This window comes from Simochromis diagramma, unplaced genomic scaffold (assembly GCF_900408965.1).
Source record: "Simochromis diagramma unplaced genomic scaffold, fSimDia1.1 OVJJ01000421.1, whole genome shotgun sequence".
NCBI lineage: Eukaryota > Metazoa > Chordata > Actinopteri > Cichliformes > Cichlidae > Simochromis > Simochromis diagramma.
In genome coordinates, this window is record NW_024387250.1 from 6,526,986 (window position 1) to 6,815,343 (window position 288,358).

Consider the following 288,358-nt stretch of genomic DNA (forward strand, 5'->3'; position numbering starts at 1 on the left):
GAGCTGTGTGCTTCCTGAAGTCCACAATAATCTCCACTGTCTTCTGGGCATTCAGCACCAGGTTGTTGTGGCTGCACCAGGACGCCAGACGATCAACCTCCCTCCTGTAGGCAGACTCATCCCCGTCCGAGATGAGTCCAATAACGGTGGTGTCATCTGCAAACTTGATTAGCTTGACAGACTGGTGGGTGGAGGTGCAGCAGTTGGTGTACAGGGAGAAGAGCAGAGGAGAAAGAACACAGCCCTGAGGGGAGCCGGTGCTGATGGTCCAGGGAGTCCGAGACATTCTTTCCCAGCCTCACATGCTGCTTCCTGTCCGTCAGGAAGTCAGTGATCCACCGGCAGATGGGATCAGGCACATTCATCTGGGAAAGCTTGCCTTGGAGATGGTCTGGAAGGATGGTGTTGAAGGCAGAGCTGAAGTCCACAAACAGGATCCTGGCGTAGGTTCCTGGGGAGTCCAGATGCTGCAGGATGAAGTGTAGAGCCAAACTAGGACAACAAAAATAGTAAACATTAAGCCTACATGTTAAATATACTAACAATATGATAGTGGACACGTTATTTTAACATAGCAGCTAAGTCATGTCTATCTCACAGATTTAAATTATGTGTGTTTTGTCAGCTTATCTGCGAATTAACATCCCTAGTTAGCTAAGGGCAGTAGTTAGCTATCAGTAGTTAGCCATCAGAAGTAGCTGTGGCATTGTGCTTTCATTCTAGAATATAATTACTACACATGAATTATTGACATAATGTGTTCTGTCTTTTCATGCAGACATTGATCTCAACAAAAAACAAATCATCACATTAGTACAGGTATAGTTTCTAATTAGTAAAATTTGTTAAATGGATTGATCTCTGGTTGCTGTAATGCTGCTAGCCTGTTATTGTGTGGATATGTTTTTGTACATTCTTTTTGATTTATTTTAAAAATGTTTAGATTACCAAAATTAAATTTAACCCCTCCTTAAATGATTTATTTGATTTGACTAAATCTCTCAGTATTATTAGGATTTGGTTAGTTTGTAGTTTGGTATATTCAACCGTTTTAGCATTTTTATCACTGTTCTTTAAATGCGCTTTAAAAAATAAAATTCATTAAATTAACTTATTAGAAATGGTTAGTTGAAATAAAATATTAATAAAAACAAAATAAATAAATAGAAATCTACATATTGGCAATCCCAAAAGAAGAAAAAGAAAAACATGGGCTACTTAAAACCTGAGCTCCCAGCTACTGACCACCATTATTGTTTCCATAAAAGCAAGACTGGCTGCAGTAAATAGTGCCTCACCTCCAGAGTATTCATGATTCAAGGATTTCATTTGTGCTACGCCATACCCCAAGGAGGCTGGCTGGATCTCCATGTCTTTAAGACTCACCCACAAACGGATTTCCCTCACCTTTTCCTCACAATTACTCACAGCCGTGTGTCAAAATTCGACTGCCTCTGTATGTCACTGTCACCGGCCAAGGCCAAGTCGAGCCATTTTAGAGGCTGCCCTCCAGAGGACCCCAGAGATGGGCTCAGAGTGCCGCAGGAAATACCACAGAGTCTGACATACAGCACGGCACACTTGTCCCTCAGGTCACACCACCGTGGGTCCCATAATATGTGTATTCATATGTAATGTATGAGCATTGTTTACAGTTCAAAACACGTTCATGGGAAATAACCCTCCCCCCAAAAAATCAAAATCTGAGAGAATAATTCCTGCATCCATCCGAAGGAGTCATTTGAGTGAAAGAGCATGATGCCACGGATACTGTAGGTACACATCACTTCATTGTACAGTACACTGCTTGTTTAAGTATTCTCTTGTGCCTCAATGGAGTCATACAGAATTGGCCATGTGAGAAAACCAGCCATTTCTCCTGGGGGCTTTTTTTTTTCCTGGTTCCTTTTCACGTCCACTTGTTAGATAAACACAGACGCAATTCAACACAATCAGCACTTCCACCCTTGGGACCTGATAGAAGAAGTAAATGCCAATATTTCCAGGAATTTCTTTTGCAATGTTTGATTGTTCTATTCAAGCATGTAAGGTCTAGCATCTCAAATGAGCATAGGCGCAGAACTCTAGACACATTGAAGTGATTGTTGTCTGCCAAAAAGATTGTTATTGGCCAGTTCATGTGCATATCATACTCATTTTATCTCAATCAAACAGCCATAACATGTAGGGGAAAATACTTTTATTCCCATCTGTTATAATAGCAAAGATGTGTCTTTGTGACATTTTAATATTATTTGTAATTGCATATAATAAACCAAAAAGCATCTTTCTTCTAAAGTATAATTATCAATGACAATAATGTAACTATTGGGGATACTATATGTAATACTACTTATTTCTTGATGTTAGACAGTATCTGTTTATGTCTTTATTTGGGCTGCCAGTCTGTGGAAACTAGGTTGTAATAACCATATAAAACAAGGTTATTACACTCTGGTTTCCAAATAATTTGGAACTCCCATTTATTATTCAAATTTCAAGTGAGGATGTAATGCATTGAACCAAGCCTGCAAGCATGTAAAATCAATGGCAATGATGCTTTGTGTCATACAATGTACAGCTGTAGAGCCCTGGGGTGTGAACATTAAAATGCAAACTTTACATGCCCCTCTGCCATACTAGTGTGTATAATTACTGTATGTTTTCTGCCAAATCAATGTGTTTTTTTGTTTTTGTTTTAATGATGCAGAAAAAAAAGTGAAAGTGTCTGATCAAATATTTATCTGATTACATGTGGCTGATTGTATTAAATGTGTTATTGTTAATCAAAAAAACCAAACAAATAGAGCGCCTAAGAACGAGGAACAAAGACTCCAAATTTTGCTCCAAAAATTGCATCAAACGATGAATCACTTCAAAACAAACACGAAACAGAAACACGTTGCGTTGTTGTCGTACAATATTTAGCACGACACTGACAGCGATTAATATTCATGAGGCTGCGACTTTGCAGACCCTCAGGATAGTTAAATTAATTATGCTAACAGGGTCATTTAACTGCTTTATTCAAAGCAAAGCAATTCTCGTGCAATAAGTGACACAATAATTACACACAATCTAACGAGAGGACAGTGACAAGTGGAGGAGCGACACGCTCATCTTCATAAAGTACAAAGAAGACATTTACACAGCAGCGCAAAACAAACACAAAACAGAAGTAAAATCCATACAGGCGAGATGAAAGAATAACCAAAGCCGGCTAACAGTTTTACATCCACGGCAGCACTTTCTCTCTCTCAGAGTAGTAAATTTGATTTGTTACTATGTGTTATTATTTGGAATTATTCATTTTCTCTGTCAGTGCACATTGAGGGGTAATAGAAATGCCAGCAAGGTGGCTGATTTACTTATTAAAATTTTCATCTCAAGGCTTGAGAGGCATGATTGGAGTCTGTAAGAGTAACGGGAAATCATGCATTATGTAGGCGAATTTGACACGACCTTGAGACTTCTGAGCGCAGACCATATATTACCATCAGAGCGACCTTCCCATCCCGAAGATACATCTGATGTGTTTAAGGCTGTTTTACAATGCATTAGGAGGGCTTTACATGTGCTGAGCTCACTTTATTTGCTCATACATTTCACAGGAAGAGTTTAGTGTCAGGCTGATGGGGACCGTTCACAGTGACTGAGTCACTTGTCGAGACAAATGAGCCCGCGGAAACAGGCCGAGGCGCTGGATAATAAGCATTTCAAAGCAAATTCCCGCTTTCCCACTTTTACTTCCCTCCAATATACAGCACATTTACTATTCAGTGAACCCATGTGGATTCCAGCTCATCAAGTATTCACGCTTACTGCGATTGATTGACCTGCATCTTGAAGACAGAATAGATATGATTTTTCCCACCAAGCTATGGGGCGTCAAGATCAATATTCTCACTGTTGGTTAAGCTTTTGCAACCTTTAAAATATCAACTCCAATCGATCTCTCTCACATAATTGCCTACATTTTCAAATCAAGTCTCCCACCCCCCACGCCCCGTTTTGTACATGCCAGTGACATTTGAAATGCCTCACAGTCCTGCCACACGACCTGTCGGAGTACCTAAGCTAAAGGGCACAAAACACATTTATTAGCATATTACATTTATTGCTCTGTCCACCTTGTTCTACTTTTCACCCCTGTGCTATAAACATGTGAGAGAGCAAGGCCATGTTATATTTCCATATAAAAAGCCCCATAATTATGGGGGGATGGTTGTTCCCCTTATCAGAGGGAATGATAAGGGAGTACCAGGCCCTTTGAAAGAACGGGGTCCATTTTGATATAATTGGCAGTGGAATTATTTATGACATTAATTGCCACATTATCGACTGGCTGTCAGCTCCTGTGTCAGTCTGTCCATCTTTCTTAGCAGAAAGAGCCAGCTCAGCCTGGTGCCCACTGACAAGCTAATTACTACAGCACAACCCTGAGTGACAAATGTTACTCATCTAAGACCGGCCCGGAAATAAGGGCCACTCTCCCGGCCCCCCCTTTCAGCTCCTCTGGCTCAAGTGAGACAGCAGTGTGCTGCCAGATGTCTTCAGTAGCAGGAGGGAAGGGGTTTGCATGTCAGACACAGACAGAGAAAAAGTGGGGTAGGAAAGGAAAAAGGGGGGAAAGAGATTTCTAGAGCCAGGAGGACAGTTAAATCTAAATCTCGCCCCATCCTGTCTGCTGCTCTATCAGTGGCCACTTGTCACTCATACAGACAAGTCCTTTTTCCTTTCTCCGCCTCCTTGTAAATTTGCATTACCTCATGCCAATCAGTCATCAGGCTGTGAGCTGATATCTAGTGATGGGGCGATTGGTCCTTAGTTTTCTTGACAGCAAGTCACACACTCGTGTGCCTTTGGGGAGGAGAATTGCGCTGTGCCAACAATGTAGGAAAAATCTGAGCTCATACAATATGCAAATACATTTTAATATACCTACAGTCTGAAAGCCTTCCAATATTGTGCAACAGTTGCTGTGAAAGTATGCACAGTATTATTGAAGACTGTGCAAAAGGATGAACTTAAATTAAACTTTCTCATATTAAATATGGATACAGGAAGAGCTATCACATCGTCATCTGTATTTTGTGGCTATTAAGGGCACATCAAAACTCAAGCAAAAAGAGCAGTTACTTAGAATACTTATAATAGGCCCAAATCAAGTTTTATTTATTTTTTTTACAAAATGCATGTGCCGTATTGTTAGTATTAAGGTTTCATTGTGTAACGTTTCCTTTCTAGTACAAAAACAGCAAAAATTGTCTACGCAAACTGTGCACAAAGACCCAGATGATGCTCACGCAGATATGGATTCACATAAAAATATGCACATTCAGAGTTACACTTCCTATGCGTGTGCCTACGCACAGACACACACATGCACACTGCGGCTAGTAGAGGAGCCTGCAGGGCCACTATAGCAGAATGTCACTGATCTGCTGTGATGAAGTGGCGTGCCATTTGTTCAGCCAAGAAGTTCCCAAGGAGCAGCCTCAGTGACAGAGCCGAGGGTCAAGGAGGGCACCGCCTACAGGTAGATCTGTGCCTCATACCTTAATTAATCTACTGTCCGTGATGCCAAGCATCCCATTCATCCCACCGCATGCACAAAGGCACACGTCAAGCATATGTCAACCCAATCTGGCACTCCCTGCCCACCCCATAATGCAGTTTGTGTTGGTGTGGCAGCTCGGGATGCATCCCTGACGAGGATGGGAAGTGACACGCACCAAACTCGGTGTGTCCCCCAGCCAGCTCCGGTGGCTCGGGGCCTGTCAATTCCAGCTCCGTCAGTGGCACTGGCTCAATGGCAGTGCCTGTGACACATGTCACAAAGTTTTAAATGTCTGCTCTTTTCAGCAGGATGGCTGGGCGTGCGCCGCAGCCAGGGGAAGGATGACATTTTGTGTCGTGCGGGGGGAACTTGTTGTGGCTCCCCTCTTCCTGCCTCCTCCGGCTGTCAGCCCCAGTTTCCTCTGAACATATCAAAACACAGACAAATAAACCTTGTCATTTTGAAACGCCAGCACTAGTGACCAGGCTCCTGAACGGCATGTCATCTGGAATATGGTCACACAGTCCTGTTGAAAGTTGTGAAGTGAACGAGCACATACAAGCAAGCAGACACACAACACACACACACACACACACACACTATAGTATACTAGTGCAAATGTTTAAGCTAATAGAAATATGAGACGAACTGAAAGAGACACAGTGAACAAACATTGCATCAGGCTATCTCTGACCTTTTCTTCATCCGTTTGTGGATGAGTGACACACTGTACTGAAGCTCAACATGGTTTCTTTCAAGTCCCAAATAAATAAAGCCTCTGTCTCATCACTGTGGTTTATTCACCTCCATCACTTCTAAAGTGTAAGTAATCAAGCCTTATGATTTGATGACAGATGAGTTTTGTCAGTCACTGACATCTTTAATAAGCTTTATGCAGGAAAAAAATATCTATGTGATGGACATTTCCTCATTAGGAAACAGTTTAAAGTGCCGGCAGAGGGAACTAAATGCGAAAGCATCATAGTACCTTAAACTCCACATCAAATTGACAAGAGACATGTGTTAGTTCAACCCATTTAATTAAATCCTGTTAATACAATTTCACATCAGATCAGATTTATCACATCCTTTACATTAAAATTTCAATTTGTTGCCTCAGAAATTTGACCTGCTGCTGTGAGAGGGCATTAAACGGATCAATACAACAATGGTAAGCCACAACAATTATAAAGAGAATAACAAAATGTAAACATTTCTCATGCAGCAACACTGGTTATTACATTGGCTTGGATATTCTGAAAATTGTAAAGCAATAAAAGAGAGCAACATTTCAGACATGAACCTGGAAAGAGAAATTAAAGCTGGTGCTGGAATGTTTTATTTTTATGATTAAGCTGCATTTCGTTCGGCTTCTTTTGCTTCAAACAAACAAAAATGTGCACACTGTAGAAGAAACTCACCGAATCTTCTCAGTTATCCGATTTTCGACTTTCAAGAAGAAATTTTCTCTTTTTTAGACACCAAAAGATCCAAAAGATAAAAATAACCAAATAAAAATCACATGAGCACAAAAAACCCTACTCCCCTGAAAAAAATAAAATTCTGCCTCAAACTAAACAAGACACATTGATCATGCCTTGGGTGTCGACTGAAAATCACAGCAATGTTTAATGAAGCTGTAGAAACGCTGTTCTGTCAAAGCCTTGTCTTAATGTTTTAGAGAAGATGTGAGTGTGTGTGAGCGAATGATACACACGGTGAAAGAGATGAGTCCGTGTCAGGCCCCAGGTGTGTGACCATAACCTCTTCACCCTTGATTAGTGGTGGTAGTGGACAAGTGATCCATCATGGCTGTCAAGGAAGAGGACGCAATTGGCTGGGTATGTTTGTCACTGTGTGTGTGAGTGTGTGTGTGTGAGTGTGTGTGTGAGAGAGAGAGGCTTGTGCTCTTGTGTTTGTGCTTTGAGTCTCGAGTTTTGCAGTTGCAAATGCTTAGAGGCAATCATGTCATTCAGAGTGTCATCTCCGGCTGAGCTGCATGCAGGGAAGCAGAAGCAAAAGAGGCTCTAACTATGGGGCTGCAATATGATCTTTAAAAACACAAGAATTTTTTTTTTTTAAAAAGGAAACCTTCCTCTTATATAGGAACATATTTTCCAGGAATTTAAATCTTTTCTTTTCCAGATCAGGTGATCAGGTGAACCAAATATCACCACTGGATTCAATAAATAAGACTGACTTGATCCTCCCGTCCTTCTGTTAGCATCTGCTGTCTTCCATGTCCGTCTCTTAGTCTACGGTTCAGCGGCTGTCCATCAGAGCTGATCGTTTCTGATGAATCTGTTGCCCTCTGAGTGCTTGCCATAGTAGATGTAGCGACACTTGGCGAACACTCCTAAAAACAGAAAGAGGAGAGTTCAGTCAGTTTGCTTTAGTACCTGTATATACTTTTCACATTGAAATGCAACCACTGTTTCTAACTGGACTGCATTTCCGTAAACATTTTAGTGTCAAAACTAAACAATCAGCAGTTTCTAGGTTGTAGTATAATAACTGCGGTGCATTTGCAGTGTCATTCGCAGATTAACAACAGCAGCTTTCAACCTGTTGGCAAGACCCTCAGAACACGTCTCTGATGTGGTTTGTTTATAAGAATGACAGGAAACCAAGAAATAGCAAACTTGTAAGTTCATTTTTAATTACATTTAATTCAATTCAATTTGATTTATATTGCACCAAATCACAAAGCAGTCACCTCAAGGTGCACGAAAACCCTAACTATAAAACGATCCCATCTGAACGAGCACTTGGCAACAGTGGGAAGGAAAAACTCCCTTTAAACAGGAAGAAACCTCTGGCAGAACCAGGGGTTCTGCTGAATCCAAACTAGGAGCTGGTTCCGCAGAAAAGGGGCCTGAAAGCTGAAGGCTCTGCCTCCCATTCTACTTTGAAACTATGCAGATGTATTAATATTATTGAAGGCATCTTCAGGCATCTTCAAAATCTAGGTAATAAATTCAGTTTATCTGTTTGACTTTAAAGACACACAAAATAAGCCTGGCTGAGTTTCTAAATGAGAAACACTGAAAGTACACGAAACTGTTTTGTTTACTGTAGTCGTGCAGTTTTAAATGGCAGGACTGAACTGGGTGTGTGTCTCTGCTTCTTGCAGGCGGGTGAAAGAGGCAGTTTCAGAGAGAGACCTGAATATTTGCATTTGCTTCCAATAGATGCAGCATGCAAGTTTAATCAGGAAGGTGTATTTACTGCATTACAGGAACATATTTAAATAACTCAATGCAACACAAGATTATTTACTTTATCCTAAGGTTACTTTACTAATTATGGATTAAATTAACTGCAGGATTTAATGATTATTTTCATTACAAATTAAACTTTCTGGCATAAAATGTGAAACATTTCCAAATATTCTTTACATGGGTCTTCCAAATAAGAGGACATCCTGCTTTTCATAATCTCTACCGCATTTATGTGCATATATTACTTTTCATTAAGGTATCATATTTATACTTAATCAGCAGTTCTTGTGGATGGAACTGCTTAAACTACAGTACTAGTCAAAACAAGCTGAACTTCTGTGCTATTATTTCATAGAAGATAGGCAGAATTACTTTATCAAAGAGGTTTATATATATACCTATACATATATCTGTCTATTCTATATTATTAAAACAGTTAATTTAGATATTAGCTATTTAAAAAAACAAACAAACAAAAAAAAAAAAAACGGAGAGAAACGTAATCTACCGGAATAACAATCAGGAAAATCAGTAAAACCAAGTATTAAAATTAAAGCCACATCAAAGGGGGATGATGGTCTGCAGTGCTATCCTTGCTTTATTGCGAGGCGGTGCTGTCCATGCAGAGAGCTGCCCCGAGCTCCGTATTTGGTTTGCAGACATTGATGTCACATCGCTTCCACTGCCACTTGATGAATGTGGCGGGCTGTACCTAGGTGTCACCTCTCGCCAAATGAGGCAAGGACAAGTGGCATTAGCGCTGTCAATGATCATCTGACAGGAGAACAGATAAAGCTTTCACCATTTTTTTTTCTAAATAGACATCAAGTGCATTACGGGAGGAGGGAGGGGCAGGCCAGATGCAAGGCAGGAAAGGAGAGACTCATTGGAGAGGCAGTGTCGCAGAGGGATGAGGGGTGCTCCAAGTGGTAAGTCCAATCACATAATCCAAAGAGACATTGTCAAGGGCGAGGAGAGAATGGCAACTAAGTGACAGAAAGCAGAGACGGGGACAGAGATACTGGTGCCATATTAGTGCCAAGCATATTCTGATGCCACCCTCAATTCTAACCAAACCTGACACATCGCTCTCTTTCCCCCACTCTCTCCGACTCTTCAAAGTAGGCTCTACCGAGTGACACACACATATGCACACATATAGAGCACGGAGAGACAAACACACACACACACACACACACAGTCCCTGGCAGCAGTAGTGGGTGTTCTGTCAGGCGGCGGAGCTGTACAGCAGCAGCAGAAGCCCACAGGCCCGAGGACAAGCTCAGTCAATCTAAATCTGGACTTTGTAGTGGAGCAGTGCTCATTTCCCCTCATAGCCCAGCTACTTGAGGTGATCCAAACACTGAAGTGTGAGAAGCTGTCACCTCCGATAAAATCCAGGACCAGCTCCGTGCCTGCCTGCTCCCCCGGTGTACGGGGGGTACATACACACGTGTGTTTGTACGTGTGTGTGCATGTGCTTGTCTGACAGTCAGGAGGCTGGGGCGGGGGGGATGAATTCCAGCTGCCGTGATTTGCCTGGGGATATAGGTGCCACGGCTGGAGAGTGGGCTTGACACCACTGGAATCGGGGTGTCTCACAGTGCTCTGATCACATGGGTACCGGGGCCTTTCACATATTCACAGCTTACCCAGCGAGATAGCTCGCGCTCTCCAGGAGTAGGGCGATGGGGAGAAATTACCCACTGCGGTACCAGAACCAAGGCTCCCAATAAGAGCTTACCTAGAGGGGATATATTTGTAGGTTGCAACCAAAGCCTTTCAGAGATAACCTTCACAGATGAAGGAACTAAAGCCAAAGGCCCCTCGAACCTTCACACTCCGCTGAGCTCGTCACTAGCCTGTGGGGACTGAGAAGGATTGGAGGGACCACATTCTGTGATTCTCCAGTACCAATCAGAAAGCGCTGGAAAATGTGTGACCTGTAACTCCACAACAGCGCTAATATATACACTTGTGTGCGATCATAGGAGAAGTGGGAGTTTAAATTAAGGAAAAAAGGGAAGAACAAAGAACAGGCAAGAGGTCCGTCTCCCAGTGGGTGAAAAAGTGCATGAACGTTGAAAGCTCTACATTTCAGCACTACATTAAGCGGTGTGTTTGGTGCATAAACACATTCCAGTTCACTGCATTCCCTTCACAGCAAGTGTTTGCTCTTATTACAAGAGAAACCAGGAGAAAGATGGGGTGGCTGGAGACAGGAAAGGGAATAACTAAGCCAAACTTGGTCTTACATAATGCCCTCTGAGGCCACAGTCACGCCGGTGGGGCTCTGCCTGATGAACTGATACTTAATAAAAAGTGTTACAGTGCCAAACGTGCTAGTGTACAATATCCTCTGTGTACCCTGAGACATGGATGAGCACACTCGAATCAACACCCACACTCTCAACCATGTACACATTATCACAAACTCATACCCCCTTTCATCTCGAGCACACGGGGAGAACGGTGGGAGCAGCCATTAAAGTGACAGATTAACAAAGTGACGGGGAGGCTAACGTTTCCATCATGCCCTGGTGGAGCAACAGTCAGCCCTTTGTACTACATACTGTATGTCACACAGCCCCAAGTTAGACGCAAACCCTCTTGTCTTTATTAAAAGCTTGCACAATTGGTTTTTTGCATCTCCTGCTTGGTGATTGCTGCAGTGTGGGTTCATCGTCAGAAAAGTCTGGTCTTTTGCGAGCTGATTACCCAAAGCATGTGTCCTCCCCACAGGGGCTTGATGGGCCATTCTCCCACAGTGTGAGTAAGCTAACTGTGCAAGCGTCATGTTTACAGTGCTCTAACACCAAATCAACACATACAGCATCAACAGTTGCTGTTGAACACAGAATTTCTTAGTAATAATAAAGTACGGTATAACCAACCACAGAACTGACAAAGTAATCAAGGGTGTTTTATTGTTTTGCTGCATAAGATTAACACAACAAAAAGTCATCAATAAACATTTGAATAGAATAATAATGTATTCCTAATCAAGTTTCATTGTCCTTTGTAGTTCAGAGTATGTTTTTATGTTTCTTTCAGATCATTTTCTGGTATAACCTGCAGAGATGAATGTCATTCTTTTTTTATGTGGATATTTAGGAGAGCATTAGCTACTCCTTTGTTTGAGATTTATGCTGTAATTATTAAATTGTAATACCGAAGAGGCGCCGCCTAAGAGTATTAACTTGGCAAGATAGCGGTAATACATGAAATATGATTGTACAGCAAGTAATAAAATGCATCAATCTGAAGTGTGGTTTTAGATTATACCTGAACAGTCATTGTCTTCTGTTGGTAATGCCTGAAAAGTGGGCTAATCTCCAGCAATTTTACTACATTAACTCCTCACCTGTTAAAGATGCTGTGACCTAACAAGAGACATGAAGAGAAATGTGGAACCAAATCTGATGTAAAATAATATTAGTAATAGTATTAACAGAGAGGTAGTAGACATAGCTTTCGGGTGTCTCAAAACTTAACAGATGGAAGAAGGCAGATCGTGTAAGAGACATAGTTTGTGTAAGAAATAAGGACTTGGACTAATTTTTTAGCTCATAGCATGTGTGGGTCTTGTAGCATTTCATCAGCGCACACTTATAAGAGGAAGACAGAGGGAGTCAGAGAGGGGAGGGAGATGGAGTGGGTTTAATGATTGTTCCCTGCATACAATCAGCTTGACTCTTTTCAAGGGCCATCAATATGTCACAGAAAGACACATCCAACGGATGTAGCTTTTAACATCAAGGTTATCTATTCTTGGCATGAATTCACTCCCTCCACTCCTAGTTTCTTGCCCTGTCCCCTCTCCACATCTATTCTCCCCTCTTGTCTTAACTGCTTCCACTTTGTCTTTCTCCTCCTCTATGCACTCTTCTGCTTTCTGATTATTCACTGATTTTTTTTTGTAACCACACTCTCCTTTTTAGCGACTTAGCCAACAATTTGTGCGTTTCAATCCATCAGGGGGAAAAAATATAACTTGAAGAATCCAATTAACAACACAATTACACTCTCCGTATTATCTCCAAGGGCTGAAATAACACTGGGCAGGTGGGGGATGGGGTCAGATGTTGTTCATCGCTGGCTTCTATAAGAATTGGTGCAAGTGACTTATGGGCTTGGGGCGGAGGCTGCTGTGAGCCAGGGCTATTATTGTGGACACAATCCATCTCCGGCTGTCCTTTTATCAGTTCAGCCCAACGTCATGAGATGGAGTCGCCACCTTCTCTCTATAGGGAAGCCGGTAGATAGATAACCCCTCTGCGTCCCATAAACTAACAGGCAGTAGACTGTGATTCAGCCCACTGAGAGGTCAGCTGGCACACACAGCACATTGCCATGGAGAGAAATTGAATTGTTTCACTTAGTACTGGTGTGCTGGCTATGTGTGGCAGTATGAACTAAGTATATTTTTCTTTTGAGTGCCACTTAAATATTGCCAGAGATAAACAGCAGCAGCAGCAAGCAACTCGAAAGCCAGCACAGTACTGAATGTGGAAATGCAGCACATACTTTCTCTTTCTTGATTTCATATAAATAAGATGAATGAGTGAATAAGATGAAATGAACGACGTAACAGAAGCAGGATCCAGTTAAAAAAAAAAAAAAAAGATGCCATATAGAATAAAATGACATTTCCACACAGTGGTTGCTTCTTAACAGTATTAAGTAGTTGTAAGTAGAGCTACCCCTTAGACAGACTTCCGGTACGTCACAGGGTTAAATCAAAGACACAGAAAACCACTAATACGTCCACACCATGACCAATTTGGAATCACACTTAAGCCAATCTATATATTTAAACACTCATCGTTTAGGTAAAACCTCTCCTTTTTTATTTTTGATGTGCGTTTCTCAGAAAAGCTTTAAAATGGCATGTTCGAACAAAATCCATTGCTATTCAGTCTTAACTAATAGACTCTTATGTCCATTAGTTAGCCTTTTTAAACAGCTGAGGTGTCACCCATCTTTCCCCAGTCCCAAACAAATCTCCTGCTTGTAACTTTAAGAATTAAAGTGACATTTGTCCTCCATCAGTAAAAAATATTTAGTCCATTAAACATAAATAGCTGTCATCATGATGCATGCCCTGGGCTTATGCCTTCCCTGTTCCCCTCCTGGCCGTTTACTGCGGCCAAACAACTGCAGCGCCTGCATGTTCTCAACTTCAGCGTATTGATTAAACTTTTAAATAGCTGCCATATAACCCTGGGACATCAGGAAGATTAATTTGCGTCAATGTTCATCTGTAATTCATTAGCCATTTATACTCTCCACATTCACACAGGCTATCAGGGAAATGCGCCCCATTTTTCACCAAGGCAGAGGCTGGGGAGAAGGGAGAGTGTGTAGGGGAGACAGGAAGGAGGGGATTAAAAAGCCTACAACATAACAGTGAATAGCAAGCCATGTAGGATGCTAAGACATGGCACATGGTGCCGTTTCATAATATTATATAAAATACGGTGATGTATTATACTTTTACTTTTATTGTTGCTGCACAAGCTTTCATTAGGGCCTTATTTCTTTTTCTTTGGGTGTGAGGTATTAAACAGAGACCCTGACCAACACAGAGACAGATGTAGAAACTTTCGACATGATTCAGATGCTATAACAACACACACCGAAGGCCAGCAAAGAATTAAAAAAAAAATGGCTGGCGCAAGTGTGACAGATGGAGAGTTGAAATATTTGCTACTGCCACATCCTGATGGGCTTTCAGAGGAAAGTTGCTGGGTCATGGCTCAAACAGCGCTGATCAATACCAGGTAGCTTTTTCTACATGATTCTCCTTGAGGTAGACAAATAGCACATTCAGACGCTGAAGGCTGGCTGTGTGACTGAAGGATTATGATTTACAATAGCATATATGCAAACAAAAGGTAGGATAACACCCTCTCCTAAAACGACATGCAGTGCACATAACTCAGGATTGTCAAACTCATTTTATATAGTGTGTTTCAAAGAATAAGGCTTCTGTGATCTTAGGTGTGTAGAATAAAAGTTCTGGCAGTTCACTGCTCAAACTGTTCTGTAATTATAAAATCTAAAGTTTTCATAAATTTAAAGAAAATTACATGAAAAAACAGGAACGTCTTTGTCATTTTATTGTATTTATATTACTTAATTATGTTGTAGTATGTGTAATATGAATTGGGGGGGGGGGGGGGATCTTTATCAATAGGAAAAGGTGTAAAACTTCAAAGTGCAAAAATCTATGCACTTGCTCACATTTTTTCAAAGCTGTCCAGTTCCGGCCCTGGGGACATATGTTTAAAACCCCTGGCATAACCTGTGCATTAGCAGGCATGACTGAACCCTTACAGCTGACAAACACTTTAAATTAAAGACTCTAATTGAACACTTTAAATTTATAATCATATATACAGGTAAATGCCTGTCAGTTATCCATCTTTGCACCTTCAACTTATGAGGACGAGAAGGAAATTGAATTCGGGGGCACATAAATTTTGACTGAAGACGAGATTACCATTCTGAGGGGTCTAGTAAAAAAAAAAAAAAAAGAAGAAGAAGAAAAAAGGAAATTAATTTCAGTGACGTTTATTCCATATAGAGCCAGAAGAGAAAAGTAGTTACAGTAGCTCTGGAGGCTGCAGATAACAGGAAGGTTGTTTAAGGTGGAGGACAGAAGGTCTCACTTCCCCCTTTTGAGGGTCTTTTGCAAAGCATACATTGTCATGTAACCAACAGAAACCCAACTGCAAGCACATTAATGACAGGCTGGTTATTTACTCCTAGAGTTCATCTGCTCTTAAAGGCACGTGAAAGTACTAATGACGCAAGTAATCATAAGCGCTCATTTTCTGCACACCACATAGCCTGACACTGATCGATTGCGTTCTTCATTACGCTCGGGACTTCTAATTAAAAGAAAAGCCCAGATAAGTGGTTCAAACCTTTGACCAAAAACACGAAAGAAAAAGCGAAAATCACAATTAGAGATTTGACTGTGTTTGTTAATGACGCCGTTAATAAGAGCGGCTGGTGAGTCGCTCAATGAAGGTTTAATCACTGGGACAGGATTCAATAACAAAAGAGCATAATATTAATCACCAGAGAGTGATAACTTCACTGTTCATCTCTTTGACATTGGAGGAAGGGATGAATTAATGATGCACTCCATCCGAACACATTAAATAATAATTATCAGGCAAAACAGCATGAAAGGGACTGCATAATGAACCCCATTGTCAGGTCAATTACAACCACATAAAACTGTTCAAAGGGAAGTAGCTTGTTACTAGATGGCCATACTTGAAAGGACAGCTGTGGCTTTATCAGTGCAAGGTGCTGGGCAAGCCATTCGCTCCCATATCAGGGCCTAAAATGTGCGGAGGGGGTTGACATACAGTTTATTCTTAGAGGGCACCGAAACTCTGTCTGGCTGCACATGCCTACTGTAAAAAGCTAGAAGCATCAGTGAGGCGTTCAGTGAAGACCACATCGAAAATTGTCTAGCAAGAGATAAATGACATGACAATGACAATGTTTTGCTGGCTCTAAAGCAATGTCAGTCGCTAAGTGCCATGTTAACTAAACTCAACTACACAGACAATGATGGACTTCACGCATCAGTGGACAAAATGGCACCTCACTGCCTGTCAGTGGTAATTTCCATCAAATCAAGGATGGCCAGCAAATTTAGCCATGAGTGTAACTGCTGCCGGAGTTTTACACATGCACTGATAATTTAGGTACACATTGTGCAGTATTTTCCTTCTTCGCCGCGCTATAAAAATCGACAAATTTGGTTTCACTGAGCATTAGGCGCATCAGCTTGTCCTCTAGCTCCACTTTTGATCTAGACATCAATTACTGCATGGCTGCTAGTACTACTCTGAGACACTCTCTTAAACAAACAGCGTGGCAACCTCCAGCGTGACACATATCAATACTGATCTGACGTCTTGTTCCACAGTCGTCCCCCTCAGTTCCTGCCTGGCTGCACCTGCCTGACTGGAGTGTCCAGGGTTGGCTGTACTCCTTCACACTTCCTTCCCCTGCAGACATCAAACACTTATTAGTCCCCATCCTAGGCCTGCTAACTGACTGGCCAGTCTGGGCCACACGGGGACCCCATTATTAGAGTCATTTCAGTGCCCATCCTGACGCCTGTTAGGCAGCTCTCTACCTGGGGCTCCCTGCTCCCTGCCTGCCCGACTGAGTGCCTGGCCAGCCAAACAGTGATTGAACATGACATGGTGACAGAAAACAGGGGAGAAGGGCAATGGAAATAAAAGAACAGAGATGGCAGAGTGAGGCAGACAGAGATGGGAAAGAGGAAGGTGGGTATGCTAGCCAGAGCCCTTGTGGCGTAGGGTGTGCCCATCAACACGGATGAGCGTTAGCCAAGAGCCGCATGTCACAATGATGGAAGAGCTGGATCACTCACATCAGAGCTTCATCTGACTGGAAGATATCAATCTCCAGGCCTAATCCAAAAGGACATGGTAAAATATCCTTTAACATTGCTCTTCCACCCTGTCTTTGTGTGTCCCCTGCTTCTGTAGCAGATGAAAATGTGTGTAACCTTCGTCGTTGGACCTCAATCGACCACACTCATTTTCACATCCCATTTCCTCTGTCTCTAGCACTGACAGTCAAATTATGAGGGGCAAAATGATGAGCAAAATGGTACCTTGACAAATGGCATTTAGCCACTAAATACAGAGAGAAAAAAAGAGAAAAGATTACTTACATATGTGAACTGCTGAGATGTTTTAAATCAGAGAGTTGAGGAAAACCAACATTTTTCTAGTGATGGCGTGGTTAAACTTTGGTGACATCATAGGTTTTTAGCTAAGCATGCATGTTACTCATGCGAAAAGGTAGAAATGTTGTCAAGATAAGAGTGAAACCCCAGTACTTAAGATTTGCTGTTCAGAATTGAATTATTCAGAAATAATTGCAAAAAGTGACACACATGTAGAGTATCTAATATTAGTTAATGCACTTGCAATTGTGCATATGCAATCTGTGCCATTTACCTTGAAGAGGTATGCTATTCACGTCAAAGAACTGACAAGCATATATGATATGTCCTCCTATTTATTCATTTAGTTTGGTATCCCCATCAATTCAAAAAGTTGAGTTTGCTAATCTGATTTGCAACTTTTCACCACTGTAATGTATACAGTTTAGATCTACTCACTAAAGAACTAAAGTTGAAAATCAGGTGGCTGGCTGAACAAAGTCATTGACAGCATTATTGAAACTTATTATATCTACTGAAATAGAAAATGATGCACATATATACACACACATCCATCCATCCATCCTAAAGCTCAAATCATCTCAAACTGATTTCTTGAACATAACAATGAGTTCACTGTACCGAAATGCCCTCATTTCAATTCAATAGAGCACCTTTGGGATGTGGAGCAACATGAGATTCACATCATGGATGAAAGCCTACAAATCTACAGCAAATGTGTGATGTTATCATCTCAATATGGACCAAAAGCTCAGAGGAATGTTTCCAATACCTCGCTAAATCTGTATCATTAAAAATGAAGAGTTGTTGAAGGCAAAAAGGATCCAATACAGTACTTGCAAGGTCTGCCTAACAGAATTGTACATGCATATAGTATGTATTAGATCTGCACAATTAATCAAATTTTAATTTCAATTACAATCCTGGCTTTCTACAATTAAATGTATATGATCGAAGAATATTGAAAATGTCTGTTCCTAAAATATAGTTAGGTCCATATATATTTGGACACTGAGACAAACCTGTTTACTAAAAAATATTTTAATTAGATACATAATGGGGATGGAAATAATGTGTAGATTCTCAGTTTTTATTTGAGAGCATCCGCATTCAAATTGGATGAAGGGTTTAGGAGTTTCAGCTCCTTAACATGTGCCCCTCTTTTTAAAGGCACCAAAAGCTATTTTACGGGCAGCTGTGGGCAATTCCTTTGTAATGTCATTATCAATTAAGCAGATAAAAGGCCTGGAATTGATTTAAGGTGCGGTGTTGCATTTGGAAGATTTTGCTGTGAACAGGCAACATGTGGTCAAAGCAGCTGAAACAAGCCATCCTTAAGCCCATCAGAGAAACTGGTACAATAGTGGGAGTGGCAAAATTTTGGTACATCCTAAGAAAGAAAGAAAGCACTGGTGAAATCGGCAACGCAAAAACACCTGGATGTCCACGGAAGACAAAAGTGGTGTATGATCGCAGAATCATCTCCATGGTGAAGAGAAACACCTTCACAACAGCCAACCAAATGAACAACACTCTTAAGGAGGTAGGCGTATCAATATCCAAGTCTACCATAAAGAGAAAAATGCATCCAAGTAAATACAGAGGGTTCGCTGCAAAGTGCAAGCCACTCAAAAGCCTCAAGAATAGAAAGGCTAGATTGGACTTTGCTAAAAAACATCTAAAAAACTCCAGCACAGTTCTGGCAAAAACATTCTTTGGACAGATAAATCCAAGATCAACCTCTACCAGAATGACGGCAAGAAAAAAGTATGGAACAGCTAATGATCCAAAGCATACCACATCATCTGTAAAACACGGCGGAGGTAGTGTGATGGCTTGGGCAGGCATGGCTGCCAGTGGCACTGGGACACTAGTGTTTATTGACGATGTGACACAGGACAGAAACAGCTGAATGAACTCTGAGGCGTTCAGAGATATACTGTCTGATCAAATCCAGCTAAATGCAGTCAAATTGTTTGAGCAGTGTTTCATAATACAGATGGACAATGACCCAAAACATACAGCCAAAGCAATCCAGAAGTTTATTAAAGAAAAGAAGAGGAATACTCTAAGTGGAATACTCTAAGTCATCCACCCGATCTTAACCACGTTGAGCATGCATTTCATTTGAAGGCTAAACTTCACACAGAAAGGTCCACAAACAAACAGCAACTGAAAGCTGCTGCAGTAAAAGCCTGGCAGAGCATTAAAAAGGTGGAAACCCAGCATCTGGTGATGTCCATGAGTTCAAGACTTCAGGCTGCCATTGCCAGCAAAGGATTAAGTATTAGAAATGAACATTTTATTTTCAGTTATTTAATTTGTCCAATTACTTTTGATACTCCTGATATGAAGGGATTGTGTTTAAAAAAGTTTTAGTTCCTCAAACTTTTATGCAATCTTTTTGAACTACAGAACTAAAACTAGAAAAGAGTTTCTGTCCAAATATTTATAGACCTAATTGTAGAACGCAAAGCAAAAGCAAATTTAGTGCCCCCTAAAGTAGTGCCTGACCGTGTCAGGAATGTAGCACAGTGTAAGTTTTGTACATTATCAGGATAGAAGCACAGCACGGACGTTAAATCGGTGTTTCGTTTACATGAGGTGAAATAAAACCATTTTTGTCACTAAAATCAATGAATAATTGTGACAGGTTGTGATGGGAGTATTGATCAGAATTATCGCTTTAATCATTTTCGCTCTGATATGTATTTAAGAGTATTTTAGAGCCAGACATTGTGTGAGTTATAGGAGTGATTATGTGAGTACAAAATGTGAGTACAAAGAAAAGCAGCCAACAGATACTGTAAATTTAAGGTTAAAAGGATGAAAAATGTGCACTTGGTGACATCACATTCAGCTTATAGCAGTGTCAAATTACATGCCGTCATTTCCTGCCAGAATTACAACTGATGAACCCAGGGTAGCCAATCAGATTTGAGGCTGTGGTGATGATACGTTTGTGTTTTGTGAGATTCTTCATGCCCCTCTGGCCTCCCTATGCCTTATGCAGATGGATGGCTCCACTGCAACTCTATTTCTTTTAATTAATATGACATATCCCCTGCTCATATGCAGAGAGTGAGGCAGGGGGACAGAGAGATGAAGGTATGAGGGAATGATTAACTGTGGATCTGTCCGTCCTTTTGAGAAATGATCTCGCCTCTTCTGCTCTCCCCAGTCTTCCCTCCTCCTCTCTTCATTTCTGTCTTCCTTACGCTGCCTTGTCCGTGCTCCTCTTTGGCTCACTTCATTTCTTTCTGCACCCTCCCCTCTCTTTCTGTTTCCTCTTATCTGTGTCTCTCTGTCTCCCCTCTCTCTCTCTCTCTGTCTCCCTCCTCACCTCTCCTTCCCCCCTGACACCCTCGGACTGTCCTCAGCCCCTGCACATCTCCTGACAGGTAAAATAATAACGCTCGTACATCACTGCCCCGAAAAAGTCCTATAACCTAAATCTTCACTTGCCACACACCCCGGGACTCAATTACTTTATTGACATGTAATCTTCATAAGGGGAGAAATATTGAGCATGTAAGGTCAGCTGGTTATGAAGACATATTATCATATTATCTGCATGAGGGTTGTAGGGGCTAGGACCTGACAAAGCTAATTATAATGGTACATGTTTCAGAGCTCAGAGCGTATTATCTGCTTGGCTGCTTGGTTGAGCCACAGCTGAGGTATAGAGGAGAAGGGGATGAGATTTCAAACCTAATAGGAGTGGGATGTCATCTCAGGGCATAGGAATTAATGAAGCCAAATATTATCGACTGCACATCACGGCACTAATGTCCTTGATTTGTTCACTGTATTTGTCAGGATTACCTCGCCATACACTAATGGGTAACAACACATCACAATAGAATCAGACTGTGGAAGCGATCCCTACAACAGTACAATAATAACAATAATAAAAAGCTATACTGCACCCCTTCAACTATTGTATACAAAGTGCAAATAAACTGCTGTTGCTCGAGCTGCTCCTGAGCCAAAATGTCACCGTGGGTTAGTGACGGCAGGAAGGACAGATGCTGATGGCTGTGCTATCGCTTCTCTCCCAAGGTTATCTTAATATCATCTTTTCAGCTCTCTTATTACAATCTACTGCCTGCTATATAACAGAAAAACACTAATCTGGGTGATGGTTCAAAATGTTCTCTTTTCACTTGAAAATAGTGGCCACTATTATTTACAGGGAGATTATAATTTAAGGAGAACAAGGGGGGAGGGGCTAGTTATTTCAGTAAAACATAGACCAAAGGGCAAAAAACAAACAGTTGGCTAGCTCTGAGACACTGCATGTCAGGGTCACAGTGGAAACATGCAAACATAGAATCAGACCGCCAGATATGTTTGTTTCACTTTATCCAGCAGCATGCCCTCCACCCCATCTCAGTTATCCAGCTGTCCAAGTCCTTAGCTCAGAACCGCTCCTGCAGAAGATGCCTAAAATGGTACGGAGCGGCTGGCCAGTGTTGCCAAAGGTTATGCGTTAACACTTGCTAATGGTGTCAAATTATGAGACATATTTTTGCTTTCTTTAGAAGCTCTCTAGGCACTAAACACTCACATGCACAAAAAATAGCTCCTGTGTATTCATCCTTTCAGTGTTTTCAATCAGCTTATTGACATTCTGCTGCATTATAGCAGTTCATAATTTCAGCAAATACACAAAACCAAAAATATTTTTTTCATCATATTCGGTGTGGTTTGAAGGTTTAGGTTTGAGTACATGTTTATCCTTTACGATAGGGATGAAGCTGTGCAACAATCTGGGATAAATGTATGTGTCTGAAAAAAAAAAAACAGTCAATCCAATCATCTTGCAATGCAGCGACGTAACATGCCAGAAACTATCGACAAATCAAATTATGATGGTGAAATAACTTGTCCGCTCATATTACAATGACAGGGAAACCTGCTCTGTCTGTTTAAAGGGACCTAATAAGAAAATGAATGTGACAGATTAAAAGGTTGTTTTGGACTTCCTAGCATTTCAGTGACCCTGCTCTTTTCATTCTGGTTGAGCTGAGATGTTGAAGCCTGTGCAAACCATAAAACCCACTACTTCCTGTAACCTAGGGCCCTTTTTATATTTTAAAAGAGATAAAATGCATGTCAGTTCTACAAAATAGCACTGACATTCATATCCAGTTGACCTTATGGACTTCAAGGCGGGGCACAAAATCTGTGCCTGTTTTCGGCTCAGCCTTGACACAGTTCATTCAGTTGGCGAGTGAATCTGAAGTAAACAGAAGCTTAGATCCATAGCACAGGAATCCCAGCATATGGGATAATGGCCTTCTCTTCTCTTTACAAGCAGTTTTCACACAGCCCAGTGCAATGAATAATCTAAATGGCACTTAATGTGAGCTATGCTGATACTCTGACAATAGTTTGTGTTCAGACATCACAGCTTAGTGTCTCCCAATTGTGTATTGATGCTTAGGCAGTTGAAAATAAATCACAGGATTCAGCAGAGTGAATCCAGAGAGTGAGAAAACAGTTTAGACAATCGCCCAATGGAGCTTACCATAATTGACAGATGAGTTCAGCTCTTTTCACGACAATAGCTCAGAGCATAGAGGGTACCTGGGAATGACATTGTGTGTGTGTATGACGCTTCAGGACAAATAATGCTCCAGAGGAAAAAGAAAAGTGCATCCATGCAGACCTGGAGTTGTTGTATTATACAGGGTGGGCCATTTATATGGATACACCGTAATAACATGGGAATGGTTGGTGATATTAAAGACCTGTTTGTGGCACATTAGTATATGTGAGGGGGCAAACTCCTCAAGATGGTTGGTGACCATGGTGGCCATTTAGAAGTCGGCCATCTTGGATACAACTTTTGTTTTTTCAATAGGAAGAGGGCCATGTGACACATCAAACTTATTGGTAATGTCACAAGAAAGCACAGTGGTGTGCTTGGTTTCAACGTAACTTTATTCTTTCATGAGTTATTTACAAGTTTCTCTTTGTTCACAGCCATTGACATGTCGAAGAGGTTAACACGTGAGGAGCGGATCGAAATTGTGTTGATATCTGGTGAACGCAGTAACCGGGTCATTGCAAGACACCCTACGAGACCACCCATCTCCCATGCTACAGTTAGCAAACTGCTTGCTAAGTTTCGTGAAACTGGTTCAGTGTTGGATTTGCCAAAATGTGGACGCAAGAAAACTGTCACTAATGAAGAAACATCAGTGGCTGTCCTAGCTCCATTCAGCAAGAGCCCACAGCGTAGCACTCGCCGCATGTCACTGGAGAGTGGCATTAGTTGAACATCCCTTTGGCGGATATTAGCTACTCACAAATGGCATCCTTACAAACTCCAGCTACTGCAGCATCTCAACGAGGATGACCCAGATGGGCGCACAGAATTTGCAGAATGGGCAAAACAAAAATTGGAACAGGACCCTCAGTTCACGCAGAAGATTTTGTTCAGTGATGAGGCAAACTTTTATGTGAATGGTGAAGTTAACAAACAAAACCATTGCTATTGGTCTGACACTAACCCACATTGGATGGATCCCTCCAAGACTGTTAAAACAACAAAAGTGATGGTTTGGTGTGGTATATGGGGTACAACGATAGTGGGTCCATTCTTCATCAATGGAAACCTCAAGGCCACTGGATATTTGAAATTGCTACATGATGACGTGTTTCCCACTTTATGCACTGAAGCTGGCACGTTCCCTGAGTTTTTTCAGCAAGATGGTGCACCACCACATTATGGGTGCCAGGTCGGAGCATTCCTAGATGAACAGTTTCCTGGAAAGTGGATTGGTCGTGGTGGGCCAGTTGAATGGCCCCCATGGTCTCCCGATCTGACCCCCTTAGACTTTTATCTTTGGGGTCATCTGAAGGCAATTGTCTATGGTGTGAAGATACGAGATGTGCAGCACCTGAAACTACGGATACTGGATGCCTGTGCTGGTATTTCTCCTGCGGTGTTGCTATCAGTGTGTAAAGAGTGGGAGAAGAGGGTTGCATTGACAATCCAACACAATGGGCAGCACATTGAACACATTTTATAAGTGGTCAGAAACTTGTAAATAACTCATGAAAGAATAAAGTTACATTGAAACCAAGCACACCATTGTTTTTCTTGTGACATTACCGATAAGTCTGATGTGTCACATGGCCCTCTTCCTGTTGAAAAAACAAAAGTTGTGACCAAGATGGCCGACTTCTAAATGGCCACCATGGTCACCACCCATCTTGAGGAGTTTGCCCCCTCACATATACTAATGTGCCACAAACAGGACTTTAATATCACCAACCATTCCCATTTTATTATGGTGTATCCATATAAACGGCCCACCCTGTACTATTATCACTTTAATATATCAGCAATGTAAATATTGCAGTCTTTTAGTAATTCTGTTAGTGCTTCAATGAATTGACTATAAAAAAAATCCCTTGAAGATCTTCATGGAGACTATGAAGAGATTTCAATGTGTCTTAATTGTGTCAATTAAGACACATGGAAATCTCTTCATAGTGTTGTTGTGCCAACAGCACTAAAGTAATCTACCCTGTAGTTTCATTCCTGTAAAACGGTAAGGACTCCTTTTCTAAAAATGATGGCCTCTATTATTAACAAATATCAAGTGTTCGTAAAGTTTTAAAGAAGAATTGACTTTTATTACAATTTGAGAATTATTTTTGTAGTTTTGTAGTTTCATGTCGGTGAATAAGAGTGCCACTCTAATCACTACACTGCTAGGATCTGGTTATGCATTGGTTAAAATGAAAAGAAGGGAGAAATTCCCTACGCCATATTTCTTTATATTTTGCTTCAAAGGAGCATGAGGTCATTTTTTAAAAGTAGTTTTGACCAACAGTTCTTCAGGCTTTCTGAAGATCGTTGAAAGTTTGTGTTTGCACCTCATCATGTTCAGGTTCTTGTGTGTTGATGCACCTAACGCTGACCTAAAAAAGCACCTATCTCAAAGGGTTTGTTGTGTCTATACATAACAGATTTACCAAGGACCCAAATTGAAATTGTATCTTTAGAAACTTTGTTCCAAGCATTTTGATAGAGAAACACACATTTTTTTTCCATATCTTTAGTTGGATCTATGAGAAAACATGCTGTATCTTGGTATGGTGTGCAGTGTGTCTGGACAGATCTTATGGAGTGATGAATTCAAATTTGAAATATGTCAAAATGTACAGAGGAGGTCAAGAGAGAGGTACAATAGTATGTCTCTAAAGCCAACTTTGAAACGTGGTAGAGGCTTTCTCATGCTTTGGGGCTACATTTCAGCCAGTGATGTTGTCAAAATTTATCATTGCAATAACATCTGGAGATACCAAGTGGATGACTGGGAAAAGCTTCATTTTTCACATAATGCACATTATAAGTACCAGCATGATAGAGAATGGAACAGAAGGCAGCCAACATCCAAAGAAGAGCTTTGAATGTCCTTCAAGGAGCCTGGAGAACTCATTCTGAAGAAATGAAAAGAACTTTCCATCACCTGCCTGAGAGAGTTAACCCTTTAAAACCTCAACCATGAAATAACTGCCAGAAATCTTTACTTTTTTGATAATGAAGTGTTTGTTTAACCTTAAAATATGCAAAAATATATCAGATTTTAATCTGCATGAGTTTTAATTTGTATCACATTTTCTACATAAGCCATATTTTTGCAATTTAGTCATTAGAAATGTGTCACATCATTTTTTGAGGGTAAAAAAAAGTCACACTGATGATGTAGAAATCTCAAAAACTCACAAAAACACGTGTATCAAATACGATCGATGGGCTTTAGAGGGTTAAGGCTGTGAAGAATAAAGGTAGCCATACCAAATATTGACTTTCAAGCTCATTAGAGTTGTACAAACTCTGTTTTTGCCTTAGATACTGTATTTCCTTGTATACATCTTTCAATAAAGTGATGGCTTTTGCACAGTACTATATGGAACACTCTGTGGAAGTCTTGTTTTTATTACTTGAAATTGTGCTGAGTTTTGTTGTATACTTAATATGATAAATTTTAAAAAAGATCATTAGCCGTATCAATGTTTTATTGCACTTCAGAACCTATTCTCAAGCCAGAGTTCACCTTATGCTGCTGTGTGGCCTCTTCTTTCACCAAATATTAGCATTTCCATGTTGTGTATAGCTATGTTAAGATTCCTGACAGAAAGCTTCACTGATGTAGCACAGCTGTTAAGCCATACAGCATGATAAACTAGCTGCTGAGTGAATTGAAATCTAATTTGTTTGAGCCATTAACCAGAGTTGCATTAAAGCATGTTTTGATCTTGAATGATTACCGTGCGCGATCAGTTACCCTAGAATTAGCATCTACAGCCGACTTAAAATATAATTTATTAAAAAACACCCTGATTAAGATATATGACGCCACATAAACTGAGAAGGTAAGTGTACTTAACAAATACTGTATTGTTTTATATTAGCTGATACAAACTATGAGACGTTTTGTGTCTCTGTTTAGACATCCCAGGTAACGTGCAATAATTACAAGGCTACAAGGCATTGTTCTGGTCTGATCCTGTCCCTTTTAGAATGACAAGTTGTCGGCCATCTGCTTGAATGTTAGTAGCTATTCATCAGAATGAAGGGTAGCGAGCCCCCCTCAAGTAGACAGACTCAGCCTGCTCACTGAGCAATTTGTTTCACGGGGTACTGACACAGAAGAAAGCTTGTGGACCCAACATCCATCCTGCTGCAAAAATATCCAAAACCATCTGGCAGCTAACCCCCATCCTAAATTACCATGATGGACTCCCACCTTTGGAAACCATGAAGGCTCCAGAAACCCGCTCCAACTTCTGACTGAAAGTACGACTTGGAAGCACTGACCACATCTCAGTTGTCCCCAACCACAGCTACAAATCATGGTGGAAAATGAATAGTGTAGTTGCATTAGAATCAGAGTTGATTGTTGCAGGCCTATCCACTTTGGATGATTTATGTTCAGCTACCTTCCTGAGAATGACCAGTGCAACTGGGAAGTAAACCAAGGTCCAGAGGACTTGCAGTATATTTTTCCACAAGGGCTGGGTCTGCTTGGCAGAAACTCATGTCCTTGTCTATTCTTCTGACACATTAAGGGAAGCAGCCAAGAAACATACGTCTGTTTGTGCTTAAGAAAGTTTTAACGGGTAAGTCCAGTTGGGTTTCTATCATCATAAATAACAAAGGTTTGTCTGCAATAGTCACGGACTATAAAGATTTAGGAGACTCCATATTTTCCCGCTGCTGAGAAAGTGGCTCAAAGCTTGTAATAATCATATTTCAATAGTGATGGGTGGAAGAGTTGAAAGTATGACTTAGCTTTTTTACTCATTAAAAAGTAAAACAGGTGCTTTAAAAAATTGCAGATTAATTTGTATTAATTTGTGACATTAATTGTCTAACATTAGTGAACTCTTGGTGACATCATAATGAAACCACTTCAATCGCTTCAGACAAACCAAATCCAGAACACTTTAACTTGACTGAAACAACCCTTATTAAGGCAGAATATCAGAGAGGAAAATGTGTACTTTTATACCAATAGTAAAAGGAACTAACAAACAAATATCTTGGAATAGTTCAGAAGCTGACAGTACTATCTTTCCACTTTAAGTTTCTCCTGTATACACCCAACATCAGTTTAAGAACTCAAGACACTCGGGAGACTCTCCCAGCTACATCAAACGGCAAGGTAAAAACAATAGTGTCACTGACATTTCCCCAAACCCTGCACAAACAGAATTATTCACACACTGAGAGGAGTGCCATCAGATAACGGAGAGATAATGACACTTGGTGGAAGGCAGCTTTCTCAAAGCAGTTTAGAGCTGGCGTGTCACAGTTTGGCAGTTAAGCCTGTCATGGAAGTTGAGGAGGTTATCCTGGCATTTTAATCTAGCCTGCTTCTAAGGGAGAAAATGTAGAGGTGATTTCCAGGGCTAGTAATAACAAGGACAGGCCTGCCTCCAAAAATGAGCTCTCATCACTTTGGATGCGGACAGCGCTGTGCTATGCGAAGCCGCGATGAGGGATTGCAGGCCCAGTTTGCCTCGTCCCCTCTCGCCTCATCCATCTCCATAGGCTGGCTTAAATGGATATTCATGTTGCTGAGCCAATCCACTCCTGGGAGGAATAATATCACATCATCTGACTCAGATAAAGGAAATAGAGCCTGTCCTATTCAGGGGGAGTATATAGTACTGTGATATGCTGTGATATACACCAGGAGCCTCGCTGCCAAAAAGTAGACTGATGTGACCGCGATGGAATTTTCAGAATCTTGTACATTTGATACGCGTTTAGAAGCAAAAAGAGAAATATTGAGCATCTACGACACATTTTTCTACTTACTTTTTGTTTCCAACTACAAGTAAAGAGCCATTTTTAACAGGAAAATGTATTAAAGGTATTTATTTTGTTAAATTACAACATTCAAAGGGGTACACGTAATGTTGTGCCTTATAGAATAGAATAGAATATTATTACTGATAAATACACATGTACTTTTTCCTTTTGTCTTTTAATATCGTAAGATAAATTTTAGCCTAATAAGTAGAGAACACTGTATTACATTGTGAGCTAATTATAAGCGTTACTATGTAATGTATAAATCGAAGGCTAGTTTTAGCTGTTTAGCTATATTTGAGATGAAATATAGCAAGTACTCAGGGGCGTAATTTCCAGGGGTGTTAAGGGGGTTATGACCCCCCCAATAATCAGATCCAACCAATATAACCCCCTAATGAAATTAAGAATTAGCTTGCATAAATAGGCTGTTGATTTTCTTTACTCATTTCAGGTATTGCCAGCAAAATAGTTGCATGTTTAATCATCTGGGAATTTACCCAGATTTATTTATTTATTTAGACAGAGATCTTGACCCCCCCAATTTTCAGCACAAAGTTACTTCTAGAAAATTTGCATCGCAGCACCACGGTACAATATCTTACATTTCAACATTATCTGTCCAAGTAGCTCCCGAGGCTAACACTGTGCATGGTCATTTAAACAAAGGGGAACATCTGTTCGACTGTGTCAGTTTTGTAGCTGGATTTTGATTTACATGACAACTTCCGAGATGGCAACAGGACACCCAGTCATTACACACTAAACTTAAGACACCTCATCAGCTCACCAACTGGCAGACGCTGCAGAGAAATAAAACCTTCATGAAGTGACGAGTGCTTGGGAAACACTTTTATGAAGTCAGTACCCGGGAAGAAGGCCATGTCTTTACTTTGTTAATTTACTTTTTAGAGTTTGGTGCAGAGGCTCGGTATATAGCTGCCAGCTCACTGTGTGTATATATATCACTCTCTGTAACAGCATTTCATCATCTGTCCCTTCTCATTGATGTTGAATGCACACTTCAAATTTTGTTTGGTTTATTACAAAAGTTTATAGAAAGCAAGCTCTGCAAAGGACTCTCTGGGACAGTCTTGAGGAAAAGATTACACTTTTCCCTTTCCATGTGGCTCATTTTAGTTGTGTGGGGGCCAAAGCAAGTCTTTGTGTTTAAGAGTGATGTTTATCAGGGGACAGATTGTCCTGGTATAATCATTACGGGACTGAGTGAAATGTCTTGCAGAGCACGTATGTCTAATGGGAAACGTCAAAGCTTTGCTCTGTGTTTTCTCACTAAGTTCCAGAGAGGATGTTTCCATACTTTCGGAACATGTGGCCCAAACCAGAATGGAAGGACTGTCAGCTGAAAGAGCAGAGTCGTCATTCTATCTACAGATTGACATCGACCAGAACTAAGTTATCACTCAAGATAAGCACGGAAAAAACAGCTCGGTGCAGAAAAACCTACGGGGTTAAGAAACAGATGTCTGATGTAATGCCAGTTAATTTAGGAAGCAATTTCATAATCAGCGGAACATGTTTTCAAAACAGATTTGCATTCACAACAGCATCTAATCTAAGCACTTATAGAAGATACAATCAGCTCTGGTTATTACACAAACAACGATAAACAGACATCGGGGTATATCTATTTTTTTCATTTTAAAGCCGTCAAACTGATTTTTACTTTTACCAAGTGTGTTGTACAGAGGACATTAAGTCATCAGTCAAACAAACAACCTTTTCCTTCATAATGACAACAGCTAAGTTTCAACACTAGCAGTTTAGTCATCCATTAGTCATGTATCCCATCCAGATGTCTGGTGGAGGAGAGGAGGGGAGGAGGAGATAGCAGCAGGTGTAGATCTCTCTGAGCCCAGCTGAGCTCTAAAAGGCAGTGCTTAGCACCCACAGCTCTGTCATCTGGCCTCTCCCCTGTCTCCACCAGCCTCTCGACAGCCCATTCCTCATCATTTACCCCTTTTTGGCAAAGCCCAGAGCCCTTCTAATGGGCCACTCTGAATGCTTCCAGATGTTTGTTTATTTGTTGTGCAGCAACTGTAAAACAGTTTACTCTTAGCTTGGATCTGTTCCCGTTGCTCCATTTCGGGGAGGAGTGCCGAGGGAGCTGTGGGGATTGTAGCAGGAGCTGCAGTGCAGATCACCTCGACATGTAACAAAAGCGAACTTCTAAACAAATGCGAGGTGCCCCATGGGTATCATCAGAAAGGAGGTTTTTTTTTTCTTCTTTGAAGGCTGCTTTCCTCTGGGGATTTTAATAACAGTTGTGCACCATTTAAGTTACATACATACAAAGTAGCTGGAAGCAGGCCCAGAAAAGCGAGATTAAAAGGGCCCAGGGCTCATACTGTAAGGCAGATACCAGGTGGGGCTTTTTTTCTTGATCTATTTACTCGGCTTGTACAGAGATATCCCCTTCATTTACAGCTGTCACTGCTGAAGGATGGCCCAATCAGATTTAATCTGATACATGTGAAAAAGCAGCTTCTAGTGTCTGGCATATTTATTGAATTATACAAAGGAAATGAAAGGCAGTTCATTAAAATTTCTTCTGTGCACACGGATACATCAATCAAGTCTCAAGCCTTACTTTTTTTTTTTAAATACATACCTCTTAACTACAGCTATAATTAGATCTATGAAATCAACATGTAAATCTGACTTCAAAATGTGCCACCTCAAGAAAAAGACAAGGTGGTAATAAATAACTCAGCACATTTTTTTTTCTTCTCCAGGCTGAAATGATACATACATCTTCACAGTAAGACACAAGACTGCATCGTGTAATTGGCTGTGTAATAGTGTAGTATAGACCAGTCTTCATGAAGGCAAACTATACTTTACACTGAGACTCCATCTTGGACTGTTAGATTCAGAGTCGAGCTGACAGTTGGACCAGCACTGAGAGTTAGAGCTAAGGTGACAGTAGTGGACGATCCTCGGGCCCCTCTGCCAGACTATGTACTCCACTCTGTGTCACGCCTTCGCCAAGACACACTAGAGCCGCGCACTATCCTCCTTCACTTTGCCTTTTGTCTAGTTTCCTCTCATTCTGAAGTCTCATCTCCTTTCACTGTTTAAAGCTGCCCTTCTTCCTGATTTCCCCGTCCTTTCCCCCCTACTTTCCTCTCCGTCTGCTGTCATATGTCTATGAAATTACGATTTAGATTTCACTACCACAGCAGCAAATGTTTTTTCACTACTCTCCCCTGCTCGTCTCTCTGCTACCTTGTTTTACTCCGTGTCCTTCACCAACCAAGACAGGAGCACAGTTTCCACCCCTCTGTCCCTGGGCAGTGACCTGACAGTGCTGCCTTCCATTGGGAGCTCCTAGCTGCTGTAATTACCTCTGCCAACTAGACTCTGGGGCTTTCAAACAGGTAACACGGTGGAGTAGTTAGGTGCAGGGGGTTCAAGGGAGGTAAGGCGGAGTGTTTCTGAGACACCGTCGGAGCGATCTCAGATACGCTGCTGATATGGCCGCTATTTCTGGAGTCCGGATAAAACCAAACAGCCTCCCGTTTGCCTCTCTATTAAAAAGACCACACCATTAACCCAAACAACTACTGTCACAATCGCATACCGCATAATGTGTACTTTAAAAACCAAAAGCTGTTGAAGTGCATTTTTTTATTCAAGTATTGATTGTGATTCTCAAGATTAAAGCATAAAGCAAACAGGATAATTACATGGCACAAGAAGCAGCAGTTGCGGTGGGAAAAGCACGATACAGAGTAAGACCAGAGTGGCTTACTTTTGCAACAAATTTTGAACAAACATGTAGCGATTTGTTTAATTTACCGTGTGTGTTGAAACAAGAGTTCTGCAGTGATTTGCACAAAATTATGCAGCGCATTGTTTCAGCGCTTTTGTTCATATACTGAATTTACCTCAGCACGCATTTGTGTGGAATTACTGTCTCAACCATTCTGTTTGTTGTAGCGCTGCTTTGTCACCACTTTGTTCTCTTTGAATGAGGAGTTACTGTGACCGTTTCCCACACATAGAGAAAACTCAACTGTGTTTGAGAAGAGCAAATAAACGGGGGGAAAGAAAAAAATAAGAGCGGGGGTAGGGGCTCGACGAGGCAGGGACACGAAGAGGAGGTGAAGGGCGAAGACGAGGGCTGTGTTATCTAAGGCTGCAGCGCCGCATCATAAAAATAACAAATGGAGACTGTCACTGTTACTCTGATCTCAGTCAGAGGGGAGAAATATTTCATGTGGCAGGTCCCCTCACCTTTAAATGAGTTGTTCTTAGCCAGGTCTGATTTTGACAAAGCACAAGGCTCTCTCTGTCCTTACTTCCGATGAGAGCTGCCACCATCCTGGCTTTCATGACATAGATCTGTCCTTGGCACCATTAATGTGGATGGAGGTCTACTCTACTGTATATTAGCCTAGAAGCACTCGCAACTGATAAGTAATGCTACTATAGTGGTTGTCAGCTCATCACAAATATCTTGCAATGTGACATCATTGATAAATCTCTCAAGCATGAAGTAATAGTTAACTACCCTGAACCCTGAAATAGGGTACTTATTAAGCCAAATGAGTTATTAAGCCAAACTTATCTGTTAATTCTGCTTTAAACAACTCCACAAAGCCAAGTCCAAGAGTCAGGCTTACTTAAATCTGGGTTTCCATGAAGTCTATATATAAACATGAATTTGGAAAATAGAAGACACTGCTTCGCATGTTTATTTTCTTTTGCAAGACATGGAAAAACTGGTGGCTGACTGTGAAATTTTATGTTTAAAATGATCTTTATTATTAAACTATCAGCACGTGTCCTCTTATTGCATCATATGAAGGCCCACTGTCTGCATCTTGGATATAGAAACATCCCACAGTTTTTACAGTCAAATGAATCCAAAACAGAAGCCGTATCGTTAGGCCCTCCACTATGAACTAGGTTGACACATAACCTGGGCTCCTTACCCACTTTAAAACACAGGTTTAAAATCCTTGACACAAATTTGACACGGACTAAAATTTTGTCTAAAACCATCAGCTCTGAAGTTTTCTGCATGCTTTTGTTACATGTAGACTGGACTATTGTTACGCACAGTATACTGGAGTTAGTAAATCATTTCTTGCTTGTTTAAAATTAGTCCAAAAATGCAGCAGAAAATTACTGACTGAAAGAAAAAAGAGAGAGACTGCATTACTGACACTGGCTTCCTTTGCACTACAGAATCCAGTATACAGTGATACTGTTTGCATTTAAAGCCTTAAATGGTTTTGCACCTCCATATGTTGTACATATGCTGGATCCATAAGAGACTGCTCATCTCTGGAACTGTGGCTGAAGCATAGGTTGTGTTTATGTTACTTTATGTTAATAGCTGGAATGTGTGTATAGGGGGCATTTTACTTTTGTTTCTGGTGGTATTAAAATAAAATATATTCACTTCCTTTATTTAATTCAGTTTAATTATTAAGAAAACCACTAAATTGTCAAACGAACTGACTAAAATGCACATTTGGTTTTCCTCACTTTACCTTCAACCGGTCACGGCAGATGGGTGACCCTCCCTGAGGCTGGTTCTGCTGAAGGTTTGTTCCTGTTAAAAGGGAGTTTTTCCTTCCCACTGTCACCAAGTGCTTGCTCATAGGGTGTCATTGTTGGGTTATTTCTGTATTACTGTAGGGTCTTTACCTTACAATATAAAACACCTTGATGTGACTTTTGTTGTGAATTCATGCAAAAAAAAAAAAAAAAAAAAAAATGCAAGTGGAATGAATTGAATTAGTTAATTTTGGTTGCAGTAAATCATTTCAGCTGATTACGGGATAATGACCTGTGGGTATGATACGTATAATAATATTGAACTTGACTTGTTTTTTCTCAAAGTCTCAGCTGAGTATCTGGTACAAAAGCAGTAGGTGGCCTTCTCCATTAATTTAGAGCAGTGTATCGTTTTAATGAATGTGTTGTATTCTTTCTAGAGTGCAGTGTTTGATGTTAAGAAGTTGCTACATAATTACATCAACATACTACACTGGGTCAATATGAGGCCTAATCAATGTCTAGTATCAACAGATCAAGGATGCTTCAGTCTGTGTATGTACTGCATGCTCCCACGCTTACACTCAGATCAGAGTTAGCTGAGATTACTCAGATTTATTCCCACTATCAACACATCACACAGATGAGAAGAGATCAATAAGAATAGATAACTTCAACTCAGTTTCAAGTTCAATAGATTCCCACTCTCTGCTGCTGTTAGCGTTATGACTCATTTACATAATCTATAGAACCAGGATCTCAATGTTTCTTCTTAATTTTGAAGAAAATAAATATTTTTCTTACCTTTGTGGGTCATGGGATCTCTGGATCCTCGCGGTAGAGGCGAATAGGGCAGTGGATGGCTCTCTGATCCAGCCTCATTAAGTGACTAGCAGAAAAGGAATGTAGAAAAAGAATTAGCTATAAAGTTATAGCAAGCAAGCAGCAAACCACTGCCACATGGTTAAAAAAATAATGCCATGTGGCAGTCTTTGTTCTAAAGTTCATTTTATTTTATTTACATTTAATGACAAAAAAAATCTTCTCATACGGACAAGGTTTAACAGCATGGATTAATCACCTTCAGTGGTGTTTTCCTAATTTAACTTATCCGTTTATATTATAGTAAGATTAAGGGCTTGCTTTGAGTGTTAGTCATTTCTCTATAGCTGCTAGTTGACCTCTGGGTGAGATTGCTGCTAATTTGAATCCCCAAACTGGACCTTTAAACCCTGTTTATGGAGTCGACTCATTTATAATGGAATTATCTGACAAATCAAATAGATTGCTATGTGGTATATTATGCTAACAGATCTCTGTGTCTGTCTTACACCTGTACTGATACACCTGTACAGAAAGCGATTCAATCTTTGTAAAATCACAATTTGTTGATGTGACACGTTTAAATGCAACAAACACATTAGGCTTCATAAATATAATCTTCAAACCAGAGACCAAAACAACTTTTCTAATGAAGTCTATGAGATGACCTGATGACACCTGATTTATAGCATAACCTAATAGGGAGGTTTTAACATTCACCCAGATATGACCTCTGAACATGCGAAGTACAACAGTAACATGAGGGTAATATAAAATCAGACGAAATAACCTTTCTACACTAGAAAGTGTGAATGCAAATTACATGATACATACTTCTCTTTGTTTAACTTCTTTATCTTATTTATTGTCCTACAACTGAAATGTGATTTTTTTCATACATTCTTAGCTGCAAAACTGGACTGAACCTCTGACTGTGAGCACAGTCAGAGGTTCAGGCTAAACGCGTGTGATGAATGCGGGTTTGGGACAAAGAGAAAACAGTGGCCTCTATGTCATGAGACGGTATTCCCCACACGGGTCAACAGTTTGTGTGTTGTTATTCTTTTGGTGCACTTTCAAGGTCCAAAACATTCTCTTTTTTTCCACCTTAGCCTTTTAGCTAGCGGAGCAGGCAGTTTATCATGACACAGCGATATCTGATGCCTTTGCAGAAATACTTTCCTTTCTTGCAGGAAGGAATTCACTAGGCCTTTAATCATAGCAAGAGACTCAACTGACAAATACATATTAGAGATGGTTTGGAGCTGCATTTTTCCCACTTTTATTGTTGTTCCTCTACATGCCCATGCATAACCTTGAGAAATGGAATGGTCTGCACTGTTAAATGGAACCATATTCTTCATCGGCAAAGAGAGCAATGTGAACTGAAAACGATCACATAATGTGCTTTCAGATAGCATCTCTGAAAGGCATTAAGGTCTGGCCAGCATGTGTCTCATATTATACCAAGGAAAAAAAAAAGAAGACAAAATGCGCCTATTTTAAAGGCCTTGCTTCATGTATGCTGGAGAGTCAGCTTTTGAAAAAAAAAAAAAAAGTGCTTAAAAGAAGAATATAGTTTTGACAGCAGACCTGCTGCTAAAACCTCCTAAGAAATGTCACAGATCACTCCCCTGCTTCTGCGATGTACATTTATGAAGTAAAAGAACTAAAAATATGAACACATTGTACTCAGTAACTACTGTCACCTGACATGTAAGGAAAATAGTTGGGTATTTATAGCATTGCGCTAGCAAAACAAATATTGGACTGAGACAAAAGATCCTACAGCAAAATGATCACCACCCATCTCATTTTTGAGACATGTATCAAGGTTTATTTAGCGTTTTCCTATCTTTGAATTTTGCCATTTTGGTTTGCAACTCATATTACCGATCAGTACAAACACACTCAGTGTTCGTCTATGTCACTTCATAGGAAAAGAAACAAGCGACTCAGGCATTAAGACGGGAATTGTGAGCTGTCTGATCTACCTTTGTGCATGTCTGGGCCACCATAGAGTTGCGCCCCCTGCTTGCCTCATTTCCTGGTCTGCATGAAAGATCACAAGCCTGGGCCCCTTTAGGCCTGCTTGGCCCACAAAAATCCCCTCCTAATCCTGATGCTCGGCCACAATTAATCTTCCGGGTTGCCACATTATTAACAGCACCACCCGCAGATGATATAGGGGGTGCTGGATGAGAACAAGGGAGCACTACTTAGGTGTGGTGAATACTAGATGGAGCTTAGCACTCTGGCTGTGGTCCTATGGGACATTAGTCACCTTGTTTTCAGTGCTGAAACCAACTCCACCCCAGTGATATGACACCACTACTTTACCTCCTCGCTCTAATGCCTGCTGATCACACAGCTGACCCATAGGTGGCTGTTGCAACTCCAACTTCCACTTGTCTCGATCTTCCCCTTTAAACCCTCAGATCTTCATCATTAGCCCTTGACATTTGCACTCAAGCATGCATGTGAAACAAATGGAGGACGATTTTTCTGTACTTGCTACGAGAGGATTAATAGCTTTATGTTTTAGCACTTTTAACAAGTGTTTTTTTCCACCAGTATTTCTAAACTGGCTACTCATAAAGCATGGTCCATTACAAAGAAAATCCGAAAACAAAGAAACTCTGATTAAACTAATAATAGAAAACTTTTGGTGCCTTTATTAAACATATTTAGAAAGTAGGTTGGAGAAACTAAGTGAACCCCTATTCTAATGCTGCTCAGAGTTTGGTGCTCCAATTACTGTAAGGAGCTGTTTGTTATAAGGTCACACAATGTCTGTACTGACAAAGTCTGCTCCTCCTAAAAAGACTGACGTGAATCATACCTCAAGGAAAACACATTTAAAGCATTTTATTGATGCACAAAGCTGGAATGGGTTGCTCATCAAGAAACAATAAACAAGCTGGCTACGATTGGAGATTATTCAGGATTGTTGCTTACTCTCTATGCAAGTATGTGTCCCACAGTGTTCAGACCAAGAGCACGATATGCAATCCTGGAAAAGGTGAAAAAGGACCACCAGGAGGTATCTCTACAATTTGTTAAATTTCTAAGATAAGCACTGAGTAAGACAGGTGGCTATTAAAGGAAGCTATTAAGCAACCTACCATTTTGCAGACACATATAAACAAAACAAAGCTCAACACTGTGTGTTTCACAAATGAAGCAAAAACACTTCAGGGTCAATGTAAAGTGGACTGTTGAGACACAAAATGCTATGTTTAGAGGGAAGGGGGTGTCGCACATTACCACCAAAGCATTCAAATGCGAAGTCTGGTGAAGTGAGCGTCGCTGTTCTGCAGCTACTGAGAGAACAATACAGAAAACACAGGGCAGCAGTCCAGGGAGCTTAGAAGAGGTCGGACTCAGGTGAAGGTCCTACAAGTTTCTAATTTCTAATTTTTCATCCCTGCGCTGTGAGTGGTCAAATCAAAACAAATGAAAATTAAAAGAATCCAAATGTCATTTAAGTTTGAAATTATGACTGCGATGTAGACAATGATGTAGGCACCATTTTCTGATTAATTAATGCAGGAATCCTTTATATTACAAAGGGTTTGCAAACTTTCTGTCAAATCAGAAACCTCCTATGTACTAAACATGCGACCTGTCCCATCGTGTCCTTTTCACATTTTCAAAACAAGGACTTCATTTACACTCCATCTCCCACTGTTCCCTCTTTCCTGTATCATTTCTTTCACTCCCTCTGGCTCTTTGGCTTGATTTCTCCAGCTGTACCTACACTGAACAGAGGGAGGTGCTGCTGTGTTGTCTATGTAAGATGCTCCTGGACGCCCTTCTTCTCTCTCCTCTCTCTGCTGTCCAGATTAGTCTGCTCATCAAGCTGAGCATTGTTTTAATTTGCTGGGCCCGGGGCATATGCTGAGTGTTCACATCATTATTGTCTCTGTGCAATGTGAGTTATCACCACAGCTTATGATAATGTGGCACAAATTTACAGGCTTGGGAGCACCACGGATTCCGTGATAATAAAGGGTGGACAGAGGGGAGTGCAAAGAGGGAGAGAGAAATGAAGAAAGTGTGTGTAGATGTGTGCGAGCGGGAGAGTGGAATAGGTAGAGAGAGGAAGCTCCGTTGGATGTCATTATGAAAGATGATTCCCATACTAGATAATACATCACACCAGTGCTGTCTGTCTTCTCCTTTTCAGTGTTGTTATGTGAATAAATGCTGATAAACCCAGAGGCAATAGTGATTATTACTTCCAACATATCATCATGAGAGAGAGGGGAGGAGGAAGACAGGGGAGGGATGGAAAAAGAAGAAAAGCAAGTCACAAAGAGAGCCACATGGAGCACATAACCACCTCCACGGTGGGGATCTTCAAAATGTAAGACACTGAAAAAGTGAGTCAGGGAAGCCTGACGCAAATCTAGTTGTTTTTCACATGCAACTGCCACAAAGTTTACAAAGTTTCGCAAGCTTGGCTGCGGATTAGAGATCTTGATGGGCGTTACGTTACAGTACATTATGAAGATATTAGTTCATCTAGAAGATTTCTCTCAAATCTGACGCCGGCCATCGCGGTGAGCACATAAAGCAACCGTGTTGCACCATGTCTTACACACTGTTTTCCTTTCTGGCGATCTGTCTCTGAAGTCTCCCTTTGACCAGCTCATCCTGACACAGCTGGTTCCTGCCTCGCCTCACCTCACCTCTCTTCTTAAGACTGACCAGCAATACAATCTAATTACAGCCGCGCTACAGAGGGAGACCAGTGTAAACACCAGCCCTTTTTATCTCCTTATACATCTGGACAAGTAGACAAAGTGCTAAAAGGAAATAAATGTGGCCTGACAGCCACATCAAAGAGTTCAGCCAGAGGCTTACTGCTACTTAGGGCACAGGAATGTTGTTGCTAAGCATCAGCCCGCAACCTATCAGGGTGCAAAGAGGGCCCTGTCCTGCCTTACAGAGGGAAAAGGGGAAAAGAGAGAAATGAAGAGGAGAGAGGGGAAGGGAGGGCGAGGGGAGGGGAGGGGGCTGACATTGAGGGGAGGCTAGGGACTCAAGGAGATTTTTGTAGCTTAAAGCAATTGTTGGAAGAAACAAGCCTTCTGTTTTGTTTTCTCTTGACACCATTTCTGCTTTTTGTGCTTGCAAAAGACATGTATAAAAATGTCTTTTGATATGTTTTCTCTTTGGGTCTATATCAAAATATTTCTTTTGTGTCTGTGCATGGAACTTTTTTCACATCTTGTCTCTATAAACTGGTGCAGCTTTCTGATCATGTTGGAGATCAGAGGAGACACAACTTGTGAACTTATTTGAGTCAACATTTAATGCTGGCATGACACGTTTATTTCTTCACTAGATGGAATTTTTTATGATTCGTGTTTCGCACTTCTAAAGTTTTTTTTTTTTTGAGAGGGGAGGTTACAAACAATGCAACACTTTTAGAAATAAACAATGAAAAATGAATAAGCAGCAACGGCTCGGAGCATCTCTCAGCATGTAATGGCACTGATGAAATGGAAAATGCTCTAATTCGCTACCAGAGATCGAGCAGAGGCATTTGTACGCTCTCAAAGAAAAGTCTAATCTAATGGAATATCACACTGGTGCACAAGATATTATTTTGGATGCCAGAGCAGCACTTTGCATGAGGTCAAATAATTAAAATGGGTACTTTGGCATCAAAATATGGCGAAGACTGCAATAGAAGTGTATTAATTAAGATGTTTTCATGTCATGTTACACGAGACCTCAGTGATTCTGAGCGTGCGTAGTGAAAAGAAAAAATAAAATGAGTGTGCATGAAAAGAATGAATTCAGTTTTCTTGGGTGATGGCAGGGGGAAGAAAATTTGATGTAACGGTGCCTGCACTTGTGAGCAGAACGGCAGTGTTTTCCCCAGCAGGAAGACTACTGAGCGTGCGTTTAATGATTAGCCAGTTCTACTCCAATGAACTTGTTCTGAGTAAACGTATCATATGATCACTGATCACAAGAGGAACTGATGTTTCGCTCGGGGCACGAGACACACGGAGTGAACCGGCAACAGTAAAACCTGCAGTTCTGTGTACGGCTAAGCGTCAGACAGGCAAAGGTTGAGTGCCGCTGAACGTTAATCACCCACAGCTATGACTCACAGATGGTAATAAGGCTGTGTTTGTTTTTAAGTTGAAATTTAAAGAGTCGTCGACCTTTTGGGCGAGCGTCTTGCTGGATAAGTACAGGTGATTTAAAGGAGAAAGTCTTCATTGCAGGTATGCAGCACAATTGGCTTAAAGCTATTTTTTATTTTGGTTTAGTTTGACCTTTCCACAGGCGCAGATGCTAATGCTACAAAGTTGCAAAGACAGACAGACACACACGCAAAAAAAGCATCATGAAATCTTTCAAGTATTAGTCGAAACTGTAATTTGTTACCTTGGTCAAACTTTTAAGCAAAACCTAACCAGTTGTCTCTCACATTTCCACAGGCGCCATTTCTTTTATCACTAAACAAGAGGGAAAAAAGTAAGGTTTGAGCTTTCTGATCTACCTGTGACAAAAATTATTTTTGTCATAGTTTTGCCTTATTTAACTGGTGTGAAAAGAAATATTTTCATCTTTCCTTGTTTTAAGGCAAACTACACAAACACACACACACGCACAAAACCACAGCAACTCAGGAGTGTGACATATCATGAGGCTTTCTGTTCCGATTAGGGGCTGTATCTAACGTCAAGGCTGTTTTCTAGAGTGTAGGATGTTTAATAATTGAAGACTCTGGGAGCGGGCCTGTCACACCGGCTTGTCTAGAATGTTTCCTATGCAATTAGATGCCGAGAGACATTTGAAGAGGACCCACAAAAAGAGCTACAAAAAGTGACATGTGAACTTAAAGGAAATTAGCTCTTCACACGAGTGAAATGTGAAGGTTACTTAGCAATGCTTAACTCAGACTGTGGCTGTGTGAAGTGTGTGTTTGACTCAGCCCTGCTACGAAGACTGCGATTTTCTTTACTTTGAGCCGGCTTCAGTCAGTAAGATCACAGAGGGAACGAAAACTAATTTTGACTCAAGGCACACGGAGAGAAAAAAGAGGGAAAAAAAACCTGAGATGTGTCAAAATAATGAGATCTCTTGATGTTTTCTGGGAAGATACGGGATGATGCAGACAGATGCACAACTCACATCTTCACCCAAGGACACAGACACACAAACACCCGTTGAACATTTAACCGCAACTTCAAAACACACACATTTGCATGTGTGCAGGAACTCACATTAAAAACCTCAAACACAAACACACACACACACACAATATTTTTTTAATGCACGAAACACTAATGCACATCTATTTCAGTGTTCACTTACATTCAGGCCAAAACTCAAAACTGATTAGTTGATTAATACAGATTTTGAGTTGTGTGATGTAAATACAGTTCAAGCTCTGGCGTCTAAATTAAAGAAATCTGACCTGAACTCCAAGCAAAACATTCAGTAGCACGACTTCTTTTCTTAATTAAACAAAAAAAAAAAATGGTGCCTTATTGTCGTCGTGGTTTTGTGATTTGTTTTTCAGCACACAAACACAATTTTGCCTGTGATTGTGACAAATCAGACCACCACATAATTAGGCTGGCCTTTATTTTCATTTGAAAATATTAGACACATCCTGTAAAAACAGATGATTAAAACACTCTGTATCCATCTCCCGCTTGCCTCCAATCTCTGACAACCTTTCACAGGAAGTTCCCCCACATCCGCATCTCGGAATCGCTACGTCGCAACGATAACGCTGTCATCCTCCACACCTATCGTAAGTCACGAGCAAACCACCGAGATGCTCCGTCGCAAGACAGAACCCTCTGCGGGCCTGTAAGCTGTATCATTACAGCATGTCATCTTTATGGCAAAGGAGCGGAGCAGAGCTCTCTAATTACACTCTGCTTACTCCATTTACCCAGACTGGGACAGAGCAGCAGGCAAACAAAGCATTAAAAATGGAGTGCTTTCCCCTGTTCTGTGCCCGTGTCTTTCTTCTGGTGCCTGTTGTCCTCCCCTGGTTGTTGTTGTTGCTGTAAAAGCTGCCGAGGAGAGATAGCAGAGGGCACATGCCACTGCACCGTCCTCTCCAACCCTCCTTGACTTTCCCACCCTCCCAATCTTTTTCAGCCCTTCCTTCAAAAGGACTTATGAAGGTGAGTGGCTATGTGACAGGCCAGGAATAAAAGAGACAAACCAGGGATAAAAATTAAATAAAAAGTAGCTGTCTGAAATAGTAATTGCACTCCTTTGCTGAGCATGCTTTCAGATATATAAACCTGATTTACTGTCGGTGTTGCTGCCACAAATCAGAAGGCCCTCTGAGAAACACTCGTGCTATGAAATTGTTTAATCTCATCAAGTTCTGCTTTCACAGCAGGCCATAAATCACATAGTCTTTGTTATCATAGACCTCCATGAGCGCCTCTGAGGCAGGCAATGGATCGTGGGTATATATAATCTTGACTGCGCAAACAGCAGGGTCTGAGCAGCCTGAAATACTTTCATATTAGCCGCGGTGCAGCTGGCGGAACACAAGCGCCCTGATGGATATCTCATTTCCTGCGCTCTGCATCTATTTCGAGCAAATTATTACTGCATAAATTTCTTGTCAACAGAAACGGCCAATTAATTAAGTTAAAATGCACTCGTGATCACATCTACACACCAGCGAGGGCAATTTTCCGCTAAGCAAATTTATTGCAGGGGTCACTGTAATGAATGACTCTAAACTTTGTGATAAAGTGGCAGACAGGCCAATATCTACACAGGAACCGTGGTAGGGACATATTTGCATAAGGCAAATTTACGTGAAAACGCTCGAGGACGACAGCTGGAGATGGGTGAGGATTTTTTTTCTTTTTTTACAACTACAAAACAAAATGTCGGTCAATCTCTGGCTCGTCACTATTTCATCAAAGATGTGCACCGAGGATTGGATAGAGATCGTGGATGCACCTTTGCCATTTAACATAGAAAATATACACATTTAACAGAGCTCGCAACCTGAATGAATTATTCATAATGTATGAGGGCTTGGGAGTTTGTGGAGGGGGGGGGGGGGGGGTTTGGCGGTTGTTTATTCAGCTTGGGCCGTTTATCAGACAGTGAGGATCCCACGGCGGGGATGAGCTCGGAGATTTATCTGTGCTAGGGCTCCAAAGCAGATAAATCAAGGGGTGTAATCATGCTCTGAGTGGCCCAGCTGTGACCCCGTAGTGAACTAATGACACAGGGATATCTAAGCCCCTTTTCCTCTTCCTGGGTTAGGCCCTTAGGTTAGTCCCCTGTCAGACACAAAGCTAAAGAAAGACACTGCTTCACAGAAAAACTGAGGGGGAAACATAAGGCCCTTCATGTCCTTTTGTCCTGTTTACACAACACCAGCGAGCAGGATTGTTCGCCCGCGCCTAAAAATAACAGCGCTGGAGCGATGTAACAGCCGACAACTACTGTACAACAATGTTTGTTCAAACAATAGCAACGAGTATCGATTGCACGTATACACCATCGCAGGTTCACGAGCCGCTATTCACAACAGCCCATGTAAAAGATACTGCTGTTTGGCTGAGGATGTCTCCCATTCCCTCCCAGAGCAAAGGCTTTCTCCAGGACCGAGCCTGCTCTGATTTATCATGTCTTCTGCTAGCAGGCTGTCCGCTGATTAAGCCAGTGGAACTTTGTTTCACTCTCCTCTCTCTTTAATCTGTCTCTCAGCGAGATAAATTAGCCAGTGCCGTGCCAGCTCCTGCTCTCTTTACCTCCCTCCCTCCGTCTCTTCCTCCCTCTCAGCCTTTCTCTCTGTTTATCTTTTCTGTCTGTCACACATTGAGAAGAGAGCAGACACATCTGCTCCTGCACTGCTGCAGGAGATAGGGCTGGGCTACATCCTTGGTCAGATTTAGCTAAGAGTGTCTGCGAGTGAGAATGAGAGAACGAGTGTGTTTTTCCTCTCTTTTTCTCCCCTTGACAAGACTCTGTCAAACAATCTCCCTCTCCTTGGCTGGGCTTATGTTCTTTGTTGTCAGCTAATAAATCAGAGAGTATTTATGATCTGCAATCCCTATTCTTAGGCTTTTAATGGCGACACGTTTGTGGTTGAATTAAAGCAGGGTTTTATTCACTAGGCTGTGGGCCAAAGTGAGAGGCCTAGGTGCCTCTGCCTGTGAATGTTTCTCCTCTCTCCGCTCTTGCTCGGGTGTTAAATCATACTCATTGTCAGGCAGCGCTAAGTTAGTGTGCGTCATTGGGGAGAGCAGGAAGCACTGGGCATAATTCTGTCCATCAGTTTAATTTATTGTATCGGTAGCTTTGTAATCTCTGCCCCATAAACTACAGGAGCTGACAGACAAGAATTTGGTTTTAAAGGCGACGCTCATCCGCATTTTGGCTGGCGATGGGCCTTATTTTTGCCTCAGCTTTCTGATTTCATATCCAGCCACAGGAGAAAAAATGTAAAGGTTGTTGCAAAATGCTTTTTTCTCTGCTATTAACCACTGCAGACATAATGGTTTTTTGGTCAGGTTATCGTATACATGAAAGATTACTAAAAGTAAATGTTAGAAGAAGAAGACGAGAGCCAATAAAAGATGGGGGAAAAAAAGAGAAAGAAGAGGCGGTTCGAGGACACAACCTTGCTCAGAGGTTTTATTTCAGGTGAAATATAAGTCCTAATACCAAGGTACTGCTGCAGCATCTGCTTTGCAGATAGTGCACTTGGCTCTCCTTCCAGTGCCAGCGAATATAAATCAGGTGAGGCACCTCAATGCTAGGCCTGACTCCTAGAGGCCAACAAATCTTTAACATGAGATTAGGGCCTCAGTGGAGTCATCCATCTTTGGGTGATGGAGGAAAATATCACAACACTCTATGGGCAATATGGTTTCACAGAGTCAAGACCGATGTCTATTAGAATGTCTATTAGGATAAAAAGTCCAACAACTCACTGTTTGCACACACTGTGAATTAATTCCTACAGTGTGGATGACAAACACAAGTCTTTTCTAAATACAACTACAAGCCCGATTACATAAAATAACAAGAAGAAGAAAAGAATAAGTATCAGTATAAAATATATAATACATTTTCCTGGAAGAAATAATCTGAAGATAATACTCGGAGGAATAATTACCCTCTTCTTTTGTCAACACATGCTTTATGGGCATTTTCTTTTAATTGTAATAAACGTAAATGGTGCCATGTGTCAACTACAAAGAACGCAGAGCAAAGCAACGCTGCCAATTACCCTATAAAACATGCATATCTTCCAAAGCATGGGTCTCCTCTGTGGGTTTAACTCACCAAAGGCAACGGGTGTTTTACAAGATGCTCGCTCAGTGGATACAATTGTGCTTAGCATAAAAGGAAAAGCAGGCTGCGAGGACCCAACAATGAACCATATCTCCCTGTAGCCTTTTCAGCGAGCTGCATTTACATATCAAGCCACTAGCCTGATGTGTAAACACATTCCATCAGATGCCGCCATCGTAGCCAATGAGAGCCATTTCATTCCAGCTATACCTCACACACTGTGCAGCATTAGACAAAGGGAGAGAGGCCTGAAAGAGACATCTCATGTCATCACCCGAGAGATAATGGAATTGTTATACATCCTTGATCACAGACACTCTCACGGCATCTTGCTCTCTTTTTCACTCATTCTTTGTCTCGGTGCTCTTGGTCTCTCTATCGCTCTCTCCCTCTCTCACAAATGTGCGCACAGACACACAAGCGCACGAGTAAAAATTCCAGCACACTTCAGTGCGATAGCTCCTCTTCTCTTTCAGGGTTTCATCTCAATAGCTTTTTTATCTGAGCACTTCAATTTGCAAGCCTAGCTGGAAGGCAGCTCCTCCTGATATGTTAATTGCAGGGTACTTAAGCACTAAAAGATTAACATAAAACCCTTTGGAAACAAGCTAATAGTTTATGATAATTCGTGCATGGCCTTTGTCTGTCTATCATTACATTGCCTCTAGCGATAATTTTATCAAGGGGCTGTAAAATATCATTTTAACAAGTTCACTTTCAGATAATTAATAGTAGAAACTGTATTATTCAATTGAGCCACACTGGCACCATTAACAATATGGCAAGTAAGCTATAATTAAAGTATTTCATTTTATTAACCTATTCATAACGCTGTGCAAATGATGACACAGAGACACAGAAAGGCTTTTCTTTTTTTTTTTCTTGGTGAAGCACTGTCACCAGAGCAATTACAGGAACCCAGGGTTGTCTCCTCAGTTAGCCGAGCTGATTGAAGCTTTTCAATTAGCAGGTGGGTGTATGCATCGCTCCCACAAAGAGAGGCGGCACACATGCACGAGACCTGCAAACCTGCTGACACACTCATGGAATTTGTGTTCTTTCCCAGAACCAAAGTATTAAGACTGAGAGCTTAGACTGAACCTACACTGGGTAAGAGGAAATGAGTAAGGTGGATGAGGGAGAGAAGGCCATAGCAGATCCACCTAATTTATAAAAATCAAGCTGCTTAGAGCAGAGTTTGTGCATTGACAGCTGGTAAAAAAAATAAATAAAAAAATAAATTGAATTAATATTTAATAGTAGCCTCAAACTGAGTATTCAAGAAAGCCAACAACCATTCAGAATACATGGCATCCCTACTAGAAGACAAGCATATAGTTCACATGGAAGCTTGTTTCTGCCAGGCAGAGCCAAGTTGAACTTTTGAGTTATCTTAAAAAGTTGAGTAAAGTAAATTTTGACCCAAAAGGAAGTAACTTGAAAATATTGAGTCACTAAGTCAAATTTTTGAGATACTAACCTGAAATTTTGAGTTACAGATGACATTTTTTTGTTTTTTTATTTCCAGTGGCAGAAACAAACTTCCATAATTTTTATCTGCAATTTTGAGGCATGGCTGTCTTAGAGTTAGTGCGATAGTCAATGCATGTACACTGTACCTGAGAGTGAATGCATGCGTGTCTGATAGCCCAACTGGCCCCTAATACAGACACACGCACGCACGCACGCACACACACACACACACACACACACACCTTCTCCTTCAGACACACCACCCCTCTCATGAATAATACAAAAACTCCCTTTCACCAAACAGCTCAAATAGCTACTCATTCATCTGCATACCTGGAGCCTCGCAAAATGATTGGCCCGCCATTACCGCTGGAAAAAAAAGGAGAGAGAGACAGAGCGAGAGATAGACAGAGAGAGAGAGAGAGAGAGAAATGTTCCCCAAACAATTTGCTTCAAAATAAGACAGGAATAATTCTGTCCTTTTCAGCGACACAGACAGGCCCCTGTGCATAATGATGTTAGCGTAATGGGGTGACAGATAGACTGTGAGACCATGACATTAGCATGAGAAACGCACCAGTGAGCAACCGCTCAACTGTGGTCTCAGAGGGCCCTCAGAAATACACTCTGAACATCGTTTGTCTCACAGCTCTATGAGCCTGACAAATGAAGACATGCCGCGTTTTATGTCGAGCAATATACCATTCCACTTTAGCAAACACACGACTAAATGACAAAGGGAAACCCGGCTCTGCATTATACAAACACACTATCTCCTGTCCTATTAGTGAGGTATAACCTCATTCAAGGTCGGATGGAAAACAGGGACACCTTAGCGTTTCTCCTTCTTAATAAGGTAAGAAGACTTACAGCAAAGAACACGGTCAATCAAACGGAACCCCCAAACTAATTAAGCAATTTTGCTTTCCAAGGAGATATTTCAACAGGTTACATGCTGAGAGTACACTGAAGCCAAGACTTAAAATCTGACCTACAGTAAAAGCTATTTCCAAGTTTATTAAAATAAATGCTAGGCATAGTAACATCACTTTAAGACTAGAAATTGAAATTATTAAGACTGCACTTTTGTTTTATTAAGTGTGAAAAGACACTGGACGGCCAACTGGCAGTGCACAGTGACCAAATCAAATCTCAGAAAGCAGAATAGACCCTTTCCCCTTCCCATGTCCTTTTAGAGAGTAACTAGCAGTCAGTGTTTGTTAAGGCTAATTATATATTTAAAACTAGAGCGCTATCTCAAAGTTAGGGAAATATAATCATGTGTTTATAAAAAGGGATATACAGGATGTAAGCCAATGTCAAAATGTAGATGCTGCAGACATGAGCCGCAGCCTAAAAATGGTCGAGCTATGACAGCCCTGACGTTCACAGCACGACACTGTCGAAGGGTGAATGCTTCCTGTAAACGTTTATCTTCGCTGTGAGTGTGTGTCTGTGTGTGGTACAGCTTGGCGACAGGAGCTTCTCTGAGGCTTTATCTGTGGCATGACAAGACAACCTGTAATATACGAGCATCTGGAGCTCCTCTTCAAACACAGCCTTATCTCACGCCAAACATTCCCCGAGGCCAGAGCAGAGCAAGAGTTGCTCGGACCAGACAAGACCTCACACCGTCTCTCCGCATCCCACCCAACCCGCGAGCCGAGTGTTGGGTGCGCAAGCTGAGAACAGCCCATCAAAGCGCGCGTGCGTGTGTTTACAACGAGGGTCCGGTGAGCGCAGCTTCGACAGCTAAGAGCAACAGTGTGACTTTACAGTGACGGAGATCATCTGCTCCGAGTTTTTTCTCCCTCCTTGCTAATCGAGCTAGCGGTTAACGGTGCTGCACTCAACATAAATGGACGCCCTCCCTCCTCACTCGCTGGTTTAAACATATTTGTTGAGATGAGAACTAAACGCCCATCACTCATGTTTCTGTTTAGGAGAATTTATCTTAAGGTAAACACTCAGGGCCATTATAGAGGATTTGAATGAGCTGCATGCGCATGCTATCACTTGTTAGACTACTGCCTTTTTATACATCAGTCTTAATCACATAAAACACCTTTTAAAATAGCATCTTATAACCTTAAAATAATGCAGGCATTAAATCAGGAATGGCAGAGCTCAATTCTCCAAGCTTTCGCTTGACAAAATAACTGTGATGCAGGTGAAGACAAAGCGCAGAGAGGAAGCTGCCTAGTTGGAAAGCTTCACTCTTTTCTCTGTATCTCGCGCTCCGCATGGACTGCCGCCTTCAGCCAGCCTATGGGGGGGATGTAGACGTGCCCCTCTCTGGGGCCTGTACATACGGCCTGTGCCTCACTTCAAAGAGGGGGCATAAGGGCAGCGTTCTCCCCCAACTCAGATCCATTCAGCACACAGCTGATTCCTCCATGTGTGTCTCTCTTTGACTCTCTCTAGGCCCCTCTAGCTTTCATTTCAGACTGCTTTCTATCCTCGTTTTTTTTTTCTTAATTTTTTTTTTTCCTTTTCTGGAAGATGCATAAAGGAAGTACAGCTCATAGTTTATGTGTGGGTTTGTGTGTGTCCCTTTGAAGTCTCATAATGAAGAGCAACACCGTGCAATCTCTAAACATGCTGTCACACAGGCCCCTCTTCGCGATTCACAACTTAATGCAAAGCATGCAGATATTGCAGCTAAAATGCATATGAATGCTTGCTGACTTCTGCGTGCATTGGAACAAATGACGGATGTCGCAGATAACAAAAAGAAACACGCATCACGGAGGGTGCGAGAGAGGAAGTACATTTGAAAAGAAGCAAAGCAAAGAGAGGAGCTGAGCTCAGCGGCTGTAGCGAAGGGAGGTCTGGCCCTTACAAATCCTTTCTTTTTTGATCTCTTCATCCAGATGAAAGAACAGAATGAGGCAGGATTATGCAGGACAATTGCGCTTTCTCCCCAAACCCTGACTTGATCGGCTTTTACGCGAGCTCTAATCATTTTCAATTACGCACGTTTTCTGACATCCTGTAATAGCTACACTGCAGGTCTTAAACTCTCCGGTTGCCCCAGTGCTCCCCTGCAGCCTCCTTTTTTTGTTTTGCTAAGCTTCTCATCCCCAGACAGCATGCCAGTAGTGTCTGCTGACAAACTGAATGGGCCTGAACTGCAACTTGTTGTTTAAGGTGCCAAATAACCCATTTACCAGATGCTTGACAAGGATGTTATTTGGCGTTTGATTGAATGTGCTTTTGTGTCAGTGAAGCATTGAATTAGTGTTGTTTGTTTGTGGAAGCCTCTGGGACCCCTCCTCAGTCTCTGTTTTATTTTTATGTTTTTTGTCCTTTGTGTTTTGGGGACGTGGGGGTCCTTTTGGTATGATAATCAACCGGTATAAAACATACATGTTGTATAATTTGTTTACCAACCATTTTTTTCAGAAATCCACTGGTTTGCACAAACGATTAACTCGACATTCAACCTTTAAGTGGTTAAGAAAACATCTTCAAAAAGAGCCTCTCAAGACATGAACTGTGTTTGTAATGTTGCACTGATTGCAACCATGGCAGCCTAGTCGCCCCTCTGTGCATTCACCTGGTGCCTAATTCCAGTCAAACTTTAGAGCTTGGTGTGCCTTGAGGGACTCAAGAGCTCAAGTACTTGACTGAGACAGACAGCACCATTAGCAGGCCCTGGACCAGCCCCAACCCTGACAACCACTCACAGCTGGCAATGGCAGGCAGAGGAATGAGTCTCCTTTTCTTTAGTTTAGTCAGAGAGCAGTGCAACAAATGCCCATCACTCATTCACTCACTCACTCAGTACCCAGCAGGATGGTCCACTGCTTGTGAGGACACATAGGAACAATGGAAAAACTAAGGGAAAATGCCATCCAGTCACAAATGAAATGATACACTTTTGACCAACGTCCAATTTCAATTTAATTTAATTTATATAGCGCCAAATCACAACATTACGGTGCCTCAAGGCGCTGATGAAACTAGCAGATTCCACTCACATTTTAATGATGTTCTGCCTTAACAGACTTCAATCAGATGAAAGGTAAATACATACAAAACCCCAAAGAAAAGTGATTAAACATAAGGTCAGAGCAGTTATTCCTGTAATACATGTCGGTAAAACACCCAGAAGTCTTTCAATGATGTCGCCTGTATTTAATGAGTTTTCAGTAGTATTCTTACTGTATTTATATCCAGGCAGGCATGCTTGGACCAACTGTATACAGGGAGTGCAGAATTATTAGGCAAGTTGCATTTTTGAGGATTAATGTTATTATTGAACAACAACCATGTTCTCAATGAACCCAAAAAACTCATTAATATCAAAGCTGAATGTTTTTGGAAGTAGTTTTTAGTTTGTTTTTAGTTTTAGCTATTTTAGGGGGATATCTGTGTGTGCAGGTGACTATTACTGTGCATAATTATTAGGCAACTTAACAAAAAACAAATATATACCCATTTCAATCATTTATTTTTACCAGTGAAACCAATATAACATCTCCACATTCACAAATATACATTTTTGACATTCAAAAACAAAACAAAAACAAATCAGCGACCAATATAGCCACCTTTCTTTGCAAGGACACTCAAAAGCCTGCCATCCATGGATTCTGTCAGTGTTTTGATCTGTTCACCATCAACATTGCGTGCAGCAGCAACCACAGCCTCCCAGACACTGTTCAGAGAGGTGTACTGTTTTCCCTCCTTGTAAATCTCACATTTGATGATGACCACAGGTTCTCAATGGGGTTCAGATCAGGTGAACAAGGAGGCCATGTCATTAGTTTTTCTTCTTTTATACCCTTTCTTGCCAGCCACGCTGTGGAGTACTTGGACGCGTGTGATGGAGCATTGTCCTGCATGAAAATCATGTTTTTCTTGAAGGATGCAGACTTCTTCCTGTACCACTGCTTGAAGAAGGTGTCTTCCAGAAACTGGCAGTAGAACTGGGAGTTGAGCTTGACTCCATCCTCAACCTCGAAAAGGCCCCACAAGCTCATTTTTGATGATACCAGCCCAAACCAGTACTCCACCTCCACCTTGCTGGCAGTCTGAGTCGGACTGGAGCTCTCTGCCCTTTACCAATCCAGCCACGGGCCCGTCCATCTGGTCCATCAAGACTCACTCTCATTTCATCAGTCCATAAAACCTTAGAAAAATCAGTCTTGAGATATTTCTTGGCCCAGTCTTGACGTTTCAGCTTGTGTGTCTTGTTCAGTGGTGGTCGTCTTTCAGCCTTTCTTACCTTGGCCATGTCTCTGAGTATTGCACACCTTGTGCTTTTGGGCACTCCAGTGATGTTGCAGCTCTGAAATATGGCCAAACTGGTGGCAAGTGGCATCTTGGCAGCTGCACGCTTGACTTTTCTCAGTTCATGGGCAGTTATTTTGCGCCTTGGTTTTTCCACACGCTTCTTGCGACCCTGTTGACTATTTTGAATGAAACGCTTGATTGTTCGATGATCACGCTTCAGAAGCTTTGCAATTTTGAGACTGCTGCATCCCTCTGCAAGATATCTCACTATTTTTGACTTTTCTGAGCCTGTCAAGTCCTTCTTTTGACCCATTTTGCCAAAGGAAAGGACGTTGCCTAATAATTATGCACACCTGATGTAGGGTGTTGATGTCATTAGACCACACCCCTTCTCATTACAGAGATGCACATCACCTAATATGCTTAATTGGTAGTAGGCTTTCGAGCCTATACAGCTTGGAGTAAGACAACATGCATGAAGAGGATGATGTGGACAAAATACTCATTTGCCTAATAATTCTGCACTCCCTGTATAATGTGTAATATGAGGTGTGATCAAAAAGAACTACGTGCATGTAGACATTTGTGATTTTACATTAGATCACGAAATTGCACAAAGAGAAAACATCAAATTCTGTGTCAAACTGCTTGTTTATGCCGAGGATCACCACTGGTGATGAGACCTGGATATAACCTGGATTACAGTAGAAAAGCCATTGTGCCATAGAAGGTCAGTAGTGCAACTGTGAACATGCCCCACCCCCCCACCCCCACCTTTGGTGCAATCAATTTGACCTGCAGAGTTTGCAACTCTGTGCCCAACCTGCGCACGGATTAGAGTGTGAGCCATTAAAGGGTGGCCAGCATGCATTGCACAGGCACTGATCAGAACAGGTTCAAACCTGCTGGTTAACTGGGGCCTTTCTATATGAAGTTTGCACGCTCTCCCTGCAGGTGCTCCAGTTTCCTCCCAGAATCCAAAGACGTGCACATTAAGTTAACTGGCGATTAAGGAAAAAACTAAATTGACTGTGAGGTGTGGGATGTGAGCATGCAGGTTTGTTTGTTTCTCTGCGACACACTAAAGACCTGCCCGGGTTCTATCCTGCCTTTCATGTAGACTCAGATCTTATACTGGCATGCTTGGATCCCAGTGACATAAATTTCATTATCAACCAGTTTTTTGTAACCAAGTGGACTACGCATGTACATTCAGGCAGATGACGTTCACATCGTCCACACTCAAAAATGAGGTTTGATTTATTACTTGTTATCATCTAGGATAGTCTAGCATAGTCATCTCTGCCTGCCAGTGGCTGTCTGTCATTATCAGCTTTGATAATGCCTAATAGTGTCCTCAACAAAGATCCCTAACAGGATGAGTTTATTTCCCCAGCTCTTTGCAGCTTATTGGCTGGGGCCTCTACTTCTAATCACCTTTCATTACAGCCTTCTGATCCCCAGCTTCCCTTTGTACACCGCGCTTCATCGTCTTTATTTTCCGCTCTAATTGCATGTGAAAGATGCCCCCTTTGATTCTGCCTGCATGCCAAAGTGCTATCAGAGAGAGAGTGTCGAAAAGTGTCATGCGTGTCTCTCCACTTGGAGGATGAGTGAGCCGCATATTCACCTGCTGAGGACAAACCTATTTCTCCCCAAGATATGACGTATCTATCACCAGCTCAGTGGATATCAGTGCGATCTGTCAACATAATAGCTGTGTGTGTGTGTGTGTGTGTGTGTGTGTGTGTGTGTGTGTGTGGGGGGGGGGGGGAGACTGGAGTGGGGAGGGGAGAAAAAAGAAACATGCAGATCGGTGCTTTGAATTGCATTGTTATAGTCAAACACTCAGATATGTTTTTGCGTGTTTAATTTTCTGAGCAGCGTGACCACGATATACGGTGGTGTAACCTATTCGCTGCTGACAGAAAAAAGGAAAAAAAATAGCTTTTCCATGTGCCTTTTTTTCCTTTTTTCAAATGCCATCATTTGTTACTGTTCACTGGAGGTTGTGTACCCACCATGTTAGGGTTGTTCACTGTCAGTGTTTAACCTTTTCAATATGATATCCGTAGGACCTTTTGTGACCACTGTGCAGTTCTAGAAGGGCTTGTCTGCAGATTTTATACACCGTTTCTTCTTCAGGGGCTAACTCGTAAAAGAAAAACATACTATACAAAAGGCACAATTAGATAATGGAGGCTCTCTCTGACGAAGTATCAGTCTAACAAGGGCCTTATTTTGGTAACAAATTCATGGAAGGGCCCTTGAGCGGCTCGATATCTGCTCATTGTTAAGCTAGTGTTCTGGGATGGGGAGACTGGAACAGGAGAGAGACAGAGAGACCTCAGTCTGACAGAATCTAATCAAGAGTTGTCCTAACATATTACAACTGACTTAAGCTCTTCTAAGATCTTCCCTCCCAGTTAAGTCTCACTAATTCAGAATCAAAATAACCAGCGGGACCGAGACAAGGAGAGAAAGTGAGACAGGGAGGCGAGATTAGGAGATGGCACGGAGGGAAAAAAACACATACACACACATCACTTTCTGACTGAAATAGAAGGGTACTTCCGGCTCCAATTTCAGCATATGCTAGGGTGAGCTGCAGAAAGATAAATGAGCTCTCCAGCACCAAGAGGAAACCGATTCTTTATCAGGCATGCCTCTATTTACTGACATTAAGAATGATAATATCAATCAGCAAGCTGTCAGCAACCCAAGTGGGCTGTGAGGAGAACAAAGTTTCCACTGTCTCGCTTTTGAAACGTTTACAAGGAGATGTTGATGTACCTGCCATTCAGGTGCAAATAATGTCATCACCACACACCCAGATCGGGGCGTACTACTCCACCTTAGTGATGAGTAAAAGTGCCCAGGGCCCTTTCCCAAAGCTAGTGTTCATAGCTAGGAAAAACAAAGCTGACGGGTTAATGAGCTAGCAATCACCACAACCAGGAGAGCACCATAGCACCAACATGTCTGTACTCCCCATCTCCCCGTGAAATATAGCTGTGGGTAACAGAATTTTTTTTCTACCTTTGGTGGTGATGAGCAGGAGAAAACACATGGCAGCAGCATCAGGGAAGCGTCTGTGTAATTACTTTTGGCCATCTTTCAAACCTTTCTCTCTCAGGAGAGAGATGTGTGACAACATATGACAAGAAAGCCAACAGGCTTTCCATACAGAATAATGGAATCCATCATCACTGAGGCAGACACACCTGTCTGGCTTTGAGAACAATGCCACACTGCCTATTTATTAGGTGCCAGAAAAGTTTATGTTTGTGCAGTGACAGTGACAGCAACTTGATCCTTTTCATTTTTGGAAGGGGGATCTCAAGCTTTGGGGAAAGGAAGGAGGAGGGGAAAGTCTGACTCACATATTTTTCTTCTCTCGGTGGTGCACAGTGAGTTCTCTTTTTTCCTGATAGCTGTCTGCTAAGGAGTCAGAAGACAAATAACAAAGACTGTCATTCTCCAGGAGGATTTCACTAATTCTTTTTTTTTTCTCTTCACCACAGAAAGATATTATATTCTTTTGACACTTCAAGTCCAGGGCCAGCTCAATCTTCCCTGGATTTTGCAAGATATGGGATTGTTTAGCAAATCAGGGAATGATTTAATCATTTGTGCTAGTTTGACATTTGCAGCATGAACACAAATGATTAATAAGAAGAACTCGCCAGGTTTCAGTCAGGAAACCTTTTTACACAGAAATGGTAATTTTTTTTCAAAACTTTATCAGAAATACAATTACCCTGATCAAACAAGTGTGCGTTTATAGCTGATGGTTGTGGATGTTCATGCATAGTAAGTCCTTTCCAACTGGGCAAAATTTAGTCAGTGTGTGAGGTGCATGATTGGCAAAACTCATCATCATTAATTTAAAAAAATCAACTTAAAAATGTTAAAAAATTATTGCAAAATACAGCACTATACAAAAAATTAACTAAAAGAAAATAAACACATATATTTAAGCTCATGAAAACTGGGACTGAGCCACACAGTGTGCTGGTGTTGGTCCATGACCGCTCAGTGGGCCATCACTCTAGCTTGATTGTCAAGCAGCCGTGTTGACATGGTCCTTTACCGTCTTTACTGCTGGCTGCCATCTTAACAGTTAATAATTAGGTTTCCTCCTGCCACAAAACACAGTGCCACGTTGACAAAAGCCAATGGCAACCGAGGTGGCGGTGTGGCTGCCACATTATAAATAGTCTGACCAAATGATTAATGAGAGGGGCCACAGAGCTAAAGCAGCAATCTCGCACACAGACAAAAGCTGCCTGCACAGCTGCCTGCGCGCACACACATTACAAAAAAAAAAAAATTAAACAAAACCCAACAAGACAAGCCCTGTCGCTGGATAGAAACAAGAACTGAGGCAGAGTGGCAGGGAAAGTGGAAACATGCCAAGTAAATAAATTACTGAATTTCGACCGACAGCTTATGATGACTTTATTTAACCTCGAAGCGCTTTTGGGGAATCCTCATTAACATTTTGACACGCTCGGTTGAATGGCGAGGTCAGACAGGTTCCAAACGCATGGGAGGTTCAGAAGAGGCACGCAAATTCTTTTATGATGATTATGAAGTACAGACGTGGGAGAGAAGAGGAAAAAGAGCACGACAGAGAGCCCTTAACATTTAAGGAGTTAGGATTTTTGCCTAAGTCGGGCCAAAATCTAATTTCTTTTGGTAAGAAGTACTTTCCACCCCCAGTGTTTCATTGGCACCAACGCACAACCCTCAAGTCCACATGAAAGGCCAAACATCTGTGCTTATTATATTATGTTTAGAGTTTGACAGGCTGACATTGTAGGCAAATGCTTGTTATAATACAGGAAAACAAACTGTTGCCTAACAGAAATACTCAGTCTGTTGATCCTGCACCTCTTCGCACACTAACACCATCGATCTGTTTGAATTCCCACTTTGTCTGCGTGTTTCCCTTCCACCTTTCAGTTCGAAGTTTTGACAGCGACTCACATTTCCTCCCCGTTTCAATCATCTACCTTCGTGTCACTTCACAGTAATACGGGCTGAGCACTTCTGCTATAAATTTGACCCGTTGCCATTTTCAAATTGCACTCATCAAAGCAGACGTATCAAATCAATCAAAGCATGGAGTGGATGGATGAATGGAAAATAGCAGTGACAATACTGACAAATATCTATATATATATTTTTTCCTCTTGAGGGAACGATCCACAAACAAACATGGATGCCGTATTGCACCACCGGTCAACAATTATCTTGAATATTTGGATGTACTGCTGCTTCAAGCAAGTTTTTTTTCCATTTGATGGGCCTTATTCTTCCCCTCCACTTTGCTGTGCTCAGCTAGCAGGGCTCTCAGTCGTCACAACATCTCCCTTTAATGCCCCTGACAGGGGGTTATTTGCTCCCATATATGTTTTCTCTCCAATTACACCATGGCAGGCTGGAGGCTGCCAAACCACACCGCTGAGATGCTGATGGTCACCTCTTTGACTAGTCCTTCCTGCCTCCTGCACTATATTTTTCATCTTTTTAGATTCTATTAGAGAGGAGGACTCTCTCATTTGTCTGTCCTTGGTCGAAAGTGTTGTTTAACACCAGACAAGCATCAGCACTACAATGTGAACTGCTATTTGGTATAGGAAGGTAGCACTGGACCTCTATTTTCAATTTTATTTTTCCTTCAAGGTATACGTTTAGCACCGATGCGGGATCAGCATTTTACAAGAACAGCATGAAAATATTCTTATGGTAAAATTTCATTGCATTTACTGTGAGTGTAATCCTGGGAAAAAAATAATAAATAATGCGCACATAAGTGTTCAAACAGTTCAAGCACCTGCAGAAGCCTGAGCCGTCATGGGGATGTGAAGTACCACAAACACTGTTTTTAATAAAAGCATTTTTTAGTTAAATGCTTCAGCCTGATAATTTCACGCAAAGCACAATGTTAATATACACCAAAAAACACTAATTAGGCTAATTTGCTTGATTCTTTTGGGCTTTTTTACAGCTATCAGGCTGCTCAAAGATAAAGTAAAATGACACCAGGGGACTGATATCTCAAATATACAAGATGCAAACCCCCTGAATCAATACAGCAAAACAGACAGCATTTGTGAGTATAGCTTTAAGCTAAGTGTGATGCCAAATGCAAAGGCTGCCATTGATACCACAATGAAAAATGCATGATTTCAGAGAGAGCAGCCTTTTATCTACAAGGCAAGATCAATAGTGGGAAGGGGTTATAGAATCAAAGTTGTTTTGCTGGTGTAGTAGTTAACTGACACTCTTAAAAAAACATCTGAATGCAATTTGAAAGAACAAAGCATGCTAAAATACAAATGGAGGAGAGTAAGGCAAAGTTCTTTGGGTTGATAAACTTTCTTTTCACATTCAGGAAGGCAATATCAAAAGCTGAGTGTACAGGGCAACAAAAGTCAGATTCGTTTACTAGCAAGAAGCTCTACGCACGATCAGTGAGATATATATTTATTTATTTCCTTTTTGGCTTGAACTTGAGCAAAACAAAAATAAGAACTACAATACCTGAAATGACAAAATCGAAAATCAATGAGACACTGCATTTGTTTTAAGCAGCGAGACAGTGTGCGCCTCTGTTCTTCTGGGAAACAAGTTCTTTAATCATTCATTAAGTTACAGACTGTTGTGGGACAAACAAAGAAATTCAAGGTTTAAAAAATAATAGTAGAAAAAGTACTAATGCAACTTTTACCTGGGTAAAAGTTGCATTATAATAATGATAAAAGAAAATACTCTATTAAGTATAATTTAAAATATCCTGATTAAAAAAAGAAAGAGTAGTGCTATTTATACGCCATCATTGAAATATTTCTAAATCATCGATGTCATGGCAACAATATATATTTTTAATAACTTGATTTGTACATGGTTTAGATTTTCTAAAATAAAATAATTCACTGCTAAAAAGCATAAAAAGTACAGTTTTTCTAATGAATTATAGTGGAGTAAAATAAAAATCAACCACAGTCTGAGAATAACCACCCTCGCTAGTTGCCTAACTGTACGCACAGGATTTTAAACAAGAACAAACAGACTCAGAGCTGCACGGTACTAAATAACACCGTCTGAACACTGATTTCAACATGACACCGACACAGCTAATTATTCTGTAACTCAAGCCATGCCTCTGTCCTGACCTTCGCCCTGTGAGTGGACTGAGGAAGAGCCAGCAGCTTTCATCAGAGGCTTGGACCTGTCTGGCCTGAGAATGTGACAGGAGATAGACAGAGGAGCGAGACGAGAAAAAAGAGAAAGGGTCACAGCAGAGAAATAGAGACACGAGAGAGCGAGACAGAGAGAGACACAAAGAGGGAGGAAACATGAGAGAGAGCGGGAAAGAGGCAATGAAAGTGAGTGGAAATGACTGACAGACAGAGGATTCATCACAGGTAAAGAGTGAAGGCTCTGGCCACAGAGGGACTTGGTGAGAAAGCTAACAGATAGCAATCTGAGTTTTCACTCTGCGCCACGGCTAACAGCTAGCAGCTACCCTGTCACCGCTGCCTAAACAAGCCCAGTGTTTTCATCTCCATATACACAACGCGGCATTCTGTCTTTTCTTCTGATGGAGATAAGATGTATAAATTATGAGCAGCTGACAAAGTCTACTCCAGCGCCCCCGGCGTCTCATCAATCACTAGCCTGTGTGTCAGCAGGTAACTGACGTGGCCCCCGGAGGCACAGCCCCCTCTTTAGGTGTGTGAGTGTTTTTGTGTGCAAAAAAAAAAAAAAGAAGAAATGTGTGTGTTTGCTACTGTGCAACTGCGCCTTTGTACAAGCCAGAGTATCGTGCCTGTGTGTGCGCAATGTGAGAGCCTGTGTGAACAGCTGATTCAGTCTTAACTCCATGCTATAAAGACAAAAAAAGAAAAAGAAACACAACTTGCGCACACCAGCAAGACAAACACAACTCCTGAGTATGTGTGTGAACTCAAGGATTTACTGTTATACCTTAGGGTTATCTGATGTGCTGATATGCTCTGAAGAGAAAGCTAAATTACACAGAAAAGCATGAAAAAATGTAATAAGGTACTAAAAAAGAGTGAAACTGGGAGCCAGCCTGCTGGGTGGAGCACTGAAGACCTTTCATGGCCAGTGGTAGGCCACCCAGTATGATTATTTCTATTAACACTTTTCCATGAGCCTCAGACCCCCCCCCCATCTAAAAGTGTAACTTGGTTTCAGGCCGATGGTTGTGAGAGTCGGCCGTGACAACAAAAAATACACTTGAACTGCATTTTCAATGTACCGAATTCACAGATATTATAAATGGGAACACTTAAGTGTTTAACAGATCACTGCTAAAGTAAACAACATAATTACACAGTGTGTCAGGAAAACAGTATAATTACAAGCTACAAGTTGTCAGTGACTGATTTCACATCATTCCCATTTACAGGCCAATCATAGTCTTTTCACTGCTCATGTTTACCAGAATAAAGACCTAATTTTATTGCCGTAATTACAACTTGCTGTGTCCAAATGGAACCGATTACGTTGGCATTGCGGAGTGTTAATGAACAAAAAAGTGATAGAAAATAAGTATTTAATGATTTGGGATTTTTGTGCCACTAGATTGTTTTTTTTTTTAATGGAGTTTGTACATTTTTTGCCTTGAAATGAATCTGAAAAAGCCCGATTGAGTTGATACTGAATTTCCATTCAAGGACAGCTTGTGTGTGGAAAAAAAAAACTACTTAGAAATACGTGCATTCAGTGAAGCATTCATTCCTTTTGAAATATACTGGTATATAACCTCAAACCACATCACTTGCCAAATTACACAATGTTTGTGCAGACGGCCCAAAGCAGGTAGCATTCGCTCACTCACACAATATCGATCGGCTGTGTTCGAGTGAAGTTGAAGAAGGAGGGAGCGAAACTGAAAAATTTTGACTCCCTATGGGGACGGGAGAAACGGCTCATCTCAGCACCAAAGAGAAAGAGGGCTGTCATGTTTTGTGTGATGAGCTGAAAGACTAGACGGGGGCCTGGAGCAGCGGTGTATTCCTTCCCCTATAAACAAACCTCCGAAAACAAACAGTTCCACCCCACAGAGAAGGAGATGGGACAGTGAGACAAGAAGCGAGGGCAGACAGGTGTCACGGAAGAATGACATCTATGACAGAGGGCACTGAGAGACAAGCTGCAATAGATAAGAGGACGAGCTGAGACATCATGAAAGGAGCATCAGACTTGTTGTCTCCCTCTTTCTGCCCTGCTGGTTTGGTATGGATTGTAGGCTAAGGACTTCATATTTTGATCAAACTGACATCTCATGAATTATGTACCGTACACCATTAGCATTAGTTAGAGTCATCACGGTATCAATGATGCTATTGTTTTGAGGGGGGTCAAGTCCTGAGACACATTATCTTTGAAAAACCCTTCTGCGAAGAAAGGAAGAAGATGTCTGGAATTCAGCTGACAAAAGCACTCAGTTGTCCTGAAATCTGATGAGTCTGACAGGATGTGAGCCCATCTGATCTGCTGCAGTCGCAATATTCCCTTACCGGGGAGGGGGGGTAGTAGGTAGAATGGGCAAGCTGCTCCTCTCTGGGCTTTTAGCACAGGTGTGATGAAAGTCATAGCTGCCGCAGCTCAGCCCACCTCTCGGATTACCCCCCGAACATGTCTGGTGGTGGACTCTGCCAGTTGGCAAGCAAAACGCAAGGAAGTGATGCCCGCTGTGCCCTATCCATCTACCTCCTGCATGGAAACAGCATATCAGGTGATCCCCAGGGATAAGTATCATTATATCATATATTAAATGTCTTAGGCTGCGGGTTACAGTTGTAGGTCTTAACAAGATAACAGACAGATCGTACAGAATGGGACAAAATGAGTTGGTGCTACAAGGTCAATACTGTCAGTTTGGCCGTGGACATCTCTGGCACTCGTGGGACCTGTTTATAACCGTGAGGTGAAAGAAAGACAAACAAACAGTAATAAGGAGAAATAGAGCGCCGCTGCCTGTCAAAATGGCTCTGTTTGCCACCCACTACTACAGCACAGTATTTGCTGTGTTCACTTAATCAGACTTGATGAAACGACAAACCTTTGTTCTACACTGCCTGGAGAAGTTGGTAAAATAAAATGCGTTACCAATCACAACTTGCATTAGATCTCACAGGATATCTTACAGCTCATTGGCTCTGGTTCAGTTTCTTAAGTATGGTACAGTACAGCAGAAGTCAGACATCACAAATCTGTCAGCTCGTAACAGAGCACCAACTGCAAATAGAAAGCGAATGAAGCTGTCAGAGGTTACATCTCCTTTGATAAACACAGAGAGATGAAAATAATTTGACACTGAAAATTAACAAAAGAATGCCAGGCTGATAAAATTAGGGGCTTAATACTGTCTTTTTAGGACGTAAAGCGTGATAGATCTTGTACTTTAATCAGGTTTCAGAAAATAGAAGTTTGTACCTTTGCTAAGCTCTCACGACAAAAACACAACCGAAGGAAGACGACAAATTCTTTGTGGATGAGTGCCACTAAAACATCGTGGCATTAAGGTCCTTCACCCACTTCACTGTCCATCAGTGCCCTGTAACCCTATGCCAATCTATTCACAGCCTTTTCCGGCACTCCCATAATGACACGAAAATGCTGTTTGAGTGTCACTTGACCCCTTTGCCCTCGCAGTGACCTCTATAGTGCACCCTGGACAACCCCACGGTGTTTTACATATTTCCACAAGCATGGCTCCCTCTCCTCCGCTGTCTGAACTTAATTTCCTTTGTCCAATTCTCCCATCACCCTGCTCATCACCCCCGTTCCTCTTTTCCATTTTTCTGCTTCTATTCAAAACTTGAGAAGGAAAAAGAAAAAAAAAAAAAGCCTCTTCACCAATGGAAATCACAGGCATAAGTGGCTATTCAGAGAGTGATTGTCGGGGAAAAGGGCGGCTGCCGTGTTTGTGAAATGCAGAGAGGGAGACTGTGTGAATGTTGTAAAGACACATAAGAGCGGAGTGGTAAAGGGGCTCACTTTAAACTTCTATACAACCAGAAGTGCTAAACAACCTGTAAGCAGCACACAAGCACCACAAAGAATGAAAGTGTTAGGGGAACTTTTGACTAGTTGAGGATTTCACAAGCTCAGGTTTCTTTAAAACAAAGTTTTCTTTAAATCACTCCTCAAAATTGTATCCCATTTTAAAGCGCCTTTCTTAGTTTAAACACGTGTGGGATCTCCCTGTCAGTCAAATGTGAAGCTCCCGATGAGCTAAGCCTTTAATGCGCCAGATTTGACTGGTTAATCCTGTGAAACCAACCTTTTTGTCTCTCAGGTGAAAAGGTTGCACACTTGGGCCTCCTTCCTTCAACCTGCAGTGTTCCTCCCGCCTTAGCTTCCAACCTAAACATGCTCCAGCCCTCATCAGTGGCCTCTCCTACCCCTTCTCAGCCACCTACCCGCCTGCATGCAGAAGCTACAAAGCTGGAGGTGTCAAGACTACCTGTCTCAACAGCACCCCCCCTTACCTGACCTGCGGATAGCCCTCAGGGACATTAATTATAGAGTAGTCTGACTTGTTGAGAGGAAAGAGACAGAGAGAGAGAACGAGAGAGAGAGGGAGAGTGACACAGAGTGAAAGACAGAGAGAGAGAGAGCAGAGAAAGATAAATGCAGAGATGTTGTTACAGAAGCTGTCACCTCCTAATCATGTCATCCTGCTGTACAGAGGTGATGCTGAGGCTTTGCTCGATCAGGTTTCCTATTCATCACCAGTGCTGGATGGTTGGTGGTGGAGGTGTTGGAAGATGTGTATGTGTACAGGCAAAGCATGGAAGCCTGGTAATTCGTTTTTCTGGAGTTCAAACTTTAAACTGTTTCACTTCATCAACTGGGAAAAAAACACCCTTAAGATTTTAATTGAAACGTGGTGGATGTACGTTTCAATCCCTGTGTTTTATAATCTTTAAATACCAATGAGTTGTTATTTATAGACATTATTATTTAAAAAAAAAACTAGCAAAGTTAGAACACATTACTGCCTAAGAACCACTTAAAAAGAAACATGCCACGCAAAACCGCCGCATCTATTCCTGAGCGCTTGTGAGCTGAAACGTGGATCTATGATAATATGACATTTCAGTGTGTGCTTTTAAGTTTTTGTGTGGACAACAACGTCTGGTGCAGAAGCGTGGATACAGGCACTCAACTGCCACCATGTGATCAGAGCAATCTGTCCAAACAAATGGAAGCTTCTCCTGCACATTACTGCGTTAGATTAGACGACTTGTGGTCATTTGATTCCCTACTGTCTCGACAGCTCCCGTTTCTAATGGACCGAGTGGGATTTCACAAAACGCAAAATTGGAGGAGGTCAACGCGTTTGAAGGTTACCCCTGTCGGGAATCAAAATAAATAACATTCAGGTGTGCTATTGTCTGTCAGCTGAGTGTCTTAATGATGCCAAGTTAACACATACTAAATAACAGTGTCTCCCTATGCACTGACAGCCTCAGAAATAATTGACCAGCGTGCTCCAAACTGAGACGCAGTAGGCAGAGAATTCAATCCTGCAGCTGACAGAACCCATTGAGCATGTCACTAGATTTTGCATTATACACAAAGCAATGTCAGGTCAGGGATGCGGCCTCCTGCTAGTTATCTGCGATTGCATCTCTGAGGGTAAATTACCTGGCTCTCCATAATATGGTCTAGTTAACTAATTTCATGACAGCGCGCCATCGCTTAAAAGGAAAAACAGTCTCAGATTTACTGCCTGTCAAAAACACGATGGACCCTTTTCCCCTCCTCAAAAAGCTTGGCACCCTCTCAACTACTGTAAGAGATCATATTCAATATCCTCACTCTGTGCGCTGAGGACATCTCTAATATCAGACAAAGACATACGGCTGAAATGAACAAAAAGAAATCTAACCTTATTATGTTTGAAGGCTACCAGCCGTGTGTCATTTCATCCAGTTCCCATGCAAAAAAAAGAAAAGACAAAAAAAAAAAAAAAACACTGCTGGGGGGTTGTAAAGCACTGTAACATAGCGCTAACGCTCTTAGCAAGGAAACAGGGAAATCCATTATCCTTTGTCCTGCTGACCCGTGCACACTAACAAGCACACAGATACCGTATATGGTGTCCTGTCATTTTGTTGTTATACATGTGTAAATTATTCACTTTCTGCCAGAAAAGACGCTCTGACAACAAAAACTCACCTCGCCAACGGGGTCACAGGGAAAGTTAATCTCACACAGACAAAGTGCTCTCACATAGTTTTACCTGTGAGAGCATGGCCTTCCGCTGATAACGACAAACGTGACAATAACTCGGTGATGGTGCGAAGACTTCCTTTAAGCTATACTGTGTAGAGTGAACAATACGGACACACAGAATACCCCCCTCAAACATCACACCACCCATGCACCCACCCACCCTGGAACTCAACAGTGTCTCTTTGAAAGTTCACAATGCACGCCAAGGTCTGCCCACCCGCTCTTTTCTCTCCGTTTCTTTTTTGTATGTGTTCCCATTGAGCCGGACGAGGTGGCCTATCATCGTCTCGACAATGACAGTAGGTGGAAACGCTAGCTTTCATTACACAAAGTATAAATAGTGTAATCTATCAGCCCTGCCAATCAGGATGATTGATTATGGGCTGTCAAGGAGGAGAGTGACACATTAGAAAAGTTTGGTTAACAATGCCTGTAGCTGGTGCGGGGCTGCTGCCACCCAGCCCAGTGATTAATGTGTTGTCAGTCTGTAATCCCACACCCACGCTTAATGAGGCAAGAATTTATCATCTCGGCAGAGTGGCAGATGTCAGGGGGAAAGGAATCCAAGTGCCTGGAAACAATATACTTTTTCTAGCCTGTGCTTGACATGTCTGACAAGCTCTAAAAACCACAAAGAAGGCCTGTGTAAGCACAAACTTCAGTGGAGGGACTTTCAGTTCTGGCTCTGTCCTCTGTTGCCGGCTCATGAAAGTCACTGTTGCTGAAAGATGACTCCATCTCCATTAACACCGCACTGAACAACAGAGACAACTGGCATAATGGATTAAAGCTCGAGTGATCCAGCGCACTGGGGGAGAGAGGGAAGAGTTCTAAGCACCATGTTTTTCATCTCAACCCTCTGAGGTCTAGGTGCTGACGACCCTGACCCTGACACTAACCCTCACCCTACCTCACGCGATCGTAATATAACTTTTTTTGCAGAAACGATTCTCCCAATTCTTGGCAATACAGGAAAATAATTATTCTGTCCCGCTTTGTATGGACTTTCCCTGCATCATCCAGCAGAGCTTCAAAGCTCTAAAGTAAATTTAACTTTATAAATAACAAATAATTAACATCTGCAAGCTACAAACAACAACAACAACAACATCACTTGACTTGTCTCATAAAAATAAAAATCAGAAAGTAAGTTTAACCAAAACTGCCTTCAGCAGGGGCACATGATAATCAAGTTCCAAGTAAACTATAAAGTGCTGAAACAGTGATTAATGTGTACAGTCAACCTCAACTAAAAGAGACAAGCAAACTAATAACAGATCTCTTTGAAAGAATTAAAGTTTATTGGAGTTTCGCAGAAGCACCCGGTGGGGCAGGAGAAGAGGAAGAAAGATGGATTTTTTCCCCTCCGAGCTCCGAAAACACTAAGCCAACTGCCTCTTATTACACTTGTAGCATCTTTCTGTCACCAAAGAGACCAACAGGGAGGATTATCTCTGACTGAACTGATAGGCCAACGCACTGGGATGCTGTACGATGCAATAGCTAAAAACCATCATTTGATAAGAAGTGTAATTGAAGAGAAGCCTTAGTGGAATGATATTGTTGTTACAGTGCGTGTACAGGGTTTGTAGAGATTTGCAGCCTTATTACATGCAATGAAAAAAAAGACATTGTTTTAAGAGGCACATTTTCATATGAGAAAAACCTCAAACATGTCCAAAAATGATAAAGTAAGTGATCAGTGATACTGGAAGGAACAAGTGGGGTTTTCCCCGGCACATTTCTACATTTAAAAGGAAATTTGAAATCAGCAGAGTTACAATAAAAACTCTGTCCTTCCCAAAGCCTTATGAAGGATTTCATTGGAAAAGTATGTTCAGACAACAAGTTACGTAGCTTGCCAATCCCAGACACTTAATATTATTAAAGTAATAAAAGCTCAACCAAGACTTACTTTCAAAGTTTAAAAAAAAGAAAGGTTATATGACCGATCACATGATTTGTCAAACTTTATGAAAACTTAACATGAAAATAGAAAAAGGGAGACATCTCATTATTGCTGGCCAGCCTCGGCCTGCTTTCTGACAAGCCTCAGACTCCACCGCCGAACACAAGAGACATCGAGACAACAAATGCTTCACCGCAGAGGCGTTCCTTCTCTGCGCCGGATGCCAGCAGAAGGAGAGGCAGTTAATGCAATAAGGCCACTTTAGTGTCTCATAAAGGCCCTTAGGAAAACACACGTTTGTTTTTATCCACTGCGTTCAGCCAAAAAAAGTGAATAATACATCGATCATTTTTTGCCTGCGAGAGTGACGTGACACTCAGGTCATGCACCCCGTGTCTCTATGCTTTGAAAGAGGCAATAAATCAATATTGGCCCACTTACTTACAATTAATTGTGCTTTAAAGTTTTACAGTGTGTTTATGATATGCAGGGCCTGGATGATTTATGTGGACAGTGTGAGTCACTCCCTCTAATTGCCGTTGTTTTCCCAGCTTATAACCCCTGCGTGACCTCTCAGTTGAAGCTGCCAGAACATTCAGGATAGAGCTCGCTCTACTGGTCCAAACTCTGGACGTATTTCAGCAGTCAGCTACAGAGAAAAGCTCACACGGAAGCATACGCCATTCAGTCAGTTTGATACACGCATCGAACATGTGGTACCCTGGAAGTATCCGACAAAAAGCAAGCACCGTGCTTTGTGTATCGTATGAACTAAACACACTCAAACATTTGCAAACAGCTGTTTTCAGATTTAGGATACGTTATCGTTAAAAAGCAGCGTCTCAAGGAGTGTCTGACGCAATTAACAGATAATAAGACATTATGTAAGCTGGAAAAGAAAACAGACTTTAAAAGCAAGAAAATCACAGTCTGTAAGACAATTCATCTGAGCGAACATAAGGCAGAGAGGCAGTTTGTGTAGTTATAGTTTGCCCTCTACTACTATGCAGTTCTTTCCTCATTCAACTTCATTTGATGCAGGAATTTGTCAACTCCAGGTTCTTTAGGTATAATATCTGGTGCACATGGAGAATCAAACGGAGAGTAAAGAGCAGTGTTGGTCAAGTTACTTGAAAAAAGTAATCAGTAACTAATTACCGATTACTTCCCCCAAAAAGTAATCCTGTTACTTTACTGATTACTTATTTTCAAAAGTAATTAATTACTTAGTTACTTTTTAAAAACACGATTTACAACCTGAATAGGTGATAAAGCGATAGATCTTTCAGCCCAATTCTACTTTTTCTGCATAATCCATCATACAAAATGTAATCAAATGGAAAAGGTCCCTTTTTAAAACTTGTTTTATTAGTTTTAATCTTTTAACTTTATGCATCAATCAAAAATGTAATTATATGCAACATTCTCTGACTGGAAGAAATTTGTTTAACATTTAAACCTATTTTCTGCAGATTCCAGCACATAAAATAATTTTTTTGTGTGTGTTTACACTCAGTCTTTCAAATAGATGCAAGTAAAACACAGCAGAAAATAAATAAAATCAAAGACTAGCGGTCCTGTTGCTCTATTTTCACCTGTAAAGCAGGAGTGGCGTAGGTGGAGGTTTGCCCTGGTGCAGGTGTGCCGCAGTGGTCAGTGGAAGAATCCGCGAGTTTCTCTGTGAATTTCCCATTACGTGGTAGCGCACTCGGTGCTTGCTCGGAAGTTTAAAAAAAAAAAAAAAATTTAAAAAAGACATTTTCTTCCCACGCACAACGGACACTAATGTTTTTGTCACTTTTTATGGAATCAAACTCAAAGCAAGGTCAGTACTTCCACGCTTTAAACGCTGCACGCTCATACTCTCTCCCGCAGTCGATCCATTGTTGATCTGCACACAGCTGTTGTCACAAACGTCGCACTCGCTTACGTCACTGTCATGAGACATTCTCGCAAAAAAAAATCACGGTTTTAGTAACGCAGTAACGCAGCGTGCCTACGGGAAAGTAACGGTAATCTAATTACTGTTTTTGCAATAGTAATCCCTTACTTTACTTGTTACTTGAAAAAAGTAATCGGATTACAGTAACGCGTTACTTGTAACTGCCCATCTCTGGTAAAGAGTGGTAATAAACATGCTTCCGTGGCAATCTGCTGGGTAATATTCCCTCCCCCTGTTGTGAACCATATTGTTTGAGTTTTCTCTAAGGACACATTTGTTCAGTAAAATGATTCAGCAAACCCACTGAAGGCACATTCACAAAGTGCTATATTGCATACTGTTTGTTATGTTTGAAAGCTTCGGGGGAACTCATAACTCTCAAGCAGTGAGATGAACATAGAAACATTCTTCACAGCATACATTTAAGGAAGCTAAACAACCGACCTATAGCAAAATACTGCCTCTTTTTGCAGAGTTGCAATGCGATAAAAAAATAAAACACGAAATCAGAATCGTGCATCACATAATGCACAATCATGGCTCTAAAATGATGTAGCCTATCTCAAATTTGAACTGCTCCCTTCAGCGCAAACTTAAAATGAACCACTGTGTGCTGCAGAGTAAAACAGGTTAGTGTCTTGGGAAGAAAAAACTGAACTGAAAAGATCCACTTGAGGACTTTCCTGGCTCTGTCATTGTCAATTCCCTTGAAGAACCGTTACCCAGTGTGCAGAGACTCATGGGACCCGAGAGCTGGCTCAAGCCACCCTGCAATGCAGTCTGCTTTACATTATACCGAGAAGGATGTGGGGGGAAGAAAAAAAAAAACTGTCTTCATGCTAGAAAATCAAGTCAAATACTTCATCCGGGCAAAATCTAAGTGACATCCGAGGAGCATTTATACTGGCTGACGTAGCTACCAGTAAGGGGGCCCGTGGAGTTACTTCACTCACTGTGAAATGCTCTTAAACATCAGGCAAGAAGTAAATGTTATTCTACTAGTTAAATTCGCTACGCACTTTTTAAAGCTCTACTTGGGATCTGAAAACAGAAAGTGCTGTCACAGTGTTTTGATAGACATGGCCAGTTTAACCCCAGGGTTTCGACAGCATAATGTGGGCTGCGCGGAAGTGGCGTGGCCTAACTGAGCCAAAATGTACCACATGCATTTTCCAAAAGCAGCCCAGCACGGTCCAAATGGCTCTACGTGGTTTGACGCCATTTCATTCCATGACCTCTAAGTCCTCAAAGAGAATTATCACATTATTGCATTCCAACACGCCCAATTTCCCCAAATACAGCTCAAGGCTTTTCCACTCTGACTCTGCTCAGTGTTGAGGTTTTGGGAAAACACTAATCATCCCTACTGCTTTCTTTTTTTTTCTTTTTAATTGTTTACCTCAGGTATTTGTACAGTTTCTCTATCTAGTCTTAGTCATTTTGCTTCCATTTCATGCCCAACTGCTTATTATCCTTTAAAATCAGAAATGCATTTTAACGACCCAGTGACAATTAAACAAATGCCCAAATGTGAGTTTATTTCCTGTGTGTCAGACTTTGTGCGTCTTCACAACAAACGTTTGGTTCTTTAACGCCTTTCTAAAAACTACACCTTTTTTCCTTTGCTAATTCCGCACTTGCAAATCTCATTACAGGCTTTTGCATGTGCCTGCCTCTCTTTACGAAAAAATAGCTCTTTAATGTCTGGTTGTGATTTAGGAAAACACTGGGAATGTATGAAAAGTTATGGTGTTCATATTGTGCTAAAGACCATAACTGCTTTATCAGAAACATGTGGCAATCCTCTGTGCCAGGCCAAAATGGCATGACTGAAAAGGAGTTTAAATTGTGGTCATATTCCACTCTGATATGACTCAAGTGAGGTCTCGAAAGTTCACTGCTGTCTCTTTCAAAGCCAGCCTATTAACTATTCCAATACATACTGTACGTGATGCAGTGAGAACGAAAGGGGCTTTTCCTTAAATTTGTGCTGTCAAAAGCGGGCACGTATCACTGTAAATCTGCTGCAGTTGCTGCTGTTATTAAGGTTTCAGTTTACTCTTAACAATATGGAGAATAGTTGTCATATAGTTTCATATAAATAATAAATGAACACAGAGCCCCCCCACCCTCCAAACCCCCCGAATCAGTTTCATAAATAAATGTCTTAAATCACAATCGTGGTCCTTTACCCCCCCCCGTACTTGCACTAATTGAGACTCGAATGGTAGTGTTAGTGACAGCGAGACATCTAATTACCATTCTTTGTAATGAAACTAATGGCAGACACTGTACCACGAGCCAGTGCTATGAGCAACACCCTGCTGTACCAGACATAAAAGAAAACACAAATATCTAATTACGCCATCATCTCTTCCCAATCTCCTGTTCTGTTGCAGACGTTTCACTAATTGGTGGCCCGCACTATCGGTCAGCTTACAATCACTCTGATGATGCAGACAATTAAAGCCGGGAGGTACTCATGGCTCATCAAGTCTGCGGTAGTTGACACATCACGTCTCATCTAACTCAAAACAAATGTTATGGAAATGCTGCCGTGACATCCTCCACTCAGGATATGTCCAGGCAAAAATGCTCTTCATTAGCAGCCCAACACTGCTAATAGGGAAGTGTACATAGTACAAAAAGAGTACGAACAGGCGCACAAAATACTGTGCGAAATGTTCGGTCGACGCGTTTTCATCAAAGCTGTAACCTTTTACTTTGCATAGGGAATAAATAATCATATACAGCAGGTTCAAAGACGCAAAGACACAAAAACACACACATCATGTCAGCCCGAATCAGTGATTATCTTTCCTTTCATCTAGGGCTGTGGCGACAAAAGCAAACATTTCTTTTTCACTGACAGGCTATGTAAATAAAATCTTAAAAGTGACTTTATCCTGCCAAAAAGCATTGTAGAGGTCCCCATTTTCTTTTTATATAAAGTGGATGAGCAGTGTTTTCATTCCACTCTTCTCTATCTACCAAACATGGCAGACGGAGGTTAAATTATTTTAGTGTTTTGCTATCTCACTTGCCACTTGCATGAAGAATCAAGAACAAAGAGTAGCATGATCTGACACTAAAAGAGTACACTATCTTAGCTCATTGTCTGAATCAATAAATATTTTGTTTTTCTCGTGCACTTTTAAACCCGACATTAACTCACATGCTTCTGATTTATCACCGAACGCCTTCTCTGGATCCATTTTTACCTCCCAGGCTGACTGTCGGAGCTCCAGAGCATTGAAATGACAAAGCTAAGCTGATCCCAACAGTAAATATTTCATGATCTTACAGTTACAGGAAATCAAATGTGGACAAAAGATGATCATTTATAGTGCATTACAAAATGAGCAAGACGAGGTGATTGAAGTAAAAGGGGCAAACCTTCTTATACCGTATTTATTCATTGGGGTCCCAAACAAGACAAGGATGAATGAATGCACTGACTTGAGATAATTAAGTGATTGCGAGCAGCATGTACATGAGCTGTCACTCCAATCTCCAGCCACGTCACACTTGGAAACACAAGCGTGGCCGGACAGCCGCCCGTCGTCTTTGATCTGGGCTCATGCATACGAAATCAGGTCAGGCCATAATCACACACACTCACATGCAACACGCATGCACACTCTAGGCCTTGGGAGACACCGACTGTTTTCAAAGGGCCACAGTTCTAGGACCTCTGTAAAGGATGAGTGACAGTCAAGCACGCAAAGGAAGAAAAGAAGGATAAAGGAAGAGAATAGGAAAGGGAACAAAGTGACAAACTCATTCAGTTCTTTAGAGGTTCTGCTACTTAAAACAGTGTAAAAAAACTAAACTAAAAGACATAACTTACAGCTTCCGGCTTAGGCTTGACCACTTTCATGAATGCGCCCCTTTCCTGTGCCTCCATCCCTTCTCTTTTGGTTACTTTCCTGGTGTCCAGAAACTTTAGTTGTGGCAACTTGTACAGAACAAAGTACCTGTAATGAGACAGGAAAAACTGAGCATTAACATACTGTTGCCATAAAAGGCCTCCTTGTAGGTCTATTCTTGACAAAGAGACAGACTATCTGAGGAAGTGTGTAAACCGTGATACACTAATCAAACTGACACAAATTCTAATATGTAAATGCAGGCATCAACAAAAGTTGAAAAGAAGCCATGTTTACTCAGATTTAATAGTGATGCAGATTTAATGGTGATATTTTCTTGTATGTAATAACCTTCAAAGCTGATAAGAAAAAGTATGACATATAAATAGCATGAAAGAAGATACAACCCGTCTGCTGGAGCTGTCATTCTGCAAGCATCACAGATATCTCTCTAAGCTTTCAGACACACTGTCTTTCATTGGGAGGGAGAGAAACGTCAAAAGATAATGGTTGGAATACACAGATGACAACAGATCCTTTCACTGGCAGGCAGGAATAGAGGAACCGGTATGTCAGGGGTAAGCTGGTAGCTAAAAAGGACACGCATACAGCACCTAAGTGGAGGGTGAGAAAGGACGGGGGATATGTCCAAAGACAAGACCTGTGTGCAGAGAGCCGTGACAAATTGATGATGGTGATGGCGATGAAGGGAGATGGCAAAGCCTGTGTAAAGTTTTCAACACCTGAGGATAATAAGGAGGGGGATTACATTTAGACTGACACGGAATATAAAATATGTTTGTGCGAAATTAAGGAAAAAAACCATTTAAAACAGTCTGAAAAAACAAAGCAAAGCAAACAGACAAACGTTTAAATCATCATCAATAGAAAGACCGCATTTCTAAATGTATGATCACTTTTCAGCTTTCCTGTGACATGATCAAATATACGCTTCTACACAAGGTTTGCAAAAGCAAACAAACAAACAAAAACACCTATATTGACTTACTAGACTTACTAATTGATCATCAAACTAATTGTCATCTGTAAGTCAAAATTTTAGGTTAGCATGTCAAAATCTTGACTTTCATAACTTGAAATTGAGAAATTTCTAATTTTTGAATAACTTATTCAAATAAATTTGAATTTCAACATACTCTATGATAAGTCAAAAATGTAAAATGCTCAACTTGAAACTTTGAAAACTCAAATTTTTAACTTAGCTCTGCCTGTTATTTTTAAGTGGCAGCGTGACCTTGTGTTTTTTAAATATACAAATCACGTCCTGTGCAGTCTTTGGATCCTCTAGCACACACACAACTTCACACAGCATTGTTGCAAATAGCTAAAAAAGTTGGTGCTCACAACACTAACTGTCAACCTAAATTTTAACCTGAACAGTGTGCACATTACTGTCAGCCATTAAACTATAAGCATTTACCCATAACTGCGCAGACGACTGATGTTATCATGAAATGCTATCATTGCTATATTGCTAATGGTAGCATTAAAAAAGTAGCTAGCAGCTATCGCTAATAATAAAACAATAAAGTGAATCTGGGAGCCTGGCAGCAAACTTTGTCATGCTCTGGAAAGTATTGTTTTCTTAGGATTAACCAATCATTTATGTCTAGACAGAAAGAATATTTTACAATGCTATTTGACACCAAAACAGTGTCAAGTCACCAGAAGCAAGCACTAACTTGCTGTATGTTGTATTGACAAGTACAAAACTGTAGTATAGTGACAACCCTAAATGACACTACGCACCTGCTGATAAACCATTGGTAAGACCAGGTAAAAAGGACTTAAAAAACATTAAATTAAAACTGTATTTGATTTTTTTAATAGTGTGCCAGACTAGAACAATGAGTAAGTAACAATGGCAGTTCTTGTGGTATTGGAGACAATAGAAAGCGTGCCTTTAGAGGGGAGAGTGTTTTCAACAGCTGGTCTAACTCTTCTGTGCATGATATTTTTGACGTCCAAAAAGTTTGCTTCTCTCTTCTGCCATCAATTTAAACCGATTTGAAATATATTGATGACAGATACCCAAGATTCAAATGGGATTCTTGGACTTGGATTTTTTCTTTTTTCCTAAAATAAAGTAAGCACGTTGTCTAGGATTATTATAGCTGAGAATAAATCAAATAATATTTCTAGAAATGAGGCCTAGCTACTAAAAAAGAGCGCCTTTGCTGGTGAGAGCTCCACCACTCAAATCCAAGAGGCCCCTTCCCAATCCAGTGTCTCCCTCCATGTAGAAAGACTTTGTTCAGGGCATTTTCATGATGAAATGTGAAGATGCCCTTGGGAGACATGTAGAGAGGTTATTCTCCATAGGTAACCTACCATCACAGGGTCAAAGCAGATGACAAGGCTCTGTCAGCCAGTGGGGATATTAATGATTCAACTCAACCACAGAGGGAGGATAAGAAAGCGAGAGAGACAGAGGGGGTAGAGTGGAGGGTTGGGCTTGGTTGTGGTGGAGGGTTGGGATATGTTGACTAGTGAAAGAGAAAAAGAGTAGCTACTGTATACTTTGACAATACCAAAATATGGCTTCTGACACCCTTTGAAGTATATCTGGTTCTAACAGCGAGACTAACATCTAGAACAGTGCAATTTGCTTTTTACTAAGGGGGCGTGGGGCGCAATAACACACATGTAATAAAAGTCAAATAATTAAAACATTTAATGTTAATTTAATTTCATTTACAATGGCAGCATTAATTGGTGCATTAAATTCAAGGGGAAGTCTGTTAGAGAATTCCTTAAATTCTAATGATTGTCTGAAATTCGTAAAACCAAAGTTATCCTTCATTTACTTGTTGCAAACTTTATTCTCCAGATTGAATAAAGTTTAGCAGAAGTTAAACTCCAGCTAAACAAAAACAAACATTTTATACCCGTTTGTTTCGCTGTGTTTATTGACACATCAGGAAAGTTCATTTTAATTGTTAGCTGAAATTATTTGAAAGAATATTAACACAATCATTACACTCAGTAATGTCTTGGGTGAAGGAAAAGAAAAGAAATCATTAGCATCTCTTTGATCAGCCACAGCGGAGAAATTGGAAAAATTGATGACGTCTTATAATGTAAGGGATTACAAGTACATTAGAAATATTTTAAAGAGAATTATACTGCCAGAACATTTTAAACCAAAGTTACTCTGAGGAGTCCTGTGCTGAATAGCCATTTTGCACTATTTACGTATAATATTAGAGAACTGAACTCTTGTTATTGTAGTACTACGAATGGCCACTGAGCATTTGTACAGTCGCCTAATAAAAGAACGCTATCTAAACTCCCGTGCAGACTACACAATGCTGTGTGAATAGTGTATTTCTATGTCACTGCACTAATTGGGGCACCGATGCAGCACACCAGGGTATTTCACTTGAGAGACCAAAAGCTCCTGAGGCATTGGGCTGGGTATTTATTGCCCAAGGCCAGTGCTGTCACGACCTGCATACAGCCTAACCTTGTCAGACATGAAATCTGCATCACGCTCAAATTGATGTTTTACTATGTGACACATTATGAATATTACATTACAGGACCATAGACGTTGTCAGTCAAAACAGAACAGCTTTCCTTACCAGTAAGATAAGGATGCGAGAAGAAGGGGGAAAAGGGGGGAGGAGGGGAGGGAAAGTGAGAGCGATGGGTGGTGGTGGCGGCGGTGGTGGTGGGGGGGGGAAGAGAAAGGGAGACAAAAAGAGAGAAGAAAGATTATTCAAGAAAGGCATGGGTGGTAAATGATTAATAGGCAACACAGAGTCAGAAACAAGCACTTAGGGCTAAAACAGACAAAAGAGAGTATGCTTTTCGCCTTTTATCGCATTTCATGTAAAGGACCCTGACAAATGGTGGTCATATTGCATGGCTTGAGGCCTGGCTTGATGTTTAATGCATCATCTGCTCTGGTAAGGCAGGGTAGTAAACACTCATTTGTGGTGGTGACTAGTCACACATGAAATCCATTTTGCAAACTGGAGTGTAGAGGGGCCAGTTGACAAAGCTTTTAGAGTGATGTGGTTGAATCCGCAGTCTGCTTATGAAGTGCAGGAGCTGTTTGTTTAAAAAAAGGAACATCTCCAAAGACATTATTAATAAAAGCCTATCATTCTGAACAGTTGAGTATCTAAAAATCTAAACACATAATGATCTTCCTCATACAAGATCGATACATAACATCAACAGACCTGTATCGCTGGTAGTCGTCCTCGTCCTTATCCGGGCTGACCAGCTGGTTAGGACAGGCCTCATTTCCCAGCAGGCTTAGGTACTCGAGTGATGGGGTCACATCAGCCAAGTGTTCCAGCAAGGCCTCGATATCAGTCAGGTGTCAAAGGGCGGATGTCAAGGACCTCGTGCTGTTAATTACATTAGCATTTACTACCCGCACAGCCCCTCCCAGGCCTGGCTCCACAAAAACACATCACTGTCAAATTTACTGAGGTGCTCAAAGAGGCTAGTCAGTGGCTTTGTGAGACTGGGCAGACAGAGGGGCAATTTAAGGTGCAGGCTTTGGCATATAGTAGTGACACAATTTGGCTCCTGCTCTCTCTCTTTCTCTTGATCGCTCTCATTTCCTAGGTGGCCGGGTGCAGAACAGTGACAAAATGATGGATGCCCTGTGGTTTCAACAGTCCGTGCTTCTCAGAGCTGTGCCGTGGAAAACTTTTGCGAAACGTGGAAAAAACAAACAGCCCCTAAGCAGGCACATTCATCACTAATACATTCACTTGGAAAATTGAGCCCCAAAGTGTCAAAATACAACTGCACTAATGCAGTGCTCGAGCTTTAAAATGGCACCGTGCCACGACAGGATGTACATAATTGGCCTATTAGCATGTGCCGACCACTTCACAACCAAACTCAGCGCACAGTCCCAGATGCACACTTCAAGGAGTCCCAGTTTTAATGTTGACTCTGGAAGTGTGTGTGTGTATGTGCGAGAGAAAGAGTAAGCATCGTTACCCAGTAGGATCTGCGTAACCAGAGAAAAACAGGACACATTGCTAAAGCTGTTCTGAAGCTTGGAGGGGAAGTTCACACTTCTCTGACTGATCATAAACAGCTTCGCAGTGTGTCTTAAATTTAGGTTGGCTGTGCAGAGCTCTGGTTTTTAACATGTTTACGTTGGGTGGCAAGTAGAACGCAAGATGATTCGAATAAATGAGGCCAAAATGTGATCATTAAGTGACAAATAATACCTGGACAATTCTATAGCAGTGAGGAAAACGGTGCAATACAATATTAAAGCTGATGCAAATACATTAGTGCAAATTAAAGCTAAAGAAAAAAGAAACAAATCAACCAACTATATTTCACAAATATAATGTCTCGCTCATTGGATCTGGTTTTAATTTGCTACTTTTTTATTCTTTTTGAAAATAGAAAAAAAAGATATGTTGACAGTTAAAACGGATTCCACTAGAGGTCCCTGTGGTTCAAAAACTAGTCCAGCTCTGCGACAGCCAACTTCTTGTACACTCTTTTGCAACACCCAGTGCTTCCTGCAGAGCCGTGGCATAACAAAGTGGCTTTTTGAGACAATACAGGAAGGCAGTGACACAACAATTAATATGAAATCAACTGCTGATGCCGACACCGAGGCCTGTAAATAATGTCTGCGTTGGAAAATGCAAATCAGAGGCTGAGCAACGGCCTTGAAAGGATATGTGGTTCTTGTTGAGCGTCAGGGTGTGGAGGTTGGGTAACCTGGGCAACTGGAGGTCATTTCCAAGCAGATTGTTGTCGACGATCAGCTCTTCCAGCTCAGTGAACATTTTGAGGCCTGCCAGTGACCTGCAATGATAAGGAAGCAGGAAAACTGTTATGGCTTTAAATCTGGTAAGCTGTTATTGAGAAGAAATAAATATTTCAGCTCTCTTTCATGCACCAAGAGAGTATGGGTCTGGGCCTGTCAGGGAAGTGAATGACAAGAATTAGTGGTGCTGAGCTCCCCTGGCATGGTGAGGCATCCTTCAGCGGCTGGCAGGATGAGGGATGGGGGTCACTTGTGAGTAGCCAGGATTCAAAACAAAAGGCTTCAGAAATGCAGCGGGCAGGATGAATTTGTCAATGTCTTGTGCCTTGAGGCACCCAGTTTCGCCTGACCCTAACCCTCCATTCCCAAGACAAATCACTCTGTCACAGTTCACCTTCACTCCCCAGACACAAATTTAACTTGTCATCCATCATTTTCACAGAGGAACTGGAATACACTTGCAATCACAGATGGAATGGAAAGGAAACTTTTTTTTTTGCAACTGTGCCATGATAGGGGTTAGTGTCGGGATTTTAACATCAAAGGACTATTTTCTTTTCCTCCTAAAGGAATCATTTTGCCTTTCCGTTTCTTTCTATGACACAGTGCAAAGGAAGGTGAAGGGTCATCTCAACTCCTTTTCCTCTCTGTCCCTCTCGCACACATTCACACAGGCATAAAAATGACGTAGGGCCGGTGTTGGGGCGCTGCAAAGTTCAAGCCATAGAAGCTGCACAAAGGTAATGCGTGTGCTGTCTAATCCCTCGCACTATTAGCCCTGCATGTTTAAGTGTCCTGAGTGGCTTTATTGATATCTAAATCTGACAAAACACAGACAGGGTAACTCTCAACATCTCTTATTCACCGCTCATATTTTCATTAAATGTGGAATTTCTGAATATTAAGTACATTTGACTGCACTAATCATTCTTTCCAAGCTCTACACTAAACAGATAAAATGTTTTCTGGTAAAAGTAAAAGCAGATGGATTTGAAAATGCAGTTATATAAATATAAATCCAAGTGAGCCATGTCACATCTCTACATGACAAACTCAAGGTTCACCGATGTCTAAATAACTGCAGCATGAACTATTGCTCCTCTCTGTATCTGCCTAGTGTCATGAGCTGCCTAGCGCACACAACTCTTGTGACAACATGCATATGGAAAGCATGAAGCAGTGTGCAATATGGAAACAATGTATAATGTACAGAATAGAATTTGGAAAAAGATAATGAAAAGGCAAGATTAAGACTTTGGGAAAAACGGAGGACAGGCTGTAGTATAAATCTAAGATCCTATCAAGATTTTAACTTTTACAACTAATTGGTAACTCAGTTCCCATATGTGCACTTTAATTACACACTTTTAATTAGCCTGTTCAGTTTCTCATTCACTTTTCCCCACCCACTACCCGAGGTCCACTGAGGCATAGTCCATGATCCAAGAAGTACTGTAGATGCTGGCAGCAGACATACTCCCAGCAGCTTTGATGTACAAAGCAAAAATGTTGCAACTACCTTCATGAGTGGAAAACAATAAATCAGCAAATTCATTGTTGACTTGCGAGTGAGGCAGACTCGTTTTAAAGACATCAACATTTTGCACACACACACACTCGACACCCACAACAACTGACAGCACCTAGCCAGCGTGCTGGGAAAGCCGCTAGCTGACAACGTCTTATCAGGTCTGATTAATGCGCTGGCAAGATGGATGAACGGTGAGATGTGCCAGTTTTATGACATTTTCTGTTTGCTTGTATTTTTTTTCCCCACAATGATACTTTTCATTTATAAAGGCATAAAAAAGCTACAGTATAGTTAGCTCAACAGAGAATACAAGTAAACACTTCCAATGTAGTGACAATAAGTTAACTTTCCTGTTCCTTTTGAGTGCATTCTGTGTCATCTGCTGTGCTGGGATTTGTCCATATGCCAGTGCTGCTTATGCAAATCCACAAGTAGTAGTAACATATACACTGTAGGCTACTTGTGGCTAGGCTACTGGCTCTAAAGCCAAAAAATGGGAATGCAATTAATACATTTTTTTGCACTTTTATTGTGTTTGTCCTGATAGGTTTTCAGTACAAAATGCAATTAAACGCTGCATATAATCTTTGTTTAAGTATAGGTATACCACACTGGATAACCATTATTTAATTCACTGTGAACAAAGCTTGCTAACAAACTACTGAAACCTGCGTGTGTGTGGTTGTGTGTGTGTGTGTGTGTGTGTGTATGATGGGCTGCAGTCCTGTGGGTTATGTTATTAGCTGCTCGGTTAAAGAGAGCCGCATGGCTCAGGAGGGAGCCTTATTAATTGTTGTTTTCATGTCACCACTACTGCGTGCACTGGCTGATTTAATCAGTTAAATTCACAGCCAGGGGAGAGCCACAGAGTCCCATCCAGCATTAGCTACAGTGCAAGGGATTGAACTTCTAATACTCTCCAGCTTTCTTTGCTCCCTCTGCAAACTTCCATAACTGGTTTCATTACTTTTTATAAGCGTTCTTGTTTTAATGTGTGGCTCTGAAAACAAAGTTTAGGCACTGCAGTAAAAGTACTTTACCCGCTTAAGAAAAGGGGTAGGGTTTGCTGTTAAAAAGACTAATGAGACTAACCCAGAGATGTGATAAATGGCAGGCACAGGCAAAACGCTAAAATTGTACAGTGAAATATACACACACACACACACACACACACACACACACCAAACATTTTGCTTTAAATGTTTCATACACCTGCTAGTATGACAGATCCCATTATTTTAATAGTATAATTAATTATCAAAAAGGTAAGTGTAATGTTTTTTTTAAGAATAAACATAATAATTAAATAGAATAAAGAATTTTATGGAAGTGAATTACTCCCAAAAATAATTTACCATTTCAACATCACAAATTTAGAAAAGCTACAATAAAAAAACAAACAAAAAAACAACAACAACCAAAAAACCTATTACCTAGAAAAAGAGAGTGAGCGAGCGAGCGAGAGAAAGGCGGTAGCTTTAACGAGGTGAGGCGATGAATCCTCTCCTTGTTAAGATAATTATGATCAGCCTCATTGTCAGAGCTAATACTTCACACAGGCTGTCTGTACGCTTTGACTACCACTTAGCCTGTGTAAGCCCACCATCATACATCATACAGCCCCGTGTGCATAAGTGTGTGCTCTCGAGCTTACACAAGTAGCGCATGTATGTGCTGAAACCTCCATTATCCGCAAAGATCCAGCCTATTGAACACAGAGGGGAGACACAGCAATATTTAGCTGGAGCAGAGGAAGCTCGGCACAGGGAGCACAGACAAGGACACTGGAGAGGAGACACTGACCCAGAGAGCAGCTTTGCCAGATCAATACACTAATACTGATGCAGACATAGTGATTGATAAACCACTGCTGACAACAGAGGGAAGAAAACTCTCGACCATTATTGGCTGAAATGTCAGTCACTTCTGCCAATGGTGTGCACTAGTGTCATGTTGGATATCCTCAGGCAGCACATGAAAAATGAAGAACAGCAGCCCGGGCTCTTTTACATGTGTTCCACAGTCTCCCTCCTTGTGTCGGCTGAAGAGGATAGGTCAAACACGGAGTTTGTCTAAGCCATTACAGAGCTATAAAGTAAAACAACCTCAAAGCCTCCTTTATTACTGAAATGGTGATAGAGATCAGAGGTCGCATCCTTGCAGCTAGCAGTGTGGTACTTAAAAGTTCCAGAGTCTAATGTATATTAAAACACATGCGCACACAAATCCCTTGAAAAGCTTGTGAGCCCTCACAGCTGCGGTCCACAGCTCAGGAGCCAATGTCCCCTCAAAGGTTGCATCAGTGCGAGAAAAAAAGCAATGCACACCTATTCTAAATGGAGGGCAAGAGCTGCAGAGTGACGGGCATACTGACATACTGTTCAGAGGGCAACAGATAAATGTTTGATGAATTGACCAATACTGTGGCCATGATGGCCCTCATATGTGCATAATGGACTATTCAGAGCACACTTCAGATTGCCTGCCAGGATAAGGTACTGTAATGAATGGTAAAAGGAACTGGACCTGAAAAAGCCGGCATGTGGACTGGCTTTAATAAACTTAATAAGAAAAGGTGAATGGAGGAGGGTTGGCTAGAGATGAAGGAAGAAGGCCGTAAAGCCATTCAGCCTTAAATAGTCAAAAAATATCCTGATGGTTCTTTCAACTCTGTATACTGCAATATATCTGTCAGTCTTTATGTGCAATTTAAAAATATCCATATTCCTAAACAATCCCATTTTCCCACATCTCCCACTTTGATTGTGTTATCTAACACTTTGCATTACAAATCCACTTATTTCAAGAGAGACGTTGAAATTTCATTAGATAACTGCACCTCCTTGATAACTGACATTAAAGAAATTTATTTCAATGAAAAAATGAGAAGGAATAGATTTGCTTTAACGAGTTTTAGAGACATTTGAGATTTATATTGATACAAAAGTCTAAAGCTTATATGACACCAGATGAATCCACGGAGCTAATATTAGTATACGTGTAAAAAGCGTAAAAGGTGCGGTTTGAAAATACAGACAGTAGGGAAAGAAATATGTAACCTATTAATACAACAAGTCTCCATTAGTTCAGCATAGCTGTATTTCGTTACTTCAGCCCGCAATGGAAACACGAGTAAATAGCCTAAAATACCAAAAATAAGGCATCAAAACAGTGGTGGGATTAGCTCATGATAAATAAGATGACATTATCTGTAAAGCAAATTAATGCCCTGCAACCCCTCGAGCCCCCCTACCACCTCCACACTACGCTGATCAGGTCTCTTTCAGCGCTCTCCCCTCCAGCTACAGTTTATGGTCTATACGTGGCTCTGCACACGCACCTCTGATGGGGATGGTGAATTAGGCTGTCATTATCTGTCTCTATCTCCCCCCCCAAAGCTCTCGCCAACCCCTGTCTTGCTCACATGCAGACAGTCACTGCTCAGTGTGGCACTCCTCTCTCTCTGTATTGCAAGGCCTCAGGTGGCAGTCATTTAAAGATCACACATTCAGGACACACGTAGCCTTGCTTTGAATGCATGTCAATTCACACATGGAAAGGGGATTACAAGTCTCCTCCCAGGCAGCTGCAAATTACTATTAATGGCAATGCAAATCATTAGAGTACATTTGGCGCCGCCAGCAAATCTCTTCTTTATGTGGGCTCACTTTTAATCTGTTTTGAATATTGCACTATGCTTGCTCCCGCGTGCGAAAGCATCGGGAGCTACAAAGCTGTCAATTGATAGTGGCATGATAGAGTGAACTTTACCGAGGGTTACATCATTTGCTAAAACAAACAGATATTTTTAGAGAGCGGAAACCTGTGAAACATAATTATCAAAGTTCTTTTTTGATAGAGATGTTAAATATCAACCCTCGTTACTTCGCTTTACATGAGATTATTAAGTGAGAAGTGCAGATACAGTTGTTGTAAATGTCTACATCACGGCGCATTTGTCTGAAATTTTAAAGCTGCTAATACCACCGTGGCTCCAACAGTGTCTGAGTTATAGACTACCCCTGTGGATATTCCCGCTGAGCGTGTGAGGTTAATATTCTGTCTCAATGTCATTAGGGCTGGCAGAGGGGCTGAGAGCACTGTGAATCAGACAGGGAGTCATCCTGTCAGTTCGCACACACCTTCTCACGCACGCACACATGCAAAGACCCAGGGCCTACAAAATCAAAACCGCTGTACTGTGGTCAGCATCACCTGGCCTTACCGACTCCCCTTGCTGAATAATGACCCTGGACCAGCCCTTTTCCGAGGGATAAGAGCTTGACAGACATTCCTGTCTGGCCCAACCTCATAAGCCTCGCTTGACCCCAGTTTGGCACGGGATGAAGTCTAAGCTCTAACAACGACCTAATAGAGAGGTAGAAGAGAGTCGCCCATTTGAAATTGAGAGCTGACGCAAAGACAGGTGTTCCCTTGTGTGCAGCAACAAATTGTACACCGTGAATTGCGTCATAAGCGCAAAATACATCATCAGAGCCCACGCTGCACCTCCCTCCTCGCAGTACCTGGACTGTGCTCACAATACAGCCCATGCATCTTGTGAATGTTTGTATTAAAAGATTAGTTGTCTATCCACATGACAAATACCCTCCCTTCTCAGTGAACGGGAACTGGAAATCAATTCACTGATGGCATCGCAGTCAGTGAGGACATCAATGCGGCACAAACAAGCACATGCAATCTCTCATGCATGCCGCATTTGGCTCACATATTGGTGTGTACATAAAACATTAAAAAAAGCCTCCCACAATAATTATATTTCCCATAAGCATTGATTTTATTATTATTTTTATTAAATAAAATAATACACATCCATTTATTTTAAAATATAAGGAATATTAACTGGAAATGAACTTGTAATAAAATAAGCTGTAAAAAAAACAAAAAACATTAAATAATGGATGGTGCGATTTGTGAGGAAGAATCCCTCAGTGCTGTGTCTGCCTGTACACTCTGTCATTACAGTGTTCAGGCTCAGTGCTTGTCAACATTTCCCTGAGAGGGGGAGCCATCCCGCATTACGTTAGAGTGAGTTCAACTGTCAACTGCCAGCCATTTGTATGCCTCAGCATCCACCTAATAGCAAATAATCACTACCCCGCGCTCTCTTCATGGCAAATGATCGATGTTGTCTTGATGTCTGATGGATGACCCTGCCAGAGTGATGTCCAGGCATGCATTAAAAACCACCTCTATGAAAAGCCTGTCAGTCTGATAAAGGGGGTGCACGCAAAATCCCGTGCATGCGCGCAAACTGCCGCTCAGGAAACGCATGCACGCAGATAAAGGAGAAAATGAACAGAGTGAGGAGAAGTCGTGATTCAACTGAACAATAAAGCAAAACGAGAAAAAAAAAGAAAGAGGAAAGGCTAAAGATAATTTCTTTATATTAGCGGTGAATTTTATAATGCGACGGGGCCTGTGGTGTGATTGGTAGACAGCATTACCAGAGGTAGACTACTCAAGTACCACCTGGGATGCTTTTTCTCCTCTCACCCTCTCTCTCGAACACACAAACAGCTCCCTATTACCCCTCAGTGTTCAGATTAAAATGCACAGCACCACAATCTTTGATCTCCCACTTGCTGACACAAATCCTTTCAAGCCTCAACATTTTCCTGCAAAGGTAATTAGTGCTAATTAAAAAGTTTCGAAAGCAGTCTATGGCTGCTGTTGATGCTGCCGCTGCTGGTGCTCAGGCTTGCCCTCCGTCAGATTACCCATCTACCCCCTCCCCGGGTCTTGCGGATGTGTGTGTCAGCCGTGTTCCTGCCTCTTCTCTGTAAAGAATCCCACAAATAGACAACGCGATTCAGCCTAGAAGATTTGAAGTAGCAGGATGAAATCTGGAAGCCCAGTAAGGGGTCTAAAGTGGTGGTTCCCCCACCCTCCTCGTACAAAACTATGCTCTGCTGGAGAACATGTAATGACACATTAACAAATAGAAATCTAACAAATGGAACAGGTGTAGTCTTTAATTGGAATATCCTAGCTTGTGGGGCTAAAACATGGAGTAATTAACTTGATAAGGGATTCAATTTGTTGCAGAGAAACATATTATTCAGCATAGGCTGTGATTTGCATAATGATAACAAATACCAAAACCCCAAATTCTTACAGCTTCCTGAATAAACACGCTAGCGATTAAATAATTTTATGTTTGCTGGGATTCTGATAATTTGAGATAACGATTCAACTTGAGCAGTCCAACAGTGCTATCATTCACTCATTCGCCTGCCTGCCTTATTGCTTTCATCAAGCCATTATTATGATATAATTAGCTGCCTTTCTAGCATATTATTAAGTGGCTCGCTGAATGTCAGGTACAGCAGCGTCGCAGAAATGACACACACACACACACACACACACACACACACACACACACACACACACACACACACACACACAAAAAGCAATGTCGTTGCACAGTGTTTCAAAAAGATAATTACATAATCTCAGCATGGAGAGCAAGCAGAAAAGTGATAATTAGACAAGTATTCCTGCCAATTAAAGTATCAAGCCTTGTGTGTGTGTTTTTTCTTCTGTGTGATACAGAGCTTTCTGCAGTTCCATGCGACATGTGACAGGATTATAGTGTTATTGTAAAATTCATCATTATAAGTACGTGTTCTAAGTGCAGCTTGCGGCTCTGTTTACTAGAAGCTGTGAGGTTTTTAAAGACTTGAGTTGAGTAACAATAAAAGCCAGGAGTAGGTTTGGCTTCAAACCTATTAATAGGCTTCATGATTGACATGGATGTGTACTAACAAGAAAATAAATAAATAAATAAATAACAACAAAAGTTACTGATTTGACCTTTGGGATAGTTCTTTCTTTCGTCAATGTTGTGTGTGTGTGGTTTTTTTTGTCTTGTCTTACACCACAAAAAGATAATAGAAGATGTCACCGCACAAGACTGCCTGAAATGGAATGCCATCATTTTAATTTAAATGTTACATCCTCTGTGACATCGCTGTCGATGCATAATTGGCACCGAATCCCAGTTTGGATGTACATATTTATCATTCAGCGTGAGACATTCAAAGATACCGACAGATATGCTACTTTGATGGGATGACAGTCAGATGTGGGGGGGGAATGTAACGGCAAATCAACTGTCACGCTGTCATTTAATGTTTTTGTCATAACTTTGCACAAAAACACGCAAGATTAGAAATAACAAACGAGCTGTAGGCCGGAATCAGCCTTCTTGCTCCAGAATTGTGTAAAACGGGTCAATTTGATCCACGCACAAATAGATCAAACAACACACACATTTTTTTTAAAACAACCAAAAACATAGTAAATGATGGGCACTTTTCTCCGAAAAGGTTGCGACAAACTTCACGCTGTGTACGTTTGACTATCTGTCAAAAACCAGAACATTTTAAATCAGCGCACACACATTAAAAGACTTGCTTGCTGTATATACAGGAAACACTTGTAATCTCGCAAAAGCGAGCAGGTATTTAAAAACTAACAGCACAGAACTTTTAGCCTCCCCCTTTTGGCTCTGGGTGTAACTACACAGACGCTGTCTCCGTACGGATTTTCCACCATATGCTCCATCTTACTCCTATCTGCCGTAGCCTGCTCCACAGATCCGCTCTTCACCTCTGGCAAACTAATCATTGTCAGCTGGCATAAACATTTTTACCAGTGTTGCCATAGGCACCAGATTTACTACTCTGGCATATTGCAAAACACAGAGATATTTATCTGAAGTTGATAAGCTTAATCGGTGTTGCGTGAACTTGTTTGGCAAAGGGCTTGTAGACTTTCATTTACATGTCAAAGTAACGCAAACCACCTCAAACACAAGATGTAGTGGTCCATGTGCACGCACTGGAAACAACTTCAGCAATGCAACTTTCCGAGGATGAAAAAAAAAAAGAAAAGAAATGAAAAATCTCTCGCTCTCTCCTTTCTCCACACCATCTCCCCTCCTCACCTCGCCTCTCTCTGTGTCTTACCGCTGGCCCATTACCTTTACTGAGTGAGGCTCATTAAAGAAGGCAAGTTGAGTCAAATCTTTCTGTAATTCAGCAGAGGTGAATTGCTGTCAACATCATTAACCGTCATTTCTCCAACTCACTTCAGTACTTATGAAGTGTTCTTTATTGTGTAATGATCCAAATCTCTTCTCTAAATCACCCCTCTTCAAAGGCCCTGGAGGACATACCACCCATGCAGCCGGCTGACATGCTACAGGGCCAGATTAAACATGGCTCCATCAGTGTGTTCCGCTTTGTAGCTGAACAGATCCAGCATTTCATCCTGCACTGCAGCGAGAAAGGTGCGTTTCGCAAAAAGGTAACGGCAAAAGAAGCATAAAGGTGATTTAGCTCTTATATGCAAAGAGCTTCTACTGACACTGCTTCGCTTTACTTGGATTTTCTGCACTACATGACCTAAATTCTGCCAATAACCTTCTTACCTCTCTTTCTGTTTCTCAATACTGTTTACAGATAGTTCAATGATCTCATAGGGCTATTGGCCAGACTGGCTCCATGGCTAATTACAGTGAGAGCTGCCCTGCTTGTCATGCTAGATGTCCTCTGAGTCCTGTCTTAAAAGAAGCTTCCTTTGTGCCTCCGCCATTGTGTGTCCCCCAGTGCTCAGTGTCATGCTATGCAATGTCTTCCAGGCCTTGTGTTGGGGAAAGCCTCTTTTGTGCAGCCACCATTGTGTGTCCTAGTGCTGAACCCCCTGCTAGGTAGGAACACAGACAAAGTGCAGCAGGGGAATGCTTCTCAGAGACCTAAGACCTACAGTAAATCTTCAAACAATTTAAACAAACAAAAACGGCCGCTGTGGTGTGGTGTGAGTAGACAAGGAAAAGCAGATGAATAAGCAACATCAATTACTGGGGCTTTGACCTGCAAGCCCCCACACCATGGCACACATTTCACACCAAATCGCCCCAGATTGAAGTTGACACTGCTGGAGTGGAAACACTGACCCCTCACAAAGCTAGTGCTTCAAACTTAAGAGCAGAGGAAGGCAGGGGGCATTGACAACCTATATATACCAAGGCCAACGTACGGGACAAGGAGGGGTATGAAGAAAAAACGCACACACGTACACATACACATACACACACGCATAATAGGTCCTAGTTTGTTTTAAAGTGAGACAAAATGGCTCAATTTGTGCACTCAGGCCATGGAATTGGCCCAGCTGAGATACAAGAGGAACATGCGAGGGGACAACCGCATCAGGCCACTGATAAGGAGCCTATGAGAGGAACAAAGCCGGATGTCCAACAGGCTTACCAGTGAACCTGAGCAGGACTGGACCCTCTTTAAAGCTTGTTTTAGCCTTCCAGCTTTACCCCCGAAAAGTGCCGCTTCTCCTGAAGCCTTTTTACTCCAGCACATAAAGCTCGCCTCTACTTTGTAAGCCTGGACAAAAGGGAAAATAAACACATGGCTCACATTTGTTCAACACACAGTAAACTGTTGTCATGAAAAGTCCCACAAAGAGAGAGAGAGAAAAAAGAGAGATACCACTTTAAGTTTTACCTCTTACTTAAAAGAACCTATTTTCATTATTATTTCTGATTGATACAAGAAAAAAAGGTGTAACCAGAGGTGAGAAAGATCACACGGCTCCGTCACAGTTTGTCAATACGGCGTTAACTAATCTAATAACAAACGGCTCCGGAAAAACACGCAGAAAATGAGGAGCAGTCGTGCAGCCGAAGACCAGCACCATTGACACATTTGGGGGCATCAGGCACTAGATAGAGACAGTTCTAACAATCTCCCAATTAGCCAGAGGGGAAGCAGAAAATATGTCTCGGGTTCATGGAGCAAAGCGTGAAACTTAATAATATGACATGGCATATGAAAACACAGCATGTCTTTTTATAGCCACATGTGAAAATGAAGCAAAAATTAAGGAGGAGGAAAAGGTGCGTGTCTTTTCACTAAAAAAGAAACGTTTCGTGGCGTTTCTGTTTTATAGTAGATCGTAGGAACAGCAACAGATGCAACAAATATTAAAAAAAGACAAGAAGAGAGACAGTGAAGCATTTATTACGAGGGTGAATGTTTAAACTAAATGAGCTTGAAACCAGTCAAGTGCTTGCAAAACTTTACCTTCACACATAACAGTATCTTTGAAAACATCTTTTATTTGGTTCGTAAAACTATGAAAAGTAACTTCTCAGCCTGCAGTGAAGCACAACTAACAGCAACAGTAAGATAAAACAACATTACATTACATTCCTACTCCAGATAATTTCCAGTTCAATAATATGAACATTATGGGAGTCATTAGCAAATTTAATGAAAACCTAAAACCAATTTTGCCTCCGTGCAACCATGACAAATTGACAGACAGATTAGGCAGTCTGTCAGACGGGCCGAAGCGTTGTTCGCTAAGAATATCAACTCCAGACATTATCGCAAACTATTTAACCCATCTAAAAGCTCTATCTGCTCCACTAATGTATAGGGCTTATGCGCGAGGGCCTATTTTAAACAATGGAGGCCCCTCACTACCACCCTACTCCAGACTCACAGACATTCAAACTGGATTATAATGGAGGCTATGCCAGTCAGTCAGTCAGCAGTCTTTGCAAATGGAAATCCACAGAAAGGTGGAGATGGGAATCATTTTATCTAGTTGACACACATTACAACAGAGAATTTCAAAAGAGTAAGATGGAAGCTCTCAGGTCAATTATGGTGTCAAGGCTGTCATCTCGCAATGAAATATATACCTTTGAAGAACACTTTACTCGAGGGATGGGGTAAAAAGGATGGGAAGATGTACTGTTTAACCCAGAGACCATATAAGAATATCAGAGATGATGGAGTAAAACGTGGCATGATAATGGACCATTTTCGCTGAGCACACTTTGTCAAGGAGGACAGACTACACCCACTGTCTGAAGGGTGGCATCAAGGAATATTATTTTGGTGACTGCAGCTGATTAATGGCACGGGCTGAAACAAGGTGCTTGGTCATTAACAGTTATTACGATAATAGGCAGAGGTAATTTATGTGTTTTAACCAGAAACAATGAGGCTTTCTAAGATTTTAACTTTCCAACAAAGCCAGATCAAATTAATGGTCAATCTAAACCCTTTGAAAATAATAATCATTTTGAAAAAACATAAAACAACACCGCTTTAAATAACAAATGTTTTAAATCTCCACATGGAAAACTTTGCTTCTCCAGTCCCTTTTTATTCTAGCCTCCAAATGTAAATGTCCTCACCCTCTGTTCAAAATATAAAATACTAACCTTCAGACAGTGAATGACAGAGGGAATTATGGGTAATTGTAGTGTCAAAAAGGGAGACAGCTGTATGATGAGATTCTGTGTCATTTAGACAATCAGAAACTTAAGAGGCAGTGTGACACATTTCTCCCCCTCCATTCGACAGGGCTCCTGACATGGCTGGTGATAATTTCCAGAAGAGAGAAAAAGAGACAGAAAAAAGTGAGCGGAGAGAGCACAAATGAAAATGGAAGTCACTGAGAGAAAGGTGTGATTTTTCCTCTTCCATATGCAGCGTGGGCCGAGTGATAGCCTGTGTGCTGCATTCATTGCTAGAATCAAGACGAAATATCCCCTTACATGTCAACCTGCCAGCTAGATAAGAGGTGTCTGAAACTCTGTATGAGATTAATACTTCCCAGCTAGAAATGACACAGGATGTGAGGGTGGCGGGGGAGATTTTTGATCCCTGCGTGGTGAAGCCACTTCAACAACAGTACGAGATCTACCACCTGAAAAATACACGCCTCCTGCTAAGGTCAGAAATGTACGTGGCCAAGTATTAATGGGAAAAAAATATGCCTTAAAGTATATCTGAACCCACAAATGGAGCATAAGCATAGTTGTCAGTTTTTACACGTTCACTCGGGCCATAACGAAGAGGAGATAAATGAAAAGGATGCAGTGCCTGTCAACATAATGTATTCAATAAAAGCAACATTGTCTGCTTTGTCACATTTCAAAAGTGGTGATGTGTAATTACTGTTATTTGCAGAAATAGCCTTCATTACCATCAGGGAGGGCTCTTCCAATCTGGAAAGCTCAACATCCTTCTAATGAAAATATGCTAGAACACACAATATGGAACAAAAAAAAAACTATGCAAGGTTAATACATCGCCATTATATACAGGAATAAATGTGATGATCTGGTCTGCTTATAGTCAATAAAGTATGCAACAGTAATGCTGTTGATAAGAAAAGAAGAATAATTCATTACAACACCCGTCTAAAACAATGTCAAAAAGATGAAACACTACCAATCTAAAGTCTGGGGACAATCTTAATCGTGTGTGCAACTAGAAGAAGTGAGTAAGATGATGAAATATTCATGTTTAAGATCATGCTAAACATTATATAAATACTAAAGTATATTGAGATTCAAATGCGACTTAGCTCTTAACAACATTATCTAACACATTAACTCAAAATAATACTTAAGAATTATTAGTCTAATTGACTTGCTTAAGATTTCTGACCTGATTTAGCTCATCAATGTGTTACAGCGGTTACATAAGGCACCTTCGAGGTACAATAAAGGTGCAGCAATTATGGATTTGGCCTAATGGGGAATTAGGCCAAATATGGTACATGAAGCAGAAGCTTTGAATTCTGGGTACTTGTGCATCATTATTGTAAGTGTGCTACAAGCCCTGCGGTCAGGCACTGCCTAAAGGGCCCATTATCCCCGTCGTTTGCTGCATGTCAAAAGTGACATCACATCTGCTAGAGGAAGCTTGTATGGGTTCAGCTGGGTTGAAAACACAAGTGACTGTGTTGAATTTTACCGCCATTTCAATGACATATCAGTGCAGAAGCTCAGCGATTCCCAGGTTATTAAGAGGGAGATGCTCCAATGGCTAAAAAAGGGATTTTACTGAGAAAAATATTTCTTTGATTTCTGTTTCAATTTCTTTTGCTCCTCCACAATCAGTGATGTGGAGGTTTTTGCTGAGTGACACCTAGCTTGTAGGAGAATACTGCAGTTGGTAAAAGCCCTCAGAGCTAGTATCAATGGTGAGGAGGTTGTGGTGACATCACTTTGTAAAAAGGATACCACTGATTGACATCACTAAGTCGCTTCCTTGTGAGGGTACCCTTTTATTGTTGAGCATACCTCTGCACACCTGACTGTCCCAACTATTACAAGCTAACATAATAATAATAATAGCTAGCTAGATGAACAGTAAGTACCAAAAGAAATCTTCATTGTGACATATATTTGGTGAGTTTTTCTGTCAGGCGGAAAAACTCTTTGGGGATGGACATTGATAAGAATTTAGCAATTCCAATTACATTATCAGTATCACTTATCAATCATCTTATCAGTTTTCATTGGGTTCTCATTGGCTCTACTTTGAGTCACCATCATCTCTAAGCAGCACATCAAAGACATAACATTTTTGAAAATTAATTGTATGCTGTGCTGTCAAATGTTTGTGTACGTTGTTGGTATTTCCCCTCTGACAGAAAAAAAATTATTAAATGTAATGCAGTACATTACTCAATTAATCCCTGGAGACAGTAATTCATTAGAATACTCATTACATTACTTTTGTTTTACTCTGTAAAATCACCTGAATTGGACTGTCATATAATAAAACCATTTAATAGTATAAACCTTAGGCTACAGTGCCACAGACCAACACAAATCCCTAACCTAATGAGGGATACACATACTGTATGCTCTTTCTCTTAGTATTTAGGTATGAACACAAAGCCGACAAAACAAAGCAAAGATGAAAACCAGCACAAGGTGACTTCAAAGCGATCGCCACAGGAGAAACATGAACAGGTAGAAATGAAGGCTACACCCTGACTGCTCATCACTGCCTCTGTTACCTGTTGAAGATCAGAGTCTGGCTGCTGGGCTGAGGTCGGCAGACACTCAGTTTTAATATCACTCTAGGTTCTTGGCTAGCTTAGTGTTAGCCTGCTTTCAGTGCAAATACTTGCAAAGAGTTGAAGTTGCGTTAGTAGCATAATGCAGTTGTCCTGGATGCAATTTTGACTTTACCAGTGCATTTTTGAGTTTTTGTACAATAAAAAGAAAAAAAATCCATATCGATGCCGTAAATAGCGCCACTATATTCCTGATCCAGTGCACAAACTGAAATTAGCTGATTGTAGCACAAGTATAGGTGGAAACGATGAGGGGGATCAATAGGCAAGCAGACAAACTATTCCAAAGAATTAAACTAGGAATTGGTTCTCTACAAGAACTGGTTCTTGAGTCCCATCCCTATTGCTTACATGCTTACATGTTGGTGTTGGGGTGATCAAGTCTTGACCAGTGATGGTACAGACTCTAATGCCACTATCTTGGATGGTACTTTGACCTGAAGGAGCTTTGTAGCCAGAATCTGCAGCAGGTTCATGTCCAGCTATGTTGAGCTCATTGACAAAGCAAAACAAGGATGGCCGATGATAGCTGAAATGTAATTATTATTTAACTGTTTAGCAAAATAACTTTATGATGCTTCAACTGTGAAGTTTTGATGTTTCTATGCAGTGCCCATGGTGTGATTTTTTTTGCAGCATCCCCACTATAATGGGAAAGTAGCAGCTGTCTTGAATTTTCTTCTTTTAAACACAGTTTGTCATAATGGGGACTGATGAGCAGCCAGGTTTTTCCATCATTATGCATCTTATAGTGCCCCTCCTCAGGTCTTTATATGCTTTTATTTATAACAAGAGGAACATATGAAAGCTACAGCCCTGATCGCCATAATTTGAACTCCAAGTAGGGCATTAGCACAGAGATTCACAAACTTTATCCAGGCAAAACTGCGGTCGGTTCAGATCAGGTTCAACTCCAAAGTTTAACCTGATCTTCCATCTAAACGAATTCATCTTTACATTTTATAATAATTAAAGTTACATAACATTCATCATAACATTGTTGGCTTCCTTGAGGTTTAGCAAACATGTTGAACACATTTCCTGATTGTTATTAAATATACATATACATTTCTTCATAAGTCATACTGCTCTTCATCTTTATAATCCCAGTAAAAGCATATTAAAACACCCCAAAACAAAACAACAACAAGAAACCCTAAAAACAGACCGCAGTGCTGACTATCAAACCCAAACCTGAAATCATACATAAAGTGCTGGAGCGAAAAGACCCATAATGCTCTAAGTAGAGAGAAACACAGAGAGAAAGTCCTTCTTCCTTTGCTCCCCGTTTCATTCCCTCCTATTTTTCCTTCCCTCTATTCTGCAGTTGTGTGTCCTGACCTTGCAGCTTCTATGGCCCATCCATCTTGGGCTGCTTAGCCATTTCGCTGGCTTCATACTGCGCAGATTAACACAATTCATCACCACAATCATCCTCCATTCATCACCCTTTCCAATGAATGTTTTGACATCCAGTTAATTTTCTGCTGATGATTTATCAAATTATAATTACCATGCTCTGAAGGGCTCATTTATTATGTTGATACATGATAATGATGCCAAAGTGGATTGAATTTTAAGTAAGTTCTCCCTGCGATTATAACATATGCGTTATTGTGAATAATGCTGTGCGATTTGATTCTTTATGGCCTGGAAATTCCTGAGACAGACTTAATGTTACAAAAATCAATGCTTAAAAAAAGACAAAGTGAGACTGTTAATTCAATTTTTTTACAGAACAAATTGTTTGGCTGGGGTGCAGCAAGCATGAAAAAGTTCAATTAGATTCAGAGCTCCCATCTTAGATGCTCAGTAATTAAAGAGTGCACTAATTCAATCAGGGGTACGACTCAGGCAGAGGGAGTTAGGCTGTTTCTTAATAGGTTATAGGTTATTTCTCACATACTGCCCACATAGGCACTTCATTAGCCTCCTACTTTACAATTCACTCAGCTTTTCAGCCTCATTATTATCCAGGTTTATTAAAATCCAATGGGTGCCTATCTGTTTCTATTACTGAAGAGCTGACCAGCCTAATGCACTGGGTCACTGTTAAGGGCAAACACACCAACTGCTGTATATGAGCAGTGAAAGAGGAATAGTAATGGCTAGTAGAAATATGTTTTTTTTTCCTCTTTATCTGCATTAGCAAATGGTGATGGGAGCATAACTAGGCCAGCGTGACCTTAGAATCGCTTGAACGCTCATCCAGTTGCACTCAACAATAACCTTTCTATATATGATAGATGATTAAGTCTCTTTAGACACGGCACTGAATTCAGCAGGGCAAATTAGATTTCATATGGTCGGTTGTTTCCCTCCCTTTTTGTCACTTTCACTTTTTTTGCAAGTTTTACACATACACTAGTATTTGATCCTTTGACCCATGTTTAGACACAAGCTAAATCACTGGTCAAAAGATGGAGGTGGTTTGCGCAGAGCTGCAGTGCATTCTGGGGCGCAGGCAACCAGCTCAGGGAGATGAGGGCTTAGGAGGTGTTAAAGGTTATTGAATGCTGGAGAATTCTCCTGGCGGCACAAGCATTGTTTACAGCTATCTATTTTTTCGACTCTTTGCCCTTGGGCTGTGGCCCATAAACAGAGCCGCTATCCCCGACACCCCAGCTAGTGGAGAGTGCAGAGCATAATTGTGAGTCCCCCTTGGATGTCCCAAAAGTGAAAGATGTGTCTGGTAAGTGAGAGAGGTCAAACACGAGCATGGATATTTATTACATGCACTGCAACCAGATGGAGGCGGCCCATCCATCAAGCAGAGCTGTCACGCTGGTCACAAACGTTTCCCATAAAGACACCCCCCCACCACCACCACCACCTCCGCCCACCCCCCTCTCTGCCTCTCGCTCTTGCTCTGTGAAAACATGAGGTCCACCCGCATGGGAGGAAAGTGAGAGAAGAGGAGTGTGAAAGTGCAAGGAGACTTGTTTTGCTAAATTTTGGACTTTAAGAAGAAGCCTTTCTGTATCTTTACTTGCTGCAACATTTTTCTCTCATTTCTCTCTTTGCTGCTACTTTTTTTGCTTTCTGAAGTGACCTAATTTTAAGCAATAACGGCAATCAATACTGATGTGAACGATGGTTCAGGTTTTTTTTCTTTCTTTCTTTCTTTCTTTTTTATACAAAGGGCAGGATAAGAAGGCATGTATTGAGGCAACAGGAAGATACCGAATGAGTAGCAGGGGGGAGCAGTGGAAGGCCGTTTCTGACACTTGCTCCCTTATTCATCAGATCCTCATAGGCCCGTCGGTGACAATGAAAAGATTTCACAATACAGCCACGGCAGAAACTCATTCTGGCCCTCATCCATCATGCTCAGCCCGCTAGCCGTTTCACTGACCTAATCTGTGATGCCTCGCTGCCTGCACCCTGTTCCTTGAAGGCAGGCTTCATTACTGTGAGAGAGAGCAGGAGATAGAGGCCAGGGGCCAAGGGCCTAGAGAAAAGGGCCGTGGTAGTCAAATACATACAGAGACTTAAGGTACATAAAACACTGAGACAGCCAACTGTCACAATCACCCACTTCCTACAGTAATCACAACTGCAGCACACACTTTATTTGATTTGAGAACCTTTGCAAAAAAGTTTAAAAAAAAAACTCAGCTGAGCAGTAGGGTGCAACTGCCGTACAATTTATTCTGATTAGTTTTGAAAACACAATCTTACTGTCATGGAAATGTCCACCTAACATCCTAGCAGCCTTCTCGCCATCCATCAATCAAATGATTAGGCAGCTTGTTACTGTCACAAACAATTTCCAAGTCAATGACTGACAGAACTTGAATCAGATATGCCAAACTCATACTGGCAGTTAAGCAGAGTTTGTCTGAGATAGAATTATTGCAGTAGAAGAAAAGGCACCTCCTTTTCTTTTTCCATAGTAACACTTGTTCTAACTTTACCCATAACATCCATCCACAGTGTGTCGTGCTCCCTGATATGGGCTGTTGAGTGTTACTTAACCAAAAGGGGGTTGGACAGAGGGAGGCTGTCAACCGGACCCTTGACCAGCTATTACGGTGCTTTATTCCCTAAACTCATGCTCTTGATTTGAGGCCAAATTGAACTAACAGCTACCCCTCTTATGCCACTACTTCTCTCTCCACATTGCTCTTAACTCCTCAAAACATATCCCCAAAAATATTTTGCAAATCACTGTTGTCATTCCATGATTCCAAATCCAAGAGTTTGGAGTGTGCCTGCAAATCATTATAAAAAGAAGGTAGGAATTACAATTATTATTTATTACTGTCAAGTAAGCAGTCTGTCTGCAAGCAGTCCCCATCTGACCGGAATAACTCTCAGATAGATTGGTAAAGGTCTGCAAATAACTATCATCTAATTTCTGAATCCAAAGACTGCCAACTTGTTGCAATCAATGGGAGCATCATTGAGCACAACACCTCTGCGGCACATCTCTTTGACTCAATTCAGCTGGTTGCCAACTGGTTGCATTCTGTTTATATTCCTATATAAAAGCAAAGTTGCCAAGCACCTATGTCTTTTTTTCGACAGATTTGCAGCTTTTGCCAGTTTACCACAGTTAATCACAGCATTATCACAAAGAGGTTGCATGTAATTGACAGCTTGACCCCATTCAATCCCACACTGACTACATCGCCATCTTGACACACCAAAGTCTCTTTGAAGAAGCGACCACATTAATAAGTATTCTGATTCTGAAGCTGGCAACTGACTGGGAGTGACCTTGTCATCATCATCATAAAAAAAAAACTATTTCAAAGGCAACAAGACCGCAAGTTCATTGCAAACGGTTACAATAAGAATGTAAGAATGTAGCTAATGGTCATGATCTTTTTACTGATGGACAAATGTGCTAAACAAATGATAAGAAATCTTTCTTTTTTTTTTTTAACTCTGTGGGAAAGTGAATTGTTTTTATGGAAACCAAGTGAACAGTCCAGGTAGCTGTCCTACCACCTCTGGGACAAAACCAGACACGGAGTAATAATAATACTTGTTCTCTGGAACTCCAGTTTCTATAGTTTTATTTCCTCAGCCTAATATGTTAATTATGTAAAAAAACAACAACATTAAGACAGCTGTAATGCAATAATATAAATGTGGTTCTTGGTGTTGATAGGGTCTTATAAGACTATTAGTGGTAGAAAGCCACAGACTCTGAATTTTAAAGCATGTACATAGTAAAGTCATTAACTCAATCCACCTCATATTTCCAAAAATACTGTAAACATGATAAGTCACGTCCTTTAGAACATACAGTATTACACAAGTCATGTTGTCCAGTATAATCCTAATAAAAAATAACCTCCAGCCCCTCCCAAACTGCTATCAACATTCACTCGAAGATCATTTTACCATCAAATCATCATTGCATCATACGTCCTCCTGTGTTGCGCGCTGGAGATTAAAGAGGCAGCTAATTGACAGGCAAGGCTGCCCAGGAAACACCAACAAGACAGATCAAACTGACGGGAAATGTTTACAAGCCTTACATCAGCACAGATAATATCTCAGAAAGGGATTTTCTTGAAAGCTCCCATGAATCACAAACCTACCAAAATGTATACCACTGGATTTGTTTTCAAAGATACATAAACAAAGTTAAAGTGTGCTGTAAGCGTGCACAGTACTATTACCAGGATTCCATAACCCCCTCAATCATATTCAATATTAATTCTTCTCCAGCTCAACTATGTACAATATGGATGCAGTCAGTTTCCTCTTAGTAGAAGTCCTACAAAAGCATTATTACTATAGCAGAGCCTATACAGAGAGTGTCAATCCAAATGCATAACAGGAAGTCAATAAACAGCACGAGAAAGAGGGGGATTCTTTTATAGGAAGCTGTTAAGGAAATCCTTTCAAATATAAAGCTCGTTCTCCCAACACATTAAATGCTTATGCTTACATCTTAACTGCACTGCCAATCAATACTCCCATTAATCTCATCATCAGAGAGAAAATACAAATACAATGATTCATTCAAGCCAGGAGTGGCAGGGCATTGAGACCCTATCAGTGCTGGTTTTTATTGCAGATAGAAAAAATAGAAAAACAGAGATGATGATGAGCATTCATACTAAATTATATAAACGGATATTTCGATTCTACCATATTGTTTTTACAAAGCTGACATTAAATTCTTATTTTTTTTGGTGTGCTGTGAAATTATACGCTGTTTGTGTATACTTCCCAGTGTACACAAACAGCTGTTTTCTTGTTCAAATAAATGGGAAACTGGTTTGAGGAAAAATATAACCAAAAAATATTAAATTCAAATAAATAAACTGCCTCAACTCCACTGCCATCATTACAGCCCTGCAGAGTCTGCATCCATGTGAGGAGAAGGAGACAATTAACCAGGGGTTTAACATGTCAATCACGCCCTGTCAACCTATCACACTTGCACTCTCAGGTCCGCCTCCTACTTAACTCCCTCTGTGATATGCTACTGGCAGTTTGGATGGCTTGACTGACAGCAGTCCTGATCCCGGCACTGGGAGGCGTCTATGTGTACGTCTTGGACATGAGAGAGGGAGATTGGGGCAGACATGTGAGGGTGAAGTGAAAGGGCCTTGAGGATAGAGGTTGAGATAGAACTCTGCTGTTCGGTCCTAATTAGAAGTGCAAAGGAGCATAGAGTCTTTGCCAGTGTAATGATGAGAGGGGGGAGAGGGCCGGTGCAGAAACAGAAAAACACACAGACAGACTCACTTTATGGGGCTGGGGGGCACAGGGGTGCACAGGGGTCCCCTTGTGCACTAGGCACTAAGTTTTTGCATCAGCCAAGCATGGCCAATCACACACAGATAGGAAAAGGCAGATAAAAATATATGTAGGGTAAGCAAAAACACTATTAATAAACGCGTGCGAGTCTTTCATAATATTAAGCTTGTTCGGAATTTTCTTTCCATATCCACATTTTATTGTTTCACTATTGTCAGCTCTTATTCTGGCACTTAAGATCGAAAGTCCCAGTGTGTGCTGAATTAAGCGCATGTAGTCAGGAATATGGGCTGAACTCATTGGCTGTGTATCCCATTACTTTGCTCTCTGCTTCCAACACTTTGGATTCCATACCGTTCTGTTAACCATCAGCAATTATCTCCCTGTCAGAGCTAAAGGTAACAAATTTCCCCCCATCCAGCCAGCCGCTATCATCCTCTGGACACCAGCATCAACTGACAGCAGCTAAATCACACCAGCCAGCCAAGACTCCTGACAGACAAATGCACTACCTTGGAAAACCTGGGCCCATCACTCTAAAAAGGGAGGGGTAGAAGAAAGGAGGGGCAGATGGAAGAGGCAGTCTCTCCCCGCTGACCTTACCCACACCCCTCCTCCCCACCCTGCCCCAAGCTGCTGTAAGAGATGGACTACCCTGGATTCTGTAAGCACAGGGCCCCGTTCCCAAATAAGAGAATTATTAATGGAGCTTTCCTTGGTTCTGGTTTATCTTGTACCATCACACTAGGTCCTGGTCCCCCCCTCCTCCTCGCTCTTTTACAGATGGACTCGGAGAACTGGGACTATGAGTTATCCTCTCTGCACCCAGCAACCACAAAAACAACACTAAGGTTCTCAACAACTAACACCATATTTCTGCTCCCCGAGAAACTTTCAGGCACCTGTTTCCTAAAAGTAAGAGAAGCAAAAATGTATGGAATGTGTCCCTGAATAAGCACCATAGTTCCATTTAACAAACACATTAAATGATTAATTAACTGGCAGGCATGATTAAAAAATATTTAAACTATTTTAATAATAAGTTAATGGCTTTATTTATAAAATGAAAATCAGATATTAGCTCAGCTCTGTAATATAAGCTCAGCACTCATTCTGTCATAATCAGTACACAATACTATTAAAAATAGTATTTTTCGGGTTAACAAAGACAGTTATCAAAATTGAGGATGATGCATTTATAGTAGTAGAATACATACACAGTATTCTATGTAAGCTTATTAGCTTAATAATAAACTGACAGGTGAAGTTATGGCGTGGGGCAAGCTGATTCCTACTCAAAATGGCACGAGTCAAACATGCTCATAGTAAAAGTCACTTAAAAAAAGTCATCGCTCACCAGCATGTCATCTTACCCGACCCCACTGCCATTCATTTACTTATTCATTAAAAAAAACAAGCATGTTGAAATGTATGATCCACCTTTGTCACTGTGCAAACAAGGTAAAACAACATAAGCACGTGTAAACCAAGTTTTCTTTGCATTACATTAAGTGGTTCACAGCTTTAACAGCTCTTCCCGTCACATCACATTAGCATACTCATGCAGGTAGATTTCTGTGTGTGACACCCTGTATCAGCAGGGGTGAGAGGGGAGGGGAGCTGTACCTGACAGTGACCTGTCAAGCTAGATAGGATGTGTTTAACGATAAGCTGTCTGCCCGAATCACACATGTGCACACGCGCGCGCACGCATACACGCATGCGCGCGCACACACACACGCATGCGCGCGCACACACACACACACACACACACAAACAGACTAGTCCACGCCCTTAAGAAGAGCTCAATGACATTTCAAAACCTCAAAGGTTAGATTTAAGAAGCGGCACAGATGTGATCTGATTTCTGTTTGCTAAAAACGACTGTCATTAGTTACATTAGATCATTTTAATGACGTTTGGTATACTGATTCATGAATGTGATTTTTCACCTCAAGTTTAATGTATTGTTTAATGGGTCAAGAACTCGGACTAAACCAACGAGTTGAAAATTCTTAATGGTAGTAACACGTGAATCATGTTCAATTTTCAAAAGTGAGGTGCCTGTGGAATTTTTGAGTCACTTTCTGTTTAGTGAACTCTGTTGTGTCAATTTCCAACACGCTGGATTTTCTGCCACATTAGATTTAACCTCCTGAGACCCTTGGCCCTCAAATCAGTGTTTCAGTTTGGCGTTTCTGTACCTTATACTTCAGCCTGCCCAATAAAATATTCAATACTTTTACACTAAGCAATGCTGATTTTACTGTGGTCTGCCGTAAGAATATGCCTTTTTTTTTTTTTTTAAATGTAACATCTGTATAACAAAGTGGCAAGTTTTTATACTCAGATGGGTAAACTATGAAAGAAGTTCAACATAGCCAGGCTTTCTTTGTGTTAGCTGGCTTGACAAAACCTAAAACTCCGCTCTGTGCGCACTCACATGAAAAGAGGCGTTTCATGCGTCATATGACTTATCCTTTTCAGTGCCACCTCCTCCAACATAGAGATAAGATCACAGTTTTACACTAAACATACACATAACTTAAACTTAGTATAACGACTCAGAACCTCTTCCTGAGATTGTCAAAAGCGATATAAACATAAAACACATTAAAGCAGTAATCCCATTAATCCCATTCAAGATGCTTATTTAGATATTTAAACATTTAACAACTAGATCCCTAAAAGTTTTTATCGCCAATGTTTTTATCAAAATAAATAAATAAATACTAAAACCAGTAACCGTGTTTTCAAATGTGATGCATTTTGTACAAATCTCACTGGAAAAAATGCAGAGGCTAAATATTCATGCAGTTGAAGTGGTAAATTCATGAATAAAGCACCAACTAAATCCATCATAGTTCACTGAGCAGTTACTGCAGGTACTTGTCAGCCAAAAAAAACCCAAAACCCCTCAAAGTCGAAAGCCAACTAACAATCAAGTTGAGCACAAAAGCACAGCTGGTGAGGCGGTGACAATCTTGGTGGAAAACAAGCTCAGCAGTGTAACAACGGGGGCCAAATCTAAGGTAAAGACAGGGATGCAATTGTACTGTAGAACAAGCCTATCATGGTGCACTGGTTTGACTATAGTAATTGGAGGTTTACAGCGCACACGCACACACACACACACACACACACACACACACGCACAAACAGCAAGCCCCTAGGCAGGATCAGTATTTGTTGGGATTGCACCTTGTTCCAACAATGTAAGATTTACAGCAGGCGTGGGGGATTTACACTTTGTCTTCGAAGCAACTCATCAGTGCAACCCAATTACTAACCACAGACAGACAGCATTAACATGGGCCCTGCCCCTTCTTTATGGCCTCTCAGCCCGTCTCATTCCAGCCTCTTCAGGTGCTGCCACCGTAACAGATACTACACTTAAAATGTGCTCACCAGAATGAATTCTTAGCCTTTCATTATTCCTGTCTTGATTTACTTCATATCATTTTACAGCTATAGACAAAGATAACATGTTATAAATTACCCCCATCCTGTGTGCGTGCTTCAGCACTGAAGTAGGGGAGCGGGGGACGGGTGGAGAGAAAACAGAGTGGGGGTCAGCTGTAGCAAGAGGGGGCTCAGCTCAGGTGTTGGAGCTTTTGTGCCGACAGAGACGCATCTCCATCACTGCAAACGGTCTCACCTTTATTAAATGTCTTCCATACTGAACTGCACAGCAGTCACTATGAATGACTGTGAGCGCCACACAGGTAAATTCCTCACTTTGAGGTAGAGCCTAATGTGAGCAATTTAAATTCAAATAATAAGAGGTAAAGTTATATTAGGACAACTGTTAACTTTCATGATCTCGAACACACTTTTGGAACACCCGAGTGACAGCTGCATGCATTATAGTAACAGCAACCGTCACAAAACTATTGTTTAAGTGACAAGGTGTCACTTTCAGCCCCCAGGCCACTGCCACACACTTGCAAGTCCCTAAGACTCCTCTGGCTACTTCTGTCGTAACTACACAAGTTCAGGGCAGACAGTACCACTGGCCACCATTTCCCACCTTAAGAACCCAGTCACAGCCACAGGGGCACAGTTTCTACTAAAAACACCGTACAGCCTGCCAATCATAGCAGAGTGGAAACTGCAGCATCACACACTTTCACAATACATTATACTGACAAATGCAGAGTTCCTCTCTAAAACTTCATAAATAATCCAAAACCTCTTACTCAAACCTTTTACGGTTTTTAGCAGCAGACAGTTTTATATCTACTTTACCTTCAGACCTTCAATATTTGTCCTAGTACGTTGTAAAACTTCTATTTTGAAGGGAAATATTTTTTTAAAAAAGAAACAATTATAAAATAATCTAGGAAATGCATTTCTTTATATTAACATGATGGGGGAAATAAACAATTCCCGCATTGTTATGACCCAATCTGTTCTTTAGTTTGCTAGTATACATCTGTGAAAGGTGTCATTGAGGAAAAAAACAGTGCTGTAGGTTGTAGGAAACCCCCCTCGTCCTCCCCGTAATTTCCTCCACCCTCCATCCTATTTCAGCGCTTGATAACTAAGAACATTAGTTTTATGCCACTTGCCAAGCTCAAATGAAAAGAGAGCTAACTTTAATGACACTGCAATTAATCGGCCCAATAGACAGACAGCTAAGAGACGAGATATTGACTTCATTAAGGATAATGTATTATGTCATTAAGTCAGTAGGGTCACCTTGTGTATCATACAAGCCAGTTAATATATTGGCATTTTCCATGAATAAGATAAATTCAGATGTGAGAGATAAAGCTGATTAGAAAATGTTTCATCCAGGGAGGCGGGAAGCCCGCTAGTCAGAGCTGATGCTGAGTCTAGAAGACCTCCAGAGTGAAAGAAAAGGGATAATGTGCTACCAATCATACTTTATCAAAACCCAGATTGATTGGCTGCGGCAATTTAATCATTATTGTTTAGCTCTAATCTACAAAGAGGAACACTCCAGGCATGAATGTCTTTATAGGAGCATGTCAGCAGCCTCATTCATTATCCAGTGTACCCATTACAACACTGAAAGATTGATATTAACTTTAACTACTGACCTTGTAATGCATGAAAATCACTACGACTGTCACTGTTTTCTCAAGGCGTAAAAATAGTGAAAATATGTCCTATTTAAATTATATCAGTAACATTAAAAGAATGAGACATTAACATCATTGTATTGAACAGTGGCATAAATGATGTCCTGTTTCTGAGGCGTATATATTTTCCAGTGCCTGTCCCTCAGGAGTATTGAGATATACCGCTGTTCCACATTTCTGTACTGTGACCTTGTTAGTTTCTTTTTTTTCCTTCTTATTTTGGTTGGAGGTTGTGGTGGTGGGGATGTGTGTGATTATTGGCAGTTTCTCATCTGGTAGAGGCTCCGCTCATTTGTCATGATTATTGCTGAGTTCTGGCCTGTCATTGGCTCCAAGAGATCAATGGCTTTGGGCTCGCCCTCTGTTGTATGGGCAGGCCAAACAGCCTTTTCTTCACTAAATGAGGCTTTCGCTCTACCCATCCATCCCTTCTGTCCATACAATCTTCCTCTCTATGTCTTTCTCTCTTGAGTCAGTTCATCAATTTGGTAGTCTATTTATCTTTTTTTCCCAATCAGTGCTGACATAGTGCCTCTCTCCCTGGTATTGAAAATACCAGGCTGTGGAATCAGCTACCCTTTGTTGCCCTTTTCAATATGACACACAAGCTCTTAATGTGAAATGCTCATCAGGGGAACATTTTTTTAATGTTAGCACAATGACTCTTCTCTGAATTTACCTAGTAAAAGGCAAACAAAGCATCAATATGGGAGCCTCCACCTTGTCAAGACATTTTTAAAGCCATTCATTTTTTTTCCTGAGATGAGAAGACAGATAAAACTCCACTGCTGGGAGCTTCGTTGCCTAGCTTAGCTTAACATAAAAAGGCTAGGCTAGGCTGCTTCTAAAGCGACTTGAAAAATTATTTTACCGGCCAAAGCAAAAGTCAGATTTGTTTTTGTTAAGCCACTTAATACAAACCCATTTAAGCTCAAAGAAAGCACATAATTCAAAGGATGAACCAGTGTTTGTCTACAAATTTAAAACTTCTTTAGCTGAATCTATTAAAGATAGCACAGCTTGACAGACATGAAGTAGCATTTTTGCACCAACAAGAAAAAAAAATGAGGAAACTGGACAAGTGGAGGACAAAAGAAGTGATGAGACTAAAAACCATCTACAGCATGAACAGTATGATCCATGTACTGTTCACTAAAGCCTCATCAGAAATGGTCTCAGTGATTCAAATCATCTTTAATATAGATATTAGAAAGCAGGAGTGCAACAGTGAGTGTTTGCAGCCATCCGTAAAATATGGTGGATACTCAGTAATGGGTCTTTTCTAAATTGATTCATCAGATTTTGATCCACTGTGCGATAGTAATAGCTTAATTTTTCAAAATAACAATGATCCCAGACACACTGCCAGTGCAGTAAAATACAGTCAAACACGAGCATGTCATAGATTGGCCTCCCCAGAGCCTAGACCTCAAATTTATTAAAGCAGTGTGGGATGAACTTGACTGAGAATAAAACAAAAGGCAGATAACATTCAAAGAAGAGCTCTGAATGTACTTCAAAAAAGAGTACTATTCTTGAAGACTACTCAAAGAAATTACAAGAATGTTTTCAAAGAGAGTTCACACTGTGTCAATAAATGTGGTCATGCCAATAATTGACTTTCAAGCATATTAGAATTGTGCAAACACTTTTGTTTTAACAATTCAACAACCTATTTCTCACGTTACAAGCTAAATATAAAGAAAGAAAAGGGTGGCTCAAGACTTTTGCACAGCACTGTGCTACCAGCCAACAAATATAGATCAAAACATACTCTGGATAAATTATTAATATAAAGTCACCTGGGACTGGAGCTCATACATTAAAGAAAACTGCACAAACATGATTTGCAGTAAAACCTTTCCAAGCCAACCCCGGCCTGGCCTAATCTGTTTCTCATCAGCCTTAACCTAGTGCTATAACCCGAGTCAAAGCCTCCATGAATGTCACATGCCCCTGGTAATAACGTCAAACTCTGGAAGTTTTTTAAGCAGTACAAACCAGATGAGCCTCAAATGTCCTCATTAAAAACCATACACAGACTCTCAATCAACTGCTACTTTTGAATGCTACATTGGCCTGACAGAGTATAAAGTTCACAAGTGAACATATCATTATATCATGATCTGTAATGATAAGTTCCCAGAATAACTTTTTTTTGATAATGTCAGGCAGTGGTTAGTGGCCCTTTAAATATCACAGTTTATATTTGTAGAAAATGAGAGTGTAATTTGATGTTCAAAGAAACTACAGAGAACTTTAATTATGTGCCCTTAATGAGGAATAAATTATGGCAAGACTAATCGCTTATGAATGTGAAGACACAGATCATGGCTCATGCTATACCACACAAGCTGCAGCAGCAGAAAAATGAGGAGCTGATACTACATGGCCTCTAGATTACATGTACTGCTTTTGCTGCTCAGTATTCATTTACTAACCACCTTGCTCGGTTATAAGACAAAGCAACCGATCAATATGAATGTGTTTTAAAAGCTGGCGTTCAGAGAATAAGGCCAAAGCATAATTTGGCACCAAGACAATTCAAGATATTACAAAAGATGTACGGCCCTTTAGGTTGCATAAATTCTCGCTGGAAGAAGGGAGATCTAAGTGGCTGAAGAAAACGTAACAATGCAGGGAGTTTAGGAGACAGCAGGAGACGCGGTATAGAGTCATACTGACTACAGTAATACACAGGAGTAGCTCTGCAGACTGTTAACTCAAGCCCAGAGCTAGTCCAGTGCCACCTGGAGAGTGAATAGTAGAGCTGATGAGTTTTATCACCTCGCCAAAACCTTCCTTGGGAACTTCTAATTGACGGGTGGGCCTGTTCTTCTGTCCCACACAATTTCCCATCATGCCTCTCCGGCTGCCAGAGAACTCTCACTACTCGTACCCCAGTTCTCCACCTCCCTCCTCCTGCAAACTATCCCTCATTCTCTCTACCTTTGTTTTCACCCGTATCCGTTCCTCATCTCCTCTCCTTTCTCCCGTTTCTGCTGTGCCTTGGCTTGGGTGAGCAGGCCTGACAGGCGGATTCCTTTGGTTTTCGCCGTATTAAAGCCACTTTCTTGCTCTGACAGCCTGCTCTCTCCTGCCACCTCATAGCTCTGGCTTCACACTTCTCTGGGCAGCCACTGCCTCTTGACAGACCACTGTCACTTCCCATCATGCTCTCTGCTGATCGCACCTCCCTCCTCCACTGCTTTGACACCCCCCATACTCACCCAACCCCTCCTCGGCAAGCTTGCGCGAGCCCACTTCCATACCAGTGCAATTATTTTTTTGACAAGCCATCCATCAGCCTTAACTTTAAAAGCACTCTTTACTGATATCCATTGTTAAGCCCCCCTTTGCAGCTCCTGCCTTCTCTCTCCAGATAGAGCTTGCATGAGAGAGTATGATATCAGACATCACCAAACCTACCAAACCATGTAAATTTACTTTGTTCTCGGCTGTGTTTCCAATTTCACGTCCAATTTTTCGGTACATTATGCGTAGTTGTTGTGCCTAATACAATGTTGTCAAAACCCATTACAGTTTGCTCCCTTAGTTGCCTCTGAAAACAGGTTACAATTGGTATTCTATATGTGTAAGGCGGGCACGCCGTAGCATCTGCAGTTGAATCTTATTAAAATTATCTGTTCAATTCTCACGTTCTTGGGTCAGAGCAATTTGCAGGCATTAGTAAAGACACATATGAAAATGTCAGCATGTCAACTAATAACAGCGAAAGCATAAGAGTGCATCGCTGTGAGTCAATAACGCTGGTGACACAAATTTGATGGTAATCTAAGAAAATGAATAAGGGGGTATAGCTCTGCGCTGTTTGAAAGGGAATCTTGTCCTGCGTTGAATCATTTGGCGCTCTTCCACTTGGCCTACATCTTAGCCTTGCAGTAGGAAAAAAAAGGGGAGGGCGGGGGCATGACAACAAAGTGCTCGCCCATCACTGCTGTCTGGTGCGCTCAAACAGCACACATTACATGTGCATGATAAATTTGTTGCATTGCGTACGGTTCAAGTGAATGTTCTGTTTGTCTGACCATCTCTTCCATCTGAACATCACAGTGCTTTGACGAGATACCGCTAAAGCGCTGAATGAACAATTAAAAACATTCATGATTGCGCATAATATACAATATATATATATATATATATATATATATATATATATATATATGAATTATACATTCTCAATGTAAAAGAAAGGCGTTATAGATAACAAGTATGGTGCTGCCTAAAAAAAGCAATACATGACTTTTTTCATTTAAAGACACACTGCTGTGGCTTCGATTATTTAGAAATGTATTAAGTTTTCAAACACAAGAGGCAGGCGGTGCAGGCCTCTGACGTTAGGGAGTGGTGACAATAAAGGTTATCCACCTCAAACTTTAAAAAAAGCGGGCCGAGGGGGGGGCTTGGCTAGCACTTCATAGAGAATATTGACGACATGCTAAGTTGCTATGCTGCAGTAGCACAACGGAGCCTGGCTGCCGCACAACAGAATCACTCGGCTAAGTCAGTTTGTAAACTTTGAGCCAATTGCATTCAAAAGCCACCCTTCAAGAAAAAGGAAACACAATTAACAAACTGATACCAGCGTGTGTCTGGCTGACTTAATGAATATCAGATTACGCACAAACACTTATAAATCATCATTATCCTCCAATTTTAATTGATCCCACAATTAAACATGACAAATGCTACCTATGGCAAGTCTTGACTTTATTCTTTCCCCAATAAGGGACTATTTATCTCTCTCTTTTCCTAGTGCGTCATAGCTAATTTCACATCGCATGTGCTGCTAATTAACTGGGACAGACAGACAATTTTAGTCCAGAGTAATTTCTTTTATTTACAGTGGGGAGCCTTCTGCTTCGAATAATGTCGAAGGCTCTAAGGAACTCTGTTCTGCTCCTAATAGCATCCATTTAAAGCGTCCCTTAAGTTTTGGACTGACGGTTTCTGTGCTGTCAATTTATTTGAATAGTTTTGTGTACCATATAAACAATGCGTTCTGCTGCAATAATAAATATTTCTTTCAAATATATCAAGTGTAATAATATGAACAGATTTCTTTATAGTAATAAAGCTCATTAAGTTAATATTCAAAGGCTGAAAACAATTAATTACATGCTAAGAAAAGTGTAGGTGTGCATCTGACTCTGCATGCACTTGAGTGGGAAGTTTGTGCATGGGTGCCTTGACATGTTTATTTGAGCTGTGCGAGCTGTGTTTACACCTTGTGCCGAGTCTAATGCAATGCAGACACCTGCCACTGTCTGTGGCCCTGACAGCTCTGGTCCCAGCAAAGTGAAGCAAGGCACCAACATATGGTTATCAATGATCCAGATGGCTCATGCTTGTCTCCAGACTGACAACTTTGCTCCTCCATTATCAAACATTAGTAATTAACCATAATCAAGAAGGTGTTAATTAGACATAATGAAACAATTTCTGTTTGGTCAGAGCCTACTATTTGCCAATTACTTGTAATTATATGCACTAAGCACTTCAGTGTAATCACTGTCGGAGGTGGAACAGGCAGCCAGTCAAACAGCAGGGCTGTATCTGTTTGCTAGACTGAAGAGCCTTTTGTTTTGTCTAAAAATCTGGCAGATTTAAACCTGCAGCCTTGTGATTGGCCAGCGTGTCACAGCTGCCTGAGGGGGAAACAAAGCAGCATCATAGTTCTTGGTGACAGCGCCAGGGAAGTTTGTCATTCCCAGGAGAGGATGGCTGTTAATCAGAGGGACCCTTGACCCCAACCCATGGGTCCCAGCACCACCGCTGGTTGTACACACCTGGAAGCAATGCATGCTTCTGGGGAAATTAAAGCTGTAAATTTGCTTAGTGGAGATCAGAGAGGAGACATAACTTAGAGAGGAGGAGGCGGGAGGGAGACAGCAAAACAAGGTAAAAAGGATCAAGAATAAAGATGAACAAGACATTTGAGAAATTTGAGAAATCCTCAACGAGAAGGAGTAAAAAATGGCAAATTGCCCATCAGAGCAGATTGAGGGAGAAAGGCGCTTTTGGCAAACTGAGACAAGACACTGCAACTGATGTAACTGTGTGACTTTGGTTTGCTTGTAAGCATGTGGAAAATGATGAGAACAGTGGTGAGAGGTAAGCGAGTTCAAGTAAAACAAGCTGCAATTATGGTAAGATGAAGGGATGGATGTATGATGCATGACCCTGGCAACACAGGCAAAATAGTACAAGTCTGTGCAGAATGAAGCCTGCTGAGAACCAAACAATTTAATAACTGATATTTCATTTTGGAACAAGGACACACCCTCATCCAAATCTAGATTTAAAGGTTTTCTGTCTCTAAATCAATAAATATAAAAATATGACTTACAATTAAGCGTTGCACAACAGTATTATTTTTTAATTTAGCCATAAGATCAAAATGTTATTACTGAAATGGTTAAAATCATAACACATAAAGTCAAACTAAGATTTGTGTGGTACTTCCATTAAAGTCAATACAAGTGAGAGCAACAACATGGTTGATACTCAATCTGGTCAAAGATGGCTATGATAGCACTGGTCATAGAATTCAATATGAGATAAGATTATTTATGAAGACAGCTTTTGACATTCTTGTTAGTATTTGTGCAGCAGAGGGTTGAAGTTTCATGTTTTAATCCTCAAATATTTTCAACAAAATGAAGAAACAGACTCAAAAAGCTAAAAGGATCACAAGAAAGGACAAGCTAAATTACAGTTAATACAGTTTAAAAAAAAAATCGCAATGATATTATCTGTATTATCTATCTATCATTATTATTCACCACATAAATACTGTGGCACCTAGAGCCAAACTAGATCTTAGATTCAATGCAAAGGGGGCTACATTGATTTTTAAATGTTTAGATAACATTCATAAGATTCAAATGTAGCCAGCTGTTTAGGTTATATATAGCTAACATGGTTAATACATTTAGTCTGAAAAACTGTGATATGGAGGCCAGTCTTTTTTGGGGTTTCCTTATCAGCTACGTTTTACCAGATCATCTTGATCAACATTGACGTCTGACTCTAAAATCTGTTCAGTCAACTGCAGAAAACACAGAAAGACAACTGTGTCAGGGGACATATCGTATGTTTTCTAACTGATCTGTCATCTGTACTGGCTGGGTGTCAAATTCCACACAAGTCCACTATAAATTTGAGTGTCACCAAATCATCCTAATTAAAGAGAACCACAGCTGTTAAAGATCCCACTTCATGCTCAGAGATAGTCATTTTTCTAAAGAGGTATCAACAGCACTGTAAATAAGTCATTTACAGTGAGACGGTAATCACAGAGGCTACAACCCACGACCAGCCCTAGTCCATAATTACTGTGGTCCAGCGTAATTAACAGCACATTATCTGTTACGAGATGGAAAACTACTCACACTTACTCCACCCTGCAACACAAAAATATCAGTGATGACTAAGGGCATAAGAAATTGTGTGTCTGAATATACCGATCATCTAAACAGCAACACCACCTGCCTAATACTGCGAAGGCCACCGTCACGCTGCCAAAACCAAAAAAAATGTCTGGTGGTATTAAAGCAACGAGACGTTAGCAACGGATCCTTTAAGTATTGTGAGTTGCAGGGCCTCTGTTGATGATAATTCATTTTCCAGCACATCCCACATATTGGACTGAGATCTGAGGAATTTGGAAGCCAAAACCCAAACTTATGTTCCTCAAACCGTTCGACAACAACATGTTCAGTGTGGCAGGGCTCTTTATCCTGTTGGAAATGACCAGTGTCATCAGGTAATGGAATTACCATGAAAGTGTACGAAGTCTGGAGCAATGTCTAGCTAGGTGGTACTTGACAAAGTAAAAACCACATGAATACCCACAGCCAAGGTTTCCCACCCAACAAGGCTAAACATTGCTTCCACTGGCCTGGCTTCCTCCCATGGCTAATCCTACTTCGACAGGCATGTGAAAAACAAAGTTTTCATAGCACTCTGTGCAGCCATGAGAAAAACTAAGTACACCCCATTAATCAGAAGCTTGTAGAACCACCTTTAGCAGCAATAAACTTACCCTACTAGATCTCTTCAACATTGCTGTTGAAGAAATTCTACCCACTCTTCTTTAAACCTGCCCGCTACTTAAACACTTCCTATGGAAGCCGTACGAGTTTAATTAGATATCAATTATATATGTGAGAACTTTCTTTTTTACAGGATTGCATCTTCTATATTGACCTGGCTGTCTGTACAATGTAAAAGAAAACATGATTCTTTCAGCTTTTGATTCCAGTGTGTCCACACTGAATGTGCTTTCAGTTATGTACACAGGTTAACGTGGGAACTCTTACTTGTCTATGGCTATGTTGACCTACACACAGCTAGCTGCAGTGCGCTGTGTATCCTGACATTTTCCTCTCATAGTCAGCATTAAGATTTTCAGCAATTTCTGCAGCAAAGACCAGCCTTTACTCATCAAGTATTTGATCAGTTATCCTTCATTGGACAGCGTTCGGTCTGTACTAACCACTGCATACTGGAAACATCCCAAAAGAGCTTTTACTTTCACCTATCAAGTCATCTAACTATCAAAATTTGGCCCATGTCAAAGTCAGGTGACATAATGTAACAATCAATATTAATCCTGTCAACTGTTAGTGGTTTTAATGTTGTCACAAACTTATATATATATTCATGTCAGAGTTAACATGGTATATTGAGACACCAAACTGTATGTTCAAAAATGCTCCATGTGGCTGACAAGGATGTTTAAGCTGTGAAGGAGCATATTTTAGTCAAAAAATGTAAATATCTACAGTATCTATATAGAAAATAGAGTGACCAAGAATAATGTACACTCTGCACCAGCATGATATCCAAATTACTTTGATTCAACAGCGTGGGATACATTTGCTTTGTGGTCTCTGATCAGATGTTTGTCTTGAATTGATTCCCTTCATATTTGAAAGCTGAACAACCATCACAAACTGGGTGAGGACTGCAAATTTGGCCAATTTGAATTTTTCTGTAAGACCAATTTGTCTCTTTCTGTAATTTCACAGCTTCACATTTGGCAGCAAATTACATAATAAAAACACAAGAAAAAAATTCTAGCTCTATACAAGATATAATCTATAATTTATAATCTAAATTTTACAGAGATAAATAGTATCTTCTAATATCCAAGAAACTAAGTCAACCACAATTTTTACTATAGAACAAAGCCTTTTCCCCGCTCTTCCTTTGTAATGACACAGAGTCATGAGGAGTAGCGAATGGAGGATTGCTGAGGTGCTGAGGCCTGAGTTGCTTGTCAGCAGCATGACTGATCACCGAGGCCAACTCTAAAAGGATTGCTGGTGGAAATAAAGACACCAGCATGTCAGCTGTAAGCTTCGGAAGGACCCATCAGACAAGTGGATGCGTATTGACAGGCCCGAGACAGAAAGAGAGAGACATGGAGAGATGAAGGGGAAGACAGAGAGGGAGGAAGTGTCCTGAAGTCACTCACCTTGGCACAGGCTGCAATGTCAGACGACCTGGTGGCCATCACTCTAAAGTCCTGTCCAGGGTATTATTTAAAGTCAAACAAATATCAGGAACTGAATGTCACCACAAGGACACCAGGGCCTCATCTCCACCAATCAGTGTCCAGGATTTCAAATCACCCTTTCTCCTTACCACGCCAACAAATCCATCTTCCTCATTCCTATACCCTGCTTCACACCCCCATTCGACCCCCGACTGCCACACTGAGGGGCGGCACTGTGCAACAGATTTACGATCCCCACATCTCGGGCCAAGCACGATTTATTGACATTAGTTGTCAGCTTTCTTTTTGAGAAATTGCACGTAGAATTAATTTTAAGTACGTCTTAATGTTAAATATCCTGGAAACACTAAATTTCATGGTAGGTGATGCTCAGAGCCGCATAGGCATATATCAAGTTCTTTGGCTTCATGGAAAGATCTCTCTCTCTCTCTTTTTTTTTTTTTGGACTTTAATTTAATAAGAAGCAGCTCATAACCGCTTCATCTCGGCTGTTAATTGCACACCCTTTATGCTGAGGAATGATCTTGGGACACTATTTAATGCATCAAAAGTTTAAGTAATTTAATTTAATTGTTTTTATTACTTAATCATGTCCAAGGCCACATAACTTCACAGGGAACAACCCGAATAAGGTATCTTACGGTGTCATTCAAAAAAGGGAAAAATACATTAAATCACGCTGTCCTTCACACTATAAGGTATTGCTGTAATCTTTGAATCTCATTTCTTATAATTCAAAAAATAAGCTGACTTTGCAAAACACAATGCATAGCTTATATATATCGCTGCCAGCTCTTGGAAACCTGAGAAAAGACATTAATAAATATGCAACATGAAAAGAAACAGAGATGTCATGAAAGTATTTGTATAAGTTTTCTTGGTACTTTTGACAACTGCCTGAAAAGCAGCTTGGCCCCAAACAAAAAAAAAAAACCCCACAGCAGAATAAATCACAGTCTTGGCAATAAACATGTAAATCTTGATCGATATGTGCTTTCCTTTTTCCCTTTTTCAATAACAGCTGCCGTAAAGGCCTGCTGAGCACAAGCGGCCATAAAAGTATGTAAAATAAATTAGGAGAGCATAATGAGAGGCTCCAGCAATTCCCCCATAAATATAACATAACGACCACAACTAAAATGTCAGGGAATCCAATAAATCAATTTCTCAGGGACAGGACGGCCTTTATGCGTAGAACACACAGTCATGGTTATAATTCTCTTTTTTTTTTGTCAATGGATCTTTTTTTCTGGGGGGGGGGGCAGCCCAACACAAGTCCCACTCACATGAGGAAGGTTTAATATGCGCTCTATGTGATTCATCACTGTGACACGGACACCTGAGGCCTGGGCCTGCTCCATTTCTACAGCCTAAATGGTTTCTTGGGGACACACTGCCACACTACCAAGTAAAGAGGTGAGAGAGACAGAGGGAGATGGGTAATAGATTGACAAAGGAGGCCTCGTTTAAAAGCAGAGACCTATTTGGTCCAAGCCATGTAATAGATTGCGAGTCCAGAGTAATCAGGTGTCACCAGTACATGAACTAATTCATTTGCCATGTAAAGAAAGTGGGAAAATCCAAGGGAAAATTAGATGATTGAGATTTCAGACCCATTACAGATAACCAACGGACTAAAAGGGCTATTCATAGAGCTGCTGAGGTTACAGAGCCATTACGCTTGGTGAGAGTTACTTCAAACTAAATAAGGCTATTATTTACACTGCTGACTCTTCAGTTTGCAAACTTCTACAGTCTACGGTGATCTTAAGTACACCTGACACCTGAGCCTGGTGACATCAAAGAAAAATATCCCTCGTTGTAAATAACCCATACAGTCCTGCCCCCATTGTTGCACTGGTTCATTAAATTACCGACATCTCCGCGCTGAGATTTACAGGCGCCATCGGAACTTGTTGTTTGACCTTATATGAGGTTTGTGTCGTAGAAACAAAAATGGCGGAACAGCAAACTGCATAGGAATGCAATTATTCAAATAACATACCCAGGAAACTAAGCCCAGTTAAAGACAAACTAATAAGCAGTGCGTGATTGATGGAGGGAGCCTTTATGGAGGAGCACGCACACATGCACGCCCATGCTCCCATTTCCTGGGAGCTACGCGCCACACTCCCTCCAAGAAATGGGATATTTTTGAAGAGCTGGCTGATTGCCAAAGGTAAACTTGTTGTAAAGAGGTGAAAAAAACAAGGACAAACGACCATATGAAAAAACCTGACCTTGAGATTTTTATTTGAATGATTGATTTTTATAAGCACAGGCCAAACCGTATATATGAGCTAAATATAATCATTTGGTTTCTTGATTTTAGAAAATCCAGTATGATTTTTATGTTTCTAATGCTGCATTTAAGGAACTTGTTTATGAAAAATAAAAAAACAAGAGAGCTCTTCATTGCGGACTGAGACCTGTGGACTCTAATGCCATTGTGCAAACTTTGTACAGTGCAACCATCTCCCAGATTTTCAATTCTGTTCTTAAACTCTGTCCATCAGCCTCAGCCTCTAGAGGTGGCTTGTTTAAGAAACAATTAGGAGGGTATACAGAGCCATTTGCAGGCAGCAGGCCTTGCTGGGCAGGCCAGCCGACTGGAGTACCTTTCACAACTGATTTATAACACTGTCGCCTTGGCAAGGCAACATAATTAATAGGAGCATGGACTTCTAATTCCAATGACTTCCACACCAAGTGGTTTTCATTTGATTTATGATGGCCGGCAACTTTGCATTTTATCAGTTCATTCAGTCATTATTTATGCTGATGACCAATTTCAATGGCTCGCTATCATCTAACTTGCCACTAATCAAAGAGAATTAGAGTTCATTGCATTATTTAGAAGCCGCTAATTTATCTCTGAACGAGGAAAAGGGAAATAGTTGTGGGAGCATGCACTGCAATAAACCACAGTGATTCTAAAGACACATTCAGTAATCATTGCGCTGTGAATGGATGTGTTTGTGACCTAATGGGACAATACTCGAAAGCAGTTTATTGAGCATTCCCTGGAACAATACCAAAGCAAATGAATCAGAGGAATCCAGTTTTTGGAATCAAAACCAAGATTGGTCCTTACGCAGGTCAAAAAGGATCATTGGGATTAAATGAAAGCATGACGAATGCAAAGAGTGAAACCAAGGCACTAACCTATTCATTAACTTCAGTAAATGGCTTTTTGTGACGGAGCAAAAATAGCTTTTCACTTGAAGCCTGTTAACAGTGTAAAATCGAAGAGTCTTTGCCTTTCTCATCTTTTAAACTTGACTTGTCTACATCTCCAAGTATAAAATTTGGGTGTAGTAGTGAAACTGTAAATTCACAAAATCAAAACCCACCTCCTTAGCATGCAAGGTGGCACATTCCCAATTTATGAATGATGAATCTGAGTCAGGCTGAGTTTGGAGAATCAGAGGGCATCATGTTGACCAGACTCAGCCCAAAGGCATAGATGGACATATCAAAGCAAGACATCTCTCAAAGTGTCAATATCTGTGCTCATCATACCAGCACACACATAATTTTAGTTAGGATGATGCACAGCATTCTTGATGACTGTCTGCTGAATGAGAAACCAGACGAGATCAGTTTATTTACCAGAATATATTCCTTTACTTCAAAGCCAGTTAATAGAATTCAGCAGGCTAGCAAGCATGAACATGCATCATGTAATTCATATTCAACGAACTGATGCAGTTTGCAACTACATGGCAACTACATGTCTTTAAATGGTATGGCATATTTATCCTGGTGCTCCTAAACACTCATCCACATCATAGCTATTCTCAGTGCTAATACCAAAACATATGAACATTTTTTTTTTAATTTTACATATTTTAGATATGATAAAATACACTGTTATGTAGCACCATTTGGGAATGGGAGAAAACACCACACAGCAATTCATAAAGGTGCAGGTTTCCACACTAAATGTATGTGTAAAGCAAGGATCCCACAAGTCCCTTTGAAGCAAATTCACAAACAAGTGCAATTTACTGTACAGAAAATGAAAAATGCACTCCTCAAGTCCAACGCAAATGATCAGACTCCATTTGTTAGCCCATTCCCTTCCACTGATTCCCTGAGTGATAAATTGCATTTAGCAAACCGCAGGAGGCTAAGCATTCTTGACATGTTTTCATTGATTTGCATGAGCTATATGCATGTAATCCTGTTTGTAGGTAAATCTTGGCACGGGCAAATTCAAGTACCTGTGGGTTTTACTTTGCAGAGAGAAAATTGGAGACTCTGTATGGGAGGTGGAATCGAGCCGGGAAGGGCGGGAAAGAGATGTGGTCGCCCGTTGGAATCTGGGAACCTCTATTAAGATTTATAGGTGTTGGGATTCTATGGACCTGAGGCATTATTCATGGTAAAGCTTCTCTGTCTGGGCCTGTTTATAAGATGAGACAAGGCTGACAAAGATGGAGGCCCTCTACAACAGAGCCAAGCTGCCTGAACATGAGGCTCAGTCACCTGACATACCCAAGGCGTCAGGAGCAACCATTCAGCATAAAGATTAGAGACTGACACAGCATTGCAGAACACCGAGCACAATTGTCATTTTCTATCGCTGTACCATCGCCGTGCTTACAGTATTTTCAGGAAATGAGGATGATTTCTTCCTCTAAAATGTACTACTTTGAGGACTTCATAAGTATGCACTGATTAACACACTGTACACTCCTCTGAACCACAGAGCCATGTAGCTGAGAATTACTTCAAACTAGACACCAGACCTTGGATTCTTGTTTAAGAAGCCATGGCAATATTCTGTTTATTCAGCAATTTTCCGAGAGTCACACCATACTTTATTTGGTCTTATTAGATGAAAACACAAGGATCACCTTCAACTTTATTAATGATGGTACTCTGGATGAAAGATGCTGGTGAAAATCTGCAACATCTGTTTGCTGCATTCACTTCTCTGCGGGCTCCACCTATTCCTCATGCCTAATGATGCTGATCCACTCGGCAACTTTTACGGACAAATGTGTATTTGGCTACATTCATCATTCTGAATGAGTGTTCCTGATGAGCCATCCCCTGGCCTGTTTCACTCTTTCTAGCATACGTTAACAAATGACAACTCCTGCCACATGTTTTCCGTTTGGGAGATACAGAGAGAGGCAGGGGGGGGGGGGGGGGGGGGGGGGGGGTTTGAGGGATTCTAAAGGCTAAAAGATGGCCAGCTCTGAGGAAAGGAGTAAATGACACCTCCTCTTCAGAGAATCACCACCCGTGCGGCACAAGCTAACCACAGCAGCATTAAAACACATCAATTAAGTAATGCCCTCAAGAAACAGGTACAGGTCTGATCCATGTCACTGGCACAGTCCAAACCCAATTTCTTCATGAGTGACATTAACAGCCGGCATGCTTTCACTGTAGGTCGACCATAACTCCAGCAACCAGTGAATGTATCACTGCAGAACCACATGAAAGAGCAAACACAAAAATATATGGATATGGCCAAGAATGTTAACTTGGATAAACAAGTCGATGGTCGTTCAAAGTCCTGGGGAGTTGCACCCCTAATAAATCAAACTCCTTTTGATGTGCAGCTGGTTACAAGTTTAGAAAGAGGGATGGTAAGAACAGACATGAGTCAAACACAAAGACACACTGCCTGTTTTTATTTCTGTTTTTTTAAAGCTTGAAAATCCAAGTTTAGTTTAACGGTTGGGAAATGTAAGAGTAGCAAATAAGCTATAAATAATGTTATGACTGCAAACAGACTGTCAGATGTTTTTGAAGGTCAGTAAAGGGGACCCAATTAGCGCAAACAAAATGACTGTAAATCATAAAACAATTATCGAATCTTTATTTTTTTGTTTAAATTGTAAAAAAAATGCCAATGAGGAGACCATGATAAGCCACAAGGTCATGCAGCAGTGGAGATGGATGATCTTGAAAACCAAAGCATATTTGACATTAGCCAGTGCAAAAGTATCTGTCACGCAACCAGCTGGGGCACTTCAGCTGGACTCATGGAGATAAATCATGTCTAAGAAGCCAAAACAGACACAGCTTGATGCCAAGCCCAAGACTAAAACGCTTGACAAATGTACAGTAAATGCAGACAAACTGGCCCTGACGTTGCATTTTTATGTCACTTTTATTGAAAATTTTAATTATATGATGAAAATGGGAATTTTTCCTTCCCTGAAAGTTGTAGAGCAAGTTTCCCCTGCATCCTTTCCTCCATGCTGCGATAAAGATGGTGCACACTGGTTGGTGCAATTCCCCAATTATTTAAAGTCGTGATTTGGAAATGGTTTACCTTTGCAAAATAAATAATAACCAGAACATGTGCAAAACACTTCTAGATTTGAATAAACCACCCCCTGCCTGCCTTACATCTGAAAAGTAGTCTCCGAAAAGTAGCTCCATTTATGGCTAAGTCATTCTCAGCCATAAATATTAAAACAGACTTTATGACAAAAAAACCATTAATGGCGAAACAAACACAATCTCCATGTAACACGTGAAGGTGAAAATCTTTATTATGGCATGTTCTGTATTATGAGCTGTGAATGATCAATCAAAGAGAGAGCATATTACTCCAATTTTCTCTGCCCCTTGTAACAACAGAGTTCACAGATACCAAATCAGTTTCAAGGGAACCCGGGGGCTACAAGTGCAAGACTGCTATATGAGACATTCATAATTTATGTGCATTTGATGTAGTGATATGTAAAAAACTTCAGAGGAATTTTAATGGGCTTGAGGCTGAGAACGGAGAGAAAAATCTTTGAGGTGGTTGTTTGGCCATTTTTTTTTGTAGTAAATCACTTCTACACCAAAGAAAAATAAAAAGTTTTTGAAATCTAAATTCAGCCATTGAGCCTGTAATCACTGAGAAAAGGCGAATTTCATCTTCTTATTTTAATGCCTTATTGATCTGCTGGCTCGGTTCTCATAAGCTCCTGCGCAGTGGCCGACAACATTGTCCAATTTGGTCAACCAAGAAAAGCTATTTCCATTGATCAATGTCCTTCTGTACGAAACAGATAAAGATTGATAATACACTTCAGCAAAATCCTGCAGTCAATTAGGGTTTGATGAAAAAAAGTCCAGTGCTAGAACAACAGAAGGTGTTAATAAGCAAGAGCGAAATAAATCACCAAAACTGGAAAGTCTACCCCTTCTCTTTCAATGAAACCATAATTTATTAATCTTTCAGACAGATGGGTTGTGTTTATGTACGCTATTGATCAGCAGTAACTTTTTATTATTGTTTTTTCCATTATAGTCGCAGATTAAAACAGATGAGAGTTGTTTGACTCAATAACGCCCAGTGTTATGGTGCACTCTTGTTACTCTGGAGGACCAACTGCTTTCACTGAAGCTCATGTAGAAGAAATCGTTGCAGAGAAGGTTGAGGCTGAGCATTAATTTGTCAGCCCATTAGGAAAGCCCTCTCCTGACAGTGATCTATTATAACCAGTGGGAGTGGCCATGACCACTGAACAGCCTTATTTGAATGAAATCAGTGCCAGGTCTTATCAAGAGCATCAAGGCAAGAGTGCGGTTAAGAGAAAAAGACAGGCGAGAAGACAAGACGGCCGACAGAGACACTGGCTTTGTGGTAGGAAAAGAAAAAACGAAACACAAATACTGGTTTTGAAAGGTATCACTCAACTTACGACAGGGATGTTGTACGTTGGGCTAAAGATTCGTGGCAAAAAGAAAGCTCGATTTTTAGCACAACAGATTTCATTTAGCACATTTGCGTGGTAAGCAATGCGGCTGCTTTCTTCAGATGACTGGACTGCCCTTTTGATTGTACTGTACAGCATGCAGGGCCTGCAGAGTCCCACACCCAATATCCACAAAAATTGGTCTACAAAGACATGAGGGACTAGGCTTCCAAAACAGGCCTTGATTGTGCCACGTGGGACAAGAAAGCATCACTCAAGCTAACCATTCCTCCATCTTTAACTGATAAAATCCACTTTCCATTCATTACCCTTTATCATAAACACAAGTCTACAGGGAAGCCAAGCTTAGAAGTGGTTAAGCTTGTCCCTGGTTTCCCATTTCTAGGGAGCATTTATCTGATGATATATATTCCTTTTAGTAAGTGAAAGGAGTTATTCTGTTTCCAACAGGGAGGACATTGATAGGGCATTAGGGATTTGTTTATTTCAACTCAAAGCCATAGCATTTATCCAAGTATATATTTTGCTGTGGGCTCAGACCAAATTATGTCTCAAGGCAAAATAAATCATAAGGCACAAGTCAAAATGCCAAATGTTTTATGATCCTACACAGAGCCCTGATGGCAGGCTACACATTACTGAAAGCTGCACTGTGAATTTTGAGACAACAGCCTACGCGTTTCTGCTTGTTTGTGACTGGGAACTCTGATGAATGTGACAGCTGTCATATGCACATCAACTGTCTAGGTTTTAGACACTGCACAGAATGATGGGATTTGAAAAGAAGTTCATCTGTCTCCTTAATAAATCCATTGTCTTGTCTTTCTTAAACAAGAAATGTAGTGATGGACACATCCAACAAACAGGCTTAGTGAAATATTGTAGATGCAGAGAGCTCATTCAGTTTAAGTGAGAGTGAAAAGTGAGTTGATGTGCTTGAGTAAACAACTCAACATCACTCTAGCAAAAATTTGACAGACAGGACAGAGTGTGCAGACAATTTAGAGGATATAAATTACCAACAAACATCCTAAAACAAGTTTGGAAAGTTTTTTTTTCATGACAAGCCAGTGTACAGCACAAACATCAAGGCGTTCTTTCCTCAAATAGGTATTTTGTTTGTTTAAAAATATATCCCTGCATGCTGCCACAAAGTGTTGTTGTTGTGGCCCGTTGGCTTTCACATGATCTGTCAAGAGACTGTGCCTGATCCCGTTAGAAAGGGCTTCTTACGTAAACTCCTGAACTTAGCCTCCCGCAGCTGTGACCCAGGAAACAATGCCTCCTTATACGCCCAAACAGAAGCTGCTGAACAAAATTCAAGAGCTTGTGTAGAGAGGAGTTGAAGGGTCATGTAAACTTGCAGAGGACTAGAAGGCTCCCGAGTGAAAGGAGGAAGAGTCCTCTTTTCAATCTCCACATTGTTTGTTGGGTGGGATCTCTGCCATCACAAACATCTACCCAAATTTCTTTACAGACAGGGCAAAGACAGGGGACAAAGGGGGTCCACAACAACATGATACTCTGTGTGTGTGTGTGTGTGTGTGTGTGTGTGTGTGTGTGTGTGTGTGTGTGTGTGTGTGTGTGTGTGTGTGTGTTAATGCTGGAGATCTTGCATGTTTACTCCGGAGCATGCCTGGGGTTTTCTTTGTGCAAAGAAGGATAAAAACACAGATGAACACCTTCAAATCACAAATGCAAAATAGACACTTGACCTCAAAAAGCTTAAATCACACTTGTCATACTTGTCCCAGAGCATCCTTCATGGAACAAAATGACTGGATAATTTCATTGTCTTGTCCAAACTGGGAATGTGTGGGACTAGTCGACTACTCTGCCATTGCTAGTTGATGGCAGAATAAGTAGTTGATTATCCATATGTGGACATCACATTTTGGGTCATTTAGACCAAAATACTAAATTTTGCTCTACAAGGGCCTGATATCCACTTACGAGGACATTATACTACTACTGTTCTATCAAAATTTTAAACAAATATCCTCATATGTGGCTCTCATTTTTCTTAGAAACAAAAATCAGGTAAAAAAAAAAAAAAAATCTGGTAATTCTTTGTTTTTACATTCATCAGGTCCCAATCAGCCTAAATATGAAAGAGAAATTAAAAATGCATGCCGTGGAAGAGTTCAGGTATTAGTTGATTAAACATATTATTCTTATGTTATTAATGTACAATGGCATGCAATGGTTCAAAGTTGTGATGCCACCAGTCATGACACTCACTTGAATGGAAGTTGTAAATCACCAGTGGGGAAAGTAAACCAATGTCAGCCATGCTAACTAGCACTGTTCTGCAAATCCAAATCCAAGATGGCCGACTTCTAAATGGCCACCATGGTCACCACCCATCTTGAGGAGTTTGCCCCCTCACATATACTAATGTGCCACAAACAGGACTTTAATATCACCAACCATTCCCATTTTATTATGGTGTATCCATATAAATGGCCCACCCTGTAGAATAGAAATATTTTAATTTATCTGTTGAAGTGGAAGCTTCTCCACCCCACAACTCATGACCATTGGGTGAGGGAAGTACTCTTTAATTTAAAGTAAAAAAAAAAAAATCTCTCTAAAAGGTTCTATTAGGAAATTTAACAAAACCTGGAAATCATCTCTTTTACTGGTTGACACCATTAATTTACTTCCTGAGACTGAAGTGAACTGAGCGAGGCTACATTATAATTTTTTTTTTTTTAGTCATTTATTGTTTAAATGACTAGCAAATTAGTAGTAAGAGGTAACATGTTGAGTGGAAAACAAAACGTGTTTGTGTTGTTTCAACTATTCATGCCAGCAAGCAGTTACAAATAAAAAAATAAAAAAATAAAATAAAACCTTTAACTTTTATTCATGATTCACGCAATAAAATTACAAGGAGAGTTTTGGTTCAATTTGGCGGGAAAAAGTTAATAATAGTATAAAATTGTGAATTAATTGTGAACTCTGGTTATGTGAGAGTCCTCTTGGTAGAGGCAATATCAACATATCTTGATATTGATTACTGAACTAATATCAAAATATAATTGATGCTTTTATTAAATATAACTATGTAACATTTTTTCTTATTCATGGGAGATGAGTGTTATATCCTAATCGCTCATCCCTCAAAGGCAGAGAAAACACAGTCTATATTTTTTATTTATTATTTACAATTATGTATCATTTAAAATCCTAAATCTTCATGGTTACAAAAGCAAAGTTTAAGAAGAAAAATATATATTTTCTCTACATCTGAGGTATAAGCATGATAAATACATTTAGTTTAACATGTATAACTTTCACTGTATTACATCTTTAAGACATTTCAGTTGTTCACATCAACATCAAGCAACTAGAAAATGTAGGCACAGAGACTATTCTAGCTACTATGGTTGTTAAATCATTGTCCATACAATAGAAAAAGTGCCTAGCAGGATTTATACATTACAAATGCTCAGCTAGAATCTGAAATGCCACCCAGTGATTTTCATCTATCATCACTAAAAGGATGCACTTTCAGTTTTCTTTTTCTTTGTGCTTAAATATTCAGGAATGGTCAGTGAGCATACTGAAACATTGTCCTACAAAAAAGCATAAACGTAACCAATGGAATAACTGCACAAACATAATACTGACTGTGATATTTATGGATTTTAAATCACAGGACTTTACCATTAACATACATTTAGCTTGTAAATGTTCCAGCTCAAAAAATGTAAGAAGAAAAGAAGACTATAACGGAAGAAAATAAATATGCCATTCAAACCGACTTTAACAACCTCATGTTGATTTGCAAGAAAACATTACCATCTACTAATGCCACCAGTTCACATATTAGTTCAGAAATGTTAAAATCAGCTATAATATAATGCATATATGATGCATTTTTTTCAGCTTCAAAGCTATATTCAGCAAGACCTTTGGTAAACAGCACATTGTGCAGAACAAAGTCAATTCTGGACATGTCACATATGTTACTATATTACCACACATAGATACATTTTTAAAAAAAAAACTCTTGAGATTTTAATCACTGTAGGTCATTTAGTTATAACAAATTGTCATCAGAGTTTACTGGATGTTCATTAAAATCTTTAATCCAATCACTGAGGCTGTAAAATTAAATTTAGTTGCAAGGTTCCAGCTTCAAAATACTGGAATAAATAGAAATTTACACAATTTTTGAGTTCTTGGACTTTGAAAAGGTTAAGGAAATGATAACCCTACGGTGTCCATAAGAGGGTATGAAAAGACCCAGCTAATGAAGCTGCTTAACAACATAACAGCAGGTTAAACACCACCTGCACGAGCCAGTGTTGGAACTTTAAAAAGCACATTAGGACAAACCATGAAATAGGGCAATTTTCAGGTTGTTCACATCACTGAATGTATTGTAATGTGCTAACTATATTACTACATGGGACAAAATGCACAAGATTTGTTGAATGCGAACATATTTTAAAAGTGGCACAACCACTGTTCACTGTGACTTATGCGTGAAAACAAACAGAGTGAAGTAGAGACTTAAGGAATTAGAATTTATGGCAGGTTTTAAAGCCTCTGACTTTTCAAACAAATGTTTTGAAAAAAACCTTTGTGCTGGAAAAGGTTGGCTAATACCTTGAAGCACATAGTAATTCAGAAGTTGAAGAACTCTGAAACACACTTAAGCTGGATGCCTTATCCACAGTGCATGGTTGTGGTCAAATCTATACTTTCATTTTCAAATCTCACAAGTGCTTGAAATACCCATGACTAACTTAAAATTGTATGGCATTACATGACATTATAACCCATGAAAGAGGTCAAAAAGAAAATGAGGACTGGAGCAACTAAAAAAAAAAAAAAAACCTTCCGCCCACTTCTCTCTGCCATAAAGTTCCTGGTGTCCATAGAGAGCCAGACATCTCACTGCTCTGATCATTAACTAGCCAGCCAATCAAAGCCTTCTGGCCATGGAGCAATTATCTGCTCTCCATAGCATAGGTGGAGAAGCAACCAGCAACCCCTCAAGCACTCTCTCTCTCTTTATCTCCTGAAATAACTGCAAATGCTGCACGCTTGTATGTAAAACAGAGGGGGAAAAAGGATTTGTTTTCCTCAGACTGAACTGAGATCACATTACATGCCATGCCAAGTACAAAGTCTGAAATTGCAGGGGTGGATATTCACCTCTCACTATTTCAAGGCACACATTCTTGCCATTACATCAATTTATTTCAGTGTCATGTGTGTGGGCTAGATTTTGTCTAATTGAATGAAAAGCAACATGAGTCACATTGGACATGACTTTAATGATCTTTCCAGGCCACATACTGTACTGATGAAAAATAACACAATTTTGAGCTCAGTTCTCTTCTCGGATAGAGCGAAGGCTGAAATCATTGAAGAAACAATTTTGACAGCCCACAATTTGTCAGATTCTGCTGAGATGTGTTTAGAGGTACGCGTTTCTGAAGAGTGCTTGCATTTTGTCAAGGGTGTGGTAAAGCTCTGCACCTCGCCATTAAGGTCAATTAACAGAAATGTCGTTAAGATCACTTTATATTTATTTAATATCATAATTTTTTAATGGTGCGATGCTATATAAAGCCTGGACTGCATAACACCTGTAAGGATTTTAAAATGTCTAATTAATCTTTTATGTGAGGACAGTGTCTTACATTCAAACCACCTTTAAATACTTACATGTCCTGCTGTGACTGCAGTTTACAAAAAGTTATACTGACACTGCCCCCTTTAAAAAGCTAAATTACCACCTTGAGGACTCAAATATTTGAGGACTCAATGTTACCATTACCATTTTGGTATTCATCATATTGAGAGGAGAATATCGGTCATTCAAGTATAATAAGCAGAACATTCTGCAATACTTAACAGTGAACTGATGGTTTGGAAGAAAACCCTACATAAGTATGCATTCAAAACTAAAACTAGACTAGAAAATGAAGTATTTCAGTGTTTTGCTAAATAACAACTAGTGGTACATTAAATAGCCTACACTCTCAAAAAGCACGTGTCTCCTAAGGGATGTAGCTACTTCAACTTTTTTATGATCCCACTGGGAGGCAAAATGTGTTTGCCTGTTTCCTAGGAAATGCAGTGTCCAGGAGCCCCTGGCTAACCCAGGCCTGATGGGGGGGCTGTGTGAAATCCAAACTGACTGATCCGGGAAAGAGCCAAGATTACACCATTTCCCCCCTGAATTTCGTCCTTCCTAACAAAGACCTTCCTGTAACCACAGTCAAGAGAGCCGTTAGTTAGCAAGTAGAGCTGCAGAATGATGGTTGAGGGCCACTGTGGGAAAAGGCAGGGGGCTCCAGCATTATGTTACTATTCCTCCAACATAAAGACCAGAAGTCCCCACCATCAGTACCACCCACCACTTTGCTCCCAGTCTCTTAAGGAGGTGTCAAGTTCTGGCACCTACTCCAAGCCCTGGCAGGTTCAGATGTCACTCCACCAGAGAGCCTGTCAGTGCCTCAGTGGTCAACGGGGGTTACTTGCAGTACTAGTTTCTTTCACTGGAGGCAGTAACAGCAGTTGGAAAACAAGCTTCACAGAGCATAGCGACAAAAAAGAAAAGTTATGCAATCCAATAAGACTGGATTAAAATAAAGACAGCCCCTTAGTTAAAAGGGATGTTCTTCAATATCATGCCACTGAAATATCTGCTCTGTTGCCTTTGTTAGAAATTACTCCTGTTTATTTTCCATGATGTCCAAAATCATGTAAAGTGTGGATGTAGAATACAAGGAGGGTGGTGGGCTATTTAGTTGAAGGAGTAAATAGTCTCTCAACAGAAAGGCCACAAGCACATCGTTTTTCTTCTGATGGTTTAAGCAGTCGAGGAGTAGTCCATAACAGGTTTAATTATGCCACACAAAAAGGAATGTTCTCTGCTAAATCACAGTGCTGTGGCACCCGGCTCGATAACTCCTTCAAGAACAATGCACCCTGCACCAAAGACATTGTCTTACAGAACACAAAGATGTATCATTTGGCCAGGAATGATAATTAGATGCTGAATTTACCGAAACTGTCAATATCAACATCGATACTGGGGCTCTTAGTGTCTATCATCCTGCAGATCAATGACAATTTTCAGCCATGAATTCAAGAAAATGATTGCTTTCAGATAAACCACAGAAGAGGAAATTTGAGACACTTCAAAGCAATCATCTCTTTCCATCTTTGTCTGTTTTGAAATTTTATAATATTACGTCTTCATTCAAACACAATTATGCTTCAACATTCATGAGAAATCATCAAAAAAGAAGTAAAATATTAGTAAATATGAGTGAGGATTTATAATATAGGTGAAACCAATTTTTAGGGACACAAATATCAGACCACTATGTTGATGAGAGACACTGGATTATAAAAAGTAGGGTTGATGTTTTTCAGATGTTACTTTTCTTTAAAAGGAAATCTACATTTTTAACATTGATATAGTTTCACCTCTTCAAGTAATAACTACAAACCTCTGAAATTACGCATTTTTAAATTGGAACTGAACTACACTGGAGTGGGTTAGTAGTGGTTAGTAGTCCAAAGGAGGTTTGAGAACCATTCTGATCATTTTTTAATTTAAAATGCTGAAATTCACTGAATGTCTAAGAGCACTGATATGAACATTAGCCTCCCTTTTTTATGTCATGTGTTAGTTTTGGGCTGTTGGAGGTTATAATGGCAAATTGTCCCAATTCTCTGATGTTTTACAGATAAAAGACATTAGTCAGATTAAAAAAATCTGTAAAACGCCTCTTTTAAAAAAGGGAAATATTGGCAAACTAACAACATGCAAACAAAATCTAAAATATATCTCGACTGTGGGCTGCGCAGAGGCAGCTCCGAGGGTCCATATATAACTCCGTTCCTGACAAATTTAGGGCTGTGTTCAGCAGGTGTTGGACTCAGCAGGAATTGGAGGTCAATGACACGGATTTAGACATTGAAAAATGTATAATTGCTGGTCACATCACAAAGAACAAATTAACACTGCAGCAAAGTAACACTGTAATCTTCAGAGAGGTATAAAGACCAGTTAGTCAGGCCTGGAATCTCACAGAGAAAATGAGAGCCACTTATCCAATAACGAGTACTTAATGAGGGTCCCTTTAACTAGTTACAGTGTCTCTCTTTCCCTTGGAGAAACATTTGTCTTACAGTACAAATGTGTTTCATGCATCATTTCTATTGTGAGAGAGAGTGCTGTAATAACGGTATAAATCACAAAGGGCCTAGGTTGGGGTAATGAGACTTAAATCTCTTAAAACAACACCATGAACTCAGCTGAATGATAAAATGATGTGGTGGAGGAAAATACTACCTTCTTCGCGTAAAGCTACACCGCTCTCCACACAAGGCTGTTGGCAGCGCAGAAGCCCTACTTCATTTAGCTCTGACAGGCAATTTAATACCACAAAATTACTAACCTTAGCTTTGCAATTACTTTTCCAGCTCTGAACATTTTCAACCCCTCTGTAGATGTAATCTAAGGTTAAGGCCTCTGGATAGGACAAACCCTGAGTTCTGAACTCACACTTTTACTAGGGCTCTAATCAGACAAAAACACAGTCAACACAGGAAATGTAGAAAGGATAAAAGTTCACCCATTTACGAGGCAGTTTTGTTAGATCTTGGCTTCTCTACCATGTTCCTCTTTTAGCCTGCCAACACAATATGAGATGAAAAGGACAGATAATGAAATCTAATAGTTGAGGAATAACAAACCAAGCTGTAATCAAGTATAATTGTGATATTAGGTCATTATTCTGCTGTTAATGGGCTGATGAGCAAACATTTTACTTCTTTAGTCGAGAGCTTTATTATAAAGAAAGACAAACTGAAAACCCGCAGTAATAACACACTGTGTAATTGATTAACTTACTAACTGCTTAACAGCACCTATTCTTCAGCTATGTAATTCCCTTTTTAATCTCAGCATCCTAAGATTAACCTTAGAGAAGCCATATTTAATTCCCCGATGGCCTTTCACAGTAAGGCCTGTTTTGTCAGCGGGAGGAAGCAGGAAATGATTTGTACTGATCAGTCTCTGCTCTCCTTGGCTCTTAACTGCAGCTTTGCTGAGCTTCTGACAGATGTGTCCCCCGCTGTCTGATTAAAAATGGTCATTTCTCCAGCACACAATGTCGTGCAGTAACCTTTCATTTGACAGACATGCCGCCGTTTGTTCATCTTGTCCATCCACGGCGAGGATATTGACATTCAGATTTTGCCTGGGCTTTCATCTCCGAACAGATGTCGCAGTTGGCAAGTAGTTTAGACAGGAACAGCAGGTAGGACAGAGCTCAAGGAGCAACAGGAGACAAGAGGCAAATGTGACAATGTGCAAAATAAGGGCATGTTTTACATCCGTCTGTCCTCTTATCCTTGCTGCAACTCCCAATGACCCTCATAGAACATCTGCCTGCTGTGCTGGGCAGGTATTTGTGCCATCCCCTCTCCTTGGCCTGTTTCTCATTCTCACAGCCCGGTCTGGTTTGAAAGGAACACGGGCCAAATAGTGGAAAGCCTCGCTCATCTATGACAGGCTGAAACACAAACCTCAAACCCCTGCGGCGGGCCAAATCCCCGTGCTTGCACAAATGAGGATTTTCTAATGTCAGGCCTGTTTGCATGGGTGTAAACTTGTGGAAGTGTAGGTATTAGATAGGATATCAAAGTCAACAAGGCTGTTGCTTTAAGCTGATCCTTCTGTCCCCTGGAAAGATTCTGCTCTGTGAAAGCCCAGCAGAGCCTTCAGATGTTTCCCCGAGTGCAACCTGATCCATAACAGAGAGAGCCATGCAGCTCCCTGCACTATCAACACTTCATGCACAGCAGGGCCACTCTAATATCCTATACCCAGTCGGAAAGCACTTGAAAAATCACACAGCCAACCAGTAGAAGTCTATCCAACACATTTGCTGAATGTAGCAGTTTTATTTTTCTACCACCTGTTTAAAGAGCCCCCCAAATATTAAAAGTTAACTCCTAGTCATTATAATATATGGCAGATGATTTATTTAACTAATACATTTAACTGTGTACCAAAAAAATATTAAAAAATACATTTAAAAAAAATGAATGAACAAAATACGAAATGTACAGTTTGCAAACTTGGGCGTTCCTGGCGATGCCCATCTAGCAGCCAGGCGGCGTGACGACAATACCCCATCAGCCTTTTACGGCCGAGGGGTAAAAACTGTACTTTTGCTTGTTTTTCAGTAAATTCAATGAAAAGTGCTTGAAAAGTACAAGATTCAGACAGAATCTAAGCCTCTTTCCTTGATCTGATGCCATCTGGCTTTGTGGATATGATCACTGAAACTGCTGAGTAATTCTGTATATTTATTTGTGCTGTGTCATGCATTAATAGCAAGTTTTAACCCAGCGAGGCATTTTTGACATCTTGGCTGACTGGCTTCCAATGCAAAATACTCACAATATGTACTTAACATGTAGGTCTAGACATAAAGTCATAGTCCTTCTCCCCATGTAGAACAGCTGATCATTGTGATGTTTGTTTACAGCTGGCATGCCACTCATTGTGCCCTGCCTAATCTTAGGTGACTCGCTAATGGGGCAGACAAAAACTGATTTGGTTGCCTATCAAAGCAAATTTCTGTCAATCAATCTCAACGAGGGAGTTGTCACCTCATCCCGGCACTGTCCATCAACATATTTGTCACTGTGGAGCTCTTGGATCGCAGTGCCCACAAAGGAAAGCTTTCATTTCTAAAACAACCAGCAGAGCATAGCAAGCCAAATCATGAGGAAAAGCTCCTTGGGTGATAAAGGTACTTATAACCCTACATATATTTATGGATACCATTAAAAACAAAACTGCTATAAAGAAAATAGCTGACTGCAGAGCAAAAAGCCCGAAGGACCCAATTTCCTCCTGAAGCACCTGATGGACACTCTGACAAGCAGATTGCTTTCCAGTACCAATTTTTGGAGCATGTGAAAAATGGTCCACACAGCCGGTATGTGGTCTGAGATGAGTCATAAATCTTGTTTTATCTCCTCCGTGGTGGTAGCAGAAAGGGATGAGTTGCTTTTTTTTCATCTCATTCACATGTCTATCTGTCTGTTATCTGTGCCCTTGAGCAAAGATTACTGATGCCCTGTCTTTGATATATGACACATCACACAGAGCAGCTTTTCATCCTGTGAATTAACCCAGAGAGGGAGGAAAAAAAATGCAAACCTGACTGCCGTCAGCCAGGGGGGCCCTCTCGCAGTTCCTTTGTGCTCTTGTGCACCCCACCTTTCTCACTCACACGATCCTTCCTACCTTTCTCCGCTCAGAGCCGTGGGTTCCCTCCTCGCTCCCTACTTTTTGATACCAAGTAGATGGCAAGTAGAGAGCATCACGGGTAGCCAAGTTCGGTGGCAAATTGTTTATCTGACCTCTGCACGTCTCTGCATTTTATAATCTAGTGTGTGTCACCCCTGTCTCATCCCCATAACAAATAGCCCCTGTCAGTTCCTGTTTCCTTTATCAGAAGCAAGAGGCGAGAAGAGGACCACTGTAAGTAACTGCACAGGAAAGAAATCTCCTACAGAAAAAAAAACCCAACAAAAAAAGGGATTTCAAGTGAGTGATGAGAACAGAGATTCCCATAATGATGCCTCAAGAGCAGAAAAAGGCAGATAAAAGGCAGAGATTAAAGAAACAAATGGCGGTATATTATGTGTTAACAGCTTATGTATGTCACGGAAGGAAAAAAGACTGCGATAGGCTTTCAGGAGAATATTACTGCTGTGTTACTGTCCCTGGTGAGGAATATTTTATTATTCAGTAACCAGGAAGGCAAGCAGCACTGAGTGCAGCCTAATGTATCATCTCCTAATACATCTGAATAATGGCAATTTAAATGAGTAAGACAAATAGCAGTGACCACTTTGTGCAATCTAAAACAGAATGTAAAATAACACATTAGGCCTGACTGCCACATTGGAAATTAAAAGACTCTACATTACGGAGTAATAACCATTTCTCTCCAGACTCCAGACTTCATTAACCCAAAGCTAATCTCCCACTCAAACTCCCTGATCTTAACACGCCACAGGGAAAAATGCGTTCTGTAAATACTGGGTGTTTTGTGTTTGGAATAGGTCCACAAACATTGCCATCATAATGGCAATGTTTGTGATCTATTTCATTAACATGCAGTCTTTAACCCAAACAAATGCGTTCCTCACCCCAGCATTGCATAGCCATTTACAAGATACAAATGCGCTCATGTGTCTTAACCTAGAGAGCCGCCGTTTTGATAAACAGTCAGAGCGGGGCAACATTTGCTATCTCTCTGTGATTGTTAAATTAAAATAACACACTTTATTTTGGGGGCAAAAAGGGTGCCGCGTGACACGTCTATTAGGCAATGATGGCAAAATCTGAAAATCTTAAAAACTACTCAGCTCCTTCCACGGCAAATCAAAATATAGGCAGACAATGTTGGAATAAAGCTGTGCCATTTGACAGTGGTGGCTGACAATATGCCCTATGTCAGATGCGCTGAGTGCAACACTGTTTATTTCTCACACCGATGTTCACTCAGCACCATTTAAAAGATGATGTGGACAGCAGCTTCCATATGTGTGAATGACTGTAACATAAAGCTGGAGGGCACACAGGCCCGCTTTCTGCCTCCTGTAAGTGTTAATATAACCTTTTCATCTGCTCACCCAATGGCTCTCCTGAATCAATTCCCCTGCAGTGTCCCTCAGCGTCTGTACAACTGGCACCTCCACAACTTGTTCCATTTGTTATATTGAGCTCCATCTGGCCTCGGTCATTTGGCTTTTTAATTTAGTTGTCTCCCGCTCTCTAATTTGTCTCACATTTACAAATGGCACTGGCTCCCTGTTCCAATCTGCCCCTCATCAGAGGCAGAAATACATTTTCACCAGCCGTTGGGCCAGCAGTAAATCTGTAATGCTGGGTTATTAATAGATAGTAACAGATGTTTACTGATTGTTGATTACCAGTCTTGTTGACCAGCAAAATCTGTTCATAAATGGAAGGGAATTTATAGCAGGGCGAAATATGCATCTCATCCAAGGAAAATGGATGAAAGACTCAGCCTTTAAACTAAGAGACGGTCTAAACCCGTCAAGAGCAAACAGACTAAAATGTACACGTTCAAATTAAGTTCTTTTAAATTCATGTTTAGATTTAACAGTTTGGGTAAAAGACCTTTTTTTAATATCCTTAAAAACTATATTTAACAGGCATCCTATTATGCTAAAGGGCTACTCTTTCAAGCTCAACCTCGCTCTCTTTACCTCTTATTGTAGTGCAGTTAGACAGTAACTTTTTGACCACACAAATATCAGTGGGAAGTGACATGACACATTTCACATGTCACTCCGCAGCAGCAGCAGCAGCTGCTGTCAGGCTGCTGATCCATCTTTTAGCTAGGTCGGCGAGATGAACGACTTCTTACGGAGCGGCTCTGTGAGAAAAGTTCCCATTAATCTATGATCACCCAGTTTCATATATTTCTAAAAGTTTCAAACATGATTTCAAATATAAGAATTCTAACATCGCACTGTATTTAACTGCAGTCAGTGGTAACGACTTAACATCTAATCAACCTCTGTGTTATTCTTCCATTAACAACCATAGCAATGTTTTCTAGTTTCTCTGCTTCCCCCGACCAACCCCCTCGATTAAAAGAGCAATAATTTATGTGTATAATTTTCTATTTACAGACATTGTGCTGAGAAACTGGGGAGCCACACACAAGTTTCAAACCGTGACAAGTTATAAACTTTAAAGCAGGCAGTAAATAGCTCTGTCACTCTATCCCTAGTGTTATATTACCTGGACACATTTATCTGACGGGCGGTAAATCTCAATCCCCCTTACCCACGAAAAACGGAAGGGGAGACATGAGAAAACAAACTGCACATGGAGGGACAAAAGCAGGTGAATAGTTAATGAAATAAACATGATGTTTTGAAAGGGGCATCGGTATTAATGTTGGCTGTAAGTGAAAACGATTTTTGGAAAGACAAGCACGGGCCCTAAAAATTAATTCAATAACGCTTTTCTCAAGCTGAACAGCTTTTAACTCCCTGGAAACAGTCTGCATTACTTAATATATAAACATATATATATTTATATATATTTTACAGTTGCTTCACCTGCCTGATATCCTTCAGCCCTTTCCTTCAGAAGCTGTCAGAGCCGCCAAGTATAATATATGGCCTCTCCAATGAGAACAGCTGTAGCCACTCTCTCTGCTGCTGCTACCCTGCCCTGCATGAAATAATACATCAAGATTAATTGATTTCCCGTCACACTCTTAGAGAAAAGAAAATTAATTTTCATGTATCTTTTCCCACCAACCCCCAGCATATGAATTTTGTACATGGCATGTAATTTAAGTTTTTAATTATTCATGAGGACTAAAAACATGATAAAGTGTTTTACAGAAGGCCCCAAGGCCGTAGCCAAAAGCTTAATGTGCACTGAGACAACTATAGCAGTCCCCGATGCCTACATAAATAATAAATGTATTTAGATACAACTTTGTACATCTTAGGTCAACCCAACTCTCTCTGTCATGGATTGAGGAGCGTGAATGCCAACTTTTGAATCTGATGAGTCAGAGCAGATCACCAATGATCAACAACTATCAGTGATAGTTGTACTGTGTACTGTGACAGGTATTAGCCTTTTGGCTTCTCTGTATACATCTTGTACTTCACCATATCAGCTGTGTCACCTGTAAGTCTCATTCTGGTTTTGGCCCTGTTGAGGAGCCCCCAACACAAACGAACAGGAAGTGGTCCCAGTAGCTTAAAGGACACAAATACAGCTGGCTGTACAACAGTTATATTGAATATGCATGCACTTTTATCTGTTGCATTTTGTTTTATACACGTTATGAGTGTTATATTTTACCCAACTTTTTTTTTTGACTGTTAAATGTAACTAATTGCAAATGGAATAAAATATTATTATTTAATATATTAACATTAACAATTTAAAAATATATATATATTCAAATAGGTCATATGCTGCATTAAAATACATTAGCAATGTTAAAATAAATAAGAGTAAAGAATAAAGAGTAAATCAAACTGTTATCTTTGGTGTGAGAAGAAAACCCGCTGAAGCCATTTTTCTCTGCCATCTGTTTAAACTCTGTCCAAGTGCATGTCAGTTGCTGATATGTGTGTCAGTGGATGATTGAGAAGTATGTCTGCTGTGAGAAGAAAGAACACTGCCTGCATCCACCGGCTTTACATGCAGGCCAAAGGAGGATGCCATGCCACTGACGAGGAGGCAGCTTGCTGGGGTGAGTGGCAGGCGAGGCTGCAGGCTGATGTGAATGCTATACTCTGATCCCTCATAATATGGGAGACAGCAACAAGGATGAGCATGAGGAAATTACATTAACTGAAAATAATAGCTCCTTCGCATGCATCTCGTGCAAGTGCGAGCCATTGCTGATACCTAGCATTTACCATATAGACACCATTATTATTTTTTTTATTTTTTTAAAGTGCAGACTGGTGAATGAAATCATCAGCGCCGATGATTACTTACATATAGCAACAGAAATAAAATGTGTTTCAGACTTTAAGTGTTTCAACATTTCTTAATCCCTTATTGAGACACCACACAGCCTGTGGTGGATGTGAGATTCAACTAAAAACAAATATGAGTTGTCAAAAAAAGAAAATTAGTAGTGAAATTTGTTCTTTCCAAAGGAAACTCGAAGGACGATTTGAATCCACTTGTTTGTGCTGGTATGAATTATTAAAAGAATATTACAATACAAACAGTTAAGTTTTAGTTAACTATAATAACCTTGGTAATTACGTATAATTAAGTGCCGACGATTTCATTCTCCAACTTCTGATTTTTTCAGGCGTCATTATGCTTTTCATTACATTTATTAATGCTACAGTCACACTGGGGAAAAACTGTAGTTTAAGACGAGAGCACGAGGAAAATTATTGCAACCATGTGCAATGAACTTGGAATCTCTTAGTCTTTAATTGGTTGCTTCAAATACAGGGACATGGTCTGCAGTCACCCACAGCCAGTCGCTATCCTCAAAGCAACTTTGATACATCAAGACAGCAAAAAAAACAGCATTAAGACCGAGCCAATGTGACATCATTTTGTGATTGAATGGGGTCATCTGCATTATTGGGTGCAAATTCACATGAAACCAAAACTTATAAGAGAGATTACAAGAGATAAGAAACAGAAATTCAGAAATTTCTGCACAAACAGTGACATAATTGTTCCAAAACAACATAGGCACTCAGCAGTCTTTCTTAAATCTAGGAATAAAACTAGAATTCAACCAGTTGCCAACCACCACGCAAATCACAGATGAGTTTTGCTCATCGATGCAGATTGATTTCAACATGTTGGCAGTCTGTCGGCATTTATAAATCAGACTGCAAACAGACCTTTGCCAATCTGTCTGAGAGTGATTGCAGTCAGCCTCAGTTGGACCACAAGTGTTTGGAGAAAGGTTGCCTGGTTGACCAGACGTTGAGGAGTGGTCACAGAAACGAATACAAAAAAAATTCAAAGCAATCAACGGGTAACCGCAGTGTTTTTCTAGTGGCAAGAAGGTTGCCATCCTATTTTTAATCTACTATGACTGAGCCATAAATATGTTATACTGAAGCATGTCTGCCTTTTTTATTGAAGTGTATACTAACTGGACAAATCATCCTATGCAACCCCTACCTGTAGTTTCTTATCACTTTAACACACTTTTGTGATTCTATGCACTGAATAAAACACCCATTAAGACCGCGCACATTTTCTAAAAGCTCACAAGAACAAAGGAATGATTAACGTATTAGGGGAAACCACCCCCTGCAGCCCTTAGATTTGTCTTGGCTGATAGTAAGTGTAGTTTAATTATAAGGTGAGATGTTTGTGTACAGATGTGTGATATCACACGTATATTTGGGCGTGTGAGCATGTGTATGTGTGTGTTCATCTTCTGGATGCTCTTACTGTGGTACTAGTTAAATTAGGTTGTCTAGCAAAAGGTTATAATTATGGCTGCGGAGCCTAATTAGCATTTACTATATTACAACAACAAAGGCCGCAGAAAATCACACTAATTCCACAATTCAATGCTAAACTATCAGGCTGGCTTGCTGTACAATAAGAATTAATATAAGCACACTGCAATGAGCCAATCTTGCACTCCTGCTGAGCGTGTTAAATCATTTTTCACTCCTTCCAGATTGTTCCCATCAACAACTATTCCCAGGAACCCTAATAAGCCCATATCCTCATTAATATCATAAAGCCTAAATGATATGCAATCTCAAAACATGCTTTAGCAAATTAATAGGCCACTGACCCCATAGATACTGCTATGGAATTTTTCCACATGGGACATGAGGGTGTATATTGTCGGGTGTCAACAGTGGCACAATCAGGAGTGATGAAAAAACTTTGGGAATGCTCATTCTCCAGAATTATGTATACTTCACATTAGCCTATGCTCAGCCTATAAAGCAATTTCTGCCGAGATGCGGTTTACTGTCTCGAACCAGGAGGATGATCTGGATGTTTCTGCACCAAAGCTTCAAATTCTAAATCGCACACACATCTCCAACCCGACAGCACACAGCGCATGGATAATCTATACTATTACCGCAGTTTCAAGGTGGCGACCAAAGATTAGTGCCACCAATTCATTATCTGATCAAATGTCAAATATAGTCACAATGTCACCCTCTGTTCCTGTTTTAAGGCTTTGAATAATGACCAGAAAAGTGTTTTTATTATGCCGCAGTGAGTTTGACCTTTGACCTTTTGGATACAAATTGTCATGGCATCATTATTATCGCTTATTTAAAAAAAAGCAACATTTTCTCATAACCAGGATGTGAATTCTGGAGTTTAAAACACAACCTTTATTCACCAAATTATATCCAATTGTTGGTTAAGCTCCACCCGTGAAACGTAGTGTGTCCTCAAGACTCTTAAACATAAAGCTGGAGCTTCCTTGTGAGCAAGCCTTTAGAAAAACTAACAAAACTGAAATTAAGACTATTTTGCAAAGAAACGATGATTTTGCTGATGTAAATTTACCTCAATGTATCGACAAGTTTTAAATTATAACTACCATAAACTATCTCACTTTAATTTCTCCTTTTTTCTACAAATAACTTACAGCGTGCCCTTGTGCACCTCCCTGTGCACCTCCTACACACGATAAATCTTTCTACAAAACCAGTGAAATACCACTGCCTAGGCAATATACACTGAATATGAAGAACGAACTGCTCTGAATTTCGATCACTGTCAGGAAACAACTGTCAACCTTCCTCCTTTTAACCTATGTAAGATGGCTAACTTGTCTAATTAAATCGCATCTAGGCAATAAATTCATACTAATAACCAGATGCACAGGGACCATCTGTTCTGAAATGGCAATACACACAGATGTGATCTGAAAATCAAAGGGGAACATGGATAATGGTTGATATGGATGGATTGCTACATATATGTGGATATGGAAGATAACGATTGATGGAAGAATGCAGATATTGACAGATGACATTTATAACAAATAAAAATTTCCATTTGGCCCTTCAGCACATGGCATTTATTGCAGCCGACTGATATATTATTTACTTTCTTTGACATCTGGAGTTAATGTTCCTTATCGTAGTAACAAAAACAATTTAGAAAGGCAACTTCCACAAGTCAAACTATTTCATTTCCCAGGCTCCTCTCTGCTATCTGTCTCCATTGAAATATTCTCTATTTATTCTGGAAAACTTAAACAACTGCTGTTATGTCCGCCTAGAGCTGGCATAAGCCAGAGTAGCAGATTCATCATTATAATACTTAGCACTGAGGGAGAAAAAATGCAGAGCTGCACTATATCGCAAGCATGATTTAGACCCCACGGAGGCCACAGGAATTCAGGCTGTCAGAGTCTGAAGTAAATTCAGTTCCTGTAAATAAATTGGGATGTCCAATGCTTGCACATGGTATCCGGTTCTATAAACCAAAGGGTGGATCCTAAACTACAGTTGTGTTCTGGTGTATTATTGAGTGTGTGAGGCACAAAAAAGTGAACAAATGTGGCCATGTCTTCCCTCTGTGCCAGATTACAACAGAAATATGTCAAGATAAGCTACAAAAAACCCAACAACACCTGTCATCTTTCTCATTTGTAACAATCATTTGGAAAGTTTGTAACAAGCGCTCACATCACCACAATGACATCTACTCATTTAGCTCAATCTAAACTGAGAACTACTGAAAAGAACTACCTGGTTGCTGAGCAACAAAAAGCAAATGGCTGCTTCCCCGTGTTATGATGGCGAGGTTTCATGAAATATGTGGTGTTGTCAAGTCAGTTAACTATTGACATTGTAAGGATATGTGTATGAAAAAGCAGGGATAGTACTCAGCTTGCTAACATTGTTATAAACCCACAGTTTTATGATTCATCATCTGCGGCAAGTCCAAGGGCTAGAACATAAAACTGTTCAGGTCTAAGAGGTCCAGAGACTTACACAGAGGTTATACTGCAATCTACAAGCCTGACTGAATCACTGAGCACAAGGTCACAAGACTGATACCACAGTTAATAGCAATATTAAAAACAACCAAGGGTATTATTCCCGAGTCATACATTGTAATTTCAGTAGACTTAGCCTGCGGGAACTACATTTTCCTTTAGATAAAGCAATGTAATTACTATTACATTGCATTTTAAAGTGACAAGGGGTTTACAAATACAGAGCAACTAAAGAATTAACTTTAACTGACTTTTTGGAAAAGCTGTAAAGGAAAAGAAGTGCATTGGTAAAATTTTGCAATCAGAGAGGAAAGCAAATAAACTTGATTTCTTGTGGGACTTGTTGCTTAGTTACCAAACATCTTTTTTATGAATTTAAGGAAGACTTGATAACCATATTTCTGTTTAAATAATACTGCAATAAACCAATCCAATTATCTCCTGTCTTGAAGTATCATCCTCAAAGGACAAAGACAAGTCTAACTTATATATATTGATATACACATGTAGCACATGCATGTTATTCAGTGATGGTATGAAATACAAGCAATGACCAGCGAAGGCAAGATCAGTACAAACAAACAGCATTTTTTCAGTTGAAACTTTTGGTTTAAAACCATATAATGAATGTCAAGTTTTTACTGTAGCATCACATGGCACTGTGTTGTCATGTGAAGCCATAACAATTGCTCTATTTTTGTTCCATTATGTTTGTAGTTTGTTTGCTTACTTTGGCAACACTGTGACACTATGAGTGCAGCGGGCGGCTGGTTTGTCACTCTGTTAATGCGAAAAGGTGTGTCCAGGCAGATGCTTTATTAAAATATTCAGATACACAGTCAGAAGCAAACTATCTTGGTGTTCACCCTCAAGTGCGAGTTACCTATTACAACAGTATTACCGCAGTAATGTTTTAACCTTGACCATGTAAAACAGGAGTAAATGGTGTTTAGACATAACCAATTACATAGATCAACAAGAAGGAACGAGAAATAAAAACTTGCATCTGATAAAACCCAGTTACCATCTGCAGTTGAAGTAAATAAAGTCTCACTCACTATTTATTGAAATGCATTGCTCAACCTAAATATTACAGGTGCCCAGTGCATGTTAGTGTACATAGCTTGAATTTACAAGCTGGTTTGCATGGACTGGCGTGGAGAAGAGCTGTAAACTAAACTTATATTTATACCTTAGAGGTTTGCAGTGAGACAAACATGCCGACATCAAAGGTTAAGAAATACACTGCATAAATACAGGCTGTTAAAAGATCACAAATCAATAGTTACGTAAAGAATAACAGAACGGAATGATTAAACTAAGTGGACACTGAGCTCATAATATATGTGGAAGGTGGATTTAACATACTGGCTTAAGTAAAACATTTCAAGATGAGGGCATATGGAAATAATAATACTTCTTTTCCCACCATATATTTCCATCATCTCATTATGATGATTTACAGTGCAAACAAATAGCTTCTATACCCTCCCCTTTGCTTTGCTTTGGTCCTTTAGAAAAAAAAAAAAAGAAAAAAAAATTGAAAAATGTAAGACTGCAAGCTAGCCTGCTTCTCACTACGAGCCGACACAGGCATTTATAACCTTAAAAATGACTTCTGGGTACCAGGTATCCAATTATTCCTTACCCAGGAAGCAGTGCTAAATGGAGCACTGCAATGATTTACTCGGAACCTCTCCTTTTATTAAAACACTTTGTCTTATTGTTTTATTGATTTACAATCCGTCCTACTTTTTTGGCATCTGAAAACAATCAAGGCACAGGGCAGCAGAATGTTTGGACATTAATCGTTAAAAGACAGTGTTTTATTCCTGGCCTGGGGTTTGCTGCACCAGCTGCTGTGCATTCTGGTAAGAGGCAGTGATTTATGACCCGGCAGCAATAACGATGAGGCGTGCTCATTAACATATCGACAGGCTCCAAGATGGATCATCAGCATTGATTATTTCATGGCCTGTTGATGCCCATTTGTTAGAAAAGAGAGAGAAAAGGGGGAGTGGGAAAGTAAAAGGGGGGGGAAAAAGGAGGAGGGAACGGATGGGCTGGTTTAGAAGGTGTAAGGATTTCTCGCTTGAATCCGTGCAGCACAAGGGAGAAAGACAAAACCCTGACTCCTTCAATCACCACAGCCATCACTCTACTGTCAGAGAGAGAAATCAATGATTGACAGCATTTAACCAGTCCTCAGCACTTGGCAGATCCATACAGAAGAAAGGTACTCGGTAGGGAGGGCCATACAGATCTGTCTATACATATGCTGTAAAACATTACTTCACAGTGAGAATTACAATATCAATCAGTCAATGCCATTCTCTATTCAAATGGGGAGGGCGCTTACAGTCAGTGTCATCTGTGTTCAGTATATTGACTGATGAATTAAAGTCCTACTGGGGCAAGTAAAAATAATGACTTTTCATCAAGCGATGTAAGCAACAGTTATATAAATAGATGTGGACAAGAACATATAATAAATTACAACAAGTCTCATCCCAGGTTGCATTAAATTTAATTTGTGTTTACCATGAAAAATCTAAGAACTTTAGATTAACAATTTTTGATGAATTGGATGGTGGCATATACAGCTGAAAATCAAATAACTTCACCCTTCACAATGGAGCAATGTGAGCAGGTCATATGCACCTCTCAAAAACCCGCATTAGCAGCTATTTTTAACTAATTATTCATGCGAGTTGGAAAGGAAATGAACTTAAAGATGTCAAAGCAAAATAATCCACTGTGTGAACTGTATATATATGTTCTAGTAGACAAAAAAAAAGTATATAAAAATATATATAAAATACATCAACCCAACAACTTTATCCCAATGGAAAGGTCATGGGTTCAAACTTTGATCCTAATCTGCACCAAAGACAAGGGGTTCCTCTTTTACCTTTGACCTCTCTACCAATTATCATGACCCTACTGAACAGACAAATACACATAATCGCCTTGGTGGAGGTTATACATGCATGATGGCACAAATATGGATAAACTGGACACAAAAAATGACAATCACTGCAATGTTCATGAGATTAAATCCTTTAGGTTTGCTGTTAGTAATCCGTCACTCCGGCAATCCATTCCAAGCATCTGCCATAAGCCATTTCCAAGATCTGACTATTTGTATTCATGACTGAGTATAACTGTAAGCAAAGAAGTCAGTTGGAAACTATGTGATTTATTTGTTAAGCGGGACTTCTGCACATTTGGCAGTAACCGCAGAAGAAGCCTGAAACTACGAGTAAACAACTGAACGTTAGCAACCATATATACATCAAAAATAATTAGACTAAATCTTCACAACAACAAATCAAAACTTCACTGATAAGCAGTACAACAAGGCTCTCCTCTCTCTCCAGCACTGTGGACTGGACTGCTTCTTATATAGCGCATTTCTACTCTGAGCACTCAAAGCACTTTACACAACTTGCCTCCATTCAAACCCATTCAGGACTTTTTTAGCACTTTTTTTCTGCTATCTAGCATTCACACGCATTCATACTCAAGGTCATGCCCAAGGATGCAGAGGGGGATCAAATCACCAAATTTCTGCTCTACCGCCACCTTAAACTGTCATTACTACGATAGGGATAGAGTTACCATGGTGAAAGTTGCTAAGTCATGCGACCATCATTCATTATTGAGAGAAAACCACCCAACAGTTGGCCATGAATGACATTCTTCTGGACAACTAACATGGAGGGTCTCAGTGCAGCTCCAACCAGACTATAGAGATGAGTTGCAAGCGCATAATACATACATAAAGACAGGAACAGAAACAAGAACCCACAGCATCTCAAATCTCACACGCTTGTGCACACGTATAGCCTAGATAACTCACAGTAAAAGACACCAAGCCACAGACGCACAAACACACACACAACACATACATCTTGATGACATGTGTCGGACACATATTGACCATGAAGCCTTCATCTCTGGGGTCTGAGGTAGTGTGAAAGAAATGTCAACATTACTGAGTCAACATTGTCAGACCTCTCAATAACATGATCCTGGATTTTTCAGTGGCTGAAGCAACATGCAAACCAAAGCACTGTGGCCCATTCCCTTTCCTTCGCAGCCTACATAAATTAAAAGCAAGGAAGAAAAAGAGAGTCAGTCAATTAAGTGACTAAGGGCCTGGCCTTCAGGTGTCCTTGGAGGACAGAGGAAGGAGCAGTGAAGTGGTATTACTCTGTGTTCGTGTGTGCATGCATATATGTGTGTGTGTGTGTGCGTAGGGTAGAGTCTCCCTTCCTCTGACAGTGGGTCTTGCCCTGCCTCTTGTACTGTAAAGACGAGGGCTTTAAATTGCTTCCGTCACTGGGTCCTGAGTAATGAGTGTGATTCTAATCGCAGTTCCTGCGGCCATCGGCATTAGTCTTAATCTGAGCAGGGTGCTCCAACACCAGTGACAAGTAATGCAGAGCAGGTAGGGGCGTAATGAGAGGACACGCGCGCGTGTGCATGAGCACACATACACAGGATACCCCACCCAAGATGCAGAGGAAGGTTTCAGTAATATGTACACAGTTACAAGAGCCTCTCTCCCATCTTTCTCCTGTAGGGCTGGTTAGGTATGCAGAAGCTGTGAAAAATGTCTGAAACCTCCTGCACACAACCAGGACACGCTACAGCAGGATGCTCTGGGTAAGTCTTACATACAGAGATTTAAAGAAAGGGTTCAAGTTTTAGCTTGATGCTATTAAATACTGAAAAACACATCAGTTCAAGGATTAATAACTATATTCCAATACTGCAAATAACACATGCAGTGTGTTTGGCCAAAAAAGTGGGACATATAACCAAACTATCTCGTTTTACATACTTAAAGATCACAGCAAAATCAAACAATGTGTCATTTTTGTGAGTATGTGATGTGTTTTTATGCTTCAGATATACACATTAGTGTTTGAATTGTTCTTTGTGGGACTAAATTCCTTAGTACCTGCTTGCTGTCACAGTTGTTCATATACACTGGGACAAAAGAGGTAGCAAGGCAGAGAGTCCACTGGCACTGGGTTAGACGAGGGCTAAATTGCTGTGGGGCTGTGAGTGGCTGCATAGCTGAGCAGGTCGTTCCTCTCTGTCTCTCTGTGTTTGCCTGTGTTAAACTCCCTCCTCTGCCCTCATCCATCCTCTCATCCAGTCTCTGGCTCTGTCCATCTATCAATCGCAGCACTTTGTCAGAGCCCACTCCATCCTTACTGCAGAAATAACAAAGGAGAGCGCATGTGAGAGACTATGCAATAAAGCAAGAGCGAGATTCAGAGGGAACAGGGGAGGAAAGGGAGGCGAGCGGCCCTGCCTACGAGCCTTGTCGCTGGAGAGCTTTTCGCCTCCCATCTGCATCAGCGCTGATCTGCTGACAGAGGCCCTGATGCGCGTCGCCTTCTATTGCACAGGCAAGCAGAAACACTAATGTCGTGCTCCACCCTACCTCAGACTACTCACCTCAGCCCAGACAGCAAAGACAGGCAGCTGGCAAAGAGGAGTTAGAAGGAGGCAGGAGCTGAACGGGTGACAGAGGTGAGAACATGCAGCAAGACAGAAGAACTCGGGAAGGACGGCAGAGAGAATAAACAACAGCAGGAAAACAGAAAAGCAGAAAACAGAAAGCATAGTAGTGGGTAAAAGACTTTGAAATAGAAGAAAGTTGTCAATATATACATTTCTATCTACGTTATCCAGTGAAGTCATTTTTTTGTTAAAGAACATAATGCACAAATTGTATTATCTCATAATTTATCCAGCAAAGTCCTCTTACACCACGGTTTACTCTCTATAGCATGTGCAGCAGAGTGACCAGATGACGGTGCAAACAAGTGGTGCCTTTGCATTAAGTAGCTAATTACTTTGGGGAATACATCAAGTAAACAATCACCAAATCCTTCATAAAACTAACATACTTTATAAAAATCAGTTTCACCCTAGCCCCCCAATAGGGCTGGGCCATATCATACCATTCACGGTAATACCGGTATAATGTTGGGCAACGATAAGAAATTGAAATATCGCGATAGAATATGGGTAAAACGTGCATGCGCAGTGCCTTTGTTATCATACGCACATGGTGGAAAAAGCATGGCGGCGACGGAGAATGAGAAGGGCGAAAGCGGATCGTTGAATGAAACGGATGAACCAGAATTGGTTTGTAAAAATGCTGCAACTTCAGTGGTGTGGAACTGGTTTAGCTTTCGTCCGTCAGATACACAACAAAGCACTATTTTTGGTAGCGCATGCTAGCGGGCCGTCGTTATTACCGTGTTTTTTTGGAAATAATGGCACACTTAAAATCGATCCTTTTGATTTTCTGAAAATCGACAGTTCCCCTTATAATCCCGTGTTGCCTTATGTATGATTCTGGTTGTGTTTACTGACCTCGAGAACGATTTATGTACACGGCCGCTCGAAAAATCTGTCAAATGTTTTAGTACGACTTTGTTAAGCTACGAATTGGATTGTTGGAGCGTTGCGGCTATCGTAGGCAGGAGCCTCGCGGAGTGATACGTACTGTGCTTCAACATAATATTACCGTATTATGTGTATAGCCTCTTGTTAAGTTTTGTGGATATTATACATGGTTATGCTGAAGGTATGTCGGCCAATTTCCACTGGAAATGCGTTTTGGTTAAACTGTCAGCAAGGAATTTGCATTTGCACTGTTAAATCTTTATATAACTTTAATGCACATAAAAAACAGCTGCTTGTGAAGTGAAAATACGTTGATGGGTTTGGGTTTTTTTGCACTAATAAAGTTGTAGAGTTGTAAAGTATTTTGTCTAGTGTCAATTATATCGTCAGTTATATCGTTATCGCAAATTTTCAAATGTATATCGTATACATATATATTAAATATGTAAATTCAAATATTTTTGGTCATATCGCCCTGCTCTAGCCCCCAACCTAAAATCAGTCCTTGAAGTAAATGACTAATAAGGGGGCTAATAACTAATAATGAGGTTTGAGGGAGTTGCACACTCAGTTCTCCTAGTCCAGTAGGAGTAGTAGGGGCTCAGTTTCTATCCCTCCCTCCCTCTCTCTACTTCTCTTCACTATGCATCGATAGAAATCACGGAGAGAAAATGTCTCCTTAATTAAGGCTTGATCAGCTGCGTGTCAGTGGTGGTTTGGAGGCCAGGCAGAGTTGCGGGGTTTCACTGACCTAACCACTCAGTCTAGCTTAGATGCAAATGAGAAGAGGTTGCTTACTGCTTAAAAAGTAGATACACTCAAAAGAACACAGCACAAGCAACTCATATGATTAAGTGGAAGAAATAGGCATACTTTTGATTGTGGTTTTTTTTTTTTACCCATGATCCAAGTCCTCTAATGTTACAATCATATCAAGGTGCATCTATAATATCCTGTGTTACAGCTTTCTTTCATGGCTCCCAATATTGCGTATAAAACATAGACAGTATATGGATTATGAAGTATTGGTATGAAACTTCAATTTGAGCATTTTTATCGTCGCCGTCTTCCTGTTTTGAAACTGGATGTGATCAGACAGTGAAACCATACATAACATAAATAATCCTCCTTTCTGACTCTTTGATTGACCATAATTTTACACATTAGACTTCATATTTCATTCAATATGACCCACAACTAGCAAGTGGACCAAAAAAGTCCTCAGAAAATAGTTAACTGCAGTTAAGCGGAAAAAATAGGGTGTGAAAGGCAATTATCCCATAGATTTCTCTACAGTTAGATGTCTTTCTGCAACCGCAAGGGTCGCCGCCACATGGATTTTATATTGTTTATGGTATTAGGTATGGAGAGGGTTTTGTACAACAGTTACAGAAACAATAATCTTTAGAATCAAACTGGTAACCTCACATCGTTTGCACTCCAGAAACAACTTATTTTTATCCTGAAAAGCTACTCTTAAAATGTAGATTTGAATCCATGTATAACTGAATCCATGAGATATTTTTTAAAGGACATAATTTTTATTATTTTCTTCAAACTGAGGCCATGATGTAAGATTCATACTGTGCTTTTACTCAAACATAGCTCACATAGCTTCTAATTCATTCAAAAATCTAGGCCTAATTTTGGTGAATGTGTTGATATAGCTAATGAAAGTAGCATCTTCACAGACCGAGCGCTTGTGAGAAATCATCAACCTTGAGCCCGTGCATCTTCAAAGGCACCACTGGCTATGCTGATGACTCTGAAAGGCTGATCAAAGGGGAATTACAGCACAAGTTTATGGCAAAATTATTGGTGACACAGAGATCAGGGAATATGTTGAATGTAGACATGACACTGGATGCATCTGCAATAATGAATATTATGAAATAAACACAGATGTCAGATGGTAGTGCATATTGCCGGAGCCTGGAGAAGTTAGCCTGGTGCTCTTCTACATTAAAAACACACCCCGTTACGCTGTGCCACTGCTGTTTTTACCCTTTGTGCACTTGCCGTTTGTGCCGCACACACTAAAACAAAGCAAGCAAGTTAGTCCCCCACTTCTGATGCAGTTTCCAATCAGCCGACACTAATTAGACAGCAATAAACTGTTATTAATCGGCTGGACAGCATACAACGAGCTAGATATAAATGGTGGCTGTCAGAGCCTTATTCAGGAACCAAATGAGTATTCTCAGTTCACTGCCTGTTTGAGGCATCACCACCTATGTCCTCTAACAAATGTTCACTATTCACCGTACACACAGTCAGCCCCCGCCCGCACACACACTGTGGCTGTAATATGCTGTCTCTGAACGTAATGTCATTGTGAATGGAGTGTCCAGAGTCTTTCAGAGGACACAGAAAGCAAAACCATCATACCCACAGCTTAACAGGCATTGAATACAGGTCCTAATATTAATCAGCAGACAAAAATAAATGACTTATAATTATCCTCCTTCTTCCTCTGTCTCTGGGCTAAGCATCTTCTCCAAAACCTCTCCCAGTCCTGCTTGCAGATAAAGGCCCTAATAAATGAGAGTCCTATTTACAAAGTCAGCTCCACTTTAGCCAATCTGCGCCTGGAGTGCACAGTTAGGACGGGAAAATGAAAATGTGTATCGACAGAAAGGAGTGGGACAAGCTCCTTGAAGGTAGCCAAGACAATCTATTAAGGCCTTGTTTTTCAACGTCTTGATTTCCACCAGTTTATCAGGTCTGTGAATAGCCTCGCAAGATAGGCATTTATGATGGAATGTGATTGGATTACACTGAGCGCTAACCATGCGTGATTGGTTTAGCTGAAAAATATTAAATTCCTGTCTAAATGGACTGGGGGTCGATATTGCGTCTTCTGCACTGCAAGACAGAGTAAATGGGGGGGAGTGAAGTTAGAGGATTTGATATTTCATCACTCATTTCATGCTTTAGTGCAGCATGGAGACTGACACTAATGCATTGGAAGGACGTGGTGCTGACAGCACACCAGCATATTCATGTCCGATCACCCCTGGCTCAAGACTCTTCCGGACTGAAAATAATCCACTCTGAAAAGTTGAAATGGAAGTGGGTGTGTTCAGCTGTTCTTCTCATAAGCGGTTTTGAGAAGAAAAAATGAAGTCATGCCCAAAAGGATCGGAAATGACAATGAAACCAAAGGAGGATGGGAAAAAACCGCATGGGTGTGGGATTTCTTAACTGTTAAAGACTGCACATTCAGTAAATCCCTGAATGTGGAAAACAATAACAACCGCTAATGTGGAAGGGAGGGAGGATAAAGAGAGGGAGGGGGAAGAGAGACAAATCCGTGAATAAATTCAAACTTTGTGTCCTGTGAAGAGCAAATATTTAAAAAAAAAAAAAAGGCTTTGGAGTAATGAAAGATTGTTTATGTATCCTGGCATGAAATGGGGCGGTGTTGTGAGGGCGACAGGCGAGAGGAGACGGATGGGCAGGAGTGACAGGCCGGTATTCATCCTGCACGCCCCAGCGGCCGGACTGCTACTGGCGCTCGACAGAGCAATAAATCACCAGCTCTCCACTCTGTACCTACAGCTTATTACATCCAAGATGACAAATAAATAATAATCCCTGTCATGCCAGGCCTTTGCTCAAGGATTGAGCCAGAAACCTTTTGCTCATCACTCCTGATCTTAAGTGAAAACACTAGAACAAGGGAATTGAAGGCCATGCTTTACTGAGCTTATGAAAGTTGGAGTGAACGAGAGAGGGGAAATAAAGAAAGGGCGACAAAATGAAGGAAGAGAGATACCACTACACAGCCTTTGTGGGTACGAAGGGAAATGATCCAGTAAAAAAGGAGGAGAGAAAGTGAAAGTAGGAAGGCGGGTAGAAGAGAATTGCCCTTGTGCTCTGCAGGATGAGTGTCGCTCACTCAGTTAAATGGGGCTCTGGAGAATAGAGCAAATCAAAAGCCTTCATCACTGAACAAGACCAGCCAAGTAGCCGTAAACAACATTTGCCATTAAAGGTTGAAGCAACTTACCATACTATTACAATCCTATTGTGACTTATAATTAAGATGAGAATTTAATTTAAGAAGTACACGTTGACAATGAAAAAAGCAATAAGGAACTGAAAATATGATTACAGGCAAACAAGCAAGAGGTCTTTATAGAGAGCCCTTTATGAATGACTCTGAAAAGGCTAAGTAAAATAGCCTGTTATAATCACTTACTGAGCCACCAAGCAGCAGAAATCTAGCAGTCTTCCAGGACCTTGTAATGATACACTGGTTAATTGTACATAAGGCTGAAAAATCTCTGCACCAGTGAGATACAGTCCACACTAAATGACACCAGAAAACAGTCCAAACATAACAGCATGATTGCTCAGTCTACTACCCTTTTAAAGAATATGCCGTACCTTTAAACTAGACATAATTTACTTAGTGCTGCCTGGCCATAAAAATTAAAAGCCTTCAACGACAACAAATGAAAAAGCAGCAGGGTCTTGTAAATCAGATACGTCACTTTCACCAGCTAACCCAGCCTGGGTATTTCATGGGCCTGTACACCCCTCCTTATGTGCATTTGTGTGTGTGTGTGTGTGTGTGTGCGCGCGCTACAAACGAAATACGGGCCTCTGATTAAAGACTGCACTGTCATAAAGGTTACTGAATTGCAAATGGTCCTCTCCATCTTCCCTGTAATGGAGACTGGTTAAAAAGGAGAGAGAGCAAGTGTGTTTTTGAGGCAGGCTGAGAGAGGGGAAAGAGAGGTGCTGCCATGATAGGAATATAAACAGGGTGTCTCAGCTAGCCTCCCAGTCTCACACTAAGTCCCAGTCCCTTCACAACCGCCACAAGAGACATTAATCACTGGATCACCAAGGCATGCTTAATTGCAAGTTGTATATCATGGTGCATACAGTGGCTAAAGGGGGAAGGAAACTCATTATTTCGGTTTGCTGGATGCAGTGCCGGGTGTGCCTCATCTGGACTGCACCACATCTCCCTCTCTGTCACAGTACACCTGGGACCAAGCTCAATGTGACAAGGAAAAATGGAGTATGCAGTCACCTCCTAATTAATATAGCTCTACCACTATTGTTAGGCCTACTACTAAAGACATTCATGAGTGATCATAAAGTTACTTAAAAAAAAAGCACAATGGAAAAGCTGCATTTGCTAGGACTGAATCAATGATACTGATATATGAGGAATCACTTCATTAGCCAGCTATGTGCCACATTTTTGTTTATCACATATATACTGATACCAAAATCTGTGGCTTATAAGTGCCAGCGTTTACACAGTGAGAACTGGAAGGCCACACTAAAGTCAAGGTCACAAAGAGCTTGCAAGAGAAGTTTTTTCAGCTAAAAGAAAAATGGAACCAACTCCCAATCACCCACTTTTATTTAGATTTCTGCAAGTGCTTCTGCAGGCAATATGCTAATGAGAGGGACTTGATAAATGACTTGTAATATTTCCCAGACATTTTGCTTTCCCTCAGAAGTTTGCCAATCTGATGTAGTTTGAAGATAATAAGGCGCACTCCGTCATTATATCAATTTTTGTTACCCAGATATTTCAGCCCATGTTAATAATGACGAGCAAAAGCAAACGTACCAAGGGCAGAGCCTGGCACCATTGATCAAACACTGTCATTTTAAGCACTGCTAGTCCAAGAGGCACACACAGAAAGGGACACACGCGCACACACAGGCACAAAAATACCCCCTCTCATAACAAACCCACAAAATATATGCACAAATCCACCAAAACAGTGCACATGCTGAAGACACACACACACACACACACACACACACACAGAGGCAATGAAACAAAATGTAATGGGGTGTGATTGTGGAAAATTATATTCACCAAGTACACTGGGTTGAACAAAGACAGTTCAATATTTTCCAGAAATACATCAGTGGGTTATGTTTCCTTACCGAGCAGAGTAAACTGAATCTCATTTTAATGACTTTTAGTGAGACTATGAGTTTACAGATCTAGTTAACGGCTCATAAATAAGTTATTTCTTCGACTTGCACTTGTTAGCAGTATATTGTTTTCAGGCATGTGCTGCAGGGCCTAATAAATGCAATCTCAATTTAATAGCATTTAATTACAAATTGACCTTATTCCCAGTTTGTGGCAAAAGTTATTGTCCAGGATCTGTTGGATTCACATTGTACTGCACTGCAAATAGCCTTTTTTAAATATGCATGGCAAGCCAAGAGAGTTCAAGTCTAAAGCATAACGCCTAGTTTAATGCCTGAAGCCAACCAAACAGGAAAAGTAGACTCAAAAACTAAAAAAAACTAAAGTAAAATGAAGCTTTTCAGTGTTTAAATATTGTAAAGTTTTTAATTAAAAGCTTTTAGGGTTGTTTTTTTTTTGTAAAACTTAAATTACTGTAAAGATGCAGGTGGAGTTGAAATATTTCATGTTTATTTATTGCATCATGAGTATCTTTAGAAATGATAAAAAATAATAATAATAATAAAAAATTCTCTAAATGTTTGCTACAATCAGTTCTGCAGCTACATTTTCAGACGACTGTTATCTCTCATTCTTCCACCAAATTGATCTAAACAGGAATTCTTCCCATAAAAGATCACTGAGGTCCATCTAACTAAGCGGTCCCCAACCCCGGGGCCAGAAACCGGTCCATGAGTCGTTTGGTACCGGGCCACAAGAGTCGAGGCTCGGGTGTGAAATTTATGGTTTTCAGGGTTTTTATCGTTAACTCGGTTTCCCTGGGTCTTTTCCCGTGTTGTAGTTGTGTGTTTTATTTTGAAAAAAATATTTACGTGTTACCATAGCGACCAGAAAGCATTAAGACGCAGAGAGGAGGATGTTGCTTTCAATGTTGTTGGCGCACTTCAGGAAGATGCTGCTAATAAAGTTACAAATCGCTGTAGACGCTCACTGTTGTCCCTCTCTACTGACCTCCATACATATTGATTTTTTGCCTATTTCTTACAGACATTACTTCCAGACAGACATTTTTTTTTTTTTTTACTGTCCACCTCTTTCTTTTGTCCTCCAATTGTCCATTTTCTTCAAGTTTTTTAGGAACACACTCCACACCATGCCAAGATATGCTTTTGGCTAATTGCTCTTTGGGAATCAGCTTGTAGGATCAAAAGCACTTTTATAAAAAACGTAATAAATTGTGTTCATTTTGTGACAGGCTGATAGTAGCACAATTCCTTAACATAACAAATGATAATTAAATCTTTGCTGAATTGTCTGTTATGTGTAGACACAACACTGGTTCATCCCCTGGGTTGGGTGCCTATTTGATGCTTCAGTGAATAATAAAAAAAAAATCCTCCGAAATTGGACTAAAAATGAGTGAAAAAGCAGCCGATGTCCAACGAAAAACTTTTAAAGATCTTCACAAAAACCTTGAGAAGTACTGCTCAAGACCCCTTTTTAAACATTACAAGAAAAAATGGCTCCTTGTAAGCAAAATATAAGGACCTTCCTGACATCCTCATTCTTAGTGAAACAAAGCTTTCCTCTAAGGGCTGCAATAATAGGGGTCAAATTGATCTGAAGTACACAAAAGACTACATTTTTGGACATTAAATCACCTTCAGCTCAGAATACAAGAAATATAAATATGTTACCTACCTCTCTGCAAAATGAGATGCTGTGTAAGGTGCTGCAGATCTCTGGTCACTGTGTACCTCCTCAGAGATAATATTAATGGGGGATCTTAACCTGATCTGGCTTTTTGACAGCTCTAACAAATTATAAGATCAGTGCCTGAAACGTAATCTTTTTCAGTTTACAGATAATCCCGCCAGACCAAATTTCAAAAATCCTCTTAAAGCCACATTAATTGATATCATACTTACGAACAGTCCACACAAACACCCTGCCTATGGATTATTTGTCATGATGTCACTTCCACATTTAAACGCACATTAAAACCCACAAAAAGCAAACAAGAATTTGTAAGAATATAAATCGTCCGGATACCTTACTGCTATTAAACAAAATAGGTGATGTCTGCACTCTAAACAGCTAACACTCCGTTTTAAAACGTCCTTGCTCAGCAGAAGTTAAATAATTTGGTTAATTTACAACTACTCGCCTTTTTCTCTTCCTAAACATACAGCAGCCAAAGGAGTCTGCTTTTTGTCCTGCTCATAATATAACAGCTGCAGTCTGACACAGTCTCCTCCTTAAATCAGATAGTTTTTTTCCCCAGCTTCTTCGCTTGATACTTTCCAATTAGCACTCCTTAACCACAGACTAGTTTAAAATGCAGAAAAATGCAAGTGCAAGGTATTCTGCTCCTCTACCTGTGACTCTGTCCTGCCATTTAAGCTTCAAAAAGCTTGTATATAATTTATACTGAGTCTAACAAATACTTGGAATTTGGTTTTAGGACAGACTTTTAACATATGGCTCAATAATATATACAGTATTAAGAAAGAACCCAAACTAGAATGCTTATACAGACATAAAGACTGTCTTCTTTCTCATATTGCTCCCCAATTTAAATGTAATAAATGTGATTATTAATTTTTTCTCAAGTGTCTCTGGGAAAAAAAATCTCATCGTGACTGCCTGAACAAGTAAAAGTATATCAGGTTTGGGGTGACTTTAAAAGAGTAAGGCCAGAATGCATGGGTAGCAGTCACTAATGGGTCAAAGTGCACACAAAGTTCACTGGGCTGGCAAAAAGCTTGCAAGGGAGGAGTGAAAGCAGCACAAAGGAGAAACCACAAAGAAAGCAAAAACAGATATGGAGGGCTTTCTTCACCTTAGTTTTCAGCTTTCATCCAATAATGATTGCTGGAATGGGTAAAGGTAGGGATTAGATTTAAACAGACATCATCTTTGATATGCAGAGAGACAGACATCCTGCTGCTGAGATCACGCAGCCCGCAGCTGACTACAAGTGGACAGAACAAACTCGAAGCGCAGGCGAGCTCTGCGGCAGTTTAAAAGAGTTGCATGTTTTCTCCAGAGATCCAATATATTCATAACAGCCTTTCAACACTTGTCAAATAATACTGACCAAAGGCAACCTCTAATACACAGTCAGAAATTACACAGCAGATTTTGAGTAAAAATAGCTTGAAGCAAATAGCACTGAGAAGCAGTAAGAATGCATTACAGCGTAGGCAGGCTGCACTCCCACGTTGTTATTTTAACAAATCAATACATTCTGCTTTCTGAGAAAACATAATTAAGATGAACCTTAATCATGCGAACAGATGTGACCACACCTGACAAGGAATAGAACAGAGACCCTTCTCGTGTTACTATTAGAGTTTCTTTATCCCAAAAGTATACAACTTGGGGAACACTTGCTTTCCATGAAGAACAAATATATATAAATATATATATATATAAAAATGTTAGTATGCCCTGAAGACAAGTGCTTTTACTTTAACTTACTACTATGGAGTAAATGTTGACTGCATAACAAAGTTGCTATAGAATGATGACATCAATGGCATTTAGATTTGTTTGTTCTTTATATTTCATGCAGTAAATTTGTTTCCTCTGTATAGATCAGTAGCACTAAATGGCAGAAGGTGGAATGACTCCGTCAACTAAAACCGTGCTGGTGCAAACTTTAAGATCATTTGCTTTGCTTTGTTTGCTTTGTTGCTCCAACTTGAATGCACAGATCATCCTTCTTTTGTGAAAAAAAGAGCAAACCACATGACTACAATGTGCATGTTAAAAAACTTAAGCATCTTAATAATGTGTCACACGGTGTTGATGTTTCATACTAGTCCTGAATTCCTCACCATCTGTCCAAGCTTGTTAGGAAATTAGAAGCGAACGTAAACATCATTCTTTGAGCGCTCTTACCTGTCACAGACCTCAAGAAATTGTTTACGACTAAGCAATACCAGCTTAGCTGAACTAATATTTGTGTGGTCACAACAAATCACCTTTTGTTTTGCAATGTACTAGTCACACATAAGTAACAGACTAACACGCTAATGCCGCCCTTCCTGCAAACCTCAATATGGTCTGTCTGCAAAGTAAAGTGAACACAGACACCGGGGCGGATTAAATGTTGCTGTATTTGCATCTACATTTTAAATCCATGAACTTTAATCATCAGGTCTCTTCAATAAGATTTCTGCAGCATTGCGATTCCATTTTTTAGGGGAACATCCAGCAGGTTGAAAATAAAAATCAGAGTGATGAAAGCCCCTTTCAACAACTCTTCTGTGCTGCTGTAGAGCTCATGCTGGATTACAAGACACTCACAAACTTTGGCAGGTAGTAAATCAGTCAACAGTAAATGCCATCTTTTATCAGATCATAAAATCTGCTTGTAGGCATTTAATTTTCCCCTCTCTTGTTTTAAAAGGGAAACAGGCAGCCTAAAGAAACCATGTTTTGTTTTTATAGAGGTTGCAGGAAAAGCAGAGTGTGTGTAAACAGAGCTAAGCCAAGCACTTCTTGTGCATTTGTTTTTGCCTGCGAGCGACAAGAATGTGGGAAACTGCCACTCTTGTGAAAGCAGGTATGAGTGTTGTACATATTTTATGTGACAGATGAATAAGAAAATATTGAAATGATTGTTTGTTTTCAGACAGTTACTATGCTAATGCTTCAAGGCAATATCCATACTGCCATCAAGACGTCTCACTGGAATATTTTCTGCTGAAAATTAGTCTCAGAAATTTGTCTCACGGTGTTAGAAACCCTAACAACTTTCCAAAAAATGTAAAATAAATGTCTGTGTGAGTCACCCATGTATCTTGCAGATAGCTGGATTGTGTTAACCAAAAGTCTGTGGTGTCCAGCTACCTCTGATTTCAGGCAGTGCCATGCCCTTCCCCGGCCTTAAGGGGCACTCTTTACTTACAGCACCTCTTTTAAAGGTCACTGTGACTGGGACAAGTAAGCTAAAGATTGGACCTGGCCCCAGCCACTGCATCACCCTTTATCCTTTACTAAACCCCTGTGCCTTCTTACAATTGCAGCCCTTATAAACACCATTCACTGTGCTCCCTTTTACACAAGGTGAGGTCAGAAGTTCAGGCCACAGGTTTTAACAGTTAAGGCCGAGCTGTGAACTTGTGACCTCCTGGGGTGAGTAGCAAGGGGGAGAAAACTAGAGGGAAGAAAAGAAGGGGAGGCTGGTGGTGGCGGTGGGGGGGTCATCTCTCTTCAATGCAGAAAGGCTGAATTTACAGCTGCATGCTGACTGCATTGCAAGCGCAGCAGAAAACACCTGATAGCATCTCCTTGGGGGAGGAAGCGCCCGACCCCTTTGTTGTCTCACTAACAGTCACCCCAGCACCATAAATCATGTTAATTACTTGACTGATGGAATAAATCTTAAAAAAGTCAGTCTGTGGGTCTTGGAACAAGAGGTTCCCGCACTGCAGTTCTGCTTGCTCTGCGTTATCTGTCATCCCATAGTCACTGGGTAATCTGTCCATTTGTTGTTCCCTGAGAAGGACTTTTTGAAGAAGTGGACAGGCTAAGAGAAGGTTGGGCGTTGGTGACACGCATATCTCTCAGTAATCCATCTTCCTTTTGGTGGTCTCCGAGGGTGCATTTCATAAAATAAGGTTAATGTTAAACTTAGATCAGCAGTTAAAAGTGTTTAAAGCCAAATCATGCCACATCCTTCATTTAAAGTGCAGACCCAGAGAGCGACTGGAAATGATATGATAAAAACATGCCTGTAAAGACACAATTACAGTGTATGCTTTTGATAGAAGAAAAATAAAAAGCCAGTTCCATCTTCAAGAATTCAGGCTACAGAAAACATATTGTTTGAAAAAGCTTTTTTTCCCCCCCTAAAAAGCTATTTTTGAAAGCCATCTCCTGAAATCATCCATAAATTACATATTTCCCATTTCTACATGCTACCAGATTGTGTGGAACTTTAGCAGTCTAACTCAGAGCCGCAGAGCAGCATGCCAAAGACATGAAAGGTCATTCACACACAATAACAATCCCTCTAAGAGTGCACTCATAGGCTTGTGGGTAATTACAGTTCTTTCACTGGAGTGTTTTGTGTTTCGCTTTGCTTGTTCTGTCTCAAAAGCTAACAACCACTCATTATTCACGGTTTGAGTTGGGCTTTTTTCTTTTTTTTTTCCTTCAGCAGGTCAAATTACACCCAAGAGTGACAGCTCTCAGAGAAAGAGAGGACCAACAGCCTCACTGCGTTCTGGTAAGTGTAGTCTTAAATCAAGGGGGCAGGGACGCTGACTACAGCCCTGCAGTCTGTTGACTTTGTGGCAAGGGCAGCAAAGGGCTGGAGACATGGATATACTGTACTCTTAGAGCCCACTGCAACAAAGTGCCTTCCATAGTAGCCGTAAAGTCTGTGATATACCTTTCTAAGGTACTTGTCCAACATTCTGTATCTTGAGAACTGAACAATCTATTCACAGCAGGAGCTTCTGGCTCAAGAAGGCTGCACTAATTCAAAGACAGAGAATTTATTATTTATTCATGTGTGTGTGTGTGTGCATATGTGGGACTGTATTAGGGGCAGGCGGTACTCTGAATTCGTCACTGTTCGTTATTATACACATCACTGGTGGCATGACAGGGATTGGAACTGCAAACCTACACATGTTTTTATGCTTTTGTCTTCTTTGCTAAACATATTGAGTTAATAATGCTGTATAGCAAAAAATGCTGTTGCTAATGCTACAGGTTGTGAATTAGCCTACCATCACCACCTTTATACATACAAGCATATTTTGGTGAGAGCGATCTACTTCCTACAACACCTTATTAACATCACCTCTACTTATTACGTAAAAGCGACCAACAGCCCAAATGCCTGGAGCTCTTCTTTCCACCGATTTGCAGTTAGTGCAGAACTAGTGTTAATTAATGGCAAACTGCGAGTCGCTTTATGACCTACTGTTATCGGCCCAGCCTTAACCTTTAACGACGAGCTTAAAAGGTGAAGCCTGAGTCAGAGAACTGAATTGCAGTTAACCATTAGCACGCATTCATACTAGCAAGACAAATTGTCAAGGAGACAAGGTGATGGGGATCTGACCTGTTTGTTTATGGGCTGCAGAAAGTCCTATGTTGGCTCAAACACAGTGCTGACCCAGGCTAGCATGTTCTGAACAACGTCTACACACGAGTTTTGATAAGTTACAGTGTTCCAACCCTGTAGTATAAAATCAGTGCTGGAAGAAGTAGTAGATATTAGCATGGAGAGAAATGTAGAATTCTTGTAAAATTCCCGATTTAGCTCGAACATTTGTGATCTCCCCCCCCCCATAAGTAAAAAACTTAATAATAGAAAAACAGTCAACAAAGGAAAAGCAGCATCCAGAACATGTCCAGCCACATATACACATCCACAAATCTACCTGCATGGCTAGTTGGGGAATTTTTCTCCTTTGAAAGGATTTACGATGCCAAACGGAGGGTAATGAAACCCAGAGAGATATTTACTGTCAGTGTCAGAGCTTATTATCCCAGGGAGGAAAATGGGGTCAACTGGAAATACTTGCTGAAAACGGGGTGTTGTCTGAAAAGGAAAAACAGTCTTGCCTCTGTGCCGTCGGAGTTCTAAGATCTCCAACAATAAGGTCACTGTTGAAGGATCAAAAATCAGTAAGGCGGGAATAAATGGGCAATTCACTGTGAACTTCTGATGTTCTTATTGTTCTTACTGCAGCATTTTGCCCATGGTGCACTCTCTAATTTCTTTGATATGGTCCATAACTCATCACTGCACAGCTGATGTGGCATCTCCCTCTATTTAAAGTGTACACAAGACCACCATGTGAACATCAAGATGATTTATATCCACCAGACAAAACCAGGGGCTTTGTCTGCTGCACATGCCACTGTCTGGTATCAAATTCAGTGACAGAACATTTATTGCAGTGCGTTCAACTTGTGGCAATGCTCTAATCTGACCAGAGACCTAACCCTATTTCGCCTGCATTATACAAGCTCGCTACTTGTCACATAACCAAACAGGGAAATCGCATTTTAATAGCAATTCACTCAAATAAAACTGCATGCTTGCTTGGTTTCGGCAATTTCGGCAAGTTGTAAAGTTTTAGAGCACAGCGTATTTTACGTGTCTTTATGTAAACACCTATTCGCAAGTGTCGATCTTTCAGACAAGAAAGTTTAGTATAAAAATATGAGGCGGAAAAATATATTGCCAAACCACACCACCCTATTCAAGCGGCAATAAAACGTTTTCCACGCTCCCCTTTAGTTACTCTTGCCATTTTCATATATAAGGATTATTGTAATAATGCAAGCCAATACCATGGTATTGATCATGGCATTTATCTTGACTACTTAAGAAAGGACTGTCAATACAGTCAAGTAAAAATGAATGAGCTGTCCAAACAAGCTTCTCTGCAGATAATTAGGATCATAAAGGCAGAGAACTGGACTGGATGTGGTCACGGTGATATGGCTAATGCTCCTGTGAAGCTCAGTTTGAACAGGAATACAGAGGTATAATATTAACACCAGATGAGTGTTGACGCATTCCCATTCACACATGACTCCACTGAACCAGAGCCCATAAGCACATTCAATTATTCTTCTCCTGAGCCATTACAGGGAGAGTGGCTAGTATTATCACCACCTAATGGCAGATAATACACAATATTCAGGAGTTCAGTGTACTAAGCATTTGCACAAGCCTTGGTAAAGTCCCTTACTTAATCATCCATTCGGTACTCTGGGGAGTAGGTTGGAAAAACCAGAGGCAACATTTCTTTTGGCACGGAGGCCAAGCTACAGCAGAACTGCACATGTTCATCAGGGGACCATGAGAGGAGACAGCAACACAGCTGTAGTTTGTTGTAGCCTTTGAAAATGAGTACAAATGTTTTTGTTGCGTTGGATTATTTATTCTGCATACAAGACGCCCTTTAACGTAAAGGAGAACAAAACTGAAGTAGGAGAAGGAGGAATGGGGAAGTGAAAGATGCACAGCGGTAACATGTTGGGCAAGGCTGCTTATGAATATCGAACGGCTCTTGCAGAACTTGTATCCCTAATTCTGCACCATCATTTCCTCTGGGAACAAACTTAAATAGATCACACTGGTTGAGATCCATTATCCATCACAGCATCCCCATTCATCTCAAATGCATAATTTCTATGGGTGATGTGTTGCAGTTCCCAATGCATCAACATTATTTATGGTTTGACATTATAAAAGTAAGTGCATAATTTATGGGTCTAAATTAATGCACTACCTTCCGTGTGCTGTCTGTTTCTCAGAGATTCAAAGCCAGATTGCCGCATGCCAAAACTATGGAGCAATCCCATTTACAGCAGAGAGCCCACAGCAGCCTTGATTTATGACGGTAAATTAAAAAGAATGAAAAATTTATGACAGCAATTTGTGGGCAGTCATAAAACTATTATAGAACTTTGAAGTGGTGTTTTGTCCTTTTGCGTGTAAGTGATGCAAGATGACCCAGTCTTACAGAAATACCTCAAGTCGTCTTATGCGAGCAAGTTCACCGCTAGCTCGAGATCGCCGGTTATACTGTCAGAGAGTCAAAAATTGGAACGTTAATTGACAGAAAATGTTATTAAACTTGAGCGAATTCTATTAAAACACCACTGTTTTCGAAATCACTGCAGTCAGTACATGCCTGCTAAGTGTGTGTTCAACCTCGCTTTTGCATGAAATCGAAGCCGCAGCTGGCATTAGAGTGGATGCCAAGCCATGATTGAATGAAAGCCCATCCTTGACTGACAAATGATATATTAAGCTTTCAGTCAGCAGGGGGGGGAAGCCAGGCATGTCAGTTACCTGCTACAGCAGAAACTCCACTTGTCAATCTTCCATTGGCAGGGCTAAACAAGATCTGAAACGTTAAAAGCCTGCACACCGTAGTTTTTCACTTCCTTGTGTGTCCTGGGCACTTAGACATCTCAGCTATGTGATGGCTATGAATCAGCATCTGCCATGGATGTCAGGGCACTGCATTCATAAGTGAAATACAATTTGGTAGGCCTCTGGGCGTGCTCCTACAGTTTCATGCAGGATATCAGAGAACATCAAAAAATGACAGACAATTGACTCCTGAACATTAACGGAAAAGTGACCTTCATGAGGAAAAGTACATCACTGAATATATCATCATGAAACATTTCACACAGGCAAATTAGACACACCCACTTAAATGGCCATGTAGGGCTATTGTTTCTGTGTGTGTAAATATGTTTGTGTCTACTCCAAGTGTGGTCCATTAATAAAGATCTGAGCGCGTATGTGACAGAGGTCTGTGGGCAGTGTTGGGCAGCTCTGAGTGGCCCTCTCCTTGACTCTGACAGTGTTGATTATGGATGATTAATGGTGTAAAAGAACAGAGAAAAAAGGTCATCTCCTGGGTTCTACAGGGAGCAGATATGCTGCGGGTAATTAAGACACTCGTGTAAGCATGATTAATACACACATGACACTGAGCGTGGTAAACAGGGAACACAGATCTTTGAGTTATGGACTCATTTCTATTTCTCCAAGTACAGAAAATATGGTGACTGTGTAAAGTGATTTAATTGAAATAAATACTTCAAAGCTTACCTGTTTCGAAGGTAGAGGATCCAGCCAAGCATGCAGACATGAAAAATAAAAAAGTAAAAAGTATTAAAATAAGGATAACTTTAATATTTTACCATAATAACATGAAAAAATATTATTCGATCTTTCTGTCAAGCACTGTGTCCATCTGTATTTTACTAGTGCAGCCTATAGGCCAAGCAGGGATTATATGACAACAGAGTAGCATTTAAAAAACGAGGACTGGCCGGCCTAAGCTGACCCGCTGCCACGGAGAAATCAATCAACATCAATATGTTCTCACCACAGTCTCCTCTAAGACAGAACACATCAGCACATCCTGTAAGCAGCCTTTACTCATATTACACTTGCTTGTATAGATGGTACAGCATGTACACATGGGCAGGACACCAGGTTGCAAATAGTTTTTAGGAGTCCTAATTATTATCCAATTACGCTTACCGCTGACATGCTGACAACAAATAACAAAACACTAATAAACTTAAGTATCTCTGTATTTTTTATATTTATGCAAATAAGTGAAGTCAGTTGGGTACATTCAAATAAATACAATGCTTTTAATGACTAAAACGACACAGATGATTTAAACTGGCACAAGAAATACCAAAAAACGAAGGCTGAGTAGGTCCGTCTCTGTCATGTGACAAGCTTAGGGTTCACAGGTTAGAGCAGTCTGGGTGACAGCTGTCGCTTTACGCCAGTTTAGCGACTTATTCTGTCAGTTAGATGGCATACGCATGCCCCAAACTTACCACACAATGACTTACTCTTGGTTTTGAGGTTTACATAGCATGCAATAACCTGATTGTGCATGTGTTCTTAGATTTAGTTTGCCAAAAGCAAAAAGAGAAACTTTCTTTTGCACCAAATAAGATGTCACTTTTTGTCCGTAACTGAAAGCTACACTGTTCAGTGACGTTACAGCAAAAACACAGTACACAGGTAACAGTTACACTTTGCAAAACTAACATACAGTTAGGTTCGTGATGAGTGAAACTGACGCTCATGAACAAGTCATACTAGTAGTGCTATAAAAATAGTAGCTGACAAAGGTCTTCAGCTTTAGTTCTTGTCTAATAATCAGTGATAGTGTAATGGTACAGTTATAATCGTCATGATTAAACTCATTATGGATCACGTGGGCTTAGAGGGGCTGTAGTTAATGTTGGAGCAGAAAGGTGACACTGAAGAGAAGCAGAGCCACGTCGAGGGCAAAATTTCTGCATTCCCAGTGAGACAGTTTGCAGGCTAGGACAGGCAATACCATGCTCCATACTGCCTGTTTATCACCTTTTCCCCCATTTCCTGTTCCTGATCTGTATTTTGCAGACTCACTGCCAAAAGACTTTGCTGCAGGTCACACATTTTTGTAATTTTAGGTGTACATCGACATCGATAATGCCCACTTAAACAAGTAATAACCATATGATGTTCTGTGCAATAACACAGCTGTCTTCTCCTGATACTTGTCGAGACAGAAGGGCCCGTGTCAGATCCTTAGCTAAATTGTAAGTGAGTTCCAACATCAGGCTTACAGTATGCCGCACGGCTTCACATGTCAACCAACAGAGGACTACCGGGGCTGACAGTCACCATGCAGCTCCACACGCAAACCCTGCCTGTACCAGAGGCCTTGCGATGTGATAGCACCACAGAAAACAAAGAGATGGGCTCCATATGGCCAGCCTTCAAAAAGAAAAAGAATGGAACCGTGAAGAGAGTCTGTATGACAGCACCAGGAAGCATGTGCCATGAAACGGGATCTCAGCCAGCACAACACTGATTTGCAGCTAAAGCTGGTTGTAATGTGAAAAAATCTGGGTTTAAATTCCAGAGCGATAACTTTTGAGTGCATTTAGTGCGTTTCGGTTTCCTTTTTTTAAAAACTTATCATACTTGATAGGTTAAAGGTTTGCAGGGTTCCAGTATCATTAGAGCTTTTGACTTCATGCAGAAGCGGTTTTAACCACTCATTCATCAAAAGCAGCCTTATTGTGTGCATATTTGGACAATCTGGAAAACTCTTATTCCTGAGTAAGATAGAAAGCAGGGTTTCTCACTTCCTAACACAAAGTGCACACAGACTTGGCAGCAGATTTCCTGTTGGAGCCCTGTGTCTCCTTTGTCCCATCCAAGTTTGTTAAACCGCTGTCATTTCAATTGTTCTGCTATAGAAAAATTATAATCCACCTGTCAACAATGACAAGCTGTTGGAAAACTCAGCTAATGGATAGTGTGGGGCCCTGAAATTCCAACCAGGGCACTTACTGCCAACTAAAACCATTACAGAATGACAATTCTTTTCAGTTTATTTGAAAATTGAACTGAATCACTGCTGCCTCCCTGACCATGTAACCACGATCAATTTCCACAGGCAGACACAGATATGAATAAAAGAGGAAAATGAAATATTGACTTGTTTAGTGTGGGTTTTTATCTCCTCCTATTTTAGTCAACGGCATAAAAGCTTCATTCAGCATACTTAACTATTTCACCATAGTGCAGATAGCAGTGCAAGTCTGAGATAGCCACCCTATATTTAGGGTTACACTGACATGGAATTAATAATTTGATTCATGGGCCCATTCCTAGCTGTTTCCATAGCTCAGCCTGAAAAGGGAAACAGTAGCATCAACAATTACAGATGAATGTTGTCTTTAGCCAGGTTGCTTTGCTGGTGTCATCAAGATAATTGAGTTTAACATACAGGGAAAGTCGTGTAACATGACTTTTTAAATAATGGGTTCTGCTTGAAAAGAAACATTTTTTGTGGAAACATTTAATAACTGAATTTATGTCGGGATACCAAAAAAAGAAAGAAAGAAAAAAGAGAAAAAAGTTTTGATTGCTCTTGTGACCTGTGCACAGTTAGCATGCTGCGAGTTTACCAGCATGGTCCAGGATCGGTTTTGTTCACACTCGGGGCCTATAACACCAACAGCCCTACAGACAATCGCTAAGGAGGATCACTTTGATCTCTGTGCCTCACTAAATCAACACCAGACAAGGTTCACGCAAAGGTCGGCAAAGTCATCCGATCGTCACATTCCAAAAGCAAGCATTGCATGACAGCCCTGTACTGGTAGAGGTTAAATGTCACCAAAAGTTCATGCACGATACCGGAAGTTGGACAAATGTAATATGGCCCTAACATGAAAAAAAAAAAAAAAAAAAAGAGGTGCAGGGAAAAGAAATCAAATACAAGCAGGCAGAAATGTGGTTTCTGCAGCTAGTGGGTTTAAAAGTAGCACTTTTTTAAAAAGAAATAATGAATAAATTCTTAAAGAAAATGAAAATAATAAACAGCCTGTCCGTTTTCTGTTTAATGTTTCTGCTCCATATTTACAACTGAAATAAAAACTTGGGCTTAAATGGCTCCGTGTGTATATCACTTCACACCATTTAAACATACCTTGTACACATTTCCCAGCTTTGATACTGAGCAGAGACAAGGATAGCAACAGTAACGCGCTCCCTGTTCAGATCACACAAACACAGAAGTACCCTGCACTGCTACACAGTCATTTACAAAGGGTCACTACTCTTTACAGGAGACCAAACCTATCATAACACAGCTGTGAGCACAGACCTCCTTTGTATTCTGAGAAAAGAAAAGGAGGGGGGGGGTGGTAAAAAAAGATGATCCAATTAAAGTTGTATATCACTCTGCTATCCTCTGTCAGTGCATATTCCTCTGGCTCTATTAGAAGCCAGCTCCTCCCAGGCAGGCCAGTGTAGCTCTGTAATTACACCTCTTCCTCTGACAACCTGCATGATTGTTTTCCTAACACTGTATTACTTCGTTAGTACTTTCCAGTGTGCGTTATTTTTAAACTGTCAGTCTGGCTCGACTCATCCTACCCCCCCGCCCCATCCATACCCACCCCCCCCCTCCAATCTACACTCGTCTGTTTATCATAACAATCATTAATAACTGTCACTTGCCAACATCCATAGAACAAACTCATTGCCTCATTACTATGTTGGAGCGTTTGTTCCAGCGCAACGCTTGTGTATCGCTCACAACAGGGCCAAGCCAATTACTTTGCTGAAATGGAATCACATTAATCAAAACTTAACAAGGTGGCAAATTTAAAGATATCACATTGCAAAAGACAGCATAACTAATATGTCACTGTCGCGGTTGCTGTTGAGGTATGCAGCAGGCAGGGACTAAATATATTGCCTTCCGGGGTCCGTATGAATTTAGACATTTCGTATGATAAGTATTATAAGCCGAATGAACTGCTTCTGAGGACCTACTTGTCACGGCAGTAAACAAATAGGGGTCAGGAAAGACAAAGGATTGGAAGAGAGTGAAAGAGAGACAGAAGAAAAATGCAAGAAAAAATAAATAAAAAGGGAGCGATAAATAAACCTTAACAGAAATGGGAGGACAGGAGTGGGGAAATGACAGAGGCAAAAGAAAGTAGAAGAGGACAAAAGTGGGGAGTAACATGGAAGGAGGAGGTGCTTAAAGACTAAGAAAAGGCATCGAAAAGGAAGGATAAAAGGAGAGAAGATATAGGAGGGACGGACAGGGGAGCAGTGATGTAGAAACGAGGAGAGTGAGAGGGAGGAGGAAGCGCTGAGCGTGTCTCTGAGAGCACCAGCAGGCGGCAGTTCATCATGTCTCCCTTCACAGAGACGTTTTCTTTTACACTTTAAATGATGATACTCATCAATCACAGTCTGACAGCTGCATCAAACCAGCTGCAAACATGCAAAGGCCAGCAGTGTGAAACCTGCTGACGCCACCCATCGCTGCATACAGGAGGAATCAGTCAGCCGCTCGGCCTCCGCCCAGGATTTATCTGCTCTCGCAACACACCAGCTTGCTTTTCTCGCCGGCAAACCTAGAGTAAATACAATCTATTTCAACAGAAGTACCTCGCATGGGTTTGAGAAATCACATATGGATGGCCAAACTTTCACTGAGTATTTAATTTGGACAGCTTCCTTTGCAATATTGTTAATAACAATGACAATATTCTGCTCTATTTTAAACACAAATATTTAGTAGCACCAAGCAAACGCAAAGCCAGCAGGTTTGTGCAAATAAGACTGAATTTAAGACCACCAACACACTACGTAAGTCACAAATGTGTAACTTACAGGCGTGCCTTTTGCTTTACTGTCATGTAATGTTTCGGATAATAGGGTGTACTATGCCGTCTTCACAAAACCTGGCAACTTATTACTTGTGCGATTGAAAAGTTAATATGAGTGCTCACCATATTGGGATGCTAACACTTGTAAATGATAGGATAGTGTAATTGCGCAATTTGTAGAAATCTGCACTTGGATGGAGGCACATAACGATAGATATTACTGAAATTGAAGCCATGTTGGAGAAATTTAACCATAATTTTCCAATGAATGATTAAAAACCATTTCTGCAATTCATCTGCATTTTGAATCGATCATTCGCAAAGACGAAACGGCAATCCTTGGTGCCAGAGGTTATCCATACACAGATCATCCACACTACTGGTCTTAGATGACTCCCTTCAGCCATCCTTCACTTTCTCCTCCTCCGCCTTCTCCTCCCTTTTATTTAGCGTTCTTAGTGACTGCTCATTTCTAGCACTCAGTCAGAGGGAGGGGGGAGCGGGGTGATCTGAACAGAGCCAAGCAGATGGATGCGAATTCAAAGTTTCCTGATCTTTAGCAGAAGTTATAGAGGGTTATCTTTGGCTGTATATCTGGGCCCTGGCAGCTCTCCCCTGGTGATGAAGGATTAAGCAGCACAGCTGTCTCTTCCCAGAATGATGCAGTGCAGTGCTCCCCGACACGACAGCATCACTTAATCTTAATGTCCGCTCCTCCAGCGCAGACGCACAGGACAAAGCCAATCAGCATCACATGCCACGGGGATGGACCCTGCTGCCTGGCCCGGGAGTCTCTCACCCTCGCAGGCCGATTAATCAACTTCAGACAGCCCAGTTCAATCCCAACTACAGCTCCCCTTTCTCTGATCTGCTCACTCCCGCTCTCTCACACACACGCAGGAATATACACACTCTAACCGATGTGATGTATAGAGCAGGGGAGGGCTACCATGAAGGAACGCTTATCAGATTTCAGTCCACATTATGCATGTCTTTGTGTTACACTGAGAGAAAAAAAGTAGAGAGCAAAGAGGGTGGGAGTGGAGAGTAGAACACCGGGGTGGGTTATTGAATGCTTACACCTCATTTCTGTCACAGGCCACCTATTTGTTGTGAGATCTATGAGCTCCAATGCAGGCTTAAGGAATAATGACTAATGCTCATTTGGACAAATGGCTCTTTGGGAGGTCCTGAGCAAGGATTTAAATCCAGTATGATACCTAAACCTTTTCCTTTGCACTGCAGTCTCAACTTCTCATTTCACCCGATAGCTTATCAAGCTGATCCCGATCTGAGAGCTCCATTAATTTGCACTGAACACGGACAAAACGCAGAAAATTGATTTCATTGCCCTAAACAAGGCAAATCTGCTGAGAATCTGCTCTGATATATCAAATGCTCTTCATCAAGTTGCCCAGCAGCACGAAGACAGACAGCGAAATAATATGCATGGCAGAATGATGTTAGGGAAACGCACCCCAGTGTATGTTTAAGACGTCCTGTAGAACCCTGGTTATGTGCAGATATAGAATATTAGCTCCATAAGTTACTCTCAATTGCAGTCAGTCTCATTACCCACGGGCATTTCCCTGTTTCATGGAATGATGAAGAGCGTTTCGGCTTCAAGTCGAATAGTGGGGTGTATACAACATTAATGCACGCAGGACTCTCAGGCGTCCTATCCAAAAGGCCGCTATGATTTAGGAGAGCTAATTTAGAGCAATAAGCATTGAACACCATGAAAGCATCATTACGCTACTAGCATACAGTATGACCTTGAATAAGTAGTAAAACAACATAATGGGATTCTTTATCTGAAGAATACTCTAATCTTTCTTTCGCACAGTCCTCCTGTATCTAATATATGTGTGCTTATATAGTGCCTTAATAAAAGACATAAAAAGGGAGATGTTTGCATTATTGTATCTGTTTCACCATGGTGCTGCAATTCATAACAGAAAAACGCTCTTAGGTTTGATAATAAAGACCTGTTTTTTTTATTGCGGTGGAGTTCACGGTTATAAACAAAAGGAATTCATCTTATTAGTGATGTTATGAAGCAGCTCCTAGTCAGATATACCACACAATCTGGGCTTGATTTCTTTATCTGTCATTTCCAATCTCCTCACGGTGCAGCCTCTTAATCTAATAAGTTATTCTGGAAATATGATATTCACCAAGCAGCAGTGGTCATTTACACATAGTTAAATTGTTTCTACCAGGGTGATTACTGCTGGCAACAGCACAGCATACCGCTCTGGCAGTTTATGATGGCGTCTAAGAGTGATTTACCAGCGTTATCTTCCCGGCTAAGGGAATCATTTCGGCCAAAGTTAGCAGAGCCCATGGAAGATTTCAATCGGAGCTTTTCCATGAAGACCTCACCCGTTGAAACGAAGCAGAAACCAGAGAGAGGGCTGGAAAAACAAATCTTTTAAAGATTGGATACTCGTCTGCCAATGTAGGCATAGACAGCCTATTATTCTACTCAGCTGCATGAAGACAGATATTGATTTGTGGCACATACAAACAACATGATCAAGGATATTGCAGGCTTTTCTCTCAGAATAGGACGATGGGTTTGTATTGCATGTACCAAATGTTATTGCCAATATGCTTTGCTCCATTAAAACACAGAGCTAAACTGCTTCATATTTGTTTGGAAAATTCCCTTCCGAATTTCCTTATCGATACTTTGCCGCTTGCTGCAACATTTGTGCAGAAAGTAAAACTTCTGTCATCCTCGATGTGGAGTCAAACTAAGCTATCTAAAACTCAGAAGTAACCCGTATTTTCCAAAGATGTGCTCTGTGTCAAGCACATTTTATGAACAGGTGAAAATAACTGGTAAGTGCTACTGGATGATACGGCTAAAGCATAAATTTGGCAGAACACTGATACGTATATTGAGACAAGCCTCTTATTACCCTACAATTCCAAAGATCCCAGTTCAAATCCACATTATAGTGCCGACTATATAGCCCAAATATTACTGTGCCATTTCAATTTTATAGATGTCTACCTGTAGTGTGAAACCATCAATAGCCTTCTAATGATATGATGATGGAGCCAGGACATAGTTCCATTAATTCATCATTCTATATTCTCCTCCACACCTTCCAGACCCTGCTAATACAGACATCATCTTCTGCTCCACGCACATAATAAAGGGCTGTCAGATCCACAGCGTTATTAATTAGCACTTCTCTGAGGTGAAATTCAATCAATTGCAGGCCCTCTGATAGCTTTTTAGCAGGTTATGCAAATCAAATGTGACCAAGCCCCGTTGCTTCCACGGTGGTCGCTAAGAAGAAAAACCTAGCCGCACTGCACAGTCACTCCTCAGACTCCTCTCACTTCAGACTCCTCCTCCTCCTGGTCCTGTGACAGTGCTAACACATTCATTACTTTAACATTTGAGCTCTCCCAGCTCTGATCACATCAGGGAGGGTGAGAAAGAGAAGGTACGGTGGGATGGAGGGGGGTCCTTAATGTTCATTTAATTAGAATTAGACATATGGCGTATGGAGCAGAGATGGTGACAGGACTTGCAATGACTCACCTAAAGGGAGCAGAGAGGCAGCACTCAGACATCATGAGATCATAGGAGTACAATAATAGATGGACAGACCTATTTGATCTGAGTGGGTTAACAACATGTTTGCAATATGCTTGGAGTTAGAACTGGTTTCTGTATATAATAACAGTAATACTAATACTAAACCAATGGCAGACCAGTTATAGATTCATTTGCAGCTGTTTTTAGGCTTGTGTCCTAAGGAGGCATATCCAAGCAAGAAACTCATACAACCATTTAAACTGATACGTCTAAAAGATACAAAAATAAGGTCAAGGTTCTTCTCCGACTGTAAAAATTGATTTTTGCTTTGGCTACTGTGCAGTTACACATCATTGGAAATGCACACTTCCATGCAAACATGCGAGGATGAGGGCAGCTAATGGCTCCAAAATCTCTCCTCGGAACCTATGCATTTTTCATGTCACCATAAAAGGACCGTCTGTGGCAAAGCTAACGGCGTCAGGCGCTAATTGATCTGCGCCTTTAATGTGTGTGAAACAGGGGAGTGCCGAGCAATGCCGCAAAACTGTCACCTCAGCCTTTTTCCTCTAATGCAGCCATAAATCCTGTAACTCTCGCCCTCTCAGTCAGATGTTTTCATTACTACCATATCAGTTTTATTGAAATTACTGACATCTGCATGTTTCAATAATTGCAGGTCCTCCGAAGCCGTTGTAGCATTTTTTTTTTTCTTTTTAAAGGGGAGGAGGCCCACCGCTCTGCGTTCTCGATCAATTTTCTGCTCTCGAGGGACGAAAGAGGGAATGTGGTATTGGAAAAGGCACAGAGGCCCTGATAGATTGTGTGGTTACCCTGTGACGGAGACAAACAGTTTAATCCGGTGTAAATCGGCAGGCACAGTGTGAGATTGTTTTATACAGAGATGTAAATTGTATTGTCAAAATCAGTCATCTTCCAGGTATGGGGCTTAGTAGGAGCCACTTTAGAAGTGGAAAGACAAACGCTTATCTCACTCCACAAACCCTGGGGGGAGGCACAGAGCCACCTGGAGCTAGCTCTCTCTTTGTGAGGACATAACACCGTCAAATGAGAGGAAGCACAAATACCTGCTGAATAAGGTGTTTGGGATTTATCAAAGCTGAAAACTATGACACAAATTTGTACGTGTTGCTGGCTGCAGTGTTGGTTCTTATCATTGCACTGCAATGGGATCCTGGTGCAGTACAAAACAAACAGCATCACAGCCTAATATAATAGACACTATGAGATTGGGAGGTTACAGTGCCAGTGTAATGCATGTGTTCCTCCTGTTTGAATTATCTATGGTCTATCTATGCATAATGCATACTGGGATGGGTCCCATTATTATGGCGTAGCCGGGCAAATGAAATATCCCAGGAGTTTTCTTGGTGACACAGTCCACTAAATCAATGCAGCACTTTGATAAAGCTGTATGTCTAGATAATAAGTCAGCAATAACTACTTGCAATCATTTCATTAGGTACAGTATGGATGATACAGTTAGGGAAATGAGAAAAAGAGGGTTGAGTCTCTAATGTGGAAAGTGCTGGCTCCGTGCCTGCGCGTGAGAGAGACAGGGAGTGAAAGAGAGAGAGCGAGAGAGACGTGGACCGTAACTGCACCGGGTCTTTATTGTTTCGCCTTGATTTTTAAGCCTGTGTGCGTATGCTCCTGTATGACACACAAGCATTGTGCAGTTGGCGTGTGCATGTTTGTTTGCTGTGACTGGGATTAGACTGATGAGGCTTTAGTATATCTGTCAGGCACAGTTTGGGGATTGGAGGAGTAGGCAAGCGGGAGCCAGTGGCCATACATCTCTATTACACTAGATGGTCACCACTGTGGCCAGCTGTTTATTCTCATTAGTTCACACGTTGGCTATCCAAAGCAAGCCTTTACAGCCTTTCCCATAGCCAAGTCTACTGCGATCCAGTTCAAACCAGTCCAAAGCAGACGTTTTCAGAAGTACGTTGGTGTTATTTTATTTTTTTATCGTTTAGTCGATGCATATTTTAACCTCCACCGCAAAGGCACAGAGAGCAGACAGGAAAGTGTTATTGGCAAAAATCAATATCGATGATCAATTCCACCGCACAGCCACTCAATCATTCCTCCCGTATTCCCCTGTCCAAGCTGGTGAAAAATTGCAGGTTTTGGGTATAATATCTGTCTTCTACATTGCAATAGTTATTTGTTGTGTGCTGAAAATGCAACCATGTGACAGTGAGGCAGAAGCATTAGCAGGCTCTCTTGGTGTGGGATACGAGGGAAAAGGCTGCTTTTTCATAGTGGTGCACAGACAAGGCTGCAGTGAGAAAAGCTAATGGCTATGATTAATGACAAAGGGCCAGAGGAGAGCCGGGACACAGACGCTACATATATCATCCTCTCCCATCAGTCTGTGCACCTCCCAAGACCCTCTCGGCAGAGTGGGGGGAGAGAGAAGGAGGAAGAGGAGAAGTGAAAGAGGAGGAGGCGAGGCAGAAGTGAGACTGAGAGAGACAAAAAACAAAAAAACGAAAAGAGGAGGACGAATGAGAGAGTTATCTACTCCGTCTTTTACACACAGGAATTGCTTCTCTCTTCTTGGGGGAAAGTGGAAGGAAAAAAAAAAAAACAAGTGACAAAGAGGTGATAAGGTGAACAAGAAAATGGCGTGTAAAATAAGTAGGAGATATTCTGCGAGAGAGGAAGAGAGCAGTCTGTGATCGTTCCTGATTTCAAGCAACTTGACTCTTCACGTGCCGAAGCCACATTTCCAAGGTCTTATCTGCCATATGGTCTTCCCTGTTTGGATGATTTATTAGGTGAGGAAAAGTGCACAGATAAATTTTACTGTGTTTCCCTGCAAAGGCAACCCACGGTGTCAATAACAAAACTCAGACGTCTTTAATGAAAACTTTAGTACCGAAAGGGGTAACCATCTATTTATGAGTCGCTATAATATTACACCAGCAAAAGAAGAAGAAAAAAAAAATTATCTGGGCTTCTCACGCACTCTACAAAAAAAGGCCTGAGTTGGAACTGGTGGAGGGGGGTGGGGGGGGTGGAGGGGGTGGCAGATCATATCCATATGTCAGCAGCTCCCAAGCACCCTGCATTTAACATGGCGCGGGTGTATTTCTGCTTAATTGAAGCATTCAGCTGTTTACAGCTCACACAAAAACAGCAAGGGTTTATTTATGGCCAATTATAGAGTAGTGTTTTGAGTGAAGGAGGCCCATTATGGATTCCAGCCCTTTTGATTCTAATTAGTCACTGTGTTCAGGTTTTTTGGTTTACATGCCTGATTTACTGGGAGGGGGCTCGGCAGTGGGGGTGAGAATTAATTTCCTATTAAACAACATATGCCCATTTCTAAATCAGACAAAAGCTTGCTGAGTAACAAGACATGAAAACAATAACTGTGGAACAAGCTGCTGGTACACCGTCGCTGCCGTGTTTACCTCTTTACTCGCGTTTCATGAGCAGAAATTAAGAAATTTAAAGACAGGGTGTGTGAACAAAAAAATGTAGCCCGTCTTAGCTTCATTTAGTGCACAGTATAATTTTATGCCAGTATATTACAGTCATAGTATTTTCCTCAAGTCAGAGAAATGGCTGGGTTATAAAAATAAATATCAAAGGCTAACCATGATAAGGGCATTAAAAAAAAAAGTACTTCTTCAAAGGAAGACACGTGTATATACCCAAATAAAAATGCATTGAAAGCAAATAATAAAGCTGCATTATTTAAAGGCAAGCATTTGATTGCAACCGCAAAAACTCAATGGCTTTCTTTCCACTGTGCTTGCCTTATGAACTCATGACATGTGTAAGCTATTCATTACAAGAAAACGGTTTGCCAAACGTGTGCCAACAGCTTCCCAACAATGAACTGTTAATTTGCAACTAAATGGGAGTCCAGTGCACATTTAGGTTTTCATTTGCAAACCAAAGCTGGTCCTTTGAAGTACAAATGTCCTACATTTAACAAGGTAGAGTCACAAAGGTCACAGATGACAAAGGGACTGGCTCAGAGCGAATGTCAACATGTTACCTAAATTCCAACGCAGCCACGGGTTTTCACAGTAAAACAATCGCCCCCAGCAAGGGAAAGAAGTGTAATGGCAGAGAACAAACATAAAACTGTATTTTTAATCTAATTACTTAAAAAGAATGCAGTAAAAATAACCGATGCGTATGATTTAATGTTGTTCTCCCATTTTATAATCAATGGATAACCGGTGCTTGCGCTACTTTATTCCTCTCTTAAAGCTTTTTGACTTATTTATGGTGACTGTGTAGCAATTAATATTGCACAGGCTGCATTGTCATTTTTCAAGCCATTTCCCAGGAAATGTTGTACACCCCGTAATGGCCCCTCTAACGCTGTAGCTGTCATGTCCTGGACAGCTGCATTTTTACAAGACAAACTCAGACACGTCACACTCATCTCTCTGTGGACTAACTCGCTGCTCATTTCCACACAATAAACACACGCACATACACAGACCCACACAGAGGCCATGCCAGCAGCTGTTAATAGCTGCATGGAAAACTTTGATTAATATTTCACCCCTTGTTGCAGGGCTGCTGAGCGAGTGTCACCTTCCTAACATTGTCCCATGAAACCTTTTCTTTCACGGGCCCCCACGTTGGAGAATGACAAATCTGTTAGAAGGATCCCCCAAAACCTCATCAGGCTAATTACGGTGTAGCCATGCGGCTCTGATGTATGTCCGCGTCTGTGCCTGTGTTCACACTAGTTTAGGTTGGAGGTTTGGATTGAAGCCAGGTTAGCAGTGCCAGGGCATGGCATGCTATGAAAAGAAATTGAGACCTCAGGTTTCAAATTAACCAGGTCTCAAATACTTCCCTCGTGTACATCCTCAGATTCACCGTGCTTAAAGACGTCGAGCTTTGGTTAAACCTTTGAGTCGGATTCGGCAGGGCCATCCTCGGCCCCATCTCAGAGGAGGGGGTTTTTGGCAAACGGAGGGTGTGAAAACAAACTTGGCTGAGAGATCTGGATGTAAACACTGCAGTTCCATTGAGGTACCACCCCTCCTCCAACCGTTTACAATGTTGTTGTCAATAAACTGGAAGGACAAGGTGATAAAAACCTTGAACACCAACATCATGTACTGTTTCATGCAATGCAAATGTGACACTGTCATTAAGTTGGCACACAGCTTGGTTCAATGTTTAGTAGAACATGTTTACGCAAAAAGCCAATGTATGACATCTTGGGTGTGAAAGAAGTCAACCAAGTAAGGAAAAAAAAAAAGAGCTAAACTCTCATAGATTAAGATACACAAAACCCAATAAAGTAATTGTGCTTATACATATCCATTTGAAAACAGTGGTTTAAATATTTACTTTTATAATTCTATTATGATGGTTAACAGTTAAACACTTCAAGTTAAAAACGGGAGACAATGTGCTAATAAAGTGTTGTAGATAATCGCCTGTTTGCCTCCATGTGCTCCCACAGACTGAATGTGACAACAGAACCGATAATACCACAAAGACATGTGCATGAGAGAAATATGAGCATATTTGTGTCATTCCACACCTTGACATGTACACTGCCACTTGGCACAGCTTCTCTGTCAGCTGTTGTCTTTTGTTTCCGCACACTTCACACTGGTTGCAGCACCTGTCTTTGCCATTCCTCTGTGAAGGCTGTGTAGAAGGATAGAGGATGGAGAAGGTGTGTGTCACCTGGGGCCCTCTGACTGAGAGAGGCTGTCATGCCCATCACTGCCCCAGCAGGCCCGCCAATCACATGCAGGCAGACCCACGCTGAGACAAGGCCACGGCAAACAAGCAAACAAGACAACAATCGACAACAATCTTTAAACACGCTTGTCATTCTCCTCGGAGAGATTTCCATTTCTACTACTTAAGCGGCACATGAAAACACAACAGCCATTGCAACAACAAGCTCTAAACACAACTCTGGTGTTCTCCCTCCTCGGAGAGATTACAATTTCCAGCCATTTAGCAGAGAATGAGAGGCGTGTGCAGATTGAAGGGATTGGTGCAGCGCACGTTGGTGTGTCGCAGCCTGACTGGGTTGAGTGCGGTGTGCCATGTCATTTTTGGGTGCGCTGTTGCTCAACATCAAGAGAAATCGATGGCGTCTCCACAGGGGCAGGGAGGCCTGTGGAATAGAGGAGCTTCTCAGGTCTGTTTGAACTCATTTTCTTTTCTGGGCGGTTGCCCCCTCGCTCAGCCCCCTAAGGCATCTCCCTCACAGCAGGCCCTGACAGCTTGACACATTGACAGCTGCCGCTGAATGACAACTGATTTGTACAAATTTCAAGCCTTATAAATCTACCTGTCACAACAAGAGCATAAAAGAGCTCGGACCCAGCAGGTAATTCGGAAGTGGTGGGGGAAGAAGAAAAAAGGCCTGCTTCCTCCTCCTCCTCTTCCTCACTACTGCCAGTCTGAGAGGGCAAAAGAAAAAGACACAAGATAGAAAGTAAAGAAAACACAATATGGCTCTTTTTTTGCTTTCCTGACGGTACGCCATCATCCTCTCCTCAGGTCCACTTTGAATGGGAAGCAGTGAAATCATTTTCTTGCCATCAGGTGATCAATTGTCTCATTTAAAGATTATAAAGAGAGGAGTGAAAATGAAAAAGTGCAATTTGGTTTTACACCAACATTAAAGGAGGCCACCTGCTACTCACAGGATTATCGCATCAGTCTGCTTTTCAAAGCTGGCTCTGGCTAAATGAGCAGGCTCTTTTTTTTTGACGGTATTTAAACACTATCCAATAGTGCTGCTGCGCCCCGACCACTCCACCCCCGCTTTTCTTCTCTTGGTAATGGCAGACCTGGCGGGCAAGGCCTATAGCTGCAATAACTCCTCCTCAGGAGTATATCTTATAGCTGGATATAAACTATGAGAGACGGGGGCAGGAGAAAATCAATAGAAGTGACAAACAGAGAAAATGGTTTATAATTCTAAATGAGTTATCTGTCTCATTTTTAAAGGGATTGTGGTTTGTCTGCGGTAGGAAAAAACCCCACCACCAGTTATTAAACAATTTAAATGAGTCTGAAAATCCCCCTGCTTCACTCTTTACCCAATTTTTTTAAATAGAAAAATGTGACATGCTGCTCATGTATACTCATTATAGCTACAAAGGCCTTGATGTCCCCAAGCCTTCTGTAAATACTTCATGAGATGATGCACAAAAGGTCCAACAGTAAAGAATCTCTTCCCACTGTAACTTTGTTTGCCGATGCTTTTACAATGAGAGGCAGATCAGCTGATAAGAAAGTAGAGGTCATCCAGCCACTTCGTTACAACTCATCCATGCTGGGCTCAGCATGCTCCCACAGTTAAACAGGAATCACATAACTGACCAATGACACTTATACTTGTTTACCACTGGTTCTTTGCTGGATGTGCACCAGATTCCTCCAGGCTATGATTGAGACCAGACTGAATCTGCAAGGAGGGCTCTTATATGTGAAACTGCACTGTTTGCATGCAATCTGACAGTTGGTAATATGTGTTTTGCGGACGGGCATGAGTCATTAAACTAAGATTGACTGCCACAATTATCAGAAAGTCGGCGTACAACAGCACCGAGTAGATGCACATTCTGCTTGGCAGCGTGGATAATGAACAGCCCTCAAAGTGGGTGCATGAACTCAGGTCTGTGGAGAAGTGAATGACTGCCAGCTCAACCTCTCCTATTTGCAAGTAGGCAAAACACTCTAATCCTCCATTTGTGTGTATTCATCCCTATCCTAAATGTGCCCTTCCGCACTCTAACCCTCAAAGACCCTTCACTACATGCAACCAGCGACCCCGCTGTTTGATTAAGACCTAGCCCCACTGCTTTATCCCTGGACAGGACCCCGGCTGGGCCAAAAAGCACGAGTTAAGCAAAAGGATTATGAGTGCCACTCCCATCGAGGCAGTCAAACTGTCACGCAAGATCAAAGCACTTCCCAGCTACCCTCAGTCATTTAAAGCAGGTGTCCTCTCATATTCTAATGCCGGGACAACTGCACGTCCTCAGCTTTTGGAAAAAGGTACTGGAGGGTTTGTTTTCTTGTGATATTTTGACTAAGTATACAGTCGTTTCTTTTGAGAAATGCTGAAATGTTTCCTGATACCTTAAACCAGACAGTAACGTGTTTGATACACTGTGGGAAAATGGTAAGAATTAAAAAGTTTCTGGCAGATGTTATTTACCCAAAACAAAACGGCGCAAGTCGGATATTTTGTACTGTAAGAGCACAGTTGATGACAAGAGTCCTATTATGTCTTGATAATTTGGGAACACAAGCATGACAAGCATCTGTGCCGTAAATAAGTGAACACAGACTCTGGTGTGACACTGCTCCAGCGAGACACAGCCTAAACTCAACATGTCCCTCAGGACCTCCCATATAACACTCAAAATCACATGCTTCAGCACTCCACCCCCCCTAACAACAACCCCTCCTCCCCGCATATGCACGCAGAAAAAAATAAAAATTAAACCAAAAAAGGAAGTTGAGGAAAAAAACAAGCAAATTATGAGCAATTATAAGGAAAGAATATGTGATGTATATAAAACTAAAAAGGGGTGAGGAGAGGAGGGTAGGCCTGTCCAAAAGTCACACAATCATTAAAGGTACTGAATGGTTCTTATTATGGCATCTGAAGCCCAGCTGGCCTTGGATCCTGCAGGTCGGCTGTAGTTCAGCTGAGGGTCTTGTGATCTGGGGTGGGGGGAGGGACTTGGCGCGAGCGGGAGGAGCAGTGACTGAGGGCAAAGGGATGACGGATGGGCCTAAGGGTGAATGCCAAAACCATAAATCCAACCTCAGCCTGACCCCAAGCTCCAATAAACTTTATTTACATTTTCACATTGCGTCCACCTTTAAAACGTCTATGTTTAGACATTTCAAAGCAGCCTGACGCGCCCATCTAGCTTTCCACCGAGCTTTCAAAGAGGACAGCGAGCTGGGACTAGTTTGTCCCATCCTGACCTGACAAACTGTCTGCTCATATCCACCCCTGACAAGGATCACTCATAGGATCTTTTATTAATTGCGGGTTTGTGAAAGAGGCTTCTATTTATATTATCCGGCAGTCGCCTTTGCAGCTCGCCTTTGCAGCTCGCCTGCTGAGCTGCGAGCATGCGTTGAGGCATTTAGGGACTTTTAACTTTCTTCTCGTCTTTGATATTTTTCCCACATGTTATTCCCAGACTCATTTACTAATGTTTATTTGCACTGATTTAAGCCTTTATTTAAAGATTAAATTAGATTAACTGGCAGATATTGGCAGTCAAGTACTAACCCACAGTATCACATTTCCTACTGCAGGGTGTCATGGGGATCGTGTCTATTTACACTTCCATCCCTTTAATGATTTTCATTCAGAAATCAGTTTAGTGTTTACTCTCATCAGTCCTGCCTGGAATTATTTCTGGCAACTATGAACACAAAACTACTTAGAGTAATTAGCAGTAGCAACAATTCACTGTTTTACTGCCAAAACACAAACACACGTATACAAAAAAAACCCTTTCAATGCCAGGAGAGCTCGCATGCTTTTAACTCTTTTCTTCTGTTTGTGAAAGGGGAAATAAATAAATAACTAAAAGGCAACATCCTGCCGTTTCACTTTCCTGCAGCTCCCATACACTGCTCTTTTTGATGTGGGCGCCTGTTGAGAAACCTTGTTTGGACAGCCATGGGGTGGAGCTGCCAGGCTTATAAGTCTGCCACAGAACACAGGCGCTCACAGGGCAGCCCGCAGGGGTCCTCTCATCGGCAGAGGGAGGGGATTCTACCACCTTAGCGGGTGAGAAAGGCACAGTATTATTACACCCCATCAAGGAAACTCCAGCTGACAATAAATCCCTGAGCGCTTTACAGTGCAGACAGTGAGCATGGAAGAGTGCCACTGAGCGAGAGGGGAGGAGGGCGAGGAGACAAGGAGAGGAGAGGAGGGAGAGGGGGAAGAGGACTATCCCTCAAAAGGCCATAAAGCCTTCAGGCTGTCATTCAATTTCAAGAGCCATGACAACGGAGAGTGTTTGGCGACTCCATTTTTTTTAACTAAAAAATTTCGGCACCACAGCTGATCTGTAACAGTCATTACAGCCCTTCTAAAGGCAGTAAACGTTTGACTTGACGAGCAAATTTTAAAACGAAAGAACTCTGCGGTATCCATTTGCTCTTCACGAGCCTCACTCGACGCCTTCCGCCTCGCAACTCTATGTTAACACGTGCACAATCCCAGCTTCTACCAACGATTTCATTCTGCTTACAAAAAGACATTACGATGGAAAACAATATACGGAGCGGCTGACTGCAGGCAAAACCATTACTCGAAGAGCATCCTGTCAGAAAAATCTGCCAAGAGCTAAAAGCAAAATACACATCTAAAATAATCACTGATGATTCTGGGCTAGTTCTGTGGTGGAGACGGCGCTCTATGGCCTTGTGTGAGAAAACAGGGAACATGCCTAAGTTATTACTGCAGGAAGGCAATCTGTCAAAGCCAGGCTGTTCTGGCATAGCCAATACCACTGGTGAGATCAGAGAGTCAGATTCTGCTTGCAATTACTGCTAAAGGACCTTGGATGCAGGCAGCCTGCTATCAATTATTTCCCTGGCCCTAGACACTTGGAGCTGTCAAAGCCCTACTGTCTTCTGTTTTGTAACAGAGGGCCCTCTGAGACTCTGAGGAAGCCTAGCCTCTCTCCGACAGCAAGGGAAGATAGTTTGTGTCATTAAGTAGCGCTATTATGGATTCACACACACTTCAGAGTGCGTTTTTCTCCTACTTTTCGTGCTCTTTCCAATCTGTAGTATCTCTGCCTGTATCTGTTTCTCTCTCATACCCATTCATCCCATGACGAGGGGATTAAAACTAAAAAGAGAAGACAGACCATGAAGAGAAGCGTTCTAGCTGACAGCTTTGACCTGAGTATTTATGGCGAGGCTCTCAGCTCTGATATTCACCCTGGTTACTTTTATGTGTACTGCATACCAGCTCTCAAAGGGTACGTAGATCCCATAGCTGCACACTTTCATGCTAACTGGTACTCTGGTCAAAATGTTGAAAATTTCCAACACAGAAAAGTTTAGTTATTTTTTTTTAGTTATTTATTTTTTTGGTTACATATATTAATGTTTATTCCCATCTGTCTCAGTCTTTAAATTCCCCTAAATTAGAATGATGAGGCAATTTAACAACAGCCTAATGCGCTATAAATGAAATTTAAATATGCTTTATTGTGCCACTTATCCCACTGCATGCTTCCTTGTGGAATAAAGGATAGACAGGGATAGATTAATCATTTTTTTTCCACAGGATGACATTATTTTGGCCCACTCAGCCCTGAGCTGTCCCCCAGGGCAAGCCCCCTGGATCATCCAGGATCGGAGCTTTGACACCAAGTGACAGATACGCCCCCCTACCTCCCGCCAAGTTCCGGGACCTTATCAGTGAAAATTGCATTCTTATGGTAAGCAAATGTGCTCCAAAGCAATACTGCAGTTGCCAGTTTCAGGAAGCTGTCAGGGAAAGGAGGAAAGGTCGTGTACTGTGTGGGTTTCAGCAAGCTAAATGTAGTATGTACACTGTGTGGGTGTGTGTAAGTGGACAGACATGCACCTAGCATAAGAACCTGGGGTTCAAGGGATGATAGCAAGGTTACTGTCATCTTAGCTTCTCAAGGTCAGCTGCTATCATCAGCAGAGGTATTATCTCCTCACACAGACAGCTAATGTGCTGCAGCTTTATCCTTGAACTGAAAAGCGGTCAAGAGACGGTCAAATACTTTTCATTTGCTTTGCTTTCTATGACTGTGTACGTTTATGTGGGGTTTTTTTGGACAATTTGGAAAAATAAATTGGCTGAATGACCATGGCACCACAATACAAATGAAAAACCAAGCAAGATGCCCAATAGGTTGATCAGCTGGTCAGTAATAAGCCCCCACTTCACCAAAGTCTCCATCCTTTGCCGACTCTCAAGAACAACTTTATGTATTAACTAAGAAGTAAAATGAGCTGAATCACATCTTTCTCCTGTACATTCAGACAAATCTTCAGCCAATTTCATCATCCTCTTAGACTAAGACTCCAAAAAAAAGAAAAATGTGCCAGTTCCAACAATCGCTGTTGACAAAACTATGAGCGGGGAGCGTCAATCAAACTTGGGTTGCTATTAAAATTATCCAGAAGAATTCCAGCAAACCGGGAACAGGTGAGAGGATTCAATTTCAGCTCACTGATTGATACAAGATATTTGTTTTGGTAGCGAAATTAAACTTTTGCTTAAATCCAGCAACGTCCTTTATCTCCCCATTCTTCTGTAGGTTTAGTCATGCATGGAGAAGGTGCTCAGAACTTTCCAAATACACTCACAGAGATTGGGGAGGAACTCACTCTGTCAGAACCTTTTGTGAAGGGTTTACAGCTTAAACCCCTTGCCCTATTACACCGGCGACCCCTTTTCCCCCCTCCTTCCGATTCAAGAGTTTCTCCAAACATCAAACTTGGGATTACCTTTTGATTTCCTTTTAGGTGAAAAGAGTTCTTAAGTCCACAGCTGTGAGGTCTGACAGACAAAAGCAAGGAGGAGGGACTGCGAAGTCACCATATTTATCATGGCTGGGTTACCTCTCCTGTCAGAACCTTTTTTCTTCCACATGCTAATTAGCAATATCTTTCACACTTCCAAACCTGCATCATGTCCTGCCCCCCCGACTCCACCCCACTTTCCTTTTCTCTTCCCTCATCCTCCCCCTCCACTCCTTTCCCCCTGCTTACCCTCAAACAGAACCCCTCTCCCTGGCTCGAGGCTGTCCCTCTCCTGGGGGAAACGAGGTCTGTCAAATCAAGTCGAAAGCCTATTAGCATGCTAATCCACAATAAAAGCACGAGATTTGTCACTTCCCCTTAGGTCCAATCAGACATATAAGGAGTGTTTATAAAAAAATACAGCCAAATTTAGCCGATTTGCTTTCATGCAAGACCTTGTATGTAAACTAGGGGGTGATCAGAGATAAAATAAACCCACTGAAGGGCTGGACTACGTAATAAACTGCACGTGTTAGTTAAATGTTTATGGGGTTCTGAAGTGAATCGGTCTTGCATTTTCGCTTTCAAGTTTTTGTTACAACTACATTCACATTTACAGCTCGACAAAAACCTTGATTAAGCAGTTGGCATCAAGATTTGTGGGAAAAAGGAGTCGGACGACATAAATTTAAATACAGTCTGATATGCATGATGTGCAGAACATGCCGTTATCTGGGTAGACATGCTGTAAATCTAAAGACCTCTGCATGACATTAAAATCCAGCTCGTATGAATGCATATATGTCAGCTGCATTATGATTAAAACTGTCGGTTTAAGTGAAAAGATAAATCGTAGACACATTATCTGTCTCACAGTGAGTAATAATTTGATTATTGCATCATTACTCTTTTTGTATGTTCCATCAAAAGCCAGGTCATATTCCTCTCTAATGATAAACACTCCACTCATCCCAATTTGTCATCTATTTTCTGAAACACTGACAGAGATGTGACGAGAAATATAACGCAATGTGTCTGGTTGTGGCATTAACTTGAAAAAAAAAGAACTTCTCCTGTTTCTCAGAGTGCGCCAAGCATGGCCTGCACATTGGGAGATCAGAGAACATGGCCGCTGTGGTTCGCCTGCTACCATCAATCAGACCCCAAATGGCTTCCTTGACACCACCACTACTCATTTTCCAGTGTGCCTTATGAGGCAACCATCCTGAAAAGAGCAGTAGGGAAAAAATGGTAAAGAGGCAGGGTGCTTTTTGAGAGAAATCACTGCCAAAATTTTCCCTAACAATAGGTTTCCAAACCCATCATCTGGAGAGGTGGGCCTCGGATGGAGTCCAGGTGCACACCAGCAGCGAGTGAGTAAGTTCACTTGTCAATACTGTATGTTTGAAATTTTTTGACACACGCTCACCCCTACCTTACCCCTCCCTCGTTAATGTCATCCTCCCTCTTCACACTCCTCTCCATATCTTTACTCATCTCTCATTTCTTCCCCCTCCTCCCTTCCCTGTGCAGGGGCCAGAGTCAAATTTACAACAACTGTCAAAGTCAGGGATGACAGATAAATTAATCTTCTCTTCATGAGTTTACATCCCAGGCATCTGGTCTGCTGATCTGGCCCCTAACAAGCACAGGGTCTCAGCGAGCTGTCTTTTAAAGCTGATGTTTTCATGGCCAGAGATGAATTACCCTGTCACGAGAATCTATTTATACAGCAGTTAGAGGGTGGGGCTCTGGATGCAGGACAGCGTGATTTCATGGGTTAAGGTCCCCTTGAAGCATCTGTTAAATCTGGTTTTGTCAGACGCACATCAGCACCAGGTCCATTCTTGTAGTAGTTTGTGTTATACACTTTTTTTCATATAGGCAGACTTTTTTGTCTGATATCTACAGTTTCTAGCTGGCTAACCCACTGAATATTCCTCACTACTTAAACTCAGAAGTAAACACCTCTGTGATTGTGGCTCCATTAGTGAAATTACATTACAGTAAAGCGTGAGAGCATAGGGAGCAAATCTAAATTCACATTCATCATCCTAAAGTCAAAGAGGAGCTGGAATACAGGAGATGGAGTTGCCCCTGTGGATCCTGGACCAATTTTCCAATTCAAACAAATCCAGTGGATATAAAATCTTGGGACTCCCACTGGCACTAAATGAGCCCAAACTGACAGACAAGCATATTTTGACGAAACATGCATGGCCTGTTTTAGCACTACATTTGAAAATATCAGTACTCAGAATGTGGGGCAGTACAAGAAAAGGTGCCTTTCTTTAACTATAGAAACATCCAGATTTATCAATAGTCTTTACTGAAAACCTAATAGATTGTATTAGGTTTTCTCCTCAGTCTTAACTTTTGCTTTTGCATTGCATGGATGGATAATGGGACCAAAAAAATTAAAAGAAAAGGTGTAAGACACTTCATGTATAAGACAGAGAAAGTATCACTGGAGGAGAAATCAGCGACAGAACTACTGCAGAAAAAAATAACAAAGATGGCTTCTAAGTTAGAAGGAAAGACCTGATTTTTTTCTTGCTTTGTTGCCTTTAGTTTATCAATGTAACCTACGGGAGCATTTAGTCTCAGTAGAAGTCGTATGTTTCTGAAGGAAAGTGACAATAAACATCAAAGTCAATTTACTGAGAAGGATTTTTAACAAAGTTGAAGGGCTTAGTCATATCTTTACCAAGTACTTTAAAAATAATTACCTGAAAATAAGTCTTAAAAAACAACTTTAAATCAGTAATTCATGCCTTGCTTTGTACATCCTATTTACAGAACCGTACCTTGTTCAAATTGCAGATTCATCTTTAACTTTCTGCAGCAGGAACTGAACTGAGTAAGTACAGAATCTCTGCTGCTCCCTTTAGGGGTCGCCACAGCCGATCATCTGCCTCCATCTCACCCTATTCCTAAATCCTCTTCTGTCACACCCATCCTCGTGTCCTCCTTCGTGAACCTCCAATCATTAGAAAGAGAAAATTAGCCATTAGGAAATGGCTAAGGGAACCAAGCTGTGGGAAATGGTAATCCATTCTTAGTGTCATCTAACAACTGCCCAACCACAAGCTCAACATTTTCTGTTGAGGTGGCTCTTGAAAATGAGACCTCATGTTAATTAAGGTGAAATAAAAATAAAAATCATAAACAGTGTGGAGCCGTGGCATGCGTGACCCTCATTAATCAAAGCAGAATATCTGCTTGTGTGTGTGCTTGTGTTAGTGCATATTCCATTTGAAAGCCTGTGATCACAGAACTAGAGTTACAAATACATAACTCGCTCCAGAAAGTGCTGATGATTTTCCTCTTTCAGCCTCTCTCCCTCACTTTGTCTTTCTCCCTCTCTCTTACTTTCCATCTCTCTGTTTCGCATTCATCTTAAAATGGATTGCTCTGTCACCTGGACTAACACTTTACTGAGAGCAGCCATCAATACTTTTTGTCAAAAACTGCAGGCTGTGCCAGACATGTCATCAATCACCATTTACATAAAACAAAGAGCTTTCCATGACTGCCAGTCAGAGGCAGTGCTGCTCTGACTTTGCCGAAGATAGAACGAGCTGTTTCACAGGTCCAAAGAGACAGTGACTGCACTGCAAGCGCATGTGTGTCAATCTCCAACCGATTACTATTGGTTTGCAAATAGCAACCAATAAATCAATGAACCAGAGCTGTGATCTCCTCCATAGGAATCCAGTCTAAAAAAATAAAAAAGGGGGGAAAAAAGAGCAACTCTGAATATAAAAAAAAAAAGGAAAATAAAAAAAATTAGTAACATATTTAGGCCATTACAAAATGTAACAATCAAAGGCAAAGGCTTAAGTATACACGCTGTTCCAACGCTTCATTGCTTCACCACCATCTGTGGAGTCTCAATGTCCACCTGTGTTTGGACAAGTTCATAAGTCAAGAGATATGAACGGCATCCTCTCCCCTCAACCATCCCCAGTAGACAAAAATAAGCCGGCTTTGATATGAAACACACGCCCGCCTAGTTCATACATTTACAGTTTCTGACACAGAGAGGAAAGCAAGATTTCATATCATTTATTTAACTGAAGAAATATGGTAATCATCCTTATAATTGTCCCCCACTCCGATACACATTTTCTAGACAAATACAGTAAACAGGCCAAAAACCCAGAGATAATCTATTCAGCCAATGTGGTTCGTTATTTTGGAAATAATGTATTGCATAAGCACTAAAAACCGATTCACTAGAAACTAACAAGATTTCTTCCCCTCACCTAAGGTGTAGCAAACGCGCACGCATGCATACCATGTGAATGTGCATGCATAGGTTCACACGCGCACGCCTAAAGAATTCAATTTGGAAACCATCATTGGAGCGCAGAGGAGACCTGGAAAGTCATATTGCTATAATGCTCAGATTATCAATCATCCTGACATTTTATTGGCTTTATCACTGTACATACCATTAAAATGATGTCTGGCCCAGATTGTCAGGGGGCAAACATTAAACAGGCCAGGATTAAAATGCAGATCCCAAACACCTTTCCCGCAGCAGCTGAAATTGCCCAGGACTAGGAAGCTGACTTTGGATGTGCTGTCAGAGGAGACATCACACCAACACAGAGCTGGGCTGACGAGTAGATAGATAGTGTCACACTCAGGAAATGCAGAGGCTTCCCTCTATTTATCACACGCCGTAGTCAGTCAATGCGCTAAAAGAGTGATAACAAATGAGGGGAAGAAACATCTATTAATCTCCCCTTGCACTCCTAATCAGGCATCGTTGGCAAACCCCCTTTGCACGAGAATGGCATGCAGCTAGCCTACCGCTCATGAAGCTCAACACTTGAGCTATTAAAAGTAATTTTGGTGGCTCTGAAGCAGCGAGGAAAGCAAATATCCATATTTCAAAAGATCTTGACAGTTAAAAGGTTGTTAATGGGCATTTAAATGCTAGTGCTGCTGCCAAGCTGGCAATGAGAGCCATAAAGCAAAAGAAATGTCTCCTCTCTCTCAAAACCTTTAATCAAAGCCATGTAGAGCAAACACACAACTCTGCTCTGTGTACAGAAAAAGGAATGTTTTTCCAAAATGTCTTATTTTACTTTCCCCCAGAACTTCGTGTAGACATCAAATGGGAATTGCCATTAGTTTTTTGTCTTTATCAACACGTGGGTGGTTTACCATAAGAGCTCTGTGGTTACAGCAAAACTGATATTTAAAAAAAGAATCTATATCTTTCTGAGAAGCAATTCAGAGAAATGTTTTGCGTTTGTCACAGTTTGGGAAGTTATTTTTTAATTTCTGCCAGAGGAACTTTGGCCTGGAAAAAAATCAGCAAAGTTTTAAGATATGTTAATGTGCCCGGAAAATGCAACGCACTCGGCAGCCTGGATAAAAATGTGGCATTCAAAAAATTTCGACAAACAAGGGATTTTTGCCTCACCTCCAAATCTGTCTTAGCTGTCTCGCTTTTGGAGGAGTTTTTTGACATGAAGCTCGAATGTCCCTTGCAAACATGTCTGACACCGCGAATAAAAAAGTTGAAATAATAAAGTGAATGAAAACAAATGAGAGACTATGCACTGCTGGTATTTGGATAACTAACTCTCCACAAGCCTACACTACAATCACAGCACAATGGGAGAAGCAGTGAGTGACAGTCACCATTTTACATGGACTTAAGTAACCAGTTTACTGTCAGCTCTCAGTCCCCCATCTTTATTAATGTAAAAGAAGCAGTTTTAGCTGTAAAACATTACATCCTTCTGTGAAAACAGGATTAATGGAAGCGTTAGAAACCACATTTTAGATTAATAGGCACTAAAGGTCCAAATAAGTAGCCTACAGGATATCTTGTGGTAAAAGAGAGTTACGGCAACTGATATATTTTCAGTTTGTTTGTTGTGATCGTCATATGATACAAAAGTGGCCCAGCTGCTTCTATCACAAGAGATTTTATTTACTGCCATTTAATAGGCCTACATGGTGTGGTAGTAGCAGAGGAACAGCTGCAAATGTCTCTTACCCATCATCATAGGTCTTATGTTTGTCTGGGAGAAATCTATTCAACGTGAACCAGGTTGAGTTGATATTCCAACATGTGACAATATTTAAGGTTTTTATATTTTACTGATAAGTATCAGAAAAATGTAAAAGCAGCATGTAAAGTGGATGTACTGTACTGAGTCGCTGTTCAATTCTTTATATTTTGCTAAATGGGAGAGAGATGCAGTGATTTAAAAAAAACAAAAAAAACATCTGCAAACATAAATGGTACACAGTACATCAGGTGAAAAGAGATTGTATAGTTCTAACAAGCCTGTAAGTTAATATTTGGTCTGATGATCTTTATTGTTCTACACAGCCTGAACTCTATTAGGCAGCTTTCTTGTGATTTCGTTAAGTAGTCTTCAGAAATAGTTCTCCAGCCGTCTTAAAAGACATTTAACGCTCTTTTTTGGGTGTTGGCTGCCTTTTATTCTACCTGTCATACATACATTACCGTCCACACACTGATGACAATTTGATCCAAATTTTTCAAATTTGATGTTATCCCTCCATAAGACTTGTTACGACTGATTTTCATCCCAGTTCTTGGGTAATTTGGTATGCCTCAGCCTCCACCAATTTCCACTACACACCATGCTGAGATATGTCAAGTTTTCAAGTTTGAGAATCACCTTGCGGGTGCAGAAATACTATTTTATTTCTGTAAAACTGTTATCTGACATGTTTTGGAAATTCATCTAAAAAAAGGGGAATGTGGGATGTGTTTGTTTTACAGGCTGCTAATAACAAGGTGCCTAAAGATACAATTAAAAATGGGTTCTTTTGTATATGTAGCCACAACACTGGTTCATCCCTTGGGTTTTTATGCCTGAAATGCTTGGGTGATTCATAGGTCAGTGTCGAATAGTTTAACAAACAAGCAAACAAAAAAAGCATTCCTCTGAAAATGCAGCCAGTATCCAAAGAAAAACTTCAGAAAGACCTTTAGAAAGCCTGGGGAACTAATGCTCTTGACCACATTAAATGAAATACAAGACAGTCTGGCTCCTTGGAAGCAAAATAAAAAAAAATGGGGGATGAATCAAGACATTTGTGTATGGACTGACATAAATAAAAGTAATAGTGATACATTAAGATCCTTATATTTAGTTTATAAGATTGAATGCTTTACTCCGTTTTAAATAGGAAGGAAATCCAAATGGTCAAACCCAAACGTCTCGTGATAACACACAAGGATTTCTGTGTTCGTCACATCCTTTCAAGTGGCATCTTCACCATAGCCACAGTCCGCTCACAAAGGCTCCACTTCATGAATTCAATCCCAGAGCAAACTATGTTTAGGTCAGATGTCGTAGATGCTTAAAACATTTGCTGAGTGACTTCACTACCACGAAGAAAGCGCACAGCATATCTGATCACTTTATCTATGTCTAAGATAATTGCAGCATATAGTTTGGATCATGAGGTAGCCTCCCTAATCGACTGCTACACTGTAAACGGAAATAAAAGCCAGCCTGTGTGTGAACTCTACAGATGAACAGATGCAGGTCCTCCTGTACAGGGACCTTGAAGCCTGTCACAAAAGGCACGAGACGGCAGTGTTCATCTCATTAATCTCCCACTAGAGGAAATGAATAGACTGACTGGGCTCGACATTTTTTTGTTCTGTCATAAAGAGAAACACAAAATAGCTTGGAATGAAGCGCCACACATTATGAAAGCTATTATCTTCAGCTGCCAGTCTCCGTGTGTGTGTGTGTGTGTGTGTGTGTGTGTGTGTGTGTGTGTGTGTGTGTGTGTGTGTGTGGGAGAGAGAGAGAGAAAAAGCTGGTAAGCCAAAACTAATAGGCAGAAAGAGAGGTGGAAAAAAAAGTAGGGGACTGGGTCAGATCATCTCTCTCTCTCTCTCTCCTCCAATTACTGACAGGCAGTTGAGAATATGAAATGAGACTGAGGAATGAGAAATATTCATATCGTCTCTGAATGGTATTAAACCCTGACAGAGAAAAAGAAAATGAATGGTGGTTTCAATTTTTTACTATGGATCAAATCTGACAAGATATTAAACTGATCTCAAATCACAGACTGTCTGTATCATTGCCAAGACAAAATAGGATGTTCTCATTTTGGGTCATAAGAAAAGATTTATTACTAGAAAGACACAAATTGACATTTTCAGAATGACTACTTCAATCCCTTCCCTTCATCAAATTAACAGGCAAACAGTCAAGGCTGATGTTTACAGCGAGACTCCACTGGCACCAATCCTCAGCCACCAAACCAGTGAAAATAGCAAACACGACATAACTCAAACTACTTGACATGCTCTGCAGTCACTCAGCGCAAACCAAATCCCTTCAAAACCTTGTTGACTGCAGGATACCCAACCACCGCGCACATCTATCATCAGAGTTTCCCAGAAGGCCATTGTAACACAGACATATACTATTGTGTGTTTGTGTTATAGAACCATCAGCCAAAACATAAAAACCAATGACATGTTATGAGAATTACAAAGCAAAGTCTTCTTCTGGGTTACTTTGGGTCCTAACATTTACATCTGCTATCTAGCTAAACACTGTTGCAGACTAGCTAGCGCACCCTACCATTGTAATGGTGCCTCCTAAAAGCAGAGCCACAAATTCTACTCAACTCCCCACATCCCAATCTGATCCACTACGCAGGGAATGTGCTGCAACAAGCCTAATTACCAAAGGAAAACCAAAGGACCCAAAGGATACGTTGCCAGAGTCCTGTGTTGTGCCAGAACACCCCCAGAGGAACTGCGCCCACGCCCTGACAGGTAAGAGTTACCATAAAAGCCCTACGAAATACTAAGGGAGTTGGTGTCATGTTATTACTTTGTGTACTTACATAAATCTTTTTAATAGTTTTATAGCTTTTATTATTTTTATTATTATTACCTTAATCAAAAACATCTAGCTCAGGCTGCAAATATGGATTTTGTTTTTTTTAAATGTATACTAACTTTTTGACAGCACGAGTTCTCTCCATGCATCTCCATATCTGCTTTCAGTTAAAATAATTCACCAAAAAACCACACACTTGCATCACTAGCACCCCAAGAGAAAGTTGGTCATACAAGCCTTTTTTATCGCTTCCGGATATTCTTTTAAATTCTGGCTACCTCGAGCATCCTCCACTGGCTTTACCACTTCAAAAACACACCTCATGAAAAAATCAGGAGGCCTGTCTGACATGTGTCCCCGTGCCCTGATGGCATGCCTACACCAAAGACCAGCATTGATTTTCTGTAACGTGGGGTCGGATTAGCCCTCTACAGGGATTAGCTGCCTGTGCAGGGCCTCAGGGTTCGCTATAAAACTAATAATTAATTTAAACAGCCAGGCCTATAGAAGGATACACTCACTACACATTCCCAGAATGAGGGGGTTAGCAGGAGTGGCAGAGTGTGTGGCATTCTTTGGAAGGAACAGCTGTGTGTGTGTGTGTGTGTGTCTCTCTCTCTCTCTCATTCATATATATATATATATATATATATATATATATATATAGATATTTAAGAGATCTTTTAATTGTAAACCAAAGTGTCCTTTTGCAGCAGGAATCACATGCATTAAAAATAAACTAATCTATCATCTTAAACAAGGAAATAGCTTCAACTTTTATTACTCATTATTACTCTTGAATTAGAAGTGAAAGTTAAAGGAACTATAAAAAAGAAATACCATATTTTTTCATCTTAAATCACTGACACCGTGATCTGAATTTTGCTTTCATTTGAATAATTCACATTGCTGCATGCTCTTTAGTCTGACACTGTGGCATAATTTCTTGTGTTTCCTTGCACAAAAAGAGATAATTTATGATCAACCAACCAATCTTCACTTGAAAGAAACAATGAAAACAACCATCTTCCTTTTAAATATAAAAACTTAACATTTATAAAGCACCGAGCAGCACGGCAGTTTTGTGCAAAATGCAGAATTTGCAGCCAGAAGCTGCAGTCTTAACACTAATATTGTCATAAAATATTGACAAAACAATGTTCCATGCACATGTTTAAGATATCCAAAACACCGACCCTACAGCTGCATGAATAAAACTGCCTAAGGAAGGATTTGTGTTTTACTCGAAGCGAAACAAAAACAATGAAAACCATCACAAGTAGAAGCGTTTCACTGCAGCTCCCTGTTATCATCCCCCTCCTTCAGCCGGGCTGCCAATAAGGGTTTCCATAGTCAGAAAAGGTAAAGGGATTTCTCCTACTCTTCCACAGGCTTTGATCTGACTGACACACAAACGGCCCTCAGATCACAAGTCTATAGACCCTGTTGGGCCTCTCTGCCTGGTCTGCTTGTACATGTGCACTTTGTCCCTGTGAGGATTCCTTACCCTCCTCCCATTTCCCTTCGTCTCTCCTTTATACCTTCTTCCTCCTCCTCTGCCTCCTTCTTCTCCTACTCATCCTCTGCTGTTTGGTGTTTTGAAACATCTGAGTACAGACATGTTCTGAGCTTTAGAGGACCCAGGGGTCCGGGATCCAGACAGAGGGAGAAAATAAAGAAACTCTACAGTGCCCCCAGTACAAAAGCTATCTCCCCATTACCAGTGGGGATAAACTCTTAAACATCACCAAACGTCTGGACAGACAGAGGAGATCAGAAGACTGTTTGGTCTGTTGTTCACATAATCATACTGTCAGCTAATAGTGCAGTCAGCAGCTTGCAGTGGAACCAGTGTGATGGGAGTCATTGCATTTATCCTTATGGATAAACAATGTTTTAAGAGGGAAGACAGAGAATAAGGATACTGTACTACGCAGCCTGCTGGCCCCAAAATGTAAGGGTTTCTCCTTGTAGTTTTCCAGCACAGACATGTCAGCAGCATGGACATGAAACATGCCGTCACTGTTTCTTATCTCAATATATCCCTGGGTGGAAAAGTGAGGCAACAGCTTACTGATGTCTTGCAGCCTGCCTGACCATTAAAACATATTTCCATGCTGATGGATGTCAGATGTAACCTTAAAAGAACCATAGCTTTCCCTTGATTTCTGAACCCAGTCCCAGCTACAGTTTTCTAAACTTATTCTTCATGCTTCACAAATGGAACGAGCACAAAGAGGAAGGGGAGAACAAGAGCGCAGCCGAGCGAGAGCGCAGGGACCGTTATCTCGGAAAAATCTTCCCGTCCGACCAAGTTCTTGGGATGGTAGCTTGGAAGGACAGTCGGTGGTTTTTAAAAGTGAAAGCTGTGAAAGATGCGAGTACGTTTATCTAAAATGGATACAGGAAATGAGATACAGCTGTGCTGAGAATGTGACACAGCTGTCCACGGCCAGGGACGGTTTAAGTGTTTTGCGGGAGTGCAGGAAAAGGTCTCACCCGCAAAGCCGGTTCTGCAACTGCAGAACAAGCAAATAAGGCATAGTTTATCACACCAGGAGTGGTGAACTGCGATTAAACTGGACTCAAATTATAGGGGTTATAAGATTAATCCCTCGTCTTCGCCAATATGCAAGATCAGACTGTTAGTAATCGCGAGGCCTTTGAGAGCTGCCATCTCCGCCAACAGCCTCCAACTGCATTTTATGGTCACAGGATTTATTCATCTACTGACAACATTTATCACGCAGCCCTCCTAAAAAATCATCCCCTAAAATTCAAATCACGGCAAAAACTGCCATCATCCTCTAAAATCTTGGCATGGATACAGCCATGTATCTGTCTTCACTTTACACCCCTGGGCCTTCTAGGAAAGACTGTGGGAGATTGAAAGCCATGAAGCGACCAAAACTGCCTAGGCCATACCAAAGGAAGCTCCTTTGTTCATCATCCAAAACAGGCTCCAAACCGTTTTTCCCCCCCTTACTTTTTCTCTTTTTCACATCTGGGATTCAGCCAAGGGAAGTAGAAGTATGGCTCTCCCTGCTCTGCTTTAATATGTTCCATGCCTTCCAGTTGCTTACATCATCAATCTGGGAGATAGCTAAATGTGATGGGATGAACATAAACAGTGCCTGAGTTATGTCTTTAAAGAGACACAGGTCATGTCTCAAGTAGTGTGATTTTCCATTTTTTAGAAGAAAGCAAAGCACACATGGAGAGATCCTAACTGTTGGAGGCTATCCTAAATGACTTGTACATGTGTTATGTACTATAAAACATATGTCACGGAGGGAGAAGACTCGAGAAAAGGAATCAGCTTTACATTATCAAAATTCCCCCGTATCATCAACTTCAAGCAGCGAGCTTGTTATTGACAGCCAAATGCCAGTCCTAATCATCTTCCTTTTAATGCTCGCTTAAAAATGCACACCCTCATGTCAAAACCTGAGTACGCATTAACTCTCCCCAAACGGTCTACTTACTAAACATGTCACTAATGAATTATACATCTGACTTTTTCCCTCTCTCATATTTACATGGTGTTTCGGCAGAATTTGTGTAGCAGTTGTAAAGTATTTAATAAGTGTTTAAATATGTAGGAGTCAAGATCTTAGCCAGTGCATGCACTTTACAGCGGATGTTTACACAATATCAAAAGACTCTGCTATGCCTATCAAAATGACTAAGACATACGGGTAGTTTGTTTTTCACTTGCCAAAGTAGAAAAGGGAGCATGTCCACTTGGGCCCCATCAGTTTAAATCATAAAGATCCATCACTTTGCACTCTGCTAAAACACTAAGGAAACATATTGTGGATTTTAAGACCCTTTTTATTCAGCCAGACTGTGTACTAAAACTAATTGGATTTCTGTCAATGGAAAAAATATATCCCATGGATAGCTTTGAACTCAATAGCTTTGACCATCCAACTTGCCACATGCCAAGCACCAGGGAGGAAAATTAAATCAGTGGTCAACATAAAATATTAAAATAGCATGGTATCGAATTTTTGAAAAATGATGTCAGGGTGGCTCATTATAGCCAGCAAGGCAGTGAATTAAGCTATATTTAGTGGGTGATAATTGAAATCATAGCTGTAGTCATTAGCACTGACAGGTTTCTAAATAATACCCAATAAATCCCATCTTTTTAGTAAGTTCCCTGTGACAGCTGGCAGTGCTGAAAAATATAAAGTAAAGAAACAGAATATCTTTTCCTTTCTTTCCTCTCACCCTCCCTCCCTCCCTGCCCCCAACCCCAGGACTTCTCTCCCTCTCTCTCCTTCCCTCTTAGAGCCAATAAAATGTCAGCTTTTATACTCCTCCTCCAAAGTGTTGGCTAGATGTCAGCAGGCCCTTCTAAAGCCCTGCCACTGCAAGCTGAAGGCCTGTAAATCTCTGCATCAGTGGCACGCCATCCGTCTTGGGATATACAATAAAAAATGTGACGCAGTCATAAAAGGAATGGCATCACTGCCCAGTGTATATAATGTGAACAAAAGGAACATAAAGATGTTCCCTTCAATTCAGAATCCTTAAGCACAAGATGGTTTTAGATAGAAGGAATGCACTGAAAGGCTGACGGCAGCTCCTGACACTGATGGTTCTGTCTGTCTTTTGTTGTGTTTTAACAATGAGATAAAGATTTACTGTATACTATATATCCTGTACCCAGGATAAAGGAACTGTCCAGCTGCAAGCTGATTGACTAGCTACTCAGCTGTGTTACACCAGAGCCACTGCAGCCCAGATCTTTTCTAGGCACTACCCGGCTGAGCTGTAAGTGATAACAAATGTCTGGATCAGTCAGATCAGACATTAAATGGTCTTTATCCTGCCAGCTCCCTAGTACAAAGTTTGTGTAATGTCAGTTGGAGCACATGTGATCATTGTCTGCAGAATTCACACTAAGTAGCCGGGTGATATGCATCCTGTCGTCTGCACGCTCCACCTGGGAACCACCCCACACCTAAATCAATCGGGGTACTTTCGGTAGCAGGAACGCTACAACTTTGTTGTATACTACAGCAGAAGAAGGCCAGGAGCTAAGCCAGATTCTCTCGAACGCCTCAAGTGTGCACTGAGGGTGCAACGTGAGCAGAGCTGCATTTCCCTGTCGACACAGGAGGTGCAGCACTGAACTGCAGTTTGAAACCAACTTTGTTTTGCAGTACTCAAAGCGAGATAAAAAAAATTAGACACAAACTCGTCCTAAGAGGATGTGTTTCTTTTTCTTTTTTGTTTTGTTTTTGGAGGAAGGGGGATTTCTAATGAACTAGGAGGTTTGCCAGTAGTTTATCTCCATGGTAGTGCTCACGACTTCCTCAAAAAATGGATGGCACCAAAACAAACCACAACAACTTTTCAAAAGCCAGCAGGAAGGATGACCTTTTATAAGGACTTCACAAAATATGAGAGAAGTACGTCACTCAAAGAATCCTGACATTTCAAGACATTCAAAACAAAACAAAAAACAAATATGAAAAAGTGAGTTGTCCCACGATTGTCTCCAAAGAGCCAATCAGCAGTGCACAGTTGAGATTTGTGACAGTTATGAGTATGCTGCAAGAAGTATATCAACTCTCTTTGAAAGTGAAGATGAAAGTCAGTGTAACTTAGCATTTTTTTTTTACTTAAGTGTATCCAAAGTTTGAATTAGTATGGCATTTGTTCAGCGGTGTGTTGGTTTGAGCCAGGGACGATGATCATGTCACCACTCTGGATTGAGCCATTAGTGAAACCATAACATTGTGTAATTTTCCTCATGCAAAGCATAACTTGCAGAGATAAAAGTTCTTTAAACCTTAATCATTTCAAATCTATCCAAAGGCATTATAATTAAGACCGTCCAAAATATAACTTCATGTAAAAGACTTAAGCGATCACGTACCAAACATATGACTTTGATAAAACTAATTGCCCACGACTTGTGTGCATTTCTCTACCCTGGCTTTCTGTTGGCATCATTTTACCTGTCCGTTAACAGAGAGAAAAGTGTTTGCAGCAATCACAACCTCAAATTGGTGAGATGGAGGAAAAAGACAAGCTATGTCATCCGGCGACTTTCCCAGGAGTAGTACATCATTTAAAAAAAAATTCTAGTTTAAATTAGTACCAAAGAAGGATACGAAATATCAATGTCCTTCATATGAATAAGTTATTTCCTGCCAGACCGTGTCCCTTTCATCTATCCGGTTTAAATCTCTTTGCGCTGGGAGAGCTCTGCGTACTTTGTAATTTATGAGACATAGATCAGGTTATCCTAGAATATCGGCCTAAACAGGCCTGATGGATCAGATATGGAATATATTTCCTCAGCAGAACAGAGTACGCCACCACTATTACCAGGCACACACACACGCTGCTCCCAGTTAAGTGATTTGAGGACTTCATACTGCCAATGTTTCATATTCTCTCCTCCTAACTGACACTTTATCTGCATACCAGCATCTCTGCAGATTGAACACTTAGGCAAGACAATGACAGGCTCTCTTCCTGTTGTCACTTCTCATTCTGGGCCCAGTCTAATGCCTCTTACTGGGCTTCTGCCAATAACAGACCCCCTCATCCCTCCTCCCCAAACCATCAAACAACCAGAGTCTACCTATCGTGGATAGAAAAGGAACACTTGATGTCTGTGACACTCATTTGTCAATTAGAAGGCCCCTTCCAGTGTTGACATACAGCAACTTGAAAGACAGAGCGGTCCCTGTGATGAATTAAAAGAGACAGATGAGTGAGGCTTGAGCAGCGGAGTAATACTATAATGTTTCTTAGATATGAATATAAAACGACACAGTTGACAGGCCATACAAGGTTTTATTTCATTTCTCAGTGTACTAGGCCTCCCTACTTTGTCTTCTTTGTTCTCTTTTCATCAGACTACTTACATCTCATTTTGACAGCCGTGCGACATTTAGAGCACTTTCGTTTTAAAATGCAAGTTAGCATACTTGATTTGTCATTAAAATGCAAAACGCCTGCCATCACCAACATGGCCTGGGTGAGCACATACCCCCACAGACAGAGGCACACACATTGCATACATACACACACACACACACATACAGTAGATGTGTGTGCCTAAGTCCAATATGGTCTTCCTATTCTTGAGAGCAGGCTGAATTTCAACTTTGGTGGATTTTATGTAGCAGATCGACTCCTGACATTAGACTTTTAAGTATACCATAGAGTAATGTCAGTGTTTCAGATCATAGAGTGGGTCACGAGGGATATGAGCCCATGTAGGTTAACGACTGAATTAAAGATCTTTGTGGTAAGAAAATTTAGAGGTGGAGTGCTTGACTTTTACCTGTAAATTAACGTCCTTGACATTCAATGCTGTGCCTAATAAGTTCAAACGACGCTGACTAACGCTTTCAGCAACAGGTTACATTCCTACATTGTTGCACAGATAGCAATCATTAAGTTAGTGGCTAGGGGCTATGGCTAATAATAATAATATGACATTAATCTGGGAGCTAACATTATCACTCCTGCTGGTCAGAATAATGCAGCCATTTAATGTCTGAGTCCAAGATTAAGTCAAAGAAAAGTCTACCATGCTCTTACAGAAATAGTGAGAGCATACGTCACCAACTCTATATGATCAGCAATGGAAATATGGTGCCAAGTCACCAAAAGCACATCTAAAAATGTTGTTTATGTTTTTTTTCCACTAACTGAGAGAATCCTAAAATATAACATAATATATTTGTAATTTTGTCCCTTTTTTTATTGAGTATTTTCCTGAGTATCAGTGTCACATTTGAAATTCTGATATTGTGAAAACTGAGACTGACTGCAAGGAAAAATAGACATTGGTATCTTCTCATGCATGGAAAAATGTAAAAGTTGCAGTTTCATGTGACATTTACCAAATGTCTCTAGTATCTCCAACATTTAAAGGTATTTCAAAGAATCACTGTGATTGCACAACTTTAATCACTCTTGTTTAGCAATTTTGCTTCAATTTTAATTTTCATAATACAACAAATTATTAAATTTTACAAGCTGGAGTGCATTACAGGATCTTCTCTCACCTAAACAACTGAAAAGTTTCTGTGCGCCCACCTTTATCTGGCATATTTTACTTTACCAAACAAAAGCGGATTTATATAAAAAATCTTTTACGGTATTTGGATAAATTTACCAAATAAGAGGACATCAATCTTTTTTTCTTTTCCACTTGTCTCCATAATTTTCTTTGGAACAACTTTGATCTTTTGCTCATACCGAGGCTCACGCAGAGGATGCTTGCCTGTGGCTGGCTCGGAGCTCTAGATGGCTTTATTTCGTTCTGCATTTCGTTGCCCTGTACACTGCATTTCGTTGCCCTGTACCTGTGCATGTGCAATGACAATAAAGTTGAATTCTATTCTATTCTATTCTATTTATCTACTTTGTTTTTGTTAGCTTCTTTAAAATGTTCAGCTAGGCAAAGTTGAGTGAAGCATCTAATTAGGTTAGTTTTTACAATCTTCTTTGTACCTCACTCACAGTTTACTTTGGCAAACTTTGTGTCTTCACTCACAGTGAGGTGTTTCCAAGCTTATAATATTTAACTTGTCTGTGCCACCGTGCATGCATGAAACGGACCGGCTCATAATAGGATATACTGGAGGCTGAGTACCTGATCCAGGCTTAGAAGACTGAAAACGGACCAATTCAGTCAGTCAGTATATCTCTATACTTCGGTTTTAAAAAATATATATAACTAAATTGATAAAATAGGCTTACTGGAAAAAGTAGAGTTTTAAGATTTCACAACTGGCTGTTGATACCCAACTGGGATTTGTTTATCAGGATGGTTTGTCTGATTTCGGAAGACAAGTATCCCTGTTGTAATAGTGTTAGGATTCTTCCTGAGACTCAGAGACACATGTCTTCTTCAATCCTCGTGTGTCCAGGGTGACAACACTGCATGTAACAGTCACAGCAGGGAAATCGTGTCAACATAGCACATGCTCCTTCACAGCACTGTATACACAACTGACCTGGAACAAAGTGGACAACACAATACCAACCAAGTCCTTCCTGGGACAGAAATCTCACTGTGAGCCACAGTTCTCAACACATTGATGAGACAGGCTGACACTACAGCACACAGAGGGAGAGGTGTAGGTGTGACAGCCCACTACCATAATTTCATCCTGCCATTACCTGCCCAGCCACTCACAGTTATGCTCACAGAGACAGATGCGCAAACACTGCACGCAAGCAAACATCCACAAGCACACATACAAAATAACAAACATATGCGCTACACGCACACAAAACCACACAGGACTCAGTTAAAGCCAATGCCAGCACCTTGCTTCTCGTTGTGACTCATTGTCAGGTTGCTGGATGAGTGTTGTCAATTGAGCTGACAGAAATAAGCACATTAGCTACAACAAACTCTGGCAATGTCTCCCTCTAGATTTGAGTCAAGCAGCATGAAGAAGTGCACGATGCTGAAGGTAGTCCACTGAGTTTAACCAACATGTGCATTTGTTTACACCTGGTTGGCTTGAGCTGACATTGAAACAAGGTCACGGTGTCAATATTCACAAATGTCTCTGACGTATAAGAGCAGCAGAATTTCGAATGTTATCATTATGAGATAAATAACAGTGTTTACCTATCTGGTGTGCAGATGTCCTATATTATAAAGGTGAAAGTGTGCTTAGAAACTTTTACCAATAATATTGGTTATAACCTTATCAAATTATTCAATGCATTGTACAGCAGCACAAAATATGATGCATCAGTGGTTTATTGTTTCTTGTATATCAAAACTGGGGAATGGGAAACGAACAGTGGGTGCTACAACTTTGTCACATGTTGACGTGTTTATCCAGTTTCTAATGTGGTCATGTGTGTTTATGGTGATACCAGAAGGAACTAATACTAGCATGTTGGCAATGCATACTTTCATCTTTTAATGTTCTGTTATATTAATGTCATGTAATGTTGTTGGAATCAGCTTTAACACACTGTACAAACACTCATTTTCACAACAAGCACAAGAATGAACCAGAACCCAGAAATTGAGGAAAATAAAGCAGCTTTGAAAATAAAATCTAGCCAAATCTAAAGCTAAATCATTAGAATTAAGCATGGTATAACATCACTTTTTCCACTACCAAACCATCAATCAATATTGCACAGACATGAGCCCTAAATGGTTCAAGTATTGCTTAGCTTACTTCTGCACCACTTCTCTGTGCATACCACTCTTTGAAGTTTAGTAATGATATCTGACATCTGAGATTAGCTGAACTGAAAACCAATAATAAATTAGTCATTTCTGAGTCATAAATATTTCATTCTAAACATGAAGCTCTTAACGTGACAGCTTCAAGGGCAACTCACATAATGCCCGTCTTGATATCCCCAAAACCCACAGACATAAGAGTTGTTGCAGTCTCATGCCATAATGCTCCCTGTGAGAGATTACATGCTTTCACTTCCTCTGAGGAAACGCCTAAAGACAATTGGTGTCAAACAGTGTATTCAGTACAATGCTTAGTCATGTGACAAGGTGTAATACTATATAGGACTTTTGCTAATTGTACTGGTTTAGGAACCTCACGTATGGTCATCTAATCAAAAAAATATTTATTGTAAGCAAAAAGGACACTTGGTATCATCTTGCCTACTGTTAGCTATTTGAAAACGTAAATGTTTCAAATTATCTGACTATATTTGAATGAAGAGCATGATAGGATACTGCTGGTCAAGGTAATGAGAATGCAGCTACAAATATTTGTTTTACCAGTTGCAGATGTTTAGACAAAACAAACAAAAGAAAAATGTGCAACAGGTTTCTGTATATCAGGCTTAGCCAAGGACCTAAAGATCTCTGTTTGCCCAAGGTAGCAGATTTACAAGGACTGTGACTTACTCAACACCCTGTGCAAAGGTGAGCTCTGCACTGTGTGTGTAAATTCTGTGATAACAGATCATGGGCTTCCAAGAAACTCATGTTGGCCCATTCAGATATTCCTGAACCTTAAAAAAGATTTTTCAATTGAGGGGTTTTGCACTACATAAATCCATTTAAACTCCAAATACCCACTACAGACAACTGCCTCGAGACAACAATTTCTAACCAGAAAAGGGCCCAACTGAGATGGCTTCATGGCCTGACAGTCATGAAAGGGCTTCAGAAACAAAAGCACCTTATAACCATCATCTCTTTTCTTTTACTTGCCACATCAACTATGCTAGTCCTGCTGTTGAAATGGCAGCCCCCTCTGAAGCGGCTGCCATGAGGTGCTCCTTCATGTCCTGACAGAGGAATCTTTTCTTCTATTTGCCCCTGAATTAGCATGTCACATTTATCGATGATGCCTTTTATCCCGCCCCAGCGTGGCACCAGCCCAGTTCTAACACTCATTCAGCTTTCTGATCTTCTGATGACACCGTGACCACCTGTAAACCCAGGGTACACATTCAGTTGCACCTGATGTGAAGACGCATGTCTCCCAGTAGCAGGCAGAGGAAGATGTAGGAAGATGTGCAGCTGATTACATGTTGTGCGCTTTGCTAATCTTACCTGAGCTGATTAAAACTCAGATCCAGCCTTCGTGCAAACTGGCCATAGGTCTCTCCAAGGAACTCTGGAATTTCCTTACAGTCGTGCCCAATGTATGAAATCTTTGAAAATTAAAAGAGAGAGACATATAAAGACTGCATCTCTGACGGGGGAAACAGACACATTTTTCATGATATCCCAACAACAACTTTTTAATTAAATCTGAATAACATACACAGCCTTATACTGCAACACTTGGCGAAACAGCTGGATAGGATGCCTCACTGTAAAGCCGGATGGTTTCTAAACTACACCTGTCTTTCTGTTTATGCGAAGGGATAACTAATCTTTTCCTCTGTATGCTTTTCACTTCTGCCCCTGTGAACTTACATTTCAACAAACCGCCTTGCACTGGGTACACTTTATTACATTACTTATTACAGAGTTTATTTTTGTCAGTGAGGCTGTAAAAGAAGCGAAAGTCACATCTGTAATGCTAGCTTCAGCGTGTCACATGACTCCAGTGAAGTCGAGGAAACAAACACAGCAGCATAACTTCAGCGCTAGTAAATTATTTAGAGTGGGGCTTAAATAAAAAAAAAGTGCCACATTACACAAGCAGGGGACAAAGTCTGAGAGAAACACTCTCCTAAGCAAACTTACCTGAGTCCCATTCAATGCGACCAGCGACTCGTTGTTTGCCATATCTTTCTCGCCCACTGCTTTTACATCAACTATCCGAGTCGCTGCACTTAAAAAAAAATCCGCTTACGAAAGAAAGACGTTACGTTTTGCTTTACGTTAAGCGCTGGTGTTTGTGGGGGAAGACCGAGTGCTTTGGAGAACTAGCGGCGATTTCAAATTGACTTTACTGTTTCCGCGTGCCGTTTTAATCAGCTGACCTGCTGTTGTGCGGAAGCACGCGGTCGCTGTAGCTGATCAAACCTGAGTGCTGCTGACTGTTTTCCTAATGACAACATTAGATTCAGACTGGATGTGTGCACGGCTCTCGGCTAAAATACTGAAACATTGTGGAAAAAGAAGTCCAGGTAGGTAGAACACCTGGTCTCAGTAAACCATACGGGGGAGAGGGGGGCGTGGAGAGCCATACTGGTAATAAAACATACATATACACAAAAATAGAGATTAGATCAAACCTGAAGTAAAATCATTTTAATTGCCCATGCTAGTCTGAGAAGCTGCCTCTATTTTAACCAGAGCGTTATGGCGGTTCTTTACTGGGGGGTTACATCAAGTATGTAAGTATTTTGGATGTAAAGCTATAACATAGCAGTCAACAATCAAGAACCTCATTTTGAGTCAGTTTTCCAAATGGCACTATCTATGTTAAGTCTTGACAACATCTTCTTCCCCTTTGACCACACAATTGGGCTCAGTGCTGCCCCCATCGCCCTTGACAAGTTTCTTATTTAAAGGGTAAGTTCACTCAACTTTTTCTTTTTTTTCTTTTTCTTTTTGCATAAATGATGCTATGTTTATCTCTGAGTTCAGTGTTTCTCATACGTTGGCTTTTTAAAAAATATATATATATATATTAATAGATTCAAAATCAATTGTTATGTGACTGAAGTTCAGACGTTTAGGTTAAATTCAGAGTGTTTATTTAAAAAATAGGGTTTATAACCATTTTTTAACATATACCCCATTTACAGAGGCTCAAAAATAGTTAGACAAATTTATATAATTTCAAGCATGAGGCTTGTTTTTTAATACTTGGATGAACAGCAATGACTGGATAAAGTCTAGAACCCATTGGGATCTCTAAATCCTGTTTCCTCCCTTATGATGTTCTATCTGCCTACCGTTGCTGCTTGTTTGTGAGTCGTTCTGCATTCAGTTTTATTTTCAATAAATGAAAAAGCACGGACTAATGGGTTGAGATCAGGTGACTAACTTCACCATTGAAGAATATCCAATTTCTTTGAATGCTTTGAGACATTATCCATTTGCACTGTGAAGCACTGTCTGGTCAGTTTTGGAGCATTTGATTCAGTCTGAGCAGAGAGTGTAGTACTCTGTACACTTCATACAATTCATCCTGCTGCATCTATGAGCAGTCACTGGTGACCTGGTTTCACTAGCAGCCATATGTACCCATCCCATAACATTAGCTACATCCATGTTTGACAGATGATGTAGTATGCTTCTGAGCTTAAGACCTTTTTCTCCTACTACATACCTTTCCCTTTCCATCATTCCGATGCTAGCCAAGTTCATCTTGGTTTCATCTTGGAACTGTTTTCTGACAAAGTATAATCTGTCCTTCTTGTTATTGAGCGTAATCAGTAGTTTGCGCCTTGTTCTGAATGTTCTGTATTTTCCATTCATGTTGGTATCTCAGTTTTGTGGACTTTGATAGTGATACAACTTTACTTAACCGATGAAAGAATTTGTGATTATCCACTTTCAGGTCTTTTGGTTTTGTTGAGCTGATCAGTCTTTCTTTTTAAGAATGTACCAGACTGTCAATTTTGCAGAGATTTAGATCTCTCAGATAGATTTATTTTGTTTTTCCAGTCTAATGATTACCAAAAGCTTGTTCCATATTTTAAAAGCTCTGTTCAGACTTCATAATTACCCCTTTTGTTTCTTCCACTTGACAGTATGATGTGGAGTATAACATATTTGTCCTGCTAGTTATAAAACTAAACATGGTGTCAAAGGTCTGTGAAATTGCAACATTCTGTGATCATTTTGTCCAGACCACAGTACAAAAAACTGCAATAGTTTTCCTTTTAATATTACAATGCACTGGTCTGTGTACAGAATGTTGCTGTGGAGCACCAAACCTAATATTACAGAAATATGTTCCAAGACCAAGATCTTTGAATTTTTCAGTTGTTTGAAATTTGATATATAAACACATGTATGGATACTGACTGTCTCATTACATAATGACAGACATTTGCACGAACGATCTGGGATTTACCTTTGACTTGAATGCTCCTGAGCACAAAAGATAGTTTTGTGTCACTGCAATGAGGCTACAATTTGTGTGGGCTTACCAAACGTGGACAACAGAAACATTGCCTAAACTGATGAGTCTCAGTTTGAACAGCACAAAAGCACAGATCTATCCTGCCTTATGTCAACAGCTCAGTGTTGTAATGGTGTGAAGGATATTTTCTTGGTAGACTTTTGGACCCTTGGTTACAATAGAGCATGAAAAACAGCCTGCCCAAGTATTGTTGCTGACCGTCTCAATCTCTTTACGACTGCAGTGTATCCATCTTCTGATGGCTGCTTCCAGGAGGATAACACACCCTGTCACAAAGCTAAGATCATCTCAAACTGGTTTCTTGACAGTTCACTGTACATACGTGGCCTTCACAATCACCAGATCACAATCAAGTAGAGCAGCTTTGGGATGTGGTGGAAGGGCAGATTTGCATCATGAATATGCAGCTGACAAATATGCAGGAACTGTGTGATGCTTTCTATTTGGACTAGAATCCTTGAGCAGTGTTTCCATCGCCTATCCAAGAAAGAATTTAAGCAGTTCTGAAGAGAAAACAGGGTCTAACCATATACTAGCAAGATGTACCTAATAAATTATCTGATGTAGGTATCTTGTATATCTGTATAAAAGCTGCTAATAACTTTGTGCTAAGTAATTAAGGTTTGTTTCTGACAAAATATTTACAACCACATATCTTTTATACTAGTTTTGAACCGTGCTAGTTTTGTCAAGCCCCTGTTTCAGATGCAGTGTAGTCATGCATGCTCTTGTGGTCAAATATTCTTTTCATGATCATTTAAACGTGATTATTATGGATGGGATATTATATATATTCTAAATATATACTTACTTGTTATTAACAAAAACTATAAACTTTTCTTACAGGCTATCAGTCCTTAATTTTGTATGTGCAGTCAAAGACTGACGTTCCCACCACAGTGCTGTGTTTGTCCTGCTCTAGTTGAAGCTTTGGCAACAAGTAAGCTGACTGCTTTAATGAGGTATGTCGCAGTCCTGCTTACTTGTGGGTCACAGTGGTTCACTGTTTAGAGACATTAGAAAGTTTGTGAGCGCCATAGGCCTGCTGCTGTTCATTGCACATTGCTCAGCCAGCTTGCCTGCTGCATGTTTTGTGACGTCACCTAAGACCTCCCACACGCGGAAAAGCTCACTCTCTCCCCGCCGCTCTCCCGGAGAGAGAGTGAGCGAGGGAGAGTCTGCATGGCTTCGGTCCTCGCTGTGTTCCTTGCTTCACTTCGACAGTGTATTGAGTGGTTGTGTTTGAGTAATTCCAAACAGGGTTTCTTTTAGACACAAGGACTACGTCTTAATGTCGTTACACTGTTGTTGTTGTTTTTTTTAAAATCGTTTTTACCTCTCTGACGTTTTACATCGGAGCTTAGTAGGCAATGATTCCAGGTAATGTCGTGTCACGGACTTTCCTGTAATCCTGTCCTTCCACGGAGTTTTAGAGGGGAAACAAATCTACTTCATGCATGTACTTTAACAGTTTTAATAGTCTGCTATCCTGGCCAGTCCACATCTTCTTTTATATTACTGCTACGCGGAGATTCTGTGCCTCTCTGTCGCTGTCTTTGTACACTTTAATTATTGCTAGAATATATTTATAAATAATAAACGGCAAACGGTCTAAAATGAAATTAATAACTTTATGGTAACGTCGTGAATAGCTCCCAAGCAGTTTGTATATAGGCCCAAAATAAAGTAGCGTTTACACCGTAGCCTTAAAAAAACTGAAGGGACGCATTTAGGAAAGTTGTTTAATTATATATTTCATATTTAGTGTGGCTGCATAAATCAGCCCTAATAATGAAATGTGTTCTTCCTCGCTTCATCACAACAAGTCGGCCCAGCTCTGTAATCCTACAAGTCCAACCTAAAGTATTTCCTCGCGAGATGTAAATGGTTGTATTTGCATGCGGAGTGATTCATAAACATGTCAGTGTTATGAAATATATGGGGGATATTAAAACTTTCTATTTAAATATCATGAATTATGGTCGCAAAAATGTGTTCCCATTTAAGAGGAATGCCGAGTATTTTGGTGTCTGGTGCAGAAGCCCATTCGTCATAGGGACAATAAAGAGGGTTTTCGCCTGACAGTGAAAATTTATGGTTGCCCTTCTTTGCCCTAATAACTCACATATTGTGTCACGGACTGACATCCCTTGCAGAAAATACCAAGCCTGTTATCAATCACACATCTTTGCATATTGTGAAACGTCCCCCCTCTTCTTTTCTGCAAGAAAGAAAAAAAAAAGAAGACTGAGAACATTCGTAGGAATAGAGATCCGCTTACTTGGACTTTTTCCTTCCTCCCTCTCTTAGAAACACACATATTACGCTGAGAACAACATGTCTTATTTAGAAGTCGACATGTATTTATATTGCATGAGATATGTAGACAAGATAGAGAAGATAGTTATTAATTTCTTTATTAGTGCACCTTTTACAAAGTTGAAATCAGCTGTGGGCCTATAAGGTAAAAACTTTTTTCCTACCTGTCTTTTTTTTTATTAGTCTTTTGTAAGTTTGCTCTGTAAACGTTTTATTATATTCACTCCAAAATTTAACTAATTAAAAAAATATGGGACTCGAAAAAAATATTTTTTTTATTTTGCATTTTTATTTTTCTCAACAAAAAAAAATACAATTCAGTAAAAAATAAATAAAATATTTTGCAGCCTTGACTGTCCACTCCAGGTTTTCTTGCTCTCCGTGTTGACCTGTCAAGCAGATTACCACAGAAAGAGATTAATGGCAGAGGCGGGTTGCAATAATAATCGTTTTGTTTGATGTGACAACTTTGATAGGCGTTGATTTACTTACAAACTGATAGGCTTTTAATTGAGCGCCTCCATCCCGATTTAGATGAAAGGAAAACCACATTGAAAAGCTGCCCGATTGCCCCGCAGTCTCAATACTGATTAGCCATCTCAGCGGTGAATAGTTCAAGGCATTTTAAACTTCTTTTCTCAACGGCCTGACAGACCATTTCTCTTCTTTTCTTTCTCCCGGTCCGCGTTTCTGCCCGTTAAAGAAAATAAATCATTTCCATTGTATGTAAATAAAATCGAGCTGACATCAATATAAACTGTCTGGATTTCTTTCTCTCTTTTTTTTTCAGTCGTCTTTGTTGTTCTTGTTGCAGATGACAGTGTGCCCGAGGCAGATGACAGGTTTTAACAACACAATGGCAGATGCGTTTAGCCCCCCCTCCCTAAAAAAATGGACATGGTTCTGTTTTGAGAGACCGCAGTGTGTGACCGGGTTGTTACACATTTGAATTATTATTAAATCTTGTAAATAGTTAAACTGCGTCCATGCTATCCAAGAGAGAATAGAGGCTATAAATATAGATAGATAATGGGAATATGAATTCTACATCCCTGCACTGTTTATTTAACTTTCCGTTTTGTGTGTGTAATTTTTTTTTAAACCCAGGATTTTCTGTCCATTTGTTTACTTCGTGCATTTTCGATAGAGCACGTGTTTTTTTCTTTCTTTTTCCATCTACGGCTCTTTCTTTGCTCCGTGATCCACCGATTTTAGCAAAAAGCCGTTTAACACTATTAAAAACCAACAGCTTCTCCGTGGAAATCAAGAGCTGAACTGCAACTTATTAAAGTTTCATCGTGTATACCACCACCGATAAGTTTTACGAAGAACTCCAAAAGTTGCCGATTTTATTTAATAACTGGCTGATATGGAGTGAAATCAACGGCTTTGACTCTGATACCCTCCCACGTCAACGCGGGCTTGTTGGCTACCGTCGATGCATCTTAAAAATTAAACCTTGACACGAGAATCAATTTATTTCCTCTGAAATCTTGGGTGTCTCTTGCAGAATGTCTCCCTGTCTCTCCCTTTCTCTTCCCCCCCACTTGTTCTTTTCCCGCAGTCGCACTGGCATGTAATCAGCCACAATAGCTGACATAAATCAAGCAGTGGATTGACAGCCTCTGACAAATAACTGATTGATTGCGGTGGAGCAGAATTGACACTTGACGGAGGGGTGGAGATAGAAATAGAAGGGCGGTGTATATTATACTGAAAACATGTGACATTCACATCCCTCCATCACTACATTGGTCTATTCCTGTCAACGCTTGTCTGTTTAGGGAATTCGAGCTGAAGTTGTTGGTTTTATGGTTGCCGGTGGAAAGCAGTCCCAGTGGCGGACGGTCGTAAAATGCGCGAACTTTGTGCGTCTCTCAGGTTGCGAACAGTCGGAGGAAAACGAACAAAAACACTTGTTAATGTAACGACAGAATCAGATGTGATAATGATTTTATGATGGACACTTTAAAAGCTTTTAATGAAGAAGAAAAATGTTAGAAATATATGAAAGCGCTCATGGAAACCAGTGAAGAATCATCCCTTCTGAAATCTAGATTAAAATCAATGTGTAGTGAACATTAAGTAAATAATTTAAATATCCACTGAAAACAGGACGAATAAACTGAGTCCCATTTATCCCCTCGCCCCTGAACAAAACTTGAATATATCAAATATTAGATCAGATAAATGGATGATCCAGAGTAGAGCGACTATGTTTCATGATTGTTAAACATAATAAGTGTATGGATCGTTCTTTTATGGTGTTATTTACTCACTCTTCTGCACGCTGTTGTGTCCTTATCGCCACTATTTGTTTCTCTAACTTGTAAGCGTTCACATTAACCAATATATTTAACGCTATCTCCTCCCCCGAGCTGTCAAAATAGAGGCGCTTACAAAGAGGAGAACGTCACATCCCCTTGACCCTCCAATCACCTCAGGGTCCCATTTGATTGGAAGGCGGCAAAGGCTTTAATCTCGGACTAATTCAGCTGCTTTTGAAGTGAAAATTTCTACCAGTTCGTACTTCGGGAGTACAGAGCGAGGACCTGCACACAGACGCACACACAGGCGCAGCGCTCATGGTGCAAGACGCATACACGGATCTGCGATAACCTCGCACCGTCTCCTTCCAGCTGCCGCGCCTTTTGCTCCGTTACTACCAGGATTACCGATTATTGAAGCGTTTTCCGATTCTTTTTCTCACCCCACCCCACGGCAGAGAGGCTCGGTGCTTTTTTTTCTCTCCACCCAAATCTTTCTTAATGAATCTGTGGAAAGCAGCGTCACTACATTTCTTGACAATTGGGACATGATCACATCGCCCTCGGCGTCTGCCTTAAAAAATAGTGATATTTGTGTAGCGTGGGAAAGCAGCAGTTCTCGGAATAGCGGCTCAGCGAACGTCAACAAGCCTTTTCTCCACTCCGCACCTCCGTCTGATCCACTACGGCAAGCGAACCGTCTTCCCATCAAGGTCTTGAAAATGCTTACCGCACGGTCGGGACACATTTTGCACCCGGAGTATCTGCAGCCTTTGCCTTCGACCCCTGTCAGTCCTATAGAGGTAAGCGTGGATTGAATTTGTTTTTAGGGAATGCTGTTTCGTGTGAAAACGTCCTGGGAGTCTGTTCCTGTTATTCTCTGAAATCGCCTGTCCTGTTCCAAGTGTGGCTCCAGCGTTTAAAGCGGTTATTTATACATAGATATGTATGTAACACATGTGTTTGGTTTATTTTTTGGATTATTTTTAGTGTAGTTTTGTTCAAGAAAGACCTCTAAATAAATAATTACACCTATATATTCGCTTTAAAACACCAAGGAATATCCCGATTAAACGTTCGCCCCCGGGACTGTGCTTAAAACAAAGCTGCAGATATGCGTATTAATAGTATTTATCAATCTTTTTATTTTCTTCTTTGCAGCTAGATGCCAAGAAAAGTCCGCTGGCTCTGCTGGCGCAGACCTGCTCTCAGATCGGCAAACCGGACCCGCCACCCTCCTCCAAATTATCCTCCGTAACCTCAAATGGATCTAGTGAGAAGGAATCTAAATCGGGCCCTTTGAAACTGAGTGACATTGGTGTGGATGACAAATCTAGCTTCAAACCTTATTCTAAACCTTCAGATAAGAAGGACTCGTCTTCGGGCGTTTCAGGCGGAGAGAAGTCTGGTTTCCGAGTGCCGAGCGCCACCTGCCAGCCGTTTACACCGCGGACAGGCAGCCCCAGCTCCAGCACTTCAGCCTCCCCTATGCCATCGGACGGGAAATGTGGGGAAAGGGATGAAAAGAAAGAGTCTGATTGTAATAAAAATGGCTCTACGGACGGCTCTGGCACCACTAGCCACAGCAGGATAAGTGTGAGTTGTGGTGGAATTAACGTGGAGGTGAACCAACACCAGGAGACGACGCCTGGCAGTAAAACCACCTCCTCATCGGAGTCCTCATCTGTTACTTCTGTATCCTCCGCATCCGTTCTCGGGTCAGGACTTGTGGCGCCGGTTTCTCCTTACAAACCGGGACAGACAGTTTTTCCTTTGCCTCCTGCTGGTATGACATACCCAGGTAGCTTGGCTGGGGCCTATGCTGGCTATCCTCAGCACTTCCTGCCCCACGGAGGGAGCTTGGTAAACGCACAGCTGGCCAGTTCACTGGGCTGCAGTAAGGCTGGATCCAGCCCCTTGGCTGGGGCTTCTCCACCGTCCATCATGTCAGCCAGCTTGTGCAGAGACCCTTACTGCCTCAGTTACCACTGTGCCAGTCATTTAGCAGGCGCGGCCACCGCTTCCTGCACGCACGACTCTGCAGCTGCAGCTGCCGCGAACGCCCTCAAGTCCAGCTACCCACTAATGTACCCGTCACACCCCATACACGGCGTTCATTCCTCAGCGCCATCATTTAGCGGACACCCCCTGTACCCATACGGTTTCATGCTTCCCAACGACCCTCTCCCCCACGTTTGTAATTGGGTGTCGGCAAATGGACCGTGCGACAAGCGTTTCTCCACCTCGGAAGAGCTCCTGAATCACCTGAGGACACACACTGCTTTTACTGGGGCTGAAAAGTTGATATCCGGTTATCCCGGGTCGTCTTCGCTGGCCAGTGCTGCAGCAGCAGCCATGGCCTGCCATATGCACATGCCACCGTCAGGAGCCCCCGGGAGTCCCGGGACTTTGGCTTTAAGGAGCCCGCATCATGCGTTAGGACTCAGCAGCCGCTATCATCCGTACTCCAAAAGCCCCCTGCCAACCCCCGGTGCCCCTGTTCCTGTCCCCGCAGCCACCGGCCCTTACTACTCCCCCTATGCACTGTACGGCCAGAGACTCACCACAGCATCAGCGCTTGGATATCAGTGAGAAGAAGAAGAAAATAAAAGACTGAAAAGTTTATAGTACTAAGAATGCAAATATAAAGACTTTTATATTAAGTGCGCTAAACTTAAGGGCGGGATCCGTGGACTTCAACTGTATTTATTTATATGTCGGCTTAAAAGCAGGCGGTAATATCTGCAAATGGAAAAAAAAAAATATTTGAGCAACTCAAAAGTGCATTATGTTGAAGCTGAACTAGTTAAAGTGAAACACACACATACACACATATGTTAGAATACTAATTAAAGTAGGGGTCTTCATTTCGATGTTAATTTGGAATTGCTATGATTGTATTTGTTCTTATTTAATGTCTCATTGAGAAGCAGAAAAAAAATTTACATGCATGTTTGTTTCTTAAATTTCAGAAATTGTCCACATTTTAAATTGCCGTTATTTTTCAGGTGTTCACCATGGACAGAGAATTGGTATTTTTTTGTATGTATTCTGGAAAAAAAATAAGAAACAATTCTGTTCCATATCTCCGTGTGCCTCATTTTCTGACGAGAGTCAAGTTTATTTTACACTGACATTTAAAAAAACAAAACAAAACATTGGGCTCTTAAAATTTTTTTTAAATTGGGGTTAAGAAAGCCTGATTGGATCATTTAAGCCGACACTGGCCTATATTTTCCGGCTGTCATCGAAACAATTTAAATCGTGCAAAACAACAAATGTTTTCAGTTTTCTCACATGACTCATATAATCTTTCTTTTTTTCTTTCTTCATTATAAACGAAACTTGGGAGCTTTGAACATCAAATTTTAGATGACTTGAAACTTGAATTAAAGTGGGAGTGTGTGTGTGAGTGTGTGTGTGTGTGTGTGTGTGAGGGAAAGTAGAACCGGCTTTATACAGGAAATCATTCGAGATAAGTTGGGTTGCTTGTGAGTGAATTTTGTTAATACGTTGTTTGACGGGGTGTGACATGTTTTGTGGAGTTCGCTTGCGTAATGTGTGTGAAATACGCCCAAAATGCTCGATAAGGACAGCTGATTTTTCTGCGGTTTATAAAAATCAAGAGCATGTGTGTTTTGAAATGCTAAATTAAAATAAATCTATATTAAAACAAAAATCAGTTTTACAACCTTAAAAAGAAAGACTGCAATTGAAGTGAATCGATCGCTGGGTTTCAAATTTAATGCACTATAAATTTTTGCAATCGTTGCCTCTTTAAAAAAAAAGAAAAAGAAAAGAAATGAAGTTCTAAGCACAGAGGGAGACTCTAAGAAGGTGACATTTAAACGTGGAGCCTATTAACTGGTGTATTTTTGACTGGATGACCATTGCTAGGAGGATATTATTTATTTTGCGTTTGATAATCTGACCCACCTTGTGCATCTATTGTATACGCCACTATATTTGTAATTAAAAATACTCTGACTTGTGCAAAGTTGTGGGGTTTTCATACAGATGCAAACACTCACAACCCGTGTCTTGGATCTGAGAAGGCCAGGCGCATAAACGAAATATTTAAAAATGTAACATTTCAAAAATATCATATATATATATATATATATATATATATATATATATATATATATATATATATATATGTAGTTCAGTTTTTTTTTTCTTTTTGGGCATTAGAGCTTATTCGGTTTATGACGCTCATATATAGATTTACTTGCATAAATCTATATATGATTCACTTGCATTTGAACTTTCATGTGCTATAATTCCTATTTTTGGATAAAAACTTTACGAATCAAAGTCGGTGTGCCGGGGCTATAACTGATTTCACACAGACACGACTGATTAGTTATAGCAAAATGGTTTTTAGCCCAAATTACAAAGAATGGCCTTTACGTACTGTGTGCTTGCTACCGTTTACTCCCAAGCATGAGCGTTATCTTTCAGCTCCCTTGGACATGCCGTTGACCCAGCTCTGTTACAATTACCACTGTTATTATCAAGAATGCCTCCTCAGCTATGCTGTCCCTTGCCTATCGCGCAGCGGTTCGTCAGACTTCAAGAAAAAAAATCTCTTGGTGTATATAAGGCCCACACGCGTCCTAAACTGATGTAATGACGGTGAAAGGGAGCAATTTCCATTTTTACCCACATCATGGTGGCTGTGCTCGGAGGTCCCCGGTGGAAGGCAATTTATCATGTGCCCCTCCCCCTGGCCCTGTCACTAGAGGAACAGGCAGGCACATGTGTGCATGAATTACCAACCCTCCCACCTCCCCAGGACCCCCCCCCCCTCCCCCCCCCCCCCCTCTCTAGCTCTCACTGTGGAGATTTGACACAGAGGAAAGAGAACATGGGGGATTAGAGCATGCAGAGTATTAAAGTACATATTCACTTTGTCCATCAAGGCCTAAAAGTGCTTAGGTGTGCGCTGAGCTCTGCAGAGCAAAAGGAATCCATGAAATTACAGTACAATAGTAAATTCAGATATGCACTTTACATCAGAAATACTTAAATAAAAACATTTCACTAATATTTTACTCATTTGACAGTGATCCAATTAAGCACGTTAATAGTCCCGTGTGGGCCTTGATTCAAAACAAGGGTCAGATTAAACTCTTAATTTAGCCCCTAATACATTAGGTTGGTCAAGAGTGGCTCTAAACTAATGCACAGTAAGGCAGCTGGAATAAAAACGTTTGGGTTATCCTATTGTGGACATTTAAAATAACTAGCAAGTGATTCCTTACTGAGGAAGACACCGGGTTGCATCTTTTCTTCAACTAAAAGACATGCAACCTTGCTGAAGTCGACCTTAGAGCTCTGCTTCTGTGGGGTCAGGTCAACTATATCGATGTTCGCTGTCCAAACTGCAATCTAACAGGAAAACACCCACTCAAAATATTTCCAACATGTAAACAGCATGAAAAACATATAACATGCTATTTTCTAGTTTTAGACCTAAAGCAGCCATTTTAGATTCTTGGGACATGCTTTGCATCCTCAGAGAGAGGGAGCGACACTGCAGGAAAACCTGGCAGGACATCTGGCAACAGGGGGAGCCCAGGACGTGACTCACACACCTAACCCCATATTCAACCCCACTGAATTACCACCACTAAAGCTGTCATTAGTGGGTGTGTGGAACAATATAAAGACATGCCGTAGTCTGCAGTGGCAAGTCTATAGTTTGGGTAACAGCTGTGTCAATAAGGAGAAGCTGCTATAATGTTCAACCCCATGCCAGACATAAGTCAAAAAGCAATTATTATCTTTTATGTATGTGTGGTCATTTCATCAAGCTGTGATTATAATGTAAAAGCTCTCTGTGATAGGAAGAAAAGGGGCCTATCAATAATGGTTAAGCAGCCATTGCAGATAACTTGCAGTTATGCTTTGCAAGTATAGATTGCTACTTTTCAAATACATTTTGATTATACACCTGCTTCTCAGGTACAGCAAAGGGCTGGTATTTGTTACCAGCTTTCATGTGAATATAGTACTTGACATTACACATACCTATACAGCTCATCTACACCTTAGCACTCTAATTGTAGCTAAAGGTGTCATAAGCTGGAACAGTTGACTGTGGTTATCTCGGGGTGTGATTTATGGATATATGGGCTGTTCAGGTGTCCATGGCTTTGCGATTGTTGTAATGAAGCCATAAACTAAGCAGCATGACACAAAGCAGAGACTCAGTGGTTATAAACAGATCTACAGTTTCAGGTAAATCTATACTAAATCTGCCTATTATCCAGAAGATTAAAAAAAGGAAAAGAAAAATCAGCATCGTCGTTGGTCACGTGTCATATCCATCAAAGCTAAAGCACCCCTTTCTGACAGATTGATCCTAGAATGCAGTCCCCAACTGAGAGCTGTAATAGAGGTAATTTGGTTCTCAAAAATCTGTGCCAAGGCAGACAGGAATCCCTCCCAGCACTTCTAGATGTGGTTACCCTCCTCATTGATTTACAAATGTAAAGTGCTCATCCAGGTGATGTGAGAGAAGTGGCAGTGTTGATCTATCTGTGCCACTCAGATCTCTAACCAGTGAGACACTTTCTTGTGCTTAGACAGCCTAATTGAGGTCATTTCTGTCCGCTCTGGGATCTACAGTGCGCCGGGGTGTTTTAGTGTTCAGATAATTTGCCCATTTTCTGATTCTGACAAAGAATATTTTATGGAAATGCACCCTTATTCCAGGCACCTTAATGGAATATGTTGGAGTAGTATGTGGGCTGATGAGGCTGTTGTGTGCCACTGATGAATGTGAAAAACAGAGAAAATGTCAGGGATGGGCTCAGCTCCAAAGGACTCTTTGCCTTCATTTGAAATTAGCAGTGCCTAAGTACTATGTCTTTAGGGAGTCACAATGCACAACCACAAGGTTGTTCGCATAGTTTGAAACTGCACAGTAAAGCCTTCATATTTTTTTTTTTGTAGGAACCCAGTCAATTATAAGCGCTATGCTTCTTAGCTGGAATTTAAGACATTTTCTTTCAAGGTTTTAATTTTTTAGTATTTTTTATTTACTTTAATGCTTTGAGGTTTCAGTCTACCACATAATTGTTGCCTTCTTCTTTTCTCCCTTTTTCTATGAGTAAACCCTGATTATCTTAAATGTTAAATTTCGCTTCCATGGGTGTGGCCTGCCAATGACCATGAGTCACATGCTTACTATAAATCTAGGTCTGGGTTATTACGGGATAAAGATATAGTTATTAATCAATCCACTCCTGTTCGATGGCTCCTGATAAGGAGTGTACATAACTCATAATAAGCAGCAGATACAATGTAGGGGTTGATGTTTTTATGGAAATCTGTTTCCATAAAAAGTCATGCTGTTTAAGTTAGGCCTACATGGATACTTCTGCTGTATCATCAAAAGCAACATAAAAAAGGCTCGCAGCTCAAACCCGTAAAACTGGGTGCCACCCATCCTGTAAATGCTTTAAGTGTAATCCACAGATCTGCTGACTTAGCAGTGTAACAAAGTGGTTATACACACATCCATCACTGATACAAATAATCCCAAATAATTCCAGTAGACGTGGGCTGCAAATACTTTCACTGTCATCTCAGTTTGAATATATTTCAAAATAATGACAACCTTAAATAAATGAATAGCAACGCCCTTTACAAATATTATCTTAGTTTTTTTTAACTGAGAGAAATTGTATGAAAAATATAAGTACAAACAATTAACATCAAACTAAATTTATATAATTGCATTAAACATATATTCTTATCACAAATTACAATAAACAAACACTGACTTTTAGAGTTACTCTAAAAGCTGCCATTGTGACAAAAACATTTATAAATATGAATAAAACTGAGAAGTGACTTTGCTTTACTACATTTGCTAATTTTGCATGAATAATTTTTGTAGCAGCCCTCCCTTAAATAAATACGACTAAAATACAAGCTAGTTTCAGAGAAAATGAAGTTCTGTTTGCTGATATATGTGATGATGCAAGTTAAAGGAACCAACCTGAAAATAGTTTTTTGTAAAATCGACTGCACAATTAAAAATAAAAAAAACAACAACCCACCAACACAGCACATGGCTAGATAACTTTTTCACACTGCTGGCTTCAAGAAAGAGTGTGACTTATTTGGCTTTATGACTTGTTCTTTAGTGGAAAATCTTACTCCATAGGTGTCGCTATTGCTTGATCCACCTACACATAAAAGCTACGGGCTGGGTGAAACAAGCTCAAGCACATTCTCAGAGGGATTATCAAAGAAACTAACAAAGTGAAGTGGGCGTAGATTGAGTCAGTTAAAAGAAAGTGTACTCAACCAAATGTTACATTAGAAAACTTCATCACATTGCTGGCAGTGGTCTCCACGGGGTTGGGCAGATGGTGGGGATTGGCTTTCAGTGGTGTGGAGTGGCTGACTTTCCCTCCCCTTTATGTTTTCAATGCTACACGAGTCTGTTAAGTTCCAACAAAGCACTGACTTTTGTTCAGGCATTAAAAGAAAATATAAAGAAACTGAACTGAAAGTGATATCTTCAGTGACTGCAGGACAAAACTTACCTTTGTTTTGGTAGACATTTTGACTTGAAATACCAGGAAAAAAACCCCAAAACAAAGGAAACTAAATCTGCTCAACAATGCTTCAGATACATCAAGTCTCCCGGTAGACCCTGACAATGAGGTAGCATACACATAGTCAGGAGTCTTGAAGTACTTCATTAAATGGAATGCAGTTATTTAAACATTATCCTTGATCTATTAACAGTATTTGATGACAAACAAAGTCAGCTTAAGTTATAGTCACAGTTTCCTTAAATTACTCTTCCAGACACGTTGAGGTAAATTGCTTATTAATTATAGAGCTCAGTGCTATTGGACGACTAGTTTACTTAAATGAGGAGCCCACAGAGATACGGTTAGGTTTTGCTTCCATTGCAGCGTGAAGCTGAATTTCCTGCCTCAGCAGACTTTTTCCAAACAGAAACAGTCACAGAGAACCATATGGTGTCATTAATAGTTTTTTGGTGAGACTCCATTGGACCATTATCCAATTTAAAGAACACAGAGGACCCAGGACTTACTGTGTACAAAACAAGGAAGTGTACACTCCACTAAGATATCCTCCAGAGTTTCATGGTTGGAGCCAAGTGTAAAAAAACAGTAATATATAACACTTCTGTGATTTATGAGAGCTAAATTTATCATGTTGATATAAACAATTCAACTATTACCAGCTTCCACATTACTCCAGCAATTCATTCATGTCAGCAGACCCGACAATCCCCTGCATCGCTCTACACCACCAAGCCCAAACCAGACTGCTTCTCCCCGTGCTTCTGCTCATATGACTTTCAATTGAGACTTCTCCAAGGAAATAAGAGGAAAGGGGGACATTTCTCAACTCATCCACATGCAGTAAGTGATGATGCTGCGATGTATCACACATTGATCTGAGGCATTTGGGAGAGCGGAGGGTATTAAGAAGGGAGCGCAGTAGACTAATGGGCCTGACTGGGAGACAAATTGGGCCAGACATACAGCAACACAGCCCCAGGAAATATGGGGGCTTGCATCACTTTTATTGCTTTAATGCATTTTAGTGTTAACTGTGAAATTGAACTTCAAATTACCTACCATCCATTTGTTTTCTCTGTGTGTTTTGTTCTTGTTGTCTTCTTCTCTGCAGAAGGTGTAGCAAAAAAATTGCAAACGCTGAACTGGCAAGTTTCTCAGTTTTGCTTTCGAAACAGGTTGCTTATTTAAAATAGTTGGCTTTATTAGTGGGTAAAAAGTTAGCGTGTAATGCAATCAAGACAAAAATCTTTTGTATTTCCTTCCAGATAATAGCATTAGGGGAAAAGAGGGCAACAAAGGAAATGGTAGTGTAAACAATATAACTCATGCAAATTTTTAGGTGATTACATTTAGAAAAAATAAACAAGAGAAAGAAAATAGAAATACAAAATAGCTCTAAATCATTTGTGAATTCCTTGTTAGGGATTTCATCATGTATTTAGAGGATCAATACTCTTTAAAAATGTGTTAGTCTACAACTTTGTACCGTAATGCCCTGTATACGTTTAGTCATGTAGCTGTGGGCAATTAGCACCAACATGACAGATGACAATTCTGTGATAAAACTGCATGCAAAATGCCTCCATCCTCATGTTTACCCCCCCTCTGCTCCACTGCACAGATTTTTGTTCTTTTTGTTTCAGACTTGATGGCTTCTTCCTTAACTGAGTATGGCCATGCATGAGGCATGCAAGGGCGGGCTATAAGCCCAGCACTACAAACAGTGAGCCAACAACAAACAAAGAGCAAGAGTTTAGTAAGAACCATGCCAGAGCACAGGGATGAGGTGAATCAGTTCTTGTTCTTGATCGTGACAGCTCAGTCTTATTCCCAGGCTGAAATGAAAATAAAAACTAGACCAGATTTATATATGTTTTCATTAAACCTCTAACTGAAGCAGATTAAAAATAATAACATTTACAGGAAAAGATGTTATGACAGGTATTTTACGGCACAGTTGTCACATATAAATGCTACTAAAGGCTAGGTAAGCATTAAAACAATAATACATGGGTTTATATGAAATTCCCAGGGTGAAATAAAATTAAAATAAGACAGCATTTTTAAAAAATCATAAAAGTAGCTAAAACTAATCAGCATGTGAAAGGAAAGTCTGAAAAAGTTTCAAACAGTATCTTTGTAGACAAACTTATTGACTTGCTTATTGACTTATTCTGTTGGTTTGGCCGCAAAGACTTGCAAAGACTGGACTTAAAATAACAAACTTAAACACATATTATATTGTATAAAGCATCTAAATGCACGATGATTGGACTCAGTGCAAGTATGTTATGTGACTGGAAGTTATACTCTTATAACGGTGATATGACAGTCATATGCCTAATGGCTCCCCCTATAGACAGCAAATGAATGAGGAAGCTCGAGGTCACGCAATGCCAGTGTTTCTCTCATGAAAATCTGTAATAGTTCATTTTCTTTAAGGTAGAACCTGCCAAATGCGAGCTATCAACCTTTAAGGCTCTCAAAGTTATGAGAGAAGAAGCACACATACGTTAGACATGCAAACAAGCCGCACACCCAAGGAGTCAATCATAAAATAAACAGACGAAATCTACTGAAAATTCGTAGATAGAAAAACTGTCACCGGGATGATTCTCACCACAAAGAAAGTGAGAAAGACAAGTGAAGGGATCTTTTGAAACCTTAGGTAAATAAGAGGAATCAGGCGTTGAACATCCAGGTAATAACTGATGTTATGACTTGGCATTTGCTCTGACATGCATTTGAGACAGGAACATTAAAAGATACCCACCATTTGACAGGTATCACAGTTCCCTCAGGCAAGAAGGATTCTCATTTTGATGAGTGTGTCAGTCACAGTGAAGCCTGTCGACAAGCCAGAGCTCAAGCACTGACGTTCAGGAATAACACTTGTCTCAAAAATTACAAATGGAATATTTGAACAGCTGTGTGAAGGAAAACTGATTATGGCTAAACTACAAAATGGTTTGTACGAGAAGTAGCGTTTCTGAACATACAAACGACTTTCAGCACATGACCGTTGACGCCACAAAATGCTTCCCTTGTTCTATTCATCATCATCAACATCACACACACACACACACACACACACACACACACACACACACACACACTTATACATATATATAAATATATAGTTTTCTATTCATGATGTACTGGAGATGTTTTCTGCTTGCCTTATTCTTTCAAATAACAGTGCGGAAAAGCATTGATCTAAAACGTAGCATAAGTCGGCGCTTCCAGTGTACATAAACTCAATACTCAGCAGAGAGCAATTGTACAAATTCCCAAAATGGATCATTCATAATCAACTTCAGTGAATTAGTTGTGACTGAAGTTGACAGGGCTGCGGAGAGATGGTGGACGACATGGGGTTTTAAATGCCATGCTCAGCGCCAAGTGTGAATAGTCGCTCTGTATGCATTTTTCACTCCAGCATGTGCCATGTTCAGTATATGACACTCACACTGATTTACTACACTCTCCCAGCTAAATAATTTACAGGGATATGGCTCCGTGTGCTTTTAATGGTTGTTGTATAGACCTGGTTGCCTTTAAAATGTTCCACAGGCAATCCGCCATATGCTTGGATGGATGGGAGACCTCTCAGCACTGATTAATAAGCTGCTCGGTACTTCACTCCAAACAGGGTGTCAGGAAACACTGCGTAACCAGAAGCAGCCGAGGCGCAGTCGAATGTGCTGTGTGCTTTGTATGCATTCGTGAATAGAGCTCAGTCCGGGGCTCCACAGGTAATACGCGTGATGTGGTGAATTGCATGTAAAAAAAAAAAAACTAAAATAAAATTAAAAAATAGAGCTCTTCTACATTTTGATGTGTGTTTTAGCCTCACTGTTCACAATGGGAGGTGTATTATGAAAAATGAATGGGTCGGGTTTTTTTTTTCTTTTTTGGCAAACGTTTGTGTTTGCTGGTCTAAATGCCAGTTCAAAGAAACGTGCTGTTGGTTCTTGGTAGAAGGCCAGCCTATTGGTCTGCAAACAAAGCCAGAGAGCATTATTCATTACTATGTCATTTTATGTTCATTTCATGGATGCAGCAAATCAAACGCTATTGTTCTTTTAGATATTATTTGCTGTTAATGTTTAATGTCTCGCTGGCTGTTCATTGAATTTGAGCATGTTCTTTAGCATGAAGAGAGCTGATACGCGAGCAATTTGTCATCCGGGTGTTTACTTTGGAGCACCTGTTGATTATGCTTTCTGATCTGAGCCACCCATTCTTTTGATGAGTGTACACTTGTTTCAACTCACAGTTGGCATTGGCATTAATTTACTGTTGGACTAGTGGTTTGTTTAAGTTTTAAGTTTCTTTTGGTGGGAGTTAGCTGGGATCTGGTGAGGTTACTTAAAAAGAATTAATCAGAATGACAAAAATAAAAACGATAGTTCAATTCAATACAATTCAGCACTAACCCTAGACTTTATAGGAGTTAAATTTTAGTCAGTGGCCTAATGTGAGTCTCCCAGGAATACTGTGACATAAAAATGTTCGAGAACTAGCGCTTTAGACAGTGCAAAACTGCAGGGAGGCAGCCAGCATTTTCCAGTTCAGAGCTCAGCACAGCCCAGCATGCTTTCGACAGGTTGAGTGCCTACATGCTTTCACTCTGGAACGAACAAACAATATCCCCTTGTTCCTGGCAAAAAATAAGGAGAATCAATGTGACAGCTGTGAACAAATATGAAGATGATGACAAAGTCAGCCATGTGAAATACATTTTTTTCTTCCTCAAATCGCGTGAACTTCAAAGCTGTAATTACTAATTTGATCCACGAGCTGTTTGGTACAGTGTCTCATGCTAAAGTGCTGTATTGTCTGTCAGCGCGTCGGTTAAAAGTTTGAAATGATTACATGTAAAGAGACAGAGCATAGCACGTATCCTTACTGAAGTTATTCTCCCAACTATGAAGAGACCAGAAAGCTGTTTTAAATTAATAATAATTAGCGCTGCAACCTTCAGTCATCTGTTTAATCATATATGCGTCTCTTCTGATTGAGCACCATGGAAAAAATTATCTATAACGTTTTTGTCAACCTACAGTAACTGTGTATATAAAGTTTAAAAAAGAAAAAGTATTTAAGAAGATGTATTGAATCCCACAATCCCACAGTCTGCCGTCACGTGGAATCTGAAAAGCAAAATCTTGGCAATAATCTTCATTTACGTTTGGTTATTGTCCCAACAATGAAATATACACACACAATAATGTGTGCTCACACTTGCCTCTCTCACACACACAAACACACAAACTATTGTGGCCGTCGGGTTTTAATAAGCAACCGACAGCAATGTATGTTTCTTGATTAACTCCTAGTTCCTCTCAACACATCTTTGACTCTGTTTGGCACAAATCCACATTAAAATCCAAATGAGTGCTGCACCCTTTCCACACATCACAGAGCCAACACATAGTTGTCCTCTGTGTTTTCTGTGTGGCATGTAATGGTTCATCCATCTCATCTGTTCAGCTAAATGTGCTCGTTGAAAACTATCTGAGACTCTGCCACAGATTTCATTTCCATACACACTGTATACTGTGAGCTTTTAGCTTTTCTGGTCTCTGAGTATCTTTGGAAATAAATCTGGCTTTTGGCCACAAAAAGTCTGTCGTTTGAGTATCACATGGTTAGTGGTGCTTCCTACGGCTATATTTATGTACTCTAACTGTATCCCCTTTCATTGAAACCTAACCAGTGGGTGATTTGTCTCCATAAGAGAGTGCCATTTACAAGCAGCCATGCTGGGGTGGGACCCCAACCAGAGGACTTGTTAATAGCACACATCCACTTCTCACCATATGCTGTCCAGAATAAACCAACATATACTGAGAGAGATGTCGAAACCAATTTTCTATGAATGGTGGACCACAGCGTTAAACTTTCAAGGAGTTTGAATGTAACTTACCCAGCTGACACCATCATAAACTAGGTAGGAGTTAAGAAGTGCAGTGGAATACTGGGGATATTTTTGATACTTTTTTACTGTATTGTAAACATTTAATATTTTTATGTAATCTATACATTTACATATAGGTTTGCTGAATAAGAAGCTATACCGAGATCTCTAAACATTGTAGAATTAGTATTAAGTTAACCAATCACATTCCTGTTAGTTATAATCAGACTTTTTGTTGTTGTACCATTGTGGTTGCTGTCCTACATTAGCAACAATCTTATGAAGCATATATTAATTAAAATAAACATACAAAATGGCACATCATAGCTTTAGAAATGGTTATTAATGATCCATCTACTGTGTGTTTTACTCTGGCTTGCCAAAAACAATAAATGTGCAGTCCATGTACAGTCCAGGAAGTCATTAGCCCAACATTAGTGGATTTTAAACACACTGGCTTGAGAGAATTTAATTGAATGTTTTCTTATAGCTGAAAGCGACTTTCTCTTTATCAATTATTCTTTGATAGTTCTTGATGATTTTCTCTGATCTGTTAATCATTAAAGTTTTAAATGTAATTTTCTTGCTGGACACCATGATTATAAAGCACTTTGGAATTGCTGTCATGTATTAGTAATTATGCTTGACTTTAATATTTGTATTCCACTGTAGTGTACAGCTCTAATGTACTTTTATATACAATACAGTTCAAAAGTTTTAAGCCACAGGTCATTATTTAAATTTTGGTGATGATCCAGAACACCTATCTGGAGACCATCTGACTGGCAACCGCTTCATTTTTCAGCATGACAATGATCCCAAACAAACTGCCAGCACAGTAAAAGCATGTCTGGATAGAAAAACACACAGTGGTACAGTATCGGTCATGGTTTGACCTCCCCACTGATGGACCACAACATTATTAAAACCAGTGTGGGATCATCTTTATGGAGAATGAAATAAAAGATAGTCAGCATCCACAAAACAGCTTCCTGAAGACTACTTGGAGAAATGACACAAAGGCTTCCAAAAATAAACTCTATTTTTGCCTTATATACTCTATTTCAATTCAAGTCAAGTCAAGTGGTTTTATTGTCATTCCAACCATGTGCAGTGGTACGGTACACAGTGAAACAAGACAACGTTCCTGCAAGACCATGGTGCTACATATGACATATAACAGACAGTCAGCACGGGACTGCAAAAACTGCAAAAAAATAAAATAAAAATGTATGTTTGCATGTTTCAATAAATCACTGCACAATTTCCATTTTCACAGTAAAATATAAAGAAAAGAGGGGTGACTCAAGACTTTTGCACAGTACTGTAAAAGCTGAAGTAGCACAAGTTCAAGATTCAATTTATTTTTTTTAAACTGTCTTTTTGACACATACAGGAAAACTCAGAAGATGAGTTTTGTTTCAAAGATGACTAATTTTTTTTTGTAGGATACAAACTGTAAATTGGAAGCTTTTTAGATTTAACAAGGCCACAAAGGGCAACTTCACATAGACCCTATACATACCACTTCTCACTACCTGGATACATTTGGAAAGTCTCACTCTCTTGATGTAATTGCCCTCCATTCATAAAAAAAGATTGATTGAAAATCAAATCTCTGCTTATGGGCCCCGATGACAGCGAAAGAAAAATGCAGAATTTACTGTCTGCTTTTACAGCCGGATTTCAGGAATAATTGTTGCGGGACATGACGGTGAGTTAGCAGTTATAAACCTGTCCTACATATAAATTACCTAATCAGGAGATCCCAGTGGTTATATAAATTGAGCCACTCATTCCTCTTCAATGGCCTGTGTGTGCATATAAAACCACAACGACCATCATATACTTCACAGGAAAAGGGGGCAGCCGTTGCTGTTTACAGAGTTAGGGGGAAATGGATGACTTTTTGCATGCTCAATCAACTGTGAAATGTCCATTTAATCATCCCTAGAAACCCCCCTGGTTTATTTGTGCTGCAGCACAGATTTACATTTCCAAACATCCCCCATATTAATCATTACTTCATCACGCCCTCTAACTGACAAGAAGCATAAACCACCTCAGTGTACTGCCCTGTCGACTAATGTGTGTACGTTTCTGTCTAGGAGCATGCGTGTACGCGTATTTGTGTATATGCGACACCCTGAATGTGTATGTGCATGTGTCGGAGGGTGGTTTGGACTCAAGGAAAAACCTACCCTTTGATTCACTCACCACTCACTGTGTCCAGCAGAAATATTGAGTTTTAGTGGCATGATCGCATTTTTTTTTCTTTTTTTGGGTCCAGTGAGGTTTTCTAAAATACAACTTTTCAGGCTGGGGAAGCCAAATGGGAGTCACTCATATGAACATTTTTTTTTACTTCATGCAAGGAAATCAGAGTGACTGATGTTATGTTCAGGAAGCAACATAGAAGAAAACACATGACCTAAAAATGGCATTTTTTAAGATTTTTTTTCTCTTTTTAAATGTGAAGTAGTTTTAAAAATAGCAGGGATCCAGGTTGGCTTTTGCATACAGCATTGTGAGCCATACAATGGCTGAGGTCAAATTTTACTTTGTTGCAAGAGACTGCATACTAGCCCATCATCAGCAGTAGACAGCTTGAGTGATTTACACGTACTGTACTGCAGCAGGAGTTGGCAGAGCCTCTCTACCTACTGCCTTAATGAAATTCAGGATGTTTCACCATCAACAATGAATCCTTCATAAAAGAGAGAAGTATGAGTTTATCACCCAGGATGAGAAGCATGTTACATTTGCCACTTTAAACAAGATGAATGGGTCACTCAGCCATTTACATTCTCATACATTTTTATGACTCCGCCATGAAGTGGATTTGATCTATTGGTAATAAGATAAATGATGGGCATAAAGCTTTGGCAGTTCTGACTTTAAACAATCTTTCATTTGATGCCAGTCTTTTACTTTTACATGACGCACTGTCTGTCTTCACAACCTTGTGCTCAAATAGCTAAGAAGTAGAAGATGGCAAGATTTCTTATTTCCTGACAAGCACGACGCACACTCACACACAAACGCAGACACACAAAAACACTTTTAACCCCACATATTTTGTATGTTGCATGTATGTGCTCTTCTTGAGAAAGAGCAGGTTGACCTTTGAGGTGCACAAAGGGATGTTTTGTTCGATGGAGATGTTCAGCCAACCAAAGGAGTTTGCCATGCAGCATGAAAAGCAGTTGAAAGCTTCACTTTGCTGTTTCCAGCTCTTTTCAAAGTTTTTTTTCCCTTCTGGAATGACGCTTGTATGTGTATATTTGAACATGGAATTTTAGTGGCACGGAGACAGAGAAGGGTCACAGGAAATATCCCCTGTCAAAGAATGATGGAGAATGGTGAATGGAGCTGTCCAAAGGATCACAGTGATGGAATAAGACATCCTCCCTGCTCCCTCTCTCGCTGTCTTTCTCCCGCTTTCTCGGTTGACCTGTTATTTTACACATGGTGGTGGCTGGTTTAGATGAAGCCATTAGAAACATTTGAACAGAATGATCTGTCTCTGACTGTTACGTAGTTGAAACTTTAAGCTGTAAGGCTTGCAGATTTAAAAAAAAAAAAACTACTTTCACAACACCATGGATGTTCCTTGTGGAGACATCAGTGTTCTAATTTAAAAAAAAGAAAAGAAAAAGAAAAAAAAAAGCCTTGGCCCATTTAGTCACTGGTGAGCGAGGGCGTCGCAGTGCAGACAGAATGAAATATCACCTGGTCGGGCTAAATGACAATTTTATTTCTCACCTCACTTCGTAGTGAAATATTACCACAGCACTTCCTCTGTGGCAACTTTTGACTGAACAGGATGTCAGTCCAGCTAACTAGTTTGCCAGTAAAACACTGACATCATCCCCTAGCCCCGACTTATTAACTGACAACGCCAACGAGCGCAGACATCTCAATCTGGTGTGTGCGCATTTAAGTTTGGTTTAAATAATTCTGAAGTCATCTCTTGTAAGGAAGACATGGAAAAGGCTGCTAGGAACGGAAGTGGAAAGTACAACACACGGCCTTTGTTTAGGTATCTACCACGAAGCCTGTAATTTAAGCCCTAATGGGCTACGCCATTGCTGCTGCAGGCATCGCCACTCGGAGGGAGAGACGGGGAGAGAAGGAAAGAGCTCCATCATGGAAAAGGGAGCTCCTGTCCGCTGCAGTGGTCCAGGACAAAGCTGAGAGCTCCCAGACGCCCCGCATGATTAATGACTTACGGCCACGCTGTGTGGAAGCCTGGTAATTAGCTACAGGCTGATTAAAGACAAGTAAACTTCTGCTGATAACCCGATTCTGTTTCTCCCCAGCGCCGACACTGGCATGTGGAAGCTCTTACTGCCAGGGTTGCAAGAAACAGACCAACACTGAGTATGATGAATGTAGTCTCCAACAGGCGTATACAGGCTCTAATTTAAAACTATTTAGCGTGTGACATATTGGCATTGTGCTCTCTCTGTCTCCCTCCGTTCATGTTCATGGTTCGTGATGGTGTCCAAGTTTCAGAGGGCTGTTGTTTTGAGTCTGCGCCTGACATATTCATGAATAAAGTTTTGTGCAGGCTGCTCCCCCCCTCCCACTTTGTTCCCCCTGGTCTTTTCCCTCTTCATAGATTTTCCTCCAAACATTTGCATTTCCTATATTAGCGAAGGAAAAGAGTGGCAGCCTGCCACCAGAGTTCATCAGCTACCAGATTTTACAGTCCCGGCTGGCCAGAAACAGACGGGACAGCTTAAGCTGTGCCAGAAAGTGGACAGCATTATATGAGATTTACCTTATGAGACACAAAGCAAGCAGAGTTAGCTTAGGCATGAAAAAAGATGAAAAGGCCTCCAAGTACTCCACCAGGAGCCAAAACAACCCGCAAAACTTGTCTCTGTATTTTCACGAGTTGGAAATATTCCCCTAAGGTAAACAGATGGAGGACAAGAATAATGAACAGCAACATTAAATAAAGCTGATGTCAGTTATTTTGCAGTTTAGCTTAAAAAGTCACGCACATACTGGAATTAGTATTAGCGTTACTTAATAAATACCTTACTGTGCACTGTCATGATTGCACACTGATGGCAATGGAATGCCACGAAAAGAAGTTATGCAATAAATGCATCCATTTCTCTTCTAATAGTGTAAGAGTAGAGACATTAGCCAGGTTTGCAGTGGATAGTTTGCTGCGACTATAATTGTGCAACCCAGTTTGTCTGTGGCAAGTAAACGATGTGTGTGTGTGCAAACATGTGCGTGTGTGTGTGTGTCTGGTTGGAAAAGGACAGTGCCACAGGGCAACGATATGTGTGCTGAGATGAAATGCCTGGCCACCCACTCTTCTCCTTTTATCACCCCTCTCATAATTAGGTTGGTTAACATACTGCCGTGTATGCAGTCATATTGACTGGAAGCTTAATCACATTACTATCGAGTTCCCGTCCCCGCTTGCCCCAGGTGACGCTTGTAAGTCCAGAGTTATGGCCCTAACCTATGGGAGGAAATTAGCTGTGGACACAAGTTTGTTCTTGTTCTCCACCCTCTGTGTGAAAATATTTAGCAGGCGGGCGGGTGGGCGACAACACTGTGAGAAATGGATGGGGGAAGCACAATGTTCTACATAGACTACCAGTCTGAGCCATGAAAAATGCAGGAAGAGCAGAAAGAGGTAGAGCGTGTGTTAGTTTGGCTGGCAGTCCATTAGGCCTGATAGACATTTCACTTACCAAAGTCAAATATAACAGTCTAGCATTCATTAATATGAGGAAGGGTCCGGGGAATCAAACCCACCATCTGGTTAAGACGACAGTATAATCTACAACTCATGATTAGGTCTAAGGAGTGGAATTTCACTTTAATCTTTTTCAGGGCTGAAATTTCCATCTGCACTGTGCGGCACATCATTTTTCTTCAAGACAAATGTGCTGTTTTTCATGTTCCAAAATTAGATCAGAAGAAAACGATTAATCATGTCATGGCCTGGGAAAGGAAACAAAGATCTGATTTTCCTCTCTTCCCTCTTTCTCCCCACCCCTGCACCTCCCCTTTTCCTTACCTCTTCCTGTTCCTCCCCTCTTGCCTCATCTCTTCCCCTCTAAGACCTCCCTCCTCCCCGTTTCATCCTTCCTCTATCTCTTCTCTTCTCTGCCTTCTCTTTGCTGTTTTTCTTTTTTTTTTCACCCGTGTTCTGGACAGTGTTTCCGAGCCACGTCTTCCTCCCTGTCTTTGTTCGAGACAGAGTTATTTTTCTCTTCATTGCTTGGCTTCGAAAGAAAGGATATGTAGTCTTAATGATTAATTTGAAATGACGAAGCACCTTCAATTAGCATATCCTTCCCTCTTTCTGCCGCCCTTTCCTGAAATGGTGAACAACAGATGGCAGGCTGTTTGTGTGTGACACCACAACCGAATCCAAACTGGGAAGAGTGCAAGTCACCAGGACTGCAAATTAGTGAGGCCACACAACTGTCAGGTGCTGGCCTCCGCTGACAGTTGTAGCCCATTACGGGAACATTGATGTTTTCACAGTGTGACAAAAAGGATCCCTTTTTTCGCCCCCCCCCCCCCTACTTTCAGAGGACCTGTCTGTCAGCCAGCTCTCAAGTCATAACAAATCACTGGCACTCAGCTGAGGCTGAGCATTGGGAGCGTCAGGGGAAGATAAATGACCTGCAGGCCTTTGAAGTGCTTTGGCAGTTCAGATGGCTCGGCGGCGCTGACAGAGAAATATACACAACAGCGTAACCAATAATGAGAACATTAAACATTCCTGCCTCCTGACAGGCTGACAGGAAAGCCCAGCCTGGCATCAATCATCTTCCGAGGCATAACCTTGACAATAAGTCTCCTCTCTGCCTCCAGCTCTCACCTCGCACTCTCCAGACTCCAATACCCAGACTGCACTAGCTGCTAGGCTCAAAGCGGATAGGATGGTGGGGTAAAGATAATAGCGTGGGGGCAGAAAGAAATGAGGGCCACACAATCAGTAGACCAAGACAGATTCTCTATCGGTATATGTAGGTGACAGCAAATGTGGGCCTAGTCTACAAACATGTCAGGGTATCACACAAGTTTTACCATGTCACCTTAGCCAGGGTGGCAGTGCACGCTATGCTATCTCCTCACCATGTACCCGCAGCTTCTGTCTGATATTGTAGTGATTTGCACAATTAACAATTTGACACATGTGATATCGCATAGAACAAATGCAGTAAGTTTTTTGTATTAACCAACCAGTTTTTCCGGTCATTTTGCATCCTGCAGTGAGGACACTTCAATTTGTCCAATGCTTTTAAACTAAACTAAAGAAAATTTATCACATAAACAAGTATAATTATTCCCATGTGAAATCAGGATCCACAAGATTTAACATTTTGTCTTCATTAACAGTGAGTCAAGATTAGGTGTAAATGCTCAGTTTGTTATCCAAATAAGTATACTTAGTGTGACAAGGAAACTGCAATGCCCTTCAGAGCTGAGTGGTACTATCCAAACATACGTGTCTTTCAACAAGAGGTACTGAAACAGCAGGAGCAGGCGCAGCCTCCTTGCCAAACTTTTACTTAGCGGAGTATTTCACTTGTGTTTCCTTCATTAGCCATCCACATGTAAATCAACACAGACTGCTGACCCTCAAAATGTTTATGTTCTCCAGTTTCCAGCATTCGCGCAGCGCACTGGTCAACCGTTTTGTTGCCGCACCAGTACGTATGATTTATGTGGAAAGAAGACATTTCCCCTTTGACTAGCACGTTTGTGAAAAAGGTATGTCAAGGATGTAAGGTGCTTGGTACAGGCAACCTTTCAAGAGAGTATTTTTTTACCCCCTTATTGGAAGAGCAATAAATATCTTGGCGACAGGGCCTTCTCATGGTTACAAAGCTTACCTGCAACTGAGCTGGATAATTAGCTGGCCCTGAAGATGATGTATGACTTTCATTACCCTTTGGGACAGGGCAAACTAAATGAGGACACAGCTAATTGCCGTGCAAAGCAGTATGGCATGAGGAAAAATGCGGGGCCTACTCTCTCTCTCTCACTCATTCTCTCTCACTCTACCAGCCCTGTTGGGGAAAAAAATGGAGGCCCCGTTGCAGTTGCAGGGCTGCGATCTCCCTCTCCTCCCTACCTCTCTGGCCGCAGGAGTTCACCGACTGTCCATAAATCAGGAGCTGCTTACAGCCGAAACTACCCTGAGTCATCAGCATGCAATAAGCTGAGTGACAGATTCCATCCTGACTACATAACCCTCTCAGTTCAGTCTTGTTTCTCCCCTCTGCTTCCTTTTCTCTTGCACCTTTGCTCTGTCTCTCCATCTCTCTCTCTGTCTGCCACATCTTGAACTTCTTTGAAATCCAAAAGCACGGTGGGGATAAAAACAAAAGCCGGTATAATCACGAGATCTCCCTCTCTGCCAAGCGTTGGAGGGAGAGGCTAAGAGCCGAGCTGGATACGAAAAGTGTTTCCAGAAGGAGTTCCAGTGGTCGAAGCTAATGTCTAAAATGGTGGGGTTAAGTATGTTGGCATCCATTACAACAGCTAAGCCTTGCTCTCCTGCTGACATGCCAATTCAATTCAAGCATGCCGCTCATTCATTATAGGAGAGTGGGAGGGTCAGGTGGTAATGGTCATCTTTGTGAGTGGGTTGGGTGGGGAACACATACTGTAACTAGAATTTTAGCCTCCTTTGGGAACTTCCTGTCACGTTCTACACATGCAGCTCTATCTACTATCGAAAATCCTTTTTTTTAATACAGGAAAAATGACATTCCAGGGCATCATCTACTTGTGACAGTCCACTTTTATGTTAATGTTCCTCATGGCTTCATTCACACATACCTACAAAATAATGGAGCCAGAATGCCAAGCTAATTTTACCTCCTGGTAATGTCATGTCAAATCTCAGGTTGTACAAATTACTGGTTAAGCTTCCTGTCATAGTTTCCAACTTCACTGAAGCCAAGACTTTACTCTAAACTGTCAGTTTACAAATGATTAAATCTGTAATAGAGCTGAAAATGCAGAGTGAACTGGGAAAAAATTAGCATGCATGAAAAGTTTGGTGATTTTGGAGAGGGCTCATCATATCTTTTGTGATGTTTATCAAGAAGGACTGGTACTGTGCAAAGACCTGCTGTTCATTCTGTGTCCTGTGTGTAGAAAAAAAAGTGTTCATAATTTTAAACATTTTTTATTTTACTAGCATAAGTTTGTTCTAAAACTGACAAAGTTACAAAATGACAAGTTGGGTATGATTACATTTTTGAGAGAACTGGCCATTGCTGTCATGAAATCAGTTATGTTCCATAGGCTAAGATCTTTTCATTTGCTAATGTTATATAAATATTTAAGCTAACTTAATGCAAGTAACATTGTACCAAGTAATAGTGTTGGCTACAAGGCTACCGTCTCTATCCTTACATTTCAGTCTATATCCTGTTTGCAAAGTATTTTAAGCTCAGGTTTAGCCTGCTTCTGCTAAAATGATTCAATCTTTTTGCCAACTACCTTTGGAGTTGTTGACTTATCACATTACAGTGCTGACATATTATGGACTTTTTCAGCTTTTAAGGTGAACCTGTTCCATGTTTATCTATATACACTGTATCTAGGAGATATGGATCAACACTGACATTAACTTTAAGTTGAGCGTCTTGCCACCTGTCAAATGAAGAGTACTGTGAGAAATGTGAGAGATGTTTAGATTCTTATCCAACTCTTATTGCCACTGGTAAGGCATTGGATTGCTCAAGAAATCCTCCTGTAACCAGCCATGAAGTCTACTCTCAGTGACAAGAAGAGGAAAGAGTCCTGCAGAGGATCTTATGGCTCCTACAGAACTCTGATGTCATCATAGAGGAGTCATTCTGGGAGGATACTTGTTTTGTGTTTAGTGCCTAAAGCTTTTGCACTCCCCCCCCCCAACAGCAGTGAGGTAAAACAATTACAGATGACGATTGTCGTTCGGTTCATCACTGAGTGCAACACCTTTTACGTTACATGCATTTTTAAACATCAAAATAAGAACGGGAGTAGTTTCATTCCTAGTTCATCTGTCGTCACATGTTCTTACTGGGTGCAACAGCAGGTGTGTTTCAATAATACAAACCTCAGAGGCCTATGTGAAATGACACATACTGACAGCTGGAAGCAGCAAACACACCTTGAGCAGCTGCTTTCTCAGACATGGAGCAGAAGAAGAACCTTGTGCATGTGTTTACAGTAGAGTTGATAGCTTTCACCACGTTACAAGGTTTTAATAACGTTAATAAAAAAAAAATCAATAAGGAAGATATATCAAGGATCTGAAAAGTATTTAATAGACAAGTCATTCAGTGTTGTCTTCTCTTGTACATTAAAATATATGCATGCACTCATCTTGCACTAGTTGACATCTATCTATCTATCTATCTATCTATCTATCCTGTATGTTGTGGCAGCTCCACACTAAACCTCTCATGCGATTAGTTCTAAATGCAGCATTATTATAAATGGCTTGCAGAGTCACCATAGTCTGTCTTTGTCTCTAAATCTACATCTGTTCAATCAGATTTATGCTTTGATTTAACACCTCTCTAGTGCTTTACCCTCAATTAAACAAATTTTTATCTTTTTACATTCTAATGGGGGTCAATCTGCACATAACACTCACTGCCCTTTGCTTCATCGATGCCAAGGACCTATAAAAACAGAGAGAAGCAGCTCTACCATCAAATGATTTTGTCAGCGATGAACTTAATTTACTTCAGTTCAGTCAGCAATGTGGAGCCTATTAATTCCCTCTCAGTTGCGTGAACGAGGTCTTCTTGAATCTATTTTGCTACTTGCTAATGAAGCAATTGTTTCCTCTACCATGTTTCATCTCGCGGAGCGTCGTTAACCTCAGACAAATCCAGAAAGGCGTTTGAGCTGTCGGGAAGGATTTTGTTTGATTCGGTAAGTTGTGTGGATCTGAGACTTCAAAGGTACGGCTCGGTTCAGATCCGCATGAAACGGGCACAGTCCAGTGATGCGAATGTCTGCCTTCTCAGAGATTAACACACGAGTCAAACCGCTGGGCTGCATCTTACTTTTATCCAAATTAATTTGGTTGTAATAAAATTTCATTTCAAGTGAAGTCCATTGTCAGATTAATTGTTCCAAGGAGCAAATCTATTTTAGTCTGCACGACATTTAGGGCCTCATCATCAAAAAGAAAAAAAAATACTCAGATGGTTTTGTTATGGGGTAAGAAAACAAAGCTTTTTTTAAACTATGCAAACAAGTTTATGGTTTCTTAGTTTCTTTTATTTTTGTATTATTTTTCTATTGATTCCATTTTTCATGCGTGCCCACAGAAATCAAATCCCAGTGTGCACTTCTTTGTCAGAACTCATTTGATCTATTTTTTTTTTTATTTATACTGACAGTGGGTGAACTCCACTGTTGGGTGAATTCCTGGTTGTCTTGGATGGAACTGCTTGCTCAACACAGCGGGAAGGGAGCAGGCCTCGGTGATGCCTCTTGTTTATCTAAAGGTGAGAATTGTTTTTGTTCTCACAATTCTCACAACATATCTCCCTCCTCGGCCTGCAGCTCAGAGGGGCACATATGAAGAGGAGGTGAATGATTCAGGCTGAGACATCTCTGTATGTCTCTTGTTTTCTTATGTGTGTGTGTGTTTTTAATCTATGAAGAAATGAAAAGTTCTTTAGGGTCTGATACCGCCAACAGTACATCTGGTGCTAAGAAAGGTGTATACACATTGCTTTTAGTTCACAACTCACCCAGAATTATAGATGTAAGCAATAGCTCAGAGTATGCGCCTTGTTACCTTAGCAGCTCGACACAAACTTCACCATAACTTGCAGAGCTGAGTTTACAGTGAGGTTGTCTGTTTCTTATCCTTTCATTTTTAGATGCAGAGTAGTTTGTGGATAAGGCTCCCAGCTTACACAGATACATCAAGCAAGTTGCACGTACTTGCACGTACTAGATGTGTTAACATGTCACAGCAGGAAACATAAGGATGTAGACAAATAATGCAATGAATGACGATTGAATTTTATGTACAGTAGCCGTGTCACACTTAAAGATCTGCGGCGCCTTGCTGAAACGAAGTAGCCATTCAGATCAGCACACGTAGAAATGTAGGAATATTTGCTAAGAGTAGAAGTTCTAAGTTTGCAAATGCACCAGTCGTGGGTGTCTCGCGACATGTCGGTGATGCATTTTTGCTCTGTCACCTTCAAATCATAGAGCTGCGTTTATATGGAGGTTTTCTAGTCTTAGTGACCAGTCAAAGCACTCAAGACTACAAACGAAGCGGTGTTTAATCTGCACCAGATTTCTTTTGAACACAGGCTGGATTCTGTGTCTGACTTCCTGACATAATCATCTGTTCTGTGCAGTTTGCAGGAAAAAACAGACCTAGCAGAGAGCCACTTCTGGGATGGTTTTTGAAATTTGCTGCAACTATTATACTGAGTGGGCATGACTACTCCAGTGGGTGCATTAGAGGCAGAATGTGAGGAAACCACTTCCTGAATATCTGTGGGGTTAAACTTCAAAATGCTGTCATGTAGGTTTGGTTTTCAATATCCTCTACAATATGTTTTGTAGGTCTCTATATTTCAGAGCTATATCACCTGCTAGCTAAAAAATAAAGCTAATGTCTCTTAATCGTTTTGTGGCTTTTAAAAGTTGTGCGCACCTGTGTGACGGTTTTGAATTATTCTGTTTTATAAAAGCTTTGGTCAGGCTGAAATTTAGAGGTGCCACCAAACTTCCTGAACTAATAAGTTGTATTATTGTGCCTAGCAAAGGTTGCAGCTGAATACATGTCACAAAGGTTAACAAAAGAGGTGAAGGATAATCGAAGGCACATGGATAACCATGGTGCTGAGAGATGATGATGCAGGTGGTAAAACATGGACAAAGCCACCAAAAACACTGATTCACTAACAATGCTAGAATTAAACGTGAAAGTAGAACTGACGGTCACACTGAAAATGATTACTCAGACTGCTTCCCATTCATATTTTCTCTTCTTATTTAAAACCTGGTCTTCTTTAAAGGTCTTTATCATCTATGACTTAAGTAAAACTAATTAATAGTAACATTAAAGGTTCTCTCTACAGTTAGAATAACTATTAACCTCCACTTACAGAACACTTTTCTAATCCCTGTAGAAAGTGCTACACAAGGCGACATCATCATAAAAAGCAGATTTTATATCATTAGAATAATATTCATAGCTTCCATGCCTTCAGTTCAATGTTCAAAACATGTTACTGTTATTGTACAAATATAGTATAGTTCATGTTTCCTTTGGCAAATACTCCACTGTGTCCTATAAATAAGAACACAGGAGAGGAAGCACTGATAGACCTTTGCTTAGCAGAATTTAGGGAATTCAATCAACTATTATCATGACTGCCAAGCAGCTTCACTCATTTAGGAAAAAATGGCAAAGAATAACCCACTGCAAGTAAGTATCAAAGGACTATTTGTGTTAAAGGCATTAAAAACTCAAAATTTGCAAAATGACAAAATTTTTATACATTTATAATAATTCATCTTACTTGACTTCTTTGACGTAAACAGTATGAAACAGCAAGCTTTTATTAGGTGCACAGCCTTCTGAAAATTGTATAAGCAGGCTGTATGAGTCAGTTAACAAAATATTTTTCAAGCTTGAAATGTAAAATATACAAACCAAAAGACCTACAGAAACGAGAAAAAAAAAAAACCCACTAAAGAAAAATGGTGCAAGTGCCACATTTGGAGCATTTATTATTTTCCTTGTCTGCAGATGGCAAACTTTGGCACACATTTATCTACAATTTACCTTTCTATAAACTGTAAGTATGAAACTGCTGGCTCTGCCGGTGATTGATGATACTGGCTGAGCCTGGTATCAGCTGCTTTGTATCAATGGCAGTGTTTGTTCTTCACGGGGAACAAATCAGAACTGAGACGGCAGTCAATATGATGGAAATCCTGTTCCAACAGCCATGTTTGTGAAATTAAAGGTTAACCTATAAGTAGGCCGAAATTTACAACAAAACGTATGCAGGTGCAACAGATTGAACTGACCCTCTAGTACATATTTGGAGACTTTTAATCTTGAGATATTTCTTCCAAATCTGAACCATATGTTGGGTTAATAATAGTGCCAACCTTTATGTTCCCAGAAGTCTAGAGCCTGTAGGTTTAATGATGCTTGCTAGAGGAGCAAAACAGCTTCCTAACAAATCCTCCTGGGACATATGCATAATACTTTACTGCTGTTCCTGATCAACTGTTAATATTATGTTCCTACCTGACCACACTGAACTTTAAACAGCGTCTGAACTTGGAGGCGTTTTGACATTTTCACATCAACATTTCCATTACTAAGTGTTTCTTGACTGATACTGTATCGTACAACTTTTTACTTTATTGTTGCTGGCAATCAGGAAATAACAGGAACAAATGAATTACAGTGAGGCACTATTTGAATCGAGCCAAGGCTGTTATGTAATAAGGTACAAATGAAACAGTATCCGCATATCACCCAACTTTGTTTATATTTTTCATAAACTCTGGGCCTGCCGCTGAAATAAAAGTGGTGGGGTTGTGAATGAAAACTGACAAGCACCAATAAATCACAGTAAATCATGAATCGATAACAAATGCATTCTAAATTATGAGTAATGGCCAGGCAGTCATAAACTAACACAAGCACAACTCAGCAGGCCATTCATTTCGTGGCAGCACAAAATAAACAGACACATTTCTTTCACAGCACTAATAAATTTCCCAGAAAAACTCAAAGAACAGTCCATCTGCTTCGAATAATTTTTAATTTCCTTTTCTGTCCTGTCCCCATTAGGTATTCCACGGAGATAGTCTCAAAATTCTTTCATTTACCTCCTCCCATATGCACCCAATTACCTTTTTTCCCTCTATCGGGTCTCTCTTGAGTATGGTGCACAATACCCCCACCTGTACCATAAGCAAACTTTATGCTTGTTTTATTATCTGCGAGAGGCTGTGAGTCATTCAGCTTGAGCTCTGGTGGATTTGGCCTGGGCTTTCGGTTTGATGTCTTCTGGCTCTGGCCGGGAACACCTGCACATCTCCTCCTCTCTCTCTTTTCCTCTCTCTCTCTCTTTCCAGTCTGATCTATTAGCTGACTAAATGGCCCAGCAGATGTTCACACGCCAGCAAGGGAATTCGTTCCTATGCTCATGACCGCTTCAGTAGCGATGCCAAGAGGATTTACACATGGAGCGGTGGATGACGACAAATTCGAGTTCATTTATCACTAAATCATATTTAGGTAAACAATTCCTGTGGGTGTCATCAGTGCTAACTGCATTTTAAATGACCTCTCATTTTCCACAGACCCCGTCACATTTGGGACAAAAAAAAAAACAAAAACCCAAGAACTAACCTCTTCAACCCCTGTTTGAATGACCTAAGCATTCATTCACCTACAGCAAGACCATAACTGTGACATTAAAAAGACATAAAGTCTACAGCATAAGTCATAACAAAGATTACAAGAAGTAAAAAGAGAAAGAAAATATATTTATGGGCTACATCTCTCAGCGGCCGTATTTATTAACCAAAGTAACTCGATAACTTGATAGCTTGCTAACTATCTCCCGCTCTACTTAAAATAGACTCATCACAGTTTAGAGTCATAAAATCATGCAAACTTGCATATTTATGCTGAATACACTTTCAATTTCCATATCTTTGGTGTATCAGGATGACCGTCAGCCGTATAAATTACAGCTAAGGCCATGCTAGTTGCATGGCGATACCATGTTTGCACAATGCCAGTCCTTTCCTTCACGCTTTGCCCTTTCTCTCAACTGACCCTCAGGTCATCCTCAAAATAGGTCTTAACGTCTCTTTTAACACTCAAGTTGTGACCAGCTGGACAGCAGGACATGGCAGCTAATGAATGACTTTGACACAAAGGGTATTTATTAAACCTCTGGACATTGTATATGCCAGTTACAAAATAGAGGACAGCATGGAGGACACAGGGTCTTTCAGAAAGCCAATTACTCTCCAACTCACATTGATAGTCATGGAGTGTGATTGATAAGTTGATTTGGCAATTGCTGAGCCTTTGGATTTGGACTATTTCCTGGGGTAGATCATATGGCTTGATTTACGGAACAGTTCAAGACAAGCTTGACAAGTGGAGGTAGGGATTGAATGACATTTTTGGTAAGAGCGCAATGATTTAAATTTTCCCATGCCAGCTATTAATACCCAGCTGGCCTCAGCACAGCACCACTTATGTAGCTCTTAAAGACCAAGCAGGATGTGTTGTCACTGGTGTTTTTATAAATCTTGCCCACAGGAATGCGGCTCTAAAGAGAAGACTGGAAACAGAGCTGTGAGTGAAGTGAATACAGCATGTGTGCAAAGTGCATGTGTGTTTGCTGTCAATATAATCTACAGCACCTTATTTTATGACGGCCATTTCTTGTGGCACCCTCAACTCTCGTTACACTGGATCACAAGTTTCACTGCAAGTTTCTCAGAGAAACTGGGCACAGGGGATAACATTCAAGAAGAACATGGGGAGTTATCATTCTTATGAATTATAAAGAAGTATGTTGAACTAAGGATGAAGGAAGACCTATTTCTCAGGCCTGAGAAATAGGTGGTCCACTAGTATGTATTCATACTGTTCTCCGACGTGTATCATTACAGAATAGGTAATGCTTAAAATACAGGATTGCAGTTGTGGCTGGCTGATGGACCAACAAGCACAGAAGCAAGAGCAGCTCACAGACTAGTTGTATTTTTGACACTGCCCCCATCTGACAACAGACGTTCTCTGCAAGTAGGCTGTCCGTCTGTAGATGCCAACAGACCACCAACAAGCTGCCTCAGCAGAACCATAATTTCCCCTCAAGTGACACATCACCCCTAACTGTTTAATATATATGGCTTAAAGATCCTAAAGATTTGCAAGAGCAGCTAATACATGCATGTAAGCTGAGAGAAAGGGGAGAGTGATGATAGCTGTCATTGTAATGCTAAAAGATTACAGCAAAGAAGCCTTTGCTCTTTAGAGAATTTACTGGCACAGCAAGGGGTGAAGAAGAGACACTTAAGGGTAGATGCCTGATCCCAGCCTTGACAGTTTGATGGCCGTGTGAAACTCAAGAAAGGCCAAGCTAGTTTGTTTTCAAGCTGTTTATAAACTACCAAGCACTCAGTACAGTCGAGCTGCTAATTCACAGCTGACTTTAATTACTAATTTCGCAAGTGCTCACAAAAACGCAATGATGAGTTTTTAATGTTGCGGTAAGCTATGCGCACAACTACGCCTAAAAGTGAAGCAGTGGATGCAAGTTTGCAAAGTGATCGCTTGGTTTAAGAAAAAGAAAACAGCTCAATATTTTTTGGGGGAAAGATGCTAATTTGCTTTCTTGCTGAGAAGATTAGATGGTGAGATGAGAATATCTCTCATATCCGTTCAATCAATCTTCTAATTTCACTCTCAACATGGAAACAAATGAGCGTACCTCCCAAAGTGTCAAAAAAAAAAAAAATCATTTAAGAGTGTCGTCACATTTTTCATGCTTTCAGCAGCTCCGTTAATCTGCTTCATCGAATCAAATCCAGTGTGGCAGACGGGTCAGCATGAAGAAGTTCAGTCATTTAAAGAAGACACGACGCTGGTAGGAGATGAGCAGATAAAAGTCCTGGCAGCTGGCACTACTCACTGACTTAATGGCAGAAAGCCAGATGAGCCATTTGATTTCTAATAAAATGACACCGCTTACAAGCATACCACAGAAGATTAACGATATTAATAATAATAATACATTTTAAGTCAGTCAACATACACTTTACTACACTGTGCTCATTGTCCTTTACTCTTTGTAACTACAGAAACACCAGTCATTCAGCTAAATTAAATTAAATGCATGCAACAAACCTGCAGTAGACAGCAGGTCGCTGTGCTATGCAGTTTGCTGCACCGGCTCTGGGAGTTCACTCTTGTCCTGTTCTTTGTTTACCTTTGCTCAAACTCCTTTTTTTTTTTTTTTAAAGTAAAATGTTTTCTTGACGACTGATGATAATAAAATAAAATCATAGAAAAAAATCATAGACTATAGCCTGGAATAACAGCACTCAGAGATTCAAGGCCATTCAAACACCATATCTGCTTCCATGAGCTATAGAGTTAATCCAACTAATGTAATGTTTCACTGTTACGTAACCAGAGACAAAGTAAAAACATTAGGTCTTCCATTTCGATTTTATGTGTCAGTTTATTGGGATTTAATTACCGCTCTTGAGCAAGTTCAACAAACTCTACTGTTATCTAAAATATCAGTCAAAATAGCGCGTGGAAAGCACCAGTTGACACAGGGCTTGAGAGACACCAGGGGCATGGCCATCCCTTTGGGCTCCGGTTTCAGTAATGCATGATTGAGGCTGCCAACCTGACAGGCCCACCTGCCCAGCGGCTAAAGCCAGCTGGCTCGGACAATGATTAACGGCAAGCGTAAACTTACTCAGCAGGGTCTCAGACACATTTGTGCATTCACTCACACGTAAGAGTGTTACATGACACTAAAAGCTATTACAGAGCAGGGGCCCAGACCAAGGCAGGAATGACATCCATAAATGTTTAGTGGGACTGCCCTGCACAGTTATCACTTTTCAAAAAGAGAGACTAGCTCTTGTCAATAGAAGCATGATTCCAGAGATCAATGGAGCAGATTTATGCACTGTGGTATATGGGAGATTACCCCCAAACCTGGAACCCATATCTGTCTTGGGCTTTCACCCCCTGCTTCCTTCATAAAAAGAAAATGACATCATAAAGCGTAAACTGGGCTTGATATCAGACTCCCTGGCTGTAATCCCTAGGAGCTTTTTGATACCTTTGATTTTCATTTTTCAAGGGCGGCATACTATTAATCTTTCGGTGGGGTGTAAAAACTAGATGTGGAAAAGCTCTTCAGAAAACCTGCAAGCTCTCCATCTTTTTATCAGAACAGCAAGGTCTTTGGCTGGGGCATTATCAATGTTACAAAATGCATACATCTCAGAGCTCAGTCTCCTTGGAAAGGCTTATTTGCCAAGACAGTGTGTAAACTAATAATTTCAGGGGCAGCTATGCAGCCTTAGGCACCTGTTAAAGTCAAACTGAATATATCATTTTATAGTAAGCACTAATTGTCTTTGTTTTAAATACTAAGGTTAATAGTGGTTTGGATAACATGAAGGCAGTTCAACATTTTACATGTAGAACTTAAACCTCTCACAGAAGATGGACATAGTTGGATGTGTGACGTGACTTTTCCACTTGTGGTGTAACAGTACCTCACATATTTGAGGTCACAAAAAAGGAAAAAAAGACATTAAAAGTTTCTGTCAAAAAGTTTACTTTATATTAATTTTTTTAAATTTCTTATTAGGAACCACTAGCAATCCATGTCCAGTCCTTGTTTTTTCACACAAAAAATAACATTTCCAATATTATTCAACTTTTTACATAACATTTTAAACATGCAATGACTTTTTCCCAAGGCACATGGGGACAGCGTAAACACAAATGTGACATTTCTATAAAGCAGTCATGTTTCCAAGCAAATGTAACTCCAATTTAAAACACAGTTTTTGCTCTCTACCAGCCCTGCAATACAATTGCTCCTTTTAAGCTGTCATATGCTTCAGATTTTTCACTAGTTAGTCACCAACTGTGTCTGTCTGCCACGCTCCACAGCTAAGAATGTGCTCTATAGCTACAATGATCAGTTGCCCAGTAAATTTTGCAATATGCCTTGTTTCAGATCATTTTTAGAAGAAAAAGATCAACATACTTTGACACGACTAGACAAAAAAACAAAAAACAAAAATCAAAAACCCAAACCTCACATCTGAATATGCTAACGTGAGCCACAGGAAACAATCATACGACCTTTCTGCTATTCTGTGACATAGTATCCACTAAATAATAATTAGTTATTCCATCCATCCATTTTCTTCTACTTATAATATTCAGGGTTGTGGGGGTGCAGAGGTGGAAGGCAGTTTATCACAAACATTCATACCTATAGCCTATAACCCTTAACCATTCATGTCCTTGGACTGTGGGAGGAAGCTGGAGTACCCAGACCCTCACACCCAGGACCAATACAGTTCTAACCAAAGCACCACTGTCCTCAACCAGGTATTAAAGAAAGCATTCATCAGATATACTTATTATGAATAAAAAAAAAATTGCTAGTGCAAGAAATGAATGGCTGGGAAATCATACGAGATATTCTGATTTCAGATATATATTTTAAAGACACCTAATTACTAATGTTATATACATATAACAAAGTGAGCCTGTGGCCCAGTTGGTAAATGAGCCACAGTAGAGCAGAGGTAAGCTCCAATTAAGATAATAACTGCACATACAAAGGTGTTTTAGATGTCACTTCACATCTTCCTTTCCCATCATTATATGTTGTGAGTGTGAATATGAAATTTTGCAAAAAGGAATAAATGAATAAATGTACATGAGTGACGCAGTAGCTCTTCAGGATCACAGTTTTTCATAATTCACAGGTTATACTAATGCCTAAGGTACAAGAACAAAGTGATAAGTTTTCTTGTCTTTGGATGACGGTACTGCACAAAGTTATGAGAAGTGAAATCCACCGAGACCTTATATCCAGTTATATCCAGTACAAATCCAGCTTGTATACTACCAAATTAAAATCATTTCAAATTTCATGATTTTTTTTTTAGTATATCAGGAGCAAGTATTTGGCTAAACTGTAAAGAGTGTGACTGTGAAAATTTTAAAGTACCCACAGAATGACCTTGACCTTGAGCACCAATCTAGATAAAGATCCCGATACTGCAGGAAGACATTCTTGTCAATTGTGGATGGACTGATGGATGACAGACACCTTGCCATTGCATGAGCTCATCATTCCTTCAGCTGGATGAGCTAAAAATAGACACACACAAAAAGATCTTTACAATAAATCATTTAATCAGAACCTCTTAAAAGACACAGGAATGGTGTCTTGATGTAAGCTCAATCATCCAGTTAAGGAAATCCCAGAAAGTTGAATCTGTTCATTTGGACATAGTGTTTTTAGCGTGGTAAACATTTCTTTTCTTGAATAAGTGACAAAACATTTTGCGTCCAGATGTTGACTGTCTGGGATAGTGTTGACAATTTTTCAAAAAACACATGTTTAAATGTGATATTTCACCTTAATCTTCACTACTCTAAAGACCTACCACAGTCCTGCTAATACATACTGTATGAATTAATACCATGTCTGTATACAAAGCAGTAGCTGTTATCCTGTTATCCCCCAGCTAATGATGTACTGGAACCACTACGCCTGATGTAAAGCCATATGTCAAAACAACAACAAAATGAGGTTCTCCAAATGCACATTATATCTGTCTTTTCATTTCAAAGTGCAAACCAGCATTTGAAAAAGAAAAGAAGCAGCTTCCTTTTTTTAAGCCAGGCATTTGTTAGGTATGTAGATATCGATAAGGAAACCCAGCGTGCAGCAGATAGTTAGTATTCTGGAAAGGGCTCCTGGAAAAATAGGCTGTTTTTTATCCCTCCTGTGAAACACCGCAGGCCACACCATTGCTCCTACTCCAATTAATTTCTACACCCCATTCATATTACTCTTCTATGTAAGTGCAACGTTTTCTAATTGTATTCATCACCAAAACCCTCACTTAAGTTCCCCCAGTATATTTATTATCACGCTAACTGGGTCTAAATTATTAAACCTTAATGATGTGGGCTCTGAAAATATGTTGTCCTTTATTTTCCCCACAGAGAATCAATGTTATACATTAGCAGTATAAATTAAGTAATACTTTACCTAGGCATGTTGCTGCCTTCAATATTCCTACTCAGTAAAATGTATTCTCACAGTCCGATGGCTTGCGGGTCCCTCTGGGGAGGGGATGATATAGTTCATTCTAATGAAAGAGCTAGGTGCTGCTAATGGTTTAAATGATACATTTGTGCGAGAACAGCAGAGAAAATACATATAAAAGACTTGGCGAAAACAAGATAATTCACGTACCCGTGGGGATATGATGTCATCGGGCACAAAGTGTGTGCCGAGGCTCCTGAGAGGCCGTGCACGCAAGGAAGAGCTGCATGTTCCTGCGTGATATATGTGGGTCAGTAATAGAAATGGGAAATATACGGTAAAGTCCATCACACTTAAAGGTTAATTACAATAGCTACAGTAGTTCTACCTCTTTATGGCAAAATTGCTTGTTATTAATCAACCTTAAAGTGCCGTGCAACATTATAAGAAGAAGAGAGGCATAATAGTCTGACATAATGTAATCCCCGTCTTTTTAGGATACTTAAATAAGCCCTTTATTTGAAATTATAGCAGAGAAAGTGCCAATTAACAAACAAAATCAAATTTTATAATACGCGGATACACAGCAGAGCGTTTTGTAGTTCAAAATGTGCTTGTGGAGTCATTAACATAAATTGAAATAACGGATGTCTTTAATTTAAAAACCTTCTTTACTATTATCTTTTCAACAAATCTAAATGGATTTCCTCGCTCCCTCTGTTTTTCAAGGTGGGAAGTAGCCTCTAGATAAACGGAGATTAGAGAGCATTGTCTCATTGCAAGAGCGTCATCCATAACACCTTCCCTCGGAGTGACTTCAATTACATTAACAAGCTAAATGCTAGTGTGAGGGGGCATTTAGAGGTAAAAACACAGAGCGTCGTTACAAAGGTAGAGCCGGTGACTGATGACGCTCGGGCCGCGGAAATACGGAAGAAGAAGCGCATCTGATCGAGGTAGCCTTGATATTTGCCAGACAGAGAAAAGGACTAAGCTCCTCCTGCCTTCTGTCTCCTGCTTCTAGGATAAATCCCCACTGATCGCTAATTGTGTGATTCTTCTTGTCTACATCAACTTCAGTCCGACAGGTTATTTCAGCTTGTTATCGGGAAAACATTTATCCACTTGGAATTATTACTGTGCTAGGGCCTCTGGTGAAACACAAACAGTAGTGAATCTTTTAGAGTTATGGTAAGGCCTCTCCTCATTAGATGGCCAATCGACTGGCGGAGCGGAGGGGCCAATCCCAGCCCTTTATTGAGTGTTAAGGAGACACAGACTGACATTTACATCTCTTGCTTCTTCATGACCGACTAGAGAGAAAATGGCTGCCATAGATCCTGGCTCTGAGCAGCGGCATGTAAGGTCAGACAGTGAGACACGTCTTCATCTCAGAGCAATGCTTCACGGACGAGATGGCGCATTGCTTCACGGAAGAAAATAAGATGAAGGCAGGAAATACAGTGGGCGCTTGGTAAGCAATACGTCACGTCGATGAGTTCACGCAACACACAATGTTCGCTCAGGGCAACAGATCTCCTCAAAAACAAACCTAAAAGATGTAAACAAGACAAGTCACCCAATCCCATCTTCTCTGTATTGACTTATTGAGCAAAAACAGAGGAAAACACTGTTGTAGATAAAGTACCGTCATACCTTCAACAAACCACAGCGGCCCTCCACTTCTGAGGTGCTCTTTTCATTCAGTGGCAATTACACTCTACACCTGGCAACACAGAAGACATCCCAATGCCTAACAATGTCGCAGAGGAACTCTCTTCCAAACTACCATCCCAAATTGGCTCTGTAGCTTCGACCCAATTAGGACTGAAATATGGTAACTGCATCAGCCATTACAGAGCCGTGGAGACCGTACAGAGAGAACTCTTGAAGGTTAGGAGGGGGTATGCTTCACGAGTGATATGTTGTGCAGACTTGTGCTTACACAGCAGAAAGAAGCACCATGACAGGGGGACAGCAGAAAGAAGAAAGGAAGTAAAGGAGGGATGATAAATAAACACTGCTGGATAGATATCCTGTGGACATACAGTATATTAAAGTAGAGGGGAACACAGAGAAGATTAGTGTTTCAGTCGAGCACTAGACTTATTCACATCAACCTTTCCTCTGCATCTTACTTTTAAAGGGAGATTTTTGTTATATGCTAATACAGTCTGTTCAGAGCCTAATGTAATGAGCCATAGTCTTAGTGTAAGCTTGCTGAATTTGCATTATAGCATGCAGTATTTTGCCAATTTATTATGAAAGATTTTTCAATTTGCAAGCCTATTCTAGCTACCAAACGTAAAAATAAATGAATAAAACACAAATTGCAAAAGCCAAGGCATTAAATATGCTTTTACTATGCAAAAATAGTATTATGCTTCTCATCAATTTCTCAGGACATTTTAGCCAAGCTGCATAAAATAACACACTGCCTTCCCCCATCCCCTTTCTCCTTCTGGATGGCTTACTGTGGCCTACATGTGCTCCTGACACCGGGGTAACTAATGTTCCTTGTGCTAGCAAAGGATTCTGATTTGATATAAGCATTCAGACCTGTCTGCCTTGAGATATGGCATCTGTCACCCTTCGCTACGATTGATTCCCCCCTGCCCTTAAATGCAGTGCTTGCAATGCACGCCAAGGACACCCTCCTGCCTGGTCAAGTAATGACAATCGTCTTTAAGGAATAATGGCCCGAACGCCGCTTTTGAAAAGTTACCAGGCCGCATCCAATAATGAATTCCCAGTCGATGACAAGTTGATAGATTCCTATTCTTCAGATGGGACACTGTAGCTGCAGTTTAATTGACAAGAAATGAATTCAGGAGGTTGGAAAGGAAAGGCAGGGATGATATGGCGGTAGGGAGGAAGCAAGAGGGGGACTAAATTCTGTGTGATCAGCAAGGTTTCAAACAATCATTGGCGAAGTGAAGTCTCGCCATATCTATAAGTCATCGTGTTTTATAGGCTATTAGGATCTCCAGAGAAGGGCCGTGTGGAGACCGTGGCTTTTTGTCGAAATTAAAATGTCAGAGAGGAAGAAATAGAACAAAACAGGGAATCTGCAATTAATTACCTGGCCATAAAAATTCAATAATCGTGAAGCAATGCTGTTTTCCGCACAGCAGTACTCCTGATCACAGCAAACTGGAATAGAATACATTCATCTCCTCAAATTACATTTCTAATCTAAAGGGGGATATAGTAGAGGGGGAAAGCACCTCCATTGTGAGTGAAGTACTAACACAGCCTGTAGCTTACTCCTGGGTAGATAAACCTATGCAAAAATCTAAATCTGTCCATGAAGAATGAAAAGGAGCAACACCGCATATTAAAAGGTAATCATTATAAAATTAAAAAAAAAAATTGTTGACAGAATTGAAACTTGCTGTCAGTGTGGATACTTAAAATATTCACCCATACGCGCAGTGCCGATACAGTAGGACTCCATCTTTTTTCACCACTATTGAATAATATATAAGAGATATTACTCCAACGTAATTGCTGCTAATGATTTTCGGAATGATACTTACCATCAGTATATGGAAGGAAATGGAAATTCAATAGTAAAGTGTTGTTAATGTGAGAAGATACAGCGTAATGTAAGTTTCATTGACTTATTTGCAAAGGGGTATAACACTATTCCTGAAATGGTGCATGTAGATGGAAATATTGAGAGAACTTATTACGAGTCTTTACTGAAAGTCTGAAATCATTATTAAAAAAAATTACAATTATTTATTAAATGTGAAGAAAAAAACAGTACTCTGATAGCTGATATAGCTCATATGGAAAAGAAACAGACTAAAGACTACATAAAGAAATGACAAGAGTGGGTTCAAGCTATATTGAACCATAAAGGTGGTAATACCTAATATTGACCTTTATGCTCATTAGACTTCTACAAACTCTGTTTTTTCCTTATTTACTGTATTTCCATGTATGTATGCCCATATCTCAATAGCAAAATATAAAGAAATTATTTCTGTACAATAATATACAAGATTTATAGTGACTAGGGGTTGGAAATCAGCCCTAGAGCTCCAGTAATGTCTGCCTATTTCACTAGCTAGACCCACGTCCTCCTTTTAGGTTTGGCAGTGTTTTTTAGTAGATAAAGGCAAATGGTTTAATCAAGAATTGAGCTGTGGTTTGGGGAGGGCCTTGATGGGGACTGGCGGCAGCTCCCGGGCCTGGCAGATCCCCATGTTCTAATGAGAAGTGAGGAAGTGAAAGGTTTGAAAAAAGGGGACGGAGGGTGGGGCACGAAAAACGAGAACAAACAGCCTGTAGAACTGGAGGGGGGGGTCATATATAGATAAGACCCAGAAGGGACGTGTTTGGAGGCTTGGCACTGCCTCCTAAAATTCAGATAATTTATCTCCAAATCTTGTCTAGTTGAGTTGGCTTTCATTCACAAAAGCAGTGAATGCTCGAGTGGCAGCACAGGTCAGTACACAAACAAAAATCGACTTAATTTTCACAAAACAAATTATTATGTGACTTATTGTTAAGTCATTTTTCCTGCACTGCTACTGTACACCCAATCTTAGGGTTGTACCCTTTGCCCACTTTAACCCCTGCAAACTATTTGTTGACTATATTGGGAATGTCTGTTTTAACATTAACCCTATCACGCATATAGTCACTACAGTGGACAGCTATTTAATGGCTGTTTTCCTTTATTTGTGTCAGTGTTGATGGTATACTTGCACATAAACCACTACATTGGACACTGGTGTGTCACTCCATACCCTGCCACACACTGGTTGTTTAATGTTACTATAGATGTATGACGTGTGCCATTGTAATTATTGTTATTTAACCCTGTCATACATGAATTATGACAAACTCAATCAGGATTTTTTCTTAAGCACTTTATTCAGCTTTTCATGCCTAAAGATGAATAAAAATACTTAAGAAAAAGTCCTGATTGAGGTTGTCATAATTCATGTATGACAGGGTTAAACAGCACTAGATGCTTCAGATGTTTTAGTGTCTTGTTTCCTTTCGTAGTTAGTTATGCATCAAGGTGAGAGGAGGGTAAGGGCACATGGGTACAGTCTACAGGAATCTTTGCAGACATAAAACTCAGACTCCCAAAGCTGAGGGTGGTCTGAAGGGGAGAAGGAGGGGTTTTAATTTAAGCAATGCAGTGGTGCTATATTTCACCCTCTGCTGTTGTCTCACATTATCTTGGTAAACATCCCAGGTACTAATATGATATATTTTCAAGCAGGCAGTGTTTCATCCTGCTCTCTGTGTGATTGATGAATGACTGAGGTATGAAACAGGGACGGAGATTTATGTTGCTCCGATGCATAGAATATGTATGATTATCAGCTCTGTGGTAAGAGCAGCTTGGTTTGAGTGATAGGCACATGGAGAGAAATCAACTAAATGACTCCATTCCCCCAGAGAAGTTACAGGAGGTTGTTTGTTTTTTTCTATCTCATTTTAGCCGTCTCTCAGATTTTTGCAGGTATGCTCCTTCACATGAGAGGAAATGATTAGGCCAAAAGTCTTGCCAAGAAAAAATCAAAGCATGTATGTTATGCACCATTTGCCTCTTATAGCACTTTAACTGCAATGTTTGACGTTTAAATAAGAGATGAGTTCAGATTACTTTCTTCATTAGCAGACGGTGCTGAATCACACTCACTTTGTATTTGCCTACACTTGCCTACCAGCCTCTGAAAAAGTGTGACAATAAGTCAAAGTGAAATGTGGTAGTTTATCTTTGGTTATACAGTAATTCTGTCTAACCTCTGATTTAGTTTTAATACACATTGGCATCTCTGAGTGCCTCAAACAGTCAGCTCCTAATTGATCGATAGGATGTCATCGTAAATCCCCAAATCCTATGCACGTTATTGATCCTTCCGGAGTGCTTGCTGCTTCTCTGCATATGTGATTGCCTCAGTCCGCACACATGCCAAGTATCAGGCATATTTTATCCACCGGAAGCATTATCATATGCAGACCACATTGTTTTTTGGCATTTGAGAATTACTGCTTGTCAGCATGACTTGAATGACATCCTAAAGAGGACTTCATTTCCTGCTCACCTCAATTTATTTTTACACAAGAGTCATAAATAATGCTAATGCACCAAGGTGCATTGGTCAGAGTAATTGTTTAATTGCTTGCTAGTGGACTTGCTGCACAATTTAGTTAATGAACACTTTCATATTTAGCTTGAAGTTGAATGAATTCTCAGAAAATGCCTGAGAACTTCTACTTTGCACGTTTGCCCTACTCATGCTTGTATGCAGCGTTTCACAGGTATTTACCTCGGCTGATGTGTTTTTAAAACAAATCAATTTTTATACGTGTATTGACTTGAATTCATATTTAAAAACCAAATCAAGGAGATAGATCCGGTACTAATACATGGGGTATATTGAAACTTTAAACACGATATTAATTATTTGAAAGCCAGCAAGGTTACTAGCTTCTTTAAAGTAAAGTTTGCAAGAAATATTTATAGATTTGGTCTTCAGTCTTACTTGCCTGCAACCTAAGTCCTTGCAAGATCTGGAGAGGCACAATTTATATTTGCAGCACTTGATCTGGTATCACCCACACAAAGTCATGTCCGTCTAAAAGGACACACCATTGCCTTGTGTGACTATGTCAATCCCAAATTTAATATAATCTAATTCATTCAATTTATTTTTACGTAGAAAAATGGTAAGTCTCAAGATTGTACAGAATTGTCAAACCAATAAATATTTATATTGTTTGCAGTGCTTACGGTAATGGACTGATCTGCTGGCTACGATCATGAAAAATTAGGTAGCAAATGCCCATTTATTTTAACTCATTGTTGATCAGCTTAGAATTTTCACAGTAAACGTATTGACTCCCTTAGGTGAAGCACAGATATTGCTAATAATTGCTGTTCCCATTAAGGCATCCAATAATAGCAGAGCATTTATAACAGAGGTGATTTCACCTAAATTAAACACACCTAGCTAAAATGTCTGTAGCGCTAAGATCAAGTTTATCCAACTGGTTGGTGAATGTGGCATGATATAAAAGTCTCCCAGATGAAGATGTATAGCGCACAAAACGACTCTGTTGCTGGATTTGTCGAGAATAAATTTATTGTTCTCATTGTGCGTACTTAATTTCTATTTGTCACAGCTTATTGTCAATGTGGAGGATGAGATGTTAGAGGCCCCGTTGTGGAGAAATGACTCACCCTGAGTTCGTTTAATGGTGGCACGTGTCCAAACACAGTCCACAAGGTGAAACAAAGAGAGGATTTGTCGTCTTATAATTGCAGTTTAATAAAGATCTCGCACGGTATCAGCAAAACCTGACAGGCTGGTCCTTCTGGTGCTTGTAAATGCAATTGTGCTAGTCAGATGGTGCTATCGCAAATCATGCTGAAAGTTAGGTGACAGGTAGCAGAGCTCATGGATACTTCCTGAAAAGCTGTGACATGTTTTGGACACAGGCCAAGGATTGGCTGCATATACTGCTGTGTGGCTGAAAATCGAGTGCTGCGGGTTACTTGAGCAAAACAGGCAATTTTAAAATGGAATTTGTTTGAAAAATATGATTTTGTGCAGAGCTATCAAGGAATCTGGGACATTTTAAGTGACTCGTTTTAGCAGCATCTACACGCGACAGTATTTAAGACTAACCATGAAGAATAGTAAAGGTAGTTAATATTTACTGAACTTCATCTAATGTTTATGGTGAAAAAAAAATGAGGTGCTGACAATTTGATGGAAAACATTTCCAAAATGGAGGCTCTTGAGGATTAAACAATGCCCTCTCTCGACACTGACACCACCCCCCCTCCGCTGCTCTTGTTTCACCCCTCACTTTTAGTGCTGATGTATGGCTAATGTGTGACAGGGAGAGCTCCAGTAAAACCCTGCATACATGCCAAAATACATTTTACAAGCACTGCTCTAATCAGCTTGCAGCCAGAGGCTCATAAATTGCCTCAGTGTGTCTGGAGCTGGTGAACAAACGCAGCTTATGGTCACTGCTGGGTTGGATATACAACAGGCCACGCTCCTTGGGTAGAACCAACTCTGAGTGCTGCTGGTGTTGTTTGTGAGTCATTTCAATAAAGGGAGGGAACAACCCAGTGCCGTGATATCAAAAAAAAAAAAATGACAGGGAGCAGTAATTTATGTGCTTGTTTAATCAGCTGAGTGCATGTAGGCAAATGTTTGCATAATGCTGCATGTTTTAAGTCAAGGCATGCATATCCCCATGCCTGGATGATCTCTCTCATGTGGAAAGTCTATAACATGTTAAAAGATGTCATCATACTCACATTCAAGGACCACTGGAGGAGTCATCAAAGTTTCCTACATTTCAAATTATCAAAATGATTAGGAACATTCCTGCAGGTAGGATGTGTCACCACTTCACCGGGGGGAGGTTGTTTTGTTCTTTTTAATCTCAGCTGTAACCTTCAGCGTCCTCCACTGACAGGAAATGCAGTTTATCAACTGGGGATGACACCAGCAGAGGTGATATATGCAGGACTGTACTTCCCCAGATAACTCTAATAACATGAAGCCCCGTTGCTGCTCTGTTCCCCCGTTTTCAACCAGCAGGGACATCCCTGAAGTAGGAGAGGTTGATCAAATAAAATGATACTTTGAAGTGTGCGGTTGAATCCTGCCATGACTTCGCCAAGTCCTTAAATGACATTCCAGAATGCACCTTGTCATTTCAGTAGAAGAAAACAGGAGGCAGCCTCTATCTGTGGTTGGTGTCGTCTTTTAAACAGCAATTTTTAAATATTTTCTGTGCCACAGCTTTATAATTTATAGGTGTGCCGCTTATACACATGAACTAATGTAATCCGAGTGTGTTGCTAATAAAGGAACAACCATAGTATGTGTTAGCCAAGCCCAGCATGTGTCTAAGGTCTAAGGCTACAACTGTTTGTGCAGAAAGGTTACAGATGTATCTGTTTCCTTTACTATATTGAAGCAGATCCTCTTGTATTTACACTCAGCTGTGAATTAGAATTCTCATAGTCTTCTTTATTTATATCCTCTATTTTTCCTCATGTGCTCAGATTCATTTAATCCAATTTGGATCCATTGGATGGCAGCACTGAGAATGGCCTATATTTAGAGGTGCTTCTATAAAAGAGTCTTATGGAAAGAATCATATTGTTTTCAAAAACAAAGTGTGAAAGGGAAGAAATTTAGACTTTAAGTAACCACTGGCTTGCCCTAAAAAAAGGAGAAAACAGCAGTTCTCTGTCGTATGTTATACAATATAACGGTGCCCTGTAGATGTACACTGAAGCAAGGCAGATTTTGTGTTGAACAGTGTGCAGAACACAGTCTTTTAATGACACATTTATAACAGTCTTCACCTTCAACATTTTTACATAGCTGTCAAATAAAACCTGAGCAGAGGAAGGCTCATAACTGCTGTGAGAGTATAGACTGTGTCTATGAAATCCAAGATTTGTTGCTTTTTATTCTGAGAGAGGATAAAGTTGAGCTTAGCCATCGACACACACACACACACGCATGCACGCACACACACACGCACAAGTGCACAGACACTGCCTTCTGCTTGGGCAACCAATAAGTAGACTGTGGCTTTGGCAGTGCTCTATCTTATTTACAGGACGTTTGTTGCACTTGACATTTATCATGGCTCCGGGGCCATGAACTTCATGCAAACGCCATCGATGCATTCAATGCCAAGAGCCTGAGGCCTCCTGTCTCAGCGTCATCACAAGTCTTTTCACGCTAAGATAAATCACTTCCACTGTACCCCAAGGAAGGAGAGGCATGGAGGTGGGGGATGAGAAGATGGAGAGAGTTAGATAGGGGGAGCAGGGACAAGGGGAGGAAGAGGGAGAGCTGAGGTTCAGGGAGAGGGGTGTTAACATCTAAGTAATACCCAGAGGTTAACGCCAGCCCCATTTCTCCCTCGTTAATTCATACAAATATCACTAACCATTATGAAGGCAGCATATGGTTTTGGGTAAATACTCTTTAGATCTTGGAGGGATGTAAACATTGTAAGCACATGACTGCCCTCAGCCTCAGGACATGGAAGCACTCAGTCTTTATCATTTGATATATCTAGTATATTGACCTATAGGTTGAGCTTTTCTAAGAGATAAATGTTTATAGCTATTGCAGCAAGCAAATTAATAAATATAAAGCCAGAGATCTTAAAACAGCATGTTCAGTTAAATTCTGAAGCTGATTGATGATATGGAGGGTGTGACATGATTAGCACTAATTATTCATGAGTGGTTAGAATTAAAGATTGTTACTTTACCTAATGGTCGGTCAAGCACTGCCCACAGGTACTTGAACTTTCCTTGAATATATCTATTTTACACTACTACACACTTATACTAAATGTCATAGGAAAATACTATATTTTTGTCTGCTCCGGTCATTTACAAGAACATTAGTTTTTCAATATCTAATTTTATCAACAAATGATATGCTGTGGAAATCACAGATGAGTCAATAATTTAATTGCTTGCAGATGGAACGTATAACACTGATCATCTCAATCAGTCAATCATCTCAAATGCTGGAAAATATTCAAATAGTTACTAATAAATAAGTTGCTGATGTGAGGAAAGTGTCAATACAGAGTGGATCTTACACTGTAATACAGTAAGTACTCTTATTGACCTATAATGACTTGGGAGCATCAGAAGTGAGCTTTGCAGTAATGAAAGTATTAGGACAATGACACAATATTTTTAATTTTATCCAGATGTGATCAAAGTGAAGACTTTCAGCTTTAATTCAATAACTATTTAGGAATCGCAACTATTTGCATACCTAGTTCCGGATTTGCAGATTCCCAAAAGCAATTTAACAATTAACTGAAAAACAGCTTCATGTAGTCTGTTCCCTCTTTTTTCCGAATAATAGTTTATTATAGGTGTTGAACTTTGATAACTGACCATTTCAATTCTTAATATGAGGTCCAGAGAGATGCTGATGCAAGTTTATCAGGTCATCATTAGGCTAAAAAGCCTCAATAAACCCTTCAGAAAGATGTCAAATAAAACCTGGAGTGGCCAAAACAACAATCAATGTCCAAGTCTACAATCAAGAGATGCTTTCATGAATGTAAATACTTTTACAACGAAGTGCAAACCAATGGTTACATTCAAAAACAGGAAGGCAAGATCAAACTTTCCCAGAAGACATCTACAAGAGCCTGCACAGTTTGGAGAAAAACTAATGTATGGACAGGTCAGATTAAGTTGAACTTGAATGAAGTAAAAATGGTAAAAATTGATTTACAGTTCAAATACAGCACACTACAGCCTTGAGTATTCTTGAGAATTGTTGCTCACAATTTTGCTGACCCTTTATGACCACAGCGTATCCAGCTTGTGATGGCACCTTCCAATAAGATAACACATCATATCACAAAGGCCTAATAATCTCAGACTGGTTTTTGAACACGGCAATCAGTTCACTTTACTCACATGTCCTCCACAGTCACCAGATCAAAACAGACGCCTTTAAGAAGTGGAACTGGAAATTCACATCATGGATGTGCAACTGAGAAATCTGCAACAACTGTGTGACACTATAAGTTTCCTTGAAGATGTTTCACCTCTCATCCATGACGCTTCTTCAGTTCTAAGAGTAATTGGTGGAGAGTCCCAGATTTTAAAGGATCAGGGATCTCTCTTTTAAGAACCCTTCATCCTCTCTCTTTTGAGATCCCTTCCCAAACGCCATAATGCCCACTTACATCCTGGGCCATTTGACCTCAGTAAATCACATGATAGGGTGGGGCTAGGATTCACAGTGGGTTCACCCGAAACCTTGGCTGATTGTGACCCACATCCGTTTTCATACCTTCACTCATGTGATTAGGTAGAGGATCAATACAGGGTCTGTGACCCTCATGGGGACACTCCCATAGGGCTTAAAATCTGGGACTCTCCACAGGTTGCTCCTAGAACTGAAGAAGCTTCTCAGATGAGAGGTGAAACGTCTTCAAGGAGACTTAAAGAAGTCCAGATCCCTTTTTTCTTTCCAAGCTCCTTAGACTACGATGACCTGGATGACTGAGAACCTTCACAGGCATGTGTGACACTATCATGTCAACATGGACCAAAATGCTTTTGAATGTTTCCAGTGCCTTGCTAAATCTATGCCATGAACAATTAAGACAGTGCTAAAGGTAAAAGAGGTCCAACCTGGGGTTAGCAAGGTGTACCTAATAAAATGCTCAGTGAGTGTATATTCCCAGAGGTGTTTATAATTATATTAAAACAGGCAGTAATATTAATGTTGTTATGGTAATTTATACCCTGTCTCAAATAGCGATAATAACAGCAAATATTTCAGTTCACAAGAAACAACAGGAAAAGAATGTACACAACCCTGAGAGATATGATATGTGCAAAATAAATAAATAAAACAGACACTATAGACAACAAAACCCACTAAAACACTGACACTCGGACCACAGCACAGCCTATTACAGATAGAACAGTACAAGCTCTAATAGTGGTACACATTAAAAATGGCTTCAGTATACAATGATGAATGTGCCCACAGAGCCTACCAAATCCACCCAGCAGGTCTCAGTGCAATATATCTCCGCGCAGTCAGCCCAAAATTATAAATCAAACGTCTCGCAGATCTGTATGATTCATGGCCATTTATTGACAATAATTTACAGAAGTGGTTTTCGGATGCTTTTAACTTTGCTGTGGCAGTAATTTACCAACGAAGGAAAAAAGAAAACAACACTGCTGTATGTCTTCTACTTGACTGGCAGTGCAGTAGCTAAGTGATATGGAGGGGTAAAAAATTAGATAGCTGATGAAAGCCCATTGATTCAAATGCTTGATGTTCTTGGAAAGGCAGAAGGATGACATTGAAGAATTTGCTTAGGGCTGCCTTCTGAGCATCTTGCAAAGTGCTACAGAGGTCTGACTCAGATCCAATGCAAAAATGTGATAATCATTTCAGGAAAAAACACACACCCAAGGCAAAGAACTAACAGACAGTACAACGTACAAAAAAAAAAAGAAGCAAAAACAAAAACCAGATATATTCATACCGAGTACGTTCTACTTACATACCCTTCAAACATTTTCTACAGAGAAAACAACAGTGACAGTTTAAATCATTTAGGAGCCTATAAGGGCAACATCACTATTGTTTGACATTATGTTTGAATTTTATATCATAACCTATATCACTACAAGAATTCATTATGCCATGTTCCCCCAAAGGTGCTGCTGCTGATCACCACCGAGGCTATTTCTGGAGCTGTGTGACACTGATGATGTTGACAGCAATCACCTTCCCATATCACAGCTGCTGCAAAGGTCAGACCAAATGAGAGAGATGTGTAAGCAAGGCCAGTCCTCCTTCAACAGTCTGATCTGGCCTCAGGCACTCTGGCTGATGAGGCCTAAATATCAGCACAGGGTCATTATTTCAACTAGTGAAGCACTTAACTTCTTTACTCCCCGTCTCTGAGGACCCTGCTGTAGCCATGATGATGGTAGATGAGGGAGAGAGAAAGGCAGGGCACAGTGTCAGGTTTTATCCCCAAAGTATGCAGAACAACTTTTTTTTCTTCCTCTCATGTCTCTCGGTGGATATAATTCCTGCACTACCAGGGTGAATTAATTAATTACAATGCTGGCTGGGTATCAAAGGTAAATGATTTAATTACATTCCCCGCGTCTTTGTTAAGAAGCCAACTGTCAGGCAGTGGTAAGTGGGGCTGTGGCCCTCTGTGGCGCCTAAGGGGTGTGTGTGTATGTGTGTGTGCATTTTGTGTTTCAGTATCTTTTTTACGTTTAAAGGGAAGGAATAGAGAAGGAGAATGTGCATCAGTTTATACCTTCCGACAGTACTTGCACATTTAAAAAGAATCTGAATCACCACTGAAAACACTCAAATTACTGTAAATGGAAGCTTTTATAGTCATACTGTTATTTGGCAGAATAGTATGAGTATATTAAGGCATTAAGCTATATCGAATACAATGGGCCTCTTCTCTAAGGAGATTAAAGTTTTTTGTAGATGGTCTTTGACAAATAAAAAAATAGAAGCATAAATATAAATTAGTTAAGCTGTTTTCATAGGGCTGGCAGATCAGGAAACCTAAGAATGGATCATTTTGTAATGGTTATACCGGTATATATCAGTGTACGTATTATGATGTGGTGGATAACATTACTACCATTTATGTATTAAACAAAAAACATTATTAAAGAACAAATACAATTTAAAAAAAACTTTTGTTGCATCTTGTTTTGTTTTTAAGCCTGGAGTTTTGCATTTTCACGACACCCACTTGAATGGAACCATTTCTGGAAAAAAATAGAGGCCCAGTCAGCTAATGCTAGCACTTGTTAGCTTGTTCGTTAGCAAGATGCATGGGTAATTCACTCTCGCAGTGCTAACTTTTGCTAATTTAAGACTTAATACATAAGATACTGGGGAAACTGGCCAGCTGATACCTTACTGTGTCTTTTATTACAACAAAAAGCTAAACAAGATGAATTAGCAGCCCCCTGCCAGTCATAGTGGCCCAAGCTATAAGTGGCTATTCAAGAAACTGTAGTTTTTGGTACTTTCCATTTATGAGGTTGTTCTTTGTTTAAAAGTCATCCTGTATATTCAGAGGTGTTCACTTGCACTCAGAGATCTTAAAATTAGGCATTTGTTGCAAAGACAGTGAAAAAGATGGACGTAGCAGTTCTAAAACTGAAGCCAGTGTGGAAGTGCCTGAAGCCTGTATTGAGTCTGTGTTAAGTCTATGCTCTCAGATGAAGCAGATAAATTCAGGCTTGGTGTAGGACGGCACATAGAATCTCAAAATAACATGAATGTTATCTGCAGATACAGCATGTGATCACGCAGCTCATAAACAAAAGCTCCAAATGTACTAAATTCTCTTCAGCATCACCCAAGCCATTAATGATGTACACTGATAGCCTACGATCTCAAACGCTTATTTGATGAGCAACCTTAAAAAAAAAAGAGAAGAACTCTTCAGGAAAATAAAGTCCACACATTTGGTGACAAAGCATCAGAAAGCACACACTGGCAGTAGGATCATGTTGTATTTTCAGACCAGTGGTTTATAGGGTCGATAAAGCTTTCATAATCTGGAGGCGGCCAGCAGCACACATCAGCTGATCTTGATTTTTATCTTTAACAGAAATGCTTTTGTGACATCACATACCACTGCACTGAAAAAGCGACCAAGTTAATGTTAATGAACAATCTGGGTTACAAATAATCCTCGTATCCACATGGCTGAATAATTGCTGAAGAAGCAGACCTGCATTTAAGATAAATCGAGCTGTTACTGAGGTTTTGTAACAGCACAAAGAAGCTGTTTATAGCACAGAGGCCTCAGATAAAACATTTTCTGGTCAAACAAGGTAAATGAAGCATAATTGGAAGCCCATTACCGAATTGAAAAACGGGTGTCTTTTGTTTTAACTGTGTTAGAATCGAACTGAGGGCGCCTCTCCTACTCTGTAAACCTACATTAAACTGCAGGACTCAATAATTATAATGTTCAGGATCCTTCTGAGGGGCGAAGAAAATCAATAGAGTAAGGACAAAGAACCTATAGCCATCACTTAATTCTCTTATCACTGTGATTTAGGGGAAGAGGAGGATGTTAAATAACTGTAAATCTTTAGCTATGACTTTGAGGGTGCTTTATGGCAGGTCTTACAGCGTCTCCCAGACAGAATGTCCATACTTTCCGCAGACCACACAATTTATAGCTTTATTACCCTTTGTCTTAAAGAGCAGGGAGACATAGCAGGGAGGAAGGAGATAACAGCCCTGTGCAGGGGCAGAAGGGAAAAAAGTCGGATGCCATCATCGACAGAGACATATCTCTGTGACAGGTTTACGGCTCAGGAGCAGAGCTTCTATTTGGGGGTGTCCCTCTCCAGCTGACTATCCCTCCCTGAACACCCACCTGTGTATTCCGAACACACACAACACATTTATTCCCAAACTGCAGCACATGAAAAGGCTGCCCCCTGTGGAAGGAGTGAAATTCAATTTTCGACTTATCCCTGGATGATCGGATTTACTCTGCTCTTCAGTTCCGTCCAAAACATCGCTGCCAAAATACCTTTCTAGAGGTCATAGGGAGGACTATAGGGAGAGAGGGCAGACAGAAGGAGGGAGGTGGAGCACTTTTTCACCACTGAGTCATGAGTTCCTCTGGTCCAGGCAGATGCTTCCTCATATTTTCTTGCAGAGCTGACAAGTGGCTTATTGTTTCCCTTGATAAGGGTACAGTGTTCTGGTAATGGGAATTAGAGGGAGGTGTAAGTCACCGAAACGCAGGGTGAGACGGAATCAATAGCCTTTTGCATTTGTCATGGATGCAAAAGGCAAAGTTGTTATCAGTGCTATTTAAAAGAGCAAGGCCTCTTCTTTGTCTTTGAGCTAAACTCATGGGTACTGTGAAAGCTAGAAATAAAAGTCACACTTTGCTTGAACCCTATGAAAGCTGTTTTATAGTGTTCAGGAACAAATGCCCCAGACACTTTCTGAATTGTGTCAACTCATGATGGCTTGAGGATCCAAAAGTTAATAACAGAAACCATGTTCAAACCGTGTGAATAGAAATAAAAGCAGCCCATGACGGAAGGCGATTTACAGAAATGTATTTATTGTACTAGTCCTTACCGTTACTCATTATGGGGGTTTTTTGTGTCAATTTACGACTGTTTCAAGTAGTTTCACTTAAATTAGGGTTGTGGCCATGGGTAACAGATGATTTGTTTCTTGGGCAGATGAAGAATACATTTTAAAGACATGTCTGTACACCTGACTCTGTACCTAAAATATGTACTTTTGTCTGTCAGGTATTTCTACTGATAATTTACAAATATACAGATAATTCAGAAATTAAAGGGAAAACAGGCTGTGTTTTGCTGTTTAGGACATTATGAAGAAACGTAGCTAGAGTATAAGTAGGATAGCAACCTCCTTGCTGCTAAGAAAAATTGATGGTTGCTCCGTGATTGCATTTTTTTTTTCTGATTGCATGTAGTTGCAATGGACGCCCAGAGTGTACAACACCCTCAGACGATTGCACAGATCACTTGGTGGGAAACAATTACAGCCAGACTTGGATTGACTGCAGTCGCTGTCAGACAGATTGGCGAAGATTTGCAAATAATTGGCATCTAATTTATAAATGCAGGCATAGTTCTCATACGCTGCCATCAATCAGTCTGTGCTAATGAGCCAACTCATCTGCCACACATCTCTTTGCAATAGGTGACTCGACTCAACTGGTTGCAAGCAGGTTGGGTTCTGGTTATATTCCAATACAGAAACAAGGTTGCTGACATCCCGTTTCATTTTGCAGCTAAATTGCCGTCCTGCAGCAACTACACCACTATTTGTGGAGTAATTTCTGAATTCATGTTTCTACTGTGTTCTGGCTGGACATAAGCAGTATATATGAGAACTTTTCTTAAACGTGAAAGTCTATGTATGTAGACTGCAACAGATTTGCAATTTTGGCAAATTTATCACAGTTAATTGCTGGAATATTACAAAGAAAATTATGCGTAATTGCCAACTTGATCCTATTCAATGGCAAAATGACAGCAGACTGATAGTAGCAGAGTCTGTCTTGATGCTGCAAAGTAGTTTTGTAGATGGCAGCAGAGTGCAAATGGTCACAGACCATAAATACCAACACGTGTTCACCATCATCAGAGGGATTCTCTTTTGGAAGAATGGTGTTACATCTCACCTGAAGAGTCCAAAGATTTGGAGGATGTATACCCGGGTGTGCTGAAGCTGCTTTGGCAGCATGTGCTAAATGACTTTTTATTTAAACTATTATTTCTTTGGAGTTCTGTGGCCAAACCACAACCAACAAAAGCAACTACAAATAACTACTGAACATTTGCACTGAAGTGCACCCTTAAAGTACACGAAGTGGGTTACAAGAAAAGCAGACCTATTTGTGAACACACTTTGACCCAGTTACTGACCATGTCCCCGAACAATGCTGAGATCAAAGGGAGACTTTGTATTCTGCTTTTTGATAAGTTATTGTCAACAGCTGCTGAGACAAGAAATGACTACTTGCCAGAACGTCACACTAAACAGTATACAGGAAATCAACACAACAATAGTCTTCTCAAGTGATAAAGACAAATGTTTGATGGTTCAGACTTCAAAACCAGCAACAAATCCATAACAGTTTCCTTTTCTGGAAAAGCAGGTGCTTAAAAGCAAAACTGCTATGACTTCTCCAGTTGCCTCTCTTTAACACTGGGGGCGTGAAACCATGTAGCAATTTTTGTTCCTCTCAAGAAAGTTTGAATAGTATATCTAAGAAACTTTAGCAAGCATATTTGCAGAGCTGCAGAAACTAAGACCAAGGGACGAGGATCACGGGGAAAAAAATCATACACTCAGAGAATGATTTGTGGTTGTACAGAGTGAATCTCAAATCCTGAACCTTCCAACATGGTCAGCGAGTAAAGCAGCTGAGATGACGTCCTCTTGCTGACAGCTCCCCTTAGGGCCCTGGAATACATTAACCACTGGGGTCCACAGGGGTGTTGGGAATAATTACTCATTCCTGCCATGTGACACCCTCAATAAATTAAACTCCCCCTTTAAGTTTTAAAGGCAAATGCGTATTGTGGCTATCACTTAAAGGCTGGCCTCTCCGTGCTTGTGCATAATTTCTTGTAAGAATGTGTTACCACAAATTGGTAACAGGACCGAGCATCTGACTATAGATGAGTGAGCAATGTGCCAATGAAGTCCGAGGAAAAGGGGACACTGTGGAGGAAAATGCATTAAAGGCTTTGTGTATGTGTCTTCATCATCATTAATAAATTCTACTCCATCAAGCTATAATCTAATTATAAATCATGCCTTCATCTGCCATGAATCATCTCTGCACTGTGTTAGCTAAATTGGGGGAAGAATTCAGACACATCATTAAGATTTAAATGATGATTTCTTTTTTTTTTGTTTTGTTAAAAAAAGAGCATCAGAAAAGTTATTGGCCTGACACAAAGGGATTGTTAAACCTCTGTAACTAATGGCTTTAAAGAAAATGTAATTATGATTTAATAATTGACAGATTAAGCTGAGGGAGCTTACATTTTTTGGCAATGGCCGTGATCCATAAAAATCAGTTTTTCTAACAGCTGCATGTCTAAGAGAGGTAATTACATTCTCTGTAAACATGTATAAAACCTAAGCAAACACGCCCAGCAGAAGGCTGTGGATTAGGGGTGAGATGGAGATGTCATCCCATGCTTACAATGGCACATCTGGAAGATAACTCTGAAAAATACAGCTGGTGATAGGTTCTTTCAAAAAAAAAAGAAAAAAGTCTCTAAATAAAGTTCCACTGCGCAGGAGTTACTACAGCGGTGACAACCCAAAGACAAGTTGTGCAAAAGAACATCAACACCTCCCCTCAACAAACACATGACGACCTCAAAAGCTAATTATGTGTCACACTGAGCTCATACAGAAATAATTTTTCTTGCTTTGCTGTACTTATTTTGCAGACAAAGCAAGCATCTTGAAGATAATTCTCGCAAATAACTTGAAAAAAGTTGGTCCCTCCACTTTTATTTGCCACTTTGTTGTTTGTGCAGTGCTGACATGTAACAACACAGCAACATTTGTGAGCATCTGTGCCAGATTTCCAGAGCAGAAAGACCCTTTGTCCAATGAGAAATTTGACAGTTCCCATCTTGTTAGACTCCTCAGAGCCAATGTTCTGTCACTGCACAAAGAGACCACCGACTTCAAGTCAGGTGAAACTTTATATGTCCCTTCTGTCTTTTCTCTTTTCAGTATGCACTAATGATCTCGATGAGCAACACATATGCTGGTGACACATACAGCGGGCGAGAAAAGAAGGCGCAGTGTTGATACAGATACCGAATGTAATGTGCGAGATGTGTAACGTGATTAGTCGAGTCCCCAGCCAAGGCCTTCAGTCAAAGGCAGCAAAGGCAAAGATCATAAGACCCATTAAGAGATCCTTCGTCATGACGTGAAAGAACATCTGAGTTCTCAGCTGCCGCCATTCATTTTCATAATGACAGTAAATGCAGTTGAAAGCATTGGGATCTCTGAATGGCATTAAGCTCTCTTCTTTCAGTTTTGATTAGGTGACTTGCAAAAGATGAAGATAAATCATTTAGAGGAGGATACGTGTGTCAGGAGATAATGCCTCCGCTGGTTGAACATGGCGAAGAAACACTGGCTCAAACTGAAGCTGATGAAACACAGCAACAACCTGAGAAATTCAGGTGCGTGCATGATACAGGCATTCATTTAAATGAGCGCTGCTTGCATGAACGCCTCGCTTTTGTGTGCGAATGTGTGCACGCGTGCTCATATCTGCCTGGCAAATATCTCACGTTCTTTGTGTTTCATGTCAGGCATCTCGGTCTCCGTGACAGCATTTCACATTGATGCGGCACGTCTCGGAAAACAAAACTAAGAGGGTTAAGTATCTGCAGTAAATACTTTGTCTTAGCATATTTAGCCAAATTAATGTCAAAAATTAATTTCTGTCTGATTGTTCACGTGGATAATTGTCAGCCTTTGAGCTCATTAGAATTTGCAGACACACATATATTTTTGTTTTAACGTCACTTATGCTTGAGCTTATCTTAAAAAGCAAAAAAAAAAAATACATATAAACCATCACCTGGAGATTCAAATGGTAACTGTGGAAGTGCTAAATCCTTCAAAATGTCTTTTAAAACTTTACGAATGTTCTCAGTGCCCTGACCAAAACAAAACATGATGACAGGTGCCAGTTTACGACATCGCTCTCTTTATCTCTGCGTCTCCTCAATTTCCCCCGACAGAAAGAAAAAAGACAGATAGAGAGAGGAGAGAAAGGGGGGGAGAGAGAGGAAGCGCAGGGGACCTGAAGTGTGTTTAGGAGGAAGATGGCTGTCAGTAGCTGTCAATCGTCAGCTTTTTGATGCCATCGTCTTGGCACAGGCCTGTCTGTCTCACAGTGCAACAGCTATCAAAGACTCACTCACAGCAGAGACAGGCGCCAGGGTGGAAACACGAGGAAATCCACACATTCTCTCATTTACACCTGGCATAAAAACTTTGTGAAATGTGGGTCTGTGAATTAGAACAGAGCTGATCATTCTTACCTGGCCTTGAAGCAATAAACACGCTGAAGTGAAAAGGCAGGCCCGATAGTGCAGTGTGGTAAACGGCTGAAAAGAGATTTTGACTCAGATTGCTTTTTTGTGTTTTTTATGATTCACGTGATTGCGCTTGCACTCTCTACACTGTAATTTCACTATTTATTGTAATCTGGAACTATAATTATGTGTTAGACTGGTTTCAACAGCATTTAGTGAGGCACGTATTCAAGGAAAACAGTCCAGTCATACATTTCCAGTGCTTGATATTGTGATAGAATTGGCGGCGATCTATTAAAAGAAAACTCACTAGTTGCCTCTATTTTCCTATTATTGGCTGTCAGAGAATGCTGTAAGGTCCGTAACTATACTGGTGATAACAGCTATGTGTTCTCTGTCCTTGGTGAACTGTCTGTTTTTCATTTTGTCTGAGACAGATCTTGTATGCGGCCTTCAGTTTGCACACCACACCTCTCCATTGGTCCAAGATAACATCAGAATGACTGTGTCCAGACGACCAGATCAGAACACAAAATACTGAGGGGAAGGTGGCCGGTTCACCTTCCAACCATGTATGTTCAGCTTGGCCCTTGAGTTTCTTTACTCTGGCCATTTGGCAGGTGCATACGCAGCCAGGAGAAACAAAAAAATACAACCAGATCCCTGCTCATGCAAACAGCTCAATCTCCTCTTGCTGCAGAGCGTAGCTGCCTTTGGGAAGTCCTGTCAACGCTTACCATTTGGCCTTGAACCTGCGCTAAGCTATTGAATTCATCATGGATAAAACATTAAAGATGTACATCCAAAAGGCTGTGGCTGGCTGTTTATTGGCACTCACTGCTCCATAAACCATTTTTATCCCTTGCAGGATGAGACACACATGCTCTGCAGTCCTATTGATGGTGTTTAACACAGAATATAAACTATAAAGCACAATAATAAACATAAGAGGAGCAAATAAATCAGATTCATAATAACCCTGAGGTGGGATTTATGTAAGCAAAGATAGAGTCTTTGTGCAAATTGATGGTACAAGCTCTATCAAAGCACCAGTGAGACACTAATATAGTCTTATAAACACACCAGCAACACTCTAAAGTAGCTTCTTTGGCTGGCCTAAGTGCTTAAGTAATGTATTGCTTTCATAAGTGTGCAACTTTGCAGTACTTCCTATTGTGGAAATATGTCTCCATCCTCTGGGTGGTGTGATTAAGAATAAAATACAAAGACTATTACAGTGGAATAAATTCAAACTATGACATAAAGCAGGAAAGCATTAGCTGTGTTGAGCTGAGCTGCCGCAGCAGAGCTCTGTCTTAGAGGCCCCTGTGACAACACCAGGGAACTCCAGAGGTATCCATCACCAGCACACACTGCCCCCCTAGCACCCGAGCTAATGTATCACCTCTGGATTACAGTAATATCTGTCTGATAGATGTTTTCTGAGTGGAAAGGGCCACGCATGCCCCAAACAGGAGCTGCAGTTGCTGGGTGTAGCTCTGTGGAGATGGGGCTTCTGCTCCTGGAGGTTTATTATACTTCTACCCCCCTTCCTCTCCTGAGTCCAGGATCCTATTCCTCCTCCCAGTCCATTCATCCTGCCTTCCTTCACCATTCTTGGGCTACTTGTGTGCGTATGTACATGCATGCATGCCTGCTTTCATGTGTTAGTCACAGGTCTCTACTATGAGGCCCGACAGCCATCCTGGGGCGATGCCTGGGTCCCTCCAGTCAACTTTACTGCCTTCATTTGGCCTGATGAATGGCTAGCTGCCTTATCAGTCCCTCTGCCTGCAATCTCAAGTGGTTCCCTGGAGCCTCACAGTGCCTGCAGCTTTGGTCGCTCTCTTCAGCAAGCAGTCTTTCTGCCTCTTTTTACACACACACACATAGAGCAGAGACATTGCAAACAGAGGCGCACAATTACATACAGATAATACTATTCTGGATGTACAGTTCAAAAACGACATGCACACGAATGAAAACAATGCACTGACTGTAGCAGCCAAAACTCTGCGGCGCTCAAACACACACACACACACACACACAAGCATGCTGCTCACGTCAGCTAGCGAATCCATCATCTTTATTTCTTCCCCAATGTGCTCATATTTTTCTTGTGGCTGCACCATGCTCACAAAAATATTTATTTTTGCTGATTTTTTTTCTTGAGGAAACACAAAAGAAATCACACCTCTCTTTCTCCCTGGCTCATGCCAAAATAATCAATGCTTTCCAGAGAGGGACTTGTGGCGCGACATGCGTGGAGGGAAGGCAGAAGGATGCAGACATAGCTCCAGGGCTCTGGTTGTAGATAATAAGTGAGGAGCAGTCCTTGGGTATGTTTTACAGCTATCAAGACTCATCATATTTGACATGCATTCTGGTGTTTACACAGTCTCCTCCGTAAAATCCTCTCCAGCTATAGAAGGGAACAGGGTGCACGGAGCACACACAACGCAGCACGTACACATTCTGCACACAAAAGTGCTTTAGAAAAGAGGAACCAGTTGTTGCCTTTGCTTTCTCTCTTTCTCTCCCCCTTTTCTCCATGTCCCATCTCTTATCCACGGCACAATTGGTGGAGTTAGCACCTGTCAGCTGACTGACTTCTTGTTCCCGGTGGCTTATGAAAAAATCATGGCTGCTGGGCTTCAGAGGCTGCTTTCCCATCAATATGAATTCACCATGGTCTTCATGCAACATTAGGCCAGGTCCTGTTTTCATACAGCAAGCCACACGCTCCTTCGTCTGTTATACACAAGAGGAAATGAAAAGAGTAAATAGTCCTTTTAGAATGTTGCATTCGATCATGGGTGGAACCAAGTCGCCTATGAAAAGGACCAGTATACTTGGCGCTCAAAAGCACATTTGCTTTTCATCCCCAGATATTACAGCACCATGCTCTGTGTCTTTTATTAGTGTGTCCTGTTTTACTGTAAATAAAACAGTACGATTCTCAGCAGAGCCCTGCATGCTTGTCCCTTATTGTTATATTCCAAGCAAGCATTTACACACATGGTTTGTATACACAAAGCAGCACTGTATGTAATGCAGCAGAGTTATACAGAGGCAAGTAGATTATACTTATAGACTGCAGCACTGGATGAACCAAAAGATCTTCAGCCAAAAACAGCATGGATAATCGAACCCACTCAAATGCTGAATAATGCTAATTTAACTATTTTTACTAACGTAAAGAAAGATGCAGACATTCAGCTGTAAATTTTTCAAAACAATGACTGCGAGCTCATGGTCTTTAAAATAGTATTTGTTTTACAAAGTTAATTTTTTATCGTGTGTGTGTAAAAATTACACCATAAATTTACTGCATTTATACTACTTATATTATATCGCAAGAAGGTAACATTTCTTTTTTTCCATATAACTCTGATGATCTTTTTTCATTTAAAACTAACTCCCCGTTGTTATAAATTCCAAAAATACAAAAAAATAAAAATCAAGAGTTTCAAATGTTAAAACACAAACTCAACTGGACAAAAGCCACAAGAATTCAAACAAAATAATCTGACATTTTTGGACATTAAGTTTATGAAATCTGACATTAGATGCTGTTTGTGCCTTTTCCAAAGAGTCAGAGGACTAATTACTAATAACTTTCAGCTGGAAATTGGGATGTATTAATCACTAATGAAGAGAAAATGAAGCACTACTTTTGCAAACCTATAACAGCTAAATGGAAAAATAGTCAAATTGGGAATTTTTCTCATCAACCTGCTGATAAAATAATGACTAATATGGCCTTCCTTTCACATCTGCTTGACTCTACCTAAAAAAACCACTGCATTACTTAATTTCTCCGTCTCTCTCTAACCCTTTTAAACATTGCTGAAAGTCAATTATCTACACCACTTCTCCCTGACATCGCTGCGTTAATACAAGTTGCTCTTGACCTTATGTTTGTGTGTCTTAGGCGTATGGGAGCGCTGTGCTTTTCCCTGATTGGATTAACTTCAGATGTGGTGTGTGTCCGTGTCTATTACACAGGCTGTGTTGTGATTTCGAACCTCGAGCCCAGTCCCCCCCCCCCCCTCAGTCACTGTCCCACTCCTCTCCTCCTTTACACCTCCCTGAAGGCTTGCTCTCCCTGCATGCCATCTCCCAACACCCCCCACACAAGGATTTTTTTAATGGATACACACACAGAGACACACACACTCACATATGCCTCAGCTCATGCCTCCAAACAGTCATATCCCATGTGTCTATTGCGCTGTGATGGAATGCCTGAAGAAACCTTTCATCCCTCCATCTGCACTTCTCTCTCTGTTCAGTTTTTCCAAGTCTGGAGGGGTCATCTCAGACAGAGAGCTTATAATCAGCTCAATTAACTGAGTATGATCGCCATGGAAAATTGGTCTGGGTTATAACATTATCATTAGCGCCTCAAGTGCAGTCACAATGGGACAGGGCAGTCAGATGAGCGTGAGACTAATAGGAAGGGAGGATGTAGTGAAGAACAGGAAGCAAAGGCATGGACACAGTTTGTCTTTGTTGAGACACATAATGTTGGAGGAAGTATATTATGAAAGAGAAAATGGGCCTTTAAAATATTAGTATTCAGAAGAGCTAAAAAGAGCGAGTGTCCTCTGACACTGCAGACTGACAGCCACAGTGAGGTGTTGCAGAAGGAGCTCCACTGTATACAGGATAGCTAGAATACCTGCTGGCTTAAAACCAGAAGTTCATCCGGTAATTGTAACCAAGAATATGACATTTGTCTCTTTTTGTGGCTTGCTCAAGGTGTCAACACCTTTCGTATACCCAAGATTTTATTCACTGTGGCTCACGTGCCCCCAAGCAGCCTGTTTGATCTTCTTGAGGACTGTCAAGTTAATGCGTGACTCCATGGAAATTGAATTCTGCATTTATTTACACGGCAGGTTAATAGAATAGATGCCTAGATGATTTGAAAGTCAAACAACCACACCTGCTATTCATTTCTGTCCCCCCCCCCCTTTTTTTTTTCCACAGAAGCAGATCCACTGTTTTGTTCTGTATAGCTCGAATGCACAAAGAGAGGATGATAATGAACTGGATGGCTTATCCTCAACATTCTCGCTGTAAAATACACCGTATTTTAATACAGAAACGACAAATAAATATTTCCATGATGGAAAAGCAGGTCTTGAGAATATTTTCCAACATCCTCATCTACATTCTGCAATCCCCTTGAGTGGCCTATATAAACTGACGCTCTTTGTGTGCACGTGTGCCGAGAAACACTACCTAAGGTCTTGCACACACATTGGCCCAGTTTGAGTAAAATCAGTGTCAATGCGTCTCTAATCGTGCGTGCTGGTGCACGGGCACGTGTGTGAGCCTCTTCTGGAAGCTTTAAACAGACTTGTCATGTTGGGCGATGCTGCTGTCAAACACGGGACAAATCTGAGCACGCCGGTTGAATGCTGAGAAATGTCTGTCAGTCGTCTAGACGTTGGTCTCTCCATTGTGATTAGCATCACTTAATATTCATGCGCACTTATCTGACTGCTGAGATGGTGCCAAACTGACTCCGGCTGCTTGAGTGCATCAGTGAAGCAGTCTTCCTGAGATAAACACACGAATGACATAACACCCATGTGGCTTTACAAGAGTGTCAATATGTGGCGTCCTTGCACTCTCTGATGGTGTCACAGGTCAATTCAACAAGAGGAAAGTGATATCCTTCCCATACAGAGGACTGAAGGCCTGCCTCTTTGTGTGGTAAGCTTGTTTTTAGCTTGTGCACAGACAAAAATGTGGATAAGCTAAACAACATTGCCACTTGCTGGCTGTTTTAAAGTACTGAACTTTAAAGTACTCTAACTCGATTATCTAGTTAGAGTGAACTCATATGGGGTCACAGTCCTAAAATTGGCATAGATTTTTGTGCAGGCTTCTGTTTAAATCTATAGTAGTGAGTAGCACATATATGGGACGGTTTGTAAATCTACTATATCTTCTCTGCATGGTCTGCAAAATTTAAAAGGCTTTTCACGCGGCACACGGCATCTTCCTTCCCGAACGCTAAATGCATCAAAACAGGAACCTCTTGAATTATTTTGTTTCATATTAGCAGTTGTACGTGTCAGTTTTGTTTTCTTGCTTCTTTACCACATATTTTTTCCTACCTCTGAGAGAGTATGTGAATGTGTACCATTGTGGCACCATGACAGTCACGGCCGGGAGGAGGAACAGTGGTGTGCACGCTGCAGATGGCAGCACACATTTTTTCATTCCTTAAACAGACACAAAAAGCAGCTAAGGGACCAGGACCTGTCTGTAGAATGTGCTGAGGAAGAGTAGGTACTTGGCACAAGTAGCAGAAACAATTAGCGTCACATAAGCAGAGGCCTGAAGCAGCGGGAGAGAGGGAGCGGGAGAGGATGGTGGAAAAACACGGCATCTCATTTTCACCAAGAGGACTTTAGCAGAGCTGTGCGCACACTCTGAGACATCCTCTTCCTTTCCCCATCACAACTCAAACATTTTTCAGAGACAGTTTGTGTCATGGCTCATTTAAGTGATGCGTTCTTGTCTGCGGCATGTTTTTGTTTGTATCTGTGCATTCTTAATTAGGGAATAGACAGAGGAAGCTCTGTGTCCTTGGAGAGACCTTGCATCCCACTCACATCCCCAAAATTCCTTTTTGAACATTCCTGGCTACTGTCTTCCCTGTTCCTGTTTTGAAGTTGTAAGACGAGACGATCTGAAAGCGTGTTTTCTGAACACGCTCCGTCGCACTTGCTCTATGAAACACTGCTCGTTAAACTTTACCTGCTTTACAGATAAGCTCAACAAAGATGCAAAACATTAAAAAGAATAAACTCCCTGCAAAGCTTGTAGGTTCAGTTTTTCTTTTTTCAAGTCCGTCTTAATGTAATAGTCCCAAATGACAAAATGAATGATATTTCTCTGCAGTCAGTTCTGCTTCCCATACTGTTTGTGAAGTCATCTCTCTCCAGCATGGATAACACTGTAAGGAGAATTCACCATTCTTGTGCTTTCTGAGCTACTGTGCATTCAGCGGTTCAATTCAAAGAATGAGTGGAGAACAAAAGGTGGAGCAGCAAACAGCAAGTAAGCAATAAACACTGGACAGGTTGGCGAGGCCTGCAACCAAAGAAGAAAACATGCAGTTTCAAACCCAGAGGTACCTGCACAAAAGCACAAAAGCACACAGAACAAGAGAACATAAGAAAAAGCACAAACTGCATGAGTAAGAAGAGAAAAAGTTAATGGCATGCAATATTGACGTATACAGCAAATGTACTGGGAATTAAAGAGAGAAGAGTAGATCAAAGGGCCATCAGCTCATCACTGGAGGTCTCCCGGGCACCTCTCCCTGTAGAAGCTTATGAAAGAGATGGTTCGCATTCAGCTTTAACTGCAAGCTTTATCAGAATAGTTTTAGGCCTATTCTATTGATAGGAAGGCAACAGCAACTCAAATAACCACTCATTACACCCAAAGTAACCAGAACAGCATCTCTTGATGCACAGCATGTTAGAGCTTGAGGCAGATGGCCTACAGCAGCAGAAGACCACGTCATGTATTGTTTGGATTTTTTGTGACAAGGTTAAAATTTGCTCTTTTTGGACTTCTGGAGAGTCGTCATTGTGTATAGGTACTGCTCCGGATTGTAAAACTTCCCAGCAGCCTACATCAATAGCAGCATAGCAAAGGTATGGGGTCACTTGTCAAGATTGGTTCATTGAAATCTCTGCCAAGGATGCCAGGTATCTGTCATCATCCTAAAATTGGAGTATTTGGACAGGAGAGATCAGGAAAGTGGAGGTGTGAAAGTGACCCAGATGACTCTACAACTTGCTTGTATCTGCCACAAAATTGTTGACTACTGTCAGTACCAACCTTTTATCAAATGTCCCAGAGGAAATATGCACATGCAACTCTGTCATTACTGTTACTGTTGCCTAAATAAGTCTTCGGTGTTTCTGATTGTAATTTGACAATATCATACTGAGCGTGTGGCCCTGTGTTGGCTATTTCCTCAGTGCTATATGTGAGCTCAGCCTTGACTGAACATGGGTTTGATGATTTGCTAGACTTTGCTTAGGTTCCAATTTCACCATTGATTTTTTTTTTATAACTAGAGCATCCTCTCCTGGGCTTTGTCACTGTTACTGGTGTGTGTGTGTGTGTGTTTTCAACCTATAATGATCACTCTCTATGTAGCTGTGTAACTAAATTAGTAGTGATGTGTACACAGTACATGCTGAGGAGACAAAGACAGCTAATGTCAATTAATATCAATTATAATATCTATCTAAAATACACCAACATTAACAAATTTACAAATAACCCACTGATAACATGAGAACAAGTGAGCCTGTGAAAGTAAAGCTGCTAAACTCCTGAATGTACTTCACTTATGAGTCATTTTTAAAACGATAAAAGTGTTGATTCTGCTGTCCAAAGTTACATAAATAGGTTTTCGCCCTAACTTCATTCTTTATTTATTTCACCACTTTTTGACTTCTTGCCCCTGGGTTGCACATACTGGCTTGGTTTTGTTGGACAACTGCCCTTGAATAAACATTGCAGATGGTCTGGATGACCTCAGCTGAAAGACTGTAGCCATAATTGCTGACTTGCTCAGCCACCCTTTAAACTGCACTTCTTCCATGATATCTTCCAAGATATAAAAATATCAGGACTTAAATTTAACAGGACAGTAAAAGTGGAATTTCTGTGGTTCGATAAGGTTCAGCTCATGCATACCTTTCAACAAGGTTAGAATATAGATCAAGTTTCAGAGGAGCCACATTTTTTTTCCACATCACAATAACTTTAACATTTGGTCTTAACTTTCTCATTATTTTTGTTAATGTGTCTGTTGTGGTGCTCAACATACCCAAATGCCTGTCGGATTAAGCAGGGCAGTACCAGTACATGCATTCAGTACACTACAAAGAAAAACAAAAAAGAAAGCCTCTTTAGCCAACCTACCACTAGGAGGCAGCATTGCAGGCTAGAAAACAATAAGAAAATGCGCTTGAATCTCAATGAAGGATTATTAAGTGTCAGATCACATATCTTCCCAATAAACGGATATGAAATCTTAGAGATAGCTGTCAGAAATAAATGAAATGGCTGATTTTTGATGGCTATATGAAAATCGTGAAAGTCGTGATTTTGATACCTTACATATATTACAGCTTTGCAAATCTGCATCTTGCTTGGGAATGAAGCCGTTTGGTTAAAGTGGCAAAACATAGGATGTTACTCTTCCTCTTACGGTGGCCGCTAGTTGTTTTTATTCAATTATTTTAGCACATAAATTAACACAGAGGGATAATGGGGAATTAAAGATTCAAGTTTCTAATAGCTGTTTGCATTGTTTATTACACAGTAATAAAGTGCAGATTAATAGATGGAAAATATAAATACAACAGTCTTTCTGTACTATTTTTTAGAGGACTCGTTGTCAACCACGGGTAAATCTCAAAATCATTAAGAAGATTTGTTAAATAACTAAATAAAATAAATAAATAAATAAATGCAAGTTATTAAAAAATACATTTAAAAGATAGTTGTCCATCTTGTGCTTTGTTTGCTGAGTTTCATTCCATCGTGTGTTTTCCTAAATGCATCAACCTTGTGCTATCTTTTGCAATATCATTACAAATCAATACGTTGAGCGAAACCCTCTTAAAGGTTAACCAAAACAAATACAGGCGGGCACAAAAAGGCCTGACGCAGTGAGAACTGGTAGATTCAAACAAAGAAGCTGCCCTGTGTTTCTTTACGAGAGCCCACAGCAGTAAGATAATGGCTGCAGAGATTAAAGTGCTTTTCTGTGTTGGACTCGCTCTCATACTAACAGGTATGCGATGACTTAAGTAAGGATGTGTGGTTGCAGTTTCTTGGATATCTCTGTTATCTCCATCTGTTTCGTATTTTGTTGGTCAGGTGTGGGAAAATCTGCCTTTACTGGGAAAATCCATGGTATAGAGAATGTTGATCCCGTGCTTCAGTATGTAGCTAACAACTCACTGAGGGAGCACCCGGTCCTCACCAAACTCAGACTGGTAAGGTAACCAGAAGAGCATAAAGACTGGATGATAACTTCATCACTAATTTCATGATGTTTCTACTGTAACATTTGCCACTTATCTTAGCAAGAAATACGTGACTTTTTTCAGTAAGATGAAACCAACCAAAACCTCTCTTGTTACCTTCACCGTGTTGTTTTTAAATTGCCGTTAATGCAATTTTGTTTCCAGAGTTTAAAAGCATAAATAGTAGATCAGGTGGTGACTCTAAATTTCCCATATGTGTGTTTGTGAATGTCTATGGCTGCCTGTCTCTTTACGACCTGTCCTGGTTTGGCCCGGCCTCTCACCCAGTGTCACCCTCGAGGATAAATAAATGGATATGGCAAATGGATTGATCAGGATTCTCTTGAACACCTTTCACTTAACATGCGCAGTCGTGCTTTGCCAGCATTAATTTACATGCTGAGGCCACCAGCAGGTTATTTAGGTCAGGTGTAGGGCGGGTGGTCATTTTATGCTCCAGGCTAAAAAACTAAAGATGATTGTGTCTTTGAAGTTGGGGCATCCAAACTTTAGGTCTCACTGCCATCTGATTCAACAACAGCTAGCACAGAATATTTTTTAAAAGTACCTGCTTAGAATAAAATGTATTTCCTGCTTTAGTGTAGTTTCTGTTTGAGTCAACTTTTTTATGATCTATTGATACATATATTTAAACAAGGGCAATACAAGTGGAGGAAGACAAAGAAGATAATTAACACAGGATTGAAGCAGTAATAGCTTTGATCACTAGAGGGCAGCATAGTGCAACAAAACCTTACCAAACTGCATGCTACCTTAGTTTCATGCAGTTTAACAACACAATGACCGTGTTGTCTATTATGTTAGTCAGACATTATATACAGACGGGTAACGCATGAAAGGAAAAGCTAAACCATTATATGTGTGGTAGTGCGCTGATGGAGCCTGGGTATACTATCTCAGAGACAAAGCCAACATGAAGCTGTCTGAAGTTACCACCTTTATCCAGTTATGAAACATTTCAGCCCTTATGGTATGCTCTCTTCCACAATGATAATGCTCAAATTGATGTATGAAGATCTACTGAATGGCTTGTTGAGAATGAACTGAAACATGTGCTATAGCCATCGGATATTTTTCAGTTATGTCACAGTTGTTCGGCTGGATTGACATCTGGTGTCTTTGGACAGCCGTGCTCGAAAGCACACCCTGCTGTTATATATATATATTTTTTTCTTAAACAGCAAATGAAGCAATATCTTTAGGAAGAACTGACTTTCATCCTTCTAGTAAAGTTCCAAAAACTGATGATAAATGTCAAGTATTGAAACTTTATGTTTTTTCTTCTTCTGGTTATTCACCTGGATATTAAATTGCTTTATATTTTCAATTCAGAGAACCCTTGAAGACCAGTGGAGTACAATGATGGTTGCCAGTGATCAAGCCCAACTGATGGCAAATCTCATTAGGCTGATTAATGCCACTAAAGCTATTGAAATCGGTGAGTGAGACCAAAAAGAAAAAGAAAGGCCATTTTAAAAGGCAACAAAAACTACTGTGGAATTAAACTATTTCATAATTATACCAATGCATAATACACTAATTAGTATCAAAGTGCTGATCCCATAATAATAATATTATTAATATTATTAATATAATAATAAAGACATTCTAAGTATTCTTCCAACTTATTATAATTTAATGCTTGCTTGATTTTTTTTTGTCTGAAAATGATTTTTTTGTCTTGAACTTTGCTGTCCGATTTTTTTCAACCAGCTTAGTCGCACAACTAAATCACATCTTTTGACTAAATAAAGATTAACTTAGTTTGATCATCTTGAATATAGTGATTTGTTTGGGGGTTTTCAGACTTTGTAAATTTAAATCAGTGACTGGGAATTTTAATGAGAGGAAATCAAATGTTACAAATTCAGTCTTTTTAAAAGGCAGCAAAGTTACATTTGACAGATATTGAACTGTTTGTAGATTCAGGTCCTCCATGGTGTATTATCTGTTATCCATGTTATGCTGAAGATCCAAGTCTAAAGTGATTCTCCTTCAAATTATTATGCAGGGATGTACACTGGGTACAATGCACTGAATATGGCTTTGGCCATGCCAGAAAGTGGACGTGTGATTGCCTGTGAAATAGAAAGCACCTACATAGACATTTCCAAACCCTTTTTTAAAGAGGTAAGAACAGCACAAGACACTTGCACAACACCACAATTTGGCATTTTGCAAGTTAAGTAAGACTGATTGTTGCTTCTGTCAGAGCTAAATTGTGCAGAAGACAGCATGCTGTACATTCAGACTGTCAGTACATCTTCACAAAACACCGTGGTCTGGACAGTAAAAAGGTGTCTGTTCAGGAAAGTGTGTCACATTAGAAGGCACGGCTGAGCAGGAAAATCAATTCCTTTTTTAGCTTTTGCAAACACTCACTTTAAAAATCCCTGCAGATTTTCTCAATTACTGCTATTTAACGTTTTCCATAGGCGGGAGTCGAAAACAAGATAGATGTTCGGCATCAAATCGCTATGAAGACACTGGGTAAACACTTTCATAAATCTGTGTCTGTTTCTTTCTTTAAAAACAAGCAATTAAACCATAAATACATATATTTATATCTCTGTTTCACCAGATGAACTGATAGCAGCTGGAGAAGCTGGGACATTTGACTTTGTGTTCATCGATGCTGATAAATTTAACTATGACAGATACTATGAAAAGTCTCTAGAGCTGATACGAAAAGGGGGCATTATTGCAATTGACAATGTAAGTCCACTTCACAGAAGCACAATTAAACTCTGTTAGGGAAGTCATGCTGCAGTGTTGACAATGGGGAGGTGTGCAGCATGTTTTTACAGCTCTGTTGTTGTTGTATTTGAAGGTGCTGTGGAATGGAAAGGTTGTGAATCCTGCTCCCAGTGACTTGACCTCACAAGGTCTAGATGCGCTCAATAAGAAGCTACACAAGGACCAGAGGATTGAACTGAGCATGCTCACTGTGGGGGATGGCCTGACTATTGCTATTAAACGCTAACATCTCTAGTTATAGGTCAGACATATTTTTTCAGTGCATCAGTTCTGATATCAAATAAAAGCACATAAATTCTTTATATTGAGTCTTTTGTTGGTGTATTTAACATCAAATTGAGTGTTATATTTTTTCAGTCTTTACTGTCTCCATGTGTTTTATAAGATAAAATGCCCATGTTATGGTGCTGACATTTCAACATTAATTTCCAGTGGAAAGACGAAAACTACGTCATTGATAATTGTTTTGTGCTTTTAGTTGCATACGTTTTTGTTTTTTTTTTTAATTTGACTATACAGAGTAGAGTGCACTGGTATCAGGTATTGCAATTTTGCCTTTGTATAGCACCACATTGGATTTCAAAAGCAGCAATCATCATGTGATTGAAGTGCAGGGATAGGAAACTAGGTGAGAATAGGTCTGCAATTGATTCCATTTTCATGGAATGATGTCTCATTGCAGTCTGATATGCAGCTGGTGAAAGTGAAGCAGAAAAAAGGGAACAGAGCTCAATCAGAGTTCAGTCAGCAATCAGAACATTTAAGTTTCCAGAACAACACTTTGGTGTGTTCTTCTAAAGAATGCATAGACTGGTGAGCAAAAGGTCAGAGGTAACCAGATTCTGTTGACATATGAAACTGAGATCAACATTTACTGAAGCAATGCAGAAGAGGGAGAAGGAAAAAAATGGCTCATAAATAAAACCTCATCATCTGGGGCTTAGTCGGGTATCACTACCAACAACTGAACATGACCGCAGAGCTTACTATGGCAATAACCTCATTGTGAAGTTCACAGGTGACACAGCAGTGTTGGTGCTCGTCATCACCACAGGCAGAAGGTAGACATACTTGGGCTGTGGTGTAAGGAGAACAACCTAATTTTAAACATCAACTAAACTAAGGGATGATTGCTAAATTCGACAGATATTAAACTATCTCTACATCAGTGGGGCGGTTATGGAGTTTCCAGCTTCAAATACCTGGGAATACACCTCAACAACACCCTTACCTGGCGTGAACACAACATCATCGATTGCTGTATTTCTTGAGGAAGCCCTAGGCAGTGGGGCTGAACTCCAACACCCTCAGTTCCCGCTACAGGTGTGTTGTGGAGAACACACTGACTGCCTGCATCTCTGTGTGGAACTGCAGCTGCACTGTGGCAGAGAAGCAGGCACTGCAGCGGGTGGTTAAAGATGCACAGAGGACCATCAGATGTAGCTTACTTCCCCTCTCACACATTTACCCAGCAGGTACAAGGACAGAGCAACCTGCATCATGAGAGAATCCACCCACCTGGCACTGTTTCCCAATCCCCTCAGGCCGGAGGCTGCGCAGCATCAAGTCGAGGTCCACCAGGGTGATGAACAGTTTTTGTTCCCAGATGCTGTGAGACTGCTGAACTGT

At 40.7% G+C, this 288,358-nt stretch overlaps 4 protein-coding genes and 2 long non-coding RNA genes across 6 annotated transcripts in view; 3 read left to right on the top strand and 3 right to left on the bottom strand.

Moving 5' to 3' along the window:
• Positions 1–6,579: 6,579 nt before the first annotated feature.
• lrmda (leucine rich melanocyte differentiation associated) lies at positions 6,580–209,790 on the bottom strand. The gene is made up of 7 exons (XM_040001994.1): positions 209,379–209,790; positions 208,737–208,837; positions 79,971–80,097; positions 78,489–78,628; positions 74,259–74,385; positions 35,211–35,295; positions 6,580–7,916 (listed from the first exon to the last, which is right to left on the bottom strand). The coding sequence occupies exons 1-7, from the start codon at positions 209,418–209,420 to the stop codon at positions 7,837–7,839; spliced, it is 702 nt and encodes a 233-aa protein (XP_039857928.1). The 5' UTR covers positions 209,421–209,790; the 3' UTR covers positions 6,580–7,836.
• Positions 20,727–34,507, bottom strand: LOC120715155. The gene is made up of 4 exons (XR_005691546.1): positions 26,041–34,507; positions 25,631–25,639; positions 22,161–22,163; positions 20,727–20,739 (listed from the first exon to the last, which is right to left on the bottom strand). It is a non-coding gene; the product is annotated as an uncharacterized LOC120715155 (long non-coding RNA).
• A 5,175-nt stretch (positions 209,791–214,965) lies between the features above and the next one.
• Positions 214,966–219,405, top strand: znf503 (zinc finger protein 503). The gene is made up of 2 exons (XM_040001992.1): positions 214,966–217,123; positions 217,482–219,405. The coding sequence occupies exons 1-2, from the start codon at positions 216,869–216,871 to the stop codon at positions 218,910–218,912; spliced, it is 1,686 nt and encodes a 561-aa protein (XP_039857926.1). The 5' UTR covers positions 214,966–216,868; the 3' UTR covers positions 218,913–219,405.
• Positions 219,406–250,266: 30,861 nt separating this feature from the next.
• Positions 250,267–253,628, bottom strand: LOC120714694. Its single transcript, XR_005691480.1, has 3 exons — positions 252,896–253,628; positions 252,689–252,762; positions 250,267–251,778 (listed from the first exon to the last, which is right to left on the bottom strand). It is a non-coding gene; the product is annotated as an uncharacterized LOC120714694 (long non-coding RNA).
• Positions 253,629–283,587: 29,959 nt separating this feature from the next.
• On the top strand, positions 283,588–287,031 carry comtd1 (catechol-O-methyltransferase domain containing 1). The gene is made up of 7 exons (XM_040001127.1): positions 283,588–283,716; positions 283,803–283,921; positions 285,305–285,410; positions 285,984–286,102; positions 286,408–286,462; positions 286,554–286,687; positions 286,803–287,031. The coding sequence occupies exons 1-7, from the start codon at positions 283,662–283,664 to the stop codon at positions 286,953–286,955; spliced, it is 741 nt and encodes a 246-aa protein (XP_039857061.1). The 5' UTR covers positions 283,588–283,661; the 3' UTR covers positions 286,956–287,031.
• A 123-nt stretch (positions 287,032–287,154) lies between these two features.
• The window catches only part of LOC120714751 (alpha-internexin), a 4,978-nt gene continuing 3,774 nt past the window's right edge, over positions 287,155–288,358 (top strand). Inside the window, exon 1 of the mRNA XM_040001114.1 lies at positions 287,155–288,358. This exon is cut by the window's right edge and continues 1,899 nt beyond it. The gene's annotated coding sequence lies outside the window, so the exon portion shown is untranslated.

Bases quoted from the DNA above. Each gene is read 5' to 3' on its own strand.
- lrmda (XM_040001994.1), bottom strand. From the start codon at position 209,420: ATGGCAAACAACGAGTCGCTGGTCGCATTGAATGGGACTCAG. The intron at 35,296-74,258 runs GTAAGTTATGTC...CTTTTCTGCTAG, and splicing joins TCAAGCCTAAGCCGGAAGCT to TCACTTAATGAGGCTGGATC. The intron at 7,917-35,210 runs GTAAGAAAAATA...TTCTGTTTTTAG, and splicing joins AGATCCCATGACCCACAAAG to GAGTGTTCGCCAAGTGTCGC.
- comtd1 (XM_040001127.1), top strand. From the start codon at position 283,662: ATGGCTGCAGAGATTAAAGTGCTTTTCTGTGTTGGACTCGCTCTCATA. The intron at 283,717-283,802 runs GTATGCGATGAC...TTTGTTGGTCAG, and splicing joins ACTCGCTCTCATACTAACAG to GTGTGGGAAAATCTGCCTTT. The intron at 286,463-286,553 runs GTAAACACTTTC...CTGTTTCACCAG, and splicing joins AATCGCTATGAAGACACTGG to ATGAACTGATAGCAGCTGGA.
- znf503 (XM_040001992.1), top strand. From the start codon at position 216,869: ATGATCACATCGCCCTCGGCGTCTGCCTTAAAAAATAGTGATATTTGT. The intron at 217,124-217,481 runs GTAAGCGTGGAT...TCTTCTTTGCAG, and splicing joins CCCCTGTCAGTCCTATAGAG to CTAGATGCCAAGAAAAGTCC.